This window comes from Arctopsyche grandis, chromosome 5 (assembly GCF_051622035.1).
Source record: "Arctopsyche grandis isolate Sample6627 chromosome 5, ASM5162203v2, whole genome shotgun sequence".
Taxonomy (NCBI): Eukaryota; Metazoa; Arthropoda; class Insecta; order Trichoptera; family Hydropsychidae; genus Arctopsyche; species Arctopsyche grandis.
This window is the reverse complement of record NC_135359.1, coordinates 5,032,933-5,256,051: the sequence shown is the minus strand read 5'-3', so window position 1 is coordinate 5,256,051 and position 223,119 is coordinate 5,032,933. Positions and strand designations below refer to the sequence as shown.

Here is a 223,119-nt window from a genome sequence, read left to right as displayed (position 1 = left end):
TAACAAAAAAAAACTGTAATTAGTAGCTGAAACATAAAATTATAATGCCAAACATTGCATTTATTAACTTATATAATTACATCATCTTTCACAAATGTATCCATTAACACCCTTCAAGAAAGCACCAATGTTATTAGCACTTCTAATGCTCTCAGGAAAGGCATTATAGATTTGAACACCTCTGTGAAAAACACCTCCTGCAGTTCTTGCTTTCTTAACTCTGCTTATAATTAATTTATTCCTATTTCTAGTTTAATAATTATGTAAGTCTCTATTCCTAACTATGTTATTATTTAAATATTTGGGTAATATATTATTATCTAGCTTATATATAAATTTTGAAGTGCTTAATTTAAGACTATTTCTAATATCCAACTCCTATTCTAATATCCTCACATTCAAAATTGCACGCATTGCTCTATTCTGCACATTCTGCAGTTTATCAATACACAATCCACTAAATAGATTGAGCACTGTAGCGCAATATACAGTATAAGGCCGTACAATACAATTATATATCAATATTTTACTTTTTATACTTAATAAATTTCTTAACCTACAAAGTACACCAACTTTTTTTTAATAATATAATCTGCGTGCACCTTAAAACTTGGCTATATTATATAGGGTTAGGGCTATATAGGGCTGGTGACCGGAAAAATGCACTCGTGGTAGTTGCACTCTCGAGACATCCAAAACTCTCAAAGATGCTCAAGGAGAACTAACGCAATAGAATTCCACAAAAAAGCGTCAAGGGGTATTTGTATGTTATCCCAGGGTGCTAACCTTTTTTTGTGGAATTCTATTGCGTAAGTTCTTTTTGAGCGCCTTTGAAAATTATGACTTCTTGAAACTGCGCTACTATTCGGTGCAATTTAGTGCATCTTTCCGGGAACCTAGGGCTATATAGCCAGCAGTATCAGGCTCAGTGGTAGCGTGTATGTTTAGCACCAAGTGATTATTGGGTTCGAGCCCACTATACTTCTGGTCAGAATTGGGGGTGTTTGTGAGTCCAAGTCGATCGTTTCTTATCAGAGTTTGCCAATTTTATCTGATCATTGTTGAAACGGTTCCTTAAAATTGGCAAAAAAATATTTCTACCCGTTGTCACAAATCTTCTGTATTATGTATGCACAATTTGTAAAATCTATGTACTAGTCTAAATTCATAGATGTCTCAATGGATTAATTAATTAATTGTTAATTTCGTGTTCTTCAACTTCTCAAAATACAGTGATTTATGTAATAAAAATACTGCATTGTTTGTAATTAATTGTCCAGGAAGGCGCATTGGGGTCTTCCTGTCAAACCTTCCTGGTATATATATATGTAAAATAAAATAAAATATAAGGTTGATCTACTTCTTAAAGTATCATAACACTTTTTTTCAATGAGCAGTAATAATAATAGAAACCGGATGCACGTATTCGCGCACGTGATAAAAACCGTTAAAATAACATAAATTGTAAATATAATAGGTTTTTCAGCTGTTTTTCCCATTATGCTGTACATTAACATTAGAATAATATAATTACTTACAAAAATAAAATAAAATTGTTAAATAGAAAATTATCAGTAGATCAGTAGCTATTAAAATAGATATGAGGTGCATTGTGAACATAATTTAGTAATAATAAAAACCATTTAAAAATCAAAAAAAAATAACATAAAGTTCATATGAGATAGTGTGAAAAAAGTAACTGTTATAACTGTGAGTTGCACAGGAGTGGTAAAAAGGTGCGTTTGGATAGCCAACTGTCATCACGTCGATTTGACGAACAATTCTGATGAAATTTTGATGATTTCTATAGTGATTAAATTCCTCTAGCGTAAGGTAGCCATTCATACTGGTTTTACCAATACAGTACTGGTTTTTTGGGTATCTGTCGTGGCATAATGTTTGATATGGGCCTGTTTATAAATATTAAAATCGATTTTTTTATTTTAATAAATGTGCATCCATGATTTTCTAGCGTTCATTATCGTATTTAATAACTCAAGTATTTAGAAATATTCTTTTGAAAAAATGTCCCGGTTTTATCACATAACCTAAAAAATGTAAAATGGTCACCTTACTTTAGGGTTGCCATACGTCCCGGTAGACCGGGACATGTTTAGGTTTATAGATATGTACATACATATGTGTCCTCGTGTCCCGGTATATGAGTCAGTTTTCCCGATTTTCTATCTAGCAGTCAGTTTGTCAGATAAAATCTAAAAACTCTAAAAAAAAATGTGAAACAGTATTATCGTTGATAAAACGTTTTTCACTGGGAATTGCAATTTACCCTCAAATGTCATAAACCGATAAACGGTAAATGAATCCGGTAAATTAAAAAATAGTTTTTCGTGGATTAGATAACTGCATGTAGTTACTTTTCCTAAAAACTTTATCCTAGATTGCACCGTGAATAATTAAAAATGTATTTAAAGTTTGCACCATTTGATCATAATTGAAAGAACTGATCGCATTTATTACGATTTGGTTGGTCTATGTTACCTTGTTAGTTAATTTACTAATATGAAATTGCTACATTTTATGCTGAAAATAAACAAATTCCAGACAACCTAATCCACAGTACGCCATATGCATCGATTTTAATGTGATACTATGCAATAATATACCTGTATATGCACTTAATTGGCGAAAAAATAGTTTACGCTAAATACCGGTAAATTTTAAAATTAACCGGCATTTACAAATGGCAAACTTTTGTCTATTTACCGTTATACCGGTATTACAATTCTTAGCTTTCACTCTATGTCTTGAACAAACTGCTATTTTGGACTTGTTTTACAAGTTTGGGTCACGAATCTCAAGATAAGGTATATTCACACGTAAAGTGCTCACAGACGAACACGGACACGCAAAGCGCTCATACACTAACACGAACATTTATTCTATGTAATTTGAATAGATCACTAGATATTTCTAATAGTTATGTAATAGTTCTGTGATTCTTATATACTTATCTCACTTATTTCCTTTCACTAGGTTCAATATGTAAGTAATTCCCTAAAATATTCCTATCTACAGCGTGTTTATCGTATGCTTAAGAGGGCTGTACACCCGAAACCTTAATTTTGTTGCCGTTCCTTTCTTCGATATATATATTGAGTGAATGTATATATTGAATGAATGCGACAATATATATCAATATATATATATATTGAGTGAATGCGACAGTTTCGCTTCAATTAGATAATACGTATTTTAAATCGACAAAATCGAGGTTTCGTATTCTCCTATTTTCTCCTCCAAAACTGGACCAATTTTAAAAAAAAAATCATCATCGGTATGATAAAGATATTTTCTGTGCAACAATTTTTTTTTTAAATCGACCGTTAAATAAGCACGCTGGACTCTTTTCGTGGGTGTAAAAAAGAGGCGATTTTATAGATGTTTGGTGGCTCCTAGCTCCTATAAAAAATAACTAATCAAAAAAACAAAACGATAGATGCATCCCAATTGTGGATATCCATAGCATATTAAAAAATAATTTCTCTAGTGCCATAATTGAGGATGGGAGAAGTCTAATACGTTTGTATGGACAAGGCGCTTGTGTCCAGCCCTCTTAACGGGGAACTGAATGAGGTTGATCTATTCGGTATTTCATTACATCAATTCAGGACTGCCATCAGGAGAGTCATGACTGATTAATCCATTTCTATTTCTATTTCTATTATATATTCTTTGTCTAATTATATATATATATATATATATATATATATATATATATATATATATATATATATATATATATATATATATATATATATCATCATCATCATCATCATTTACAGCCATTCGCCATCCACTGCTGGATGAAGGCCTCTCCAACACGCTTCCACTCGTCTCTGTTTTGCGCAACACTCATCCATCTCATTCCGCACATTTTCCTAATTTCGTTCACCCATCTTCCTTGCGGTCTTCCTTTTACTCTTTTGCCTTCTCTCGGGTACCATTCAAGCACTTCTTTTGTCCACCTTTCGTCCATCCTCCTAGCTACGTGACCCGCCCATTGCCATTTCAATCTCTTCACTCTATCCACTATGTCCACTACCCTTGTCATATTTCTCACCCACGTGTTCCGCTTCCTGTCTTTCCTCGTTATGCCAAGCATACAGCGTTCCATACTTCTTTGAGTGCATTGGATTTTATTTTGCATCTTGGCGTTCAGTGTCCAAGTTTCACATCCATACGTCATCACTGGCAAAACGCATTGATCAAAGATCCTTTTCTTCAGGCAGAGTGGCATTTTTGATTTAAAAACAGCATTCATCCGTCCAAATGCACTCCACCCCAATTTCATACGTCTCTTTATCTCTTCATTTTTACTACCAGACATGTCAATTATTTGACCTAAATATAAATAATTATTTACTACTTCTACTGGTTTATCATCTAAGGGGATGCTATCAGGCATGCAATAACTATTGAACATTAGTTTAGTCTTATCTACGTTAATTTTTAATCCTACTTTTCTACTTTCCCTGTCCAGCTGTGTTAGTCTGATAAGTAGGTCAGCTGAATCACGAGCTACTAAAACTATATCGTCTGCGAACCGAAGGTGACTCAAAAAGCGACCATTGATGCTTACTCCGGCTGTATCCCAATCCAATTTCCTGAAAACTCCCTCAAGCACCGCATTGAATAACTTGGGCGAGATTGTATCTCCTTGTCTTACTCCTTTTCCTATGCTAAATCTATCTGTACCTGAAAAAATTTTAACTGAAGCTGTGGCATTCTTATATATTGCAGCTAACAGTCCCACATAGGGTTCCGGCACTCCCTGTGTTTTTAGAGCGTTAAGTACTGCATTATGACTAACTGTATCGAAGGCTTTCTCATAATCGACGAAACCTAGGCACAGTGGCCGTTGATATTCGTTGGCGCGCTCGATTAGTTCGCCAACTACTTGGAGGTGGTCCATTGTGCTGAAATTTGCCCTAAACCCTGCCTGCTCTATAGGTTGGTTCTCGTCGAGGATATTCTTCAGCCTTTCTGTAATAACCTTCGTGAAGAGCTTGTAGACCGCTGAAAGTAGACTAATGGGTCGGTAGTTCTTGATATCGCTTTTGTCGCCTTTTTTGTGTATTAAAATGATAGTTGCGTTATTCCATCCTTCTGGTATAGCTTGGTTCTGGATGCATTTGCTGAAAAGCCTAGCTAAGATATTAATTAGGGGGGGGCCGCCACATTTTAGTAAGTCAATGGGAATATTATCTTCCCCTGGGGTTTTACCATTCTTTGCAGTTTTTAGCGCGGCCTCTACTTCGCTAGGCAATACTGCAGGAACCCTTTGGCCGTGTGTCGATTCCAGAGTGGGGAATTGGCCGTTGTCGTTCTCGTATAGTTTTGCATAGAACGTGTAAACTCTGTCTATGATTTCTTCTCTATTCCTAATTATTACTCCGCTCTCTGATCTGATTGCGATCATTTGGTTTTTGCCTAAGAAAAGATCCTGTTTGCACTTTTTCAGGCTACGGTTATTCTTAATGGTATTTTCTATTAGCTTGCTGTTAAAATCCCTGACATCCCTGACTATTCTCTTCTTAATTTCCTTATTTACTAGATTGTATTCTTGCTTATAATTATCCCTATCTAAATTCCTTTTATGCTTAATTAGGTTTTTTGTTTCCGCTGAAATTTTGCTTAATTTAATCTGTTTCCTGAATCCACCTAATTTCTTACCTGTTGAGGTTAGAACCGAACTAATTACAGTGTTCAATTCCTCTATGTCTGCTTCTGGGTTTAATTTCCCGTATCGATTTCCAAGTTCGAGTTCGAATTCCTTTTTCCTAGACCTTAGTTGAGCGAAATCTGGAGAGTTACTGCATCCTTTTATTAATTTCCTACGTTCGCAATTTATATTAATGGCCATCTTGGCACGGACTAATCTGTGATCGCTACCTATATCTACTTTACTTAAAACACTAACGTCTTTAACGGAGTGCAGGGCATTTGTTAGGATGAAATCGATCTCGTTTCTGTCTCCTTTAGGACTCTCCCAAGTCCACTTATTGTTGGTGTTTTTCCTGAAAAATGAATTAGTGATGAAGAGCCTGTTGTGTTCTGCGAATTCTATGAGGCGATCGCCTCTGTCGTTTCTTTGGCCGGTACCAAAATTGCCTACTGCTCTTTCTGTGTTTGCCTTTTGTCCTATTTTTGCGTTAAAGTCGCCCATGATTATTTTAAAGTGGTGGCGGCTATTATCGTATGCGCCCTGTAGTTTTTCGTAGAAGTCTTCTATTTCCTCGTCTGGGTGGCTAGATGTGGGGGCGTACACTTGGAAGATTTGACAAGTGTACCTGCTCGAGATTCTTAATACTACATAGCATATACGTTCCGATATGTCGTTTATTTCTATAATATTTCTTTCTATTCTCTTATTGATAAGAAACCCTACTCCTCCTATTCTACCATTTGGTAGCCCTCTCCAGTAGAGACAGTTACCACTTTTTAGGATTATTTGGTTTTCCTGTTTTCGTCTTACTTCGCTAAGTCCTACTAAATCCCATTTGATACTTTCTAGTTCATTCTCTAATGCAAGCACACTTCCTTCACTCGATAACGTTCTTACATTGTACGTGGCTAAATACAGGTTTCTATTAGCTAAGCTATCATCCATCGTCACTCTTACCTTGTTGGAGGTTTGGATATTATTTTTCTCGCATTTATCCAAGATGTGTTGAGAAAAAGGCGGTACTTGAGAGAGATTTCCATTCAAGGAGTGAGTTCTTACCGCCATAGACTCTTCTCTGTGGTCAGCTATGACAGATAGTCATCCTAGGTATCACTTGGATCACTTATGAGTTATTACATGCCATTTAACAGGGTTACTTTGTAAGTGAAAGTAGTTAGTTATGATAATAATAGATTAGCAATTGTTATACTACTTTTTTACAGATCTTTATCGCGAGACGCCTCTTTGGAGACAACGGATTTATATATGTGAGTGCGGTTTGCAATTTAATATTTTAATAATAACTTTAGTAAAGAATATAAAATTACACGAATTGCTTTAATATAATTTAAATATGAAAAAGAACTGATAGACAGTTGGGAAACACCGTTTCTGTTTGCTATTATTCTATTAAGTAAAGTTCGTTAAAGATTTTTGGCTGGAAGCAATTATGTGGAAGATTTATTGCTTCTGTGGGACCGACTTGACTGGCGAAGGACCCTTTTTTTGTATTCAGGTAGGGAGATGTATCTCGTTTGACACCGATTTGACACAAAAATTAGCACAAAATTTTTCGAAATAACTGATATAAAACCGCTTTTTACGACTGATTTGCTGTTTATTTTTACACTTAAATTATACTAGGATGCAATTAGTAAAATAAGTGATTAGATGGTTAAGTTAAATTTCGTGCAATAGCCGGGTTTAAGCGAGTAATAGCGGGAAGAACGCAGAAGCACGTCTTCCCCGCATGACACGAAAGACCGAACCTCATATATATATATATATATATATATATATATATATATATATATATATATATATATATATATATATATATATATATATATATATATATATATATATATATATATATATATATATATATATATATATCACTTTATGTTTAATTATGCATTGTCCTTTTTAGTTATATTTTATTTTTTATTCTTTTCTTTCTCATTTGTTTGTCTATATGTACTAGATATATTTATATATATTATATATTTTGTAAAAATGTATAATTGGGCTCAGATGTTATTTTTTATATTTATTCTTTGTTTTTATAAACTTCTACATCTAAGGCCTGTTGAAATTTTTGAAATTTTTCATTAAATAAATATTATAACTGGCAAAATACATTTTTGAAAAACTTTCTTCTTCATACATATTGAAATAGTCAATTCAAAATCAATGTTAATTGTTCCAAGGCATTCCATTATATGCAGTTTGATTCTTTAGAATAAATGACACCCACCATATTTACCCCAAATTTAAATATCTATTTAAAATAAATTAATGTGTGTATAGCTTGCATGCTTGTGACCTTTTACTTGACATAATTATCATCGTTGAAAGTGTCTGCGACGAAAAGCGCCTCTGGGAGGGTTTTGATCTCATGACGACACTTACTGCATTACATTACATTACAGGGGAGCGGCAAAATAAAGGGAAATGGCCTATCGATCAGGGCTGGTATATACCAGGCCTCAGTTTCTAATCTCGCCGATCGTCCCATTTATCGGGGCCTTTTGCATCCGACGAGCACACCCACCACTCTTTTGTATTCAGAGAGGGTGGTCCCATAGTCGAACATTGCTCCGTTCGCTGCAAGGGAAATCATCATCGGGGGATCGAGAGACCCTTGACCTTGTGCCCACTCCCTCCTCCTAAATTACATTTTTATCGCGCTCTCGTGCTTCAACTCGGAAAAACTACACTTTCTATGTAAATCGTCGTATTTGAATTTCCTCAAAATAATCTGAATCAATGTTTAGTAAATCTCACTATGTTCCGTCCGCCCGAGAAAGCCTACCCAATTCTAACTATGCATTGAACTGACTATACATTCGTATATACCTATATAATACATATAGAGTACACTCTAAATTATTCGTGCTGATGATGTCCAAGGAAGGGCACGGATAATTGAAAGACACGGATAATCCGAATCATCAAATTTTGACTTGGTTTCGAATATAATATCATATTTACAACACAAATTTTTGTTTCATAATTTTAATACTCATTAATTATTACGAAAAACGCTTATAGTTAAGCAGATAAGTGGCCGTTAGTACTAGTGTTGCCAAAATATAAAAAAAAAAAAAAGTTTTTTAAAAACATACCTCTTGTATAATTTGTATATAAAATTATTATTTTGAATAAAAACACCAATATTTTTTTTTACTACCGCCATCTATGTATAAAATTAATGACTACCAACTGTCACCGAGATTAAAAATCTTCGGACCTGAAATGCTATACGATATTTTATCTCTATCGTAATGGTGGAGGCTCCATTTACATACTTATATTGGATGACCAAAATGAGCAATATGGCAAAGTATGAAAACGATCGGATAAGAGGTAAACGTTTTCCTGAATTGTAATCGTAAGTGAAACGTAAAGGAGGTATGTAAAAAATCTAGTCAACCAGCCAGAAGAAGCATTGAAGTTGTCTTCTAATCCTAATTTCTCATGGAAAAACTTGGCTGTTTCCATACACATTGGTAATTGGTATTCCTTCTGCTTTTTTTTTGATTAAACCATATGAGCATAGTTGCATCAAAATCTTCTTACGTTGAAATTTTCATACTTTTTCATTTCGAAGGACCGGCAGAACTATTAAAATCTCTCGCGAACGCCTCTAACTTATTTTTTTGTTTAACTGTATCTCGAATATGTATGTAAATCTGAAATATTTTCGAGTTTATAGCAAAGAAAATAATTTCACACAGAAATTATGTAATTGATAATAATTAAAGATACGTATGTTACGAAAAAGTCTGCTTTGAATACAAGCACTTGTTACTTCTTCGCTGATCAAAAGCAACTGAAAGAATTAACGCAATAGTAAAAGACATTTAAAAAGGGAATAAATGTTTTTCTTATGCATATAGAAAAGTGTACGTAAAAAGCGGAGTTATGTATTGGAGACTCACGGGCTCGAGACGCATCCAGGAGGAAAAAAATGATCTGGTTTATTTATCACATTTCACGTTATGTATCTAATAGCATTACCACAAACCAACAAACACGGAATTGGGCTGTTGCATATATAATTGTTACGTGGGAACATGATAGAGATCGGCAGGACCTAAAAGGTTTTATGCGTAGACAGTAAGCCAGCAGCATGGCTCCGTGTTTGCGTTTATGCTAAGCACAGAGAGGTCGCCGGGCTCGATCCCATGAGCTGGCCTGGTTATAATCTTTAATTCTGCTCGTTTCCTATCAAAGTTTGCCAATTTATCTGATTTCATTGTTGAAACGGTTCCTCCATTAAATTTTCAAAAACCATCCTTCCCACTAATTATGTCACCACTGTTTGAATATGGTTTATGTACAATAAACTTTATGTTCAAGTTGAAATCCATAGATGTCTAGTTAATTTCGAGTTTTTCAGCATCTAGAAATTCACCTATTTATGTAAAAAAAAGCTGCAATGTTTATAATTGGTCAGGAAGGTGCATTGGGGTTTACCTGTTAGAACCTCCTGGTGTATATATATATGTAAAAATAGATACCCTGGATTAAGCTAACGCGACTCAGTAAGTGCCCGAACAAAGGATACGCTGAAGTTCTCAAAGACCTAGGTGAGTTCGTGCATAAACAATACATATGTATTGTATTGTATTCTATGTATTGTTGTATTCTGGCCGTTATCGTATACTCGTCGCATTGGAGCGATCTGTAATGACGAGTGTACATTGATTGTAATAAATAAAATATGTAGATACGCCAGGGTAGACCTTTAAATGCATAGACAACAGACACCCTAACGCAGAGCATCGTAACCTTTGGATATTCGCGGCACACATTGTTTACGACTCGTAGAGTTTGTCAGTTTGTACATATGTACTTCATCGGCAGTCGCTAGTTATTCCGTATATGCATAGGGACAAAACACTAACTAACATCGGTTTTCTCCCTCACACGCGATCTCACTCGCACGCGTTAGGCCGAAGTGCTGTTTGGAGAACACATATTACCGCGGTGCACAGGTTACGATGCTCTGCCCTAACGGATCAGAGGGGCTATGCTTTTCAATTTGTCCTTTATAAGGAGGTATCTTTAGTAGATCAGATAATCCGGAGTAAGCGGTGGTTCCGTGTGGACCTCCTGAATCGTTAAATAAATGCTGTGAAGTGACTTTGACCTTTGATTTGGATCCTGAACTCACCCCTATGCAACATATGTATGTAATTATAAAGTCAAAATACATACATACATATATATGTAAGCATAATACATGTTGTTGACTAATCTTATGTTATGGCCAAATAATTAACAGTATCGTCGAATAATAAATTTATCATAATAATTTATATTACTTATAATTATACATTTTTATTATACAATATAAATTATAGGGAGTGTTCCATATATGAAGTGAAATAACATCATTATAAAATGTAAAACATTCGCAACTTGAACGTTAAAATATGGGAAAATGTTTTAAAATCAAATTGAAGCCTCATTTTTAATGATAAAATTTCGGTACTCCTCTAATATGCCAGCGCTACCGAAAGATTCCAGGAAAACGCTGTAATACGAAACCTCTTACGTTAAATATATATTGTATATAATATATATGTAAATACGTGTACATATAAAGGAACTCTTCCCTTGATAATAAAATATTTTGAAAAAAAATCATTTACATTGAATCGAGAAATACCCAATTTTCACTGTAGACGTTTTTTGTCACAGCATTTCCCAAACAAGTATTAAAAATTTTACTTAAAAAACTGATGTTAGTCGTAACTATTCATCGATTTTTTATATAGGGAAAAAAATATTGTGTCAACTACTGGTATTATGTACAAAGTGACAAACAATAAAATATGCAAGGTATGAAAAATTGATGTCCATATCTCACTGTTGTTATCGGCCCATAATCCTCAAAACCTATGTATTTAATCTCCCAAAAACCATTAAACACCAACGCATTGTATTTACTTGAAAAAGTGTATTTTTAATAATCTTTTCTGCAAAATATATTCATATGTATGCAATATTAAAAATCTGGATTGATCTGAAACAAATTCATTATCACACTTCACTACTCATCCATGTCTGGTTGAAATTTATCTTGTTCTGGGTGTCGCACTTGTAATTGCCTAACTCGGCACACAACAATCAATAGTACAACATTTTTGATAACCCAATACTTGATAAGACTGAAAATTTCAATTAAGAATGGAAAAAATGGAATAAATTCATTTTATTTCATAATTGTTAAGCTGATGAAGGAATGGAAACATTTTTAATTAACTTTGAAGAGGTAATTAGAATTATAGTGTAGTATGTAGCATTATTTGATATGAACATGTTGTATATATCTACAAAAAGCGAATAGAAAAATTACCTACAACAGGGGTCGACAACGATTTTCAAATGAAAATTGGAAAAATGTGAAAAATAAGGATAACTGAAATTTTAAATAACGAATAGAATTCAAATTACATTAATCGATTTGTTTTATATTTTTTTTTAGAAAAAATGATAAGAAAAAGTTATTAGTAATAAGAAATTAAATAGTACCTATGTATGATATGTTATTTAAAAAAGTGTATGTTACTTATTAAACAATTTTAAATTTTAAGTGGCCAACAATTAAGCACTGAATAGCAAAGTATATGAATTTATTACAAATTATATGATAACTTGCTACTCAAAGTCCAATGCACTCAAAAAAGTATAGACAATTGTATGCTTGGCATAACGAGGAAAGACAGGAAACGGAATAGGTGGGTGAGAAGTATGACTAGGATTGTGGATATAGTGGATAGAGTGAAGAGATTGAAATGGCAATGGACGAGCCACGTGATTAGAAGAATGGACGAAAGGTGGACAAAGGAAATTCTAAAATGGTATCCGAGAGAATACAAAAGGGTAAAAGGAAGACCGCAGGAAAGATGGGTGGACGAAATTATGAAAATGAGTGGAGTGAAATGGACGAGAGTTGCGCAAAACAGACACGAGTGGAAGCGTGTTGGAGAGGCCTTCATCCAGCAGTTTATGGTGAATGGATGTAGATGATGATATGATTACATGTTGCAAAGGAAAAAATATATTATGTAAATAAGCAAATTAATACTATTGTTACGTACACCGCCGAGTAGTTGCAATCGGATTAGGCCGAGAAGAATCCCAGAGACTGTGTGACCGTTATAATTGGTTTCAAGAATTATCTCTAGACTCTAAGTGCATGTAGGCTAAACAATGGCCACCAAAGTGGCCGTTATTGGTCCCTTCGCAGAAGTGACCGATACCGTGGGACTGAGTGTCGTGGGAATACATACCCGGGTACATGCCTAAACAATAGGGAAGTAACCGGACGTTGAAGATGCCTTGAGCGACCAACCCGTTATAAGGTGGTACTTAGGCGATATCAAGACATTCTGGACGGAGCATTGACAGTGCGTGTATCTCCTTAATCACCAATAAATGCTGTGACACGACTTTGGCCTTTTACTTGAATCCTCCACCCACCCATACGCAACATTATCCATGATTATCATTTTAAACTTAGTGACGCCGTGCTTATTTTTAACGCTTAAAACTTAAATCGGCCGCTATTTAACTTTATCAACATTTTTATAAATCATATTAAAAAAAATAAATAAAAAAATATTGTGTGAGAAATATGGCGTTGAAAATTTTCATCACAATAAAAATTAACCAGAAAAACAGACAGAAAATCAAAATGTTTTGTTCTGAACAGGACCAGACGACAAGAGAGACTAAACGTTTTCAAGTTCATTATAACTTGAAAACGACTAACCAATACTCAACATCCTTAAAGAAATACATCTGGCAGTCGCAAGAATAATAGAACATAAAAGACCTAGCTCTATGTAGACCGAAGCTATACCTGCTATCCCGTTATTTCCCCGAATTATAGTTCGGGTGTGTTACACGTTGTAACTTGCAACAGCAATCCAAAAGAATACAACAAGACAACCTAAATGCATTTTAAAAAGTACGATGTCTTGTTTCGTATTTTTTAAGGAATATAATTTTTTCGACTCTCATTTCTTTCAGCCGCCTTTATATTTCGGCCGCCTGTGTGCGATGCACACATTTTTACAAACGGTAGGCGCGGCCCTGCTTAAAATTTAGTATAGTAAATTTTACTCCGGACAAACATCACACACTTTCATATTTGTAAACACAAAAGAAAATATATTATGTATCTATGATATAAACATACATTCAAATATATGTTTATATCATAGATACAAAGTCGGTATTGATACGTGAGTAATTCACAAAATAGACGTGATGCAAATGCAAAGAGCACTAATTGAATATTTAAAATGACCGGTTCGTGCGCCAAAGTACGCTATCTCTGAAACCAGTGGGTGGGTGGGAGCAGTCTACTGTCAGTTTTACTGTCACCCACCCAGCGTTCGCACTTCTCCACTCGACATCAGGTGTTCTGTCGATAATTAGCGATGGCAGGTGACGAGAATCGACAACGTCTGCGGCGACTCACCAACTGCCACATCCTCCGGGACCATAAGTTGATCCGAGAGGACCTCTGGGTCAGAGGCGGCCTGGTCGTCGACCCAGAAGTAGTATTCTACGTGGAGAAGAACCAAGCCGTACATACTGTGGATTGCAATGGAGCCATGATAGCGCCAGGATTCATAGAACTTCAACTCAATGGTACTCTCATTGAAGTTTAAGTATTGTACTTAATGTACTTACATATGTGGCATTTGTAATCAATTTGTGTAAAAATATACTACAAATAGTTGTTTTTCAATTAATCTTTTTTATCTTTCTTTTGTAGTTTTATTATTTCAAAAGTAAGAAAAAATAATTGTACTGTCAATGAACTTGTCTAGTGTTATGGTTTCATTGTATAAACAAACAAAACAGTGACAACTACAACAAATACATTTTTTTTTATATCCATTCTTATATTTAACTTTCTGTATACATAGTTCAATTTCATCTTGAATTGAACTGTACATTGAACAACAACTGTAACTTTTTCCCTAGTTGGCCACTTTGGATTAGTGCTAAAAATAAAGTCATACATATGCTATAATTAGCAATTTTCCATTAAATAAATAAATAAATAAAATATCCTACTAGCAATTATCAATAGAACATATCTACCATTGTGAACCTGCAAATGGATAACAATTTTACTAAAATATTCAATATTTGTAAAATATTCAGTATACATAATAATTCATCACTTTCTAGGAGAATATTCTGATTCGCCTGCTATATAAAATGATTATCGTATTTTTTTATTTATTTAATTTTTTTTTATTTATATGTATATATATAATAGCGCTATTCTTTTAATTTTCTTTGTCACATTTCTTTTAATTTTTTTTATTTAATAACTTGATATACCATAACCCATGCGATGATATTTGATCGGACACAACACTGCAAATATAGGCATCTTATTCCAAGTGTAGTGTAGCTTAATAATACCAATTAACCCTTTGAATGCTGACCAACGCCGATCGGCGTTTTGCCAACAAGTCCGTGGGCCTGAAAAAAGCCGATAGGCGTTGTATTTTTAGCATGTACAAAGTAAACAAGAATACTACCCGCTAAGCCTTTCCAAGTAGCATTGAAAAAAATGCATTGAACATGGGTCGTGTAATCCGTGTCATTCATTTGTCAACGTTTATAAAGACTGGTGTACACCAGAATTTCTGAATTTTTAACCAAAGCAAAATTACCTGATGGAAATCCCTAACTGCTGAGTATTTTAGATTGTGGCTTGGCATTTAGATTGTGAGCATTACATTTTAACAACAATCAAGAAGATGGAACTAGTTTTGGAAAAATATATTCATTAATAGACTTATTTTAATAATTTAATAATTTATTTTATTTCATACCAGGAAGGCATTACAGGTAAACCCCAATGCGCCTTCCTGGCCAAATTACAAACAATACAGCATTTTTTTTTTTTATTATATACATAAGTCGCTAAATTACGAGACACTGACTTAAACTCGACAATTAACGAGACATCTATGAATTGTACATACATTTTTATTGTAATATTTACATTAATCATACTCAAATAGTGGTGACATAGTGGGTAGGAAGGATTTTTAGCCAATTTTTAATCGGGAATCGTTTCAACAATGAAATCAGAGAAAATTGGCAAACTCTGATAGGAAACGATCAACCAGGAGTCACAAATCCTGGTCTGACCAGCAGCATTACAGATATACTCAGAAAAATTCTTTTCAATCGAGGTCAGCCCAAGGGATCGAACTCGGCGCCTCTCAGTGTTAAGCAGAAGCTTAACGACCGAGCCACGCTGCTGGCTATTTTGTATCGTTGCAAGATATACATATTAGAGATTCTAAACACACCTTTACAAAACTCGAAATCCTCGGCTGTAGTTATCTAGGGTTTGTTTGGATTAGCTACAAATTTTATACCTGCTTTCTATTGGATTTCTAAATAATTCTAGTTGGAAATTTTCAGCGTGGTGGGCTTTCAACAGAATAGACGTCAGCACTCAAAGGGTTAAAGACTATTCAGTCTATATTTACTAGTCTAATATATTAACGTTCAGATTCAAATAATATTCTAATTGGAAATGTTGCTATCTACCAGCATGAACATGAACGTTCCATTGATATTTTTACAGGTGGTTGGGGTATAGATTTCTCTTACAACACAACTCATGTGAAGAACGGCATATCGACCGTAGCCAAAAAATTGTTGGAGCATGGAGTTACTTCATTTTGCCCCACCGTGGTTACGTCTCCACCAGAAACGTACCATGCAGTTTTACCCCACATAAAAAAGAGGCAAGGTGGTAAAGAAGGTGCCACCATACTAGGAATTCATTTAGAAGGACCTTTTATCAACAAAGAAAAGAAAGGAGCACATCCCATTCAATGCATTCAAGAATTGAAAAAAGTAATTATCGTTAAAATATTTTCACACACCTTTCAAAAATACTAAAATATACTTTTTTTCTGGATTCAGTAATCTTTACAATGGATCTTTGGTATAAGATTTTTGTAACTTATTATATATTTTACTTAACATTTCTTAAACAATCAGAATATTCTCATATAGGGCATGATCACATTGCAAGAAACTTACGGATGTTTGGACGACATCGGCATAGTAACATTGGCACCAGAATTACCCAATAGTCATGAGGTGATAGAAGAGCTCACTCGAAGAGGTATTACAGTATCACTGGGACACTCTATGGCCAATCTAGCCGATGGAGAAAAGGCAGTATGCTCTGGAGCAACGTTCATCACGCATCTATTCAACGCCATGCTTCCGGTAAGACCACGACAATAAAATCTATCATCATACATAATCAAATCTAAACACTCATGATCAAATTTTCAGTTCCATCACAGGGATCCTGGACTAGTCGGCTTGCTCGCGTCTATTAACATACCGGAGAATCGACAAGTATTTTATGGCATTATAGCCGATGGAACACACACTCATCCAGCAGCTTTACGAATTGCATACAAAACACATCCAGACGGTTCGTGAATAACACTTGTATGTAATATTTTCGAAAAAGTACCAATAAAATTGTTTTAAATATAGGTTTGGTGCTTGTGAGCGATGCCATCTCGGCTTTAGGACTAGAAGAAGGCCGTCACCACATAGGCCAAATGGACATAGACGTCAGAAATGGAAAAGCATTCGTAGCCGGCACAGATACTTTGTGCGGCAGCACGGCAGCTCTTGATTACTGCGTAAAAGTATTCCATCAGTCGACTGGTAAATAAATACAAATCTATTATATTACACATTTAAATATAAAATATACTCTTCTAAAAGCTTTCATTTAATCATTTAGGCTGCTCTTTGGAATATGCGCTAGAATCGGCATCTTTACACCCTGCAAAAGCGTTAGGACTTGAAAATAAAAAAGGATCTCTTTCTTTCGGTGCCGATGCTGATTTTGTGATGCTCAATAAGGATTTGAAAGTATTGTCGACATGGATTGCGGGAGATTGCGTTTATGAATCAAAATAATAATATATATTTAATTATGATCACATGTATTCTACACAAATGCATTTAAATGTAAATTAAGGGACCATATAAATATAATTTGAGCTTAATTTGTCTTTCAATTGTTTGTCGTCCTTATCATTTAAGCTGCCACCCGTCTCAAGATTATTTCCATCGCGCTGATGATCCTAAGCATTTAATCAATTTGTTATTAATTTTATACATACGTATATCTTGTCTTTGATAGCCACAGTATTTGATTCAGTTTTATTCGGGAGATTGTTTGTTTGGTAGAAATCTTGAAGAAAATCTAGATTAAATGCTTTCCAATTGACGCTGTTCGCGGCAAGCCTGAACAGGATAGAGTCCTTTGAAATGTGGTGTTACTGGAGAATGATAAAGATCTCGTGGGAGTGAAACAGTCCTCCAGCTTCCTCATAAAAAGAGAGAGCTTCTTGACACGGTAAAGCGCCGTAAGATATCCAAATATCGCATTCTACAAACAATCATAGAAGGGAAATAGAATGCAAACGGTGGCTCGGGAGAAAGAAGCTCTCTTGGCTCCGGAACATCAGGTCATGGATTGTACTTGGACTCGAAAAATTGTTTCAGCTTACCCATGACAGGGCAGAATTCGCACAGGCCATAAACGAGGTCTACTCATGGTAGTCGCCTACGTCCGAATACGGATTCAGCATTAGAAGAATTGACCAAATTCAAATTCCAATGCTTTCCAATGGCCTCAAAAAAATGGAGTTTCTTGATATCACCCTCTACAGACAATGATGGAGAGGAAAATAGAGGGCAGACAATAGCTTGGGAGAAAGAGGCTCTCTTGGTTCCAGAACATCAGATCATGGACGAAATTCAGACTCGAAAAATTGTTTCGGCTTGACGAAAATAGGGCAAAATTCGCACGGGCTATCAATTAAGTCCGCCCATGGTAGTCGCTTACATCAGAATATGGATTTGAAAAATAGACCAAAGCCCGAAGTAATGATTCCAAATAAGGGTTCTGCATTAGCAAAATTATCATTTGCCAGCCAATTTAAAATCATTCTTAATTCAGGTTGTCAAAAATGTTTTCATGGTCTTACATATATTGAGAAGTGCATACCGCGGATACCAGGTTTCAGTATTTTAGTTGTAATTGAAGTATTTTAATTGTAATTGACGGGCTGAAAACCAGACTGGTACAAGTTACATTTTTAAAAAAATCTGGTTTAAATGCTAAAATAATAGCATATATGAAATGCTATTATTTTAGCACTTAAACCAGCGGTTTTTAAAAATGTCACTTGTACCAGTCTGGTTTTCAGCCTGTCAATTGAAGTATTTTAGTTGTAATTGAAGTATTTTAGTTGTAATTGAAGAAGTTGTACCGATTGATTTTCATGATAGCACTTCCGTATTTGGTTCTTCAATTGAGGAAAATCAAAGCTGTTCCAAACAGGCCGTATCATAGACTTGTCTGATTATCAATAGTATGACGAATAAAAATCAAAAGTCAATTCAATTATTCTCTCTAGAAGTAGAAATCAATCCAACAAAAAGACTTGATCATGTGGAAACTGTAATAGTGGATGCACACCGATAGGATGAACTGGGATAAATCGAAGAAACAATTGATTGTGATCCTTCTCCGAAGATAAATCCATAGTGAGACATTCGTTTTCGACTATGATTAATTCTTTTGGTATGCATTGACCATGGTAGCATTCATCGGCGAGCAACGTAGTACAAAACTTATAAACCAAATGTAATTGGACATACATATAACATACTTACCTCTCAACTAAATGATAAAAGGTAAACAAAAAGGTCGGATTAAAAAAAGAAAGATGTGTTTTTACCTCTTTATTGAAAGTAAATATATTTATAAAGTCAGTACAATTTAAGGTCAATAGTTTCCAAAAATATTTAAGATGCAGGAGCATTTAATACAACCCTGCTAATGTATTATTTATAATTATTTCTTAATTAAAATAGACTACTTAAAAAAACGCTATGACTCAACATAAATTAAATTGAACAAAAAAGCGCAATAAAATTAATAGGCAGACTCTTCGATTTCTTGCAAACAAAAATGGGCATGCAAGATTCACTCAATAGAGTCGTAAGCCAAATATAAATATGTATATATATATAGATGCATGTAAATGTATATACACATATATACGTATGTATGTATAACTAGGCAGAGTATGCTAACTGACCCGTTTAATTGACGAATAGTCAAAAATATTTATTGTAAAACAGATATTAGAATTGAGATATCCACAAAGATACCAACGAACGACTATTATCTAGGCACAATAGTTTTAAATCCAGTATCATAAAAGTTTCGTTGATGATAGTCCACCTATATAATATTGTGTTTCAACATTAAACCGTGACTGATTTGAGGAGTGAGAATCCTAAATTGGAGCTAAAGTTAATGCAATTTTTATCTTATCAAAAGGACTTTTAACCAACTTTTTTTTTTAAAAACTCCTCTACATGCATGCACTAACATACACATTGTTCAATTTCCTCGGAAAAACAGCTGACTTCTACAAGCTAAATTGCAGCAGAAACAGTAAAAGTTGATATTTAATGTATACATATATATATATATATTTCGAATACAGTGTAATTCAGAATTTACAGATTTAAATTAACACATAGGAGGATGTATACTTATGTACGCAGGTAAACTTATACATACATATATAATAACATATAATACGCACGGGGACATTATTCACCGTACGTACATATCTATGCATATTACCGACAATAAATACAAAAATAAGGCATATATGAAAATAATACAAATAGTAATACAAACCTGTATTTATTGATAATTGAATTCAAAAAAATCAAAATTAAACATTTATACCCTGCCTTACAGATCTAACGTTAATTACATATCAAACAATATAATCAAAAGTTTGATTATAGTTTACCACAGATACAGCGGAAATATCTTATTAGGAACAAAATAAAATTGTGATGTTCAAATATTGTTGGACTTATTTGGCATCGTGTAAATACAAATCACTATTCATTTATATGGTATGTAAATATTAATTATTTAGATAAAATATTTTGAGTGGGATTTTTTAAAGAGAAGATTTCAAAAATGACTCAAGGAATAGCTTTTGCGACGGGCAACTATTCACCGACACCGAGTACTCGAGACTCTTTTACGTATGGCAATATTTGTAAATATACTAGTCTATTCGAACAGGTGTATATATGTAGGTGTGTGTATGTTTGTAATGTGTGTGTGGGGGGTATGTGGGGTGTGTGGGTGCGCACACGTGCAAATTTCCTCCAATATATCATCAAAACTGTTAAAAATAAAAAGAAAATTATCAATATATATATATATATATATATAGAGTATAAATAAAATGCAAGGAATAAAAGTATTTTAGTATGTAAAAAATTGACTGCATTTCACAATTGCTATTCATAATAATTAGCATTATTAATATATATATATATATATATATATATATATATATATATATATATATATATATATATATATATATATATATATATAAATTGCAGTATTATAGATGCGAGTTATCAGCCCAGCCCACAAAGATACAACAGATTAATAATCCGAGATTAACATCAAATTGTATAGATTAAAATTCCAATTTCTTTTAGAATTTCACAATCATTTCGTTTTGACGTTGCGTCGCTCTTAACTAATTTAATAATAAATACAATCTACAATATATTATACAAAAAATCGACAAAGGCTCAAATATGACACGTACGAACAAAATACTATATGTAAATACAAATCTGGTAACACATCACTAAATTTCGTAACACATTATACAAAATAGAGAGCGGACAAACTCCGACTCACTTAATATGAAGAATTTTAACATCTATTCAAAATAATATATATATATACATATATATATATATATATATATATATATATATATATATATATATATATATATATATATATATATATATATATATATATATATATATATATATATACATACGATACATATATATATATATATACACACATATACGTATATGTAATGTGATGCATTTACCAGACTAGCATTTGTCCATAAAAAAGACAAACCCTGATCTGATGAGTTGGTACCTAAAACATTTAAAACAAAATCTTTGGAGATGAACTAATCTATGATTTATATAAAAATTCATACTGGATATTTTTATTCGTTTTCATACAGCTAAGACACAATAAATTTATTTTATTATAATGATAATAGTTTGACACAAAAAATAGATGACATGTAAAAGCACATGACATTTTGTTTAATATGTGTATATAATAAAACTAGCGACAATCTTAAATCTAAAAAACGCATAATTTTCAAATATAAATACAAACATATATATATATATATATATATATATATATATATATATATATATATATATATATATATATATATATATATATATGCATATGTATACACACACAATGTTTAATACATATATATGCACGTAAGTATGTTATGTATAGAGCATATCTACGTGACTACATTATATGTATATGTATATGTATATATATATATGTATATATATATATATATATATATATTTATATATGTATATATATATATAACATGTAATGTGTAGAGAATAGAAGGACAACCTGTGGCCAGGGTGAATATATATATAATACACGAGGATATTTGATATGTTAATAATGAAAAATCACAAAAACAAATCTTTCAAATATTCAACATTAAACAAATCAAACCTTATACGTTAAAGCCCTACGACGAGCTCGAGAAATAATTATTGCCCTTAAACGAAATAAGTATTTTGAATTCAAAAAAAGCTGCTAAGTGTGTCCTGACATGTGAGAACATGTGACCACCTCGTGAAGCATTTACTTTCTCACCTAACCCGAGATAACAATGAAAACACACACTCAAACGTACGTCGACTATAAATAAGTAAATACCAATAATCTTAGACTTGTGTAGTAAAATATTTGTACTTGTACTGACTAAAAGGAAAAATGATATACAGGTGATGGCTAAAAATACCCTACAAAAATATCTCATTTGCTATGCAAAATAAAATACAAAAAAAAAAAAAGTCAGGGTGTAGGGGCCTGAACTCGATGCTTAAAATGTGGAATGCAATTTATACACTTGACAAAATACATAATAACATCATAATAATGTATATTTATATCATATATTAAATTTTCATATTAGATCAACAATTAATATATTCTTTAATTTAAAAGCCTAAATCTGAATTGTGATATTATTGCAAAAGCACATAACATGGCTCTAAAAGAATCCAATGGGAAATAGCTCACAACCATTTTTACTTAAAGAGATAAGAACCGATTATTGTTAAATAGAACATTTTCCACCGTTTTTTTAAGTATCCATTTGCAATGAAACCGATTGCAGTTTTAGATTTTGGTATATCGTGGTTGTATAAATTATTGCAATTACAAGGAAATGTATATATACATATGTATATCAGATGGCGATAAATATGGACTCTACGTGGACACACAACCTGTCGGCCAGCCTCACACCGCGTTAAATAGAGTCGCTTGCAAAAGCTTTCAGTAAATATATATATATATATATATATATATATATATATATATATATACATATATATATATATATATATATATATATATATATATATATATATATATATATATATATATATATATATATATACTTGCCTCACCAAATTTTAACCATCTTACACATGCTAAATGCCTACAATATAATAATAAATATTTTCAAAAACCTTGATAAATACTGAAGGAATATTGAAAAAAATATACATATATATATTTAAATATGTATGGAAATTATTTTAGTGCGTATTTAAAATAATTCTGGGAATAGGATATCTTCCATTCCAACCTTCAACAACAAGGAAGACACGAGCCCTTCAGGCTGAAACGACTGTTGTGCAGATGCACAAAAAGACATATAGCCTTCGCTCCACTGACGTTCATAAGACTTGTGCACTTGCTCATTCCATTAAAAATTATGGAATGATGAACTGATTCAATATGTATACAATAGTAAAATTTATAATTTATTGCTGAAAATTTTGTGAGGGCACGTTCACTTAGTGATTAGAAAAAGACCTTAAATAATTTTATAAAAGTATATATGTTTATACATATATATATATATATAACCTTCGAGGCAGTTAATGTAAAAAAAAAAAAAACAAATCACTAGATGTATGACATTAGTAAATTTTTTATTTATAAATAACAAAAAAAAAATTGTATATATTATCAATTTCAAGATACGTGTAAATCTGAGTATCTTTATTTTTAATTTTTTTTTTTTTTTTGAAAGAGCAAAGATTTTTTAAGCAGTGTAATGTCATGACTACACGTTACTAATGTGTACTATATGTATGTATATGTATATATATATATATACATATATGTATATATATATATATATATATATATATATATATATATATATATATATATATATATATATATATATATATATTTGAATATGTAATAAGGTCATGAAAATTGTTCGTAGTGTATCAATCATATGACTAAACTAAAACATGTCAATCAATCTATTCTCTTTTTCGCACGACCGATTACAAAAATTTGACATAATAAAACAATAGGCATCTCCTCTATGTAGTAGTAGTAATAATATACACTCACTTTTCAATGAAAATTTTGTACACACTTAATAATGACTTGTAAAAATCATCAAAAACCGTAACACATCATCGCAATAAATTACATACACACATATATATCATTACACATTCCTACAAATTGTCATAATTCAATGAAAAAAAAATACATACATATACACAGCAATGAATGAAATACCTTATGATGGTAGATTAAAAAAAAATTATAAACAACAACAAAAAAAAAACAAAGAATTGAAGTTGTCAAATCACTGGAGAAAAATATGCATATATATATACTAATAAATACGTTCTTTTTTTTCAAAATTACACACCACTGAAACTAAAAAAGATAACTAACTAACCTTTAAGACAGTGGCTACATATACAAGTATAACAAAAATAATATTTTGGGCAGAGTCTTTCAAGTATATCAATATATTCGATACATATATATGTAAGTTTTTTTATTTCTTTTGAATATTTGTTAATATTTTAATTTTTTTGTATTTGTCTTTGCTCCATTTGCAAAGGTGCTCGCCTCAAACAGTGTGTGTGTGAACATTCATGCAAGTGCACTTCCCGAGGTGATGCCACGCGTAAGCGTACGCACCATTTGCAAATCGACCGTAATTTCTAAAACTAAATTGTGTTAATAATTTCTGGCAGGTAAAATATTCTTCTTTATATACATAAAACAATATAACCATAATCACTGCATAAATATAGTGACTGTGTAAATAGACTTCATCATTTAAAATAGTATATTAAAAACTAGAAACTGAAATTTGGCAGTAAATTCGTAAATATTAAAAGGCCAATAGACTAAGGCCAATCAATTTGACAACATCATTTAATTTGCATAGGCCAAAAAGGTCTGAAAAAAACCCAAAAATATATATAGTGTACATAAAATTTCTGTTGACAAACTGAATGGAATATTTTACTTTACGAATGGTCTTAATACCGTAAATATAATCACATTTCCACGAAGAAAACAAAAAAAACATATCTTTAAATTAATCCAAGAAAAATAATAAAATATATATAATAATACGAATACTCACTAGGCATTTGTTACTACTATAAAAAAAAATCAATGACATAACAAACATAAACAAAGCATTATATGCCAATAAAACCCTTTAATTGAATCCTAAATTAATTGTAGCAATGTATATATCATCTTTATATACTCCGAGTACGTCAAATCCGTACCGTGTAAAGATGTGCACATGTAAATACATATACACATATGTATATATATATATATATATATATATATATATATATATATATATATATATATATATATATATATATATATATATATATATATATATATATACACACACACATGTATATAACACACCCAGGCCATTTGTGCACAGTTCGTCCGATACCGGAGTCTAACAATTCCAAAACGTCTCTCAATAGATTCGACAAAATTACAGGTTTTACTTTGACGACAACCACAAAAGCCGTCTCATCGTCACGAGAGACATTTCTAATACTACTGTCTATTACATTAACAATTCCGATATCTAATAATAACCGAACAGTGTACAAATGACCTTACATATCGTGTCAATCATCTTAAAGATAGGTAAAAATTAAAATGGTGGATTTCACTTCCTTCTCATATCGAAAGAAAAATAACTTATATATATACATACATACACCAATCAGATTACTTCTCATATAATTAAAAAAAAAAAAAAAAAAGTGCAAACAAATATCACTGCCTTTGAGTTTATACACTTTGACAACATGCCGTAACGACGATCGAAAATGTGAACGGCGCCGAATTCTAATCGAAAAATCAATCCAAACATTACAGATACGACCGAGAAAACTATAAAAAAAAAATAATAACCCTGAATCAAAATTATTGCAATTTGTTGCCACAGCTCATCGACTCACATACGTGAACGAGCTGAAAATACTTAAAAGTTAAATGTTCCAGAGTGAATCTAGCGTGGTTTCAAAGACGACATCATCCCTAGAAAGATTTTTAAAAATCTAAACATTAACATGCCAAAGAAAGGGCCTCGTAATCTACGAAAGTACGTATATATGCAGAAAGGGCTCATATAAAAGCACCGTATCAACTCGAATATTCATCAGATGTAATCAATCGAGTATATTATCACTGGGAATGTATTTAGCAAAAGAATATCAGCTCCGGAGCCGAATCGATACAGCGGAGCAGAGATTTGTATGGATATTTCGAGAACCCCCACAATATTTTGGACGCTTTTACACCGTAAATTAATATTCACGTTCTACACAAATCGACATATCGTATTAAAACCCCTTGCCGATAAAGCACTGGTATTCATATACACATATAATACTAAATTAAAATATTAGGATTTAAATCGAGTGAATGGTTGTTGAATTATAAAACTGGGAAATGTAGATAGCTGAACCAAAGTTATTTTAAATTTCACTGTCGGAAGATTTGAGGGTTTAAATAAAGAAAAACCTTACATACACATTCATCAAAGCAAATGTATGTGTGTGTGTGTGTGTGTGAATACCTAATATATGTGAAACACATTTTATATACAGTCAGCATCCATAGAGGATTCAGATTCCAAAATTCCAAATATATATATATAACTATAACTTCTACACAAAAAAAAAATGTCTATATATAACAGAACACTACTTGAAAAAATCCAGATATGTGTGTAGTAGAATAAAGAATTGAAATGGATGCATCAATATTACAAAAATTAATATTTATAATTAAAAAGCAGTTTATGAATAAAAAAAAAAAAATCCACAATTATACATATGTAGTAGATCCAAAAAAATAAATGTTGACTGTATATAAAAAAAAGAACAATTTACGAATAATTTTATCATTTAAAAGGTTTAATTTCAACTTTAAAATTTAAATCGACTAATACTAATTTTTATAAAAATTCCATCAACAGAAAAATCATAATTTGTGAACACATACACAAAAAAATATGAAATAAACCGAATACTAATAGTGAAAAATGACCAAAAAAAAATTGTATTGTGTACGTAAAATAAATGTATAAGATCACAACTTATCCTGAAGATAACGTTATCACAGGCATATTTTCGGATGGGTACACCTCTCAAAGTTACCTTGGATGTTTCATTACTTTTTTTTATTTTTTTTTATATAATTTTTCAAATTTTAGCAGGTGTCCATTTTCCAAACACTAAAAAAAATCAAACGACATCTCTAAATGAATCAACACACTCAACATTTACATACAACATATGATACACATCATAATAACATTATATAATAAGTAGTAGAATTCAAAATTGTAACATTTTATTTACAAAAAAAAAAATTAAATAGGACACCACCGAGATTCTAAAAATAACTGGGCAAGATCTGTAATATATATATATATATATACACATACATATATATATATATATATATATATATATATATATATATATATATATATATATTCGAATACCAAAAAATTGGGACAGACAACGAAACACTCCCAATGAGAACCACAGTGCGGGCCAAAAAGCTCAACACCATAGACAATAGGGTCTGTTGGCTCACAATGATGATGCACTTTGTCTGCGATGTTATCTCATGGTATTTTACTTCGTCAGGAGAGCACATCATCCAAGTGCTCATATACATATATAGCTACACATATACACATACATCCACACACATTTACATTAACACACACACATACACACACACACACACAACACGCATCTGAAAGTACGTGTCTGAAAAACGAATACAATAAAAGCATACATTATGACAAAGTGGCGACCTGAAAATATTACACCTGAGAATAAGTCAACACATATTATTAGGTATAATATCATTTTAATCCTGGACGCATGGTTATGTATGAATATAATTTTTACCAGTTATATAATACGAAACAAGTTTTTAAAACATGACGAAATCAAATCAAGCTAAAAAAAAAAAATCTCCTACCACCTGGGTTCAATATTTAATAGTGTTGTGTAAATTGAAAGTGCCAATTTAATTTTTTTGTATAATCTGCAAGCCAAAAGGTACGGCTTAGGTTTTTGTTGTTTTTAAGTTATTACAATACGTGTCTACGCCTACAGTAAACTGTCACAATCTCAATTAAAGAAATATTCAAAATGTATAATAAAGACGCTCTCAAAAAAGAGTATGTGAAAAATTATTTCAAATTTATACTTCTCAGAATATGGTAAATATATATATATATATAATTTAATGGACAATATATAATTTGTAAGTATACCTAAATTATATAAATGGCACATGAATACAATATGTAGCAAGGCTTAAAAAGCCAAGCCACTACACACTGATATGTGCTCTTTACACAAATGCAAAAAATAACCTCATGCGACTAAAATCCACATACACACAAGATTTTCAGTAATATTAGATGTTATTATGCATAAAGACGTTCATACGTTCTAGACTAAAAAAAAATTAGGTAATCCTTCCAACTATTATAAATAAACGTAAACAAATATAGATATATATACATATATATCCCAAATACACGAAAAAAAACCTTGACTGAAAAAAATTTTTAGTTAACCCATGACTAAATTTCAGTATCCGGCAAGTACTGTGCATCATTCAACAAAAAAAAATAAAATAAATCTTACACACATTATATATGTATATAATAAACAGAAATATACATACATAACATTAAAACTTTGTGCTTACATAAATAGATGAAAAAAAAAATACAACATAAAATGTTTAAACGTACACTAATTGACAAATGTAAAACTCATTCATGCATATTAGGAACCATGTCAGCAACTAAATTTTGAAATCATTTACATTGAATTGAATTTTTTTAAACGTAATATCTGCTTAAATAATTATACACTAAGCTTTGGATTCAATTACTAATTAACTAAATGCAAATTTTATATCCAAAATCAAAATAAACTACGTAAAATCTATTATCCTACTCAGTGCTTTGGAGGTTACATGACTGTTTTGATAAAACAAAAATAGTTATATTAATCAGACCATAATTAATAACAATAAAAATAAGAGTAAATGGAGCTGTGCCCCAATGAGTTAGCAAATTAACAATACCAAACAAAACAATAAAACAAAATTACTGGAAATAGCATGAGATCATATACTAATTGGAGACAGTAAAATCCAGTTCAAAAGCAGAACCTCAAACTATATATAAAGTGTTGAGAACCAACACATGATGATTGTTTTTTGCTAAGGTAACAATGTAGCCTTCAGATGTTATCTTTAAACCGCAACAACGAGATACCTGAAAGAATCAAAAGAGAAAGTTTAATTACTGCAAAATTTTGTTGCAACACAGTCATAATGGCTCATATTTACCAAGCCAATTTCCCATGTTATTTTCGATCTGATTTTCACAAGCATAATTCTCAACTATACATATGCATACATTACCTTTACATTTGAACGAAATTTTAATATCAAATACATGTTATTGTATACTTCTTTCTCATCACATTATCAACCAATTTTATCGATAAATAATAAATGCCGATGATGAAATTACATACCTTGACATAAGGGCACTCGAATTCGGTAACAAGTTCACCTTCTCGAGTAAAAACTGCCACGTGGAATCGATTTCCATGAGAATCGCCGATGAGAACATCACCAGCATCAGATACGTCAATACCATTTGGATAATTTGTAATGTTTTCATAGCCAATACGACGAAGAAATTTACCATCTTCAGAAAACACAACTACGCAATGTCCTTTAAAATCGCATACATAAAACTCCTTTCCTACAATTGAAATTGGGAACAATATTATAAACGTCCATTTTATAAAATAAATGTGCATTTAAAAAAATTTTCGCACATTAAAAAAAGTTTATGTACATTATAAAAAAATTGTGTGCATTTCTAAATGACGGATGTAGATTGCATTGGAAAGTTGGCTTTGATCATTGAAAAAAATATTTGCTACTTAACAAGTGGATGAAATGTGCATTAAAATGACATAAACTGTTTCGTCAACGTCGCGAATTTTGAAATACGAACCAACGTTTGATTAGGTTTTATTTATTTATGGTTTGGTTAGGTTAGGTTAAGTTAGGGTTGGTTTTATTTATTTAAGATCACAATTCATTAGTGAGAAACAAAAGTAAGCACTTTTGAAAGTTGACGGATGTCAATAGCGGAAGACTGCAAAGTTGCTACTTTTTGTATCTATCTAATGATAAAATCTATTTTTTCGGATGATCGTTTCATATTTTTAATGGTCACTTTATAATGCCAAAAATATTTTATTCGATGCACAATACGAGATTGTTTGATGCACCGAAAATAATGCACAAACATCTTTTTTAAGATACAGAGTATTTTTCTCAATGTGCAGTTGTCGTACAATCGTACCCATTGAAATTTAAAAAAAAAGTTTAATAAACTGCAAATATTCACATTATTACAAATAAAAGAGTATATACCATTGATAGCTATGTCCGAGGGTTCCCGCATGCATTCACTGCAGTCAAACCAACTGAGCAAATCCCCATTCTCCGATATGACGAAAACCGTGGGAGTGACGCTGTCGACGGCAACAATGTGACCTTCAGCAGTGACAGCGAGTCCCGCTACTATGTCGATATAACGAACGGCGATCTTCTTTAGAAAGTGACCATTCTTCGTGAAAATCTGCATTCTCGAGCGTTCATTTCCACGATCACAAACAACGAACTTTCCGGTTGTGCGCATCATGGCCACCTTGCGGGGATACCACAGCTGACCTTCTTCTTTGCCGGCAGTGCCAAAGTGAAACTTGTAAGTTCCAGTCTTCTCGAAAACCTGTCGAGGCAATTCATTTCGATGAATTTAAAATATGGAATCGATTTTTTCAATATCGGAATGAGATATTTGTGAGAAAATTACACTTACCGTTATACGGTGATTGTTGGTGTCCGCGACGATGATATCTTCTTCGTTTCCAAGACAAAAACCGTGAGGAGAATTGAATTGCCCTTTGCTACCGCCTAATTGGCCAAACTTGTAACGAATATGCATCGGTGTAGCCTTAACGGATCTCGGAAAAGGTGCAGAAGCCGGTGGAGGGATTGATCCGTCCTCTCCGGGTCTCGGCGATGGTGTGGTAGGTAGTGTCAACATTGGTGGAGAGCGTCCTGGTCCGGGCACAGCGCCGACACTAGAATTACCGATTCCACTTCCACCATTGACTTCTGCAATACCATCAAAAAAGTTGATACTAATCGAGGTTTATAATTCAACCACTCGGAATCGAATAATATTATTTATCGTATTATTCAAACATTCATAAACCTTTTTCTATTATTATAACTACTATAGTAATTAAGTGCAGATACTTATCCCAAAGAATCATTTTTTTTATTTTATTTTTTATTCAAAACCTAATGAATTTAATATTTTAAACAGTTTATTTGTCAACATTCTGGAAATACATTGTGTTCGTTAAATTTTGTTAATTCAAAAAATTAGGAAGTTAATAAAAAATGAAATTTCGAAAATTATTTTTATTCTAATGACATATTTATAGCCAATTATAATAAATTTGAAAACAAAATAATAATACACAGTTAGAGAAAATCGAGAAAGAAAATGAACAGAAAATGGTCACACAAGTCAAAGACAATACATGTTCTTGCATATGAAAAAAATTACAATACAAGTCGACCAACATTTGCTTAAATTTATAAAAAATGTAATAATGCGTCATTAGAGATATAAACCACCAGATAAGGTGTTCACGCCACACTAATGAAAATAGTTTTTTAGGTAAATGAATGCATCAAATAAGAATTATTTCAAAACTGTAATCGCATTATCAAAAGTAAAAAAAAAAATGAAACATTCCATCATTATTTTATTCAAACATTTTATTCAATTACCTGTATTTAAGCCTAGTTTAGCGAGAGCTTGCAAATTGTTTAAAACATGAGTAGAACTGATATCGTCGGATAATAATTCAGATAATATCAGGGAGTTAGATGGCGGCGGATGAGCTGGTGATACATCCTTTTGCAAACTTGCCAACTGCTGTAAATTATATTCAGCAATAGAAGATAGCGGTTGAAAATTCGGGGCCACCAAAGGCGAAGTTGGAGTCAAAGCAAACTCCTCAAAAGACGATTGCATTGAAGACGGCAGAGGAGCGGGTGGAGATCCAGATAAAGATGCTGGACCGACAACGATGCCACTGTCCCGAGTCTCATTTGAACTGCTTTCAGTCTTCAACTTGCCAAAATTATCAATTATAATGTTTTCAAACTTTTCAGTGTTACACTCAAATTCAAAAGAAAATTTGATGTCTAACTTTGGAATATTTTTGGCAAGATTCATAATTTGAGCTGTCACCACTTTCTTCAACATGGCAATTTCTGTTCCATCACCCTCTTTAACCAAACGTATCGTAAATTTATATGCATCTTCCATCTTTACAATGGTATTGTTTGTACTATTGTACAGATCCATCACTTTCAGCTCCCTTTCCGAATGAATACAGTCCATTTGTTCGAGTGCGTGATCACGGGCCTTCTTCAGAGCAGACTTGTAAGTCTGGTACGATTCCCGAATGAGACTCTGAGCATCTTCACGTTGACGTTGCAACTCGGAGAGCGAATCGTCGAGACGCTCAGTCGCACGCTGGCATTCCTTAGCACGAGTCGCTGCCAAATGAGCTAGTCCACCGAGCTGCCTACGCAGAGAAGCCTCCACCTCAGACAAACGCTCGCAATGATGAGTCGGAGTGGTTTTGTGTAAACGTACGACGCACTCCTGACAAACACCTTCTTCGCAGGGATTGCAATAAAACGAAAGACTCTCCCCAGGATGTATTTCGCAAAAAATCGGCTTATGAATAACCAACTTTTCTTTAGAATTTCGAATCGATTCAAAACGAACGACAGTATGGTTTTCAAAACATCGCATAAACTCGTGTGCAGTAGTGCAATTCGGACACAAGAAGTGTGAACAATCGGAACATCTCGCCACAGCTTGATCTTTACTCTTACAGCAAGTGCACACAAGATTTTGATCTTGCGATAAATCCAAAATATTAGTCAGAATATAATCTGTGGGCAACGAAGACACACCAGAACTTGGAACCTAAAAAAAATTAACACCGTTTAATAACAACCTAACGAGATTTCATAATTAAAACAAATGCAGTTCCATTCTGAGAAGACTTTTTTACATTGTGTAATAAATAGAAAAAAATTACCTTAGTCTCTTGTTTGCACCTCGGACAAACGATTACATGATTGAAAGCGAGGGTGTCGCTTGTTTCATTTTTAAGCAATTTCTCCAAACAGTTTTCGCAAAACACATGCAAGCAGTTCAAAATAAGAGGATTGCATAACTTATTGCTAAAAGGTAAAAAAAAAAAAAAATTAACACTGGACAATATTATAACCTTTAAGTATTATACCACGATATCAATATATGTACATATATATCGTAGTAATAAAAAATAGAAAAAATATGACAGAAACTCACTCGCAAATATTACAATCTTGGTCCTTATTCCCACCAGAATCGGAAGGCTCAAGAGAACCCCCCTCATCTCCCAATCCAACTAGATTGTCGGTAAATAACTCCCCGTTCATGTCTTCAATCCCGTTCACAGCCATTATGAATTAAAATATAAAGTCTGTTTTTTTTTTTTTTTTTTTGTAGGTATGATATATTATGTATATATAATGTATATAGGAATCAACAACAATCTGGTACGCAGAAAAAATTCACCTGGAATAAGAAAAAGTGGCATGAGAATTATGCGATACAGTAAAAATATGAAGTACAGATGATAAAGCAAAGTATTTTTGATACTAGTAATGAAAGTACAGAATTATAAATAAGGAAATGAATTTGTATCCAGTTTAAATCACATACAAATCAGGCTAAATAAAACGACCTTCACTGTCACACTGGACATGTTGAGTTCCTTCGAACAGATGAGAGAGAAAACGAACCAATAGTATATTGTGAAAGTTGATCAATCAGTGCTAGTTGACCAATGGATGACGAGCACTCAACGTCCAATCAGCGATCAGAATTCAACGGCCAATGGGCGATCGCCACTAATAGGCCAATGAATCGATCACAGCTTTGAGTATATAATACCTATATACTGCTACATTATGCTAGTCATTTTAACCTGGTCATCCGAGATGTGAGGATCAAACTAAACTACTCTACTATTCCCTGCGTTTTTCATTTATATCTGGAAACCCCTGTCCTTCGACACAACAATAACACAAGCCAGTTTATAAACTAACTTTTTCTCGGGCCACTTCAGTTACAAGTACAACCAAGTGCAGCACTAATGAGGAGACAGGCAGATAAAGATTCGAGTTCCAATTCTAGAAATTATGCAAAAGATTCTTCCGATAGAGGAATCAATAAAATCGTCAATTCGAGGTATCATATAGCTTCAAAATTGATGAAGATACCATACGCACATACATTGAAATGGTGGACCATAGGCGGATACAAAGGGTTGCCATAGTCATACCCCACCCCCTTAGACGAATTTAATGTCACATATATACCTACGTACATGTGTTTTAATTTTTCCAAATCCTCATTTAAAATTTCAAAAATGAATCTATACAAAAAAAATATAGGTCGGTAAACACCAAGAATAGCGTCGCCTGGCATTTGACGTAAGACCCAACATGGTACCTATATTGTGCAATTCTCTGCAATTACCGTCAGAAATACTCTAAAACCCATTGGGGGAGGTGTGAAATGAATTTCTAAAAAACAAATTCTTACTAAATTCTTACGTTGTAAATAATTCACAACTTGTGCTGAATTGATGTTTCACAGTGGAATATAAACGCATTCGTTTGTGATTCACCAAGACAACTTTGTTGATCCGAATGATAGTGAATTACATTCTCAACGTTTTGTGTATGTCATCATCATCATCATCATCATCTACAACCATTTACCATCCACTACTGGATGAAGGCATCTCCAACACGCTTTCACTCGTCTCTGTTTTGCGCAACTCTCATCCATCTCACCCCACACATTTTCCTAATTTCGTCTACCCATCTTCCCTGCAGTCTTCCTTTTACCCTTATGCATTCTCTCGGGTACCATTCAAGCACTTCTTTTGTCCACCTTTCGTTCATTATTCTAGCCACGCAGTCCCCGCCCATAACCATTTCAATCTCTTTAATATATCCACTATGTCCACTACCCTCGTCATACTTCTCACCCACGTGTTCCGCTTCCTGTCTTTCCTCGTTACGTGTATGTAAATTCCAGGGGACGCTATTCTTGTTGTTTACCAATAAGTCCTTAAAATATACATGCGAGCCCTATTAACCCTTTGAGTGCTGACGTCTTTTCTGTTGAAAGTCTGCCATGCTGAAAATTTCGCAACATTTCTAACTAGAATTTTTTAGAAATCCAATAGAAAACGGGTATAAAAGTTGAAGCTAATCCAAACGAACCCTAGATAACTACAGCCGAGGATTTCAAGTTTTGTAAAGGTGTGTTTAGACTCTCTAATATATCTTGCAACAATATAAAATAAACCTAAGTCTAGTTCAATCTTCTTCAATGTTGATCAAGCCACTATCTAAAATATTCGGCAGTTAGGGATTTCCATCGATGGATTTTTCTGCTATGGTTATTAAATGAGAAATACCGGTGTAAACCTATCTTTATAAACATCGATATGGGTTACACAACTCATGTTCAATGCATTTTTTTTCAATGCTACCTGGAAAGGCTTGGCGGGTAGTATTCTTGCTTATTTTTTACATACTCAAAATACAACGCCTATCGGCGTATTTCAGGCTCTTGGACCTGTTGGCAAAACGTCGATCGGCGTTGGTCAGCATTCAAAGGGTTAACAAGATATTTATGAACTATATTTCCAATTAGAATGCACCCCTCCCCTTCCCTCGACCATTTAGGAGTATTATTTAGTATTAGCAATCGACAAGTAGAAATGATATACATTGGCCTCGATAGAGGGTACTAGAACGATAGCGTTTACACATGCTGTTCGTGAAAAATGAAATTTGAATTTATTCAAAAAAAAAAATTGTTTTGAATCAATCGATTATGTAAACGCGGCTTTTTGCGACCTCTCGAGTGATCATCGTCGATTGGAAAATTGTGCAGTGTACGAGATGGGGCCATTTAGAAAAAGTCTGCATTCTCCATGTCGGAACTTTTGCGCAGGGTCGCCAACGTAGAACAATCCGAGAGGAAATTTCGAAGCGTAAATCGAAGTTCGAAAAAAAAAATTGCACAGTTCGAAGACGAAATGTCGACTTTCGAAATGTTAAGGCGCAAAATCGAAATGAAATAAAAAAATTAAAATAAAAAGGCGTCCATCTTTAGCGGAGCGCGCCAATGAAAAGTCAATGGCGGTCGAGAGGTGCGGGGAGAGGGGGAGGGCAGGGCATGGCAGAGGGGAGGGGAGGGGTGGGGTGGGGAGGGGGCCGCAGTGCGCCACGCGGGGGGGGAGGGCGCGAGGGCGAACGGGTGGAGGGGGGGCGCGTGCATAGACCGCTTGCGGGTCTTCGATCGGTATCGATCGACCAATAGCGAGGCGAGGACGCGCACGCGAGTTGCACAAGCGCGGGGCGAGGGGGGCGGCGGGGGGCGAGGGGTCGAGGGGTCGAGGGGGGGTGGGGGGCGAGAACTGACCGGAGCTGCGGGTGGCCTCGAAGGTGGAGGTGGAGTCGACTGAAGAGGAGGCCGCAGCGGCGAGGGGGGGGCGCAGCGGCGACGATGCGGTTGCGGTTGCAGTTGCGGTTGCGATTGCTGTTGCGGTTGCGGTCGCAGGAGAGAAGGTCGACCTGGACGAGTGCGAATGCGGGTGCGGGTGCGGGTGCGAGCGAGGCGAAGAGCGCGCCGGCGCCACTCGCGGCCATCACGCGCCTCCGGCAAATGGCTACTGCGGCTGTGGTGCGGAGTGCGAGCACCGCCGAAAGCGCCCACACTGCGGCCTGCCGATCTCGCCTTTTCGCCACCATCCACCTTCCATTTTCCCGCCGACCTCCGCCCGCCTCATTACTATTTGCCCGTCAAAATTATGCCTCGTTCATTTTACCGCGCTCGTTTTATCGACTTTCACGACTTGATGCCTTGTCCGCATCCAGACGTTAGTGACAAGGACGGATCTAGAATTTTCTTTAGAGGGGGGGGAGGCGATAAAAAAATGCAATTAACCGCTTAGATGCCCAGCCGACGTGCTGAGCGTGTAATAGATACGGCTGTTTGCGCCTTAAGGCGCTTTGGGCAGCTAAGCGGTTAAAGGTCTGACCGCACTATACGACAACTGAACGATCCGACACTACAACAGTGTGCTACAATATTAGGTAAACCGCACTTGAACGAAAGCGATGCGACACTCTGCAGAAAATTATGTCAATCATTCGTTCGGTACCTCGGAGCAAGATGGACGAAACGGACGCTATTATAGTATCTTTGATATGCGAGGAAGAAGAACGGTCGAGAAAAATCAAAAGATTATGGCTACATGCTATTTCAAAGTCACGATATGAAGAAGGAGAATAATTGCTGCACGGCAACCCCCACTCAATGACACTTGCGTCACGTCGCGAACGACACTTTGCGTCAAAGTTGGTCGGAAAGTCAACTTTGACGCACGGTGTCGTTCTAAGTCATGCGACTGTCGCGCAGTGCGTTATGTCTCATACAATTTCATACAAACAATATTTGGTCACGTACTGTTGTGAAGTGTCGGATCGTTCGGTTGTGGCATAGTGCGGTCAGACCTTAAGACCCCAAACGCACTATCATTTAGAGGCCAGTTGCATCTTTTTAGTAGCTGCGATTTTTTGGTCTTATGTGCGTGCGGTCGTCTGTGTGTTCTATTTTTGCGGCTAAATGATCGCGCGCAAAAAATCACAAGTCCGTTTGGGGCCTAAAATGCATAATATGAACCCGTGCGCATTTGCTGCAGCTTAGTCGCACTTCAGTACGTAACGAAGAAGTCAAACCATTGATTTGAAAAATTTGTTGGAATGACTTATCAAATCGAGATGAATTTTATGAAATAGGCCTTTTAAAAGCCTCCGACTTATAAGGGGATGTACCCAATATTGTTGTTTACGCTTTTAAGCCCAACAACAGAGCCATAACATAACGCGTATCTGTAAAATCTATTTTCAAACTGATAAAGTTGCGACTGAAAAAATATTACGATAATCGCAAGTACGTGTATCGTAATATTTTTGTGCGATGGTTTCTGTAGCGCGAAAAAATGTGCGTTCGGGGCCTAACGTCCAATGAACACACAATGAAAATATTGTTGCGTAGGGGTGGGTGGGTGGAGGGTCCGAATGAAAGGTCAAAGTTGCTTCACAGCATTTATTGGATGATTAAAGAAATCCACGCGCAACCAGCGCTCGTTCCAGAATAATCTGATATGGTCTTAGTACTTCCTTTTAAAGGACAGGTTCCTCGCCACAGCTTCCTCACTCAGTTTGTTTATTTATTGTTTACGCACGTGTGGTCTCACGGTCTCACGCACGCATAGTCTCACGCTTTCGCGCTCTCAATTCTGAGAATCCTCCCCGCCACTTAGTGCGTCCCGTTAAGCCAGTTCGGGGGTCTCCATAGTCCACTTCCGACTGCACTTTAGGCGGTGGATAATCCCTAATGTACTTAACCTGCGTCTCCTCTTTACTACGCTATAATATAAAAATGAATATTAAAAGCAATGTATCGATTCACTTTTTTATTATTACAAGGCTTTTCTATGTTTCACTTCACTAACGATTCAGTATCTATTTCTACAGTCTTCCAAGCATTTTGAAACTGCCATTTTCCGCAGTTTGATCAACGATGGAAATTTAAATCGATTCTGATATTTCGATGGTGAGAAATAATTATAAAAACACGTCTAAATTCTGGGTAATTTTTGAAAACGGTGACGTTGGATAGTTAGTAGCCTTATTTTATTTTATTTTACATAGATATATAGATGGTTGGGCAGCGTACGGAAATATTCCGAATTCCGGTAAAATTAGTTCACCAGGATAATTTCGTGGATCCAAATGATAGTGAAATACATACGCAAAATGTGGAAAATATGTGGATGCGTGTGAAAAGAAAGATGAAGCGTCAATTTGGAACAACGCGTGCCCGTTTTCATTCATATTTAGATTAATTTGTATTAGATTATATTCGTTTTCCGTTAGAATTTGTACAAAATTTGGTTTGGATCATCATGAAATGCCATTAAACAAAAGCAAAATATCATTTGCAAGAAGCAAGCGGAATAACTATTGTCTTCAAACTTCAGGTACCTGAGACGCCTGAGGTACCTGCATCCGTTACTCCTCTAAGTTGGTTGGCCGTGTACAATATTATAAACGACCGCCAATATTATAATTTAATATTAACCTCAAACCTTAATTCGTTCCATTAAACTAAAACATAAATCAAATTATAAACATTGTTTTTAATCAACGAACAATGTACATGTTTCAAATTAATAACACTGAGCAACAAAATATCACATTTTTGAGTTACCCGAGCGGAGACAGAGAAATTCGCTAGACTAATTATAAGTATTTTAAAACAAAAAAAAATCACAATCAATAGAAAAAAACATCTGACTATTGATTCCAATACTCACTCTGAGCACATCAATACTAAATTTTGAGTTAAAGACCGCAAAAGCCAAAAAACTATAAAAATCGCGCATTTTTTTAAACGCTCATATCTCGTAAACGATCACTAACCAACAAAAATCATTATTATATTCAAATTCAGTGGGTCAAACTTAGTAAAGATTGGTTAGTCTCCGCTCTGGTAATTTTTTTTGTTGCTTAGTGTAATCACTCCATATTGCCTATTCATTTTTTCTCACCAAAAAGAATGTATACTAATTTTCATAAATACTACTACACGATTTAATTTCACAACATACATATAAAACACCTGTAGATACATCATTTTAGAGGATATGGAAATATACAATAACCAATTTACATTATCTGTTTTCACAAATGAAAAAGCTACAAAAATTACTGAAATTTCCTAATTACTTTTATAATAGACCAATTACTCAGTTTCCCCAGGCAATATATTATATGTACATAGTTTTCTACATTTTCCATAGATACTCAAACATTAAACTGAACAATGTTGTCATTATTCTGAAGTCAATTGTAATATTGTTATAGAAATAGCTTTTGTTAATATGTAATTATAAGGAATAATAATAAAAAAAACTTAATTATGAAACAGCTTTCACCATCACTGAGAAAAATTTCTGCAAGCCATTGTGGTTGTGTCAATCTGCATATACTTAATATTTTCTTAACAGTAATAAACCAAACCATAATCAATGATAAAAACCAAATACCTCATTATAATTTAATATTTTCAATCATTGTACTTATCAAAGTTAAATAGAATTTATTATTTTTCAACTTTTGATTTATGCAGATTGAAAACTTTTGAAAGAATGCAAAATTGAATACCAAATTGAAAAGATTACATCCTGTATGGTTGAAGCAATTGTAGGTTTCTTCTAATATACACTCAGTTGTTAAATAACTATTCGTGTGAAATACACGCATTTTAGTAATTGATTTTGTTTTTCCATATCAAATGGACACACACTTAAAATATTCAAAAGCCTTGTTATTCATATTACTGCTATTCAAATTAAACATCGTGAAATGCCAAACTGATGGTATGTCATTTATTGGACTAGCAGTAGAAGGTTTTAATCCGTGTCCTGATGGATTTATATTTATGGAAAGGGAGATCGGTCGTCGGCCATCAGTAGAAAATTATTGGGACGGTACATTTAATTTGAAAACCTACAAAAACCTTACAGAGGCAAGGATAGAATTAAGATTGGACAACCCAGCAGTAATAACCATAGTAAGCTATTATACATCATTAATACATATCCTTGGATCATCCAATTGTATAAACGCATTACTCAATATGCTAAAACATATGTATATCAGGATTCAGAAATCGCCCGAGTATATTCAGAGGGCACACTTTTTAGATTATTTCCTTTTGATGCGACAAATGACATAAATTTTAATGTGCAAGGAGTACAAGGGCAACCATTCCCAAATATTCTAAACGCTACGCTAAATGAAAAATCAGTATGCAAAAACGCAAGAAAGGTATTACATAAGTTTTGGATAAAATTTATAAAACATTTTGTCGAAACCTGTTACATATTTTTATTTAAATATTACAGATAGAACCGACGATTTTAGGTGCGAAACCAATTGCATTGGGCTCCTTTACACCAGCTCCACAAGACTTCTATCCTCGCTGTGGTAGGCGACAAATAGATTACACCGAACTCATTATAAGAGGAGATAAAACAAGACCCGGAGATTGGCCTTGGCACATTGCACTTTATGGACGAATTGCAAACGTTACAAACCCATTGTCATACAGATGTGGTGGATCAATTGTTTCAGATACAGCTATTGTGACAGGTTTACCTAATTCCAAAGACTAATTTAATTTAAATTTTTAAAAATTCAAAGGTACCATGCTTTTTAGCCGCACATTGCGTAACAACTTCCAATGGTGATGCACTTCTAAGTAATAAACTACTAGCAGTAGCAGGGAAGTACAATTTAAACACGAGAGATTTATCAGTTCAAGAACTAGAAGTCAACTATTTGTTACTTATTTGATTGATACATATTCTGATATTAAACTACATATAATGTTTAACACATCAATTGATTTATTTTATAGATTTCATCAATAATAGTTTACAATGGGTTCGATATAAAAAATCTCAGGAATGACATTGCTTTACTTCGTTTGAAAACAAAAATAGTATTCAATCAATATGTTCAACCCATTTGCTTATGGACAGATTACGATATAAGCAGAAACGTGTCCAAAGACTATGCATATGGCCTAAATGGAACGGTATACCCAGTAAAATATACTATTGTATTAAAAATAAATATATGAATAATATACATATTAAATATAAATCAGATCGTCGGCTGGGGTTTGAATGAAAATGACACAATTTCTCTACAACTCATGACTGGTACGATGACTATAGTTTCAGACACCGAATGCCTTTTGAGTTATGCTTCATTTTTTGATAAATTTGTATACGAAAATTCATTATGCGCCGGTGGACAACAGACAATTGGTTTGAATTTTTTAATTTACTTTTATATACATATATAATCAGTGTGGTTGCCAAGGTCGCGGGATGTGAGAGGGCGCCTTTGGCGCCCTTCGCCTGCTTTTTTTTCCAAATTATTTATAATCGACCAACAGTCAAAATCAGACATAAAATTTTAGCATATTAAGAATATGAATTATCGAATAATATAAACTTATATAACGACTACTAGTTTGAAACTTTCAAGTCACAATAATAATTCTAGTAGAATAAGGAACAATATTTAAGGTTTGTTTTAAAATCTTTCATGGTACTTCAGCTTCAATTTGACGCTTTCGTTATACGTTTTTTGTATAACGTATGTATAATTGGTCCACTGTAGGAGGACACTTAGGAAGAACGTACATACTGTCCTTTACACTGCCTCTTGACCAATAGCATTCAGCGCAAACAGTAGAAAATTGTACGTGCGAAATGCTATTGGTTCAAATGTGGTGCAAGGAACGGCATGTGAGTTTTACGTAAGTGTCTTTCTACGGCAGATGGACTATAGCTATCAGTTTCCGAAACATTTTAAACTATTTTATTCCTCAAAATTAAAAAAAATTATTGTATTTATCTTAATTTTTTTGCCTGTGGTGCCTTTTTACGAGCCTCTTCTATATTTCCCTAATTTTCTTTACATTATACAAATAATAATTAACTTAAAAATAAAATACTCCTTTACATATTTCTAATATAATTTTTTTTTATTTTCACAGTACATTTTAAAAATAAAAATGATTTAAAAAGTATATTTTTGTTGTTGCGACATTGGAAATACGGGGTGTTTATAATATTAAAAGAAGGTTTATTTTTTAAAGTTAATTTAATATAATTATTAATGGTTTACTTAACATAATTATGTTTTTTTACTATCAATCTATGTAACTTAATAAACTGTAAATTTTCCAAATAAATAAATAAATAGTAAAAAAATAATGGGGCGCAATATTAGATATTTGCCAAGGGCTGCAAAATCATTGCTACGGCTCTGAATATATGTATGCAATTATAGGCTTATTTTAGATTTGTGTCAATGTGAAGTATTATAAGTGCTGTAAATTGATTTTCAGGTTCGAGTCCATGTAACGGAGACAGTGGGGGAGGACTTGTAGTGCCCATAATACAAGCAGATAAAAAAATGTCATATTTCCTGCGTGGCATCGTTTCGGTGACGGTTTCCAGATCTGACAAAAGAATTTGTGATCCTCGATACTTTACAATCTTCACAGATGCTGCAAAATACATAGACTGGATTAAAAGCAATATATAATCCCATTTGGTTTGAGAGAACATTAAAGACCGAACATATTTATTGACCATACAGACTATTTAACATCAGCATACATGTTATCTATGTATTTTCAGAAAATGAGTTATAATTACTTTCTTAGAGTCTTTCTAGACAATATACATACATAATAAATAACGACAAAAACCAAATATCTTATTTTAATTTAATCTTTTCAATTATTACCTGAAATTTAATAAGATTTTTTTGTAATAACTTTTGTAAGTTTACACTATGTGTAAATTTAAAATTTAACTTTTTCTATGTACGTAGTAACAATACAAATGTAGATGAAGTTTCCGAATCATACGAAAATTCGACTTAGGAATTTTGGCTGATTTGAACTCAGAATCAATCACTGATTACATTTCCATGGTTTAGAAAAAATGTATGTATGTGTGTGTGTGTACATATGTGCATCTGTGTACATATTTTGGAAATAATTCGAATACCTTTAATCCTATCACACTGGAACTGAGGGCCAGTTACTGAAAAGCTTATCGATATGACATAAACGTTTTTCATGTGATAAAAAAATAATAGCTTAAAAGCTCCTCTTTTTTACATACCTCCTTTGCATTTCACATGGCTTTCGTGTTAGTGGTCATTTTTTATATCTCTTATCTCTTATTCTAAGTTTATGGAATCAATTATTTCCTAAGCCACTCGATAGATTTGACTGAGTTTTTTTTTTACATATAATAGATATGATAAATTTTATACAATATAATTTTTACCTCAATCTGAAGTGGTACTTTCACTCTAGAGTTTCGAGGTTTTTTAAGCTTGTCTCCGAAACCTTTGGTTTATTGATCAGAAATTTCATATCTAATAGTTTTAGCGTAATACCAAGTAACATATAGAATTTAGTGAACATTCGTCAAGAGGAAGTGGCAGTTGACTGTTGTTAGATGTATTTCTACTATTTTTTCAACCCTTTAAATATATATGCTCTTCACGAGAAAATTCCAATATAGTCCTTATAATAATGTCATATAAATAAAAAAAATCAACAAAAAAATAATCAAATCCATAATTAGATTTTTTTCCTCTTAGAAAATCCAAAAATATTACCACATAGTAAACGTATTAAGCTAAATATTTATATTTGTATTATTTATGTACTAACTTAGAGTTGATAAGGTTTTGGCTTGAATTTGTAAACCGGAAGTAATAATTTATTTTAAAACAATATTTCATTATTTTATTTTGTCCTTTTGAATTATTTCCATCTTCTTGACACTTTATGGTTATAATATTTGTTTGCGAGCCACAAAAATGCTGGGATTCTTACTACGAGTTAGTAAACCTTTCCAGAGTGCGTTGGTGCTTAAAATTCTTTATGAATCTTTAGTACGTAGCATTCTAGAATTTTCTTCCATTATATGGAATCCTACCCATATAACTCATTCATTGAAGATTGAGAGAATCCAAAAACAGTTTCTCAGATATCTTTATATGAAACGGTATGGTTATTATCCTTGGCTATATCCTAGTGCATTCCTATTAGAGGCGTTAGGTTTCAACTCATTGGAGTCTCGTCGGAATATGTTACTGGGAAGGCACTTTTTTAAGCTGTTGAATGGGATAATACACAATCCTCAGGTTCTTAATGAATTTAGGTTTTATGCACCTAGTAAATTCAGGGACTTGAGGAATCGTGATTTGTTTGTTCCTCCTGTGGCTCGCACAAATATGTTGGCAACGGCTCCTATATCTAGGGCGATATATCTCCTCAACCGGATTGCTGGTGAAATTGACCTCTTCAATATAAACTATGCTAATCTGTTTGAGTGGTTGTTGAGGAATGCCAGTGGTTGATTTTGCCAATTATAAATGTGAATGATTGTTATTTTTTATGATTTTAATGATGTTGTGTTAATATTGTTATTATTATAAGTTATTATTATTGTTATCATGTTAATATTATTGAATGACTGGCCACAGCGACGCGTCGGAGCTCTCTGCAATGTCACTGGATAATATGTTAAAATAAAATAAAAATAAAAATAATATTTTTAGTGATGTTAGATATTAATAATAATAAGTTGAACAAAATCCAACGATCTGTTCTAGAACTTTTGTCTTACTGAAAATCCAATATGTTCAAGTTTCCTAACATTAGCGCTCAAACAAGAACATTTTCATAGCTGGTTTGTTCTTTGTTTTTGACACTTCTAATATTCCTCAAATACATAGATAATATTCCTCAATAACAAATACATAGGGTTGGTCAAATTGGAATTTTTTTATTTAAATGCAATATTCAACAGCATATTGAAGAGAACACAACCTGTTTGGTTGAAATAATAACCGGTTACTGTTGATTTATTTTATTTGACATTGGATACAGTCATAGCATGGCAAAATACAAATTTGCCTGCAGTTGCTAAATCACTATTCATGTGAAATACACGCATTTTATTTATAATTTTTATATCCTGTATAAAATGAAAACATTCTTAAATCTCTCAAAAATTCTATTGTTCGTAATACTGCTATTCAATTTGAACAATGTGAAGTGCCAAACTGATGGTATGTCATTTATTGGACTAGCAATGGAAGGTTTTAATCCATGTCCTGATGGATTTATATTTATGGAAAGGGAGATCGGTCGTCGGCCATCAGTAGAAAATTATTGGGACGGTACACTTTATTTGAAAGACTACAAAAACCTTACAGAGGCAAGGATAGAATTAAGATTGGACAACCCAGCAGTAATAACCATAGTAAGCTATTATACATCATTAATACATATCCTTGGATCATCCAATTTTATAAACGCATTACTCAATATGCTAAAACATATGTAAATCAGGATTCAGAAATCGCCCGAGTATATTCAGAGGGCACACTTTTTAGATTATTTCCTTTTGATGCGACAAATGACATAAATTTTAATGTGCAAGGAGTACAAGGGCAACCATTCCCAAATATTGTAAACGCTACGCTAAATGAAAAACCAGTATGCCAAAATGCCACAAAGGTAAAATTATATCTCATACTTGTACTCGTGGACATTTTTTCAACATTTGCATACATACATATTTTAATATAATTTAAATATTACAGATAGAACCAACTATTTTAGGTGCAAAACCAATTGCATTGGGTTCATTTACTCCATCACCAGAAAACTTTTACCCTTATTGTGGCAGACGACAAATAGATCACACCGAACTTATCATAAGCGGAGAAAGCACAAGACCTGGAGACTGGCCCTGGCACATAGCACTTTATGGATGCAGTGAAAATGCTACCGAACCACCAACATACAGATGTGGTGGATCGATTGTATCTGATACAGCTATTGTAACAGGTATACAATGTACATATGTACCTAATTCTGATGACTAGTATAATCTAAATATTAATTTCATTCTCAAAAATTCACAATTCTTAGCTGCACATTGCGTAACAACTTCTAATGGTGATGCACTTCTAAGTAATAAACTACTAGCAGTAGCAGGGAAGTACAATTTGAACACGAGAGATGTATCAATTCAAGAACTAGAAGTAAATTATTTACTTGTCACTTGATACATATTCTGATATTAAACTACGATATAATGCTTAACACATCAATTGATTTATTTTATAGATTTCATCAATAATAGTTTACAATGGGTTCGATATAAAAAATCTCAGGAATGACATTGCTATACTTCGTTTGAAAACAAAAATAGTATTCAATCAATATGTTCAACCCATTTGCTTATGGACAGATTACGATATAAACAAAAACGTTTCCAAGGACTATGCATATGGCCTAAGTGGAACGGTATACACATTAAAATTAAACTAGGTTATTCTCCAATCCCTTGTCTTCTCGCTTGCTTTTCAACTCGCTTGTTAGAAGTAAGCTAGAGTATAATGCGATTGTGTAGAATCCGCATGAAGCAAACTACTCTCTTATTATCGAAAAAGTGCAAAAAGCATTTCTTCGTTTTCTGTATAAGAAAGAGTTTGGGTATTACCCATATCTCTATCCTACTCCTTTCCTTTTGGGCATGCTTGGGTATAATTCCCTTGAACTTCGGAGAAACTTCTCGTTAATTCGTTTCGTTCTCCAGCTACTGCATGGTAATACGTCATGCCCGTTGTTGCTGGAACAGTTGGGACTAATAATTATGTGCGTGGTAGATATCATCATTAAATGATTGTACCTCCTGCTCGCACAGTTCTTTTTCGAATGGCTCCTATACCAAGAGCTATTCGACTTCTCAATGAAATCGTTGCTGCTGTCCCTGAATGCGATATTTTCCACCTCGGTGAGCGTAGATTATCGGATATTATTTTAACATATTTATCTGGTAACCTGCGCTCATCATTACTTTCTTAATTTAAATGTGATGTATGAGTGGAATCTTAATCTACTCTCTTCCTTTGGGCCTCGCTGTGATTTTATTTTCTTATTTCATATTTTGTTTTACTTTTTCTTTCTCCTTTGTACATTTTTATGTACTATTTTAATTTTGTTCAATGTAAACAAAAAATGGGATTTATGGATTTTGTTTTTGATTTTTACACTTTTGTTAATTTTTTTTTCTGATGTATTATTTTCCTTTTATTACTTTTTTTTAATTATTTTATTTTACCATGTTTTTTGCTTTTGCTTTTTTTCTTTATTTTATATTTTACTTGTTTTTATATCTTTATCAAATGTAGGCCATTGTGGCGCATTAGGTTCTTCCTGTAATGCCACAATAGTCCAAAACTATTAATAAATAATAAATAATAAAATATAATATGGTATTAAAAACAAATATAAGAATAACATACATATTTCAATATAAAAATAAATCAGATCGTCGGCTGGGGTTTGAATGAAAACGACACGGCATCTCAACAACTCATGACTGGTACGATGACTATAGTTTCAGACACCGAGTGCCTTTTGAGTTATGCTTCATTTTTTGATAAATTTGTATACGAAAATTCATTATGCGCCGGCAGACCACAGATAAATGGTATGAATTTTATAATTTACTTTTATATATAGAATCATAGGGTTATTTTAGATTTGCGTTAATATTATATATTATATATTTATTTTCAGGTTCTAGTCCATGTAACGGAGACAGTGGGGGAGGACTTGTAGTGCCCATAATACAAGCAGATAAAAAAATGTCGTATTTCTTGCGTGGCATCGTTTCAGTAAGCGTTTCGAGATCTGATAAAAGAATTTGTGATCCTCGCTACTTAACAGTCTTCACAGATGCGGCAAAATACATTGACTGGATAAAAAGTAATAAATAAATCCATTTGGTTTAAGAGAACATTAAAGACGAAATAGTTGAAAGTAGTAAAATAAAATTACTAATTATTATAATTAAATATTGGTCAAACTTTCTCAACATTTTATCATTATTTAGAAAATTATTTGAACAGTTTTTTATACAGTTTGTTATTGTACATAATATATATTTTTAGAAAATAAGTAGAAGATAAGCCCCCACTTTCAACTCTAGGACCTCTCTGACCTCAGCCTCCCACTTTGACCATGTAATCTACTGCTCATTGGAATAAACCAGACGTACACACCACAACAATTGTTTTATTCTAACTCTCGACACTGATTCCTCATAAATATATTTAAATTTCTTTATTTAAATTCAATATTCGTTTTTTATTTATGATTTTTATATCCTCTATAAAATGGATACATTCTTACACCAATCAAAAGTCCCATTGTTCATAATACTGCTATACAACTTAAACAATGTGAAATGCCAAACTGATGGTATGTCACTTATGGGATTAGCAGTGCAAGGTTTTAATCCATGTCCTGATGGCTTCATATTTGCACAAAGGGAGATCGGTCGTCGGCCATCAGTAGAAAACTATTGGGACGGTACATTTAATTTGAAAACCTACAAAAATCTTTCAGAGGCAAGGATCGAGCTAAGATTGGACAGCCCGGCAATAATTACCATGGTAAAAATTAAAAAAAAAAACAAAAAGATTTTCTTGCATATTCAATTTTTATGTGTAAAATTATATTCATGAATATTATTATACGTATTTTAGGATCCAGAAATCGCTCGAGTGTATTCACAAGGATTACTTTTTAGAGTAATTCCTTTTGATGGGAAAAATGACATAAGTTTTAATGTGCAAGGAGTACAAGGGCAACCATTTCCAAATATTGTAAACGCTGCGTTAAATGGCAAACCAGTATGCCAAAATGCCACAAAGGTAAAATTCTCACACATTTATATATATATATATATATATATATATATATATATATATATATATATATATATATATATATATATATATATATATTTATAGGACATTTTGTCGAAACCTGTAAGATATTTTTATTCCAATATTACAGATGGAACCGACGATTTTGGGTGCGCAGCCAATCGCATTGGGCTCCTTTACTCCATCACCGGAAAACTTTATTCCTTTCTGTGGCAGACGACAAATCGACCACACCGAACTTATCTTAAGAGGACAGAATACGAGACCCGGAGATTGGCCTTGGCACGTAGCACTTTATGGACGAAATAGAAATGTTACAAACCCATTGTCATACAGATGTGGTGGATCAATTGTTTCAGATAAAGCTATTCTGACAGGTTTACCTAATTCTATCACCAAACACTAACACAATGTAAATTATGAAAAATTCAAAAGTACATATACAAATATATAAATGATTTTCAGCCGCACATTGCGTAACAACTTCCGAAGGTGATAAACTTCCACGTAATGCACTACTAGCAATGGCAGGAAAGTACAACCTGAATAAGAGAGATAAATCAGTTCAAGAACTACGAGTAAACTATCTGTCACTTGTCATACATTTTAAAAATGCAATACAAACAACGAAAGTTAAATTAAAATCGTTTTGATTTATTTTATAGCTTTCGTCGGTAATTTTACCTGATGGTTTTGATAGAAATAATCTCAGAAATGATATTGCTATACTTCGTTTGAGAACGAGAATAATTTTCAATCAATATGTTCAACCGATTTGTTTGTGGACAGATTACGATATAAGCAGGAACGTTTCCAAGAACCATGCATATGGCCTAAATGGAACGGTATATCCAGTAAAATATATTATAGTATAATAAACCATATATAAGAACAACATATTACAATATATAAAACAATCAGATCGTCGGTTGGGGTTTGAATGAAAACGACACAGCATCTCAACAACTTATGACTGGTACGATGACTATAGTTTCGGACACCGAGTGCCTTTTGAGTTATGCTTCATTTTTTGATAAATTCGTATACGAAAATTCATTATGCGCCGGAGGACAACAGACAATTGGTTTGAATTTTTTATTTACTTTTATATATATAATTAATTAATAAAGTTAATGTCAAGTACTTAAAATTGATTTTCAGGTTCTAGTCCATGTAACGGAGACAGTGGTGGAGGACTTGTAGTGCCAGTAATACAATCAGATAAAAAAATATCGTATTTCCTGAGAGGCATTGTTTCAGTAACTGTTTCCAGATCTGACAAAAAAGTTTGTGATCCTCAATACTTCACAGTTTTCACAGATGCGGCAAAGTACATCGACTGGATAAAAAGCAATAAATAAATTTGGTTTGGGAGAATATTACAGACCAAACAGTTTTATTGGAATTTTTTACCAGTGTATAAGTTTTTTTCTTTTAATATATTAAGAGTAAAAAAAATAAGATAAGGAAATAATTAAGTTCAATTTTATATTCCCAATTAAAATCAGATGATTAATTGAACTTCAATTTGGATCGTATTCACTTTCATAACAATAATGTACACTTAAAATAAGTTATTATTATTATATTGCACTCGAGTAAAATTAGTATCACTTGTATTAATTTAAAACTGAGTGGTACTTTTATTGATATGGTATCCGAATTTATATAAGTATACATATGCATATACATATATTTATATTTATTATAAAAAACTGTAATAAAAAAAAGTTTTTAAAAACAAGCCTCTTCTATGTTTTGTATCTAAAATTAAGACAATATATAAAAAGTATATATATATATATATATATATATATATATATATATATATATATATATATATATATATATATATATATATATATATATATATATATATATATATATATATAAATATATATATATATATATATATATATATATATATATATATATATATAAAAACCTACTACAATTAGTGTAGGAATATAGCACAACTTGTGCTATTCCGAATCAAAACCAGTGATTTCATATATTTCACAACAATATACAAGTCTTACGATGGCATCATTATCGCTCCTGTACAAACATGCAGAACTAATCTCGCCTGAAATTATCTTCGCTACTCGAGGGCAACGTCTCATTTGACTATTCCAGGAGAAAAAGTTCATCACTCGATCGTAAAACGAACGAAATCCAGTAATGATGTTATCATGCGACTACAACACTTGACCTGAAGACAAGAAATCTGTACACGGCACGCATCGAGCCACAATGTATATAAATCAACGCCCCAGCCCCAGACGCCAGAGTGAACCTCTGGAGTTCAGCCAGCTCACTTCTGCGAAGCTGAGTAACTAGCTTCTCCGTACATACAATTACTATTGTAACAACTGAACATAAATAAACGATCCTCTTACAAACACAATCAGTGTTTTCATAGGCCGGGATACAGTCAACACACCTTCCCACGTTCTACATTAGTAGACAAATATTCGAAATTAAGTTACGGTTTACCATGTGAATAGTATCTAATCATAAATGTGAAGTAGTCAAATTAAGGTTCCATTTACTTAATGAATATTATGTAAAATATAGTTCAATATGTATTCCCACTTGAAATCTAGTTATCCCCTGAACCCCCAAATGACGTGTCATTATTTTTCAACGAATAGTTAAAAAATGGATAAATCGGCCCACTTGTAAGATAAGTTTTTTTAAACAGTGGGATTTATTTCAAATAATCAATTAACAATAACTGGTTCCTGTCCAACTTTTTATGTTATCTGAATTTTGAATACGAGTCTTGCAAGACTATTATTACGAAATAAATACGCATACTTTAGTGATTTATCTTTATATCTATCTCCCTATTTCAAAATAAACACATTCTTAAAACATGTATAGGAATAAAATCAAACTCCGCACTTGAATGCTGCAATTCAGCTTGAATATGAAATGCAAAAACGACAATGATAGAGTATGTCATATTGAATCAGTATACAAAGCACTGTAACGTATACGTGTTGTTATGATTTTATAAAATACTTATGTACCAGTACTTTAAGACCTAAAAGTATATATAATTTATTTTATGATAAATTCAGTTGCTATAATTTTCATGACCATACTAATGCAAGCTGTAAAGCAGCGGTCGGCAAAACTACTACCCGCGAGTAGTTGACTTAAGTCGTGTGTACATCTTAGGTTAACTACTTATGTGCCAAATATTGAAACACTCGAAACCAAATAATTGATTGATCAGATAGATGTCCTTAATTAAATGAATTTTACCCACTAACCATATAAAATTTTCTACACTGAAATAATTTCCCAGTCTCCCAACAGGTTGCCGACCACTACTGTAAATCATAGGCTCATTTTATGTCTAAATCGATGTAAAATATTGTGTTATAAATTATATTTCGGACTTGGATTCTGTGAAATGGAAATAGTAAGGAGAGTAGTAGTAGATCCTATGTGAAAAATATAATTTCACATTAGATAAAAAGTAATATTTTAGTCTGAGAGAACATTAAAGGCCAAACAGTTTTGTTCAACTTTTTAATACATCAGAGTTAACAAAAGAAAATAAATTATTATAAAATAATACAACAGAATCGGATGAAAACAAAGATATTTCTTTTGATTAATTTATTTTATTTAACATAAAATATTGCAACTTAATTTATTTTAGTTATCAGCGTTTATAACAAAATAACAGCTGATTTCACTTGAAATGGTGTAAAACAAGAAAATATTTGTTGAAAAAGATGTTCAAAAGTTATTTGAAATTCGTATTCATTCTAAAATAAACACCAAAGTCAAATTCTTTAACCAAAACTGTCAAATTTAACTATTTTCATACAGATGTCATACATGAGAATAAGTACTTCACAGCATGTGAAGTAAAATGGCAACATTAGACGGTAAAAAATTATCCAAATTCACAGTTCCCGATTGAACTTCAAACATTGGCAATATTGTCATTCTTAATAATAAAAAACAGGAAAAGGCATGGCAACAATGTCACATTGTATTATTTACAATCAAAATCAATGTCATTAAAAAAATATGTAATTGTACATTTTAAACGAAACATGTAATAAGAATCACACCGATCGCATATAACATACAAAAACCAAATCTGAAAACTTGTATCATACAAAAAACTTATTCCAAAGTTTTAATACAATATGGCTTAAAAATTTACTTTGACTAAAATGCAATTAATCAATATATCTTACACAGTTACATGTTTTGTAAGTAAGAAGCCGAAAAGTGAAAAATAAAAAGTATCAGAAACAACAAAACATTTGTATAATTAAAATAATGAAAAAAAAAGTAAGATAGCGAAAAGATTAACACTAATCAAAGAGTGATGACTATATAAAAGAACTGATGGAAATATGACTCGAAATTCGAAATTGTACATTAACAATGTACTAACACCAACCAATATTATTATATACAACACAATGCGACAGAACAATAACAGTCTGGAAATTTTGAAATGGAAAAAACTTACAAGTATAATTTCATAATACTAACAATACACAGAGAATCGAGAAAATCTATCATTAGAACTCCTGGCTTGAAGTTGTAATTTAAATTGCCAAATTTTGTTAACAGTTTACTCACAAAACACCTAACGTCATGACAAGGTTCTTTGTTTCATGGATATGTTCACTATGTTAACAAATTATTGCATCACTTACGGTCATCACATCTGTGTATCACGTGCGAAAGCATTTCATTGAAACCACTAAAGCACTTTGACAGTCAGAGCAAAGTAAATATATCGTTGAGATTCAATACGTCTCCATTATATTTACGTCGAGATCTGGAGGATAATTTAATGCCAAACATCCTTATGAAATGTTTAGACAATTGAGAATATGAATATTTCTACGCTATTATGAACATCTAAGTAATATCAGCAATTTATAAAAAAAATACATAATTGCTATTTACAATTTTCCACTTCCAATCAACAAAGACACTTGGACACTTGTAATGTAAATTATTGTTCAAGATTATCTTCCAAAATCACTAATAAAACTCGCCATTTGCAATCTCCGAAGTCCGATCAATTAACTTACACTTCATTTCAGCATCAACAATTTTCTCCGTTTCTTAAAACAATGCCACCGGCAAAACACTCGTGAAGGTGTTACACTCCAGGGAAATGGTAAAATATATATGTATAATTATAAAATTCTTAAAAATTGTCACTTCAACTGAAGCCTTAATCTGTTAAACTTGGATTTATTAAACTTTTAAATCAAAACAAGTCATAAAATAACCTTCTTCGTCTCATAAATAAAAGTAATTTTCTATTTATTGGATAATGCACAGGTACACATCACTCCACCGCCTTGTATAAAACATAATTAGAAAATTACTAATTGTTCTGAGTTATTGACTTTCACATTCATAAAATAGCTTAACGTAGAAAATACTTTATTAAAAGCCACGAGTGTAACTTTAATCAAATTCTTCATCATCAGGTTCATCCTCATCTTCTTCTGGCAAAGGTGTCACCGGTTTCGGTTTTTTCTTATAAGCTGTCATCTCCTGCAACATTGAAATATATTCACAATTAATTCAACTTCCAACACAAATTAACAACTAAACCAAAATAATACATACCCTATCGTAACGAGCCTTGTCTTTTTCCGACATGGCCTCATATTTTCCTTTAGTTTCTGGATCACAGTCAGCCCAACGCCTACCAAGCTCTTTGGCAATATTACCAACACCATATTCAGGATTCAAAGCCTTAACCTTTGAACGTTCATCATTGCAGAACCAGAAGAATGCAGACCTGTAGAATAAGACAGAATTTTGTGAAAATAAAATATCACAGCAAGTCTAATACTTAAAAAAAAAAAAATAGTGAATAAAAATTTGAATACTTACAATGATCTTTTAGGAGCATTGGGGTCTTTAATTTGTTTTCTTTTACGACCCCTACCCATTTTTTCACCCTTGGGTGGAATATAGGTTTGCATTTCCAAATCATATCTCTTCTTATCTTTTTCTGCCATTTCGTGAAACCTCTGCTTTTCTTTATCTAGCATTGTCTAAAAAAGAATATAAGAAAAATAAATACAAAAGCTCCAAAAGTACAATGAAAATAAAATGAGCATTCGAGCAAGGAATTTGAAACATTGAAATTTTTTTAAAAATAAGTCTGCGTTACTGCAAAGACATTACCTTCCATCTTTCGGCGCATTTTTTTGAAAAATCTGCAAATATAACATTTTCATCGGGATGCTTTTTTTTGTGTTCCTCTCGACAAGTCTGAACGAAAAAGGCATATGCGGTGATGCGTCCACGTGGTTTGCAGTCCCGGCCTCTAGGCCCTCTGCCCTTTTGCTGAGCTGCCTGTGCCGCCTGCAACACCTGTCCTTGCGCTAAATGATGCAGCCCCTGTTGCAACTGCAACTGCTGCGACTGCAGCTGTTGCGACTGTAACTGCTGCTGTGACTGCATTTGAGATTGTAATTGCTGTTGTTGGGCAGACTGTAACTGTTGTTGCGCCGACTGTATCTGTTGATGTGCCGACTGAATTTGCTGTTGCAAAGTTTGATTTTGCTGTTGTAAAGCTTGTTGCTGACTCTGTTGAGATTGTTGTTGTGACACCGATTGAGAGTTTTGAGAGGAATGTTGCTGATTCTGATTTTGCTGATGCTACAAAACAAACAAAAATTACAAGTTAGTTATCATTATCAACTTACACACCGCAAATATTTATGTCCATCAACGAAATATTTATTGACAATTCATAGAATATACGATGTTCATCTAATATATAATTTCGAAAGAGACTTTGTATGTTTATTTGATTCATAAAATCAAAATACCGAGCGAAGCCGGGTAAAAACACTAGTATATTATATTATGGAGCGTTTGTTACCATTGGTTTCAAAAGAAACCTTAAATTGTATTTAAAAGAAACCTTAAATTGCCAAATTTTGGATAGTTAAACGGTTCATTCGGCAAATCAATCAATCAATGAGAAATAGTTTTTACTCTGTCCATGTAGTGGAGCATCACGCTTTTTATTATTTGTTATTGGTTAACTCTTATAACTAGTCACCGGAACCTGAGGGGGCCGTGTATTGTTCAAAGGTTGTAAATGCATTGTTAAAGGTTTGCCGAACAATGGATAGCACTGTGACTAGGCTACCTCTACTTATAATGACTTTCAATACATCCGTAACAAATTGAGATCGTTTGAGGGATATTCCAGGAAATCACACTACGCAAACTAGATCACAACATCATAAGTCAAAAGAGACAGTAGCAAAAACAAAAATCTAAAATTTATATACATCACAAAACTGAAAATCGTCAATGAGAAAATCACATCAAACGCGTATTTTAAATACAAAAAAAGTATCTTCCGCGTAAAAAAACAGTCGTCTGCTGCTGTCCAAAACGTATATATTAAATATCAAATAAGCCATATCCCCAATGAATTAATCTTATTTTGATACTGTATTGCAATTTTTCTGTGTTTTAAAGCTACACGCATATGCATTGCATATATTTTTAAAATATCGATAAAACAAAGTAGAAAAACGTATATGAGAAATAGATACATAAATAGTATGCACAATTTTACCGCTGCATGATTTAATTTTTCTTATTAAAGAAGAATTTAAAAAAATATTGATAAAACAATCAAATCAGACTTGCACCCTACCTAAAAAAAAAGGACCCAACTAAGATCAAACATAACCGATGGTAATATTATATTCCAGAGCTACTACTCATACAGCAATTTAAGCCAGGAAAAAAAATCTAGATAACCCATGCAGGGGGGAGAGGACTCAAATTATCCACGTCCCCGGAATTCCACCCCCGAGACTTTATTCGTACGTCTTCTGGGGGGGGGGAGGAAAAGAAGCGTGGGAGGCGAATCAGAATTCCTCGAAAGCAGTAAACTAAAAAGAAAAACAAGAATATATCTACCTCTTCGACGAATGAATGAACGCGTAAAAATTGATTAAATCATAAACGCCGAAACTGGCCGATCGAGCGGGCGCCATGTGCGGGATAGAACGAGATGCTTGGGGGAGGAATGGGGGGGAGGGGGTTGACTTAATCCGCACAGCGGTAATGGCAAAACCCTTTTCGATTAATATTCGGGGGTAGCGCGGTAAATTAAAACTTAAAGCACTTGTTCAAAACGGCTAGTTTAATTAAAAGTAGACGCCTACGCGAGAGCCAGGATAATTCCCTCTCTCCCCCCCCCCCTCCCCTACCATTTCGTTTTTCTTCCAGGCAGGGCGCCAGCGGGGTCGGGGGGTGGCGGGAATAGGGAGGGGGAGAGAGCGCACGCCCCCCAATATAATGCGACGAACGAGAGGGGAGAGCGGGAGAGGCGAAAGGGGGGTTAATGGCGGTCTGAGGGAGGCTATCATACACCCCTCCCAGGCGGTCCCCTGTTTCCATAAAAGCGGGTATTTGCTTTGTAGATGCCCGGGCTACAAAATACGCCACCCTCTTTCTCCCCCCTCTCCGACCTGCTTAAAAACCACCACCTTTCCCTTTCTCCTTTGCACCCCCCCACCCCCTTCGCTCCGACGCAACTACGAAAACCATTTTCACGGTTGCATGGGCATCTCATTTATTTCTGCGGGATGATATCGGCAATTGTGACGACGAACATGGAAAACTCCAAGCTTAATCAACGCACTGCGTCGTCCCTTGGAAAGGGTGCAAGGGAAATAAGCCTCGGAGCGAGTACACAATCTTGCTACAATGGCGATTCTGAGTTACGAACTGAATCGGCCAGAATATAATAATATACATACATATATCGTATGTAGTTCTCGGCGGTCGTCTACCAAACTGTGGGATGTGTCTATCGATAGAGGAAGACAATGGATATATTTGTATGAAAACAGCAGACCGCTATCCACAGATAAGCAAGCAGACACAGACGGAAGCATTCTTACAATGGACTGGAGTAAAAAAAAAAGACGAAAAGGAATATGTGAGTCGATCATACAGATGAGCATACAATCATCTACTAACATATGTACAATCCAAGATACGCAAAATAGAAAGGGATGTGAATATAATTTGAGAAAGATCAATCAAAATTTCTGATTGAAAACTATGAAGCTTTCTTCCTCTGACGTAAAAAATAATTTGATCGTTCTATGACAAAAACGAACAGATATTTTTAACTAAGAAAAGGCTGTCATCTACTATCATACAGGATAAGCATGTAAGCATACAATCCAAAACACGCAAAATGGAAAAGTGGTGAAAATTTCTGATTGAAAACTAGCTTTCTTCCCCTGATGTACAATATAATTCGATCGTTCGCAAAAGACGAACAGATATTTCTAACTGAGAAACGGCTACCATCTACTAGCATACAGGATGAGCATACAATCATCTACTAACATACTATCCAAGATACGCAAAACGGAAAGGGTTGTGGATATTAATTCGAGAAAGAATAATCAAAATTTCTGGTTGAAAACTAGCTTTCTTCCCCTGAAGTACAAGATAATTAGATCGTTCGATGACAAAGACGAACAGATATTTCTAACTAAGAAAATTTGGAAATCTACAAGCATATATGCATAAATCCAAAACACGCAAAATGGAAAAGGGATGTGAATATAATTTGAGAAAGATTAATCAAAATTTCTGATTGAAAACTATGAAGCTTTCTTCCTATGACGTAAAAGATAATTTGATCGTTCGATGACAAAGACGAACAGATATTTTTAACTAAGAAAAGGCTGCCATCTACTATCATACAGGATAAGCATGTAAGCATACAATCCAAAACACGCAAAATGGAAAAGTGATGAAAATTTCTGATTGAAAACTAGCTTTCTTCCCCTGATGTACAAGATAATTCGATTTTTCGCAAAAGACTAACAGATATTTCTAACTACGAAAAGACTACCATCTACTAGCATACAGGATGAGCATACAATCATCTATTAGCATACAATCCAAGATACGCAAAATGGAAAGGGTTATGAATATGATTTGAGAAAAAATAAATCTAAATTTCTGATTGAAAACAAGCTTTCGTCTCCTATACAGGATAAGTCAAGTGGATATTTATAACTAAGGCTGCCATCTACTAACATACAGGATACAAGACAAGAGATTTTCACAATGGATCAAAATACGCAAAATATTTCCATCATTTGAGAAAGACAGATTGAAATTTACGCCTGAAAACCGGCTGACATACAAGATAAGTAGATGGAAAGGAAAAGTATTTTCACATTGAACTAACCGCGCTTCCATATAGAATCTAACTTTTTGTTTTATCAATCAGACAAGATAGGCTCAGGTATGTCCAATAGGTGTGACTATTTTAAGTTCATAACTATCATTCAACCAATGAATCGACTAAAAAACCTGTTCTTCTCGGAAGCTATGTACAATCTCCTGCTCCACCAAAATAAAACTAAGAAATAAACATGCCTTGATCAATGGAAGAATTTCTGTTTCTGTGTTTTTCATTCATAGATTGGAATAACATTTTTAAACGAATAGTCCATATTAGCGGATGTTCAAAGAGCCACTCGATACATAATAATACATCAGAAGCAAAATTCTATGGAAATAATTTATCGAATCTTTAACCCCAGTCGTATTTATATGGAGAAAAATAGACCCGGAGAAGCTAGCTAGAAGGCAAAGACATAAAACTGCAGAAAGATAAAACGTAAGCAACTGAAATGAAATGGATTGTCCCACGTTTTATTCACGTATCACATCAATTTCAGACGCAGATTTACGATCGTGGAAGGATAGAGAGCACACGCTATGGCAACTCTCTGTCCCTTTTTCAGAGCATAATTACGCTTTAATTAAACTTTGAAAACTTTCGTTCAGGATGTGACGCATCAAAAACAGACGCGGAAGTTTTTTTTTTGCGCTATATGTAATTTATATTCGAACATCATGAATGAGCAGTCGAGCCAAATAAACGAATACGCTGCGTCTATGCCACGAAAAAAAAAAACAAAAAAAAAACGTTAATCGTCGTTCATTCACAAGTCAATCTAAATCAAATGTGTCAATACATTTCAATTATGAATGAACATGAAACGTTTCAAAATAGTATAAATTTCATCCATTTCAAACCCTACAGAAAATTTTATTTACTAGATTATTTAATTTGAGACTTCATTGTTGAGACAATTTCAAACAAAATTGGCCTACCTTATACCGATTATTGCAGCAATATAATTCGATTGTAACATACATTTGTAGTAATGGCATGCGATTGAATTCTCTTCATTTATAACCTTATTTACGTGTGCGAGAAAGATTCGTGAACATGCCCTAGTAAGGCACAAACACACTGATTCGAATGGCACGGGCGCGTTCTTGCCCTCCTGCGGTGAAAAATCCGCAGATGCGGTTTTTTTCGACTAGTTTCTCCTACATTTATTGAAATATGGGAATCACCGTTGTCGTTAACTGTCAAACCTCTGTCAATACAAAGATTTCACAGCACATCCGCCTAAAACGCACGCAATGCGAGAATCTCTGGTAATTTTATAATGATTCGTCCATATTGGAAATTTTATGTAATTATTTAATATATTTAATATACCGCAGTGGCAATTACAGAGTGATCCAATGCGCCATTGTGGCCAAACATATTAGTTACATTTATTTATTTATTTTACAGGTATGCACCCACATATATTTTCTACATTACACGAAATCTATGGCCAAACATTGTACTAAGTATCGTAAGTATATGTAATACAAAGGAAAAATAAAAATATAAATTAACGGCAAATTCGAGATTTTGGAAATCCGATTTGTCGGAATCGTTTAAACGAATCAGATAAATCGACAAACTCTGATAACAAAGCGATCGACCTGGAATGACAAATCCAAAGTCTGGCCATCAGCAACCGATGGGATTTGAACCCGTGACCACTTTGTTCGAAAGCATTATATATGCTAACCACTACTCTGTGCCGCTGGTTATTATAATATTTTAAGTGATTCCATATTTTTTCGAAAATGCGAGATGTATTATGAATGATCACATACACGTTTAGCCAATGACGTATTACAGAATTTCATCAATTACATAAAAAGCTGAAATGTTACATGAGATCTAATAATAACAATACCTTGAAAGTGTAAAACATCAACGGCTACATTCCCTATAATAAATCAACACAAAAAAATATACAATTTAAAAATTCAAGACAAATTATGATTATTTAGTTGGAGCAAAAAAAATGTTAGAAATCGCTGTTCTCAATAACGAAAACCGGTTCCTGTATCTATAAATCTTCAAAAGAACTTTTTAGGCGGTCTCGTTTAGAACATGAACCGTATATTGCCGTAACAAGAAACAAAATCTAGATCAAATATATTTCCAATATGTAGAAATACAGATAAGTGCGTACTTCCTTATGCAGACGTTTAACACCAAAAATCCAGTATGACAAAAAAAAAAAAAACAATTTCCTCCAAATAAAATCAGATAAAACGGAAGTATCTAATATCAACGATCGAAATGCACTACAAAATGCAACATTGCGTAATGGGATAGATGCATTTTATAACATAAATAGATAAATATACAGGTATACATCTGCGGAGACATTCATGGCTGGGTTCACGCTCTGGCAATTCCTTTGTTTATGCTCGAGACGCGTCCATCGCGCTCAAAACAAAGAACATTCGCGCTAAAACAGAACGCGCACCATACGCGAGAACATCTCGCGGGTCTCGAGATACACGGTCTTTTTTTACACGCCAGATGAGTCTCCTTCATGATTTGGTGTACTCGGAAGCTCGCGCTATTGATTTTCCGGCGTATTTCACCCGAACGGAGCGCCGTTTCGTTCGACAAAAGCACGTCTCAAAATTAACATACATGTATACTTTATTATCCTTCGTTTCTGCGCCCTGGGCCAATATGTACACATATATAATATACATCACGAGAGAAAGAAAGCTCCTAGTGTCTGCAGTGTGTACCGTTTCGAAGAACCGAAGCTGGGTCGAGTGAAATGTGGCACTAGTCCTACGGCCTTTCTTTTATTAAAAATATATTCGACGTCGAATATGAGGTCGTTGCTTTCGTGGTGAAACATTTTTACGATCGATATAGCGAGGTTTCGAAACGAATGCGATCGATATTCATATGTATATGAACTTTAAAGTGTAAACATCGTGTTTATGTTTGTAATATTTGAAGACCAAATAAAAATAATGCGTTTCCAGGATTGAAATATTTGTTTAAATCTGACTTAATACGTTTAGTTTGACCGGTAAACAAAATTTAAATCTAGATTCTTATCGGTTGTATGAACTTTTAAATGCATGGTATTTCAACCTACCGATTAAAATCACGTTTTTTTTTTTTTTCACAGCCTAATTGAATAATGGAAGTGCGAAGTTTGGATGAAATCCAAATAAGATTGCTTTTTAATTATTTAAATTAATCACTGATGGAATAGGTTTTGGAGCTTTTATCATCACATGCCATAAACATCAAAATAATTATAAATATTAACGAGAAAAACAACATGTAAAATCTAATATATAATTTCGAAAGACTATGTAAGGTTTGAGTGGTAGAATCCGTGACGTTAAACTTAATAAAAAAAAAAACAAATGAATATTGAAATAAAATAAAACTATTCAAATAAATTTAATAAAATGTTTACTATTAGATTAGTTTATATTACAAACACTGAGCGAAGCCGGGTAAAACCACTAGTATCATACAATATATAACGATCACTCGATCGGTAGCCATTAATAACGTAGACCCGAGCGAAACAAATGAACGATAGAAAGTTTTCAATTAAAAAAAAAAAGATCATTTATTTTTCACGAATTGCGTCGTAGTTTGAATTTTTGCGATATTTAGTGAATAGTGGATATTCGGAGACACACAAAGTCCCAAAGTTGCAGAATCGATCAATTTCCAAGTCGTAAACAAACATCGGCGGACGATCGCGACCCCTACAGGGGGCGTCCGAAACAATCCTGCCAACATAAAATGCAAATGGGAAAATAATAACAACAAACGCCGAAAAGTTCTAGACACTTCGACGGCGAAAAATAAAGCTTCGAATATATATATATATATATATACAATATAATAAAAGGTGCGATGCGAGAGAGCAGGTGCGGTCGAGGCCGCGGAACTTTCGAAGCCGAGGCCGTCAGCGGTCGCTAAGCTCGGGTCGTCGAGTCGAAGATACGAACACGAGCGCGATCACGGATACGGATATGGATATGGACGAGCCGGCGCGCGTTCAGACCGCCGGTGACATTTTCCCGCCAAATCGATACGTGGTCGCGCGCGCCTTCGGCAGCCGGCGAAGACGCACGAGCTGGAGCTGGAGCTGGAAGTGAGGGTGGGGGGTGGGAAGATAACGTACCGCGTGCTCGTTGGCGTGCGCGTGCAGAGCCAGGGGTCCGTGGGGGTGCAGCGCGTCGACTTGGGCCGAGTACCACCAGTGCGGATCCGGGGGTCTGCCCATGCCCAGGCGGTAGTCGTAGGCGGCGGGAGGCGAGCCGCCGCCGCCGCCGCCGCCCCCGCCGCCCTGCTGCTGCTGCTGCTGGAAGTTGCTCGCCATCTTGTACGAGAAGAGGTGGTGCGCGGGAGAGGGGGCAGGTGCGCCTCCAGCCGCGGTCGAAGCGGCAGTGGCCTGCGCCTGCTGCTGCTGGTGTTGCTGCTGCTGTTGTTGCTGTTGCTGTTGCTGCTGCGAGTTTGCGCGCGCCTCCTCGTGCGGCAAGAGCGCGCGGTGGTCGTCGGAGGGGTTGGCGGCGGGCGAGTTGGCGATGTTGGCGATGTTGGCGATGCTGGCGATGCTGGCGAGGTTGGCGATGGCCGCGTTCGGAGGCGCTACGGCCGCGTGGCTGTGGCTCCACCAGTTGGCGACGCCAGTCGCGGGTTCGTCGCGAGCGCCGAGTCCCCACGCGCGACCGCCCGCACCCGCACCCGCACCCGCACCCGCACCCGCACCCGCGCCCGCCTCGCCCGACATGGGCGGCTCGGACGCGTCACCGCCGGACCAAGCCGCGGCACATCTCCAAAGCCGACCGCCGCACGCCGAAAGCCCCACGCCGAACCCGACGCGCCCTCCCCTCTCCACCCCACCCCTCCCCTTCGCCCCCTCCGCGCCGCGCCTCTCCCCTATTCGCCCCCCCCTCCCCGGCCGCCCTTCGCCGACCTTCGGGTGACCCCCCGCCGCCGCCGAGCTTTCGGGACCTCGGCGATCTGCGAACTTCCCCGACTCGAAGGACGAGGAAGTGCGACAGGACAACCGAAACTCGCATACTACTTACTACCTGCAGCACGAGTAAAATGCGACTCAAAAATGTTTTTTCCTAATTTTTAGCAATAAATCATCGACGGCTTCATCATCAAAAGAGACTTTGTAAGTGTGTATATGGGTTTCAATGAACGTCATATAGGTTTCAAATTATTTTTGCGTCACAGTGTCTTCCATTCATTTACGATTTTCGTATACGTTCACGATATACGTAAAAACGAATAGCGTCGAAAAATATGAATTAAAATTTAATTGCTCCATTATATCGGGTATAACAGATAACTTTATTTTAATTCGTGTATCAATTCCTTTCCGAAATCACCCGTTGAAATCAACGGGCACAACATTAGTCATATATATATAATTAGAGGTAGGATAGTCACAGTGCTATCCATTGTTCGGCAAACCTTTAACAATGCATTTACAACCTTTGAACAATACACGGCCCCCTCAGGCTCCGGTGACTATATATAATAACTAGAGGTAGGATAATCACAGTGCTATCCATTGTACCATTGTTGCAAATCCTTTGTAAAACAGGTTCGGCAAACCTTTAACAATGCATTTACAACCTTTGAACGATACGCGGCACCTTCTGGGTCCGGTGACTAATAATAACGCTACTCCGTCTGTGCGTGTGTGTGTCTGAGATAACGCTCGCCGTATTGTAATAGTCGTTTCGATTCAACATAACATATACCGTACGTCACAGCTAAACCAATAACAAAAGAAAAAAACTTCTATATACACTATTGGTTACCAATGTGTCTTCTTGACAAAGAATTTACCGCCATCTATTGAAAGTTTATTTAATTAATTTTTCTATTGATGTATTATATTGTTTGCATATAGGTAGATAGGTATTTTTTTACCTTTTTTTCATATTAAAAAAATAAATATAAATACTAAATTAAATATATTTAAAAGGTATTTGAAAAAAATTCGACCGAGTGGGGATCGAATACGTGATCGACGATATATTTTTTTAATTTAATAACTTAATATGCCAACCACCCATGCGATGATATGTCATCGGGTACAACACTGCTTCATAGATAAGAACGTGAAGCTAGCCCACCGTTGAAATATGTACATATAAACGGCCAAATCGACGACGAGTCTCTCGTTCTATAATCTTCCAATCTAAACAGTATGATCCTCCTCATTCGAGAAATAGCGTTGACAAAATACGTAATCTAACCTATAATTTCGGAAGAAACTTTGTATGTATGTAAATTTTGGTTCATAGAATCCGTGACTTAAATTTAATAAAAAAAAAAAACCAAATAAATTTAATAAAATGTTTCTAATAAGAATTATTAGAGATATTTAAGCGGTTTATATTACAAATACCGAGCAAAGCCGGATAAAATCACTAGTATAAAATAATTGAGTTTAAATAACTTCAATATTTCAAAGATTGTTCTAGAAAAAACCCTCACTCGTGATTTACGATCGATGGATGAAAATAATTTTCCATTTGTCTAATGAGTAAATTTACTACCAACCAAGTTTATGATAAATGCCTACCAAGTCTAAGATAAATGCCTCAGTCCTCAAATACAATATAAGCCTTCAATCAAAAAATATACATAAATTAATAAGATCCGAAATAGCAAAATAAACCATACTTCATTATAAAAACACAATTTCACCCCAAATAGTATTTAGTTAATAGTACAAAAGTAGTTACATCGTAACTTAGCAAAAATGATAATATCGATATTAGAATTTAAACAAAAATCGACTTAAAAAAATTAATAATCATATATAATATAGTGAGCGGACCCAAAGCGCGCCGTTCATTGTTCAATTGTTGTAAATGCTTTGTTTAAGGTTCGCCGAACCATTTTTTTTGCACTCTATCTTTGTAAATAGAGCCAAACCGCCCCGATTCCTGGAAAAAGCACGCTCTCTATCCGCAGTCTAATAATAATCGGCTAATGTGCGTGCGTGTGTAGTGTACGCTGTTTACTCCATGCTCCGTCTCTCTTTCTCCCCTTGGAATCGTATATCGTGGAAAGAGACCCGACATAGCGGGCTTTGCACATGCGCGATGTACATACTGTCACTTTGGGCAGTGGATATAATATACCAATGGTTTTATTCGGCTTCGCTAGGTATTTGTAATATAAACCACTTAAACATTGCTTATCTAATAGTAAACATTTTATTAAATTTTATTTTATTTAAATTTATTTGAATATTCATTTGTTCGATGACGTCACGGAGTTTACGACCCAAACAAACATACAGTCTCTTTGGAAATTATACATTAGAATAATAATTCTTTTGTTTATGTCGGCCGATCAAATGGCGACTTCCGTTGATCCAAATTGCAATATTTTACCGAGTGCACAAGTGTGTGCACACGCAGGCCACTAGTACAAAAATAATAAAATAAACCCCATATCAAATTCAATCAATACTGTACTAAAGTTTATTAAAAATATTGTTTTAAAAAAATTAGAAAACAATTATTTGAAAAACCACCGTTTTTGTTTTAAATTTATTTATAAAAAAACAAAATTTAAAAAATGTACGATGTGAAATGAATGATAGTTGCGCAAAACAAAAAAACGAATGGAGACACGCTGGAGAGGGGTCTACGTGACGAGACAGAATGTTAAATTACTGAAAACACAAATATCGGAAGGCAAAGACCGAAAATCGAAAGATCTTAAGTCGAAAGAACAAAAAAAATAGTGCATGGTAAACGGTACATACTCACTTACTTTGCGCGAGCAGGATACAACAGGAACAAGAGGAACATGCTTTTCCTGCCGTATTCTGCGCGCGCACATTAATACGGGAGGAAAAGCCTGTTCCTCTTGTTCCTGTTGTATCCTGCTCGCGCAAATTAAGTGAGTATGTACCGTTTACCATGCACCATTTTTTTTTTGATCTTTCGACTTAAGATCTTTGCCTTCCGATATTTGCGTTTTCTGTAATTTAACATTCTGTCTCGTCACGGAGACCTTCACCCAACGGCGATGGTGAATGGCTGTAAATAATGATAATGATGAAAAGAAACAAAACTTAATATTTTTAAGATATCGACGTTAAAACAACCCCAAAATAACCCCGCCTTGTTGAAATGCAATACTGCTTTATTTTCTAAATAAAAGCCCGATTTTCGAATAAGTTCGAATAATACACATTATAAATTTGGCCTAAAAGCCAAAGTTTTCAAACCGTAACCGGAACTAATTCTGCATCAATTTACATTGTATTGACGATCTTCCTGCGAACAATTTTTGTCAAATATTCATATGTTCAATTGTGTTCAACCAACCAACCAACCCCCTCCCCCTCCCCCCCCCCATTCGACACGAAAACCGAACGAACGCCTACGAAAGCGGCAAGACAAGGCAAGGCAAGGCGCGGAAGGTCCTAGCGACCGGGCAAAAAGACACGGTCACCCTAAGCGCGGCCGAAGTCGGCCGAACTTTGCCGAAAGAGCCGCTCGATACTGGCGAAGCCCCCGCCCTCCCTTTCCGCCCACCGACGACGAAGCTTTCGCGCGACGCCGAAACGAAAGCTTGGATATTTTACGACGGCACGCGCGCGCAAGCACAGCGCGAATCAAAATGGGCGCCCACTGCACACCTTTCAAACTCCAAAATGTTTCGAACGCATTTCGAAATATGCGACCGACCCGATGCCCACGATGACGCAACATTCGAAAAATAAACGAGGCAAAGCGCGAGGCGAGGCGGCGAGAGGCGAGGCGGGCGGGTTGAACGAACTCAGATCGAATAAAACTGGTTGAAAATCTCGATACGATCCAAAAGCCTAAAGTTATTCCCCGCGATGAGGAGGTGGATGGGGGGGGTGGGGAGGGGAGAGGGGGGGGAGCCGAGGGGCCACCGCCCACGCTCCCGCTCGCCGCTTATTTTATTGTTTTATTTTTTTATTTTATTTTTTTCCGACATAAAAAACTTCACCATACAATGGCAACGCTTCCTCAACCGTTCTAAAGCCTATTTTTTGGCTTTTCCGTCAAAAAATACTACGTGTATAATTCGGGTGTTATTATAAAAAGGGTCGCCTCCTCCCCGCCCCCAAACTTCCGTTTCATCGGATATGGAGATAATGTTTCTATGACAAATAGCTTACATTCAAAAAATACTTTGGTATTTAAAATACACCGAGTAGTACATGAACTTGTTCTTGAAAGTACTCAATTGGGGCAATACAAAACTGTATTGTATTGAAATTGGGATCAAATTCTTCAAAAAAAAAAAAATCAAGATGCATGGATCTACTCAACGGGGATATCATTTTCGGGTCTCTCCTTCCCTTTCATGTTGTAACCTACTATGTACCATTTCACACTTCTTTTAATACTGGTTCCGAGTAAGATTTTGTAATATCGATAAAAATCTGACTGCGTAATATGTATGTACAAAATAATAAACTGTACGAAAATCTAGGACCTATAACTCAAGGTCGTGTTCGTTGAAAAATTCCAATTACGACTCAGACTCGGCTACAACTTTGATCAAATTCGAGTAAAAGTCGATACTGAATAGAAACTGCCTAAAATAAAACAAATCTAGGATAATGATTTCTGCAATTAATCAGTGATCCGATAAGATAGTTGTGTATTCTTATTCAATGATTAAAATTGGGAAACTTCATGAATACTATTCCGTACATTGATCCCCTATGACCTATGCTATATAGCTCTATCTTAATCAAAGTTATAGTCATTACAGTTACGTGTATGTTCATTTAAAAACCTGAATTGATTAGTTTAATTAATGTGCCCACATTAAAATAAGTAAATATTTACAAAAAGATTTTCAACGCGACATTAATTTGATAATAAAATAGAGTCATTTGACCATGCGTGTTAGTGATTAAATTTTTTCCGGAAAATATCCAGCGATTTGATTCTTAATTACAGTACAAGAAATCGAGAAGAAATCTATGCTATTATTACATAATTTAAGAAAAATTATACCAGTTTGTTTTATCAGTGATGATAGGAAGATATGTACTTCTAGGTATTGTATTGGTTGGTGCGTATTATTTTAGTCTATGAAGAATAAAAATGTATGATATTGAAAGTCGTTGGATCTAAGCGCCATTTTACCTATCTCGAGTTAACAATATGCATAGTTGTTCTATGTATCAAGCCGATGACTCGATTCGTTACAATAAATAATATACATGAGTTATATCTAGTCAAAGTTGAGACAAAGGTCTATGTCTCAAGCACGTAATTTAGAAAGTCTTTTAATTTACTCCACTTCAACTTTTTACAAGGCTCTTCTAAGGTTTACTTCGCAAACGATTCATTCTTTCTTAACCCTTCAATTTTTGGTATCTGCATAATTCCATAATTAAGTACAAATAATATTTAAAAATTAAAACAATCGGAAATGGTAAATTTTTATGTGTACATTATACATTGTACATTATTCAAAACTTATATAATATATCTATATAATTGGATAAATATTAAAATAGTATTTTATAAGATTATACATAACAAGATTTAATATTATATTTCGAAAACGCCAAGTCGCATGTGCAGATCTTCAGGGTGCAGTTGCAGCAAGCCAGGAGTTTTCAACTCGACACGTCGCTGGGTTATCATTTAAAATATACATATAAAGAAACATACTAAAAAAAGTGTCTTCGAAATACCGGTATACACTTATTATATGAAATTTTCGGATAGATAAAATCCACAAAACATCTTCTGCAAAAAATATTCAGGTCTATTGGGAAGACCTCGGTAGGGAGAGCTTTTGCCTTAACGAAAGACCCGAAACGCACGGTCGTATTTCATTTTTTTTTAACTTTATTTTTCATTACGATCCCCATAGTCTTTCTATATTTTGCGTGGTAAACGGATTATTTCAAACATTGCGATCGTGCCACGAAGTCATGTTTAGGCGAAGTCATGTTTATGACAGAGCCGTGGAGTCATGTTTAGGCCAAATTAATGAGACCTAATATTTGTCAAATGCGTACATTTTACGCAGGCGCGTAACTATTTCGCACGGGCATGCGGTGCATGCGAGCCTTTTAGACTTAGGGGCCCAAAAGGTTTTCAAATAAAAAAATAGTAGACATTTTTCAAATAAAAAAATACTAGACATTTTTCAAATAAAAGAAATACTAGACATTTCCAAATAAATCTTTAAAGCCTTCTTAAAATTATTCATATGACTAATAGGAAACACTACTTAAAAATTTATGCTCCAAATTTGATACGCAATACATTGCGTGTCGAATTTTCACCCATCTGTTCTCCTTCTCACGACATTCAATATTTTTCCGTAATAGTACATTAATAATAATTTTCAGCAATTATCTATAAAAACGATGTTAAAATAAAATGTCTTTGAAATATGTAATTGCATACTTTGCGACTTTGAAGGTGAGAAAAAAGAACATTTAAATTATGTGAGTTAATTACCAATTTAATTTGAATAACAAAAATACAAAATTGGGCCTTTTTCAAAAGTGGGCAAAAATAAAAAAGTGGGATGAATTCATAAAAAAAAACAAAATATTGAATGAAAAAAATTTTTTTTTGAATGATTTACATTGCTGGTTGAATTTACATATTTAAATTGGATTCGGACTGTGGGAAAATTTCAGAGTCGGAATCGAACTTTTGACGATTCCACAGACTTCTTATGGAAAAAATCGTAGTAATTAATTTTAGTTACTATTAATTGTTTTTTTGATTAATAGCAATACTATTGTCCATCCGGTGTAGGATGACACTTATGTAAAACATACATGCTATATCCCTCACCGCTTTTCGACCAATAGCATTTCACAAGACAAATGAGGGATATAAAAGCAAAGGTGCCTATATCCACTTACGTTAGTTCATTTAGAGAAAAACGTTTTTGAGATTGTGAAAGCGATTATGCTGATTAAAATAGAAGCCGGTATTTTATGCTTTTACTAGAATAAAACTAAGACAGGATCCAATATTAAACATAGGGGAACAAAATGGAAAAACTTGACATAGGCATCTATGCTTCTATATGCCTCAAATGTTCTACTCTCTGCACGAAATGCTATTGGTCGAGAGGCGGTGAAAGAGATAGCATATACATTTTACCTAAGTGTCTTCCTACACCCGATGGACTATAGCAGTGCTGGCGAATCTTTTTGAGAAGTGGGTCAAATTTCGTTAAATATTTCAGTGAAGTCATTTGAAGAAGGGGGGGTGAGGGGGGTAAAAAGAATACTAATAAATTTGGAAATCCAAAGGTTTGTTAACAGAAAAGTTTAACAGTTGATCCTCCAAAAAGGTTTACGTACCAAAAAGGTTTACTATACTTTCGCAAGACAAGAGCAAATAAAAATGAAGGTCAACGTCAAAAATTTATATAAGACATTGCATTTATTAAGTTGATGACTTTTATTACAACTGGCATTACATTGGAGAATGTTTTTAAACTTTGCTTCGCACATAGAACTTGCTGATGTACATATTATACAACGAAATTCAATCCGAGAGTGTCTAATACGTAGTCTGCTTAAGCTGCTGAATAAAACCAATAATTTTTTCCACCATATTGGGAGCACTGTCCTTGATATCCATTTCTTTAAAAAAATGTCAAGACCAGTACAGTTCCCTTTTAACGGTTAACGTTGTATTTTTTTTTTAATCTTCACGCGTCACCACGTGGGTCATTCATAAAGTCTCATTGGGTCAGTGTCTGACCCCCGAGTCATAGGATCGCCATCACTGAACTATATTTTGAATAAAACACGTGGGGGGTAACCCTTTTATGATGAATAATCGTAAGACGGAGGCAAAAATATTCTCGGTCGAAGAAGTAAGAGGAGGTCCGCATCTTATATGATGTTACGTGTTAGTTGGAATGCATGCGTAATAAAATTAAGATGGCCGCCAATCGAAACCAAACAAACAACAACGAACGACGTAATAGTGAGAAAAACCATGATGCGTGTGGCAGTACTGTCGCTGAAACGTCAAACGAGTTTACGCAACGCGAGCTGCAAAGGCAGAGGGGCGAGGCGGGGCGGGGAGGGGAAGCGAGGAGGGCCAGGCGAGAGTGCGTCCCGCGAATGAAAACCCCTGCCGCATCGTTCGCCTTTCGCCCCGCTGCAGCCGACGATCGCCGATAGCCGATCGCCTCATTCGAGGGGGACGCGTCGGCGAGAGCGGTCGCGGTCCGCCGCCGCATCTCCGCAAGAGCGCGACCCGTTCGCAGCGACTCGCATCGAACCGATATCGCAACGGAGACCCCATATCAAAACGTCACCGTCACGTATGGTCGCACTGGTCGCTTCGGGCCGACACGACGGACGTAAACAAAGGGCTTCTGCGCGCCGCCGCCATTACGCGTCCCTGTGGCGGGAAGGGGGAGGGGGGGTGGGGGTGGACGTCCGCGCAGAGGACGGAGACGCGTCCGAGGACTTACCATATTCTGGTGACGAGGCTGGTGTGGTCGGGCGGCCTCAGCGGCGTGCCTGGAGCTGAATCTAGGCGCGCTGTGGTCAGAGGGCGGCAGGGCAAGGGCGGGGGCGGGGGCGGCTCAAGCGTAGCGCACGACACGACCGGCGCATCGGCCCGAGTGGCCGCTTTCGAAAGTGCCGCCAACTCCCGCCCAATTGTCGCACCGCGCGCTCCCTCAAATCCTCGCCACGCTTCGCAAATACTATATGAAAATACATGTTCCGAACTCTTATTGGTTTCTGATCAGAACGGCTGGATTACTGAAATGTGTTTGCACTTTGCCGGCAGACGGTTCCGAAGGTAAACATTGAAAGTATAAGTATACTTTTAAAAGATGATTCACAAGAACTAAACTGCATACACAAATGATTTGGGAGAAAAAAAAAGGGATAATATTTTTTGCACGACTGTAAAATAAACTACACGACCTATGTCAAATTAACATCCCTAAAATAGCTCGCACGACCCAATCGGGGTCCGCCCAGCAAATCAAACGTCAAATAGGTTGCCAGTAACAAAAATAAAATTTAGCGTGTCAGTGAAATCATAACCAGTTACATTTTCACTTGGTATAATTCAGTGAAATCATATCCAATTACATTTTAACTGGCCTCTTATCAGTGAAATTATAATTTTTGACAGTTGGGTGATAGCGCGTCGCCCACTCTTGTCCATTCCCACTCTCTTCATGGTCCACTATCTTTTTCGATTTGGCTTTTTTTTAAGCCGGATGCGGATGCAAACACATCGTAATATCTTAGCAGCCAACACTTATTTATTTAAGGTTAGGTTAAGTTAGGGTTGGCTTTATTCATTTGAATTAAATTTTTGTAATTGGCAATGCATTTGACGTTTGATTTGCCGGGTGGACCCCGATTAGGTCGTGCGAGCTATTTAAGAGAGGGGCACTCTTTGCAGGGCGTTGTAGTCGTGATGGTAATATCGTGATAAATACCTAATTTGTTTGGAAATAGGGCTATTTTGGTACCTGAAATAAAATAAAAGTTCTATACAATATATTGCATTGTAACCGTTACTATTTCACTTGCCAATATAAATTTCAATGCTATATTTATTTTACATACATATATACCAGGAAGGCCTAACAGGTAAACCCCAATGCGCCTTCCTGGCTAATTAGAAACAATGCACCATTTTTATTACATAAGTCGCTGAATTACGGGACACTGAAAACCTCGAAATTAACAAGAAATCTATGAATTTTGTACATAAATCATACTCAAATAGTGGTGACATACTGGGTAGGATGAGATTTTAGCCAATTTAATGGAGAAACCGTTTCAACGATAAAATCATAAAAATTGGCAAACTCTGATAGAAAACGATCGACTTGGAGTCACAAATATCCAAGTCTGACCAGCAGCATTACAGATAATATACTCGGAATAATTTTTTTTCAATCGAGGTCAAGTCACAAGATCGAACCCCGCGACCTCTTGGCGCTAGACAAAAGTCCAACCACCGAGCCATGCTGCTGACTATTATATAATTAACAATATATATGGCTAAATTTATAATTAACAATATTCAAGTTATCTCCAAAATAAAGATAAACGCTAGATACATAACATTCTGCCGATTCTTCGTATATAAACAAGTTAAGCCAGCTATTTTCTTTCAAAATTTATAATATTGTGATGTGAAACTTGAGACAGAGTATCCACTGTCTAAGTGCATTCGTGGGCGAACAATAGATTCAGTTATGCCCGGATTCAGTGGCGTAACTAAGAAAATTGGGTCTGCATGTAAATGTTAGAAAAAGGCCACATTAGTATTTTTTTTATTAAAATTAAATTGGTAATTATCCCACATTATTTAAGTATTTTTTTCCTCGCCTTCAAAGTCGCAAATTATGCAATTATATATTTCAAAGACATTTTATTTTAACATCGTTTTTATCGATAATTACAGACAATTATTATTACTGTACCATTACGGAAAACTATTGAATGTCGTGAGAAAGAAAACAGATGGGTAAAAAAATTCGACACGCAATGTGTTGCGTATCAAATTTGGAGCATAAAATTTTAAATAGTGTTTCCTATTAGTCATGTGAATAATTTTAAGAAGGCTTTCAAGATTTTTATTTGAAAAATATCTAGTATTTTTATTTGAAAACCTTTTGGGCCCCTCAATCGAAAAGTACTCATTTGACAAATATTAGGTTTCATCAATTTGGCCTAAACACGACTCCACGGCTTCGACAGACCTACATTTTATCAACTTATTGGCTACGTCCACACTACCGATATTTGCGAATTTTTCCATAACCAGTTCTTAAATAGCAACCACAGGTTGCAATATGGGAACTGGATATGGAAAATTCGAGAATATCGGGTGTAGATATCGGTAGTGTGGACGAAGCCATTCGATTCGGTTCATCCGCATTTTAAATTGTGACCTGCCTAAAATAATCAGATGATGGGTTTTGGCCAGAAACGAACGAAATTTGATTCTGGTAATTTTGTTGATTTATCTACAGGCTTACATATTCAAAATAGTTCGGTGATTATTCCGCATAAAGTGATCTTGCACTCGATTGCCAAATATTTCGTATTGACTATCCAGCTGTAGGTAAAAAAAACACAACCATTTTGTACGACGTGAAAAAATATTTTAAATCAATAATACAATTTTCAAACAATGAAATTTAGGGGGGGGGGGCGATTGATCCCATCGCCCTCCCCCCTCTGGATCCGTTCTTGGAAAGTAGAATAAAAAATAATGTGTTTTGACACTGGTTATGATATAGAGTGTTATGGCCAACTTTGTAATGACTAATTTTCCACGTGGTGTTTGACAGTTGTGGCTTATTTACGACGCTGAATTGTAGTGTTCACATATTTGATATTGTGTGATATTTTCTAACATATTTCACGATGTTGAGGCGACAGGCACGTTTGCGAAAAGAGTATCTGTACAGAAAAACTGTAGAGGATAAATTTAAAAACATACAAGCGAAGAAAGATAAACTTAAAAGGAGCTTAGAAGAAAACATTCCAATTCACGGTGATCTGCGGAAAAGAGCCCTTGCTCTCCAAGAGAAAATAGAATGGGAGGATGAAGGTTTGACATTTACGATTTCATCAACATTGTTTATATTCAATAGTTTGCGGTCACACGGTGAATACTCAAACCCCATTGCAGTCTATTGAAGACACCTTATTATTATTATTTATAGGACCAGAGAAAGCCGCTATTATTGGAGGCCCTAGTGGAGGAGCAAACACTTTGAATTCTCAAGATGATGAATACAGATACGCAGGAGTGCAGGATCCAAAAATTATGATAACCACCTCAAGAGAACCTAGTTCACGATTAAAAATGTTTGCCAAAGAACTTCGGTGATTACCATTATTATTTAATCAATACACAAGTGATAGTTAAATTATCTTCATATGTATTAATATATGAAAATTTCAGATTAATTTTTCCCAATTCTCAAAGAATGAATAGGGGTAAATACGAAATGAAACAACTCATTCATGCCTGCAGAGCAAACGATGTCACCGACTTTATAGTCATACATGAGCACAGAGGAATCCCATCAAGCCTCGTTAGTCTTCATTGTTATATTTAAATTGATATATTTTTCCAAATCGATCACTGATTTATTTTTTGTGTATTTTTAGATCATCTGTCACTTGCCTTATGGACCCACAGCATTCTTTCAGATGTCTGACGTTATCATGAGACATGATGTACCTGACATGGCCCCAATGTCAGAGCAATATCCACATCTCATATTCCATAATTTCAAGACCAGCCTCGGTCTGCGAACCGCCAATATACTCAAATATTTATTCCCTGTGCCAAAAGAGGACTCGAGGAGGGTTATAACTTTCGCAAACCACGATGACTACATATGTTTCAGACATCACACCTATAAAAAGGTAGTTCTTTTGACTACCTACCCATAGTGATTTTTCTTTTAAATATATTTTAATCATAATTTTTGTACTCCAGGTTGATAAAAACATTGAATTGATGGAAGTCGGACCTCGTTTTCAATTGAAATTGTATGAAGTACGACTCGGCACACTAGACGCTCTGGAAGCGGCTGATACTGAATGGGTATTACGTCCATATATGAACACTTCAGTAAAAAGACGCTTCTTAAGCCAGGATGATGGATGGCAGTTAGAAGATGACATAAATTAATTTTTTTAAATAAAATAATAAAAAAAACCTTTGTTTAATTTTGAAACAACATTTTATTAGCACATATAAAAATAATTAAATTATATTCTAAATTAGATCCTCCTCAATTTGTACTGAATCCCCAAACTTTCAAGCTCCCAGCATCTCGTTTTCTTTCATTTGCTTCTTTATCATCGCATGCATAAGCCAGAAGGTAAAGTGAAGGGTGCCAAGCGACGGTGAATGTAGCAGCTTGAACCGGTATATCGGCAATTTTTTGACCTATAATAGATTGAATATGTATTTCAAATAAAATATCAAACAAAAATTACACATATTGCTTAAAGATGATATAATTTACCTGTTTCTGTATCGCCAATGTCTATGATAAGATCTTCACTTGCTGAGGCGAGAAGTCTGCCATCAAAACTAAATGACAAAGTCCGAACAGGCCAGTCCAATCTAAAATAACAATAAACGTTATTTTTGTTATGTTCTAACGAATTGATAGAAGATTTGCATATTATTCTTAGCAACCTGGAGAATACTCGTAAGCAAGCAAGTTCGTTAACGTCCCATAAGGAGACTAGTGCATCAGCTGAACCTGTGGCAAAATATCTTCCAGTGGGGTCATGTTCTATACATATACAAGTAGCAGGATGTGCTTTTAATATAGTTTGTAGTTCAAGAGAAGGATAACTGAAAAAAAATAACATTTTATAATTCGGTTCATTTTATGTAGGTAGGTAACGGGCTAAAAAAAGTTACCTTAAAATATGTATACATCCTTGACCATTAGTGAGGAAGAATAGGTCTGATGTGTTATTCCATGAAATCTCATTGACTTCAAAATTTGACTGTTCTTCAGCAATTATTTTATGTGTTTTAGTATCGATGAATGAAACGAGATCTTCCTTATTGCCAACAGCTATAGTATTGCCGTCTGGTGACCAAGCAATGTTTATATTCTCGCCTTTTGTATTAATCGTCGCTGCACATTTTTGAGACCTGAAATATATGTACGGTTAATATATAAACTTGTTTAAGCTTTTTTCATAGATGTCTCGTTTATGAGTTACCTGGCATCCCAAATCCTCACAGTTTTGTCTCCACTGGCCGTACTCAATAAATCTGGATGAGATGCATGCCAACACAATTGATCTACAGACCCAGTGTGCCCTTTAAAAAGGTGCTCATTACTCTGAAATAAATAAAAAAAATCAGCAAAAGTCACGATAGAACTACAAACTCAATATGCGTAACTTTTTAGTAAAGAAAAACAATGAATAATTTCAAAAGAAAGAGTTACCAGTCTGGCACGCTCCAATGCGAAAATGGCAACGGATTTGTCGAAGGATCCAGAAGCCAGACGACGACCATCGCAAGCCCATCCCACGGAGTGAACTTTCGAAGTGTGGCCGGTCAGCTCGCGGACTCCGCTGTGACACGAAAAATGTGTTCTCAATTCTGCTACACTGAGAGGGGAAGATGTTCCACCACTACGAGATTCACGCATCGTTAATTGTGTTGGATAATTGATGAATGCAATTAAACTCCATGTACAATACCACACTCTTATTGATAACTAATGCCGGTACAATTGACGTTTGTCTAAACCGATTTATTTACTACCATGTCTAATAACAACAGTACATGTATTGATCCACGGAATTCAATAATTCTCTGCTTGGATATTACTTCATTTTGTTCGTTGTTGCATTTTAACAATGTTAAAAATTCAATCGATCATATATTTACATTTGGAGACGATCAATTTTGTTAAAACTTCGTCGCCAAGTAAATACATATACGTAGAGTAAATTTCAAATGATATACATAATTGTTAGTTATTTGGATTAAAATAACAAGTCAATATTAATTGATTTTTATAGTGGGGACACTGCGGCAAGTTTGGATCTAGGCTGCCATTGTGCGTGTGCCATGCTGCTTCCTTTCGCCCGTCACATAAAATACTCATGCATTAAACCACCCCGTAATTTTATTTCGTTACCTTCATAATATGTTACTAAGTATATTAAATAGTGAACAAGAGCACCATTGACAGAGTTTTACCTTATCTATTTATATAGTTTTAGCCGTAATGGCTACGTCCACACTACCGATATCTACACTCGATATTCTCGAATTTTTCATATCTAGTTCCCATATTGCAACTTGTGGTTGCTATTTACGAACTGGTTATGGAAAAATTTGCAAATATTGGGTGTATATATCGGTAGTGTGGACGTAGCCAATAGCGTTAACGTGCACAGCGATTGTAGTGTTTCAGCTGTAATGCCTACTCTCCACTTTGGAATCGAGACAAAATAAAAGGTATGCACACATATATGTGAGCATCTTTATGTGTATTAAGTTTGAGTCACAGAGTTGGCCCAACAATAATATTCACATCATCTCTAATTTAAAACTAATGCAGCTTTTAGTGTTTTTTATTTGAGAATATGTATGTTTTTCTTATAAAAAAAATTGCAAAAGCCTTTGTAGTATTTTTGTAGGAAAAACATCATAACGTGAGTGTGCGATTAAATAAACTATCAGTGGCAAATAAATGGCAACAAATGAAATGGCCAGAATTTTAATCAATTTTGGTAGGTACATAAATCAGTTTTCGGCAAGTATTTTAATATAAAATGGTCAGTATTATATTATTAAATGTCAATATAAATAACAAATGGACAGTATAAAAATCCGACGTATATTCACTAGAACAAATAGCAATGCCTGTTTGATAGAATTGTCTATCAAGATCGTACCAATCAAAAAGTGATACTGGCCATTCATCAAAATAAAACTTACCATTTAAAATTAATACTAACTGTAAGATCGCCAATTTAGTAGTCGGCGGTCATCAGTGTAAAACAGGGGTCACCAGTGTAAGACAGGGAAGGTATGTTGACCGTATCCCGGTCTAACGAAACACGTGTTGTGTAGTTTGAAAGAGGATCGTTTATTTGCGTTCAATTGGTACAATGGTTATTGTATGTACGAAGAGGTTTCTTCGGAGATGTGATCTAGTTGAATTCTAGAGGCTCACTCTGCCGGTGGAGGTTGCTGCGTTGCTTTATAAACGTTTTGGGTTGAAGTGTGTCGTGTGCACATATTTTGTTCTTGGTACTCGCGCTGCCCTAGTTATGCTGCGAGCGTGGTTTTATGGGTTCATACGCCTGGACGTAGTTCGTGGTTTTTATGGGTTCAGTGTGTTCTTCCTTTGTTTCCCAGATACGTGTATAGAAACACGTGTCGACCTTTTGACGAGGCGAGCGTGTGCCATGCGTTAATGACTTTCCTGGATATGTGTCGCGGTGACCTGATGAGATCATTTCAGTTGTACTATATGCCTACATAACCATTAAATATAAATAAAAAGCACTTGTATACTGACATTTTGGTTCGGTGATTACTGGTCACAAATTACTCGTCACAAAGTCACTAAAATCTCTAAAACGGAACATCTGGCAGCCGAAAAGTCCATCATACTAACGATAACTATCATAGTAACGAGAACTTGAGTGCTGAATATTGTGTATTCGCGATTTTCATGGCAAAAATTGTCTTTGTGACCATCCCAATGTGACGAATAGTCCAATTACCTGACATTTTATATTAAAATACTGTCAAAAATAGACTAAAATTGACAGGCCGAGAGCGGGGTCGTTGTGGCCAAGAGTGTTGTCAGTGAAGTGCGGTTGCGAGCAATGCGCGTCAGTGGAGTCTGATGAGATCCGGAGAAACGGAAACCGGGAGAGGGAGCGCGAGCGCGTTTCGGGAGAGGGAAGGATAGGAAGAGGGAAGAGGGAAGAGGGGAGGGGCAGCCGGCATGCTCTCCCGCTTCCACCCCTCTCATGGCTCCAACATCGTGTTGCGCGAAAACAACACGGTGGCGTTCCGCAAGGCGAGTTTCGCGAATGCGCTCACTTTCAGCGAGAAGCCGCTGCTTCCGGGCGAGATCTTCCTGGTGGAGATCGAGGCGAACGAGCGCGGCTGGTCGGGCTACATGCGCCTCGGCCTGACTCTGCTCGACCCTCAAACCGCGGCTGCCGGCGCTCCCCTGCCCCAGTACGCGCTTCCCGACCTCGCCTCCATGGGCACCAGCTGGATCTTCCCCATCTCCAAGACCCAGAACAGCGTCGTGCTGGAGGCTCGTGGCTGCTCCTCGATCCAGCCCATCGGATCGATCGGTCGGTATTTACTTCAACTAATTGACGATGCAAATTGCACAATAGATTGTTTACAACTAATGACATGCCTTCGACGATTTTAGGTGCGGGTGCAAACACGGGTAGTAATGTTTACGGTAGAGCTGTGCGCACACCTAGAGGCCCCGTATCTCGTCTAGTGCTACGGCCAGCCGGTCTTCCGCACGAGCTGTTGCCGACGGAAGCTGGCTCTCGCATTGGCGTCTTCTTCCTACCGCTTATCAAATTGTCACAGGACGAACCTGACCTCGCCGAAATGCACTTCATCATTAACGGCGAAGATCAGGGTCCGTGTACCAGGGACATACCGTACAAACGAGGACCGTTGCACGCTGTCGTCGACGTCTATGGAACAACAAAGCAAGTTAAAATCGTTCAGCTGTATGGAGGTATACTTTAATTACATACATATATATATTTTTTTTTAAAAAACTTTATATTTAAGACATTAATCGATTGTTTTTATTATATTTTCAGTAAAATCGCTTCAGAATGTATGTCGGGATGCGATATTACAATATGTAAAACTTCAATCTGTGAAATCGCTGCCGTTACCCAAGTGTTTAAAAGACTATTTGCTGCAAGTGTAAATTTTATGTATATACGACTGCGATATGATATGTATATATCTTATATGAAATTGAACTCTTAACATATTTTCAATCTGCGTGATTGACGGTTTCAATGTAACCGTATTCTAGGTGCATTCCTGAAAGTGAATCCAATAAGTTTTATGTTTGATAGTTAAAAATTGTCTACTTTGTTTTTTTTTACTGTTGGTGTTACGTACTTGATTTTACATACAAATGTTTGCCGGCTTTCGTCGTTTCAAATTGAATCAATCGAATATCAAAATTATGTTTTGAATACTTTTATATAAATTGAAAAGTTGCATTATTTATTTTGTTCACTCGTAGGCAAATCTTTCATCTCATTCTATTGGTTATATTTGTAACGTGTTCTTGTATGTGAGTTTTTTAACAAGTGTATAGTCGTGCTCGCTTACATGACATTATTGTGGATAGCGATAGGTTTATGTTACGCTTTGTACTATGCGAATTTTTTAAGCTCATTTACGGTCAACATAAGAGGTTGAAAAGTTTTTAAATTGAGCAAAATTATAGGAAAACATTGTATTCATTCGAGTATACTAAAATCTTCATTCCATATTTTGCATTTGTAGTTTATTTTTCTTATTCAGCCGTAGTAAAATGTTTGTAAAGCGAGTGATAATTTTGTTAGTGATAAACATTTATTTTGACCTGGTCGATGTTTGCAGTTGATTTTGTCGACTCGAGTGAGCACTGACTTATATTATTACTTTGCTTAGAAATGTATGATATGTGTTCTTTACATCGATGGCTAATTTATTACTATTTTTATAATACTATTAATATTACTTGTGATATGTTTTTATGATGTTTTTCAGTTTTCTGTACTTTTATATTTGTTTTGCATGATACGATTACTATACACGTGGAAAAAATATCGTTATTAGAAGTAAAAGTAGACGAATGATGTAAATATAATTAAAATTATATATCCGTAACTATAGGAAAAATTGAATATTTGTTTTAATGTAAAAAAAATAATATATTAGCTTTTTCAGTCTAATTCTGTAGCCAATCTGTGTGACATACGTAAATTGATTATAAATATCAGACAATTGGATGAATGCAAAAATTCTTCCTAGCAATTGATTCTTGTTAAATCTTCAGTCTGTAATTATTTTGATTATATTATTAATTATTCTCACTGTATAACAGTTGTAAAATAAATGTGATATGTAAAAATTTGCAATTTTTTTCTTTATCAAGATGTAATACATGAAATTTTGTGATTTTCAGCAAATTTCTCACAACCGAACTGCACTGGTATGTATCTTTATGCACAAAGTTTATGTCACGGACAGTGGCGTGCCGTGTAAATCTCTATGTTTTTATCGCACAGCCTGACTTACGTGTGCGCGAGCAGGATACAAGGGGAATATGTATGATGTCACCTAGTCCCTTTGTATCCTGCTTGCGCACACGTAAGTAGAGCTGTACGACAAAATTAGGAAGATTTTCATGGAGTTGGTCCAACGTCAAGAGCTGGCATTATATGTAGAAGTCCAGTTAGATGATAATAAAACTGTACCTCCACTCTTCACCCATCTTTGTTGATCGTTTAGAAGTGACGATTTTAATACTGATTTATTTAATCAATTAAATCCTTAGGGCCTGATGGATTGATGACTATCCAAGAAGATTTTTCTTTCTTGATTTTAAACAATTAATGTTGATTATTCAACCGATTAAAATAAGTTCAGAAGGCGCACGTTCAATTAACTCTACAGTGCATGGTGATTCATATATGAACCGCACTGTATTTTTGCATATAACTTTTTGTGACAGATTTTTTTACCTGAATTCATGGTAATTCCATTGTGAACCATCCATTCGCCAGATGTTAAATCATAAAAATTATTCCTAAGGATTTTTTTAACCATTTTGTGACGATCTTTCGACTGGTGAACACGATTAGTGACTTTGTGCTACTTTGCAAAGAAATAACTTCCTTTACGTCTTCAAGGTATGTCCAAATTTTTTTTATTGTATTGTATATATCCTAGAGAATTATTTAGTGATGTTAGATTTTGAGTTGATTTGTTTTTATTTCTCTTATACCTCAAATACTGGATGATTCATATATGAATCAGGTATAATTCAACTTTTTATATATATATTTTTTTTTAATTTGAGTTGCCTTTCATATACAAAAATGGGCTTGAAAGAATAGATTTAGAATTAAAATTAGATAGTGATGCCTTATTTGACTCAAAAACATACCTGTCGGCAGTGATGACGAATTAGATAATTCGAGCGATGAATATTTTTATTGTTTCGGAGACATTGTTGGATAACACTGAGCAACAAAAAATCATGTTTTCGAGTTACCAGAGCGGATACTAACCAATCTTTACTAAATTTGACCCACTAAATTCGAATATGATAATGATTTTTGTTTGTTAGTGATCTAGTATTGTTGTGCTTAAAGTGAGAATTGGAATCAATAGTCACATGTTTTTTCTATTGATTGTGATTTTTTATTGTTTTCAAATACTTATAATCAATTGTCTATTAAACGTGCTATTTTGCGTTTATTTGGCCAGTTTTTTATTTCACCACGTTCATAAGGATTGGTTTTCTATTTTAATATTTGTTTTTTATCTAAACTGTCGTTCAGTTTCCGTGAGCGTACACCATATAACGTTGGTGCAAGCGAGACGTCCGCCACTAACATAAACATAACGAATGCATGATGATGATGCATATATGAATCAACCACTTTTTTTTTAAATAAAAAACAAAGTTTTGTTTTAATTTTTTTTAATAATAAATTAAAACATGATTTTTTTTATTATTTTTCCCATAATCTAAATACGATTTCACACTAGCCTATATTTTTTTATTTTTAAAAATAAAAAAATCATGCTCTGTAGGGTTAATATAATACAATAGATAATTATATGGTTTGGTAAATATTCCGCAAAAAGCGATCTCGTGCATGTCACTAAAATCTCGACTTTGGAACATCTGCAAAAAATCAAAAGCGAAATATTGTACTAACAAAAACTGTGTGCCAGATGTTCCGTGATAGAGATTTTAGTGACTTGCACAAAATCGCTTTTTGCAGAACAATTCGTATACCAATTATATGGTAATTGGATTATTAGTCACATTGCGATCGCCCAAAAGACAATTTTTGCCATGAAAATCGCGAATACGGAATATTTGGCAGTCGAATTCTTGTTAGTATGATAGTTATCGTTGATATGATGGACTTTCCGACTGCCATATTTTCTGTTATAGAGATTTTAGTGACTTGGGCGAGCGCTTTGTGCCCAATAATTAATCACTGAACCCATTTATATATATACCAGTCTATATATCGACATCTATAGCAAAATTTAAAAATGAACTTTCAGAACACAGTTGGCAGCAGTGGCACTCAGCTGTCAGTGCAGATGTCATTTGTGTAGTTTGAGGTTCGGAGTGTTTTCGGTGAGCGGAAATAAGTAAAGATGTGGCAGTGGTGGACTTGCGGCTTGGGGGCGACGGCGGCTGCCGTTCTGCTGGTGGGCGCGCGCTTGAGGCTGAGACGAATCTGGGGACGGGCAGCGCCTGGCACCAAGAAATCTCTCCGCGGAAAGACAGTGCTCGTGACGGGCGCCAACAGTGGCTTGGGACGAGCTGCCGTCCAAGAGCTGGTGGCTCGAGGAGCCAGAGTTATCCTGGCCTGTCGGGACATGGAAAGAGGCCGTGCAGCTGTACAGGACATACGGAAAAACTATAAACCCAATGGCGGAGAAATGGTATCATCTCACACGTCCTATCAGCATATTTCATCGATATTTACTATCATTTTCAGATTAATTCCAAATTGAACAATATGAGACTATATTTTTTGAACAATTCCAATTAATGGTACAAATCACATGGGTTATCTTCAACTTTGAGATAAATTGAGCCATTGTATTAAATTGTTTTCAGATTGTTATGCAGTTAGATTTGGCTTCGTTCGACTCCATTAAATCGTTTGTCGAAGTGATAAAAAATGGTTTTACTAAAATCGACATTCTTATCAACAACGCAGGAGTCTATTTGCCGATCAGTATGAACCAACAAACTAAAGATGGATTTGAAATGCATTTCGGAGTTAATCATTTGGGTCACTTCCTCTTGACTAATTTGCTTTTGGAATTGTTGAACAATGCCGCTCCGAGCAGGTCGGAGACTCTTCTCAATATAATCTGAATTAAATAACATATTTTCATCCAACTATTGTGAACGTCTTTTAATTTATTTCAGAGTTGTAATTGTATCTTCATTACTGCACGAAAGAGGCGAGATTGATTTTGACGATCTAAACATGACGAAGATATATGAAGCTGTCAAAAATAAGGATAAGACAGTTTTGAAGAAATATAAAAGACACGGTCCGGGCTATTGCAATTCCAAATTGATGAACGTTTATTTCGGCAGAGCTTTAGCGGAGAAGACGAAAAAGCAAGGAATTGATGTTTTCACTGTATGTCCTGGTTTCACCTACACTAGTCTATTCAGGTACATTTCATTACGTTTATGTTATAATATACATATGTACCTAATAGAATAGTAAAATGATTTGTTATTTTAGAAACTCGTTCCGTTGGTATCACTATTTCGTTATGGCTCCGTTTATATTCTTCTATATGAGAACTCCAAATGAGGTGATCATGCGTGAAAAGTATTATTTATGTGATATGAAGTTATTTGAAGATTTCTAATTACTTTTTTCTGTCTAGGGTGTCCAATCGATTATACACTGTGCGACTGACGCTTCATTAGAAGGTAAATCCGGTACGTTTTATAGGAATTGTCTTCCGTATAATTCCAAGATTCAATTTGACAAGGAAGTTCAAGAAAAATTATGGGCCGTCAGTGAAGCCCTCACCGAACCTACGTTAAAAGTTGAACAAAAATGAAAATAGTCGTTTTTTTTCTACCAAAGATGTTTTGAAACTAACTTTGTGATATACATACATTTTTTTTATACTTAGAGATAGTCGTTGAGGTGCATGTTTTATATATTTTCTAACATAAAATTTTATTATTTATTTATTATCTATATAGTTCAAGGCCATTTTAGTGGGTTAATAAATGTTGCACTTTTAGAAAATAATACAAGAGCATATATAAAATGATATAGTTGTATTTGCGATTTTTTTATGTAAATTTTTACAAAAGGCAGATTTTAAAAGGATTTATAATTTAAAAGGTACATATTTATTTTATACATTTGTTCATTCAAATCTATCAAGATTTATATTTTATACATATTGGAGTTAACATTAAATAGTTTTGAATAGCATTCTTTTCTAAAAATTTAAATAGGTGTGCATTTAGAAACAATAAAGACAAAAAGTACACAACCGTATTTAATTTAATCAACGTCTGAGCGATATTATTATTCATAAAAAGAAGTACATTCTGTGCTTACATATACATATATCATCACTAATATGATTCAAACCGATCATGGTATTTACATATTTATTTCGTCGAATTTAAGAATTTATCTAAATCAGAATAAAACAACTCTTAAATACATAATTAAAAAATACTGAAAATTTGTTATAAATATAAATTAACATTATAACGTCCATATAACCTAATTTAATTGCAACATCGGACGGTTATATACGACCATTTACTATTAACACATGTCAATTAATATATTTACACATTAATTATAAATAAACAATTACATACATACATACACACACACATATATATAAATATATACAATATGATTCGAGTACATACATATTTACAAACACAGTTCATATGCGGAAAATCAATTCCGAGCACCTTCGAAAACTTTAGCAACAATTTTCCACTCACTTTCCGTCAGCACTGATTTGATTTTGGCCATTATTGGCATCGGAATCTCTTCACTCTGTTCCGACGGCGATCTTGAACCGGGCGAGTGAATGTACGGCAGATTGATCAGATCTTGAACGCTCGGTCGTTTCTTCACATCGTAAGTGAGACACCACTGAAGAGCTTTCATCAAAACTTGTGGAACATCTAACGATAACAGACGATCATAATAATGACAAATAGTTTCTTGTGTTATTATTAACCAAAGCAATAAAAAAACGAATTGAATACCTTTAATCGAAGGATATTCAATCACTTGATTGGGATTTAAAAGAGCTGCTATTTTTCCATATACATTCGTCAAGTGACTGAAAGGTGTCCTTCCGTAGATCATACTATAAAGTATACATCCTAGAGACCACACGTCTGATTTGTACGATATCTAAAAAATATACATACATATATATATATAGATAAATTATACTTATGTATCGCTTGCATGTGTTAATAACACTGCATACCTTTGCTGTTGCATTTCCGCAGTTGTTAACCGCAATAGCTTCCGGACTTATGTAGTTGAACGTTCCCATCGTTGCATCTTTCATCACACTAGTCGCGTCCATGTTTAGTGACGACGCTATTCCAAAGTCTATCAATTTTAAACGGCCGTGAACAAGTAAAAAATTTGCCGGTTTCAGATCTGAATGAATTATGCCTGCAGATTTTGAAAATATATTATTATATTTTATCTTTCATTTATACCAGGAAGGCCTAACAGGTAACCCCAATGCGCCTTCCCCGCCCAGAAACATTTACATTTGATACAAATATTATTAGTATTATACAAAATACAATCAATTAATATCCACAGAGACATCTATGGTCAAATTTGTAAATTTGCAGCATTTTATACAATTCAGCGAAATTCGAGATTGCTGAAAACTCGAGATTTTGCGATAAAATGGGTACAGTTGCCAATTTGTTGGAAACGTTTCAATGAAAATCAGATAAATTGGCAAACTCTGATAGGAAACGATCGACCCAGAGTCACAAATCCAAGGTCTGGCCAGCAGAAACCAGTGGGATTTGAACCCGTGACCACTCTATTCATATGTTTGAGTTATATTTGATATGCATAGATAAATCATAAGGTTCAAATACAGATAGAAATTGCTTAAGATGAATGAATTAATATGAAATTTTTGTAAATTTCAATATTTAACCGTTTGCCCGCGGCCGTCTTCTATGGAAGCTTTGGGCGGCAAGTCTGTAGCGCGGCTGTCTTCCATAGAATTTCTGAACTTTGCACGGGATTTTGAGGCTTATATGCGCCTATTTCAACTGTTTTAAGGTTCAAAATTGGTTGAATATATTACTGAGTTGAATGCCATCTATTCAATTTGCTTAAAATGAATATATACCAGTCAAAAATTAGTTTTTTGTGGAACCATACTGTAACCTCGTTTATGTGACGTCACGTCTTCATACAATTATTATGAAGAATGATTATTTGACAATTAATCCAAAACTACGAGATATATTATGTATTGTATTGTTTAAAATAATACTTTATGTGTTAATTAACATATCTGGTTACTTGAGTAAATATTAAAATCTGTATTTAAGGTCGAAAACTCGATTGCCAAATTCGCGAAAAAGGTGCCGCGTACAGGGCTTGTTCGCTATATTTATTATACTATAACATTTGGACTATTTTGCGCTTTTAGAGAGGTGGATCTAAAAGATTGGACGGGTGATGGACAAGGGAGATACTTGAATGGATCTGAAAAGGATACGATCTTGGGTACCGAATTGAGGAAAATGCATGGACGAATGCAGTCCAGAATGAGGAAGAAAGGAAGTGCATTAGTGGGAATTGTGTCTACATAACAACAGGTGAATGGTCGATGGTGATGATGAAGTGTAGTTTTACCGTTCTGATGGATGTGATTAACGGCTGTTAGCATTTCCGTCCAATATCCGATGAGAATAGGAAACGGGAGCGATTTTTCTCGTATTCTGTATGATTTTAGCAGACTTGAAAGGTCCACGTCTCCCATTTCTAGCAGTACATAGAGTATTTTCTGCTGTTTGATGAACTCACTAAAATGTTCAATACAAAATTGTTTGAGAGTTGCAAAAACTAACGCACGTAAAATATTCATAAAAAATCATACTCACTAATTGTACATCGTGATAACCCTGTCGGAACCTTGCAGTTGTTTCAAGAGTTTAATTTCATTTACATAACTCTCTGCAATCGATTGATTGACTGATAAATTAACACACTTAACGGCGTACATCGAAGAATCTTCGGCATCCATCACCTATACAAATTAAATTGAATTAGAATTGTCAAAATTATATAAACTTCAATTCATTACGCGTTCCAAATACCTTAAGAACATCACTCGAACCTCCGCTGCCGAGTTTACCGAGAATAGTGTAGCATTTTCCTCTTATAAAGATAGTTTTGAACTGTTTCATCGTTTTAAATTCATCTTCTTGATTGTTACTGTGCAAAATATTATCCAATTGAGGCGAATTGTCTACATTGGAGTTAATATCAGCATCTTTCGTGACGGGAATCGACGGAGTGCAAGGGCGATTCTCCAGAGATAGATTTTCATTTAATTCTAATTTGGTGGGAAAATTTTGTACATCATTGGATTTGGCGTAAAAGTGAGGTTTATTATATTCTAAAGGCTTATTTAATATATCGGGACTGATGCTGTGCGGTTTTTGACGAGCTCTAACGTCCCTGTGAAGCAATTGAGCTTCCTGAGGCGGTGATATCGAATGATCGGGTGTCAGTTTGCTAATAGTTCTCGGGGCATCGTTCAAAAAGCTGGACGATTTCATCATGATATTTTCACGGATCGGAGTTTGGTATTTGTGCACTTTCAATTCAGACGGTTCCGCATTGTACTTGTTGGTCTTTCGTTGACTCGAAGACGAATCGATGGGGTGGTTATCAGTGCTCGTTTCAAATTGAAGTTTGTTTTGAAATTCCAAGTGTAGCGGAGAATTTTCTTTCTCCTCTAATGAAAATAGTTCACGACTGGACTCTTTATATATGGGTTTGTAATGTGAGCCGAATGTCGGTACGCGTTTGGTGGGAAATAGTGGTGTTCTCATTTTGTTGTTGCTCGGTGGTGCGTTTTGTGATGGTGTTTCGTATTTTTTTTCACTCGGAAGGAATTTGAACGGTGTTCCGTTGTTGTCTCTGCATTCTTTCAAGATGGAGTTCGAGGAGAAGTGTTCGCTGCGCGGGGTTGACGACTCGTAGTGTTGGTTCGGTCTCGTGTTTGTCGACACGTTGACTCTTTCCAGTGATACGTTTCCGAAGCTCTTGTCTTCGTTGTGTTTGTCATCGTAGGTTTGGCCGTTGTGAGAGTTCTTTGGAAAGGGCGCTGTAAAAACTATGTCCTGTTGAGAATGCTGCTCCGTTAGGTTGCAGTTCAAATTCGAGTACTTGGACGTTTGGTATTTATCGGGTGAAAAAAGTGGACCTGGAAAAATTCAATCATTTTCATAAGTACATTGAAAATACGCTTAGATGTACGGTATTATATAAATTCAGCACGTCGGTTTTAGAATTAGATATTATACATATCTAGTGTTGCGCCCGTTGATATTTCAGAAAAATAATTGATACATGCATTAAAATAAAGTTATATGTATAATAATAATAGCAAACAACAATTGTCGGCATCTGCATCGGGAATCGGAACTGAAATCAGAGCTATAATAGGAACCGGGAACTGAAACTGAAAGATGAATCTGGAACCAGAACTGAAATAGTAATTCGGAACTGGAACTGAAATAGGAATCGAGATCCGGAACTGAAAGAAGAATCCGGAAACTGTACTGAAATAGGAATAGTGATCCAGAAATGGACAAGTAATCCAGAACATTGAACTAAAATAGGAATCTGGAACTGTAATAGGAATCCGTAACTGGAACTGAAAGAGGAATGGGGAACCGGCATTGAAATAGTAACCGGAATCAATTCGAAATCGATGTAATAATTCTTGATAATTCTAAAATTTGTTATTTGAAATCTCCATACTTGTCGATGCACTCGTATATACATACAAACATACATCCCATCCGTTTTTATATATATTATTTTATTATATAGTAATATACAGAGAAATGTTATAATAAAAGGAGTGGCTTTTAGGCGTTATATTGTTGTCAAGTGACGATTTTCCACAGACATTTCAAAATAATTTTAGCATCAGTTGTATTTGATGCTTGGTGCTCGACGTATGTCCGATAAAAACTTCTGTGGACAAGTGCATCGTTAAAAATTGCACAATGCATTCAAAAACACACAATAAACAACACGGGATACAATTTAATAAGTAAATTGATCATTTAAGTAACATATTATTCAATTAACATCGTAGTTTGACAGTTTTTAAAAGTTTGACGGCGATCGCCCGCATTCTACATAACATTTCAGGGGTGGCGGCACCAGAGAAATGTAAAAATTATTTTTATATAAATTTAAAAACATTTCTCTTGGTGGCGCCGAATACGCAATTATATTCATAACCAATTGGTTAAGTTGAATCAATATAAACATCGTTCATTTTATATTATACATATTTTTGTTATTTAAGAGTTCCCAAGGACAGACAAATACAAAAAAAAAAAATGGATAAAATTATTTCGCCAAGTGAGAAAAGAAACGGATTGGCCACCAACACCACCATATACTTAAATTGTAAATAAATCTATATCAAAATAAAACTTTAATTTCTATAGTGAATATATGTGATGACCCTGATTGTATTCCGTGCGTTTTAGCCTAGAAACAATTTATTTATTCGTAATTCGTATAAAATTTCTCTGGTGTCTGGTAATATTTAGATACGATTCATTGTCGAAATGAATGGTAAGGAGTGCATACATGTACAGAGTTTGAATGTTGAGTTGAACAGCAAGTTGGTGGTGGATCGTATGGGAGCATAAAGTTACCTTTGATCGGGGTAGTTCGGCGCGTGGGAGTCTTCTTGGGAGTTTTGAATCGCATACGAAGCGGAGTGCTCTTCTTGCGACAGGAGCGCGGGGTGGCGGCTTTCAAGGGCACTCTGTAAGTGGGGCGACCGCTGCGGAAAGGGGCCGCCGCTTCGTTCCCAGGAGTGGAAGGGAACGTGCGGTTGTAGTTGTGGTTGTGGTTGTGGTTGTGGTTGGGGTTGTGGTTGGGGTTGGGGTTGGGGTTGGGGTTGGAGTTGTAGTCGGAGCTGTGGCCATGGCGATGGGGGCTGCCGCTCTCCGGGAAGGTGGCTTCGCTTGGCTCGGACGAAGGTGGTTGTGGTTGTGGTTGCGGCTGACCCAACTCCAGCTCCGGCAGGAGTTCGCACAATCGCAAGGGCCGAGCGCCGAACATGTCAGACGCCCATCTGCCAAACGGCGACCGTTGGCCGTATTACTTTCAAACGGCTTCCACTTTCCGCCACACGTGCGAGCGGCGCCACTGTCGACCGATCGCACTCCAGTCGCTTGCAATGCGGCCATGTCGTTGATGACAGATACACTCGATGTTTACGACAATCGCTCAAGTCGTTCATCAAAGTATAAGAAAGACGGCACAGCACGGTTGTTAGCTTCCTGGATTTTGAAACTAAAAAAAATAAAAGCTTTCAACTCGTTTCTTTAAGTCTAGAGACGAGTTCCAAATATAGTGAAAACAAATTAATATCAGGGCCTGCCACACTGAAAGGATATTTTGTTTTAAAATGGATATATTGGAACACGGGAGCTTATTAATTTTAGATTTTAGAACATGCCAAACGTTTTCTATTCACATTTTAGGACATTTCCTAATTTTACATTTTAGGACATGCCAAACCAGTGGCGTAGCGAAGGGGGGGGGGGGGTCCAGACCCCCTGGACCCCCCCCCAGTGCAGTCGGCAGCAAAATATCCCACTCTTGTACCATTTTTGGATAGTTTGTACCATTTTTGGATAGTTTTCTATCCCAAATCCATGACAGATTTTTAGGACGTAAAAACATATACTTGAAAATTTCCAATGTTTGCTTCCTGATGGAAAAAGCTCTCAACCATCAAGTGTTTTAAAAAATAAGATTGTAGGAATCTCGTCGTCGTCATCGTCATCGAAACATTCGAGAATATTCCGCAACAACAAACTACATTCCCGAAACCCAGACGACATGCACCTGCAGTCGTTATATTAAACTCAGGCGGAACGCCCCTACCAGTCGAGTGGAACCAAAACGGTCGAAACACGCCGCCACCATTAAAATACATCGAGCGGAAAGGCGCCAAGCATTCCAGAAAATTCGACGCCTCGACGAAAACAAAATTCCTCTCGTACGCGTCAATAACCACTTCCATCAAGCATTCCAGAAAATTCGACGCCTCGACGAAAACAAAATTCCTTTCGTACGCGTCAATAACCACTTCCACCAAGCATTCCAAAAACACTATAAAAGGAGGTACAACCCAAACAACGCCAGTCGACCCACAGCAGCAAGCGTCGACACACAGCAGCAGACCAGTCAACATACAGCTCCTGACCAGCCACCACTACACTACGCGGACTTGGAAGATCAACCAGCCGGACGAGCCAGCAACACACTGCCGTATCCAGAGACCTTCCGTACATAGCTGAATGCTGAGCCAGCGACACTCTACCATATCCAGAGACCGCTGAACGACATACTTTTGCCCACAAATACCATACCTTTGTACAACCATAGGCAAACAATAAAGCTTTATAAAACTAGCACAACAGTGTTTCGTTAGGCCGGGATACGGTCAACACACATGTAACCCGCCTACATTGGTACTAATCCGACGTGATCTACGCAACCTTCTGATCATCCAACAGCGCTGTCAACACACATCGCTACCCCGCCTACATTGGTGACCCCATCTTTGAACCACACAACAGTGTTTCGTTAGGCCGGGATACGGTCAACACATCGTACCCCGCCTACAAGATAAATACTTCGGGGGAAATTTACAACCAAGATATATTTTGTGGGTTCGGTGATTACTGGTCACAAATTACTCGTCACAAAGTCACTAAAATCTCTATAACGGAACATCTGGCAACCGAAAAGTCCATCATACTAACGATAACTATCATAGTAACGAAAACTTGAGTGCCAAATATTGTGTATTCGCGATTTTCATGGCAAAAATTGTCTTTGTGACCACCCCAACGTGACGAATAGTCCAATTACCATTTTGTGGGCCTTGCATTCTAACTGGAGAGTTGGAAATGAGGTGGCAATTTATAAGTACTAGTGAAAATCGACCTAAAAATGCATTAGCTGCAATTGCAATTTGCAATCCTTCAATATTTACATCTAAAAATTTTAGCAATACTTCCGGTGACAACAGCCACAAGTGAACGGAGCTTCTCCACACTACGATGGCTAAAAACATATTTAAGAAATACGATGGCGGAAAATCGGGATATAAATTTTAGTGCAGAAAAAATATTATATAAATACGCGAAGATTGAATCTGTGAATCTCGTACTTTTTTAAAGTATTCATTATTTTTATTTTATTTGAATTTTGTTCATACCATATGTTTATTACATATTTACTTTATTTTTATATGTTGTGATTTTATATTAATTAAATATAAATTATCTTGCCTTTTTTCCTGTCAAAACCCCCCCCCCCCCCCTTGACAAAATCCTGGCTACGCCACTGTGCCAAACGGATTCAAATTAGGAGAATTGCCTGGCCATCGAAGAAGAGGAATTTGATAGTCAGACATCATTTTTTTTAATAAGTTTGTTTTTGTAGAAGAGAAATATTACACTAATTTCTTTGTGTATGAATAGAAAAGGATATAGAGAGGAGCGTACAAAAAAAATGAACCCAAACGGTCCCATAGTAAATTATTTATGATCGTTTCTAATCCTCGCAAACGTCGAACAAACAGGTGTCCCTAACATCTTGGCCGGGGACTGTACATAGTGTCAGACCAATGAACGAAGTGAAATATAGAAGAGCCTTGTAAAAATTATTTTTAATGTTCACAAAAATATTTTGCTAATTTATTTCAAATGAAACACATGAACAATATAAAAAAATCTTTCCAGTGATTTATTTGGTTGATTACATCCAACTCATGTTTTGAGTTATTTTCAAAATAACCTGTTCATAAATTAGTTCAATTTATGAATCCGGTTTTCAACAACACAATCTTAATACCCCAACCATCAAGGAAGTGGCTGCGAAAATCAACATCGGTTACAAGAACGGTAATTGGCACTCAAGTTCTCGTTAGCATGATGGACTTTTCGGCTGCCAGATGTTCAGTTATAAAAATTTTAGTGACGTTGTGACCAGTAATCACCGAACCTTTTTGTGGAACTCGAGTATATACCTACGTATATGTACAATATGTATGTTTGTATGTAGGTTTAAAATTTGACATAAATGTCAAACAATGGTCGTAAATCGTGATGCTATGTGCATATATTGCGATCGAGCGGCTGTCAGTGTCGCGTGGTATTTGTGTCTTGATTACCTTCACGACCGAAATTAAATATTGCAGAGCAAATATTTGAGATAATATGCGAGTGCTAGTTCAGACAGCGCTGGGGACCTCGTTCGAGCTGGTCGCCGCTCCCGAAGACAATGTCTACCTGCTCAAGTGCAAAATTTTGCGCAAATTAGGTGATCGTACAGTCCCTCCCCAAAATCACCCCCATTCATTGTTAAGATCTCGTCTTACGTATGGTCAATGCCATAATTGCCATCAGTGTGCTATTTAATACTCAATTACTCGATTGTATAACTGACGTTGAATTTGAGGTCGAACTGTCATATCGATCCGTGTTGATTTCATTGTGTGCGATTTGTACAGGTATTCCGGTGGCTCAGCAGCATCTCATGTACAACTTGGTGGAGCTCACCAATTCGGCAAACCTGAGCAGTTACTCCATCAGAGACGGCAGTGTCCTCAAATTGTTGGTGTCGTTGAAGAATGGACTGATTGCAGATTGCGGTCGCACAATATCGACGCTCGACCACATCCAATGGACAGAGTTGAAGTATTTTATGAATAATAATAGATTGGATGTTTTGTTCTGTGTTTGTTGTTGTTCTGTGGTAAGCTCTGGTTTATTGTTCTCGCAGGGAGGAAGCTATGGAATTGTTACACGCTGGATATAAGGGTTTAGTGATTGACGACGACGATGATGATTTTATTGCACACTTTCTGATCGATACACCTCAGTCTATATTTCTACCAGGGATTCCACTTACAGGTTTGTATAGTTGAAATTGTGAGTGTTTGTAATCATAGATGTTTACAAAAGTTTTATAAGGTTGACATACAGTGAAAACCCATTAATTGATATACAATATTTTTGATATGCAACGTTTCATGATCTACGTACGTATATTTAGATACAATCCATTTTATTTAATTCAATTATATTAAAAGAAAAAGTTGAAACTATAAGGAAAAGCGGTATCATTTTGTTCAAGTAAAAAAAAGAAGTATTTTGTCAATGGGTGATTGAATAATAATTTCTAGAATTCTAACATTGCTCAGTTAGAATTCTAGAAATTCAGCTGCGTTGTTGAAGTCTTCCATGATGTCGGGGTAACTTCTCTTGCTTTCATCATAGGTACATTCTTTTAATCGAAGCTTGTATAAATCAACTCTCTGAATGAGTTTTTCCAAAATTGCGACCTAGTTAAATCATTTCTTGCACTTAAAACTATTCAGTATGTTTTTTGTTGTCAAAATCTTAAAAGATAATTTACTCAAAACAATAGTTAATACAATTAATGGATTTTTTTTGTAAGTCGTTTAACAAAAACTTCACATTTAACTGACTTCATTGAAAATTGTTATTTGTAGAAGAAGATTGCGTAACGAAATGTAAAATGATTGATGTTCAAAGTAGAATGAGAGAGCTTTCAATTAAAAGATTCGAAAAAAATTATCAAAGCCCATTTGAAGGTTTGATTTGTTCATTATACATATATATACATAGCTTTAAAAAAAAAAAACGGAGGTCTATACACTTTGTGATTTTAGGTAATAACATTCGCAAGGAGTTTTTACATCAGGATTGTCCATGCGGAGAAGGCAATCACGTAGAATCGATACTTTGCGGTGTGAGGAACATCTACAGAGAACCCAACAAAAGATACACTTACAAATCGTCTTTACGAAAATTACCCAACATCAACAGTAGTTATAGCGACCATTCTAGCAAATTTTGTAATTATTGCGACGATAATATTTGCGAGTGCAAACCGAATTTTTGCATCACTAGGGATAACGGTTTGAAGGAGATCAACACAATAGACACGTTAAAAAATTCCGAACTGAGTTCGTATAAAGATTCTAGAGATTTAGCGAAAAAAGTCGGTTTTCTTCCGCCAATTGATAATAAAATAAAAGACAAAGGGAAAAGACACGCCGGAGGAAAGTCTGAACGAATGCGGTGCTTAGTTTGTAAGAAGAGGCTGTCGATAGCTACCATACACAATTGTCAATGCGGCGGTGCATTTTGTGCCCCGCATCGGTATTCGGAAGTTCACAACTGCCAGTACGATTACAGTAAAGAGTGGCTCTCCCAACTTCATAAGGCTAACCCTCCTGCTTATAGTTTTCCAAAATTACCTAAAATTTAATTGTTAAATGTGAATGTTATAGTTGTCAATAAATTAAATTATAGCACGAGCTTTTTATTTAATATAATGCTAATCTCTGTATATAACTGTTTAAGTTAAGTAACAACCCTTTGAGTGCCGACGTCTTTTCTGTTGAAAGCCCGCCACGCTGAAAATTTCCAACTAGAATTATTTAGAAATCCAATAGAAAGCAGGTATAAAAATTGTAGCTAATCCAAACAAACCCCTAGATATCTACCGCCGAGGATTTAGAGTTTTGTAAAGGTGTGTTTAAACTCTCTAATATATCTTGCAACAATATAAAATAAACAACAGAAGTCTGCTAATGAATGTATTTTTCCAAAGCTAGTTTCATCCTCTTCATTGTTGTTAAAATGTAATGCTCACAATCTAAATGCCAAGCCACAATCTAAAATACTCAACAGTTAGGGATTTCCATCGAAAAGTTCTCCTATGGTTATAAATTCAAAAATTCCAGTGTAAACCAGTCTTTATAAACATTGACAAGGATTACACGATCCATGTTCAATGTATTTTTTTTCCAATGCTACCTGGAAAGGCTTAGCGGGTAGTATTCTTGTTTATTTTTTACATACTCAAAAGACAACACCTATTGGCGTATTTCAGGGTCATGGACTTGGTGGCAAAACGCCGATCGGCATTCAAAGGGTTAAATTGTTAATCAATGTGTTTAACTTTTTTGGTGTTTAATAAGGAAATGAACTTGACTGAGGCCATCACGGTAGCATGATAGTTCATATATAATATGAGGTCGAATCTCGGTGAAAAAATGTTGTAAACTTGACTCAAAACTACCAATTAATTGATGTTACTCTTATGTATAGATCTGAATTGTTTCATTCACCATTTGGCCAAAAAATTATAAGCAAGCCCCTTTTTTTTCAAGATCGGACTGACAATATAGAATATATAACTGTGGAAGTCGAGGAAATTAACCGTTGATTACTTTTAATTTTTATTCCTGGCTATTGCTTATTTTATAATATAGTATCTGTAAATAGTAAAAAAGTAGCATAGCTATATGTGATTTACCTTATTTTCACATCTGATTTACCACATATTGTCCAATCTTACTGTTCTACATATGAAGGGGTTATCGTGATGGCTTTGTCTTCACATACATTTTACTTTTTCTATTATATTATATGTAAATGTATAATGTGGTACAATTTGTATTCTTATTAAACCAATTTATTTATGTGGGGATTTCTCTTTGTTTGTTTTCTATCGAGAAACGGAGGATTATAATACTAATGCAGACATTTTTACAAAATGGAGATCAATCAAACAATGACGGAATATGTTAAAAAAATAATATAAAATTTATTACAAAAATACTTTGATAATGGAAGTCATTCAGCAGTCTCTAAAAATGATTCGAATATTCGTATTAAACTGTCTAATCCCTCTAAATAGTTTTTATCTACTGTTGGTTCTTCGGCGGGGAACGTGTGAGCAAAGTCGATGATTTTAACACTAATCCACGGCTTGTTCTGGTCTTTGTCGTCAATGATCAACTCTTTTAAAGTTGTTGCATAGTCTGCTTTTACTTTCGATATGAAATCACTGTAGTTGTGATGAAACGAATGACTCCTGTGGATCTTATGGAATGCTCTGTGCCAGTTCGACACACCTTCTCCCACGGAATGGGAAGCCTGGAATGCGACGTTAGGTTGAGTTGTAGAACCCAACCTTAAAATTGGGCCTGTTTCTGCAATTTGACCGCTGAAATGTCCCGTGGAATCTTTCGAATATGTCTCCGGTGAATTGAACGAGACCTTTCGAGTTCTTTGCGTTTTTATGTTGCTCTGCGATGGCTCACTGTAACACATCGAAGACATTCAATTATTGTATATGCATGTTGAAGAATATAATGATCGATTTTATTGGGTCTACGTGACGAGACAGAATGTGAAATTACAGAAAACACAAATATCGGAAGGCAAAGATCGAAAATCGAAAGATCTTAAGTCGAAAGATGAAAAAAAAAAATGGTGCATGGTAAACGGTACATACTCACGTATATACTCACTTAATTTGCGCGAGCAAGATACAACAGGAACAAGAGGAACATGCTTTTCCTCCCGTATTCTGCGCGCGCACATTAATACGGGAGGAAAAGCCTGTTCCTCTTGTTCCTGTTGTATCCTGCTCGCGCAAATTAAGCGAGTATGTACCGTTTACCATGCACCATTCTCTTTTGATCTTTCGACTTAAGATCTTTTGATTTTCGATCTTTGCCTTCCGATATTTGCGTTTTCTGTAATTTAACATTCTGTCTCGTCACGGAGACCGGATTTTATTACATACCCAGAAGTTTCTTTGATGATGTTTTTTAATTTTTTACAGTCGTAAGCAATGAGCAACGACGTTGAAAAGAAACGAACACATGTTTGCTTTTTAGCCCATTTTTGTATTTTCCACAGACATGACAATAGCTTTACAATTAGCTCTCTGCATAATATGTGATTGTTATCAGCATTAAGATAAATCCGCAAGGCTGAAAAGATTTGTACAACATTTATGTATGTATGTATATACCAATAGATTTATCTGACCTTGTCTGGGTGTGTAACAGATAGTGTGAATTAAAGGATAATATGGACTTGGGGGTCACTGAGTACATCTACCAGTTAACAAAACCAAATAAACATCTACAGTATGTATATCTAGCTAATTATAAGAATTTATATTAAAAAGTTACAAAGTTGACTCATTACGAATTAATTGACATACATTATATGGTGCTACTTTAATATGCGATCTACCTTCAAGTTTTTTCGTTACTATGCCATCTCACTCTGTCTCGGTTCTCGCGTGTGACAGTGAGACTGAATAATACTGACCCTAACAACCTAATCTTAAATGAATAGGGCCAACCCTAACTTAACCTGACCCTTAAATAAATAAGAGTTGGCTGCTAAGATATTAAGGCAACATTATGGGGCGGCAGGAATAAACAAAAATTATAATAAACAGGTTGTTGCTACGATACAAATAAAAAAAAAATAGTCGACTGCGATTCAAAGGTAGACCGCATATTAAAGTGGCACCCATTATATATATATATATATATGGGTCTACATCACGGCATCGAAAGTTTAAAGATCGAAAAGAATGTATGCATGGTAAACGGTACTATGTATATATAATAAATATCAGTGGCATGCGGTGAAATTATTTCTCTTTTTGTCGTACAGCCTTGCTTAATGTGCGCAGGCAGGATACGGGAGGAAAGCCTGTTCCTTTTGTCCCTCTTGTATCCTGCTCGCGCAAATTAAGTGATGTATAACAGGGGGAGAGAGAGTTTTACCGCACGCCACTGATATATATATATATATACTATCCGCTTTTCATATGTATTCATGGTAAATGAATATTTTCGATTTTTTGACTTCGATTCGGTGACGGTCAACGGAATATAATATATTAACCCTTTGGACGTCGAACTATATTGAAATATATTGTAGTTTTAAGCTTAGTTCAAGAAAAAAACGAAAGTGATGAGTACTTTTCTATCACAGTGAAAAATCGTCAGTTTAGGGGTCGAAATATTTTTTCAAGTTTCATCAAAAGTCATATGTTGACCGTAGTAGATGTTAATAGACATAAATTATATATACAAAGAAGTTTCACACTAGAAAAAAAGTTTTTGCTGCAATTGAGCTCCTTTTAAGACAGAGGCGTGCGTGATTGATATTATTTTTATGGATTATATTATAGTAGTACAACGAATTTGTGATCTTAGCAATCTTGGACAGGGTTTTTCAAAATACCCCAAATGTTAAACTCCAGACAGATATACAAACGCATTCGATTTTATACATGTAGATAGATCGGTGAGTATTATGTTGTATTTATGTAATCGAAATTTTCAACGTACCATCTTTTATTGTCTCTCCGTTTAATTTTTTTCCATATTCTTTGTTGTAATTGTGTAATCTTCCTGTTGATGTTTTGTATACTTGAAATCCAGGAATGCAAAAACCCACATCGTCTTTGCTAGTTTTGTATTTTTCTTGCTCTTTCTTTATTTTACCTGGCAAAGCTAGTGGATCGGACGTGATTCTTCCGATTTTGATATCGATGATACATGGCTCCAACATACCTTCTGTCACGTCTTCTAATATCATAAACTCGGTACTCCGTCCGTTAATATCCAATTTTCTCGTACCGTAATATTTTGCACAGTAGTCTCTTAGTTCGATGAGTATTGGATCAGCTGTGGTTTGCAATTTTTGGTAAAAAAATATCTCCCGTACGCCGGATTCGGGTTTGTTGATCGGCTTAAGAATACTTCCATCTTTGCTTTTTAGCATACCTAATATGTATATTTTTTTGAATAATTAATTTCATAGCAATTTTTTACTTATACTAACTATACAAAAGATATACCAACCGATAGAATCCTTTCCTTCAACGAATTTGTGGCCAGCCACTTGGGTACTGAGCAATTGAAACTCATCACTTTCGATACCATTGGAACTTGCAAAAACAGGAGGCAAATGTTCGGCCAGTTCATTTAACGGCTGTCCGTAATTACTATATGTCATGTGGGAGATAGACCTCTGTTTTCTATATCGATTTCCTCTACTTGTGTTAGCCGCCATTTCTAATGGACAAAAAGAGTTGGCATTGTATGAGTAAAGTTAAAAAATCAATTAATTTCAATAATCGGAAAAGTCATATATGTACAGTTTATCTATGTACTTAAAGAATAAGAACCTGTAGGTTGAATGCTAGAATGCTCAGTACATTTAAATGGTGTGAAGTGTAACACTCGAGTGTTTAGTTGGAATTCGACAGTAGATTAAACATTAGGCTACAAGTTTGTGGATTTAAATAGATAAACGAAATTCGGGACAGAGTAGAATGGAATTGTATAGAACAATGATAAATTTCTAAATATTACCCCCTTGGAAAGAAGAATGAGTTTGTGTGAACGAATTGCTGAAACTGTACAAATTTGCCGTTAAATCGCAGATGTACTTAAAAGATATCGTTATCAGTCCATTATCTGCCGATAACCTAACTTATATAGATATTTCATAGAAACCTCTGCATTGGGATTCACCTATCTCCAATAATTTATTTGGAAAAGTATAATAAACACTCGAGATAAAGATTGATTATAAATTAAATAAAAAATAATGCTGATTCACAAGATTTAATTTGCACTGATGACATTCATTGATAGATGCATTGTTAAAACTGCACTGTTTATTTTCACTGCAAATTTCATACAATAGGGAAATAAATTAGCATGCATATAATAAATCATAATCAAGTTTTGTAACAATTATAATTTCACATTTATTTCAAGTGGACGTACAATACATCAATTTCACAAAACGACAATTATTTGTAAATTTATGACCTATGTACATATGTATATGTAAATGCATTACAAAAATAATTTTCTGTTGCATTATATTAAAATTATTTTTTGTATTTATAATATCCTTCTCCTGACTTGATGCCGAGTTTGCCTTCAGCTACGAGTTTGTTAAGCGATTCGACAGGTTTGAAAAGTGGGTTATCGGGAAACTTTTTGTGCCATCCATCGATGATTGCTTTAGTTGTATCGTGTCCGACATAGTCGGCCAATTCTAAAGGTCCCATTGGATATCCGGCTCCGAGTTTCATTGCAATATCGATGTCGCGCGCTGATGCATCTCCTAAAATTAAACTAGAATTATTACCGTATTCTATTTATAATAGTTTGATTTTATCCACTTCTTTATAAAGCTGACCTCTTTCATATAAACGGGCCGCTTCGGCCATGTAAGGTACGAGCAAGCGGTTGACAACAAATCCGGGAGTGTCTTTACATGTGATGCACGTCTTTCCGATGGCTTTTCCCCAAGCGAGCATTGCTTGATAGGATTCCTCTGAGGTTTCTTGCGTGCGTATAACTTCCAACAATTTCATAACTGGTACAGGATTAAAGAAATGTAGGCCGCCAAATCTGAAAACAATTTAAATGTTTATTAAAACGGCTCATTACGTAATAATAATTTAAGAATATTATGGAAATAGATTGATAAATGACATGATTTTACATAATTTTGTTTGACAATTGGTTGACGAGAGGTCAAGAGATGAACTTACATTATATAAATTTATTATTTAATTCATTTCAATGGTTATTTATCAGTTATAAGATTTTCGTTTATATAATTCATGGTACCTACCTGTCTTTGCGGTCGACTACAGATGCAATTTCAGCAATTGATAAAGATGAAGTATTCGATGCGAATAAGGCATGTTCGGGTGCTATCTATAATTATAATGAAGAAAATCACAAATCATTAAACAATATTATAAAATAAACTATAATGAAATCCAATATAAATCACCTTATCTATGGAGCTGAAGAGGGTGTGTTTTGCTGCCATATTTTCGACTATGGCCTCAACTACGAGATCTGTAGATTTGACAGCATCTTTCAAATCTGCTGAGGTGTTCAATCTCGACAACGACTCGGCAACAAATTTCTCACCAGCTGCTGGATCTTCTTTGTAAACCTTCTTGGCAACACGTTGCAAGTTAACATTGATGGATGCTTGCGCTTTTTTGAGGACATCGTTGTTTACATCGACTAGTGTTACGCGATGACCAGTTTGTGCCGCTACCTAAAATAATGTTAGTAAATATAATACTACAATGATACGATAAGGATGTGATTAACGTAAAAAAATTAGCTTTTACTAAAAATTTAAGTAATATGAATATTCAGATTAGTTACTACGATGTAGCATTAATAGTGAAAAGTGAATGATTTGATTATCAAATATATGTAGGTATTTTGAAAACATATTCAAAACTTGACGAGCAGGTATCTAACCAGAGGCCATCGATGCTTTAAGATACTCGGAGATTTTTAAAAATAGTTTGAAACATTTTCTTATATAAAATTATTGAAATTGTCTAAAGCTGTTATTATAAGAATTGCAATTAAAGGAATGTTAATGCAGTATTGAATATTATATATCACTGCTTTTGTATATTGTTGTTGCCACTAATTGTTCAATTGAAATTGTTTAAAGGTTGAACTGAAATACATATTTAGATCATTAATCTTATATAACAAACGGAACAATGATAAATAAAATACAACAGAAAGATTATAGGTCATAAAAGTCGAAAGGCAAGATATTTTGGTTTCATCGAAACTAGACAAATATGTTTTAATCGAGTATCTACATATGTTTAATAACCAGTTTTGTTTAATTTTTAATGGGAGCAATAGTTAAATATCGATAAATTCTGAGGCACAAATTAGAATCAAGAGGGGAAAAATGGGACATGAATATTATAATTTTTTTTAAGCTTAATTAAATAAATTAACCAATCCATGTTTAATTTAAAATGAGATGATACCTGATATTGAGAATATACATATATGTACATAGTTTATTGCAGAAATTATAATTATTTGCATTTTGTATTCGAAAACTAATTTTTAATGTATCATAATCATAGTGGCGCACTTCTGATTAGGGGAAATCACAGTAATGGGTCAATTAATAGTGGTCAATAGTGGTCACTTCTTTCGACAATAATAGTTACAAATCCAAATGGCCAAACAATTTGTGTTTTAGTAGCTTCTATCCTATCTACCCCTAGAGGCAGAGAGAAATTCACAGTGGCGTAGCATGAATTCCTGGTGCCCCCCCCCATATATTCATATTATTTATTTACAGCAAAATAACTTTCCAAATGAATAATTTATACCTTTTTTACGTATCGGTATATGTACCTATATATCGAAGTGCATTAATAGTTTAATCTGGACGACCAACAAGCAGTGCACAATCTGTTTAAAGTAACTGATGGTGAATTTTCCTTTAAAACTTCCCACCTGTTAATGGTGATAGCGAAAAATTTATAAATTTTATTGGTTTTAATCATATAATTTTGTTTTATTGTTTACACATTGAAAAAATATATACAAGAATAAGAGAATTCTCAGCAAATAGGTTGAAGTGGCACTAACGTTCAAAAGATGGAAAAAGACGGCAGTCTTCTAGCCCTATTGGCATAGATCAATTACACAATGAAGATGAATTGAAAAGATGTATAATAATGTATGTACATACACATATAGTACAAATAGGTTGAAAAATAATAGAAGTTTTTAAAAGAGTTATTTCAAAAAAATTACAGAACAAATTAAAAAATCAGTGAAAAAGGCGCGCTTCGTGGCGCCCCCCCCCCGCATTGCGGGGTCTGCGGGCGCGGTAGCTACGCCACTGGAAATTCATAAAAATATATTTGCACTTCCAGTGAGTAGTGTAGTTTAAACCAGTGCTTCCCAAATTGGGGGGTCGCGACCCCCTGGGAGGCCGTAGGATTTCTCGCGGGGGCCGCGAAAATATTCAATAGAAAGTACAAATATTAATTTATGAATATTTTTCCACATTACATATTTAGGGAATGTATGTATATATTTAAGGAAATATTTCCCAAACTTGAATGAGGATGAAAGGAACAATTGGATAAGAACACCATTTGCCAAGTCCTTAAAATATGATCATATTACGTGGACAGCCCAAGAAGAGTTGATCGATATCAGATCAGATAATTTACTTGAAGTGGAATTTAATGAAAAAAGTATTTCAGAATTTTGGTTAAGGCGACAACAAGAATATCCTGCTATTGGAAAAGAAGCCCTGGTAACTCTTATTCCTTTCGCGACTACGTACCTATGCGAAACACCATTTTCGTCATTACTTATATTAAAAAATAAGCAAAGGTCATGCCTTTCCACGGAGACTTTGGAAGATGCTTTGCGAGTTAGCATTTCTGACATTGAACCCGATATCGATTTGTTATGTAAAAACATGCGACCTCATCTATCGCATTAAATTGTTTCATGTGTGTCTAGATTTTATATTAGAAAAATGATTTTAAGCAAGTTCCTATAATTTTGTACTGAATATAAATATGTGTATTATAATTGGAATAATAATTACTGCCAAATAAACATTTTAACTAGAAAAAAATTTTTTTTAGGGGCCGGGAATTAATTATTTCAAATTTAGGGGGTCGTGATATGAAAGTAATTGGGAAGCACTGGTTTAAACGTCAAATACTCTTGATCTAATTGCATTTTGGAATACTTTCGATTACGAATCGGTTAAATTCCACAAGATTGAAATTAGTTCGCCCTTGCATAGTTTTAGATCGGCGAAGGGGCAATGGTCAGAAAGTGACGTCAATATAGACCGAAAGTGTATTAAATTGTACAATTATTGAGAATGTCGAGTGGAGAGATGTCGTACCTGAGCGATGCCAGATCCCATGAGTCCTCCTCCGACGACCGTCACGTGTCGAACTAAGGCTGCCATCTTGAGATGAGGAGTCGCGGAGTCGAGGAGTCGAGGAGTCGAGGAGTCGCAGAACGGCGAAAGCACAGCTGCAAAGACGACTATTCGCCGACCGAACCACTCGCTGAATTATAAACGATCGAGACTCGAGATTTGCTGCGAGTCGGACTTTGCCCCCGCGGCACGCGACCACAAATATGTCTATCTCTCTCACGCGTGTATACAGTATGCATATGAAAGTATGTACGTACAATACAATACGTATATAAGCATACGCAAGCGCGTAAAGACGCGAGGTAGGGGTGGGAGGGAGAGGGGATTTTGGCGTTTATGGTTTACCGATCGGGTGCTGCGCCCCCCGGCTCGGCTTGGCCCCCCCTACTCTTCTATTTCCGATTCCGGTTTCTTCTTCCGCTGGGCATGTTCGCTGCCTCCGATGTTTGGAGTCTCGTCGAGCGTGCTCCCAAGATAAGGAAGTCTCGCCGTCTGCTTTTTCTGCACCACATTTTCTTCGCTCGAAATGGATCGGTTTCAGCTCGCAGTCGGTGCAATAAGAGCTGAAAAATATTAGTCCGAAATACGCCGGTTGAAAATGCTGATTCGTTTTCATGAGCTAGAATATTTTGAATGAGTCATCATTGAAAGCAGTTAAAATATTTTATAATTAAAAGAAAAACATTCCCTGATTGGGAAATGTCATAATAATCTATATTTGTACAAGCTCTAATCAATTATGTACATATATTCGAACTAAAATAAAAATAATAATCTATATTGGAGCTTCGATAGAGAAAACGTAATACAGTAAGTACATACATATTTGAGGCGGTAATTGGATTATTACGCACATTGCGATCGCCCAAAAGACAATTTTTGACATGAAAATCGCGAATACGGAATATTTGGCACTCAAGTTCTCGTTAGTATGATGGACTTTTCGGCTGCCAGATGTTCCGTTATAGAGATTTTATTGACTTTTGAGCGAGCGCTTTGTGGGCAATAATCACCGAACCATTTAAGAGGGCTGGACACCAGCGCCTTGTCCATACAAACGTATTACACTTCTCCCTTCCTCAATTATGGCACTAGAGATATTATTAACTAAAAAGGACAATGCATAATTAAACATAAAGTGATATAATATAATTAGACAAAGAATATATAATAGAAATAGAAATAGAAATGGATTAATCAGTCATGACTCTCCTGATGGCAGTCCTGAATTGATGTAATGAAATACCGAATAGATCAACCTCATTCAGTCCCCGTTAAGAGGGCTGGACACCAGCGCCTTGTCCATACAAACGTATTACACTTCTCCCTTCCTCAATTATGGCACTAGAGAAATTATTTTTTAATATGCTATGGATATCCACCATTGGGATGCATCTATCGTTTTATTTTTTTGATTAGTTATTTTTTATAGGAGCTAGGAGCCACCAAACATCTATAAAATCGCCTCTTTTTTACACCCACGAAAAGAGTCCAGCGTGCTTATTTAACGGTCGATTTAAAAAAAAAGTACGCGCATAGTTGCACAGAAAATATCTTTCTCATACCGATGATGAAATTTTTTTTAAATTTGGTCCAGTTTTGGAGGAGAAAATAGGAGAATACGAAACCTCGATTTTGTCGATTTAAAATTCGTATTATCTGGTCGAAGTGCAACTGTCGTATTCACTCAATATATATATATTGATATATATTATCGCATTCACCCAATATATACATTCACTCGATATATATATCGAAGAAAGGAACGGCAACAAAATTAAGGGTTCGGGTGTACAGCCCTCTTAAGGCAAAGCATCGTAACCTGTGCACCGCGGTAATATGTGTTCCCCGAACAGCACGTTGGCCTAATGCGTGCGAGTGAGATCGCGTGTGAGGGAGAAAACCGATGTAAGTTAGTTTTGTCCCTTTACATAGGTATACGGAATAACTAGCGACTGCCGATGAAGTATGTACATACATATGAAAGTATGTAGCTGACAAACTCTAGGAGTCGTAAACAATGTGTGCCGCGAATATCCAGAGGTTACGATGCTCTGATTTAAGGCATATGGGAAATATTACGATAATTGTCCAAGTTTATAGAAGTTGACTATTTGAATTTTCAGATCTACATATTATTGATTAAAAGTTAAAAAAAGCACCACCATGTGTACAAAATGGTTCGGTGATTATTCCGCAAAAAGTGATCTCGCACATGTCACTAAAATCTCGATCACGGAACATCTGGCACACAAAAACTCCATCAATCGAATGCTTCACACGTGAAATATTGTACTAACGAGAACTCGAGTACCAGATGTTCCGTGATCGAGATATTAGTGACATGCGCGAGATTGCTTTTTGCGGAATAATCCGTTTACCGTACAAAATAGTCACAATGATATTTTAATGATTTAAAGATAATTAACAGTAGTATAGAAATCTATTAGAAACCAGGTCGGTTATTGTAATATTTCTTCTATCCCAATATGAGAAAGCGGAGTGTACATATATAACTACATATGTTTGTAAAACGTATGAATTCAAAGTCATCACACTGACCGGCTGAACAAAAGATTACTCTTATGTGTCACTTTGTCTGGTTCGGTGATTATTGGTCACAAAGCGCTCTCCCAAAAGTCACTAAAATCTCTATAACGGAACATCTGGTTGCCGAAAAGTCCATGATACTGTTGCGTAGGGGTGGGTGGAGGATCCAAGTAAAAGGCCAACAGTCGTTTCACAGCATTTATTAATGATTAAGGAGATACACGCACTGGCAGTGCTCAGTCCAGAATGACATGATATCGCCTACGTTCCGCCTTATAAAGGGTAGATCTCTCAGGACGCCTAATCTGTTTACCTGTTGTATAGTCACGTATTCGGATATGTATTTCCACGACATTAGGTCTCCCCGTACCGATTCTGAGAAATAACTAATAACGGTCATTGTTTAGCCTAAATGCACTTAGAGTCCAGATATAATCCTTGGAAGTAAGTGCAAGCACTTAGTTAATCCGATAACAGATATCCGTTGGTCTAAGTGCAATTCGCTCAATCCGCGGCGTACGTAACAATACTAACAAGAACTCGAGTGCCAAATATTCCGTAGTCACGATTTTCATGGCAAAAATTGTTTTTTGGGCGATCGCAATGTGACTAATACTCCAATTAACCTTTGTCTCTACAATATTAATTGATCAAAACCAAAAAGATAATAACGAATATTAACGATGTAGTCTTTTAACTGTAGGACTCTGAGTTATAATCTTAATTTTTTACACGATGACATCAATGATGGTGATTGTTCAATGTTGATGTGTGATAGCAATGATTATTATCAAATTTTAGTCACACGAATAGATATTTACTAAGTAAATTATCTTATCATTTTATCTGAAAACTGTTTTTTTTTTATAGTTTTGAAAAAAGACAAACAGAATGCCGACTACCATCGAGAGATAGATACGAGTTTAAAATAAATATAGTTTGCATATTATGATTGCGCTAAATTCAACGTAACAATTTGAACATCATGTATGGTCGAAAAATATAGCGTTATCACCACTATTCGGTATATTCTGTATTGACAGTCAGTTGACAGTAGTCAGCTGATGTTGACGCCTGTACTGTGGAAATGTCGGGCGATAGTCGAGGACTTTCAGAACATCTAAACCGCGAGTTCTCACCAAGTGTCTGGTCTAAAAGATTCTCTCAGGGAGATTTGGTCATTAATCACCATATAAACCACGTTGAGGCTGGTTAGACAGTTTGCCTTATCAATTAACGACGTTCAAAGTTCACCCAGATAACTATATTATTATATATTGTTTGTTATGTATGTATGATAATACTACAATGATAATAAAAATCGGTTTAAAATTGAGTCAACATTGATATTTGTTTTTCGTACAACATTTGTTATGATCCTTATTAATTTTAATTTGCTCACTATAATAAATGATTGTTTTTTAAATTATGATACCTATTTGACTTAAATCGCTTTTAGAATGGCCAATACAATTATATGTCGACTTATTGTACATACATAATGTAGAATTACTGGTTGATTTATGTACATGCATATATATTTAGCACCACTGAGGTCGATGGTTCGAGTCCTCGTCAAACTGCTGGTCAGGTTTGGAGGTTTTGTTTTGACTCCAAATCGATCGTTTCTCTATCAGAGTTTGCCAATTTTATCTGATCATTGTTGAAACGGTTCCTGAAAATTTGTATTAGATCATTTCCTGTTGTCACAAAATCTGTGTGTATAATTTGTAAAAATTATTACACAGTAATCTGAAATCTATAGATATCTCTATAATTTCGTGTTTATTATATGTATAAAAATTGTAATAATAATTGTACACAAAAATCTAAAACTAATCCTTAGCTGTCTCTATGATTATTATTTCTGTACTGATTAATTGTTATATGCTATGTATTCTGATTGTATATGTATTATTGTATTTCTGACCGTTATCGTACACTCGTCTCATTGGAGCGATCTGTAATGACGAGTGTATATTGATTGTAACAATAAAACAAAATATATATAATGTTGATATGTATATGATATCGTTTATAGAAAGCAGTAAAGCCATTCAAGATGTGAAATGTGAGCTTGATTTACAATATGGATTGGAAGACCGTGAAAAGTTTGACATATTCGGTATCGATTTACCTGATGGTATACTTACATATGTATATATTTTAACATGCTACTTATTGGTTTGCTTCAGTTGCTAAATATGATATGTTACTGATATTACAGATTCGCCGATTGTTATATTTACCCACGGAGGATTTTGGCACGAGCTGTCGAGGCAGCAATCCCGCTATTTCGTAAAGCCATTACATGATAAAGGGATCAAAACGATTGTTCTCGGTTACGATTTGTGTCCTGGCGTTACTTTAAAGCAAATTGTGGAACAAATAAAGAATGCAATTCTTAAAGTTTTCAAATATGCAAGCGAAAAGAACTCTAGGTATTAATACATTGAATTCTTTTGAAAAATTGTTGTCAATGAATAAATAATAGACTAATTTTTTTTTCTTTTAGAGCTATATATATTATTGGTCATTCGGCAGGTGGTCATTTAGTTGCAAAATTTTTGGCCGATAAAATGGTTTTGGAATCCATTCCGAATTTGAACGTATTGCAAGGAGTGTTTTTAGTTTCCGGAGTATACGATCTGACCGAGTTGATCAAAACGCATGAGAATCATTACCTCAATCTGTCTATGGAAGATGCTAAATCATTATCGCCCCAAATGGATAACTATTATCACATGCGTAGTTTGAGTTTGAGATTGTACATCTTGGTTGCAGAACATGACAGCTATACGTTTAAAAAGCAATCGAGGAACTTCTATGACATGTTGATGGAGTCTTGTCAAGTACAAAACATACATTTTGAAATAAAAGACAAGTACGATCATTTCGATATAATGGAAGTGCTTTCCGAGCCTGATAATTACTTGAACGCTCTTCTTCTCGAAGATCTGGACAAAATACGCACGCAATAAAATTCAATACTCGTGCGAGCATATTTTTATACACGAATCTACATTTATATTAAATTTTGATACTTGAATATACACTTGTATAGAATAATTTTAAGAGGCCGTCCATTTTTATATTATTTTTTTTATATAAAATATTCATACATTCCAGAGCAACTATTCCCATTATTATACATATTAAAGTAAAATAAATACTATAATTATATATTTACTATCATATACACGTGTGTCAAAATAATTAATATACAATATTTTTATGACATTTATTACATTTACAAAACATACAAAAAATATATACAAATATTAATACTGTTTTTTGATTTTTATAAAACCTATAATTTTCATTACATCACTTTTATAAAAGAGTAAGAAAAAATATAATTTTAAACTTTATCAAGTTATTATTCTTTTTATAAATATGTAATAACATACATACTTCAACATGCGTATGGCACTGATTATTTTCATATTATATAATATATTGTATCCAATTCTCTGTTTATGACTAGATTATATTTCTTTTTGAGATTACATATATATGTACATACATATATGTATGTATGTAATATGTACATAGATACAACATACATTTTATACATAATATAATATGCAAACATAAAGCCTAATAAATACGTACATAAATATTAAATTAAAATTTATAACGAAATAATTTAGTAAGTTAAAAATAAAGATTGGATTTTGGAATGTAAACATAACATGTATGAATGTACATTGTAGGTACAATTGAACATACATACATATATACATTTTTGTTTCGAAATCAAATTCAATAATGATACATAGATTTTTAATTAAGTGGGATTTAAATCGAATTAAAACAGCTCTTATCACTAATAAAGTCATCACAATTTAAACTGCTGTACCTATAGGTAAATACATTAAAAGCACAAATACATATTTGAAGACAATAAGCGATGGTGGAATAGTAGTTTTAAATTTAGAATCTCATAGACATTTTTTTTGTTTATAGAAATAGTAAAAATATCAATATTGTACTTTGGTGTATATCAAATATACATATACTTAAATTTTGAATCAGTTTGCAAATATTTTGAGTATTGCACATACTTTAATTTTAAAATACCTTAACTATACTTAATTTAATTTTAAAATCACATATATCTTATGCTTGTTGTATATAAATTTGAACATCCTTCTCAATAGTCTGCATTCATTTGATTTTATTCTTTTTATTCAGTATTTTCATCAACTCCTTTGACATGAAATATGGCTTTTCACGCGTGCCGTCATTCCTTTCACAGTCTTCCACTAAAAAAAGAACAAACTCGATCAATATCACATATTAAATTATACATACATACATTGAAATAAAACAACACATTGCAAACATACAAAAGCACAAAAAGAGGGTATCGACGGCCATCGAATACACGCTGAAGAAAACGCTGGCGATAATATACGCGGCGATTCCGACGATAAGAGGAGGGATCAAATCATAATGCAATTGCAAATTCTCTCCAGCGATTTTATACAATTCGGGAGAAGTAAACGCAAAGTAAGCAGCGATGCCGCACCCGACTGATATGATGACTTTGGATAGGAAGAACAAGAAATCGGTCACCTGGAAAAATTAAAGTTTTATTATTGTCTCGACACTGATAACACACGAGGAAGGATTGATATCAACGTTTCATTACCCTGTCCAATACGAACACTCTCAGTATATTCCTCATGAGCAGCGAAAAGGCGTCTCGAGCGCTCGTGCAGAATGGCTTTCCGTGAATGGCGCACATGATATAAGCGTTCTTACTTATGAACTTGAGGAACGATTCCAAGCACGCGAAGAAACACCTGCAGCAGCACAATATGGCACGCGTGAGGAAGTTGTCGTATTTCTTTATTTTATAGTCGACGTATTCCAAAGCCAATCGGATCAGGCGACATATTGTTATGATGAGCGAACCAAATGCGATCGTTCCCAGATGGTACCTGAAGTTTCATAAGTAATGGTTATTATCTAAATGTGTTATGTTATATATGTTTTATTGCAGATTATGCATGTATGTACATACCGGAACGTTCGAGCTATGCCGTTAGTCAAAGTGAAGAATGGCACGTTGGACTTATTGAATGTCCAATACCAGGTCGCGAAGGTTGACGCCAAGATCATTTCACCCAATCCTTCGAGGAAAAATATACTCCAAAAGAATCCAACAACGTCTACGGCTGAAAATTAATTAAATATATTTTATACATTGACATTGTATCAGTACTAGAGTTTCCAATTCGAGTACTTTGCCTTTTTTAGGCTACTCCATAGCCGGATATTTCAGCCAAATACTCGCAGTAATCGATTTTGCACAAATAAATCATAGAAAAATGCGTTCGAATTTTTTCACGGATGATTCTAATTCTTCTGAAGAATCAATAATTATGTATAATTGAAGAATAAGTATTTCAACGACAAAGACGTCAATTACAAGACAAATTGCAAGAAGAAATACAAGTTGCAATATCATCTAGTGCGACGTGCGAATGTCCAAATCAAAAAAGATTTTAAGAATTTGGAAACTTTCAAAATTAAACCTGAAGTGTTGGACATTCTATTTAAAATACTTGACTAACTAACTATTTAAATTAACTATAAAACCAACGTCAACGGATGTGGAAAGAGTTTTTCCACAGCGGGAAACATCAAGACTAAATTATGTTTTAAAACATTCAATGCATTATTTATAAAAAAATATTTTAATTGAAATTAATATAATTAAATGGCGTTTTTATTATTTTTTTTGTATATACATATATATATTTTTTTTTAATTGTTGTATATCTGTAATGTTCAAAAATAGAAATAAACTTTATTTTATGATGATTTCATTCTTTTTTTAACATTTGTAATTCTACTCATTTCAGTTGCTAAGCAAAAAAAAATTAAAATTAGTCGAATATAACCGAATACTCGGTTATTTTCAATTTTTACTACTCGATACTCGGGCTGTTGATGAAGTCGAGTATTTGGAATTTGGTAATAAATTCTCTAATTAGTACTGAACGTGACTAGCAAAAAAACAAATCGCTTAAACTCACCGAGCAATGCTTTTATATACATGGGACTGGTAACGCTAAAGAAATGACAAAATGCGTTTTGGGAGCTCCCGCACTCCTCTTCAAATCTTTCAGGTATGCATGCGTCTCCATCCTGTAATAATATCCAACATTACACACAATTTAGATGTACACTCAGCAAAAAATACATTGTATACCTTGTTAGAACATTAACACAAACCTTGTATTCGCCGCAACGCGTCTCATTCATTCCAACAACTTTATAATTCGTTTCACCGATGGAACTCAGATAAACTCCCACAACGACAGTCAAACACAAAACCAAACACTGCATGATCCAAGGGAATATTGGGAATATTAACGTGGACATCACGGAGCTCACAGCCCTATGAAATGATCAAAAAATAATTATTTAGTCAAAAGGTTTAACATTAATAATTATGTGTGTACACAAAAGACGGCTTACTTGCTGCCTTCTTTGATGAGAGCGATCGCAATGACGATTCTCTTTCGCAAAAACACAATTGCAAGTAGTATTATGACGAGGATGACGCAAGCGGCTATAAGTATCACAAGCCAAGTCTCCTGAAGCATTAATACCGATTTTGCTCCAGCTTTGAGATTAGTTATAGGTACGTCCAACACGACTGGGTTTGCTTTCAAGTACGCATATCTATTGTACGCCAAGTATATAGCTGGAAATTTAATACATTAAAAACATACGGTGCGTTTGATTTTTTTAAAATAACACTGAGCAACAAAAAAAAATACCAGAGCGGAGACTAACCAATCTTTACTAACTTTGACTCACTGAGTTCGAATATGATAATGATTTTTGTTGGTTGGTGATCGTTTACGAGATATGAGCGTTTAAAAAAATGCGCGATTTTTACAGTTTTTTGGCTTTTGCGGTCTTTAACTCAAAATCTAGTATTGCTGTGCTCAAAGTGAGTATTGGAATCAATAGTCAGATGTTTTTCCTATTGATTGTGATATTTCATTGCTTTAAAATACTTATAATTAATTATCTAGCGAATTTTAAAAGTCAAAATTACATGCCGTCTCGCTTGCACCCAACACATTACGCGTTACAACCATATACATAACGAAAGCATTTAAATTGCAATTACCGCTTGAATTAGTACGTTTAGATAAAAAAGAAAAATATTGAGATAGAAAACCAATTTTTATAAACGTGGTGAATTAAAAAATTTGTCAAATAAATGAAAAATAGCACGGAAAAAAATCCGTAAAAAAAAATATATTTTTGACTTTTAAAATTCGCTACACAATTAATTATAAGTATTTTAAAGCAACGAAATATCACAACCAATAGAAAAAACATCTGACTATTGATTCAAATACTCACTTTTAGCACAGCAATACTAGATTTTGAGTTAAAGACCGCAAAAGCCAAAAAACTGTAAAAATCGCGCATTTTTGTAAACGCTCATATCTCGTAAACGATCACCAACCAACAAAAATCATTATCGTATTCGAACTCAGTGGGTCAAAGTTAGTAAAGATTGGTTAGTCTCCGCTCTGGTAATTCAAAAACGTGATTTTTTGTTGCTCAGTGTAATTATTCATTCACTTACAGTATGAAAGAATGGCCACTACACCGAATATCGAAAACCAAACGATTGGAGCTGCAATCCATCTCATCAGCGCTATGTATATGAGACATATAATCATCACAACAAATAAAGAGAACACTATCCACCATCTGGCGTTTACCAAGTCTTCGACAATCATCGTTCCCATCTGAAAATAATGTACGCTTTGATAATTCTCTAAGAATTAAATTAATATTGCGCTATTTCTCACATGAGAATAAATTGAATAATATTTAATAATTACACTTTTAATTTGTGCACTATTAATAATACATATTTATGAGTTAGAATCGCCTAGTGAATAAGATATGTTATTTCATCAAGAGATTTTATGTACAGAAGAAATGAATTTAAAAGCAAATGGTGTTAGTTGAATGGCATTATATAGATTTGATCTCATATTTACAAATTAAATATGTATTTATTTACATACATATATTTTTTGTGTCTTTGATTTATTATTGTAATTCATGTCATATATACCCGGTGTCCCCCGGGCTTCTATTCGGCTATATTATTATATACAGGTCTTACACATATGCACATGTATTGTATACGAATGCATATACTCTGGCGATCCTGGATACATCTCTTAAAGAGTTTATAAAATTTTTGTAACACCAAATGTACGAATTAAAATGTCGAATTTGCCTACCTCGTTGATTCGTGCAAGTATATTCATGTTTTCCTCCAATCTTGCAATTTGCTCCTCAGTAAATGCAGTTAATTGTGTGAAATCCGTGAATTGAACCGGTAAACAACGTTTGGAAGCTGCATTTCCAAAGTGTTTTCAAAAATGCATAAGGGATGATCATGCACCATAAAAGAGGACCACACCAATCATTAGTAAAAAGATACGCTTTCATTTACAGATAAAAAAATAGTATGCATATATGTACATATAACATAAATAAGTGAATTATGTATTATCATTTTAATTCTGTGCAAAAATTTGTACTTTGTATTTATGATTATCACGTTCATTTAACAGATTTTACATTTTTCGAATGTTCACATTTGTTGTTTCGAAAAGGAATACATTTAAAATCAGTGAGTCAATACAATAAAACAACGAGAACAAATTTGATGTACATGTGGTTTAAGCAAGCAGTTGGATAATACAAGCAATATTTATGTAAAACTAACTTAAAGCAATCAAGCTATTTTGTTACAGGAAATGTAATTTTCTAAAAAAAATACACAAACCTTACTGTTGCACATAATACGAGCAAAGCATGGCAACAAATAATACCAATACAGTAGATTCCTGTTTGATTGGAACGAATCGGAGCTAGAATACTTTGTCCCAATTAAATGGCTAATCATATTAGGTCTAACAAACTGGAATCGATTGTATTTGGAAAAACAGAAAAAGATAAATTATTGAAGAAAGTGTGAAAAGCTATGTTTGTGATATAAGAATTGAAATATACATATAAGTTGTGCATGTAAACAAGCTTAATTAATTTCCAATTAGAATTTCAAGTATATAGGTATGTATAATATACATATGAGTTGTTTATTTTGAAAATGTTGCAAGTTTACTTTCATTGAGTGTGTATGAATCAGTCGGTGATATTAGCAAAATAAACTTGCACTTATTTCCAAAAATTTACGGTTCACATGCAAATGCTCAATAAATAAGTATATTGTTATTTTATGTAGGTAATATGAATCATACTAAAATGCTTCAGGTTAGTGGAAATTAGTATATCGATATATTTCTATTTTGAACGTACTTCTTGGGTGGACTTAGAGTCAGTAAAGTACGACAGTGAAGCCGCTATGATTAGTCCGATATACGTGTCTAGAACTGTGATTCTCGATTCGAGTTTCTTCACACTTTTGACCGTTTTCATCGCATCTCTATTGCAAGAATAGCCGGCGTTTTCTGGGCGATCGGCGTTCGGCGAAAATGCTTTAGCAATTCCAGACTTTAGTTTATTCACAAAGGATTCAGGCGCTTGTTGCTGGCTCTTGGCAACGGAACTTCCAGGACCGCACAACATTGGAGTTAAATCGCCAAAGCACCGACCAAGGACTAGATCACATTTTGATAATGTTTAATGATTTCTAGATTACATAATATGGCACAATAAAAAAGCTGGAATATGGAAAATTAAATTGCATACATTATATAACTAATTGCTAAGATAAAAGGCTCTATTGGAATACAAAATAAATAATAAACGCACGTTGAGCATGAAATATAAGCACACCTTTGTATGTAAAGCAAATGTAGTATGTACTTGATTTAATTTTGCTATAATTTAATCTTTTTTTCTTAAACTTAAATCTATTAGTGGAATTTAACCATTTCTAAAAATGCTTTTTTGACAATATTGCAAAAGCTCGATTCAATATACCTAACTGAGAGGTTCAATACTTACTCGTATTATTATATTGACGTTCATTAACTATAATCGATAGATTTTGATTTTGTGTTGAGGATATGTTACAAAGATATAGATTAAACAGATACATTTTCATTATATTAATCGGCTAAATCAAGGTTTCACTATATATGTATGTATATGGAACCCAAGATTTACAGTATACTCATTACTTTATCTATGTACGTAGTAACAATCGATGAAGTTTTGTGATCATGCGAAAATTCGAACTCGAGATTTTGACTGATTCCAACTTGGAATCGATCACTGATCACGTTTTCATGATCTAGAAAAAGTGAATGTGTCTGTGTGTCATTGTATTTGCGGATTTTTTGAACACCGTTCGTCCTATTGAACTGAAACTTAGTATCGGTTACTGAAATTCTTATCGATACGACGTAAATTTTTAAACCTTTTGGTTTATTGAACTGAAATTTCATATCTATAAGTTTTTTCTTCCACTATTTTTTCGACCTCTTAAACATGTGTGCTTTTCACAAAAAAAATTCAAGTATAATTCTTGTATCAATGTGATGAAAATAAAAAAAAAATCACCAAATTTAATAAACCGGAAGTGGGATTTTTTCCACTTAGAAAAGTCAAAAATGTTTTGACCACGATTCTGTCCACACCCCTGAACGTATCAAGCTGAAAATTTATATTTGTATTCTTTATGTACTAACTTAGAGCTGATAAGATTTTGGTCAGAATTCGTAAACCGGAAGTAGTATCTTTTTTAAAAACTATATTTCATTATTTTATTTTGACCTTTTAAATTATTTTTATTTTCTTGATATTTAATGCGTATAGTAATTATAGTGATTTGAAGTAATAGAAAAATTTCAAACAAAATTCGACAACTGGAAGTAGAACTTTTGTCGTGTGTAAGTTTCCCTACATTTGCGCTCAATTTGTAACGAAAATGCTCTCATAACCGGTATGTGTGAACGTTTATGTATGTTTAATTATCGATTTTTTTGGTGACCTTTTAATATTCCTCAAATACATAGATAAAGTCATGAGTTGGTCACATCCGATTTTTTTATTATTTTAGGTTGCTTTTTAAATTTTGGATGCCACTTTTGGTTTAAATTTAAAATTGTGAAACTGGAATTGTATTGAAAAAATAAATCATTCACATTAATATTGATTAAAAGCTACCTTATTAATTTAATGAACTATTTTTCCAAACAATAATCCAGTTGGAATGTGGATATTATAAATTCAGTAGAAATATTATACATAAAAATTAAATACACACATTAAATTACATACATATTTACCATTATATCTAGAGAATGGTTGGTACTAGTGACACTACCTATTATGCCAAATGTGATACTTAAGGGAATTGTTGCAGTTGTTGAATTTATTTTGTACACTTAATTCTTTTTTACAATCTGAATTGAATTTGTACACCTACGTCAATTGGCGGTAAAACATATTACTAATTTGGGTTGATTTTTTATTTTTATTTTAGTTAACGATGACTATAAAATTGCCTCCAGTCATGGACAAGATCCATTGGTTTTTGTTTTATTAATTTGTGATTTATTCTCTTTACAGAATTACAACTATCATATTAAGATAGAGAAATCTTATATTAATAGAAGTGGCTTTAGGCGTTATATTGTTGTCAAGTGATGATCGTCCGCAGACAATCCTAAATAATTTTAGCATCAGTCGTATTTGATGCTTGGTGCTCGATGTCTGTCCGATAAAAACTTCTCTGTTTGTTTATATTACTCGCAAGATGGGCAAGCATCGGTAAAAATTGCACAATGCATTCAAAAACACACAATAAACAACATGGGATACATTTTATAAGTAAATTGATCCGATTATATTCCGTGCGTTATAGCGTATTTATAGAGACGTACCGCGTAATATTGACAACAATTATGTATTCGTAAGGGCCCTTCTATTATTATTACATTTCTCTGTATTAATAGGTTTATTATATAATAGTCCAATTTTAATTGAAAAATCTAATGAAATTCTGAAATAAAGAAGGGGAATGTTCATATCTAGGATTCTCTGTTTGTCTAGATACAATGGTGCATATGTTTAAAAATTTCACCTTGGCGAGAAAAGTGACATAATTTAAAAAAGTAGTTCTATGTAAAAATAAAATTTAAAATCGTTGTAAGACATATTGAAGTCATTTCCGAATTTTAATTAAAAATTATTACCCTATTGAATATTTTTTGCAAACGTAATAAAATGCTGTTTTTTTATTTCGATTTATAAATTTAAAAAAAAGTTTTTTGAATTGTGTCACTATTCCCCAAGATGTGATACAGGTTTTTAATTACAAATTAACCCTTTTTCATTTCAAATTGACCATGTTTCATTACAAATTAAACCTTTTTCATTTAAAATTGACCCCTTTTCAATGTCAATTTGAAATGAATAAGTAAAAAAGGGTCGATTTGGAATGAAAAACCTGTATATTTTTGAAATTTGTAGATGTAAAAACATAAGCAAAAGTAAAACACGTTAACACAGACACAACCAACATAATGCAAATGTTCAAGACTTGACAAAATTTTAGTCTGATGAATTGACACAAAAAAACACGGTTAATATTTTTAGATAAAACGAGACCAATGGTCAAAATCACAACATAAAAAATTTCACCATGAAACGAAAATTGCAACATAATCAGTAGCCAATGGATAAATATAATAAAAAAATGATTTCCTTTCCATTAAAGTTTTAAATTAGATTAACAACAAATGTATACGTAGAAATGAGTCTGTTTACAGACCATAGAACAATCTGTGGCCTTGAACATCAATTTAAATGTAGAATTGATTATTACTCTAATCACATCATAGCAAACGCGAAACTGTACAAAATTTCCTAATCCATTAAAAGTTTAATCAACCTCATCAATGTATTAAATGAAGCTTTTACTTGATTTGCTCTCGAATATGTTTTCAGCACACTCTTCCTCGTCCATCAGTTTTAAAATCTTTGTTTTGGAATCAATTGCAGTTTTATCTACATGATATTTGCAAACGAATTTATCCCTCATTTCTTTGATTTTACTATCAGTCCAAGTGTCAATTATGATTCTCAAAATCATTGTATTAGGACATTCCTTTACGCATACCTAGAAATAAAACAAGCATTATATTCATATCTGTGTAGTTGAATTGAATATATATATACATATATATATATATATATATATATATATATATATATATATATATATATATATATATATATATATATATATATATATATATTTATGTAGGATTGGTATGGATGAGAATATTTTAAGTTGGCAGGTCTAACGTCGCTTTGAGCGTCACTCGAGCAATGGTCGAGCCCGAAGCGAACACATTAAACGAGTTGCGTAAAGACTTTGACTTTGAATATATATGTACACACTTGTTTCGTTGGACAGCCGTTGATGGGCACCGTAGGAGAGATACATTTAGTCATGTCGAAAAACACCAAATAAGGTTTATCGATGACTGACGAATCTAATCCACACTTCAAACCGTCAGAGTCGGTCGGCACCAATAGCCGGCGAACATCTCCATGCATAATTGCTGAAATATATTAAACTAATTAGTAAACGTAACAAAAAATGTATTCATTTATTAGTATCCGGACTAGATCCGGTCTACCAAGATAATTTTAAACTTAATACATATAACCAATTTAAGTTAATATTGGATAAAAAAGTTCACATAACAAAATATTATTTTGTATTTTGGATCTTTCATGCAGAACTACTTATAATCAAAGAAACTCTTATGTGGTTCAAACACTATGTGGTTATGGTTTATGTATTTTTGGTTTCAAACCAAATGTCGACATAAATTACAGTATATAGCAGACTTTAGGCTAACAGAGAAGTTACACACATACAGTCATCGATTATTATTAGTGAACAAGAAGAGCATTCAAGGTTCCCACTAAAGCATAAAAATGAATGTAGCAAATTACTGTGGTATTTCTGTACATTAAAAATTACTGTATAATTTGGTAATACAAAACAAAACCCCAGTGTCTACCCTATTGCCTTTTGCAATGGAATGAAAGGAAAGTGAAAATAAATTGTGTAAGTAGCATTTTTTTCGGTACGCTTCGTTCTACCAACTTGCAATATCTCGAGATGCGTTTTCTAAATTATTTTTCGTCTGCTTAAACAGGAGTGTGTATATTGTATATAAAAATGCTTTTTTTTTAAATATACATATGTGATATCTTTAATATACGAGCCCGTAGTATGGCTCGGTGGTTGCGTTTATGTTTAGCACCGAGAGGTTCTGGGTTCGATCTAGTAATCTTTAATGCTGCTGGTTAGACTTGGATATTTATGACTCCAAGTCGATCATTTGTCATCAGAGTTTGCCAATTTTAGCTGATCATTGTTGAAACGCAACCACTGAGCCATACTGATGACTAAATAAAATAGAATAAAAATATTTTAAAGACGTATTAATAGCTAAAAATTGAAGGAATTATCACAATATTTTTATTTTATTTTATTTATTTTATCTAGCCAGCAGTATGGCTCAATGGCTGCGTTTAGGTTTAGCACTTGGATATTTGTGACTCCAAGTCGATCATTTGTCATAAAGTGAAAATATATTTTCACCAATTCAAGCAGTGAAAATGTATCAAACAATGAATTTACAACGTTTGACTCTATAAATTTAACCCTAACAACCCAATATTAGATGAATAGGGCAAACCCTCACTTAACCTAACCTATCCTAACCCTTAAATAATACCAACCCTAGCAATCTAATCTTAAATTAATAAAACAAACCCTGAAAATGTAACTGGTTATGATTTGACTGAAACATTACTGAAAATATATTTTCACTTTAAATATAATTTCACTGTGACATATATGTATGTACACTCGGCATATATTTATGTACACTCGGCAACGAAATAAACTGAAAAAGTTTGGAAAACGACTCTTGAGATATTGCAAATTGGTGGAACGAGGTAGACCCAAATATTCAATACATCAAGAGTTAATGAAAAGAATTACCGTAAGCACTGGTAGCACCCCAGCATGCGAGGAACACCACAAAGATCAGCAAGCATAACAAGTCTGTACACGATCTCCTGTGCAAAGGTCCTTTGAAGTCCGGATCAAACTTGAGCGGCTCACCTGCAAATTAGCAATTCAAGTTATCATCTTTAAATTACACTGCCAGTGCAACGGTAAAAGGATGTATTTGGATCAAAAATTAGAGAACCTTTACGTCGAACAGGAGGTTTATCCCCATCGCAGCACATTTTCACAATGAATTCACAAACAAATCGGTTTTTGTATCATAACACGCAATTGAAATGCATGGGAAACTTTTGTGTATGTAATTAGTTATGTTTCAATAAGTCGCAACCTTGTCTGTGCTATTGCGAATTTTCTTTTGTTACGGCCATTTTCCTAACCGAACGAGTGAAAATGCAGATGGGTATGCATACATAGTCAGACACTTTGTTTTGTGACAATAAGAGAGTGAATACGGAAGTCAAAGCCTGAATACGATAGATGCTTAATTTCGCAGCGATGGAAGAGGACAATTTACAAAGGCAACGAGCTGCTGACTGATTCGATCATGAAGCAACAGCAATAGCTCTGATGGTCATTTGTTAGAGTGTATACCAGTGGTTGGCAACCTGTGATCTGTATGCAACTATGTACATGTACGTAGGTGTACTAATCTTTGATTTTAAGTATGTATATTTTATCTGAATGTGGACAAAAGCATGGAACTTTATAAGTATGTGCCGTATCTATAGTGTTAATACAAATATAAGTTTATCAATAAAATGTATTTGTTTTTATTTAAAATTTAAATTGTATTGTTTTTCAATCGTATTGCTTGTTTTTATCGGATTTAATTATGTTGTTTTTTACTTATGTTGTGCACATCTGCTGATATTTTTGGTTTTTTTGTTATTATAAAATGAAAAAAAATCCTTGTTGAAGCCTTTGTCTATTTTTTTTTCATTTCAAATTGTTGAACACGCTGTTTAAAAATTAAGTTTCAATCTAAAAATGGGTGAGACTATTTATTTTCATCAAAACTTAAAAATATAGTACCGTATAATTTAGAATACGCTTTTAGTGTATGGAATCCTCATATATATTTTGATTTTTAAATGCTTTTTATTATTACGAAATTATGTTCACAATACATCTTATATCTATTTTAATAGCTACTGATCTACTGATCATTTTCTATTTTACAATTTAATTTAATTTGGTTAGTAATCATAGTATTATATTATTAGAATGTTAATCTACAGCATAATAGGAGAAAGAGCTCAAAAACCTATTTACAATCCTTTAATCCTCATATATATATAAAAAAAAGTTATATGTATCGAAAAGGTACACAAACGAGAATTACAAAGATACCTTTTGAACTTAAATCACTTTCTTATAACGAGAGGTTGAAAATAATTAATGAAACACTTGGGACGAGAAGAATAAGGGATGAATTAATCAAAGTCTTTAAAATAATAAATAATCATTATAATTATTATGTTAACACTCATCTTAGAGGTCTAACTCTCAGATTCCAAAAAGAAAAATCGAATAAATTGATCGGAGATTCCTTCTTTTCAAACAGAGTGGTTGCAGTTTGGAATAGACCTCTTAGCAATGTAGTTAATTCTTAAAACGTTAATAGTTTCAAAAACAAGCTACGTAGATGTCTTACTTAGGCCTTAAACTCTAAAGGATTTTTGTAATTCTTCTTTTCCAATATCTTTTCTATATTTTTGTTTTCTTTTAGTTATTATGTTACCGTTCCAGATATTTTTATTTTTATTTAATCTTTTGGTATTTTCTCTTTTTTCTTATTTTTTTCATGTTTATTTTTTTCTTTTATGTTATTATTGTTATGAATAGTTTTGTTTTTATTTTATTATTTATATTAAGCCAAACCTCGTGGATATATCGGCTTTGCCGCCTTCCCCATGTATTTTGAAGTAAATAAATAAATATAATAATATTATATATGAATTATCTACATATACATATATGTATATATGTACCAAATTACATAATAGACCTGTGGACTACCAATCTTTCAGGAAAAGTGCAATCTTTTTACAATTTTCCTCCACCTGAGCAACACCATGAAATTCAACTAAGTACTGCAAATAATATTAGATAGCAGAAAACCGCACAGTGTTGTATTCTTATTACACCGAGGAGAGACAGGAAGCGGAACAAATGGGTAAGAAATTATAACAGTGGTACCTAATTGAATGTAAAGAATGCAAGGAAGATCTCAAGTGAGATGGGTTGATGATGAAAGGAAATGTGAATGTTATTCAGGACAGAGAAGAATGGAAGTGTGTTTGGAAAGTCTTCATTCAACAGTTAATGTAAAACTGGTGCTAATGATTATCATACAATTTGAATCACAATGTACCATACCAGTTTACATATTATATGTATGTACATATGTATACACATTTAAATATTAAATGAAAACTACATATATCAGGATTTTTATTTTTTACGCTCAACTTATTTCCAGCATCCAATGGTTTGTTATCATTTTTAACAATTTTTGTGGTGTCAAAGATTTGATATTCGACAGGTCCAATTAATTAGGTCACTCTCATAAGGATACCTACATAGCCATTTTGAGGGACAGTATTTTTACTAGTTTCATAACTGACTCACAATTTTGATTTTAATTTATTTACACAGTTTCATTGCTCAGTAAAACAATCACAGAAATGCCTACAATCGAAAAAAGATAATTGAGAGAAGGTTTTCAACCTCTGGAATGGACAAATGATGCCACCATTATGTTCGCGAGTTCACTTGCCTACTGAAACATTCATGTATGAAATATAAACATATAAAAAAAAATAGATGAAATTACAATGCATTTGATAATACATTATATTGTGAATGCTTTTCTGTCTTTGATTTGCAGATAGACAATATACGGAAGTCACAATCAATAATATTATACTACACTGGAACACTGAAATAAGAACGACTATGTTTGCAACATTGCCAAATCTGAATTTTTTCCAGATGCAAGCAAACCTTATCTTTCTATAATCGTCAAGATAAATATTATACCAAGAAGCTACGATCTTCATATCTATTGAATTTCAAGACGAATTTTGCACATTTATACATACGCAGGGCATTTTTTCCCTTAACGCGGTTTTTTTCTCAACATTTTTTACGTTTCAAACGAATATAATTTGAATATAAACTTTTCTAGTAAAAATATTTGATAAGAAGTAAGTTCCGGCACCTTTTTTTTTCAAAAAAAAGCCCTGCGTATACGTATATGTATGTATGTATAATGATCACAGCTCTCTTAAACGGCAATCATGAAATGTAATCAATGAAATGTAATTCACTAGCAATATAACAGTTGTAGGATAAGATAAGATCACATTGGGACTTAATTGGTTGTAAATGATGGACGATATAATCTAAGTGCGTCGGAATTTGACAAATACCGTGCTAATGTGTGATGTTAGTATGTCACACAATCCATGCATTGAAATGATAGGTCACCCCTGGATTTCACATTAATTTAAACGGTAGATAGTGTTTAATTGACGAAATTGAGTACATCGTTCTGGAAAACCGAAGAAACAAAGAAACGTCTGTCGTCGAATCATCATACAAAACAATGAGAAAATTGGCTCTGACCGTATGTATTGTTCATCTACTAGAAATATATCATCATATCATATATACATGTTGTACATATATATAACATCGTTATTATGTGTGTCTGTGTAAGATAACGCTCGCCATACTATAATAGTCGTTTCGATTTGACATACGTACGTCACAGTTAAAACACTGACAACAAAATACGAACATAATAACAGATCAACAAAAAACTTCTATATACACTGTTTGCTACCAATGTTTCCTCTACGCAAGTCTCTGAGCATTTAGCGCCATCTATTGAAAATGTATTTGATTAAAAAAAAATTCTATTGGTGTTTTATATTTTTTATATGTAGGTAGATAGGTATTTTTACCATTTTTTTATATTAAACAATTAAATATAAATATATTTAAAAGGTATTTGATAAAATACGACCGCGACACACACATTTATTTTGATTTTTTTACTTTATCTATAAATATAAATAAATAGATGAAGATTTGTGATTTTATTTAAAAACTTCATATGCCATAACCCATGCGATGATATTTCATCGGGCACAACACTAGTAATAATATAATATAGGGTATGTGAGCAATCTTGTTAATTGAAAAAGTATGAGTCAATATTAATTTATGGTTTTTTTTTTTTTTAATTCAATATTTATGTGGATATTTAAGCAGAAATTCATAAAAGCTGGGGTCATTGAAACGTTTCCATCTTGTTTTTCCACACAAAAACCGAATGATATGTTTTTCTTCGTCAATTATATTACAGATATAACATTAAATTGACCGGAAGTTTCCAGTCAAAAAAATCAGTAGAAAAAGAGAATAAAAAACAAAGTAAAAATCACTCACCGTAATCTTTTTCCGGTACTTCGGTATTTCTCGCCATGTTGATATATCTTCAATTAAACACGCACGACGATTCTTCAACTCCACTTGAATTTAAGTCTGAAAAACATTAAAAAAAATAATGAACAAAATCAACCGACTCAAACTATAACGTACTCGTGATATTTATATGAAGCCGTCGTGATGATAAAGTCGGACTTGCCTGTATTATATGTATATGTATACATACACTAATTTTTATAGTCCAATCATATGGTAGGCGGTGATCGACGAAATGTGAAATCAATTAAAGTTCTCGTTCGCGATGAGTGTATGAAAATTTTCATAAAATAGCGGTTAGGTAATAACATGTTGCCTAAACGTTAAATATTATGGGCATGAGCGAGGTGCAATAGCCAATAAGTCGACGATACGAATGCAATAAAAATTGCACACAAGGTAATAATTAAAGCACAACATATATATATAAGCGGAATTTATATTATTTTTGATTGTTATCTGTATTTGTAAGTATTGTATTAGTAACTTGAACGTTATCTAAATCTATCGTAAATTGGCCTGAATTTCATTTTATCTGTATACTCATTAGGAAATTATATTTCCCTATGTATTCACTATTTTTATTGATTATTTTACTGCACGTAAATTTTCATTGCATTGAATCATATGTTTTGGCAACAAACAGATGCGTAATCTAAAAGGGGGAAATTTGATACAAAAAAAACTACATATATTAGTCAGAGATCTCTAACGCAACGGTGATTTTTTTTGTTATACAAAATATTGCGTTTCGTTGCCAAGTTTTTAAACTGTAGTATTTATACTACAATTTATTTTTAAAAAAATACACAAATAAACAAAGGGGAAAAGGTTCTGCAACAGATAATACACAATACTTTAAATCACCAACATGTTTTACAGTTTTTTGATACTCATTTACTTAAAAGCCAAACTTTCCAACTCACTCCAATCAGTACAGTTCCTTGGCTATTAAGTAAATAGGAAATTCTTTATTTTTGTCGCACAGCCTCACTTATGTGAGCAGGAGCAGGATACAAAGGGACTAGGTGACGTCATACCGAGTCCCCTGGTATCCTGCTTGCGTACACATAAAAGTAAGGCTGTGCGATAAAAATAGGGAGTGAACTTCTCAATTTTTGTCGCACAGCCTTACTTAAATGAGCACGATCAAGATACAAGGGGACTAGGTGACGTCATATCGAGTCCCTTTGTGCTCGCGCACACATAAGTAAGGCTGTGCGATAAAAAATAGGGAGATTTTCCCCGCACGCCACTGAAAATAAGTACTATGTAACAGTAGAGTAGATAAACTTGGAGGGGTTTATATATTTTTAGTCGTTTGAGTCATCAACATGAGAATAATTGTAAGAAACGGTAGAAAACAAATCGCGTGTTGGTTTGACCTAAATATCCAGATGTGGGGGAAATTCGCTCCCTTATCGACTGGGTCAAACATGTGATTAACTTAACTGCCGAAATTGGATGAAATTAAACCGCATTTTTAAATGTAGAGTTTTCCGATAAACGCTATCAAATCCTGACCTAAAAATGAGAGACTGCGCTTTTATTTTTATGTGGATTTAAAAACAGCGATTAGCATCCAGTATTATGTATGTACATCTCCGTATTACTTTTGTAATACTGTGATATTAAATCGGAAAAGTTTCAGGAGAGATATTGGAAAACAATCACTAAAACCACGTGTATATTTTTAGAAGTTATAACGAGGAATACAAATTTGGAGTTAAATGTTAAATGTAATTCAACTAATTTATAATATGATTAAAGACTTTGATAGTTTGTTGAAAAAGCCTAGTTCTAGTCATTACTTCACGCAAGTAAGCAAGCTTGTCAACACAGCTGGCAGTTCGAGTCTCATTTGCCATCTAGAATCAGACTGGCATTAAATATGAAATGTCACATAAGCGAAAAACATCACAACATTTCTGTTTGATACCGCTCGTTAATATAATACAAAACTCGTTAAGTGACCGGTTCGCTTTTAGTTGCAATTATATTTATTAGCAATATAACATTAATGACACTGAGCAAAAAAAAAAAAAAATACCAGAGCGGAGACTAAATAATCTTTGCTAAATTTGAATATAAAAATGATTTTTGTTGGTTTGCTCTCGTTTATGACATTTAAAGGCGTTTAAAAAAGTGCGCAATATTTACAGTTTTTTGGCTTTGCAGTCAAAAAAAAAAATATTTTTCCGTGCTTAAAAATGAGTGTTGGAATCAATATTCACACTCAGCATGTGATAATGACTAATAATTTTAATGTCTGATTAAAAATATACTTGACAGCAATAGAGAAGTAATGATGAAAAAGTACATACGAGCTTAGTTAAAAATATTCGTACTGTTAAGAGGGCTGTACACCCGAAACCTTAATTTTGTTACCGTTCCTTTCTTCGATATATATATAGAGTGTATGTATAAATTGAGTGAATGCGACAATATATGTATATCAATATATATATATATATATATATATATATATATATATATATATATATATATATATATATATATATATATATATATATTGATATACATATATTGTCGCATTCACTCAATTTATACATACACTATATATATATATATATATATATATATATCTATATATTTATACATACACTCTATATATACACTCTATATACATACACTCTATATATATATATATATATATATATATATATATATATATATATATATATATATATATATATATATATATATATATATATATATATATATATATATATATATATATATATTGAGTGAATGCGACAGTTGCGCTTCGACCAGATAAAACGTGTTTTAAATTGACAAAATCGAGGTTTCGTATTCTACTATTTTCTCCTCCAAAACTGGACCAATTTTTAAAAAAATTTCATCATCGGTATGCAAAATATATTTTCTGTGCATCTATCGGCGTATTTTTTTTTAAATCGACCGTTAAATAACCGCGCTTGACTCTTTTCGTGGGTGTAAAAAAGAGGCGATTTTATAGATGTTTGGCGGCTCCTAGCTCCTATAAAAAATAATTAATCAAAAAAATAAAACGATAGATGCACCCCAATGGTGGATATCCATAGCATATTAAAAAAATTTCTATAGTGCCATAATTGAGGTAGGGAGAAGTATAGTACGTTTGTATGGACAAGGCGCTGCTGTCCAGCCCTCTTAAGTTTAATTCGTATATTCGTACTGTTAAGTTAAAATACATGTATTCAAACTGTTGCTGGGTTAGTATATGTAGTTTTGTGTTACAAGGACGCGAATAATTTAGTATAGTACGCCAAAAGCAAAGTTGGCATTTTCTTAGTGTGACAAAAAACCGTTAATTTGGCAAGCATCGTTAGCTAGAACAAAACGGCCGATTCCAAGTGCTTTAATGTTGCGTCCTAAATTGTCTTCCATTTATATATACATATACATATATGTATATGATAGAAAAACCATGCGTTGAGAAAATAAGGAAAACTCTCGCAAAAAAATAGTAGAGCGGAGACCAAAGTAGGGTTGTGCGAAGTTTTATTTTATCAAATGACTTAGTAAACTTATATTTATAACTGAGGTAGAACTCTAGCTTCCCACACATTGTAATTATGGAACTACATACATACATAGTTGTGGCTTTGAATGCACATGACTGAGCTTTCATGAAAATGTGACTCACTTTACAATTCTCGGATGTATTTTCATACTTTAATCTCGAGTGGAAATTTCGCAATTATGTACATATGTGGTTAATTGGAACGATAAGATATTGAACAAACAAACAGATGTACATAAGTTGGATCACCATAGAATGTATGCATATACTTTCAATTAAACATTGACTCACCTACATTAGCGTGACACACCCCTAATTTAACGATGATTAGAATTACATAAATATTTTCGAAAACGCAATGGGCTGCATATTTGTTTTTTTCTCACTGTTGTTAATATTATTTTAATCCATTAAATAAACATTGAATTTTTGGAAATAATTGTTTGCTTATAAACTTATTTCGTACACTTTCACACACATCCTCTTGGGTACTAATCGAGCATTTCCTTTGTCTATTTTCCATCAACAACTACTACTCTTTAATACTTGTTGTTATTGATCATCTACTGTCATATTTTGCATCAACACGTGCCTCTTATTTTTCTTAACTTTCAGTCAAATTGCAAAGTTGATTTGTTGCAAAAAAATACCAACAAATCAACAATGTAAAAATTAAATATTTAATAAATTAATAAAAAAACAAATGGTTGACAATTTGGTTCCCTTAAGATATTGTACAACGTGAATGTGAACAACACGACTAGAAAAAAAGTAATAATGACTTCTCAGAGTATATCATGACTGAGACCATTTTTTCATTGACATGTGGCATTTCAGGTCAATATATTTATTCAGGTCAGGACCTTTAATATTTCAATAGCCAGCCCTTTACTTACTAATAGGGTCCATAGACGACGTGATTCGTCTTATAATTATGTACATATATGTCACAGTGAAATTATATTTCAAGTGAAAATATATTTTCATTGACGTTTCAGTGAAATCATAACCAGTTACATTCACAGAATGGGTTTTATTAATTTAAGATTAGATTGTAAGGGTTAGGATAGGCTAGGCTAAGTAAGGGTTGGTCCTATTAATTTAAGATCTGGTTGTTTAGGTTAAATTTATAGATTTAAACGTTGTACATTCATTGTTTGGTACATTTTTACTTCTTGAATTGGTGAAAATATATTTTCACTTGATATATGTATGATTTTATTGTAACATATATGTATATATGTATATAGTTATACAACTCTAACTAGAGATTGTCAAAATACTGAAAACCAAATTCCAAAATTGTATCATAGATGTTGAAGGACTTAGGGATAATATTTTTGGCACGGCTGTAAAATAAATTATACGACATGTCAAAACGACATTTAATGTCAAATTAAATGTCTCTAAAATAGCTCACACGACCCAATCGGCGCCAGCCCGGCAAACCAAACATCATATGGGTGTCCAGTAACGAAAATAAAATTTGACGTTTCAGTGAAATCATAAGAACGTTACATTTTCACTGGCCCCTATCAGTGAAATTATAATTTTTGACAGTAGTACGATAGCGCGTCGCCCTGCTCTTGTCCATTCCCAATCTTCTCATGGTCCACAAATCGTAATATTTTAGCATCCAACACTTATTTATTTAAGGGTTAGGTTAGGTTAGTATATGTTAGGGTTGGTTTTATTCATTTAAGATTATGTTGTTAGGGTGGGTATTTATTTTTGTTATTGGCAACCCATTTGACGTTTGATTTGCCGGGAGGACACCGATTGGATCGTGCGAGCTATTTTAGAGAGAGGCACTCTTTTTATTTGCAGGGCGAAATGTTTTGGAGATGGTCATTTACATAGAATGTCGTGATAAATACATAATTTGTCTGGAAATAGGGCTATTTGGCCGGGCCCGTAAATGGTACCCCAATACTTATGTACATATATCCAGGGCTTTTTTTTTAAAGAAAAGGTGCCGGAACTTATTTATTGGCAAGTTTTTTATTGGAAAATATTGTATTCAAATTATATTATATAGAATATTCGTTTGAAACATAAAAACTGCTGAGAAAAAAGGATGCCGGAACGCCGTTCCACCGCGTTACATGGGAAAAAACCCCCGTGAAGATCTGTTATATTTGTATGTATATGTAGTTTTTTTGATCATTACGATATCAATATTGTATTGTACGGAATAATTGTACGTCCAAAACAAATTGCCCAATTAAAGTCGGGCGATTTGTCTCTCGATCTGGCGTAGAAAATCTAAAGGTGTAATCTCGATGTGATGGGGATCTAGTATTTAGTATCTGGTGCAGACTTGAGTCCCTGATATGATTTATCTTATTTCCTCTTATATATATTATTATATATTTACATCCGGCCACACATACATATGTACATACATACAAATATTAATTACTTTATATGATATAAAGAAATACTACGAACTACATAATCCATTGTGCACATTTAGATATGCGGTTATTGTTCGATGAGTAGTTCAACAGAAAATTCTCAATTGTATAAAATTGTGGTGTTTTTAATTAATCTCGCATATCTTTATAATCTTACGATGACGAACAATGGCGTTCGAATTGGCACCATAAAAATTTCCATAGCTGGATTGCCGCCCTTGATATTAGTCACGAATTTAGTCATAAAGAGCCAACGATCCGCAAATTAAACCCACCCTCCCCTATCTGAATTTCCAGTCTGAGTAACGAAACGTGAGTGTCCTTGTGAAACTCCTGAGGATTTGGAGCAGACGCCATATAGTCGCGACGACTCCCCATACCATCCCCATAGAGAGGGCGCGACAGGCTGGCGTCGAAATACAAAAACCACTTGTTTACAGACTATTTCGTTTTATTATATTAATAACATTGCGTCTCTACCAATATCTTGTACATACATATATACATGACAAAAGCAACAGTGTTTCTATGATATTTAATAGTGGGGAAAGATATGGAGTAAACATATGTATGTATTCGGCAGACGATACATTATAATACGTACATAATATGGCTTTGATCATTTAATAAAGAGATAAATATTTGTTTGTTTCATCAACATTTCTTAATTTAATAATAACATGAGATAAATATCATGATGAGGCGAGGCTCTTGTATAGGAAATTAGATAGTGCAGTAACCCAACCAAACGGGATTTTGCACAAAGAAAATATAGAAGAGCAAAAGCATTTTCCACGAGCCGTCACTGCTTATGATAATATGAAGTGAAGTGAAGTCTAAGATAAAATATTCCAAATTTCAGCCGCCCAAAGTAACGCTGGTCAATTCGGCTGGTGTTAAATAGGATAAATTGGACTTGAAATTTGTGTGAAAAGATGATCAATATATTTTATTTTTCGACATCATTTGTTTTTTGATGTAGACAAATAACTGCGTTTATTTGGAAATGAGACAGCATTTATGCTATTCGGCAACCTCGAAAGAAGATAATTGGATCATATGACTTTGAAACATGATTAAAAATAAGTTTACAATACGTATAATAAAATTACTAATCGAAATCGGAACTGAAACAGAAATCGGAAATCGGAACGAAAACAGGAATCGAGAATCGGAACTGAAACAGAAATTGGGAATCGGAACTGAACAGGGATCGGGAATCGGAATTTAAGCAGGAATCGGGAATTGGAACTGAAACAGGGATCGGGAATCGGAACTGAAACGGGGATCAGAAATCGGAAATCGGAACTGAAATAGGGATCGGGAATCGGAACTGAAACGGGGATCAGAAATCGTAATTGATACAGGAGTCGGAAATCGGAACTGAAACAGGGATCGGGAATCGGAACTGAAACGGGGATCAGAAATCGGAATTGATACAGGAGTCGGAAATCGGAACTGAAACAGGGATCGGGAATCGGAACTGAAACAGGAATCTATAATCGTAACTGAAACGGGGATCGGGAATCGGAATTGATACAGGAGTCGGAAATCGGAACTAAAACAGGGATCAGGAATCGGAACTGAAACAGAAATTTGGAATCGGGAATCGGAATTTACGAAGGAATCGAGAATCGGAACTGAAACAAAAATCCGGAATCGGAATTGAAGCAGAAATTGGAAATCGGAATATTGTTCAAATTTTAACAATTTTTTTAAAATTTAGTAAATTTCTTTGAATCTTTGAAAAAAAAAATTGCTTATTAATTATTTGGGGGGGGGGGGAGGGGGCACCCAATTTATTTAATTTGCCACTGTGTAAAATGTGTAAATTGTCGAATTAGTTGTGCGTTTTAATAGCATACTACTTGATAGTAATTGAAGTAGCAATCGAGAAATCAATCGATCACAACACTTCAACTATTGATACTTGGTATATAAATAAAATAAAAAATATGTGACCATGAATTTACATATTTACATATGTAAATGTACAAAATTACATACCTATAAAACTTGGAATTAAGTTTTTGAATAAAATTAAAATCTACTATGTATAACCACTGGGTTGTAAAAACCAAGCGATACCTGAGGTAACGAAACTGTGTCGATGCAATCACCATTGCACGGTTCAGCACTTTTTAAAATGTGAAAATCAGAATTTCTATCACCCGGAAACACTATTTTTACGCGACTTTTATAAATGTGGAAAATGCTTAGTGGACAGCAGAGTGATTTAAAATTGTGATACTATTTAAATTAGCACGTTTATTTTGCGTCATTGAGTCATAGTTAGTCGCTACGATAAATCGTCCAACTGATTGCACAACAGATCGTTATAGTCAAATGAAAACAAGAATGAACTTAAAATTATTGATTCATTTTCTATACATATTTTGGTAGAGGAACAATCATAACATAAAAATTAACACAATGAAGTCCGGATGTTTTAGTTAACAACTTTGCACCTGCAGAAATAAACCAATGATTGTTTATCACATTATTATGCTACACGCTCCATTTGTATTCCATGCATGTGTGAATTTTCCTACCAATGAATTGATGTACATGCATATTGATTCCCAAACTTCACAAATAAAGCCTCATAAGCCCACTATTAGCCACAAACATGTTTTATATTGCCTTTTAGAACTATTCTTATAACAGCCTTTGTAAAATATTTCAAATCACAACTAAAAAATAAAATCGAAGAGACGGTTTTCGAATTTCCCTGGGAAAAAAGGCAAATTTGAATTTACGAGGTTTACGAGTTGATGTACCGATACATATGTATGTACGTGGATACATATGTACATATGTATAGTGGTGTAGTGGGGTGGGTGCGGTTCACTTCACCACTTTTTTATGTATTTTTTTCGTCTGCGGCACTTTTTTTCCTAATACAAATAATAAATCAATAAAAAACACCTTTGTGCACCTATTTAATAAATCTTTTTTTTTATTTTCACAAAGCATTTAAAAAAAAAATGTTTTGGAAAATCAATATTGGCGGATTTGAAATAGATATATTCAGCACTCTGACACTTCTTTTTTTTTACAAGACTATTCTATGTTTCACTTCACTTATTGGTCTGGCATTATGACTCACCACTAAACTAGCAGCGTGGTCTAGTGATGAGTGTTGTATTCTCTCGTGCTAGGTGTCATGGGTTTGATTCCCACTGGAGTCTCGTTGTTGGCCAAACCTTGGTTTGTCGAGGTCGGTCGTTTCTTATCAGAATTTGTCAATTTTTCTGATTTGAAACGATTCCTGTAAAATTGGCTTTTCCTATCCAATTTTCTATTGCGCAAACCTTGAGTTTTTCTTATTTCTCAGGTTTCGCCAGATTTTCTATCCATAGATGTCTCTATGGATGATTATCGAATCTAAAAATTTCGTATTGTTACATAATAAATGTTATTATTCGTATTGTTTACGATGTTTGTAATTACCATAGATGTCAGGTGTTGTTTCGATATGTATGTATGTATGTTATAATTATGTATTTACATAATAATATATGTAATATATAATTTCTCGAGTCTCGAATCTGTTAAGCACACTCGCCGCTTTGGAGCAATCTGTTAAGCGAGTGTGCATGATTAATTAAAAAAAAAAATGTTCCTACATTCTTCCGATCGTTTTGAAACTTTGCCATTTTGCGAGATTTGGTCAACGAAGAAATTTAAATCGCTTCTTCCAGTACGATGGTGAAAAATAATCGTAATAAACAAGTTTAAAAATGCAAATATTTTGGTCATCTTGACGTTTAGCAGTCAGGAGACTTATATGTTTGACTTCCGCCACCCACTCGTTTTGTCAGATTTTAATTGTTTAAACGCCTATAACTTGATTTTTTCACACTATATTTTATTTTAAAATTTGTATTATAGGCTCTAATTATTTCTCATATATATTTTTACATCACTAATAGTTTTAATATTCTTGATATGATTTTTTACAAAATTCCACCCCTTCAAATACGTATCACGACATAAGGTCCAATGATATAAGTTCAATGGATCACTTATCAGGTGGACATTCTATCGGGTGGATCTTCTTTCATTGTACCTTTGTCGTTGAATCTTATATCACTGGACCTTATGTCGTGGAACCCTTCAAATATGTCGAGCTTTGAAGCAAACCCTGCACATATTTTGTCAAGTGTACATTTTGGCTGAATTGAGTTATGAACGCAGTTGTTTCTGTTTTCATGTCTAACTCTATTCTATCAGAGTACATTGGTAACTTTACAACAAGTTTTAAGTTTAATTAATCACGAACATGTGTACAAACTTATTTCCAGAACTAACAATTGAAATATAACACAAGTAAAAAATAAAAGCAAAAGGAACTGTCAATTGAAAGACAGTTGACTGCAGTGAATCATGAAAATTATTAGTTTTCATTGTCTTTGGTTGGAGTTTTCACCCACATATGTACATATGGATGTGCTGTAAAGACTCGATACGTTCGAAATTTTGTATTCGGCTGGGGAGCATTTACCCCCATCGAATCAGACAAATACGAGTACGTGTCCGGACCGGTTTGTTTTCCTATTCGGAAAGAAAAAAGCTTTTCCGCCCCAGTCGTAAAATAGAAAGGCAGAGGTCCTTAACACGCGCACTTTCTTTCCCGAAATGCAGAGTTCGTGAACCGTCTGCGGCCTCCCGGTTCAAATCGGTTGATTAACCCTTCCAGGTCTATGATTACCTACTACGTTGCGACCGTCGCATCGTATGCACACATTGCCATTCGCATCAAGAAAATTATTATGCTAATTTTTTGAAAAACGTTACTGGGTCATACGTAGTGCTTGCCGAGGTCGTCGCGATAGTGGATGGTTCATATGTATGAAATACCAGGCCTAAACTTGCTTGGGTATAATTCCTTATAGCGAATATGGGATCCACCGTTATCGATCACCGTCAAAAAAGGATAAAATTTTACCGAAAATGGTCCAAAGGGTCGTTTTGGTATAGATCACTGTCAAGCAAGGATAAATACTACCATACATTTTCAACGACATAGGTCGGATGTGTCGTTTTGAAAGGACTATCCCATGTAGGCGTCCACATTTTTTCTATATGTTTAAAACTATCTAAAAAAAACCACATTCACCGCTGTCAGATTTCGCCCTAATTCTTGAATTTTGTTCTTGAGCTTCTATAATATGTACGTGGTAATACGTCATGTCCGTCGTTGCTGGAACAATTAGTATCCGATAATTATAGTTTTACTAGTTGTTCTACCCGGCTTTGCTCGGTATTTGTAATATAAACAGCGCAAACATGGCTAATATAATGGTAAATATACATTTGTTTTTTTATTAAATTTATTTGAATCGAAAAAAATATAATATTCAACCAATTGAATTGTCGTCATAGAAAATTTGTTTTGTTTATGGAGTTCCCAACCAAAGATACATACATACTTACATACAAAGTCTCTTTCGAAATTATATATTGGAGATAATTCAAACGATTCTCATTGTTTTTGTACGTTATTTTAATAATTCCGTGAGCGCAATATCGCGTGAGTGATTTGTCATGTGAGCGCGTTGTCACGTGAGTGATTTGTCGTGTGAGTGATGTATATCTATTTCATGATAGTTCAATTACTATTAGGAACTTATTTGCAAGATTGTTTTTTTTTAACCCGTTCTTTCTTTTTTTGTTTTGTTTTTTTTTACCTTAATCCTTTTTGCTTAATTTTCTACTGTTACTCACCATAATCTACTATTATTTACAAATTTGTCATTTTTTTCTTTTTTATTGGCCTTCATAGCAAGTTCCATTTTTCATTTTTTATGCTATTTGAAGAAACTTTAATTTGGCTTATGTTTAACTATTTATTTTATTATCTTTGTTTTAGCTGTAAGTTTCTCTGTTTATTACATAAATATATAAAATAAATAAATAAAATATGTGAGTGTAACGTCCGTGAACGAGTTGTCGCGTGAGTGAAATGTCGTGCGCGTAACGTCGTTGAGTGAAAGGTCCGCGAGTGATTTGTCGTGGAACCAATTTCGAGTTTTCAGCAATCTCGAATTTCACTAAATCGTTTAAAAATGCTGCAAATTTACAAATTTGAGCATAGATGCCTTTGTGGTGTTAATTGATATGTATTTACTTTGTATAATACGAATAATACTTGTATCAATTATACAATATTTCTGGCCAGGAGAATATGCGGTTACCAGTTAGGCCTTCCTGGTATAAATTAAAAATAAAAATAAAAATATTGCTGCTATACTTGCAAGTGAAGTACGAAATTTCGTGTCGGAATGAACTATGTGTGTTTACATTACCTAGTACAACAACCACTCACAATGAAATAAACTTGTGTGAAAGGAAATAGGGTGACCTCATTTGAGGGCTCCGACGAGAAAATCGAAATGTGTGAAAATCTTTCTTATATTTGACAGGCAATGACGCAATTCCATTGTTTCAAAGTCCACTAATCTATGAGCACGTTTTCCTGTTTTGAAAAAGACATCGATGCGTCAGTTTTGTAATTAGCGCGAAAAATATACAAAATATCAACATTGTCGAAAATCAATTTATAAAAACGACACGATGAATAAGTGACGCGTGGCGATCGTGTGTAAATATAGCTATGAACCGGCAAGAACTCGGCAACAGGTTGAGAGTATCTGGCTTTAAGAAAGCTTATTATTAGAGTTAGAGTATGAAAGCTATTTATATCATTGTGATAGGGCGAAAGGAAAAGTCACAAAATTGTTTTGAATGATTGATTGCGTGTAATTTTGAATATGAATCGATTAGTCGAATTTCCGAGGCGCGAACACATGTATAATTAAGAATGTAAACAAAGCTGACGTAAAATCGATAAATTGCCCACGTACATACATACATATGTACATGTATGTATATGTCTGTCTGTGAAAATTAATTAAAATTAAAACGCCTGTCGAGGACACGTTGAGAATCTGCGGAGTGAAGCAGTGAATGAACTTCAGATTATTGCCTATCTATAGATGCGCAAAGTGGTCTGTTTAGGAGTGCTTTCTTTAAAATGAAATAAAAAATTAACGTACCGCGAAAAATGTTTGAGAGTATTTTTCGTATCATTTGAACACTTTAATTCGACTTTTGATATTAAAAAAAATAAGTATATGTGCGTGTAATGAATATAAAAATAAATATTTGCATATCACTTTTCATGATGCATATTACTTTAATACGTTTGAAGAACGAGATAAGATGAGTAAAGCGTAGTTTTTTTATATAAAATTTAATATTATATGTTTAGTAAAATTGTTTTAATATTCATTTTGAGCGTAGGATTATGACTTTCAAATACAGGCATACTATAAAATGCACAAATTACAAAACTGTTCAAAAATTATTTAATGGAAATGTTCGATAAAATAATTTTAATGTAAAAATAATGATAATTTATCATGTTAGGTATATATGTATACTAATTACATGCGTATTAGATTATGACACGTTTTAGCGTGTATAATAAAGTTTTTCATTGTATGTACATATAATAAAGTTTGTACGTCATTTGTGAAACAATGCCATAGTAATCCGATTCGTATCAGAAATTAATCTGTTAATAAATTAATATTATAAAAGTGTTAAACTTCACTTAAGGAAATTTAAAATTTTGGATATTGAATAAATAAATAAAATAAATTAATATTCGCAAAAGTCGCACGTATATTGTTGATTTTATTTAGGTGTATTTTTGTTCGTTTTATTTGATATTTTAAATGTTGTTTTTTTTACATTCAAAGTAAATATCGCACACAGTTAGGGAAGGATTCACTCCAGTGCCTTTCTGTTGTCTTCTGATGCGGAAATAAATGAAAGAATGAAGGGACAATGAACTTATTAGTGCGGAGAATATTAGACAGTGTCCATTTTTATTGCATTATCAGTATTACATACATATATTAGTTTGAATAGATTTATAAATTGCTTTGTCTTTTCTGTACATATGTACATATAAAAACAAGAAAAATTGAATCTATTCGACCAGAATATTTTGAATCATTTATTGTTTGATCAGTTTATATTTGGAATTAGCCTTGAGCGTCACAATACTGAAATATATAATCGTCGATTAGTTTAAATTGAGAAACGTTGATATTTGCTTGACGCTGAAAAACACGTAGGCGTACATACTGGCAAATAAACAGACGGTATAGTAATACTGGTTGATTTATAATAACATTTGTATAAAAGTAATTTAGGTAAAAAATTGTGGGATGTTGTAAGTAAGTAGAGAGTTGTGTACAATCGAGATGAAGTAATTCATTGTAAACGTATTCTAAAACAATTTACATGCGTATTAAGTAATTAATTCATCAATTATAATAAATTAAAACGAAACTAAAGGATGTTTGTTTTTCAAATTGACAACAATTTTTCCAACGACAGTCAATTTGACAGTTGACAGCTGATTTGTGCCTAGTTTTGTTTGCTATTTTACTATGAACAGACTGACGACAGAACAATATTTAATCCCTTTGGATTATTTTATGTGGGGATATGTGAAGTCGCTAGTCAACGCCGATAAACCAGAGACGATGGACGACTTGGTAGCCTTCGCCGCGTTATTGCCGATATACGGCTCCAGATGCTTGAAAAAAAAAAGTGGTCGAAAATTGGTCTTCCAGATTGCGCTTTATTCGAACCAGCTGTGACACCCATATGTCCGATATTATATTTAAACACTAATTATCTTCCAATAAAGCCAATACCATGGCCATTACCACGATTTTGATGTATTTAATTTAATTTTAAAGTTCTATACCACTAAAAAAACACCTTTATAAGCAGACTTGTTTTTAAATTTGTACAAATTGTCCGTAGTTTTATCCGTGGAATGATAAGAATAAAATTGTATGTACATAGTTCGGCGATAGAAAGCCTTTCCGGTTTGATTTATATACGAATAGATATGAACATACATATGTATATATGACAGGTGAATATTTATGAAGAGCTGATTGCAAGTATTCTAACAATATATGTAGTTATCTTTTATCTTTAGTTCCTACGAATTTTTTTATAATATTCTTTTATGAAAAGTGATATTTGAATATTGAATCGATTACATTAAAATGCAATAAGACAATATCTTAATAGCATGTAAATACAGTTTAAATTTAAATTTGAAAATTAAATATATACTCGTATATACCGCATGTAATGACTCATTTGAATCAATAAATATAACGTATTAGCATCGCTGACCCATTTCAACAAATTCAATGGAGGAAGTCATTACTAGGGTGGAGAGAATTGTACAATATATGTATGTTGGGATTTTTTCTAAAAATCATTAATGTGAATAATCACTACCTATCGTATATGTACATACATTTATATAAAATCGTGGAATAAATCAAATTGGAATTTAATGAACTATCATAAATGGGGAAATATCTAAGTTTATAATTAAAATCACGTTTATTATTAAAGTAGACATTCAAATGCATTTATTCCATCTCAAATGTGTCAAAAATCATTGTGGTCTCTGAATACAAACGAGGCGAATTCTTTTGTGCGACAGCGACACAATGCACAACAATTTAGTTCGTTGTTCGAATTTAAATTTTTGCTCAAATTAGATGAAAATACATATATGGAGGAATTTTTAATTGAAGACATTGTAATTAAAATAATTTAATATAATTATAAGGCATGGCTCATACATACACACATTTGTACAAATATTATATCGATACATTTTCTTCAATATGGTCTCAAATATAAATGCAAAATTAAACCTACGATTGCGCAAATTTCACAACTGAGAAATACTGACACAAAAACACTAATTTGTGTTCTGAATTAAACTAATCTAACCGGAATATCAACAGACGAATTGCTTGAGTCGTAATTATTTATTTCGGAAACATTCAATCGGTAAATATGAGCTGTTCAATAATAACTATGTACGAAAATTTTTACTTTTGAAACCAATAATTATTTACACATTTATTATAAGATAGGCTGAGGATAATACAGCTAATTTTTCAGGTTATTATTAATATGTACATACATATTTTAAATTATAAATAAATTCATTGTCATGGTAAACGTCCTGCTCACAATTCACGCGTAGCTCCAATTATAAATTAGTTTGCTTCAAAAACACGTACATTCGTCCAGTCGTTCTATGAATAATTTAATTAAAATAAACCCACGAGTGTTTAAGAATTACCACATTTTAGGAAATTCAACAAAATCATTCAAGTAAATAACACAACGAGTACGTACGTATTTTGAAGCACCCAAAAAAAACGACAACAAACGGCGGCCAACAGGTTGTAGTTTCCGGAATTAACTCAATTTCGACCAAACAGGAAATCCAAAAGGACGATTTTAATAAACAGTCACGTCTACAGGAAGTTTATGAATTTTTAAAACAATTAACCCACATAAACATACCATTTTTTCGTGTTGAACGAGTCGATCCAAATGTGCGGATGCAGTACGTCCAACCAGTATGACGCGCGTCGCACAACTGAGACGGCTCTACGAAAGTTTTTGTCATGATAATTGAGGTTTACCTTGGTCTGACGACCGACATAGTATCCGGTAATGGAGCACAAGTGTATCGAAGAAGAATTTAACATTAGAGAGTGAATAAAGATGGAACGCTAAATGAGAAAAATCATAACAATCTTCGGTACAAAATGAGGCAACACAAGGAAATGGCTGCGCGACCGAATTCCCGTTGCATTCCGAATCGTACCAGGGATGCTTAGCCTTTTATTGAACTCGATTATTATCTCAGGTAAAATCTCCGAATAGGTGTCGGTCAAGAGTGGTATGAGGGCAAGCGCTGGTTTTTACCTGTGTAAAGATATCGGCCTTTTGGATTTCCTGTTTGGTCGAAATTTTGTAAAAACTGTTTGTAAAAAATAAGAATTTTTCTATTACTTCGAACTAGGGGTTGCAAACATACCGGAATTTCCGATACTGGTATTATCGAAATAAAATGAAAACGATCGAATAAGAGATAAAAATGACCACTGACAAGAAAGCCATGTGAAACGTAAAGGAGGTATGTAAAAAAGAGCGATACCGGTATTACCGGTACTTTCGGTATTGTTTTCGAAAAGGTTTGCGAACTTGAGGCACATTGTAAGCTGAAAATGTTGCCGAACATCGTATTTAACGATATGTATCAGAAAACAGTAAAAATTAACAAAAAATTTACAGACGTGTGGCGTGATGAAATAAACAGAGCTCGAAAACAATTTATAAAATAATAGCTCGTTCAATATTGTGCATGCAAAATATATACATAGGTATTAGTTAATAAGTTAAATAAGTTAGGGTGCCGCTCGATGCCTCAAAGGCGCTTTAAATTTTAAAATTACAGCGCCAAAAGCCATACGAAATTTTAAATTAAGGCGCCAAAGGCGAAATTTTTTTCTAAGGATGTTTAGAAAAAATTACCCCAGGGCGCCATTGCGTGTAAGGCCGGAACTGTACATAGGTATACGCATAGATCGTTTTCGTAGATTTTAGCTATGGAGATATTGTTTTCGACAAATAAAATGTACGAATATGAACAAAATCGATACTTTTTTAATACCGGTATTACTAAAGGCTTATTTTCGGTCAGATACCGAAACTACCGGTATCGGTACTTTCGGTATTGCAATCGCTACTTCGAACATTTCGTACCTTTGATGGTACTACTAACAGCAGTATATTAATTGGCTAAAACTATACATTGCCTAACAACTGTAGCGTTTTACTATTATAATTAAGTCTGACCGATGGCTTTGAAATATCGATTCTGATTTGATCATGTGTATACCAGTCGCTTAAACACGTAAATGTTTCCTAGTTTATTTAATTTAAATTCTGATTACACAAAAAATTCTGTAATTCTAAACTTACTCACATTGTATGTATCATATATATAACAGTAGCGGCTCGTGAGAATTCATAGTGGGGGGGGCTGCAGAGATTAATCAGGCTGTAGTAGCTCGTTAACCAAACCGGTGATCGAATAAAAACAAAAATAGCATGCATATGTACTATACTGGGAGGGCTGCAGCCCGCATCCCGTGTGGACGACAAAAATAGCATGAATCTGTACTGTACTGGGAGGGCTGCAGCCCGCAACCCACATGAACGAGCCGCCACTGATGTATAAGCTTTTAATTAGCACAATTTCTTTACAAAAGCTTTGAATATATTTCAGAATCGCTCCAAATGGATTTCACATGAACTCAATCAAATAGGAACAAGGAAATTATGATGTTTTTTCACCAGCCCATTTAACCTATATGTACATTATTCTACTTGCTTTGTAATACTTTATATATTATACAAATTGCTTTATATATTATACAAAATAATATTTATTATTCGTGGTTTCTTTCAAATGATTCCTTTTTTCAGGTAATATTTGATTTAAACATAATGTAACTATCAATTCTGATATGTAGATACGTTGTGTATCCGTAAAAATTATCTCTAAACACACAGTGGAAGCCTTTAATGTTCTGTATGACTCTCTAGATGTGAGAATCAGGGATATATTTACATAGTTTTAGGAATACTTTATATGCAGGAGATTGAACGTTAGAAACCATAACTATTATAGAATGTATTTAAAGCAAACGTTAAAAATAGAATTTTCGAACCTGCATTTTTACGTTTCTTATTAATGTAATGAGCGTACTAAATTTGGGTCGCCTTCCATGGGTTGAATTTCCCTGAATAAGCAGTTCCTCATGAGTCATGATGATTTAATTTCAATTGTATATATGATCCTAGTTGAATTTATATACATATATACTTATACACGTTCCCCCAATGAAATATTCGTAGTGTTGCGTTGATCAGATAAGATTCGCATAAGAGTTTGTTCTATGAAAACTTATTTTATATTTATAAATTTTATTTGTTTACATATGTTCGTATGTACATTGAATATCTGTAAATATGTTTTTAAAGTATTCCTATCAGTTCATTTTTTAGATCTTTTTCGCAGATAGCTTGGAAAGCATGGAATATGTTCCAAATCCAAACCAACACGCAAACCGCAATACCAAACGATAAGATGAAAAAATGCATAAAACGATACACGCATAATTTATTTATAATAATAAATAATTACATCTATGCAGTCTTATAATTGATATATTTCATGATAAGCCTTAAAGATAGTACTTAAAATTAATAAGTAGTCTTCAAAAGCCTTAAAAGTACATAGTTTTATTTAAAATCATATCACAAAACTAAATACACAATTAAATTCAAACAATATAAAATTGAAATAAAATATTTGATAGTACTTAAGATTATTGAAGTATTATTATATTTTATATATAATTGTATTCGACATTTTAAAGTTCGTTCGACTTATATAATATGAATACGCACTAATTATAATTATTCTAATTTATCATCAGTTTCATATTTATCGTCCTGTTCGAGTGAAATATCTTGATCTGAATCAACTTCCTTAGCATCATCCGTTTGATTGTAACGACATTTCGATGATCCACAATTACAAGCGAAACTCTTAGACTTTATATTCCAAAATTTTTCCCCATAATCAAATCTATAATATAATAAGACAATTTTATTTAACACATTCAATAATTGAATCATAGAATTCAGTAAAATAAAGCTTACCCAAGTTCCTCATCAACATTTATATCCTTACAAGCAAAAAATGCTATTCTGGGAAAACGCAAATCTCGATGATCGACGAAAATTCTCACCGGAACCAAATTCGGCTCACATTTATGATTTATAAAACGTGAAACATTTCCGTAATTCTTCGCATCTATACAATACGGCTCTGTTATATCCTACAATACAAAAAGAAAATAAAATAAAAATATTCATATTCATATTGCTATCGATTCATGTATGCAAAAGTCACTTGTAAGATATCTCCTTTCGTTTCCAATTCGAAAAGATAAGAATCATCTTCTCGATGGTAGGCCAACGATCCCGGTAGAATTTCTCCAACATATTCAGATATGAAAGAACCTTTTAGAATCGGTTGGGTGGCACATACACCCCAACCACCACCCCTGGCTGCATTTTCCTTCTGTCGAAAAACTTTCAACGTTATAGGAGATCCTTTATCTATTCCGTGATTTATGCAGTGTAACTAAAAATGATGAAAAAAAACACGCTGATAATATAAATTCATTGTAAAATAGAATCTCGGCTTGTAAAAGGTTTCGTTTTCTCACTTTATTACAGGAACAAACATCGTTGCATTCGAAAATCATAGGCGGATCGCTGTAATCAAAGTAGGGTACAAGTCTACCGTTGATGTCGTACCAAGATTGCATGGATACATTTGTGCACATGCACGTAGCTTCCGTCTGACCACAGCCGTCCTTGCAATTACAAACCTGTACGCAAAAAGGTGAAGTTTAATAAGAATTGTTGAAAAAATATATGAAAAAGTTGTATATAAATAGGAATATGTACCTGCATAGACGATATTTTACGGTCAATATTTACATCGACGGTAAAGCAATTTTTAGTAATGTATGTAAATACGTTGTTCAAATCTTCACCGTCTACAGAATTCACACAACGTATGGGATTCAATTCTTTTCCATTCGAAATATCGCTAAAAAACATTATGGCAACGATTATTTTTATGTACTTTGATTATTCATACAGCTCGGTGGTTGGGTTTATATTTATTTAGCACCGAATTCTATCCCGTGCTAATCTTTAATGCTGCCAGACTTGGATATTTTTGATTCCAATTCGATCGTTACCTATCAGAGTTTGCTAATTTATCTGATTTCATTGTTGAAACAGTTCCTCCATCAAATTGGCAAAAACCATTCTACCCGCTGTCACAAATATCTGAATTTGATTTATGTACTAGTCTAAATCCATAGATGTCTCTGGATTAATTAATTAATTAATTAATTGTTAATTTCGTGTTCTTCATCCTCTTGAAATTCAGCGATTTATGTAATAAAAATGCTGCAATGTTTGTATTTAATTGTCTAGGAAGGCGCATTAAGGTTTACCTGTTAGGTCTTCCTGGTATATATCTATGTAAAAATTATAAAATACAAAAAATAAAGCACATACTTCGCCATGATCTTTTCATCTCTGGTTGGAGAACGAACAATACTTTGCAATTGTTCGTTAATTGCAAGAGATATGTAACATTCACAAGTGTCTTCGACGACACAGTCGATAGGAGTCTCTCCGTCGAGATTTTTAAGATTGATCTGTAAATAAATTCATAAACAATACTCATCAAATGAATATGTTAGCTTCGAGGTGCGAAAATGAATATAATTACCAAAGCACCACGAGCCAACAATATGATTAAACAATTGTATTGATTTTGCCGAGCGCTCAAATGTCTGAAACATAAAACAAAATAAAGAAATAAATCTGAACACAATATACATATGATAAGAATTATATAAAAAAAATATTAAACATACAATGGAGTGTCACCGTTTGCATTAATGGCATTAACTCCACTTCCGAAATTTAATAGGTCTTCTAAAATGGCTTTACATCCTGTTGAAGCTGCCCAATGTATAGGAGCGTTATTTTCCAAATCTCTAGACATCGGATTAGCCCCATGTTCTAATAAAAGTCTGCAATAAAATGGGAGACCGGATTCAATATAATAAAAACAAATTATCATTTCATCTTTAACTAACCTAGCAATCGCATTATGTTTGTTTTCAATAGCCCATACGAGAGGGGTTAAGCCACCGTCATCCTGTTGATTTACAATAACCCTAGATTTAAATGAATTATTATTCAAAAGCGACAAGCAAGTGATAGCATCTCCGTTTTTAGCTGCAAAATGAAGCACAGTTGCTCCACCCGGTCCCTGCAATAATGAATATAAAAATTCGTACTAAATTCTATTTTTAATTATAAACATTCAATACAAAGAAAAAATAACCTTCAAAGTCAAATCGCATCCAGCCTTTAATAAATAATTTATAGTTCGTCGGTACGCAATCGTATTACCGACAATATTGTTCAAAACTCCATCTGAACGATTTGCAATGATATCTTCATCATCGTTTTCAAGTTCTTGTTCATGAATTACGTTATCGTAATTGATAACAGCTAACATCAACGGAGTTCTTTGCTTGTTGTCATACACGTCCAACTCCAAGCCGAGCGTTCTGAATATATACAAAGCACTCAGATTCATTTCTTTGACGGCTAGATGCATGAAGCTTCCATCGTCAATTGAAGATATTTGTTTGCGAGGATCAGCTCCATTTTCTAAATAAAAAAAAAATACATTTACTTAAGCTGAAATGCTAGTTTATGTACATATATACTAAACTTTTAAATGAAAATAATTACTAATGGCAATGAGAATTTTATCGATTGTATTTTCTGAATCGAATATTGCATGGATCAAATCAGTATCTGACTTATTTTCATTCATGAGAAGTTCATCATAGTCGACGGGGTTATCCTGTTTTGGATTGTCACTGAAGAAGTAATTTTTAAGGCATTCTAAAAGATCTTGCGGTAAAACTGAATCATCAGCGTCTTCCGATGAACCGTTGATTAGCAATTTAGAATTCGACGAAAACGACATGCGCGCAGGAATCCTGAAGAAAATAAAATATAATATCATACGTGTACGAATATATCAACCTTCAAATGTTTATAATCACTCGCCATTGTAAACGAGGACTAGGCAAAAATATCATAGGGCCGGAACATTCCATCTGTAAGTTCACTTTATGGCAATCGACATTGATCGGATCTAGTGTGACCGAGTCCAAACCACAATGAGGACACCCCGGCTCTGCATTGTACAGATCGGTGATGGTGCCTTTCGGTTGAGCCGGCTGATCAGCACACGGAGACGACTCCGGATCAGTCATGTGACCGGAAGGAATCAGCAACGGCACAAACGGCAAGCTGCACTCCCAGTGAAACAGGTGACCTTCGCTGCATTGATAATGCACACCCTGAAAAATAAAGCCAATATTGAATAAAATCACACTATCAAATAGAAATGTTCAAATCGGTATTTACTTGAGTGCAAAATACGCCACAACCGGAGCAGCAATGGTGCAGAGCGAGCCTCTGGTGGTGCATATCGCATGCGAGGAAAAATGCAGCACGGGATCCCGCCCTGACAAGTCGATTGGAGTTGATTGGTCGGCCACACCCCACATGTCGGCCTCCAATGTTTTCAATCGCTCGGCAAAATTCAGGATCTGTGGTTTGATTTGCATTAGAATTTTGGAAAATCACATACGTGTGACGATTAAAATCAAATTACCTGATATGGAATTTGGATCGGCGTGAATATTAGACTGGTCTTTGCATAAGCAAGACATGAGATTGACGTTGGTGTTGTAATTTTGATTTGACGGTGCTTTTTTAGCATTTTTGTCGGAATACCTAAATCAAATGGTCAATGATTCATTTTATTTATTTAAGTTTAAGTTTGGACCATTGTGGCATTACAGGAGTCCCTAATGCGCCACAGTGGTCGAAAAAATACAGAAAGATAATAAAAATAAATATATATACAATATACATGGAAAAAAAAATACATTTATACATAATCATAAAAAACAATAGCATTGTATTAATAGCAGATAAAGTAAAAATATCAAATAATAAAATACTAAGTAGGGAATGTCTTGCACCAATATATAAGAACCAACTGCAAATACAAATCATCCCTGTGAGGCGCAAATGGAAGAGAGATGATCAAAATTCCACTCATACATCACATTCAATTATGAAAATAATCATGAGCGCAGGCTACCAGAAAAATAAGTTAAAATAATCTCCGATAACCTACGCTCACTGAGGTTGAATATATCACATTCAGGCTCAGCAGCAATGATTTCATTCTGAAGTCGGATAGCTCTTGGAATAGGAGCCATTCGATAAAGAACTGTGCGAGCAGGAGGTACAACCATCAAATGATGATGTCTACCACGCACATAATTATTAGGGATATAAGTCCCGACCGTTGCAGAAACGACGGGCATGAAGTATTACCACATAGAAGCTGGAGAACAAAACGAATTAATGAGAAGTTTCTCCGAAGTTCAAGGGAATTATACCCAAGCATGCCCAAAAGGAAAGGAGTAGGGCAGATACATGGGCAATACTCATACTCTTTCCTATATAGTAAACGAAGAAATGCTTTTTGCACTTTTTCGATAATAAGAGAATAGTTTGCTTCATGCGGATTCTACACAATCGCATTATACTCTAGCTTACTTCTAACAAGCGAGTTGAAAGAGTTTCTCTGAAGTTCAAGGGAATTATACCCAAGCATGCCCAAAAGCAAAGGAGTAGTGTAGATACATGGGCAATACTCATACTCTTTCCTATATAGTAAACGAAGAAATGCTTTTTGCACTTTCTCAATCATTAGAGAGTAATTTTTTTCATGCAGATTCCACACAATCGCATTATACTCTAGTTTGCTTCTCACAAGCGAGAAGACAAAGGGTTGGAGAATAACCCAGCATATCTCAAGACAAATCAGAGTCGACGAAAAGAAACGTCAGTGACTGTCTTGATTTGAAAGGTGAGTTGAGGATCAAAAGTGATACTCAAATCGACCATAGATAAGCAATGATAATCGTTTGAATTATAATTAATAAGTAAAACTATACTAATCGGATACTTACATTTCCTTAACGATTTTAGGAACACTTTCGTTCTGTTCTCCAGAATTGTTCATCTTGAATCGTTTTCTGGTTATTCTAAATGTGACTTCGTCTTCGTCTTTGTTGCTACCCAACTTTTTCTCGCCCGCCATTGAATCTTCACTATCGGAAAGTGCAACTTTCCTTTTAGAATGTTTGATACTTTTAATTTTCTTTGTATCAATTACGGGTAAGTCTTCAATTTTTACTAAATCATCATTTTCTACAGTAGATTCCATACATTCTTGAGTTTCAGATTCGATAGTTTTGTCCAAACTGAAATTTAAATTACACATAGAAAATGTACATAAACACGGATTTAAAAAACAAAATGTTAACTGACCTTAAAGTGGCTTGATTTCGAGTTATCAAATGTTCAATTAACGCTTCGGTGTTTGTAGAATCCATCGTAGACTCGTCCGTAATGACATCTCGATCTTTGAACACTCGTTGGTTTTTATTATCAGACACGGCTTTCAATCCTAGCTTCTTCAAATGTTTCTTTTTCAGTTTATTCAATCGCTTACGTTCGCTGTCCTCGTCGTTTAGCTCACACGAATTGTTCTTACTGGCGCGTTTGGAACTGCTAGCTTTCAGGTTGACTTCTGGCTCCTTACTCGACGGTTCAATGTACGTAGCTGGTATTATAGCCTGTTTGCTTTCACTTTTGGTCGGATTTTCATCATCAGATGCGACTTTTTTATCGTCAACCGAAATGTTAGATTTGACTTGTTTTTTCAATTTTGGTTTTTCATACTGATGAGACTTTTCTGGGGTTTTTTTCGATGAGGATCTTGTTACTTTGACTTCATCGGGAAGAATGTTTTTCTCCGAAATCAATGCCAGTCTGGCATTATTCTGAGTTTCCAATCCGAGTCTCAGTTCTCGATTAGCGAGAACTTTTGCCGTCGGTTTTATTCTACGCGACAAACGAGTTTGACCGGACAACGTTTCGTTGAGTATTTTTTCTTTACGGGCTATAGCATTAGCTAATACATTTTCGGAAAATTCTTTTGACCTTCTGCGGGCTGAACGTTTAATAGCAGTCTTCTCTTTATTCAACGGTGGCGAGTCTTCAGAATTAGAATCAGACTGATTGACAGCAATCTGTTTGTTTTTCCTTAAAGACGGAGGTGTTTTAGTACTTTCATCTGATTCACTATTTACAAAGGACGGCAAAATTTCATGTTCTGCAATTTTTTTACGATATTTTTTAGACTCTTCGGGTGTATTGCTGACATTAATAATCGAAGGCTTTCCTCGTAATGATCGTCTGTTTATGATAGCAATCGCATCTCCTTCAAATTTCTCATTGGAAACAATCTTAACATTAGTACTGCGCGGTCCAGATTTTTCGGATCGAAATTTCAAAACTATGCGTGGTTTATTTTGTTTAACTTCGACATCTTCCTTTACTTCCTCTATTGTAGAAACAGCATCACTTGTAAGTATATTACTATCAACCAAAGCGTCACTTTGTACAATTTCAATGTTATGCTTTTGAGTGTGAGATTTTGATTTGACCTTTAATTTTGTTTTCTTCTTTTGCACAGGCTTATTCTCAAGAATCTGAACCGCTTTAAAACATTCGTATTCGATCATTCTATCTTCTGACTCGTCCATTATAGGTAAATTTGAATCTAATATTAAAGAATTTTTCAGTTCCTCATCGATAGGCAGAATGACAATGTCTGAAATCAATTGATTCACACTACCGTCTATATTATTTTCTAGATTGAGCTCTTCGGCATTATTTTCAATTTCACTTACGTGAACAACATCTATATGATCCGGTTGATATAACAAATTCAACGAAGAAATTTCGATATCGTCTGAAGTTGTCGTCGAAACTGTAGAATAGTTTGGGAGAAATTCATCAATACCCAGCACATTTTCAATCACTGACTGATTGGCGATCTCGCTCTGAGACGTTTGGGGAATGTCATCTTTTTCGTGAGACATATCGTCACCGGTGATGTCAGTTTCATTACAAATTGAATTAACAGTGTCAATATTGTTAGGAAACTCAAGTGATACGGCGTCGCTCGACGAAGAAATATTCGAAGATTGATCCTGCTTGTTAACGGAGTTCTTTTTCTTGCTTTTATTGGCGTTATTGAAGACAGATTTCATGCCGCTTAAAACTTTCGAAAATAAATTCTCATCATTGTCGTTACCGTTATTTTGACTCTGAAATCTCGGATTCATTTTCAAATGTTATTTCTATTTTTTTTATAATTTCAATAATTATTTTTTTATACATGAATTGATTTATTAATATCTGAATTTAATATGGATTACGATCCATTTTTAAATTGGTCATATATGATAGTTAGACATTAATAAAATACAGTATAAAGTGTCAAATACAAAGATAAACCGCCTTCAATGAAAAGGACGAGCCCCGCTCGTTTGACATTTGTCAATAGTGTTGTCAGTGTATATAAGCCGAAAGAAAAAAAATGCTAAGCATAGCCTTTTTAGCTTTTGGCTTTTGTACGTTAGAACTTTTAATTTTAATTTAATACTTATAATTTTTTCTTATTAAATATAGTAAATAAGTTCATGATGTTGTCGTCATATATCAGGATATAATGGAATTGTAGTCAATATCAGGATATCAGTTTTAAAAACATTAATATAACTGCTATGTGTAGCCGAAATAAAAAAAGAATCTCATTTATTATAGATAACGTAATGTACATATGTATTGATTGTTTTACAGGTTTATCAACCAATTGGCAGCTCTCGACAGCATTACTGAAAAAGGAAAAAATGCTATTTCTAAATTATTTTGAAATAAAATAGACATAGATTTTTATTTTACAATTAGGGATTTTGAGTTACGGTAAATTGTAATTAATTTATGACAAAATGATACTTACTTCAAATAAGTATTCCTCATACTTACAACTTGATTTATTTATCTAATTGTACAAATCATATACATACATAATTATTTTGTATTTTTCACTATATAATACATTTTTATTGCATTAGCTGGTACAAATACTATAAATTCATAGAAATGTATATTTTCAAATACTTATCAATATTATTGTAAATACCAGAGCGGTGGAGTTGGAGCATTTTATGTAGAGTTGGAGTCAAAGTTGTAACAAATTTTGTCAGATGAAAAAGTGAAAGCAAGCTGATATGAGGATTGTAAAAAATCAACCGACTCCGACTACTTTTTATTAATTAATAGTATAGTATTTCGGTATGCGTTGACTAGATTCTTTAATTTTATTGAAGTAAATCGACTAATAAATTGAAATTTAATAATTTATAAAAATCATGAATTTAAATTATATTATAAATAAAATCGTTGAATTGCAAATATTTTGATGTGTTCTGGCCAAAACTAATGTTTCATCCGTCTCATACATTTTTATTAAACTGATTTGTTTGTGTATTAAATTCATACATACATATATGTAGATCTCGGTAAACGAATTATTTCACACATTGTGATAGCGCACACGACAATTGTTGCCATAAAAATTGCGAATTGGAACTCGAAATCTCGGGTAACTCTTGATGATTGAAATTTTTGGGTGCCAGACGTTCCATAATCGAGATTTTGGTGACGTGCGCGAGATCGCTTTGTGTGAAATAATCACTGAACCGTAGATTTCAGACCAGAAAGTATAAGGAGAGGTTGCTTGTAGGTCATTATGCTTTATTCATCAGATAAAATAGTGTAAACGGACTTCTGTATTTTTAAGAATGCTCTTTTTGTATAAAAATTGGTTGTGGCTATTTGCTGGTACTATATCTGTGACAGGCGCAAAGCCTTCTGCGCATGCGCGTGAACTATCACTGTCAGCGTGTTTACAGTTAAAATTTTGTTTTAAACCTCTTAAAATTTAGTTCGAACTCGTAATGTGACGTAGAGTAAAAGATATTATCCAAATTAGTTAATATTATTAATTGTTAGAAAATTATTATCATATACAACATATAATACCTACATACAAGTACAAGCCGCAAACTAGCTAAATGATATAAATCTATTATAATAACGTGCGAAATTTATTTGCCTCATGTATAATGAACGATTGATTAAACAAGTCTAGCATACATTCAGTGCTGGCCTTACACCCAATGGCGCCCTCTTTTTTCTAAACGCCCTTAGAAAAAAATTTCACCTTTAGCGCTCTAATCTAAAATTTTGTATGGCTTTTGGCGCTCTAATTTTAAATTTTAGAGCGCCTTTGGCACATCGTGTGGCGTGACCCAGCCCCCCCCTAAAATTGGCACTGCTTACATTAAATGTAAGAAATTATAATCGGATTATAAGTTCACGCACATGCGCAGAAGGCTTTGTGGCTGTCGCAGATATAGTACCTGCAAATAGCCGATAATTCGCAAATATAGTACCTGCAAATAGCCAATAATTCGCAGATATAGTCTTTGCAAGTAGCCACAACCATAAAAATTAAGCAAATTCATTTTATCATTATCGAATGGTAAAAATAAAATTAAAAGTAAAAATACAAAATGAACTCATCGTTCATTTAACTGAGACAGAAATTTAGATTGAAACTGAAACAGCATTGGTAAGTATGTAAATGAGACAAATAATCAAGTATTAAAACAATGATAAAAACTAATTTTTTTTTGTGGCACACGACTGTGTTAGGATCGCACTAGGGCCAAATAGTATATCGCGCGGTGGGGCGTGTTTGTCGACAGTTGGTACGACTGACCCTCCTTTCTTCCGGCCGCCGCCATGGTACGTCACGGCATCGTCCATTTCATTTTATTGCAATTATATTCATTTATATATCGGGAATATCGCTAAAATTCAATGGGTTCACTGTCAGCGCCTCACATCGATTTGTAAATTCATATAAAAAAGGCCGCGGCCTCTGCTGTCAGTCAGCGGCGTTGCCATGTGGACACTAGTTCCTAACCTACAAATCGATTGAACGGCCATTCAGTTGATTCCTATCCCATTTCATTTTACATCCGTTTATATTCAGATTTCCATACATTGAAAATTAGAATGTGGGGAGCAAACGTTTTAAATTTCGCCGGGGGGTAGTTTCTTAGCTTCAAAATGGATCTTAAATTTTTATCGTTCAGTCAAGTCTCTGAAGCTAATATTCGAAGCATGTTTTTACTTCATTTCTCTTATTGGTTTGATTTTGTGTTTGGCAGACTTGCAAGCGTCGTAACGCTGGACGTTCCAAGAGTGGACGAGGACACGTAGAGCCCGTCCGTTGCACCAACTGTGCACGATGCGTGCCCAAAGACAAGGCCATCAAGAAATTCGTCATCAGGAACATCGTTGAAGCCGCCGCCGTCAGGGATATCATGGAGGCTTCCTATGATTGTTAGTATATTTTATAGTTAGATTTGACTTATGTATTTGCAATGTGACATGCTGTTATTGAATTGTTCGTTGAATTTTCAGCCAATTATCAGCTTCCCAAGCTGTACGCAAAGCTTCACTACTGCGTATCATGCGCCATTCACAGCAAGGTCGTGCGTAACAGGTCGAAGAAAGACAGACGCATTCGTACTCCACCACAGAGGTCTTTCCCACGTGATCAAAGACAGCAAAATAGACCTAGGAAGTGAATTCATTAAACAACACACAATTAATGTAATCTTTTCAATAAACATCTGCTAAAAAATATTCGTTTTTGTATTTTAACTCATTTGTTTTTTTTTTTTTTTCTATTTTAAAGATAAAATAATGTTTCTGGAAAAAGAGATGATTTTTCTTTAGTAACATTTTTATGTCAAATTTAGCTTTCTAATATATTCTTTTATATGAGACTAAGAATTATAATGGAAATTGTTGTGAGATTCATATCTATGGAGTCATTAGAAGAAATCTTTATTTTTAGTTCCAAACCAAGTTTATTCTGATTTTTTAGTAGACTAAGGAATATAAGATTGGGTAGATTTAATTGATGGGGATAATTGGGTTCAGCAGGACTGTCCCGAGTTAAACGGGACTTTCCCGAGTTCAACAGACAAATCTCGAGTCCCGCATTCCCTCTGAAAATCCCGACTTAACAAAATTTGTATATGTACAAAGATGTACGTATATTGTTAAAGAGGCTTGCTTAATTTTTGTACATAAGTAGTTCGACTTCAAAAGAAAAATTTCAATCATTAGTTTTGTCTTTAAAACCATACATGAAAATCGAATTTTCGTCAGTTGAAGAATTAACAAAACAATTACTTGCGATATTGACCTTCTATACGAAGATGTCTGTTTATTAAACAATTTTTTACTGAATATGACTAAAGCAGTTGAACCCCACCAGTTTCATATGCGCTTTCACCGAACCCTTAATTGGAAAAATAAAATATGATTGTTTTCAAATTCAAAACATAGGTACATATTTTACTGGTGCACAAAATCAACATCACTGTGTTCAAAGAACAAAACCATTAAAACATGATTTTCACACAAAAACAAAAACATAATAATGAATATTTACTGCAAATCAGTGTGACTTCTGCTGTTGCCTTTCAGAAACCTTGGCAAGTGCCACTCTCATGTCATTTTCGCAACAAAGTCTGTTCCTTTTCTTCGTCTTTATGTCTAGCATCCTCGAAAAGGATTGCTCGCAAAGATATGTTGTAACAAACGGTATGAAAATCTCCAGAGCTTTCTTTGCAATAACAGGGTACGTTACCATTTGTTGACACCAAAACGTTGAGAGCGTTGTTGTTCTGGAGAATTGCTGTTGAACCTGGCTCTGCTGAATTTCCGCCGAACCCCTGAGGCTGACTCACCGAACCCCTGGGGTTCGATCGAACCCAGGTTAAGAACCACTGGACTAAAGTAAACAATATATATGAGAAATGGATGGCATTTTTAAAGATCATTCTGCTGGCATTCATTTGTATGAAATTGTGGTCCACATACCAATGCAATTTGCGAAAGAATATTTAGTCTAATGAATGTAGCCTGAAGAAAGGAGAGAAACGGATTGTTATCAAAAACCGTAGAAGCTGAATTAATGATAAGATAAAATTTTATCAAGCAAAGTGGAGAACATATTTTGAAACCAGTAAAAGCTCGGAAAAATACTTTTAATAAACAGTTGTATACATATGTACTTTTTTATATACATATAACATAATTATATTTCTTTAAATTTTTTATTTGATCGATTGAAATAGTGAATGTCCCGATCTGTGATTTTGAAAATCTGGCAACATCGATTGGTTTAGATGCCATATTTTAATTATGGATTCATCCAGTTAAAGATTCTCGTATTTTAAATTACAAATTAAATTAGAACATGTGTAAGTAATTCAAATTGTATTACAGGTAAGTTGCAATACAATTTGAATTTTCAATATTCCTTTAGTAGTCAATTTAAATGGTCTTTCTTTTTATAAGTTCGAAGAATAATTTTCCAGTATGGTTCATAATCTTGTTGACATGAGAAATGGAATTAAAATTGAGAACAGGAAGTTGTTGAGTATTAAATCAGTGTGGTTAATGGGGTATCAAGGATAAGATCCAATTATGGATTTCTTTCTTCACTCATATATGTATAGTAATACTAAAATTTGAGTTAAAATATGTGCTCAATTTTATTCATTTTTAAATACTTATGTATGTACAGAATGCATATAATAATTAGTGTATAACAATAAACCTACATTGACTTACTAATTAAATGGTTGTCCTTGTGAACTTTGCATTTCTCGTGCTTTCATAATTTTTTTATGAAGTTTTTATATATAAAAATAGTTTTATTCTACCTAATATTTTATTCAACAATCATAATACTTTATGAAATGTAAAACTATCACATCTTTTGATGGAATTACTTTATTATTTCGATAAAATTAAAGGGCATGGACGTCACATAAAAAGAATTGGACTAATTCATTGCATTGCCTTCAAACACAACTAAATTTCATCTATTCAGTGATAAAGTGGCCCCAAAATATGCAGCTTAAAAATATTGTCTTCATAACTAACTCCATTTTTTCATTTGATTTTGATTTTGTCATTTAAAAACATAAATCGACACTCATTAACATTTAACAGAAGTAAACCTTTTCTTGCATAAATTGTGCATCAATAAATGGTGATGCTATTTTAAACTTTATAATATGAAAATATGATATTGTCATTACAATCAGGCTGTAATAGGAAGGCATGTACGGATCTTTTTCACACCGACTAAATATCTTACCAGGCACCAAATTAGTTTATTGAATTTATCAATCTGAGCAACTGAATTTGGATTCCAAATTTTGATTAAGACCATCCTATCACATCGGGATCATATTTTACAAGTATTAAATTTAATCAATATTACCCAATATTTTATAATAAATTCTTTTTTTTGTTAGCTTATATATGTATATACATGTCAAATTTTGTATAATATAATACTTTTGTTAAATATACCTATGACATTTCTACAATCACATCATGTATGTATATAAATATATGTATTTATTATAGATTAATATAAAAATGGATTATTTCTATGCATAACTGTAGTAGTGCGAGCCCGAGGCGTGAATAGTGGTAAAATTTTCAACGAAAAGAAATACATATATGAATTGGAAACTTTAAATCAACATTTTGTGCAAATTTAAAGCTATGATCTAATTGAAAAATTTGTACGTGTTTTCAAATGTATTCATAAGTCTGTAGTTAAATTTAATAGTAAATCTGAGTCTACGAGGAATATATGTATTTTTTTTTACTATTTTCCAGCGTTTTAATACCTAGGGCTTGCATATAATTATTTATTTTTTAAATGAATACAATTTTTTATTTATGAATACAATATTTTATTTATGTTTCTGTTGAGATTCGTATTTTTCTAGACTTTTCAGTGTTGAATTGACTAGAACGTTTAAACGATGTTCAAAATCATAATCTTTGTATTGATATTGTAGTTTCATAAGTAAATTCTTTCCTTCGAGTCTCGTCTGAAATTCCACAAAAAATATCATTAAAAATTAAATATATATTTGTTTAGTAATACATTTAGAGAAGTATTACTGACTGTTGCATTCCTTAAAAGTAGCACAGCTAACTCGTATTGAGCAAAGGCAGACACGTGAGCATCGTTGGAACACTTTGATCTACGTTGTAGGCACGTTCTAAAGGCTTCCACTGCACTTGTAAAGTATGCAGCAGGATTTTCATGAACATCTAGATTAGCATCGTCGTGGTTTCGATTGAGACGATTCGCTATAACTATTAAAGCGGCTCCTTTTATGAGCCAGCCGAGGCCATTTATCGGCTCGTGAGAAAGCGATTCCCCACCGTCTTTAGGCGTACATACTGAAATGTAATAACAGATCAGACACTATTTCATTTTGTTATATGTAGTATTGAAAATTATAATATTTACTGTTGACTATGTTTAATAAGTCGGACGTTTTGCAACTGGGAAATGTATTCCACAAATAAAGCATTTCGAAACAATGAAGTTGCCAGTGAGTGACATCTTTTGCCCAATCTTTTTCAGCATCTTCCTCTTCAGGCAGCTTTTCAGTTCGACATCGTATATATTTTTCAATTTGAGAACCCTGCAATATTTGCAATTTTCCAGGATGAAATGGAAAATTCTTTGCGAACCATAGATGTAGAATAACCTAGATATGCCATTACATACAAATTTCGTCGGAGATCTTGTCGCCACTAACTGAGGGGTGCGGGGAGTTTAATTAGCGGGGAAGTGGTGGAAAAAAAGGAAGGAACGCAGCGGTACATGCACTGAAGTTTTATTTTATTGGACACTCCGCGTGATAGTAAACCAAACTAATAAAGCCATATTAAGAAAAAAATATTTAGCTATACACACTATATTAAACTACAAATGTTACTATAATAAAACTGTAGAATTCGTTGTAACGGGGGTGTTGAAATAATAAAGCGTGCTTGGAGCGTGTGTTGTTTATTGGGTTGTCGTACACCGAGTGGGGCGCCGAGTCTGTCAGACGCGCCGAACCGCGCTCGTCCCGGTGTTGCCAACCTGCATAAAAGCCGGTGTGGCAACCCCCAAGACCGCTGGCTCGGCAAGCCTCCACAGTACTCCCCCTCCAGTGACAACGTTGCAAAAATTACAATATTTACCACAATGGAATTATATTAGGCATGCCTGTAAAAGTACGCTGATCACAACGTATAAGTTACAAAAAATGGAATTATATTAGGTGTAACTGTAGAAGTACGCTGATCAAACATACAAGTTACACTAATGGAATTATATTAGACATGACTGTGAAAGTACACTATTCAAAACATACATATAAGTTACAACAATGGAATTATACTAGACATGACTGTGAAAGTACACTATTCAAAACATATAAGTTACCACAATGGAATTGTACTAGAGATGACTGTGAAAGTACGCTGATCACAACGTATAAATTACAAAAATGGAATTATACTAGGTGTAAGTGTAGAAGTACGCTGATCAAACATACAAGTTACACTAATGGAATTATACTAGACATGACTGTGAAAGTACACTATTCAAAACATACATATAAGTTACAACAATGGAATTATACTAGACATGACTGTGAAAGCATTTGTAGACGTTGTTGCAGTTGTTACTGTTGCGGCGGCAACGGATTTTGTGATAGACCTGTAGGTGGTGGACCACCTGCTGTATTAACACCACCTATCATATGTGCTCCTCCTGCAGCTTGCTGTTGGTTTTTTTGAGCACTCTGTCGACTCTTGGTGAATGCGGCCAAGAGGGGCGGATGAGATTTAAGAATCGATAATATTTGATCTTGTTGATCGGGCGTCTTTGGAGAACGAAGAATGACCATAAGCTGTTTGAGTGCTTTGTGGCAATATCGGGTAGCAGCACCGCCAGGTACTAGTCTCGACGGTTCTACGACTGCCACAGGCGGATGAACTGAACCACCGACCATTCCCCCCATGTCATTCACCTGACCCATAGGTTGCGGTTGCGGTTGCGGTTGCGGTTGCGGTTGCTGTTGCTGTTGCGTTGTTGAGTGAGCATGCATCTGTGTGTGCAACAGCTGTGGATGATTGGGTGACTGAGCCATTGGATGTGTAGAATTCGTAGTAACGGGGGTGTTGAAATAATAGAGCGTGGGTGTTGAAATAATAGAGCGTGCGTGCGTGAAATAATAGGGAGTGTTGAAATAATGGAGCGTGCGTGTGGGGCGCTTCTGACAGACGGTCCCGGTGCTGCCAGCCTGCATAAAAGCCGGTGTGGCAACCCCCAAGACCGCTGGCTCGGCAAGCCTCCACAAAACCATCACTAGCTATTACAATATTTAAACATTAGTCACTTCCACAAGGATCTATTTTAAAGCTGACACTTTAATACTTAGTTCATTGTTTGTAGTTTTAAACATAATGTCGATTTCTGAATTTCCTTCAGTGCCAACAAGATATACGCGTGCATTTAGTGACACCTGTGGCAGAGGTTGTCGACCATCAGTACATACATCGCGCCGATATTTCATTATATGTTAAAATACTACTATAATTGAAGATATTATATATTAATTCTTACTTATGATATGTGATGCCATCCGCCTTTTTATGATTTCTTGAGTAATTGTAACACAATTTCACTGAGCAAGTTGGCATTTTCGAAAAATGTCAATCGACCTTCCAACTTGGAAGCTAACTAGTTACTGAGAGAGAGAGTGTGCATGATCTGTACTTTTTTTTGTGTGTGCATGGTCCAACATGGTGATCGGCTTAGAGCGTCAGGGCGTATCTATGGTATTCTATATCTATGTTGCGAACACAAAATTATTTAAAATTTATGTACATACTTTGTTTGCAGATTTTTCCAGAAGTTTCTTAATTTCATTTTTTCCAGTTAAAATATAATTGTTGTCTCCCATGGCTCCTGCGCAAATAGTTGTAAGATAAGCATAGAAACTCTTTGACCATTTACTGTTTTGCTTTAATTGTAGGAAACATTGATGGGCCAATTTGTAATCCAATGTCAATAAATAGCACCAAGCGACCTCATGTAAACCTAAATTTATTTAAATTGGGTTTAGTTTAATATTAATCTGTATTAGAAGTTTTAATTTAACTCTATGGTTACCTAAAAGTTTGACTTCCATGATTGAAGCATGAGCAATGGACATTCGGTAAGCTTGTATGGCATCTTCAATATTCGGCTGAAATATTTAAAAATCTTATGATAGTTCAGAAACAATATATAATACATTAATATATGTGTTTGTTTAGAATTACCTTAAGTCTTTCAACACGCCCTTTAAAGAATAAAAACAGTGCTGAATCTGCATATTCTACTTCATCATTTAGTATTTTTGTAGCTTCTTCTATTGATGCTTTGCTCGAGGCACCATCGAGGTTGAAGAACGGTCGTACAATAGTATGATACCAAAGTAATGTTAAACTGAAAAATCATTCGTTTTCAGTTTTGTATAATATACAGAGGTATGATTGAAAGACTTGTTATTGCTCACGATGCCAACGGAGCTCGCATATCAGTTCCTTTTCTAGAATAATGTAAGCTTTTAACGCCGGCAGATTGATCTCCCTCAAATCCTAACATGTTAACCCAACGTAGTACGCCAGGAGGTGCTAAAGATACACATAAGCGAAATACACCATAGCCGAAACTAACAGCTGACATAAGACGTAAAACTGTCTCCGGATCCATGGTTTGCCATCTGAAATAAATTTGGATGTAACTTATTCAAATCTAAAATCACTTTCAGATGATAAGTAATTACTCACTCTTTATAAGGTTCTTTGTTGAATCCTATCAAAGATGAAGCACTTTCAAATATTGCCGAGCTAAAGTTATTGAGCGATGAAAATAGGGATACGGATTTATGCATGGAATTTTGATAGCCATCACAGCTTAATGGTTGCTTTATATCACCATTAGGTGGTTTGAAATTGAGACAGAGACTGTTCGGACGGACAACGGCATTAGGCAGGACGGATGATGTAGCTTCTTGGCAATTGTTTGATTCACAACCTTCTTTGGCATCACAACATTTACTTGAATTTCCGACGTCTGATTGCTTTTGATTTGTTAACGCTGAAAAATCTGAAAAGGTCTTACTAGAACAAGAATAGAAATTGGAAGTTCTAAATTGACTCGGGTCATTTTGTTCATCGTTATCTATTTCTAATTCTGGACTGTACGATCTGTTTGGATCACCATTGCTTGAATTAATATCTGTTTCAAATGTTTTACTTTGCTGTATGTCTTGGTTTGGAGTTGATCTGTTTGGTGATAATAAATCTATCGAAATTGGTGACCATCCTACGATCAAAGTTTAAGTTATTTAAAATTAAAACAAATTTAAACCTGTGGGTATGTATTTTTTAAATAGGCTACCTGATTCTTTACGATTTCCAAACATCTGTTGATGTATTGATGTTAATTGCTCATAAGTATGTTGATAAACTTTCCAAGCTCTCCTCAACGTCCATCCACCTTTCATATATGATGTAAAATCGTTGTGAAGAAACGTGAGGAATGATTGACACACCAATGAATCTGCCAATACGATTTTTTCTTCTAGAGTTTGTTCGAGGCTTTTACTTTCTTCGTGGTTGGTGAAAATTTTATTCTTGAACGATTTCATCCATCCAATTTGAGTAACACATTCTTCTTCTATTTTCTTAATCTGACCAATGGCTTCGGTGACTTTCCTATCATCAAAACACATCAGAGCATTCTGAAATACAAAAGTTTACCTTTATAAAATACATTTTCATTAAATTTGTACCTTCAAAAAATTAATATATTCAATTGGTTTACCATAAATGTTACAAAGCATATTCCAGCAGTGATTTGGATTCCGGGTGGGCTCGTAACGAATAAACTTTCAGCTTCCTTATTCCTATCATTCAATAACAATTTGATTCCCCTTCTGGCTATAATCCAGGGCGATTCCTTTTTTTCCACACTGTTCTCCATTTCTGATTATCGAACAACGTCTTCATGTAAAATATTCAACATGTTCATTTGTAAACACCACATATTATCTTTGTTACCGTGCTAGATATCTACAATATTTGACTTTTTAATTGCTATTAAAATTAACTACATCTTGAATTTGGCATTTGTGTTGGGAAAATGTGGACGAAATGCGTTGTATAACCTTATTCTCAATGTGGCATTAAAGGCCGGGGGTGGATATTATAGTATTGATCTGTATGCAACTGTTCAGTCATGCTGTAAGGGTAGCAACATTATATGGGCATTATATGAAAATATACATTTACGTTGATTTGTCTTTTAAATACACATTTGAAAATTTATTCAAATGCAGAATAGTAAAAGTTTCATACATATAATTACTTTTATACATGAATTTTCCTCTCCATTATTTTGCCTTCTCTCAGCCGTTTATTTAATTAATCATTTATTTATTTTGGTTGTTAATTAATGATAAAATAAACTAGAATAATTTAGAAATAGAAAGGTCACAATTATTGACGGTTCGGTGACTATTCCGCACAAAGCGATCTCGCATATATCACTAAAATCTCGATCACGGAACATACGGCATCCGAAAATTCCATCAATCGATAGTCGCCCATGTGAACTATCATAGTAATGAGTGCCAGATATTCCGTATTAGCGATCGCAATTTGCGAAATAGTGCGTTTGGAATCTCTTTTTGGGCTTAAAAGTTAATATAAAAGTATATTTTTATATCGTGAAAGTGGGTCTAACTCACGGGCCCGATAGTGAAACGCCCGAAAACGCAAATATCGGAAGGCAAAGATCGAAAATTGAAAGATCTTAAGTCGAAAGATAAAAAAAAGGGTGAATGGTAAACGGTACATACTCACTTAATTTGCTCGAGCAGGATATAACAGGAACGAGAGGAATAGGCTTTTCCTCCCGTATTCTGCGCGCGCACATTAATACGGAAGGAAAAGCCTGTTCCTCTTGTTCCTGTTGTATCCTGCTCGCGCAAATTAAGTGACTATGTACCGTTTACAATTCACCCTTTTTTCACTTAAGATCTTTCAATTTTCGATCTTTGCCTTCCGATATTTGCGTTTTCGGGCGTTTCACTATCGGGCCCGTGACGGAGACCGCGTGAAAGTATATACTGTTATTAATTAGTGATCATGCCTATTGAATGTATGCACGTAAGGTTCTTATTCATGCTATTTTTTTTGTCATGTTCATTCGTCAACAAATTTAACAATTTTACATTATCTACCCTATAATGAATAAGTTGTAAAATCTAATTTTTGTATGACGGTTTACTGGAATATTTTTAAAAATAGTTTTAATGTTATATTGACACATTCAATGTTTTATATTTGCACATTTAAAAAATGTATCAAAATCTGTCAATTACGAGAATGGTCGTTACATGTTGTGTTATGATGAAAATCATATGAAAGGGCGTGAAGTGTCAAACGTTTCCGGCTTTTCATTCGTATTTTAGGATCCTTATGTTAAGTGATTTTAATCTATTTAATTAGTTAAAGCTAGCATCAATGGCATCAGTGAGGGTACCCGAACAAAAGGTGATACTATGCGGAGAGTACGGAGTCGGAAAAAGCTCTTTGTTCAGAAGGTTCACCAATAATACATTTATTACATCCACGGACAGAAAATCTACTCTTGGGTTAGATCACTACGACAAAACTTTCAAATTGGGAACTAGAGAGATCAAGGTAGACTTCTACTAATTAAATTCGCACCTCATAAAAAATCGATTACATACAATTCTAATTATTTCCAGCTCCAATTGTGGGACACTGGTGGAATGGAGAGAGTGGCTTCTATCACCTCCAGCTATTACAAATTTGCAGAGGCTGCTATATTAGTATTTTCCTTGGACAATGCGGCATCTTTTCACGTGTTGTCTCAACACTTGCTCGACATAGTCACATATGCCGAAAACGCTAAGATATTCCTGTGCGGCAATAAGTCTGATTTAGAGACGCTATCTCAAGTAACCGATGCTGACATGGAAGGGTTTTGGTAATTAAATTTACGAATTTTGAAATTCCATTTTCTTAATCTATGCATTAATGAATGTTCAAACGATATTATTCAACTATTGTGTAGAAAGGTATTGGTTATATAATTGACGTGTTGTTTTTTTTTTTTTTTTTAGCGAACAGTGTCATAATCTCATAAGTCACACTTATAAGACTTCGTGTAAAACTGGTGCTGGTATTGAGGAGATGTTTACGGATATAGCGAGTCAGTTGTTAGAATCGAACAAGTCGAAAATTGATTTACAACATCTCGACCATCAAAGTTTCAAAGTAACGCCTCCCGATGATATTACCGAGCCGTCCTGCTTGTGCTAAGGCTTTATTGGTCATATACGTATATGTAATAACATAAGTTTACTCATTTTTGATATTGAAAGTTTTCCCAGAGGAGTTTTATTACATTTTGATGTATATTTCAAGGGATGTTGTTGTAAGCACCTTTTTTCATGAATGTATGTAAGCTTAATGTAGGTATTGACGTATGCATTCAATGCTTTGTTTTAACAATGTTGTATTTTTAAGTATATCGTGTCGATCGCCATTCACAACGAACACATACAAATTTTAACGTTTATTATAATTGATATCGATTTGTACCTACCTCTGTTAATTTACAATAGCGTTAGTTTGCTTTTGCATGAGTTTCCTAATATTGTACTAAATGAGCTCAAAATATACCAAAAATGTTATATTTTGCTTTATGATAAGTTTTTTTTGTTAAATAAATACATAAAATAATCTAAATATATAATATAGATACTGGAAATTTTCAATACAAATTTTCTCAAGTGGTGAATATAATTCAGTACGTTTCATAAAATGCTCATAAAATATTTTATTAGAAATAGAAAGACTGGTGATAATTAAACGAAAAACCTTTATAAATATTAATCATGTGAAAAAAATTATGACAATATAAACGAGTATATATTAAAGTAGAACCTCGATTATCCGGACTAATTGGGAATGATGGTAGTCTAGATAATGAAAAATCCGGATAATCGAAAAAAATCACAATTGACAGGGAAATAAGTGTACATTCAGTATAAATAATTTTTATTTGTCTACATTTACATATATATAATAACCTGAAGATCAATATTAAATTATTCTTTATTAAGAAATTCAATTATGGATGTTTGCTTAAAGTTAGCTGCCAAATCGCGAATACTTTTCATACAATAATGGACCAGATATTGGCTGTCCAGACGATCGTCTTTGAATGAATCACATAAAAATACACTCTTTGACTTCTTCATATCCTGATTTTTTCATAACCTTACGCTCTGAGCTTCCATCTTCAGACATTAAAGAATCAGTAAACTTCATAACATAATTTTTTTTATATCCTAGATTATTGACGTTCCAAACACCATATTTATTTGACAAAAAACGTTCTTTATATCTAATTTGTTTTTTAATGATAATACAACACGTTTTATTTTCCATATTGGTATTAAAAATAAATATTTAAATCGCGATCAAATATTCAAGAAACAAACGTCCTTTGAGTATCGAATTTTGAAGACTCATTTCTCTGTCTTATTTTCGAAATTTTATGTTATGCATTTCAAAGTAGCAAAGTCGTAAAATTTGTGTTTGTTAAAAACAATCCGGATAATCGAAAATCTTGATAATTGAGGTTCTACTGTATAACGACTCGGAACAGATATAAACGAGTGCGTTTTTCGTAGGTTCTGGAATTCAGATATTGTTAAGCTCAACATTTATTGCCAATACCTTCGATAAAGCATCGAACTTATGCTATGGTTTTGTTTTTTGCTGATGTTTGAAAATTTATTATTGGATTTAAGCTGTATTTATGTAAACACGAAATCAGATACTGGGACACTGTTCCAGTGTTCTACCACCAAAAACCGCACTGGATGCAGCTAAACGTACATATTTTCATGTTAAAATTGTATTTGAATGGACGTAGTTCTGCAAAAAAGGTTCAACCCATACGAGCAATATTTCTGTATTGATATAATAAATGTTTGCAGAACTACATCTAACAAGGTGATTATTAGCTTAGGTTTATTGTATGCCATTATAACCATGACCATTAATTACTATTTAGTATATATTCTATTATATTGTATATTATTTGTATTGCAATTGTCATTATACAATTTAATATGTGTATAGAACTACCATTATATCCAAAGTGACATCTTCCTTATGACGGCTACTGTTCGTCCTACGGGATTGTGATTTGAACAAATCGATTGTTACCCTACAAATGAATGCCATTATCCGAAATAAAATTGGATAGATACTAAAATAATTCTGGTAACAGTTGATGGTAGATATAATGGTGGGTCTGTAATAGTTTGTAGCTTTAGAATCCACTATACACCAGAAACTACCGATTAAATTTGGTGCTATTGTAAGTGTAACAAGATGAGTTAACAAAATGTCTAGTCTTTACTTGATAGATCAGGTCTGTTTTTTCGCATTTTTGTATTATAACATATATATTTTTATTTGTATTAAACAGAATCTCAAGAAATACATATAATTTTTATTAAATGTATATTGTTTGTTTCATTTTGAGTTTTAAATCAAATAAGCCAGCAGCATAGCTTGGTAGTTGCGATAATGCTAACTTGGAGGTTGCTGGGTTCGATCCCATGTGTTGATCTCGATTGAAAATAATTTATTCCGAGTAGTGTATGAAGTGCTGCTGGTCAGATTTGGATATTTGTGATTTCAAGTCGATCGTTTCCTATTAAAGTTTGACAATTTATCTGATTTCATTGTTGAAACGGTTCCTCATCAAATTAAAAAAAAACCATCCTTGCTACTATTTGTCACCACTGTTTGAATATGATTTCAAATTTATAATTTGTGAATATGTGTATATCTAATGTTCTTCGATCGATGCGTTTTGTCAGTGATGACGTATGGATGCGAAACTTGGACATTGAACGCCAAGATGCTATACAAAGTCCAATGCACTCAAAGAAGTATGGAACGCTGTATGGTGGGCATAACGAGGAAAGACAGGAAACGGAATACGTGGGTGAGAAGTATGAAAAGGGTAGTGGATAGAGTGAAGAGATTGAAATGGCAATGGGCGGGCCTCGTGGCTAGAAGAATGGACAAAGAAAGTACTAGAATGGTACCCGAGAGAATGTAATAGGGTAAAAGGATGACCGCAGGGAAGATGGGTAGACGAAATTAGGAAAATGTGCGGGGATGTAGATGAGAGTTGTGCAAAACGAAGGCGAGTGGAAGCGTGTTGGAGAAGCCTTCATCCAGCAGTGAATGGGGAGCGGCTGTCAATGATGAAATATATACGTATATGGGCAAGTTTAATAATATAGATGTCGTCCATAGATGGGCATCATGGGAAAGTATAATTGGGTATATGTACATATATAGGTATATAAATAAAAAAAATTGCAACTAATATATATATTTATTGAATAGATCTGAGATTACAAATATATATTATATTAATAATAACTAAATCATCAATGAATTATAAAATTTATTTTATATATTTAAACATTGAAAATAAATAACCAATACATATTATATTAATATAGCACTTGAACTTAGTAGAACATAAAAAAGGAACAAAACATTGGCATTGATATGCACACACGTATAATGCATCTGGAATACATATTGATATATACGAATCATAAACAAATTATTATCTGCGTTCAGACTGAGAATGTATTGAGTGAGTGAGCACGGCTTTTTAATGTTGAGACCATTTTATAGTTTTTATATCAATTCCTTCTTGTACCATTTCCCAAAGAGGACTCATTTCCCGCAGCCTTTCCACATGTGTTATACATTTATCGACCGTGTAGTCAACTTCATCCATAGTTGTGAATCGACCGAGTCCAAACCTGCACATCAAAACACGATTACAACACTTGATTGATACCTTGGTTGGATATTTAACATGAAAAACAAACCTTATAGAACTATGCGCCAAGTCTTCATCTGCCCCGATTGCTCGGAGGACGTACGAGGGTTCCAAAGACGCAGACGTACAAGCGGATCCACTCGATAGAGCTACGTCTTTGAGCGCCATTAATAAAGATTCACCTGTAATTATTCTTTCGATTATATTACGAAGTATTAAACGTATCATATATATATGGAATGTGTGAAACCTTCTACGTAAGCGAACGATAGGTTGACGCAGCCAGGATATGTGTGAACCGGATCTCCGTTTCTTATTACTTGCGGTAAACGGATCATTATCTTCTCCAACAACCTGGCTGATAGTTTTTCCATCCAAGCATGGTCGTATGCCATTTCTTTTTCGCAAATTTCACTAGCGGCACCTTTTTGGAGATGGAATTAACTTTTGTACTAATTCATATCCATTGCCATGAATAGGATAATGGAGTTTGTTCATATTTGAAAATGTCACGATATAAATACCTATTCCTACAGTTAGCGGAGTCGGAACAGTTCCACTTCTCATGCCCCTCTCTTGACCGCCACCGCTTTGCAAAGCTTCAACTCTGACTCTTGGCCTGCGTCTTATATAAAGCGCTCCGACACCCTTAGGACCGTATATTTTATGCCCCGATATCGACATTAGATCTATGTTCATTTTGTTTACATCGATAGGTACCTTGCCTACCGCTTGCGCTGCATCCGTGTGAAAGAATACCTTTTTGGACTTGCAAAGTGCACCAATGTCTGATATGGGTTGCATAACACCTACAAATAACGACATTTAATAAAAATAATAACGCAATCGATACCATATTTGTATATTAAACCGACCAATTTCATTATTAACAGCCATTATGGATACAAGTGATGTATCAGTAGTCATGGCTTTATCCAAATCGGCCATGTCGATGATTCCATTCTCTTTAACGGGCAAATACGTGACTCTGAATCCTTCGCCTTCTAAAACCCGACACGAATCCAGCACGCATTTATGTTCCTGAAAATTAATCATATATAAGTATGTAAAATTTTTAATTGAAAGTCCAACGTTTGAGTTCGATTGTAATTTTATAATGTACTGACTATTTGTGTAGTGATTATATGCTTCTTCTTTTCCCCATAGAATCTTGCAACTCCTTTCACCGATATGTTGTTCGATTCCGTTGCCCCCGATGTGAAGACGATTTCCTTTGGTTCGGCTTTTATAAGACTTGCTATTTGTGCACGAGCTTTTTCCACAGCAGCTTCACTTTCCCATCCGTAAGCGTGCGTTCTGGAATGTGGATTTCCATAGAAGCCGATCATATATGGCATCATGGCGTCTAAGACTCTCGGATCCTAAAATACATCAGATAAGAATATCAATACGCAATAAAACAATAAAAAAGCTAACGTTATCGAATGTTTTTATACTTAAACTACAATTATAATAATCTATCTACTGATATACTATCTAAAAACTAGTAGTATTATTGAACTATAAAAGTCAATTCTGATATGAAACATTATATGCAGGAATTTTTTGACCTTTATAAATTATTAAGATTAAGATAATTTCAATACTCTACAACGTAATACATCGAATATGAAATATTGTGCAAAAAAAAAAAATCACAATTTAAATATGAAGGTATAGAAGTGTTGATTACTAACCATTGGGGTGGTAGCTTGAGCATCCAAATATAATGGTCGACCTTCGAGATCATTCTTGATGTTAAATTTGTTGTGAGGTTCTGCAGAGAAGTGTCTCAGGATTGTGACAGGTGATGGGTGTGAGGATCCGCAGCCGGAGACCAGCAAAGATTTGGTGAAGCGGATCATGTTCGAATACCGGCGCCCGAGACCACGAGCTGTTGACACTGACAGCCACTGCTGCCAACTGCGTCGTGAACAAATATTATCGTACTACGCAATTGTGTAATTTCGTTATGTAAGGGGACGTGGGTATTATTTAGATTATTTCACAAAAAGCGATCTCGAAAACGTCACTAAAATCTCGATCACGGAACATCTGGCAGATGCGAAAATTCCATCCATCTAGAGTTCCACCCACATGAACTACATATTATATATAATACTGTTGCGTAGGGGTGGGTGGAGGATCCAAATAAAAGGCCAAAGTCGCTTCATAGCTTTAAGGTCTGTTCATACCTATCCAGCACGGTGACACGACAACTCGTTCACAGATTTTCCGTAAACCGAGGATGCACTCCAGGTATTACGTTGTGGCGGCTCGCTTATACGACATGGTCGAGTTTGGTTGCCTTTCTGCGAGTGGGAACCAACTCGGCTGGGTTCGGAGAGCCACTACTCACTCTGTCTTCAGCTGTAATATAATAAACACGTGCATTAACATGCCAGTCGTCTCATTCGTTCATCCTCCATAACGTATACGGCCATCTCTTTCTCACCCCGTCTGTTCACCAAGATCTCGTTTACTATGCCATTACGTATGTAGCCATCTCTTTCACAGACCGTCTGTTCAAAGATAACAGATGGTCTGTGAAAGAGATGGCTGCATACATAATGGCATAGTAAACGAGATCTTGGTGAACAGACGGGGTGAGAAAGAGATGGCCGTATACGTAATGCCTGGAGCGCATCTTCGGTTTACTGAAAATCTGTGAACGAGTTGTCAGGTAACCATCCAGCACGACCCGAATCCTGCAAGTACGGACAGTATTCTTTAGTACATTCTATATGGACGCGCATGACTGCGTAAATGCGTATGTGCGAGTGGAGTATGAATACGTCCATATAATGTACCAAAGAATATTATCCGCACTTGCATGACACCTGCAGGATACGGGTCGTGCTGGATAGGTATCAACAGACCTTTATTGGGTGGTTAAGGAGATCCACGCACTGCCCGTGCTTCGTCCAGAATGCCTTCACATGGCCTAAGTACCTGCTTATAAAGGGCAGGTCGCTCACTGCATCTTCCTCGACGTGTTTGTTTACCTATTGTTATAGTCACGTACCAGATATGTAGTTCCACGGTCTCGCGCTGTCAGTTCTGAGAATTCTAGCAGGTAGTGGCTGGGTTACCGCCGCTAAAACCCAGCCACTTCCCATTGGTTACCGCTGGGTTACCGTTACCGCTGCTAAGTGCATTCGGGGGTCTGCATTGTTAGCCGACTTGCACTTAAGCCTGGATATAATCCTCAAAACCAATTAAGACGGCGGCTCTTTTTTCATATACGTTACAATACTAACGAGAACTCGAGTTCCAGATTATTCAATATTCGCGATTTTCGTAGCAAAGATTTTCGTTCGCGAGATCGCAATGTGCGAAATAATCCGTTTATGTAAGGCTTCAATAAATATTTATTAAATCAAAATTTTGGTATATCATATATGATTTTAGAGTTTTATTATGATACTCTTATTTCTTTGTAGGGGTAGTATTTCAGTTGTTGGTCATGCTCAGATTGTTGGCTAATTAGAATTTAAAGTTAAAAAATAAGAACCATATGAAACTACTGAGAAGTTTTGTACCAGTGGCGGCTCGTCCTAATGGGCTGCCGGGCTGCAGCCCCTCCTATAAAATTCTAAGATATTGTGGCGGCTCGCTTATACGACATGGTCGAGTTTGGTTGCCTTCCTGCGAGTGGGGACCAACCCGGCTGGGTTCGGAGAGCTGCTACTCACTCTGTCTTCAGCTGTCATATAATAAACACGTGCATTAACATGCCAGTCGTCTCATTCGTTCATCCTCCATACTGGTGACCCCCGACATCGAGCCACGCAGCCTCGATCAATTTCAACATGCCGCTCATCCCTGCCTCGCCGAGCCAGGCGGGGAAGCTACCCGTTGCGCCCCCATCGCCATCAACAGAGCGCGTCGCGGCCCGCGGGTGACAATAAACGAGCAGACACGGCTACCTACCTACCTACCTACCTACCGACGTCCAGCCACAACGTCGATGACAGGTGCTTAAAAAAATGGGGGAGCGAATGAGACGACGATCTTGACAGCTGGATGTGGAGTCATGCGCGATCCACTACACATAGAACGGTCATCCAGCACCACAAGACATACACCACCTCAGCACCATCATCATCATCATCATCAAGGCCCCGTCCGTCCCCACGAGCGTCGTCACGCCGAGACGGGCGGTAGCGCTACAACACCTCCACGAGCCACAACGACTCACAGTCCAGCTCGGAGTATCATCAACCACATCGATGCCCCTGCCGCCCCCGCCGCCCCACCAACCGACATCAGCCTCGGAAGAGCGGCGCCGCCGCAGCATCGCATCGCATCGGCGCGACCATCGGACCAGCCACCGTCCTGCTCGCGACGTCACCGCCCTCGAATCTACCGACCATTCAGGGCGGTACACCTATGTACACAGCGGATGACCCACGTCAACAATTTTTTTTCTCCCCACGTAATAATTTTTTCTCTTTGTGTAACAATAATTTTTTTCTTTTGTAAAATTTGTTTCTTTGTAATTTTGGTATCGCTGATGCTGGGGGGGGAGTGATGTGGCGGCTCGCTTATACGACATGGTCGAGTTTGGTTGCCTTCCTGCGAGTGGGGACCAACCCGGCTGGGTTCGGAGAGCTGCTACTCACTCTGTCTTCAGCTGTCATATAATAAACACGTGCATTAACATGCCAGTCGTCTCATTCGTTCATCCTCCATAATATATATTTAATAATACATTTAATATTTTATTTATTAATGATATTTTTTTTATTAGTTGGATGGGGACTTAACTATTGGGGCCTTCGACAGAGTAAATATTACTTACAATATCACCCATATCCAAAAGGGTGATATTGTAAGTAATGTTGACCGTTTCGAAGACCCCACTAACTTGTATGGTGACAGATGAATTAAAATGTTGCTGTACTGGCTGTAAAGTGTTACAGCGCCGAGCTGAACGCTGCCCAGCCCGGAGTTTCGGAACGAGAAAGAGAAAGAGCTATTTGCAACTGCAGATAGCTCTTTCTCTTTCACTCACTCTGCCTTTTGGGCTGGACAGTCGGCAGCCTTCGCCTGTTAAACGACATTCATCTGTCAGTTTGTTTAAGATTTCGCGCGCTTGATCTTACATTTGATTAGTTGAATCGCACGATCACAGCTTTATTCGTTTTCGTTACTCTTAATTGGTTGCGTACGAGCCCTCATCAAATCTTCGGTGAGTCGTTTTCATTTTGATAACAGCAAACTTTTTTCAAATCTGTTTAACTTTTTCTCGTAATTTTTATTTAAATATATTAAGATTTTTTTTCTTTTAAAAATGGAAGAACAAAAGAATTCATTATAATATTTACAAAATTTGCACTTTTCGCGACTAGAACTTAGAAACTAGAACCGAAAAAGTTGCTATAAAAGCATTAGGCTGCCTCACGCCCAATTTAATTATTTCACAGCCTGCAACTAGTAGATCTTTTAGTTACTCGCGAAAATTTAATCCAGACATTTATAAAAAATACAATTGGTTAACGAGATGTACAGAAAAAAACGCGTTATTTTGTTATCAGTGTCTTTTGTTTGGAGGCGAGTCGCCAGGCGAAGCATCTTGGACGAAAACAGGAGTTATTGACTTAAAACATTTAAACGATAAATTTAAAAACACGAGGGAAGTGTCGAACACTTAAAAAATGTGTGTAATCTCACGATTTTGGGAAGCTTGTCGGCGGGAAATAGATAAGCATAACGAAAACGTCAAAAAAAAAAAATCGGGATGTTTTATTTAAAATTATTGATTGCGTTAAATTTTGCGGTAAATTTGAAATGCCAATGAGGGGACACGATGAAACAGATAATTCAAAAAATCCAGGAGTTTTTCGGGGACTTCTAGAATATTCACAAAATTTCGACGATTCTTTAAAAAAACATTTTCAAACTTTTTTGGTTTTTAAAGGGACATCAAAAACTATTAAAAATTAACTTTTAGATTGTATTTTGAACGTGTGTAGGGAACAAATAAGTGCTGAAATAAAAATGTTATGGCAGATGAAACAACCGATGTATCGATGCATTGTCAACAGGTTAATGTTTTTCGTTACGAATTAGGGGGTTAAGTTTTTGAAAGGTTTTGGGGTTTTTTTTAATCCGCGTCGCGAAACCAGCAAGAACGAATTTTTTTTAGCAATCTTACTGGAGTACCAGCGTATTTTTCGAAATCTTCATCACGTTTGGACGCACCCCTTTAATGGGTGGTGAATTTTGCTAGTTTTTTTTTCAATAATACTTAAATCCACATGTAAGTGGTCGTACGCCAAAAATTGTGCTTATTTTGTCCTGTTATGACATGATAGAATAATTATGGTGACATTTTTTAGACATCTTTTCAGTGCAGCCCCGCCACTAAAAATTATTACGAGCCGCCACTGTTTTGTACCCTTATTGGTGATCCTAATTGATAGCAGCAAGCTGATATAAAATCAATTGGTGTTATAGTATTATGAGGAGCGACTGAGTGAAACGATGTGCTGTTTAATACACAACTACTACTGTATTTCACAGGTGAAAAGGAAGTTATGTATAGGGTGAACGTACATCCCGTTTTGCCGGGACAGTCCCATTTTTACATGCTTTATTCTCGTCCTGTCATTTTCGTAAAATTGTTTGATTTGTTTCATTTTGTCCATCCACTGATGCACAGAAGAATTTTTTGATTGATATTGTTTTTAATTTCATATTTTTCCGAATAAAATTGTTTCCCAAAAACAAATATTATTATATAAATATACATACAATATATTTATTTTAAATTAGCATTTAAATATTTTGTTACATGATTCATTTTATATGTTTCTGAAAAAAAAAAAAAAAATCACTTTGTGCTATTATTTTTCATCATAATTATTTTGAAATAACTGTAAAATATAATATTGTGTTATATTAATTTTATCATCTTTTCTTCATTTTCTTATTTTAAAGAAATGTGCGCTCTGCTAAAAAAAAATGAAAATTGAAGAAATGACAATTTTTAGTTGCATATAATTTTTGAAATTTAAAGAAACCGAGAATATCTTTTGCAAAAATTTGTACTTATTTATTTTGTTAATTTTACACGTATCAAAAAAAAAATCAGTCTGCGGCGCGGCAGTTGAAAATTCTAAAATGCTTCATTGGTTTGTAATCTAACAAAACTGGAAACGATCGACCTTGGAGTCACATTTTCAAGGTCTGGCCAGCAGCATAACGCCAGGGATTGAACCCGAGACCACACAATTGAAAGCATTAGACGCTTACCACTGATCTATGTTGCTTGTATATTATACATTTATGTAATAATACATGTATAATATCAACAATATTGATATAAATGTGCATATTGAATTATGAAACCTCATAATTTTGGTCGATCCACATGTATTATATGTATGTATTTATAATAGAGCGCAAAATAATATGAGTGAAGAAGGTATTTTCATTTTTACACCACGAAATATTTTAATAAAATGAAATATGATACATATACATATGTATGCATAAGTAAATTACATTACACATTTTTCGCCGTTTATTTGGCATAATGGGGATTAAATCTGCCAGTTCTATTGTTATTTTTATTTAATTTTGATGAAATGGTCGGTTTATTTTGACAATACGTTTGTAATTTGACATATGAAGTTCTATTATAAATAATGATTTTTTTTAATCTGAAAACACGTGATTAATTTTTGTTTATTAACTGTAATTGACTGACCAAAAATCAGATCAAAACTTGCCACTCAGAATATATGTAGTTAAACGTATTGTTTTTTGAATGATTTATGTACCAGCTTTAAGTTTTTTTATAACAATTTCATGATTTATATGATTTATCTACTGACGATAATTAATTATTTTTTTTTGAATATCGTACGGTTGAAATTTTGTGCAAATATTAAATATTCAATCAAGTCAAATAATATATGCATGCACAGTTCGTTTTACAATTTAATTGTACATTTCGGTAGCGGAAGTGGCCTTCTTTTTTTAGACATTGTTTACCACAGGAAGCAAAAATTGATTGAAATTGAATTAAAAAATTAATTCACGGTATTAACAATTACTATTTTGAGACTTTAATTCAGTTGCAAATGCAATTAAATTGGATTACAAGCAACAATTTATTTTTTCTCGAAGAAAAGCGCAAGGAAAATCTACGGAATCGGGACGAAATTTCCGTTTCATCAGCTAAGTACTACTTTCCGAAGGAAATAAAAGCGCCATTGAAATAAGGAGCGATGGCGGAAAATGGTAGAATGAATGAACCCCATTTCGGAAAAGACATCCCCGACAACTATCACCCTAATTCCGTTCAAGAGAGTTATTATGACTAATTATTGAGATAATTCACTAGAGAATACCCAACGCTATCAATAATATTACATACAGAATTCATCAAGTCAACAAAAGTGGAAACGTCACACCAAATATCAAGAATATTCCAGACCTTTTCAAGGAAATTCTGACCTCGATTACACCGACAACAATCAAAGTTTTCACAACGAATTTGATGATTCACACATTGCAAATGAGGTGACGTGCAGTCTGCGTCATGCGAATCGAATAAAAACACGACAAACGGTCGAGTCACGTTCAGTTCTTCGCCGTCAGCGGTCGTATTTGTTATAAATTATACAACGAAATGTCTCCTATAACGAGGTTTTGTTTACTGGCTGTAGTTTTCAGTGTGTGTGTCCAATGTGCACCCGTTCCAGACACCGTTTTTCAAGACTTGGATGAGTTTGCAATTACACCAAGAGCAGGTATGCTTTGAATAGAATATAAGACAATTTGTCGTTTTTTTTTCTGAAGTATCTGTCATTGTCTCAATGGTTATAATTAAAATCAATCAAGAAGATGTTACGACACAGTTGACGATGATTAATGGCGACATTCTAAATGTTTAATTAGTCGCGTGTTGCGTTTGTTGACGTACTTTATTGCTACAAAATATTGTTGCATTGATATGTTAATTATTCTGGGAATTGGATGTCAATTCAAATTGGTTATGCTAATTAATGCCAGTGACATTTTAATTTAGCAAACGAATTTTATACATATAATAATCAAATTGAATTTGTTAGATTAATTAGTTTTGTTGTATACTTTATGATATTCAAATAGTTGTGGTGAGTGTTTTTGAATTAAAATTTGATTTTACCCATATTATGGGGGATAAGTTTTCGTGGAATTTAGTCTGGAGTAAAATTAATCAAGTAACTTTCAAAAATATTAAGATATGTGAACTTTAGTGTAGTGTTTTATTTGAGCAATCAAAATTATATTAATGGAAAATACAGTATTTGATTTTGATTTTTAAATGCTTTTTATTATTACGAAATTATGTTCATAATACATCTTATATATATTTTAATAGCTACTGATCTACTTATCATTTTCTTTTTTACAATTTAATTTAATTTGGTTAGTAATCATAATATTACATATATTATTCTAATGTTAAGAGGGCTGGACACCAGCGCCTTGTCCATACAAACGTATTAGACTTCTCCCTTCCTCAATTATGGCACTAGAGAAAGTATTTTTGAATATGCTATGGATATCCACCATTAAGTTGCATCTATCGTTTTATTTTTTTGATTAGTTATTTTTTATAGGAGCTACGAGCCGCCAAACATCAATAAAATCGCCTCTTTTCTACACCCACGAAAATAGTACAACGTGCTTATTTAACGGTCGATTTAAAAAAAAATACGCGCATAGTTGCACATAAAATTTTTTCTTTCTCATACCGATGATGAAATTTTTTTAAAAATTGGTCCAGTTTCGGAGGAGAAAATAGGAGAATACGAAACCTCGATTTTGTCAATTTAAAATACGTTTTATCTGGTCGAAGCGCAACTGTTCACTCAATATATATATTGATATATATATTGTCGCATTCACTAAATATATATATCGAAGAAAGGAACGGCAACAAAATTAACGTTTCGGGTGTACATCCCTCTTAATGTACAGCATAATAGGAAAAAGAGCTCAAAAACCTATTTACAATTCTTATAAATGCTCATAATACATCTAATACATAATATTAATTAAAGACTCTCTAAATTCGATGACCTAGAGCAGATTGTGTTTAGGTAATCTGGAAATACAGTATGAATTTGAATAAAAGTATAAAAAAGGGCTAAAATAAATTTAGCTTAAATGGAATCGACGGGTTTTGTTAGTTTATCATAAATTTTCACAACGTATGAGCAGTTCAAATGTGAAAAGTCATTATTATTTTAGGCAATATACGAGTGTGTGTCGGAAATGTGTGTGGTGGTTGGGCGCTGTCGAAAACACGTCCACATAGAGTTGGTGAAATGTTTTTTCAGCTTAGAATAACCTTTGTATGATAATCAATGTTAATAACGCGTTATTATATAGACGAGATGATGTATGAAGATGAACGCGGGAATAATCAGACAGAAGTGCCAGATATGAGGAAACGGAAGAAAGTTATTTGGCCCTGGAAAACCCCCCCGGGGAAATAGTCGCGTAACAATAACGAACGAAAAAGGGAAAACACCTAAAATCTGCGCTTATTATTGTTGGGGTCGTTTCGAGGTCACTGTCCAGGGATGGGTACCTTATACCCCACACACTCCCCCGGGGGGCCATCCATCATCTGGCGAATTTTCATCGGCGATATCTTCAATACGCGAAAAACAATATGCGGGGGGTTATCTTTGGCATATCCACTGATATCATCGGTAAAGGTTGTGGAAATTAATTTATAAATATCTCAAATTACAAAGATTTAAAGATTTGTCTAGGTATCCCAGAGTCGTAGCTGCAAACGGTACGATAAATCCTATTATTTATTTATTTATTTATTTATTTATTCTAAACAGACCATTGTGGCATAACAGGAATTCCTAAAGCGCCACAATGGTCAAAAAATATAACACAAAAAAAAAAAATAACAATTAAACATAAACATAAATACATCCATACATAAACATAAAAAATAGCATTTAATAATAACAGATAAAGTAAAAATATCAAATAAAATATAGCATAAGGAATGCCTTGCACCTACAGCCAGTTTCAATAAATAGGTAAGAAACAACTACAAATACAAAACATCCCTGTAAGGCCCAAATGGAAGAGAGTTAATCAAAATTTCACTCATAAATCACAATCAATCATGAAAACAATGATGAGCGCAGACTACCAGATAAATGGGTTAGAGTAATTTCCGACAATTTACGCTCACTAAGGTGGAAAATATCACATTCAGTCTCGGCAGCAACGATTTCATTATATATACATTCATACAAAGAAATGTTATAATAATAGAAGTGGCTTTAGGCGTTATATTGTTGTCAAGTGACGATTGTCCACAGACATTTCTAAATGATCATCAGTCGTAATTGATGCTTGGTGCTTGACGTATGTCCGATAAAAACTTTTGTTTATATTACTCGCCAGATGGGCAAGCATCGGTAAAAATTGCACAATGCATTCAAAAATACACAATAAACAACATGGGATACATTTTTATAAATAAATTGATCTGATTGTATTCCGTGCGTTGTAGCGTAGTTATGGAGACGCACCGCGTAATATTGACACAATTTATTTATTCGTAAGGGCCCTTCTATTATTATTATTACATTTCTCTGCATACATACAAGACAAATTCTCTTTTCTGAGAACTTTTTGTGGAAAAAAAATTCTTTTATTAAAAAATATAAACAAAAAAACCAAAGGTCGTTGTTATATATTACTAGTGTTGTACCCGATGAAATATCATCACATGGGTGTTGGCATATTAAGTTATTAAATAAATAAAAAAATAAAAGAAATGTGTCGGTCCTGTATTCGATTCGATTAAATTTTTTTCAAATACCTTTTAAATATATTTAATTTAATATTTAAATTTAATTGTTTAATATGAGAGACCTTTAGAAAGTTCATAATATTTGTAGTAGTTTTCCACATTTATTTGTTGTAGAAATCGCTTCCTATGATATTATATATAACTAGTGTTGTACCCGATGTCATATCATTGCGTGGGTGTTGGCATATTAAGTTATTAAAGAATAAAAAAATAAAAGAAATGTGTCATCGGTCTTGGGTTCGATCCCCCCCCCATGCGGTCCAATTTTTTTCAAATACCTTTAAATATATTTAATTGTTTAATATGAAAAAAATGGTAAAAACTATCTACCTACCTACATATAAACAATATAAAACACCAATAGAAAAATTAATTAATTAAATAAATTTTCAATAGATGGTGGTTAATGCTCAGAGACTTTGGTAAAAGAGAAAGAGAAAACATTGGTAGCAAACAGTATATGTATAGAAGTTTTTATCTTTTGTTATTATATTCGTACGTTTTGTCAGAGAAATGTTATATTAATAGAAGTGCCCTTTGGAATACATTTCTTGTTTCAATACACGCGTACTGTTTCCATAACTACGTAGTATTGTACACGTATGCGTATGCTAGCTGTCGCCAAGACGCTTTCATGAAAACTTTAACTTTAAAAAACGGAAAACGTTACTTAAATGATCAATTTATTTATAAAAATGTATCCCATGTTGTTTATTGTGTGTTTTTGAATGCATCGTGCAATTTCTAACGATGCACTTGCCCGTTGCCCTTGCACCAAGAAAAGTTTTTATCGGACATACGTCGAGCACCAAGCATCAAATACGACTGATGCTAAAATTATTTAAGATTGTCTGTGGACAATCGTCACTTGACAACAATACAACGCCTAAAGCCACTTATATTATTATAATATTTATCTGCGTTTTGTTGGCATTGTTTTAGCTGTGAAGTACATACATATGTACATACATACGTCGAATCGAAACGATTATTATAGTACGGCGAGCGTTATCTCACATACACAGACACACAGGATAGTGATATTATGTATATATATGTATATGAATATAATAACGACCGAGCCAGCAGCGTGGCTCGGTCGTTAAGCTTCTGCTTAACACTGAGAGGCGCCGAGTTCGATCCCTTGAGCTGACCTCGATTGAAAAGAATTTTTCTGAGTATATCTGTAATGCTGCTGGTCAGACCAGGATTTGTGACTCCTGGTTGATCGTTTCCTATCAGAGTTTGCCAATTTTCTCTGATTTCATTGTTGAAACGATTCCCGATTAAAAATTGGCTAAAAATCCTTCCTACCCACTATGTCACCACTATTTGAGTATGATTAATGTAAATATTACAATAAAAATGTATGTACAATTCATAGATGTCTCGTTAATTGTCGAGTTTAAGTCAGTGTCTCGTAATTTAGCGACTTATATAATAAATAAAAAAATGCTGTATTGTTTGTAATTTGGCCAGGAAGGCGCATTGGGGTTTACCTGTAATGCCTTCCTGGTATGAAAAAAAAAAAAAAAAAAAAAAAAAAATAAAAAATGAAAAATAGCGACGTACACATGTAGGATCGTGTGACTTGTTGTATTGTGTTGTGATTAAATGCTTAATCTGTTGGCTAGTTTCTGAGAAAACATTACAATGGACAAATCGTTATGGATTTGTCCTCCTATTTGTTAGCAAACAAATATTTACTTGAGTGGCTATCTACATATATTCGTAGAATAATAACACATTACGAATTAATTTTACCTTGGAGGACCTTGGAACTGCATATTGTTGGTTAGAGAGTAATGAAATTATGTTTACATATGTAAATATGTATGTAATAACAATTTGTATTAAAAAATCAAAATGTTTGTGCTACTTGATGAAGATTCAAAACGAGTATTGATTTACTCTAATTTTATTAAGATAAACTGAATATGGTCTATTTATATTATTGTCACGTGTATTTTATCATTTTATATGGCAGTTGGTGCGCATGCTGCCACCCTTTGATACAATGGTGCGATGATTTAGCGCTAATAATTCATAGGAGTTTACGTGCGGCTTTTGCTTTACAGCCCTTTTTCATTCTTCATTTGGAGATAAATTACCGAACATAAGTCTTCATTTCCTTTTGAAAACTACCATTCGGTGAAGTGCGCTGCCGACTTAAGAGTCGCATAACTCTTATCTTTTCAAGTCATTTTTTTCAATTAAGTCATTTTTCCGAGGCGATTCCTAAGATATGCAGTAAGAATTGATAAAAATGACTGCAACTAATCAAAGCTGCTAAATTTAGCTTGAATTTTTTCTAGGAAAAATTAAAAGGGGAATTTATATTGCTCTGAATCATGTTGGTAGCACCGGTCATACTGATCGATAACACAAATCTTCAGTATTATATCAAGAATGTTTTAATATTAAAGTTTAAATTGTGCTGTATATACATATGTATATACAGCTAGCAGTATAGCTCAGTGGTTGCGTTTATTTTATTTTATTTTACATAGATTTACCTTTTCATTTGTTTTATATTTGTAAATTTCAATTTCTTCTTATATTCTATTTTATAACCTTTTCCAAATATTTTAATACTATAGTTTAATTATGCAATGTTCTACATATTTTGTCATGCCTTTATTCTTTACTTTTTAATTTGTTTTCCTTATATTTATCTTTTTCATTTTTGTAAAAATCTATTATTGGACTCGGATGTTACATATATTATTTATTTACTATTTGTTTTTTTATACATATCTATGTACATCCTGTCTGTTGATTTTTCAATTAATAAAATAAAAAATAAAATAAAATAAAATAGATATGTATGTACCAGGAAGGCTTGACAGGAAGAACCCTATGCGCCTTCCTGGACAATTAACTATAAACAATGCAGCATTTTATTACTACATAAATCACTGTATTTAGAGAAGCTGAAGAACACGAAATAACAATTAATTAAATAATTAATCCATTGAGATATCTATGGATTTAGATTTGTACATAATTTTTACAATTTGTACATACAATAAATACAGAAGATTTGTGTCAACAATAGGAAAGATGATTTTTTTTTGCCAATTTTGAGGAACCGTTACAACAATGATCAGGTAAAATTGGCAAACTCTGATTAGAAACGATTGATTTGGAGTCACAAATACCCCCAAATCTAACCAGCAGTATAGCGGATCGAACCCACTGATCACTTGGTGCTAAACATACACGCTACCATTGAGCCATACTGCTGGCTATGTTTAGCACCAAGATATCATTGAGTATGATCCCGGGCTAATCTTTAATACTGCTGGTTACAGTTGGATATTTGTGACTCCAAGTCGATCTTTTATTACCAGAGTTTGCCAATTTCATCTGATCATTGTTGAAACGGTTTCTCAAAATTGGCAAAAAACAAAAATATTCCTACCTGCTGTCACAAATTTTCTGTATATAATGTATGTACAATTTGTAAAAATTATGTACAAATCTAAATCCATAGATATGTCGATGGATTAATTATTTAATTAATTGTTATTTCGTGTTCTTCAGCTTCTCGAAATACAGATTTGTCAACAAATCTTCTGTATTTAATGTATGCACAATTTTTAAAAAAGTTTGTACAAGTCTCAATGGAATAATTAATTAATTGTTAATTTAGTGTTCTTCAGTTTCTCGAAATACAGTGATTTATGTAATAAAAATGCTGCATTGTTTGTAATTAATTGTCTAGGAAGGCGCATTGGCGCATCTTCCTATCAAGCTTTCCTGGTGTATATATGTATATGTAAAATAAAAATACAAATAAAATATGTATGTATGTATAATGCTATTTAAAAAAATGAAATATAAACAGTGTTACCAACTTTTCTTATTTACAATCGTGTATGCGTGTCTCTCTCGACTCATTCGAACACTAATGAAGTATTTCTCAAGATAAAAAAATTCCACGAGAAAAAAAAAACTATGGAAGCTTTTTAGAAGCAAATGGGAAATTGGAAAACGTGTCCGGAACCGGGTTGTAGTTGAGTTATCTTTTGCGGCAAAAAGCTCGACGTTTTACCTATGCGATGTGTGTATGTGTGTGTGTGTTGACCCTTTAAGCGCCGACGTGTTCGCTGTCGTAGGCGATAAGCTTTTAGCGGTCTTAACGGCGTTTTCCCATCCGGTTCTGAAACCAGCTTCGAGCTCATTTTTTCCGGGAGGGTTTTCTTAGCGCGATGAGCGACCGTCGATGTTTGCTTGTGGGAAGCTTTTCAAGATTGTGAAAATATTTTTTTCCCCAGCGCGGTGAAAGCTCATTGTACTCATTCGAATTTTAAATATTACCCCTTCGAGACACGTAAAGTTTGCGGAAGAAAAAATCAAGTCGAACCATGCTCGAATTTGGCGCTGTTACGGCAGCTGTCATCGTATTCCGTTGATGCGACCCCTTCCCCCTTCCCCCTTCCCCCAATACTTTCAAAAAATGTTATATCTATACAGGGTTGCCAGATTTCTTCCAAGTCAAGCCGGAACCCCCCCACCCGAAAAAATCAACAATATTAGACCACTTCGTTTTTTAAAATAATTAAATTTGGCAACAATTAGAATCATAGTTTTCAATGCACTGTAGAATACCTATGTATACTTTCAACGGGTCTACCTCACGGGCCCGAATGTGAAACGCCTGAAAACGCAAATATCGAAAATCGAAAGATCTTAAGTCGAAAGATCAAAAAAGGGTCTCTCCCCTCGTCGGACATACTCACTTAATTTGCGCGAGCAGGATACAACAGGAACAAGAGGAACAGGCTTTTCCTTCCGTATTCTGCGCGCGCACATTAAACAAGGCTGTATGACAAAAAGAGAGATAATTTCACCGCATGCCATTCATAAATATTATATATATATGTACATAGTACCGTTTACCATGCACCCTTTTTTTTGATCTTTCGACATAAGATCTTTCGATTTTCGATCTTTGCGTTTTCGGGCGTTTCACATTCAGGCCCGTGAGGTAGACCGCTGTAAAATTGGCTTTCTTACCCAATTTTCTATTGCGAAAACCTTGAGTTATTATTATCTCTTAGGTTTCGCCTGATTTTCTCCATATACATATGTCTCTATGGATGATTATTAAAATATAAATATTTCGTATTGTTACATAATAAATAATGTTATTATTCGTATTGTTTACGATGTTTATAATGTCTGACCATAGATATCAGATGTTGTTTCGATTTGTTTGTATGTTTAATCATGTATTTAACAATATATGTATTATATAATTTATCGATTCTGAATCTGTTTAGGACATTCGCCACTTTGGAGCAATCTGTTAGGCGAGTGTGCATGATTAATTAAAAAAAATAGTTATCCGGATTTTTTTTTGATTTTTAAATACTTTTTATTATTACGAAATTATGTTCACAATACATCTTATATCTATTTTAATAGCTACTGATCTACTGATTATTTTCTATTTTACAATTTAATTTCATTTGGTTAGTAATCATAGTATTATATTATTCTAATGTTGATCTACATCATAATAGGAAAAAAGCTCAAAAACCTATTTACAATCCTTATAAGTGCTCATAATACATCTAATATATAATATTAATTTAAGACTCACTAAAGTCGATGACCTAAAGCAGATTGTGTTTAGGTAATCTGTGTGTTATACCTGAAGGGTATAGACATTTTGTTGTAATCACCGAGACTCTTCACAAGTGTGCTAGTATGGTTATTAGTGATTCTGTCATAGAATCTACTGGTTAGTTTGTTAGTAATGTCTGTAACAAATGGAATATTATATATGGCATGCATTTTTTTCAAGTTAGTATATATGGATGTATTATAAATTATTTTTAGGGATTTATTTTGTATTAATTGGAGTTTGGAAAGGTTAGTATTCGAGGCGTTATTCCATACAGGTGAAGCATAGGTTAATAATGGTAATATGAGCGCGCGATATAATTTTATTTTATTTTGAGTTGATATAGAAGTATGGCGATTAAATATTGGATATATTGAGGATATACCCCGCATCGCCTTGCATTTCGCTGCCTCAATGTGAGGTGCCCATCTCATTATTTTATCGAACGTCACTCCTAAATATTTTATTACTGACTGCCATTGCAGACTTTCTCCAGAGGGGATTTTCAGATCTGAAATTCAGGCTTATGCTTTCTAACACTAAAGAATATGGCGTCTGTTTTGAATTTTCCACTTAGTGAAGTGTTCAGTCATTGTTTTAATTGCAAATTCAAGATTTTTAAGAATAGTGTCCGGTTTTTTGCTACTTGTGAAGCAAGCGGTATCATCTGCATATAGGGCTATGTGACAGTTTTTTGGAATAGGTATGTCATTTATATATATGGAGAACAAGTGCAGGCCAAGCAAGCTCCCCTGCGGATCACCAGCTGCGATTATTTTTGGAGACGATAATTCATTATTTACGCTAACCACTAGCTTTCTACGAGTTAGGTACGATTTGATGATGAGAATTAGATAGTTTGGTATTTTGTTAATAAGGAGCTTATGAATGAGTCCATCGTGCCAAACCGTGTTGAAGGCCTTTTCTATGTCGAGACATACCATTTCGGTACTTCTCTTCATATTATAGTTCTTCGTCACGTGTTCACGCGTAATGTATTTAAAACGTACAATATTGATGTATTGCTCGTAATGAAGTGGAATTGTGTGTTGTTTTAAATTCAAAGGGTAGTCGTAACGGCTTATTATTCTACTCGTGTGAAGTTTGAGTATAACGTGTCTAAAATTGTCAATGGAAAGGATGAGAGGGAAAGGTGGGTGTGGGTCAACGTGACGGGTAATTAATTAAAGGTTTCAACACCTTAATCGCTTTATTCCCGATGGTGACGACCCGCTGCTCTCCCTTTATTCTCCCCCACCCACCCCCTTTACTGCCATGGCCGACCGGAATTTACCATTTTTCTTCTATCCAGAGGTTTTGCAACATCTGGTGCTCGGATCCACGTCAATCTGTCGGAAGTTCCCTCCGCAAATTACTTCCACCTGATCCGAGATCGTCTCCCTTACGCGGAGCCGTTTCAGCTGAAATGACGCGCGTTTACTTCATATTTTTTTTTACATTCGCCTCATTCGAACCGTGTCGAAAAAAATACACGAAAAAATCACCTCGATATATTTTTTACACAACAATATCGTGAGTGATTTAAATTTTGAATTTCGACAAGACGTTTCGTCTAAATATTTATGTATGCACACAAATATGTACATACATACATATTATAGACGTCAAAATCTGATTTATGTTCTGATATACAAACGATCGTTTTCAGACGAGAAATTTCAAGTTACATCTTTTTAACGAGTTCATAAACGTACACGTCAATTTTCGAACCCTCGTTAAGATGCACAAACATCGTATCAAAATAAACATCAATTATTTTCTACCCTACCCAAGTTTACAAACGATTTTTGTTTTGGTTTTGCTTTGTTAAAAAAATTATTTGAATTTTTATTTTTATATTTTTTTTTCTTTTTTTCAGGAATTGTGTTTCATGTTCCGAAAGATTTATGCACAAGCAACGACGAGGTAATAAGCGAAAAATGCGCCGATCATTGCCAGGCTAAAGGATACACGCATGGACTTTGCTTTAATAAATTGTGTACTTGTAATTAATTGATAAGTTAGTATGTAATTAATTAAGAATTGCTTTATTTATATTTACTTTTTGGAAAATATACGCTTAATAATACTGAATAAAGCAAAGGGCGATTGATTTTTTAAACAATTTTTAAATTTTATTAAAAAATAAATAACAATTCGTGTACTAAAAAGAATAAAATTTTAATATTTATTTATTTATTTATTTATTTACAATTATACCAGGAAGGCTTAACAGGTAAACCCCAAATGCGCCTTCCTGGTCGACATAATTATTACATAGATACATGTAAATCTAAACAATATCTGACATCTATGGTCAGATATTACAAACATCGTATTAATACGATAAATAACAATGAATAACTTTCATGTAACAATACGAATTTTTAAATTCGATAAACAACCACAGAGACATCTATGGTGAGCAATATGGCGAAACCTAAGATATAACAATAACTAAAGGTTCGCAACAGAAAATTAGGAAGGAAACGCCAATTTTTACAGGAATCGTTTCAATGAAAATCAGAAAAATTGGCAAATTCTGATAAAAAACTATCGACCGTGACAAACCAAGGTCTGGCCAACAGCGAGACTTAGCGGGAATCGAACTCGTAACATCAAGTACGAAATAATTCAACATTCACCACTAGACCACGCTGCTGGTTATGAATGTCATTTGTTATTTTTACATTTTCTCTATGTATTCAATGGCGTCGCTAGGGGTGGTGTTACCTGATGCGTGGTTGTTGTCACCTAAAAAATATTTTTTATTAAAATATTATTTTATTTTATCTTTAATTTATACCAGAAGGCCTAACAGGTATTTTCAATGCGCCTTCCTGGCCAGAAATATCGTATATTTGATACAAATATTATTAATATACAAAAATATTGCTGAAAACTCGAGATTTTGCGAGAAAATGGGTAAGGTTGCCAATTTGTTGGAACCGTTTCAATGAAAATAAGATAAATTGGCAAACTCTGATATAAAACGATCAACCTGGAGTCGCAAATCCAAGGTCTGGCCAGCAGAAACCAGTGGGATTTGAACCCGTGACCACTCTGTTCAAAGCATTATATGCTAACCACTACTATATTCTGCTGGTTTATTAATTATTAATATTTGTTAATTGTTATACGTTATTTCTGGTTTATTTCTCCGTCTGACTGAATCTGTTAACCTTCTTTCCTTTAGGTACATACACTGATTTTTCAGAAATTCGAACAAAAGCATTAAATATGGCTCATATTTGATGCTATATGTATATACATAGCTGAACTATACGGATTTCACGGTAGCTGTATAGATACAGAAAGCTGTATATATACAGAAGTTGCAACGGAGCCGCTCGAGGTTTTTTTTGAACAATTTTGTGTCACTCCAAAAATGGTGTCACCCGGTGCAGACCGCACTCCCCGCACGGGCCTAGCGACACTACTGATGTATTATAAAAAAACATAAAAATACATTTTAGATAATTCAAGTAAGACTTGTATATTGTGGCCTGGTTGTGGAGATAGGTTTCCAGATCCGAGTAAAAGACGCAGTGAGTTGTATTGGTTGAAGTAGTTTATTATTCACATCTCAGGCAGCCAGCTTCGAATAAGCAAACAGAGAAATCCGTCGACCATTTATACTCAATGTAGTGAGACCTCAATGGCTACTCGCGCTATTTCCTCACAGTTCGTTTAGTCCTGATCGCTGATTGGACGGTGAGTGCTGGTCACCCATTGGTCAACGAGCACTAATCATCAAATCTCTACATCTAATATATAATTTCGAAAGAGACTTTGTATGTAAGTAAATATTGTTGGTTGGAAAATGGTTGGGAACTTCGAAAACAAGTCAAAATTTCCATGACGACATGGGGACGGGGGGCGCCGGGGGCGAAGGGCACCCGGAGAGACGCCGGATTCTGGTATAATATATAATTTCGAAAGAAACTTTGTAAGTTTGTAACTATAGTTGGTTGGAAATCGAAAACAAGTCAGTTTCTATGACGATTCGATTGTTGAATATATTTTTTTTCGATTCAAATAAATTTAATAAAAAAACAAATGAATATTTACTATTAGATTCGCCATGTTTAAGCTGTTTATATTACAAATACTGAGCGAAGCCGGGTAAAACAACTAGTAATTTATAATTAAAAGTTTGTTTCAACCAATGAACAAGTCATTACATTTCTTTTGGACTTTTCAACAATTTAAAGCCAATATCAGCACCGATCGCAGATAAAGCGCGTATGCGAAACGAGATCGGGATGAAATGGGGTTGCTCACCCACCCGCTTTGCATATTTGCAATGACGTAGTAAAATATGCGGCCGAGGCACGCTCGCGAGGCGAATTTACGAGACGCCAACGAACCCACTTCCGGTACGCTGAATCTACCGGTAATTTATCGCCATTTGTTGCTATTGCCCCCGTGCAAAATATAGCACAGCAGTTAATGTTGTGCCGACGACCTCGTAAATATCATTCGAAGCGAGATTGGTCACCCTAATGCGACCCGTTGCACCGCGCACTGCACCCCAGGGACCACTCGAATATAATCACGGTCGTTTCAATGGGATCGCTGAAATTGCGAAATAACATCCGTGTCAAATTGCGCAAGTCCAACGTGAGACCAGTTTGAGAATCAGGTGATTTAATGGAATGATATATGTATATCGGTCTCCGTGACGAGCTAGAATGTTAATACGCACACAGTTGCATAGAAAATATCTTTCTCATACCGATGATGATTTTTTTTTTTAAATTGGTCCAGTTACGGAGGAGAAAATTGGAGAATACGAAACCTCGATTTTGTCGATTTAAAATACGTATTATCTGGTCGAAGCGCAACTGTCGCATTCACTCAATATATATATCGAAGAAAGGAAAAACGGTAACAAAATTAAGGTTTCGGGTGTACAGCCCTCTTAAAGATTCGCAGAACCTTTTTTTTTGTACTCTAGCTTTGGAAATAGAGCCAAGCCGCCCCGATTCCTGGAAAAAGCAAGGTCTATATCCATTGATGTATAATACACTAGATGGGCCCTGACGTGTGATTTTGTCTTCGGTCCCTGACGGTCGGAGATCTTGTCTTCACTAACTGAGGGGTGCGGGGGGTTTAACTAGCGGGGAAGTTGGGAAAAAAATGTTTTTTTCCCTATGACGCAGCAGTACCTACCTACCTACTGAGAGAAACTATGCATGCGCCATGTATTTTGCATGCGCCAAAAGGGAGACTAGACTAAAGCGTAAGGGCGGATCTAGTGTATTATACATCAATGTCTGTATCCGTAGTCTAGTAATAAGCAGAGGTAGGACCGGAAACGTGCCCTTTATTGTTAATTGTTCGCCGTGCTTTGTTCATTTTTATGATGAAACTTTTTTTTTGCACTCTAGCTTTGTAAATAGATTCCCAAAACGCCCAGATTCCTGGAAAAAGCACGCTTCCGGTCCTACCTCTAGTAATAAGTAAATAAATAAATTTCAATAATATAAAAAATCTCAGCGATTTTTTTTTTAAAGCAACCTTTTCCCAAAATTAAAGTGCATGTTGTGGAAATGTTCACAATTATCCCGAGAGAATAATTCGTTTTATATGATTATATTGTGTGCTGAAATGCTAGATTAGATTCTATCAATTCAGTGTGCGTTCAATTTTGATTTCCTCGGAATGCATTATATGAATTAATAGGAATTGACGTTAAGGTTGATGTATGGAATAATGATTAGGAAATTGATGTTATTGGAGATTTTACTATATGTATTATGGTGTCACGACAAAACATCAAAGGACAAAATGTATAACTTCAAAAAATCAAAACAAAATAATTGTATTGACCAACACGTTTAATTTAGTGTACTTAAAAGAAGAAAAAAATCACGTTATCATTTTATCCGTGAACATTATGTCGCTAATAATTTTGTCATGTACATGTTTACATATGTCTATGTTTTATTTAATGCAATTTACAACGTTGACAATATTTGTAAATTTGCATGTATTATATATTAAAAATTTATTTATATATTATCTTATAAGATTGTATAGGTAAATATGACCATAAATATGTATCCATTTGAAGAATTATTACTCAGCAATATAAGACTATTTTTATTTAACCGAGAATTGTATAATTATGTTTTACCACGTTATTTGAGTGTTATATATGTAACTTTCACACACACCATATACACATTTATCTAAACTTTAAGCTTTAAGGCAATACAATTATCATTGATATGATTGCGTGAACATAATGAGAGGTTTAGGATCGGATAATGAGAGGTTTATTGCTCAGACAACCAGCTTCGAATGATCAAACTGAGCAATCCACTAACCTTTTATATTCAACCTAGAGAGAGGTATTGGTCCAGTCTTAGTAGCTGTTGAACGCTGCTTGCTCATTGGCCGTTGAGTCCCGATCGCTGATTGGACGATGAGTGCTGGTCACGCTGGTTAAACATATGTAAAAGAGGCAAATATATTATCATAAAATGTATGTTTTAGATTCACACACAAAGCTTGTGTATTATTTTTAAGTGAAAAGCATAAATTTACGAGCTGGCGCATATTTACGGAGCTTTTTCCGATTTGTACATAATATGTTAATGCAGTACGAGTCTCTCCTTCATTATGTGTACGTGTGTCGCATACATTGTATTTTTTAATACATCCTCACAGGATGTTTGCCTTCCTGTAGGTCTTCCGGTGAGTTTTGTCCAAACTTCAGAAGTTGAATTTCACAATGAAACGTGGTGTGTAATGCCGACCCTCACCGTTACATCTGAATTAAATAGCGACTGTTCTGCGCCAACAATGAACTTTAATTGCATAAAGTAATTTTAGCCCTTTTCATCGTTAAATATTTCGAGCCTGAAAGTTTCACTACGAACGCGTCAAAGCGTTGAATTTTTACGCTGAACGAATGAAATTTTCACACAGACACGGATTCGCAAATGATCGTCTTCGCTTTGTGCCTTTGTGTCAACCCTTTCAGTCCCCCCTTTTTGTCTCTATATACCTACAGTCTTATACCGTGATATATGTATTTTATTACATGCGAAACTAATTTCGGTCACACTCAATCAGATCATCTTTTTCTTTCAGCCATGCTTGAATGATCTGGCCGACTAATCCTCTTGCGAAAAAAACAGGTCGTTAGTGGTCGAGGGTTCTATGGAGCTTTTCAGCTTCAGATAATGTACAGAATATACATATTATCAGGAAATTATGGATAAAATTTCATATTTTAATAAAATTATAATAAGATTTGATTAGTGATTGAAAAGTGCGACATTTCATTGAGAAAATCAATCAATTTTATTACTTTATCTATGTACGTAGTAACAATAGATGAAGTTTTGTGATCATGCGAAAATTAGAACTCGAGATTTTTACTGATTCGAACTCAGAATCGATTACTGATCATGTTTTCATGATCTAGAAAAAAATGTGTGTGTATGTGTCTGTGTATTTTTTTATCTTAATTTATATAATTTTGTTAAATGCGTCTACGTTCATTAAATGCAAAAAATAAAATCTTCAACCATTCTAAATGTCTAACATTATTCAAATAATAAGTTATTAACTAATAAATTACTAAAATTATTATATGTAGATGTATGTATATCTATGTACATCCTGTCTGTTGATTTTTCAATTAATAAAATAAAATAAAAATAAAATAGAGGAGCTTTAGAGATCAAAGACACAGCGAGTAGTGGTAAAGGTAGTTTATTTTATTTTTATTTTTTATTTCAATCGAAAATATATGTACACTTGACTTTACAGATCGCTCCAAAGCGACAAGTGTACTAATACAGATGCAATACAATAATATAATCAATACAAGCATTTTACATACACAATTCGAATTCATAGAGATATCATCTCCAGTGACATCTATGGAGAAATTTTTGAAGCATTTTATTATAGAAATTGGCGAAATTCAAGACGATAAATAACTTGAGATTTGCAAGAGAGATGAGAAACGAGATGCCAATTTAAAGGAACTGTTTCATTGAAAATCAGAAAAATTGGCAAACTCCGATCGACCTGGAGTCACAAACCAACAGCTACTAGTGGGAATCGAACCGCGACAACTCTGATCGAAAGCATAATATGATAACCAATAGTCCAAGCTGCTAGTTATTGTTCTTGATCCGTCCGAAGTTCCGAATGAAGAACGGAAAAAAACCGCTGTATATGTATAACCGCTGTATATACACCGCTGTAATTTATATACAGCTTGTACTCTCAGCACATAAAGGTCATTGGTGATTGGTCGATATGTCACGAGACCCTATTTGCTGCTGTGTACAGCTTGCTCATCCACTGAGGCCTTTTTGGCACGAACGCGCAATCAAGGTGATGAGTAGACTACGGATAGAGAGCTTCCTTTTTCCTGGAATCGGGGTGGTTTGGCTCTATTTACAAAGCTTAAGTGCAAAAAAAAAGGTTCGACGAACCTTTAACAAAGAATTTACAACAATTGAATAATAAACGGCGCACTTTGGGTCCGGAGTCTAGTGATGAGTGCTGGCAAACCAGTGGTCGACGACCATCAATCACCTAATCTGTACACTATTTTTTTGTCATTGTTATTTTAATTTTTGTAAGGAGTGACAAACCCCTTGAGTTCATCGACTTTGCCGCCTTCCAAAGTATTTTTAAATAAATAAATTAAATACAGTTCATTCAAGTGTATATTTAAATATATAGCAGCCAGCAGTATGGCTCGGTGGTTGCATTTATGTTTAGCACCGAGAGGTCACCGGGTTCGATCCTGTGCTAATCTTTAATACTGCTGGCCAGATATTGATATTTGTGACTTCAAGTCGATCGTTTCTTATCAGAGTTTGCAAATTTATCTGATTTCATTGTTGAAACGGTTCCTCCATCAAATTGGCAAAAATCATCCTCCCCGCTGTCACAAATATCTGAATTTGATTTATGTACAATATGTAAAAATTTATGTACAAGTCTAAATCCATAGATGTGTCTACGGATTTATGTAATAAAAATGCGATTTATGTATTAAAAATGCTTCATTGTTTTTAATTAATTGTCTAGGAAGGCGAATTGAGGTCTAACTGCTAGGCCTTCCTGGTATATATCTATGTAAAATAAAAATAAAATAAAATATAAAAAAAACCTTTAATTAAATTTAAATCGATTTGAACGTTTGTATACATTTTATGGTACAATTTCGGTATGGGTCTTTTCGGTTGCGTACAACGCTTTTAATAAGGGCGAAGACGAATGCTTTTAATAAGGGCTAGGTTAATGGCCACTTTATTTTTCTCTCTCAGAGTCCCTTTCAGATATACACACACATAAAATTTTATATATAAACGTTTTACACTTTGGGTACGAGGCGTATCATTGAATGTTACGCGGAAATGAAGCGTATTTATTCGCAGACACGCACTTATGTATGCACATCACAAATATTTCCTAGAGAAAATTACAAAAAATAGGTGAGTTTCTTCGATGCGATTGTATTTTTGGGATTTAGCGAAACGATCGACTTTAATTCGGACGTTCGTTTGGCTCCATTTGGAGTCTGCTACAGCATGGGGGAGGGTTGTGTACCCACTGGGCAAATCCTGTGCTCTTTTACGGCGGAAAATTAAGTTTTCCGAGACTGGGAATATTACGTTTTATGGGGAATGGGAGCGGAATGATAAAAAAAGCTTTCGGTTTATTTGTTTTCGTCCGTGGAAAGTTGTCGCAATTTGTGTCGTGCTTTTTAAACTGCTCGTATATTGCCGTGTCGTAAATATTTGAATTACCTTTCAATTCTGAGCAAATTTCCCTCACATACGTGCTCGTATATTATGTATGATGTGTACACGTGTATTTTACTGTGCGGTGTGTGTAATTTTGTTATTGTTTCATCAAGGAAACGATCGTTTGTTGTAATTCCATTCAAGATTGTGTGTCTCGGTTATGAAATTATTATTAAAATATGATGGTGCACTTTCAGTTTTTGCGGAGGCGTCCTGGGAATAAATTTTCTCTTTTATTGTATTATTTTCAGTATACTCGGAAGACTTTTCAGCGCCGATGCAAATTGCATTTTGTTTTGCAAAACTTTAATTGAAGCGCGCCGAGTGCAGTTTAACATTTAAAATTTAGTTTACTTTGCAGCATCTAGTGGAAAAGTGTCTGCACAGACCGCATATTGTTCTCACGCTTTAACGACTCGTTATAATTTGCCGAGAACGACTTATCACCTTAACGAATTTGTTTCGAGTCGAATTATCTATACAATTTGCGTGAAATTTTAAATTGTGAATTGTGCATAAGTTATGGTATAGAGTGCAAAATCAAAACTGTTATTTAAAGTGATTAAATAGGCTATTAATAAAGTTAAGAGAAAAGGTAAGAGGCTGATATTTCAAGCAATTTTACTTTGAGAAAATTTTCAAGGAAGAATCTAACGAGTAATTTTAAAATAAACATTCTTACACATAAGATGTGTATTTGAAATTTAATAATAAACAGTCAATGTCGATTAAATGATTTTTTAGTTACACACTATTTGAACCTGGCATGCGTTGCAGCAAGAATAAGGCATGCAATTACCGTTCCCGTTCCCGTTCCCGTACCCGTTCCCGTTCCCGTTTCAAGCGATGTTTGGAGCTCAAATAACGTCTCTTCAAAGTCGTGTCTTCATAAACTAACTGGTAACGTGGTTACCAACGAACCCATTTTCTTGACTACACAATGGCGCTTCAAACTTTCGCATCGGTAAAATCGTAATTACGAATATTATTACTAAGAGGTTTTTTCCCTTTTTTTTTCACAGTAAGCTTCTCGGACATGCATACAACAAATCCTAAAAGTTTCATCGTAATCGGTTGAGTGGCTTAGGAGCCTATACGAGACAGACAGACAAACAAACAGGCATTCAATTTTATATATATACTCGTATATATAGATATGTATAACAGTAGCATAGATCAGGGTTAGCGTGTACTACTTTCCATTATATGGACATGGATTCAATCCCTGGCTTCGTGCTGTTGGCCAGACCTTGAGTATGTGACTCCAAGGTCGATCGTTTCTTTTACAATTTTACAAAATTATTCTGTTTTCATTGAAAACGGTTCCAACAAATTTGCAACCCTGTCCTATTTCCTCGCAAAAATTCAAGTTTACATCATCTCAAATTTAGTGATTGCTGCTGCAAATTTGCTGCAAAATTGTCCATAGATGTCTCTATGATTATTAATCGACGTTTTTAAATTGACTTGAATAATACTTACAATACTTATGTACAATATTTGACCATAGATATCGTGTGAAATAAAATATATAGGTATAAATAAATAAATAAACATTTATGTACATATATGTATATATAATATAAAATTTCGAAAGAGACTTTGTATGTATGTATGTATGTTTGTTTGGTTCGTAGATTCCGTGACGTTCAATTTAATAAAAAAACAAATGAATATTCAAATAAATTTAAATAAAATAAAACTATTCAAATAAATTGAATAAAATGTTTACTATTAGATTGACGATGATTAAGCGGTTTACATATATTACAAATACCGAGCGAAGCCGGGTAAAAACACTAGTACTAATATATAAAGAGGAGTATTTTTTTATTTGAATTTTATGCAAATGTACAGTTTTGAATTTAAAACTACGGAATTTGGAATCTTTGGAATCTATCTCAGGGAACTCGAATATTTATTTGAAAATTTGGCTAGTATAATTTTCAGAACTTAAATTATACAAATAATATTTTAAAATTAAAAAAACTGGTTGAATTTATAAGTGTCAAATGTCTTGAATTACGATATTTTCATCTTAATAATTGATAGAATTGTTTGGAACCATTTAGTAAAGTTAAGATAGGAATATAAAACTATCTCCGAAACACTCAAAGTCCAATATTTCAAGCTTTAAGGGGGTATTCTAGTCTAGAAATTTGAAAATATCGATTTTTTTTTTGTTTCATATTTTCAAAGTTTAAACCTTTAAAAATATGTCTAGAAGGGTCGGAATCGTGTCAAGATGGAGGCACCCTTTTTTTTACCTCCCCCACTTTACCAGCCTGTAATTTTTTCAATTTTTAATGTTTTTTTTTTTTCATTTTTGTTATGTATTATTGAAATATTAATAAACATATGGTAAAAAAATGCATGGCAAAAATGTTGTTAGTTTTGGTTTTATTGAATTTTAAAAAACGGCCAAAATTTGTCCCTCTAGACTAGAATACCCCCTTAATATTTTTTTTGTAAATAAATTATATTGAAACTATTTCAATAAGCTTTCAGAAAAAAATCAAGCCAATACGTTTGAGTTTCGTTTATAAAATGCTATATAATAGAATTTCTCTTTGATGTCGAATACTTGAAAATGTGATTATATAATATAATACATATGAAAATATTTACTCTCGTGTTGCAATATAAATTACAAGGAGTCATAAATACATTAATTTAAAGCATGCAGCATGTTTTGGAAGGAGAATAATGAGTGTTGTGATGTTAATTAATATCGCTCGACTGCATTGACACTAACGGTGCATCGGTGCGACATTGATGTATGCACTTTCACGAACGGTCGCTTATGAATAATGTACCGGGAGACCTGTCGTCTTTTCATGCATATAGAATGCGCTTTTTTATCAATTTTTCTCACAGAGAATTTTCCATAGAAACTTTTCCAGCATATAAAACTAGACTGCCGTCGTTTGAGCTCAAAACCGTCATTCTTTCGACGGCCAAAAAGCAGACTAACGCGTTTCAACGTACATATGAACGTATTTTTTCCCAGATACGTCGTAGTGCTTCAAGCAAAAAAAAAATCCATTACACAAGCCACTGACTTCGTAGAAAAAGCATTCGTTTATGGGTCCCGCGAGCCGAATAGGGCCCTCGAAGCCTCAGCGGGTCCCTTTGGGAGACGGCCCTTCGCGAAGCGATTTGCTTTCATTTTTATTCGTTCCATTTTTTCAGTAGCCTACTTTTTCGCCGTTAAGACATATTTGTTTAAATTGTTTTCCTCCTTTAAATTTTCCTCTCGATTTGCGCGTCGATCAGCGTTAAACGTTTAAATCTCAGTGTTGAATTTTAAAGATCCTCTACTTAAGGAAGGGTAAAGAAAACGATGCTGAGTCCGAAATATTTAGATAGGATCTTACATATTAGTACATACTACGAACGCCCTTGTTGTTTTAATATGATTTAAAAAATACTAATATATATTTTTTAACAATAGTTCATGAATTATTTTCAGATAAATCTTAGGTTTACTTTAATAGTTATTAATCCAGTGATCATTATCTATTTTACAAACTTTTCTTGTAAGTATTTATAGTGCATATTATGTTATTTTGAGATTAGAGTATACCTATACAGCTTAATAGGAAAAAGAGATAAAAAAACCTATTTACAACACGTCCTTGCTGAGACTTTTTGGAAAATACAAAAATTGCTTTTTTATACAAATTCATTAATTTCACCGTTGTCATCATTGCTATATGAAAATTATTGGAGGTAACAATGGTTTCGTTTATAAATCTTTTTTGAGACTTCATATATAAGTGTGTCACCAAAATCTTATGAATAGTTGCAGTCTAAATTTATGAGGCTTTAAATATTATTGTTGCTTTTGTCTCACCATTTTAACATGGGAACAATTTAAACGTCCATTTTATAAAATAAATGTGCAGTTAAAAAAATGTTTGTACATTAAGAAAAGTTTCTGTACATTACAAAAAAATTGATTGCATTAGAAACCTTGCTTTGATCATTGAAAAAAATATTTGCTACTTAAAAAGCGGATGAAATTTGTATTAAAATGACAGATGAACTGTATCGGCAACGTCGTGAATACTAAAATGCGAACCGATAACGACCAACGCATCTCTCTACTGGCTTCCTTATTTTTTACCTACGACCTTCCTTCTTTACGACACCTACAAACTTGACTTCGACTCTGCGACCTGACATCATCATTTATATTCATACGTAATACGTAAACAATTTTGACAGTTGACAGTTGTCAATAGCGAAAGACTGCAACGTTGCCACATTTTGTATCTATTCTAATGGTAAAATCTATTTTTTCGAATTATCGTTTCATAGTTTAATGGTCACTTTATAATGCCAAAATATTTTATTCGATGCACAATATGAGATTGTTTAATGCAACGAAAATAATGCAAATTTTAAATGCACAAATATTTTTTTTAAGATACAAAGTATTTTTCTCAATGTGCAGTTAAATCGCATCCTTTTAATACCCATATATGAACCAACAACATAACTCAGTGTGTAATGCTTTCACTGATAGGCCATGGGTTCATTCTTTGGGGTTACACGACAATTGGTGCAAGTCCAAAAGGTTCAACGACAAAATGTACCCGAAAATTAGTGCACTGACAAAATGTACCCGCGACAAAATGTTCACGCGACAAAATGTCCACGGAAATAATGTTCAAGCGACAAAATGTTCAAAAATCCTAAATTTTTAAAGTTAATTATAAATTATTATTATTTTTCAATTTAAATAAGTAAATATTACATACGGTTGAGAAAACCTGTCATTTACACTAATTTAATAACGCCCGCGATGTATACGATAAAAAGTAAATTATTCATTTGAAATAAAGAAAATTTTGGAGACGGTTGAGAAGCCCTGCCATATAAACTAATTCAATGTAATCTGCAGTTCATACGTTTAGAATTTTTTTTTTCAATTTAAATAAGTAAATATTGGATACGGCTAAGAACCCCTAACATTTAAACTAATTCAATGACATCTTAAAATGATATTCAATGAGTCACAATGACATTCGCTTAAAATGTAATTGTTGAATTTAAATAAGAATATGTTGGTGCGGTTGAGAACACCTGTAATTTATACTAATTTAATAACATCCGCGATCTATACGATAAAAAGTACCATATACATCCACAAATATAATACAATAAAAAGTTACTTTTTCCATTAAAATAGGAAAATTTAGGATTTTTGAACATTTTGTCGCTTGAACATTATTTCCGTGAACATTTTGTCGCGTGAACCTTTTTTCGCGGGTACATTTTGTCAGTGCACTAATTTTCGGGTACATTTTGTCGTTGAACCTTTTAGACTTGCACCAATTGTCGCGTCCCCATTCTTTGGCCCGGTGTTGCTAGCCAGACCTGGGATACATGTGATTCCAGGTCGATGGTTTTACCAATTTCGATCGATCAGAGTTTTCCAATTTATCTATTTTCATTTCTGAAACGGTTCCATCAAAATTGACAGCCTATCCAGTTTTTGGCGAATTTGAGTTTGTTGATATAATAAATATGCTACCCGCTTTATAAAATCTATGTATTTCTTGAAATATTAGAATTATCGAAAGCGTCCATAGATGTCTCTCTGATACTTTATAAAAATATAATTGGTTATCGATGTTTGTAATTGGCCAGGAAAGCGCACTGGGCTTGCTTGTTAGGCTTTTCTGGTATATGTGAAAATAAAAATAAACTTTAACACAATACTGTGGAATGAGTCAACGAGTCAATTATTTGCTAATTGGCATTATTGCTTTTTTTCCGAAGTATCTCTTCAACCTCATGAATAGTGATCTAAATTTATGAGGCTTTAAATAATTGTTATTGTTTCACTATTTTAATATTCATATAATACTTCTCAAATAGTAACATTTTATGTAGGTAAGTACATATAGATATATATGTAGGTTAAGCAATATGTTGGACACACAACATTTTTTCAGGAAATGTTACACAATTTATTTCGTTGGCAACGTATCGATGTATGTATTTATGCATGGAAAACAAGTTACGTTTTTTGTTATTTGAAAAACGTATTCCTTGTTTGTTTGTTTTGTTACAACGCTAACACGACGCTCCGATATTACATCAAAGTTGAACGAAATGTATGAGACGCCATTTTGAATATGAAAGTACTAAAACTTAAATTATTTTACTTAAAAACGAAGTAAATTCACTTTTACTTAAGTCACTAAGGAAGATCAAACTGTGTGCTTTCATAGTACATACGTACATATTATTTATCTCTGGCAAATTCGAGCTTATAAGCATCTCGAATTTTGCTGATACTATAAAATGCTACCCACTCTGTCTCTATGATACTATATACTTGTACAATATAGTATCATAGTTATACTATAAATTTTAGCAATTCGCTGTGTTAAAATCGGTGGATGTAAACATTGTACTTGGCGATCTCTACGACAGACAAATCAGGCTACAAATTGCAACATAGACTAGTGGTTAGCATATAATGCTTTCGAATAGTGGTCACGGTTTTAATTCGACCTGTCGCTGCTGGCCAGACCTTGAATATGTGACTCCTGGTCGATCGTTTTCTATCAGAGTTTGCCAATTTATCTGATTTTTTTTTTTTTTTTTTTACATATATACCAGGAAGGCCTTACAGGTAAATCCCAATGCGCCTTCCTGGCCAATTACAAATACAAATGCAGCATTTTTATTATAAGTCGTTGAATTGCGAGACACTGAAAAAACTCGCAAATTAACGAGACATCTATGAATTGTACGTAAATTTTTATTGTACATCAATCAAATTTCAAATAGTGGTGACATAGTAGGTAGGAAGGATTTTTAGCCAATTTTTTTTCCTGGAACCGTTTCAACAATGAAATCAGAGAAAATTGGCAAACTCTGATAGGAAACGATCAACCTGGAGTCACAAATCCAGGTCTGACCAACAGCATACTCTGAAAAATTCATTTTCATTCAGGGATAGAACCCGGCACCTTCTTGACGGTAAGCAGAAGCTTAACGTCCGAGCTATGCTGCTGGCTATATTGAAACGGTTCAAATAAATTGGCAACTTTTACCCATTTCTCGCAAATTTCAAGTTTTCAGCGTCTTGAATTTCGGTGAATGTATAAAATGCCGCAAATTTGACCATAGATGTCTTTATTGATGTATAATGGATATTTGTATTTGTCTTGTATAATATGAACTTACTGACTATATTTCTATACAATATTTGATCATAGATGTCTTATATAATGTAAAAATATATGGGTGCATACCTGTAAAAATAAATAAATAAATGTAACTAATACGTTGTATTTGATTTGTATGATCATTGCATTGGATCACGCCAAAATGCAGCTGTGGTATAGTAAAAAAAAATCGAACCATCATCGTGTCGTGCATTTTCAGAACAACTAACATATAAGTTATTATTAAAAATAGTATATCTTGAACCAACCAGTTTTATATATCATCATCATCACCATCTACTGCTGGATGAAGGCCCCTCCAACACGCTTCTACTCGTCTCTGTTTTGCGCAACATCTCACTCCACTCATTTTCCTAATTTCGTCTACCCATCTTCCCTGCGGTCTTCCTTTTACCCTTTTGCGTTCTCTCGGGTACCATTGTAGCACTTCTTTTGTCCACCTTTCGTGCATTTTTTTAGCCACGTAGCCCACCCATTGCCATTTCAATCTCTTTATTCTATCCACTATTTCCACTACCCTTGTCATAATTCTCACCCACGTGTTCCACTTCCTGTCTTTCCTTGTTATGCCGAGCATACAGCGTTCCATACTTCTTTGAATGCATTAAAATTTGTCTAGCATCTTGGCGTTCAATGTCCAAGTTTCAATTCCATACGTCATCACTGGCAAAATTGCTCGAAGATATTTTTCTTCAGGCAGAGTGGCATTTTTGAGTTAAAAACAACATTCATTCGTCTAAATGCACTCCATCCTAATTTATTATGTCTCTTTTTATCTTCTTCCTTACTACCGGATATATCTATTATTTGAACTAAATATAAATTTACTACTTCTACTAGTTTTTTTTACATAGATATATACCAGGAAGGCCTAACAGGTAGACCCCAATGCTCCTTCCTAGACAATTAATTATAAACATTGCAGCATTTTTATTACACAAATCTCTGTATTATGAAAAGCTGAGGAACACGAAATTCACAATTAATTAATCCATACAGACATCTATGGATTTAGACTTGTACATAAATTTTTACATATTATACATAAATCAAATTCAGATATTTGTGACAGCGGGTAGGATGATTTTTGCCAATTTGATGGAGGAACCGTTTCAACAATTAAATCAGATAAATTGGCAAATTCTGATAAGAAACGATCGACCTCAAGTCACAAATTTCCGAGTCTAGCCAGCAGTATTAAAGATTAGCACAGGATCGAACCCGGTAGCCTCTCGGTGCAAATCATGAACGCAACCTTCGAGCCATACTGTTGGCTGATGTATTACATGGTGATTTTATATATATTACACTATAAATATGTATACGAATGAAAATAAGAGCTTGAGAGTATTTTTTTTTCAATTAAAACGATCTTGAAACATGACAACTCAGTAGACAGACTAAACTGCGACGATGCATTTTGCGATCCTCAGTCTACTACTTGCATATTTTATATCTCATCTATGTAACAGTATTTTGTACATCTACGTGTGTATAGGTAGAAATAATTATATCAGACTAAAAATATCGCTGCGTGTGAATAATATCGAGCTTTCGCCTCGTTTAGTATAACTTTCACGTACGAGCTTACTCGACAATAGCACAATACAAATCTTATTAACCACTTTGGCGTATCCCATTGATTCTCGACATTCTTTTCTAGTAAATAATGATAACTGCCACATTTTTATATTATATTACGCGGTGAAACGCTATCGACGTATCGAATCCGTTGATGTATTTTTTTTTACGTAATATATTTTATTTTGACAGATGAAATTGTCGTCGCGTATGATGTTTTCATTTCGCCGTAGACTTTCTTCTTTCGCTTTGCTTTGGGAAATCTGGGGATAATGCGAAAACTTTTATTACTTTTTCGTTGGTTTTACATACAAAGACGCCTCGGAACGTCCACTAGCCACTTTCCACGCTTTCAATGCGATGAAATTAATTTCCACTTTATTTTCTCTTATATAGATACGCTGCAAAATTCCAAATTCTACAGATTTTAATACAACACTTGATGTATCGATGTGTTCAATATTAAAAATGTCACTTTTCAATTGCGATTTTCCGCTCTAAAAGGGGATTGAAAAATAATTCGACCGATCGGGACGTGACGTTGTGTTCAAAACCGAATGATTTATTTATGCGTTAAATTTCATTCGGCATTGCCGTCATCGTGTGAAATTAAATGGCATTCAAAGTCAACCCCCCCCCCCCTCGTGAGTTTCAAAATGGAATCGAATGATTGAATGAAGGGGCAGCGAGCAGTCAAACGATTATTTGAATAAAATTTCGATTCGAAGTGTTTCGCATAACTTTTGGCAATTTGTGTGAAATTACGCGGCTAACTTCCATTTGTCATTTGAATATGGAAAGCTTGGCATCGTTTCAGAGCTTATCGGCGAAATGTGTTTTTTATTTATGGACGGAAGGGAAAGCATTCGAATAAAAATTGTGTATTGCCACGTAGTTCTACATATGTACTTAAAAGTGGTACAAAATAATGCATGACTATCATGCAATTACATATAAATGTATTTTATTTAAGCTTGCAACATTGTGGCATTACATGAATTTATAATTTTTATTTTATATTTATTTTAATACACATATTTGTACCACAGAGTCTCCACAGGTTACTTCAATATGATACTGTGGCCGGATAATACATAAATAATATACATACATCTAATCTATAATTTTGAAAGAGACTTTGTATGTACATATGTATGTTTGTTTGGGTCGTAGATTCCGTGAAGTTCAATTAATAAAAAAAAAACCAAAGAATATTCAAATAAATTTAAATAAAATAAATCTATTCAAATAAATTTAATAAAATGTTTTCTATTAGATTGGCCATGTTCAAGCGGTTTATATTACAAATACCGAGCGAAGCCGGGTAAAACACTAGTTTTATATAAACATACATACATATTAAATATATAAAACCATATATATTTTTTTTTTAATAAACATTTAAATGCTACCCAAAATATTTAAAGAAAAATAAAAATAAAAATTGAAATGATGAAATTGTATTAATAAGAAAAAAACATAATAATATATACATATACATAGAAAAATACTTATTTTATACATAATACATAGCAACAAACGTTCAAACAATAATAGAAGTAATCACAATAATGGTAAAGTATATAGAGGAAAATTGGAAATTTCTTGCATCAACAGTTAGCACCAATAAATGTACATACATATATATGTATGTATAGATGTGTAATACAAAAACCAGCCATGAATACAAAATATCCCTATGACGCCGGAATTTAAGAGAAAAGATCAAATTTCACTCATACATCACATCCAATTATGAAAATAATTTATTTATTTATTTATTTATTTATTTTAAACAGACCATTGTGGCATAACAGGAATTCCTAAAGCGCCACAATGGTCAAAAAATATAACACAAAAAAGAAAAAAAACAAAATAACAATTAAACATAAACATAAATACATCCATACATACATAAAAAATAGCATTTATAATAACAGATAAAGTAAAAATATCAAATAAAATATAGCATAAGGAATGCCTTGCACCTACAGCCAGTTTCAATAAATATGTAAGAAACAACTACAAATACAAAACATCCCTGTAAGGCCCAAATGGAAGAGAGTTAATCAAAATTTCACTCATAAATCACAATCAATCATGAAAACAATGATGAGCGCAGACTACCAGATAAATGGGTTTGAGTAATTTCCGACAATTTACGCTCACTAAGGTGGAAAATATCACATTCAGTCTCGGCAGCAACGATTTCATTAAGAAGTCGGATAGCTCTTGGAATAGGAGCCATTCGAAAAAGGACTGTGCGGGCAGGAGGTACAGCCAGCAAATGATGATGTCTACCACGCACATAGTGAATAGGGACATAAAGCCCCAACTGCTCCAGCAACAACGGGCATGACGTATTACCACGTAAGAGCAGGAGAACGAAACGAATTAATGAGAAGTTTCTCCGAAGTTCAAGGGAATTATACCCAAGCATGCCCAAAAGGAAAGGAGTGGGGTAGAGATATGGGTAATACCCATATTCTTTCCTATATAGGAAACGAAGAAATGCTTTTTGCACTTTCTCAATCATCAGAGAGTAATTTGCTTCATGCGGATTCCACACAATCGCATTATACTCTAGCTTACTTCTCACAAGCGAATTGAAAAGCAAGCGAGAAGACAAAGGATTGGAGAATAATCTTGCATATCTCAAAACAAATCCAAGTCGACGAAAGGAAACGTCAGCGACTTTTTTGATATGGTTGTGAAAGGTGAGCTGAGGATCAAAAGTGATACCCAAATCGACAATAGATTCCACACGCTTCAACAAGACGGATCTAATGGAATATCCGTGACAATAGAGTGAATGTGCACGTCCATAGCTCATAATTGCACATTTGTTTAAATTAAGTTCAAGGCCTAAACTAGAACTGAACTCCAAGACAGCGTTAATATCAGCTTGAAGGAGAGAGGCTTGCCTCTCATCCTTGACAGCAAAAAATAATTTAACGTCGTCAGCAAACAAGAGACATGATGCATTACATAAAACTCTAGGGAGGTTATTAATAAGAATTGTAAATAGTAATGGGCCTAAAGTGGACCCCTGAGTAACACCAGATCGAGTAAAAAATGAAGGAGATTCATAAAGACCATATCTAACAAATTGCTTCCTATCACTAAGATAAGAAGCAAAGAGTTTAAGAAGACACGTTGAAAAACCCACTTCAGCTAACCTGATCAAAAGAGCGTCATTATTGACTTGATCAAAGGCTTTACGAAAGTCAAAGTAGGCTACATCAACTTGCTGACCAACGTCAACTTTAGACATGATCAAATGTGTGAAGCAGGCGAGATTAGTGGTAGTGGAACGACAGGGTGTAAAACCATGTTGCTCATCACACAATAATCTTTTAAACTGCGCAAGAATCAAACGGTGAAGGATGATGTCAAAAATTTTGGGAATAGCCGAGATAATAGCAATAGGTCTATAATTTTCAACCTCATTTTTAGAGCCACTCTTATGAATAGGAATGACTCTAGATAATTTCCATTTTTCAGGATAATTACCAGAAGCAAGAATAAGGTTAAAAATAAACTGAAGAGGCTCTAAAAGCGAATTACAGCATACCTTTAATACGTCAGGGGGCACACCGTCAGGCCCAACAGACCCCTTCAGCTTCATAATAGCCATCCTAACATCTCCCAGCGATACCCGCGGAATGTCTATACCGACACCCTCAGTACCAATTTGTGAAGCCAAACTAGCATTAAGGGATGGTTTTCTCTGGTCAAAGACAGAGCTAAAAAATGAAGCAAAAGCATTGGCGATCTCAGGACCGTCAAAACTTTTATTACCAAATGAGAATGAATGCTCAAGACCATGTGAAATATGCTTACTCTTAATAAATCTGAAAAAGTGGTTAGGATTAACCGCAATAGCACTCTCCATCTCATTAAGATAGACAGTATATCGCTCACTCACACCACGTTTCACGATCTTCCTAAGAGTCCGGAATTTCTCATAGTCACAAAATGATTGGCTACGTTTCCATCTTCTATGAGACAACCATTTTGCACGAACATCAGCTATAAGTTTGCACCCAAACCACGGCGGAAATACCCGCAATAATGATGAGCGCAAGCTACCAGACATGTCGATAGCTCTTGGAATATGAGCCATCCAATAAAGAACTATGCAGGAGGTATAACCATCAAATGATGATGTGTTATTAGGGACATAAAGTCCCAACTGTTCCAGCAAAGAATGGCATAACATATTATGTACTACGAACAAGCTGGAGAACAAAACGAACTAATGAGAAGTTTATCTGAAGTTCAAGGGTATTATACCCAAACATGACCAAAAGGAATATATACGAGACGAATAAATGCTTTTTGTACTTTCTCAATCCCTACTTAAATTATAAAATTTTGATTTTCTCGTAATTAGTAATGAAATCTACTCAATTTTGTTAAAATGTATGTTTTTAACGAGATATTTTTCTATTCTAGCTGATTTTATTTTGAAAATTCTGCAAGGAAATTCGTAATTATTTTATGTATAATCCTCCTTTGCTTTGAACATTATTATCGACGGTTTAAATTTTGTCAATACGCCTTCAAAAGTATTTTCTGAAAGCTCATTGTTAAATAATATTCATGAACGACAGCCACTGCTTTTGGTGGAAATCTTTTTCTAAAATTACTGCTATTTCTAGAAATGGATTTTTCAATGTCGTCCGTCTAATATAGACATTGTTTGAATTGCAATATTAATGTTTATTTCATATTTTCCCAAATATAATAGTATTTTAAATTTAATTTAAATATATATTATATTATCTATGTTACGAATAATGTAGATACATTAAGCTGTATGGAATAAATTTAGCTGTACAAATAAATTTATTATTTTACAGAGCATTTCGGGGATGTTAATTCAATAAAATCTTCTGTATTTCCCTCAGCTGGGTCGTCTGTGCTTTGAGTTTATTTTCGCCCCACGCCCTGGCCGGATTTTCATAAATAAATAAATTCCCAGTCAGTATTGATTCAATTAGAAATTCGATTTTCATCCTAAAAAGCAATATCTCTTTTGAGAATCACTCGTCAAAAAGAAACAACATCTATGTAATTGAGAAGCTTCAATGTCCACCTCCTTAAACGCGAGGAAATTTATAGCTTTTATATTTCATAATAATATTATAATACCCCGCTGAGGAATCTTGGCGATGTATATTTTCGTCATTTTGAACAAGCGAATAATTTTAAACAATCGCTTTAATAAAATCTCGGTGGCTTCAGATCTAGCCAGAATCAACTCATTAAGCACCGCTCGCACTTTTACCGTAGACGGTTAATTAAATCAAATTTATTCGACCGGATTCCTAATAACCGGAGAAGGGTCTTTCGGGCGCATCTTCGCACGATTTCCAACCCCGTGGGGTGTTCTCCTTTATATCTGTATAGAACAGGTGTCGTCGCCATATTACCAGGTGTGTTAACAATTAATTAAACATGCCGACGACATCATGGTTCAATGGTAGAGTTGGTAAATATATTTTTTTTTTCAGACGAAGCTCAAAGTCATTGAACCGATCGAATGAGGGTTGACTTTGGCGCTTTCATTTGAATATTTCAAATCATGAAAATTGAATTGTATTAATTACAAATGATTCATTTACAGTCATTTAAAGTATAATTGATAAATACGTAGTATTTTTTGATATCATTTTAATACTCGATCTATTATATTTAGTTGTGAAAGTAAAGCCGGTGGATGAATGCATACATTTGGAAAATTTTAGAATGTGAGTTTTTAATCTTATATGTTTGAGCTGTTGAAAATAAATTGCTAAAAATATTATATGTATATTACGTTAATGTATGTGTATGATAAATGGCTAGTAGAATATGAGAAAATAAGAAGGATGAAAAGATAATGGTTTTCAGACGAATGCTTGTTGTTTAAGTATTTTGTTTTGTTTGGAGTAGAAAGTCTTTTATTAATAGGTTTTGCCATTAATTTGAACCGTAAATGATAAAAAATTATAACAAATTCAGTAAATTTATAAAAATGGAAGATATATGTATGTATATAAACAGAAAAACTCGAGTGAAATAAGTGAAAAATTATAGGAAGGCAGGTAAATGAAAAGATGGAAGATTTATAGTAAAAGATATATTTGGACTTTCAATCCCAAAATCAATTGTTCTGAACAAATAGTAGCGCAGTATTTATATTATTATTTTAGAATCTTTGTTTAAAATTATAATGAAAATTAAGATGACTTAAGTGAATATCTTTAGATTTATTATACATACATATACATATAGTTAATGTGTGCGTGATAGGATTAGTTTTGAATGAAGTGGAAATAAATGCATCTGTGATGCAGAAGTGTAATAATAATACTAAAAATGCATATATGTGCATATACATAGTTACTCCAGAACTTTCCTACATACAATAAATACTTGAAATAATAAAAGTAAATAAATAATTATCAAATTTCTAGCTTTGAATGGTGCCTTATAGAATATGAAAAGCAGCACAAAAAGACCTGATTTTTGATCAAATTCGAATAAGGTGCGATGAAAAAAGAATCAAAAAGCCTTCATTCAGCAGTAGGAGGCAGCCTTTTTTAGAATGATGATGATTTTTATCTGAAAAATTGATGAATGGAGTGAGAGTACGCATTAGTGGCGTTCCTTCGGTGATAGATGCGGGCTTGCAGTATTAGTACCTACGCTCCAGGGTCTTCCCGAGCGAAAAGACCTTAGGGCGTGCTCTCAAAGCGCTTTAATTAAATGCCGAAAAGCGATGTCTAACCCTAGAATGTGAACTGAGACCCCGTACAACCCCATCGACCCGTTTTTACGAAGGCCATTGTGTTTTGGATGCTCGCTCTTGTGGCCGATGTGTCAAGTGGTCCCTCATCACGAACTTGGTCCCTTCGATGGGTCGGCATGGAGAATTTCCAGCTTCCGTTTCAGTATTTTAAAGAAGTGACCTGGAAACTATGAACCTTAAAGTTGTATTTCAATATGGGTATGATGTATTTGAGTTCGTACAGTGGTAGTAATTTGTAACTCGAGTGGGTATAAGTCGATCAATTATTATGCAAGACAATAAGCTTTTGTTGTATGTAAAATATTTGATCGGATAACTTGCACTAAATTGGAATTGAAACTGTATATCTCACAATAAACATTGCTATTAAAGCAATACTTCATATATTAATTGTAAGTAAATTAACCGTATCAATTTGCTTCATATATGTAATTATATCCAAATTATATAGGTATATTATTGAGGGATATTGCACTTAACTCGTAGTTGAAAATAATTTGTATATTATATTTATATACAAAAGTGTAAACAATAAATTCGTTTTGATTACTACAATTAAACAAATAAAAAAATAAAATAAAAAACTACAATTTGTGAATAAATTGTTCCAATAATGTATAACGGAAAAGGGTTTTCTTAAATACGTTAAATAAACATTGGGGTGAAATAGGAAATTCTTTGCTCCGAAATCGTACCCTGTTATACATACGTACATACATATTTGATAGGACTACATTATATCCATATATAATTTATATTGAAAATACATATAAAGCTTCGAATGTATATATTTGATTATTTTTTTTATTTATGATACGAAACATCCAATCGTATTAAAATGGATCCATTGGAAATTGCCTAAATTGACGCATTATTGTGATTTAGTTTGGAAACCGATAAGTGTACGATTTTTGTCTCAAATAAATCTTTCTCTGATTATAATATTATTAGTGTTCTGCCCGTTGATTTCAACGGGTGGTTTCGGCAAGGAATTGATGCACGAATTAAAATAAAGTTACATGTTATATATAAATATTTAGTTAGGTAATTTATAGGCACGCACGCACGTAATATTAATCGTAATAAAAAGTGCGCGCATTACACGCTCACCAATCCAACCCATTCAAAATGATGAATGAATATGTGTGTGTGTATGTTTTACCCGTCACTCGGCCTGACGTCACATGACGCTCTACACCCCCCCCACTTCCCCGCTACCACGCTTTCTCGCGTATCCTCGACCACTTGACTCTGATTGGCTGTGTGTCCACGGTCTGGCACATACCCACATACATACATACACATTGTTTTGCATTTTGCATCCGTTTTTATATATATCCGTTTTTATTCTCCAATCCTTTGTCTTCTCGCTTGCTTTTCAATTCGCTTGTTAGAAGTAAGCTAGAGTATAATGCGATTGTGTGGAATCCGCATGAAGCAAATTACTCTCTGATGATTGAGAAAGTGCAAGAAGCATTTCTTCGTTTTCTATATAGGAAAGAATATGGATATTACCCATATCTCTACCCCACTCCTTTCCTTTTGGGCATGCTTGGGTATAATTCCCTTGAACTTCGGAGAAACTCATTAATTCGTTTCGTTCTCCTGCTCTTACGTGGTAATACGTCATGCCCGTTGTTGCTGGAGCAGTTGGGACTTTATGTCCCTAATCACTATGTGCGTGGTAGACATCATCATTTGCTGGCTGTACCTCCTGCCCGCACAGTTCTTTTTCGAATGGCTCCTATTCCAAGAGCTATTCGACTTCTTAATGAAATCGTTGCTGCCGAGACTGAATGTGGTATTTTCCACCTTAGTGAGCGTAAATTGTCGAAAATTACTCTAACCCATTTATCTGGTAGTCTGCGCTCATCATTGTTTTCATGATTGATTGTGATTTATGAGTGAAATTTTGATTAACTCTCTTCCATTTGGGCCTTACAGGGATGTTTTGTATTTGTAGTTGTTTCTTACATATTTATTGAAACTGGCTGTAGGTGCAAGGCATTCTTTATGCTATATTTTATTTGATATTTTTACTTTATCTGTTATTATTAAATGCTATTTTTTATGTTTATGTATGGATGTATTTATGTTTATGTTCAAATGTATTTTTTTATGTAAAATTGATGAGTATATAATTTTCGTTATGTATTAATTTATGTTTAATTGTTATTTTGTTTTTTTTTGTTATATTTTTTGACCATTGTGGCGCTTTAGGAATTCCTGTAATGCCACAATGGTCTGTTTAGAATAAATAAATAAACAAATATATATTAAAGGTAAAATTTCCTTTATTTATCTCCCACTTGGTAACGATGTCGTCAAAAGCGCTCGGTACAAAAGCGCTATGACGTAACCGTCCCGACATAACCGCGAGGCGTCAAAACTGCTGGGTTGTTGCTCGCGATTATTTAGGGGTGGTTACATCGATGCACTTTTTGTCTCTCGCGTTAAAATCGACTTAACCTTGGTAACAGTACATAGTTTCGTCTCATTTAAAGTGTATCGACGAATATGTAAGACTGATCAAAAATATATTTTGCAATATAATGGTTTGCGGGGTTTGGTGCAAACGATCGAAAAGCGCCAGACATATTGAACCACAGATTAACTGGATGGCTGCTTTAAACGCAATTCTCGACTTCACGAATGAAAAATTGCACATCAGATGACGAGTAACCTTTCGATGTGCACTGATGCAATTATTAAAATGGTAATAATTAAAATTGAGTTGGATCTTTTTGGCGAGTTTTTAATAATTTAATAAGGAAAAATTCGGAACTAAAGTATCAGAAGCACATAACGTATACAGGGTAGGTGTATGTCGGGACTTCGGGTAGATTTCGCTTAGTGTAAGTGCGAGCAGTGCGCACGCATAAGGTACACGTGTCGTTAATCTGTGGTTCAGTCTGTCTGGCGCTTTTCGATCGTTTGCCCCGCATCGTGCTTTTCGATATAGAATTTTTCTTGGAAAATATTGAATTCTAATGATTATTTCGAAATTTAATAACATTATATTGGATTTATTTTCCTAGTACACTTTAGTATGTATTAACCAGTAGAATAGACTAGTAGTTAGCATATAATGCTTTAAACAGAGTGGTCACGGGTTCAAATCCCTCTGGTTTCTGCTGGCCAGACTATGTTTTTGTGACTCCAGGTCGATCGTTTCCTATCAGAGTTTGCCAATTTAAATTTCGAGCCAAAATCTCGAGTTTTCAGCAATTTAGAATTTCGCTGAATTGTTTAAAATGCTGCAAATTTCCAAATTCGACCATAGACATCTCTGAATATTAGTTGATCTTTATTTTTGTACTTTGTATAATATTAATAACATTTGTATCAAATGTACAATGTTTCTGGCCAGGAAAGCGCATTAGGGTTACCTGTTTAGGCCTTCCTGGTATAAAATAAAAAAGCTTTCCCATATTGTGTTTTAATTTTTTTCCGATAATATCTTGATACGAATATGATTGAAATCATAAATTTGATTTCTATTATGCGATTGAATTTTGTAAATTCATCAGAATATTGCAATGGAACATTAAATCGAAAAGCTCGCCATCTTGTACATTATATGTGTATAACGAGCATTTACTCCTTTTAAAGATTATGCGGATGCGGTTAGACAGGGAGACAACAATATAGAATTTGGGTTATACAATGAATTGTAAATAGGCTTAAGTTTGGATGGGACAACCCTTGGGTACGAACCATTATCCTAGAATCTAGATATAAACAGGTTTGTAATCTTCCCTTTTCATTTTCCGAAAATTACCAACGGGTAGCGAAAAATAACATTGGTAAAAATTTAATCCCACCTACATATATAGAAACGTATTTGTATACGTTTAATATTTAATTAAAACTTTTATATTCAATATTCTATAAAAAAAACTAGATCTACATATATGATTGTTTTAGTATTTATGAAAAATTACACTGTTCGACAAATGACGATTTTTTTTTGTTTCAGAGACGAGATATGATTTTTCTTATAGATATACATATGTCCAGTAAACACGAATCTGGTAATAAAAATGTTGATTGGCCCGAGATTTGGAGATATGTATATATGTATATGTGTTTTTTAAATCGCGCGATTTTTTATATCTTGGTATTGTTCGACCGATGTCTCAAAATCTGTCAATTTCCTGTTCAAAATGAATATTGGAATCTATGTATAGTCGGGTATCTTATCTTTCATTTGTAATACTATTCAGCTTTTAAATCTCTCTAAGTAGTGGTTCAGTTCAAATCAAAAGTCAAAAGGACGTATTTTCACTTTTTTCCCACTGTTAATACTATTTTATATTGAGTATTTTCCATTGAAACGTGTTTATTGGGATAGTATTCTGGCCATATTATTTTTTATTTTCGTTTAAAAGGGTTAATTGGAAGTGTGCTGAATTTTAAATCGGTAAAATTCTGAGCTAAAAACTCGTATTAGTATTTACTCGTATTCACACGAATCTGAATTGAATTAATAGGGATAATATATTAAATTGTCTTTATATGAGAATTCAGTAAATGATTATTCATGATGATTACCTCGAAAAAATAAATGAATTTTTGTTATTAATCTACATATGTACAAGAATAGTCGATATAAGATTTTTCATGTCGAACAGTGTTATTTACAAGGTTAAAGTCGATTTTAATTATATAACACGATTCATGTATTATATTACAATGTGTACGATAATTACGACATGCATAGAATTGAGTTTCAATGCGGTCTAATTTCACTCAATTAGGCCACTGTTAGAACTTCCAGCATGTTTATAACAAAGATGCAATTACGAAAGTTTATTTTGTGGACGGAGCTTCGGAGGGAGCCAATTAAAATGTAATTTTTCTTTAATCCACACTATGTATATAGCGTACATTTACATTTGTTTGTTGTTATTTCGCACGGCACGCCGTGGGAAAAATTTCGCGATTATGAATTTTAAACCGGAAGGAGAGAGGCTTCGATCTGAACAGCGTAAACACACGGTGTGCCCGACT

The 223,119-nt window shown here is 34.2% G+C and overlaps 22 protein-coding genes and 1 long non-coding RNA gene across 32 annotated transcripts; 12 read left to right on the top strand and 11 right to left on the bottom strand.

Annotated features, from left to right (window-relative positions):
• Positions 1 to 13,811: 13,811 nt before the first annotated feature.
• Positions 13,812 to 17,799, top strand: LOC143911708 (N-acetylglucosamine-6-phosphate deacetylase). Its single transcript, XM_077430713.1, has 6 exons — positions 13,812 to 14,362; positions 16,335 to 16,609; positions 16,772 to 16,990; positions 17,060 to 17,204; positions 17,270 to 17,446; positions 17,526 to 17,799. The coding sequence occupies exons 1-6, from the start codon at positions 14,149 to 14,151 to the stop codon at positions 17,702 to 17,704; spliced, it is 1,209 nt and encodes a 402-aa protein (XP_077286839.1). The 5' UTR covers positions 13,812 to 14,148; the 3' UTR covers positions 17,705 to 17,799.
• Positions 17,800 to 28,988: 11,189 nt separating this feature from the next.
• On the bottom strand, positions 28,989 to 37,297 carry mei-P26 (E3 ubiquitin-protein ligase meiotic P26). Its single transcript, XM_077431742.1, has 8 exons — positions 37,033 to 37,297; positions 33,853 to 34,101; positions 33,578 to 33,722; positions 32,247 to 33,462; positions 31,261 to 31,559; positions 30,813 to 31,170; positions 29,897 to 30,129; positions 28,989 to 29,631 (listed from the first exon to the last, which is right to left on the bottom strand). Exons 2-8 carry the CDS (start codon positions 33,984 to 33,986, stop codon positions 29,527 to 29,529), a joined length of 2,490 nt encoding a protein of 829 aa, XP_077287868.1. The 5' UTR covers positions 33,987 to 34,101; positions 37,033 to 37,297; the 3' UTR covers positions 28,989 to 29,526.
• A 2,784-nt stretch (positions 37,298 to 40,081) lies between these two features.
• On the top strand, positions 40,082 to 43,975 carry LOC143911824 (chymotrypsinogen A-like). 2 transcript variants are annotated; one of them, XM_077430880.1, is made up of 8 exons: positions 40,810 to 40,883; positions 41,003 to 41,253; positions 41,343 to 41,510; positions 41,588 to 41,834; positions 41,902 to 42,014; positions 42,103 to 42,282; positions 42,355 to 42,517; positions 43,609 to 43,975. In XM_077430880.1, exons 2-8 carry the CDS (start codon positions 41,062 to 41,064, stop codon positions 43,806 to 43,808), a joined length of 1,263 nt encoding a protein of 420 aa, XP_077287006.1. In that variant the 5' UTR covers positions 40,810 to 40,883; positions 41,003 to 41,061; the 3' UTR covers positions 43,809 to 43,975. The 2 variants fall into 2 exon arrangements, with proteins under 2 accessions (XP_077287007.1, XP_077287006.1); XM_077430881.1 differs by having other exon boundaries at positions 40,082 to 41,253.
• A 1,993-nt stretch (positions 43,976 to 45,968) lies between these two features.
• Positions 45,969 to 49,443, top strand: LOC143912444 (trypsin-1-like). Its single transcript, XM_077431731.1, has 8 exons — positions 45,969 to 46,555; positions 46,645 to 46,812; positions 46,899 to 47,145; positions 47,230 to 47,342; positions 47,428 to 47,607; positions 48,634 to 48,796; positions 48,886 to 49,074; positions 49,260 to 49,443. Exons 1-8 carry the CDS (start codon positions 46,277 to 46,279, stop codon positions 49,268 to 49,270), a joined length of 1,350 nt encoding a protein of 449 aa, XP_077287857.1. The 5' UTR covers positions 45,969 to 46,276; the 3' UTR covers positions 49,271 to 49,443.
• Positions 49,334 to 51,451, top strand: LOC143912443 (trypsin-1-like). Its single transcript, XM_077431730.1, has 7 exons — positions 49,334 to 49,763; positions 49,857 to 50,024; positions 50,170 to 50,416; positions 50,505 to 50,617; positions 50,705 to 50,884; positions 50,961 to 51,123; positions 51,201 to 51,451. The coding sequence occupies exons 1-7, from the start codon at positions 49,485 to 49,487 to the stop codon at positions 51,398 to 51,400; spliced, it is 1,350 nt and encodes a 449-aa protein (XP_077287856.1). The 5' UTR covers positions 49,334 to 49,484; the 3' UTR covers positions 51,401 to 51,451.
• A 2,121-nt stretch (positions 51,452 to 53,572) lies between these two features.
• Positions 53,573 to 66,054, bottom strand: LOC143912442 (uncharacterized). The gene is made up of 5 exons (XM_077431729.1): positions 64,445 to 66,054; positions 56,238 to 56,714; positions 55,941 to 56,104; positions 55,671 to 55,845; positions 53,573 to 55,595 (listed from the first exon to the last, which is right to left on the bottom strand). Exons 1-5 carry the CDS (start codon positions 65,051 to 65,053, stop codon positions 55,506 to 55,508), a joined length of 1,515 nt encoding a protein of 504 aa, XP_077287855.1. The 5' UTR covers positions 65,054 to 66,054; the 3' UTR covers positions 53,573 to 55,505.
• A 9,838-nt stretch (positions 66,055 to 75,892) lies between these two features.
• On the top strand, positions 75,893 to 78,092 carry LOC143912449 (U3 small nucleolar ribonucleoprotein IMP4). 2 transcript variants are annotated; one of them, XM_077431736.1, is made up of 5 exons: positions 75,893 to 76,892; positions 77,008 to 77,170; positions 77,250 to 77,382; positions 77,459 to 77,719; positions 77,793 to 78,092. In XM_077431736.1, exons 1-5 carry the CDS (start codon positions 76,706 to 76,708, stop codon positions 77,985 to 77,987), a joined length of 939 nt encoding a protein of 312 aa, XP_077287862.1. In that variant the 5' UTR covers positions 75,893 to 76,705; the 3' UTR covers positions 77,988 to 78,092. The 2 variants fall into 2 exon arrangements, with proteins under 2 accessions (XP_077287862.1, XP_077287863.1); XM_077431737.1 differs by having other exon boundaries at positions 76,635 to 76,892; positions 77,047 to 77,170; positions 77,793 to 77,993.
• Positions 78,030 to 79,596, bottom strand: tex (THO complex 3 homolog tex). The gene is made up of 6 exons (XM_077431735.1): positions 79,276 to 79,596; positions 79,046 to 79,167; positions 78,735 to 78,974; positions 78,504 to 78,665; positions 78,328 to 78,428; positions 78,030 to 78,248 (listed from the first exon to the last, which is right to left on the bottom strand). The coding sequence occupies exons 1-6, from the start codon at positions 79,480 to 79,482 to the stop codon at positions 78,091 to 78,093; spliced, it is 990 nt and encodes a 329-aa protein (XP_077287861.1). The 5' UTR covers positions 79,483 to 79,596; the 3' UTR covers positions 78,030 to 78,090.
• Positions 79,597 to 81,623: 2,027 nt separating this feature from the next.
• LOC143912451 (neuralized-like protein 2) lies at positions 81,624 to 85,327 on the top strand. 2 transcript variants are annotated; one of them, XM_077431739.1, is made up of 3 exons: positions 81,624 to 82,165; positions 82,249 to 82,572; positions 82,661 to 85,327. In XM_077431739.1, the coding sequence occupies exons 1-3, from the start codon at positions 81,805 to 81,807 to the stop codon at positions 82,771 to 82,773; spliced, it is 798 nt and encodes a 265-aa protein (XP_077287865.1). In that variant the 5' UTR covers positions 81,624 to 81,804; the 3' UTR covers positions 82,774 to 85,327. The 2 variants fall into 2 exon arrangements, with proteins under 2 accessions (XP_077287865.1, XP_077287867.1); XM_077431741.1 differs by having other exon boundaries at positions 81,792 to 82,169; positions 82,286 to 82,572; positions 82,661 to 84,330.
• Positions 85,328 to 86,150: 823 nt separating this feature from the next.
• LOC143912446 (retinol dehydrogenase 14-like) lies at positions 86,151 to 88,333 on the top strand. The gene is made up of 5 exons (XM_077431734.1): positions 86,151 to 86,540; positions 86,719 to 86,954; positions 87,037 to 87,291; positions 87,365 to 87,437; positions 87,513 to 88,333. The coding sequence occupies exons 1-5, from the start codon at positions 86,250 to 86,252 to the stop codon at positions 87,690 to 87,692; spliced, it is 1,035 nt and encodes a 344-aa protein (XP_077287860.1). The 5' UTR covers positions 86,151 to 86,249; the 3' UTR covers positions 87,693 to 88,333.
• Positions 87,899 to 94,080, bottom strand: Mps1 (dual specificity protein kinase monopolar spindle 1). The gene is made up of 7 exons (XM_077431727.1): positions 93,580 to 94,080; positions 90,988 to 92,102; positions 90,772 to 90,917; positions 90,524 to 90,693; positions 89,112 to 89,305; positions 88,882 to 89,032; positions 87,899 to 88,797 (listed from the first exon to the last, which is right to left on the bottom strand). Exons 1-7 carry the CDS (start codon positions 93,989 to 93,991, stop codon positions 88,565 to 88,567), a joined length of 2,421 nt encoding a protein of 806 aa, XP_077287853.1. The 5' UTR covers positions 93,992 to 94,080; the 3' UTR covers positions 87,899 to 88,564.
• A 2,959-nt stretch (positions 94,081 to 97,039) lies between these two features.
• LOC143912445 (uncharacterized) lies at positions 97,040 to 100,473 on the top strand. Of its 2 annotated transcripts, XR_013260637.1 has the most exons (6): positions 97,040 to 97,270; positions 97,461 to 97,647; positions 97,733 to 97,863; positions 98,466 to 98,567; positions 98,646 to 99,341; positions 99,916 to 100,473. XR_013260637.1 is itself a non-coding variant. In XM_077431733.1 (5 exons), the coding sequence occupies exons 1-5, from the start codon at positions 97,168 to 97,170 to the stop codon at positions 99,245 to 99,247; spliced, it is 1,125 nt and encodes a 374-aa protein (XP_077287859.1). In that variant the 5' UTR covers positions 97,040 to 97,167; the 3' UTR covers positions 99,248 to 100,473. The 2 variants fall into 2 exon arrangements, 1 of the variants encoding a protein (XP_077287859.1); XM_077431733.1 differs by having other exon boundaries at positions 98,646 to 100,473.
• Ipk2 (Inositol phosphate kinase 2) lies at positions 99,565 to 111,147 on the bottom strand. The gene is made up of 6 exons (XM_077431254.1): positions 111,049 to 111,147; positions 108,940 to 109,213; positions 103,668 to 103,880; positions 103,152 to 103,589; positions 101,579 to 101,768; positions 99,565 to 101,089 (listed from the first exon to the last, which is right to left on the bottom strand). The coding sequence occupies exons 1-6, from the start codon at positions 111,145 to 111,147 to the stop codon at positions 100,621 to 100,623; spliced, it is 1,683 nt and encodes a 560-aa protein (XP_077287380.1). The 3' UTR covers positions 99,565 to 100,620.
• Positions 103,964 to 109,152, bottom strand: LOC143912450 (hydroxyacyl-coenzyme A dehydrogenase, mitochondrial-like). The gene is made up of 5 exons (XM_077431738.1): positions 108,556 to 109,152; positions 105,628 to 105,903; positions 105,463 to 105,548; positions 105,022 to 105,236; positions 103,964 to 104,946 (listed from the first exon to the last, which is right to left on the bottom strand). The coding sequence occupies exons 1-5, from the start codon at positions 108,619 to 108,621 to the stop codon at positions 104,708 to 104,710; spliced, it is 882 nt and encodes a 293-aa protein (XP_077287864.1). The 5' UTR covers positions 108,622 to 109,152; the 3' UTR covers positions 103,964 to 104,707.
• Positions 111,148 to 112,160: 1,013 nt separating the features above from the next.
• On the top strand, positions 112,161 to 114,434 carry KFase (kynurenine formamidase). Its single transcript, XM_077430821.1, has 4 exons — positions 112,161 to 112,355; positions 113,186 to 113,287; positions 113,372 to 113,585; positions 113,660 to 114,434. The coding sequence occupies exons 1-4, from the start codon at positions 112,232 to 112,234 to the stop codon at positions 114,123 to 114,125; spliced, it is 906 nt and encodes a 301-aa protein (XP_077286947.1). The 5' UTR covers positions 112,161 to 112,231; the 3' UTR covers positions 114,126 to 114,434.
• Positions 114,369 to 147,210, bottom strand: Ctl2 (Choline transporter-like 2). Of its 6 annotated transcripts, none has more exons than XM_077430816.1 (14): positions 147,131 to 147,210; positions 130,697 to 130,792; positions 126,209 to 126,331; positions 124,585 to 124,748; positions 124,102 to 124,300; positions 120,529 to 120,830; positions 118,772 to 118,937; positions 117,640 to 117,868; positions 117,394 to 117,559; positions 117,195 to 117,306; positions 116,177 to 116,330; positions 115,802 to 116,093; positions 115,497 to 115,725; positions 114,369 to 115,412 (listed from the first exon to the last, which is right to left on the bottom strand). In XM_077430816.1, exons 2-14 carry the CDS (start codon positions 130,731 to 130,733, stop codon positions 115,315 to 115,317), a joined length of 2,271 nt encoding a protein of 756 aa, XP_077286942.1. In that variant the 5' UTR covers positions 130,734 to 130,792; positions 147,131 to 147,210; the 3' UTR covers positions 114,369 to 115,314. The 6 variants fall into 6 exon arrangements, with proteins under 6 accessions (XP_077286942.1, XP_077286946.1, XP_077286945.1 ...); XM_077430820.1 differs by lacking the exon at positions 120,529 to 120,830 and adding an exon at positions 119,445 to 119,560; XM_077430819.1 differs by lacking the exons at positions 120,529 to 120,830; positions 147,131 to 147,210 and adding exons at positions 119,445 to 119,560; positions 130,896 to 131,147.
• A 2,573-nt stretch (positions 147,211 to 149,783) lies between these two features.
• Positions 149,784 to 157,812, bottom strand: G9a (histone-lysine N-methyltransferase G9a). The gene is made up of 16 exons (XM_077431253.1): positions 155,717 to 157,812; positions 155,356 to 155,649; positions 153,981 to 154,102; positions 153,731 to 153,915; positions 153,368 to 153,663; positions 153,044 to 153,324; positions 152,628 to 152,959; positions 152,377 to 152,552; positions 152,152 to 152,310; positions 152,004 to 152,067; positions 151,787 to 151,929; positions 151,163 to 151,307; positions 150,919 to 151,083; positions 150,600 to 150,833; positions 150,347 to 150,525; positions 149,784 to 150,272 (listed from the first exon to the last, which is right to left on the bottom strand). The coding sequence occupies exons 1-16, from the start codon at positions 157,579 to 157,581 to the stop codon at positions 150,101 to 150,103; spliced, it is 4,812 nt and encodes a 1,603-aa protein (XP_077287379.1). The 5' UTR covers positions 157,582 to 157,812; the 3' UTR covers positions 149,784 to 150,100.
• Positions 157,813 to 160,027: 2,215 nt separating this feature from the next.
• RpS26 (ribosomal protein S26) lies at positions 160,028 to 161,037 on the top strand. The gene is made up of 3 exons (XM_077430601.1): positions 160,028 to 160,111; positions 160,540 to 160,714; positions 160,796 to 161,037. The coding sequence occupies exons 1-3, from the start codon at positions 160,109 to 160,111 to the stop codon at positions 160,960 to 160,962; spliced, it is 345 nt and encodes a 114-aa protein (XP_077286727.1). The 5' UTR covers positions 160,028 to 160,108; the 3' UTR covers positions 160,963 to 161,037.
• A 3,129-nt stretch (positions 161,038 to 164,166) lies between these two features.
• On the bottom strand, positions 164,167 to 169,298 carry LOC143912080 (tetratricopeptide repeat protein 39C-like). Its single transcript, XM_077431252.1, has 10 exons — positions 169,140 to 169,298; positions 168,714 to 169,056; positions 168,101 to 168,638; positions 167,827 to 168,033; positions 167,591 to 167,756; positions 167,439 to 167,514; positions 167,158 to 167,366; positions 164,736 to 164,913; positions 164,385 to 164,665; positions 164,167 to 164,307 (listed from the first exon to the last, which is right to left on the bottom strand). Exons 1-10 carry the CDS (start codon positions 169,296 to 169,298, stop codon positions 164,167 to 164,169), a joined length of 2,298 nt encoding a protein of 765 aa, XP_077287378.1.
• On the bottom strand, positions 165,095 to 166,585 carry LOC143911628 (uncharacterized). Its single transcript, XM_077430600.1, has 2 exons — positions 165,802 to 166,585; positions 165,095 to 165,682 (listed from the first exon to the last, which is right to left on the bottom strand). Exon 1 carries the CDS (start codon positions 166,570 to 166,572, stop codon positions 165,946 to 165,948), a length of 627 nt encoding a protein of 208 aa, XP_077286726.1. The 5' UTR covers positions 166,573 to 166,585; the 3' UTR covers positions 165,095 to 165,682; positions 165,802 to 165,945.
• Positions 169,299 to 170,727: 1,429 nt separating the features above from the next.
• Positions 170,728 to 173,887, top strand: RabX6 (RAS oncogene family member RabX6). Its single transcript, XM_077430990.1, has 3 exons — positions 170,728 to 171,022; positions 171,091 to 171,332; positions 171,469 to 173,887. The coding sequence occupies exons 1-3, from the start codon at positions 170,843 to 170,845 to the stop codon at positions 171,665 to 171,667; spliced, it is 621 nt and encodes a 206-aa protein (XP_077287116.1). The 5' UTR covers positions 170,728 to 170,842; the 3' UTR covers positions 171,668 to 173,887.
• An 872-nt stretch (positions 173,888 to 174,759) lies between these two features.
• Nfs1 (Nfs1 cysteine desulfurase) lies at positions 174,760 to 177,164 on the bottom strand. Its single transcript, XM_077430599.1, has 7 exons — positions 176,936 to 177,164; positions 176,366 to 176,620; positions 176,114 to 176,279; positions 175,763 to 176,047; positions 175,489 to 175,662; positions 175,288 to 175,420; positions 174,760 to 175,218 (listed from the first exon to the last, which is right to left on the bottom strand). The coding sequence occupies exons 1-7, from the start codon at positions 177,101 to 177,103 to the stop codon at positions 175,065 to 175,067; spliced, it is 1,335 nt and encodes a 444-aa protein (XP_077286725.1). The 5' UTR covers positions 177,104 to 177,164; the 3' UTR covers positions 174,760 to 175,064.
• Positions 177,165 to 183,812: 6,648 nt separating this feature from the next.
• Positions 183,813 to 194,917, top strand: LOC143911938 (uncharacterized). The gene is made up of 2 exons (XR_013260601.1): positions 183,813 to 184,003; positions 194,607 to 194,917. It is a non-coding gene; the product is annotated as an uncharacterized LOC143911938 (long non-coding RNA).
• The last annotated feature ends 28,202 nt before the right edge of the window (positions 194,918 to 223,119 follow it).

Excerpts from the sequence above, each read along its gene's own strand:
- LOC143911708 (XM_077430713.1), top strand. The coding sequence starts at position 14,149 with ATGGCAGGTGACGAGAATCGACAACGTCTGCGGCGACTCACCAACTGC. Across the intron at positions 16,991-17,059 it reads TATTCAACGCCATGCTTCCG|TTCCATCACAGGGATCCTGG; the intron begins GTAAGACCACGA and ends TCAAATTTTCAG. Across the intron at positions 17,205-17,269 it reads ATACAAAACACATCCAGACG|GTTTGGTGCTTGTGAGCGAT; the intron begins GTTCGTGAATAA and ends TTTTAAATATAG.
- mei-P26 (XM_077431742.1), bottom strand. The coding sequence starts at position 33,986 with ATGGCTGTGAACGGGATTGAAGACATGAACGGGGAGTTATTTACCGAC. Across the intron at positions 31,171-31,260 it reads CCAACAATCACCGTATAACG|GTTTTCGAGAAGACTGGAAC; the intron begins GTAAGTGTAATT and ends TTGCCTCGACAG. Across the intron at positions 30,130-30,812 it reads CTCGGACATAGCTATCAATG|GAAAGGAGTTTTATGTATGC; the intron begins GTATATACTCTT and ends TTTCAATTGTAG.
- LOC143911824 (XM_077430881.1), top strand. The coding sequence starts at position 40,975 with ATGGACACACACTTAAAATATTCAAAAGCCTTGTTATTCATATTACTG. Across the intron at positions 41,835-41,901 it reads AGATACAGCTATTGTGACAG|CCGCACATTGCGTAACAACT; the intron begins GTTTACCTAATT and ends CATGCTTTTTAG. Across the intron at positions 42,518-43,608 it reads CGGTGGACAACAGACAATTG|GTTCGAGTCCATGTAACGGA; the intron begins GTTTGAATTTTT and ends ATTGATTTTCAG.
- LOC143912444 (XM_077431731.1), top strand. The coding sequence starts at position 46,277 with ATGAAAACATTCTTAAATCTCTCAAAAATTCTATTGTTCGTAATACTG. Across the intron at positions 47,146-47,229 it reads TGATACAGCTATTGTAACAG|CTGCACATTGCGTAACAACT; the intron begins GTATACAATGTA and ends CACAATTCTTAG. Across the intron at positions 47,343-47,427 it reads TATCAATTCAAGAACTAGAA|ATTTCATCAATAATAGTTTA; the intron begins GTAAATTATTTA and ends TTTATTTTATAG.
- LOC143912443 (XM_077431730.1), top strand. The coding sequence starts at position 49,485 with ATGGATACATTCTTACACCAATCAAAAGTCCCATTGTTCATAATACTG. Across the intron at positions 50,618-50,704 it reads AATCAGTTCAAGAACTACGA|CTTTCGTCGGTAATTTTACC; the intron begins GTAAACTATCTG and ends TTTATTTTATAG. Across the intron at positions 51,124-51,200 it reads CGGAGGACAACAGACAATTG|GTTCTAGTCCATGTAACGGA; the intron begins GTTTGAATTTTT and ends ATTGATTTTCAG.
- LOC143912442 (XM_077431729.1), bottom strand. The coding sequence starts at position 65,053 with ATGTCGGGCGAGGCGGGCGCGGGTGCGGGTGCGGGTGCGGGTGCGGGT. Across the intron at positions 56,105-56,237 it reads AATGCGCCGAAAGATGGAAG|ACAATGCTAGATAAAGAAAA; the intron begins GTAATGTCTTTG and ends ATTCTTTTTTAG. Across the intron at positions 55,596-55,670 it reads ACAAGGCTCGTTACGATAGG|GAGATGACAGCTTATAAGAA; the intron begins GTATGTATTATT and ends TCAATGTTGCAG.
- LOC143912449 (XM_077431736.1), top strand. The coding sequence starts at position 76,706 with ATGTTGAGGCGACAGGCACGTTTGCGAAAAGAGTATCTGTACAGAAAA. Across the intron at positions 77,171-77,249 it reads ATGTTTGCCAAAGAACTTCG|ATTAATTTTTCCCAATTCTC; the intron begins GTGATTACCATT and ends TGAAAATTTCAG. Across the intron at positions 77,383-77,458 it reads GAGGAATCCCATCAAGCCTC|ATCATCTGTCACTTGCCTTA; the intron begins GTTAGTCTTCAT and ends GTGTATTTTTAG.
- tex (XM_077431735.1), bottom strand. The coding sequence starts at position 79,482 with ATGCGTGAATCTCGTAGTGGTGGAACATCTTCCCCTCTCAGTGTAGCA. Across the intron at positions 79,168-79,275 it reads CATTGGAGCGTGCCAGACTG|AGTAATGAGCACCTTTTTAA; the intron begins GTAACTCTTTCT and ends TATTTATTTCAG. Across the intron at positions 78,975-79,045 it reads GTGAGGATTTGGGATGCCAG|GTCTCAAAAATGTGCAGCGA; the intron begins GTAACTCATAAA and ends CATATATTTCAG.
- LOC143912451 (XM_077431739.1), top strand. The coding sequence starts at position 81,805 with ATGCTCTCCCGCTTCCACCCCTCTCATGGCTCCAACATCGTGTTGCGC. Across the intron at positions 82,166-82,248 it reads CCAGCCCATCGGATCGATCG|GTGCGGGTGCAAACACGGGT; the intron begins GTCGGTATTTAC and ends CGACGATTTTAG. Across the intron at positions 82,573-82,660 it reads AATCGTTCAGCTGTATGGAG|TAAAATCGCTTCAGAATGTA; the intron begins GTATACTTTAAT and ends TTATATTTTCAG.
- LOC143912446 (XM_077431734.1), top strand. The coding sequence starts at position 86,250 with ATGTGGCAGTGGTGGACTTGCGGCTTGGGGGCGACGGCGGCTGCCGTT. Across the intron at positions 86,541-86,718 it reads AACCCAATGGCGGAGAAATG|ATTGTTATGCAGTTAGATTT; the intron begins GTATCATCTCAC and ends AATTGTTTTCAG. Across the intron at positions 87,292-87,364 it reads ACCTACACTAGTCTATTCAG|AAACTCGTTCCGTTGGTATC; the intron begins GTACATTTCATT and ends TTGTTATTTTAG.
- Mps1 (XM_077431727.1), bottom strand. The coding sequence starts at position 93,991 with ATGTTCGGCGCTCGGCCCTTGCGATTGTGCGAACTCCTGCCGGAGCTG. Across the intron at positions 90,918-90,987 it reads GTTCGAGTGATGTTCTTAAG|GTGATGGATGCCGAAGATTC; the intron begins GTATTTGGAACG and ends TAATTTGTATAG. Across the intron at positions 88,798-88,881 it reads TGAATATCCTTCGATTAAAG|ATGTTCCACAAGTTTTGATG; the intron begins GTATTCAATTCG and ends TGTTATCGTTAG.
- LOC143912445 (XM_077431733.1), top strand. The coding sequence starts at position 97,168 with ATGCGAGTGCTAGTTCAGACAGCGCTGGGGACCTCGTTCGAGCTGGTC. Across the intron at positions 97,271-97,460 it reads CAAAATTTTGCGCAAATTAG|GTATTCCGGTGGCTCAGCAG; the intron begins GTGATCGTACAG and ends CGATTTGTACAG. Across the intron at positions 98,568-98,645 it reads TTATCAAAGCCCATTTGAAG|GTAATAACATTCGCAAGGAG; the intron begins GTTTGATTTGTT and ends TTGTGATTTTAG.
- LOC143912450 (XM_077431738.1), bottom strand. The coding sequence starts at position 108,621 with ATGGCAGCCTTAGTTCGACACGTGACGGTCGTCGGAGGAGGACTCATG. Across the intron at positions 105,237-105,462 it reads GTAGTCGACCGCAAAGACAG|ATTTGGCGGCCTACATTTCT; the intron begins GTAGGTACCATG and ends AATTGTTTTCAG. Across the intron at positions 104,947-105,021 it reads GGCCCGTTTATATGAAAGAG|GAGATGCATCAGCGCGCGAC; the intron begins GTCAGCTTTATA and ends GTTTAATTTTAG.
- Ipk2 (XM_077431254.1), bottom strand. The coding sequence starts at position 111,147 with ATGACTTTGAATTCATACGTTTTACAAACATATGTAGTTATATATGTA. Across the intron at positions 101,769-103,151 it reads CGGAGAGACAATAAAAGATG|CCTTGCGGATTTATCTTAAT; the intron begins GTACGTTGAAAA and ends AAATCTTTTCAG. Across the intron at positions 101,090-101,578 it reads ATCATCAAAGAAACTTCTGG|TGAGCCATCGCAGAGCAACA; the intron begins GTATGTAATAAA and ends GATGTGTTACAG.
- KFase (XM_077430821.1), top strand. The coding sequence starts at position 112,232 with ATGTCGGGCGATAGTCGAGGACTTTCAGAACATCTAAACCGCGAGTTC. Across the intron at positions 113,288-113,371 it reads CGGTATCGATTTACCTGATG|ATTCGCCGATTGTTATATTT; the intron begins GTATACTTACAT and ends CTGATATTACAG. Across the intron at positions 113,586-113,659 it reads GCAAGCGAAAAGAACTCTAG|AGCTATATATATTATTGGTC; the intron begins GTATTAATACAT and ends TTTTTCTTTTAG.
- Ctl2 (XM_077430815.1), bottom strand. The coding sequence starts at position 126,459 with ATGTGCTGCGATGGGGATAAACCTCCTGTTCGACGTAAAG. Across the intron at positions 120,831-124,101 it reads CATATTCGAGAGCAAATCAA|TCCTTGGTCGGTGCTTTGGC; the intron begins GTAAAAGCTTCA and ends AATGTGATCTAG. Across the intron at positions 115,726-115,801 it reads GAGTGTTCGTATTGGACAGG|GTGACCGATTTCTTGTTCTT; the intron begins GTAATGAAACGT and ends TAATTTTTCCAG.
- G9a (XM_077431253.1), bottom strand. The coding sequence starts at position 157,581 with ATGAATCCGAGATTTCAGAGTCAAAATAACGGTAACGACAATGATGAG. Across the intron at positions 154,103-155,355 it reads CCTAAAATCGTTAAGGAAAT|GTATTCCGACAAAAATGCTA; the intron begins GTAAGTATCCGA and ends CATTTGATTTAG. Across the intron at positions 152,311-152,376 it reads AAACATAATGCGATTGCTAG|ACTTTTATTAGAACATGGGG; the intron begins GTTAGTTAAAGA and ends ATTTTATTGCAG.
- RpS26 (XM_077430601.1), top strand. Across the intron at positions 160,715-160,795 it reads CATGGAGGCTTCCTATGATT|CCAATTATCAGCTTCCCAAG; the intron begins GTTAGTATATTT and ends TTGAATTTTCAG.
- LOC143911628 (XM_077430600.1), bottom strand. The coding sequence starts at position 166,572 with ATGCAGGCTGGCAGCACCGGGACCGTCTGTCAGAAGCGCCCCACACGC.
- LOC143912080 (XM_077431252.1), bottom strand. The coding sequence starts at position 169,298 with ATGGAGAACAGTGTGGAAAAAAAGGAATCGCCCTGGATTATAGCCAGA. Across the intron at positions 168,639-168,713 it reads TGGAAATCGTAAAGAATCAG|GATGGTCACCAATTTCGATA; the intron begins GTAGCCTATTTA and ends CTTTGATCGTAG. Across the intron at positions 164,666-164,735 it reads CTTATTAAACATAGTCAACA|TATGTACGCCTAAAGACGGT; the intron begins GTAAATATTATA and ends ATTACATTTCAG.
- RabX6 (XM_077430990.1), top strand. The coding sequence starts at position 170,843 with ATGGCATCAGTGAGGGTACCCGAACAAAAGGTGATACTATGCGGAGAG. Across the intron at positions 171,023-171,090 it reads TGGGAACTAGAGAGATCAAG|CTCCAATTGTGGGACACTGG; the intron begins GTAGACTTCTAC and ends AATTATTTCCAG. Across the intron at positions 171,333-171,468 it reads GCTGACATGGAAGGGTTTTG|CGAACAGTGTCATAATCTCA; the intron begins GTAATTAAATTT and ends TTTTTTTTTTAG.
- Nfs1 (XM_077430599.1), bottom strand. The coding sequence starts at position 177,103 with ATGATCCGCTTCACCAAATCTTTGCTGGTCTCCGGCTGCGGATCCTCA. Across the intron at positions 175,663-175,762 it reads TCCGCTAACTGTAGGAATAG|GTGCCGCTAGTGAAATTTGC; the intron begins GTATTTATATCG and ends ATCTCCAAAAAG. Across the intron at positions 175,219-175,287 it reads TTGGCGCATAGTTCTATAAG|GTTTGGACTCGGTCGATTCA; the intron begins GTTTGTTTTTCA and ends TTTGATGTGCAG.